This window comes from Salvelinus namaycush, chromosome 21 (genome assembly GCF_016432855.1).
Source record: "Salvelinus namaycush isolate Seneca chromosome 21, SaNama_1.0, whole genome shotgun sequence".
Classification (NCBI taxonomy): domain Eukaryota; kingdom Metazoa; phylum Chordata; class Actinopteri; order Salmoniformes; family Salmonidae; genus Salvelinus; species Salvelinus namaycush.
The window spans coordinates 25553134-25755046 of record NC_052327.1 but is presented as its reverse complement, the minus strand read 5'-3'; the positions used below and the strand labels follow the sequence as shown (position 1 = coordinate 25755046).

At 43.2% G+C, this 201913-nt stretch overlaps 2 protein-coding genes and 1 long non-coding RNA gene across 5 annotated transcripts; 1 reads left to right on the top strand and 2 right to left on the bottom strand.

Annotated features, from left to right (window-relative positions):
• Positions 1–8223: 8223 nt before the first annotated feature.
• LOC120065791 lies at positions 8224–9534 on the bottom strand. The gene is made up of 3 exons (XR_005478720.1): positions 9430–9534; positions 8686–8773; positions 8224–8554 (listed from the first exon to the last, which is right to left on the bottom strand). It is a non-coding gene; the product is annotated as an uncharacterized LOC120065791 (long non-coding RNA).
• Positions 9535–14583: 5049 nt separating this feature from the next.
• On the bottom strand, positions 14584–23940 carry LOC120065828 (heat shock factor protein 1-like). Its single transcript, XM_039016876.1, has 13 exons — positions 23815–23940; positions 22156–22264; positions 21838–21965; positions 21637–21761; positions 20976–21051; positions 20702–20769; positions 19282–19381; positions 18986–19107; positions 18665–18856; positions 18423–18531; positions 18169–18234; positions 17556–17660; positions 14584–15536 (listed from the first exon to the last, which is right to left on the bottom strand). The coding sequence occupies exons 1-12, from the start codon at positions 23938–23940 to the stop codon at positions 17601–17603; spliced, it is 1281 nt and encodes a 426-aa protein (XP_038872804.1). The 3' UTR covers positions 14584–15536; positions 17556–17600.
• A 34336-nt stretch (positions 23941–58276) lies between these two features.
• On the top strand, positions 58277–200631 carry LOC120066243 (guanine nucleotide-binding protein G(o) subunit alpha). Of its 3 annotated transcripts, none has more exons than XM_039017478.1 (8): positions 58277–58699; positions 58874–58916; positions 97321–97462; positions 169366–169526; positions 186153–186281; positions 189725–189854; positions 199231–199384; positions 200444–200631. In XM_039017478.1, exons 1-8 carry the CDS (start codon positions 58582–58584, stop codon positions 200629–200631), a joined length of 1065 nt encoding a protein of 354 aa, XP_038873406.1. In that variant the 5' UTR covers positions 58277–58581. The 3 variants fall into 3 exon arrangements, with proteins under 3 accessions (XP_038873406.1, XP_038873405.1, XP_038873404.1); XM_039017477.1 differs by lacking the exon at positions 199231–199384 and adding an exon at positions 194283–194436; XM_039017476.1 differs by lacking the exons at positions 199231–199384; positions 200444–200631 and adding exons at positions 194283–194436; positions 194995–197965.
• The last annotated feature ends 1282 nt before the right edge of the window (positions 200632–201913 follow it).

The window sequence follows — 201913 nt, the reverse complement described above, 5'->3', positions numbered from 1 at the left end:
CTGTATATACATATTTTTTGTATTTTACCCCCTTTTTCTCCACAATTTCGTAATATCCAATTGTGATTCCGAAGTCAGCCTGCAGGCGCCCGGAACGCCACAAGGAGTCGCTAGAGCACAATGAGCCAATTAAAGTCCCCCCGGCCAAACCCTCGACACTGGGCCAATTGTGCGCCGCCGTATGGGACTCCCGGTCACGGTTGGTTGGGACACAGCCTGGGATCAAATCCTGGGTCTGTAGTGACGTTAAGAGCCTTAGACCGCTGCATCACTCAGGAGGCCCCGGGCCGCAGTGATTCTAGCTCCGTTTATACCTGGTTCTAACATGCGTCCTTTGTCATGATCTTGTTCACATTCTGATTGTGTCCACATTTTTAGACAGGTGTAGATGATTAAAAGACTCATTGTGATCGACCTCCTGAGGTAGTCAGACACGCATTGTGTCTGGATATCTTACAAGTGTAGATGGATATGGAGAGTGAAACAATTTAAACCATCATTATCCCGCCCTCTAAAATCATTGACAGGTGGCACCATTGACTTATGGCATCAATATGTCTTAAAATAAATAAATACATATTATTTTGAAAGAATATGTGTCAAATAATTTGTATACAGGGAAGGACCTGGAAATCTGGTCATAGTACGAACACAGTGGATGGATATGAGACATATATTTCTGAAAATGTGGTCACAATCAGAATGTGGACAAGATTAGGACGAAGGAGGCATGTTAGTGGCAGTTATAAACGAGGCTTCTGTGACACTATAGAAACTAAATTGTTAATATCTTAATGTATAACTAAGGCCTACATTCAATCAGATCCAGCGTGACGCTCCATTTACATCGTGATGTATTTCATTATGTCGTGCTTCAACTTCATAGAATCTCGTTCCGCTACTGGACGGAGAGTATAGGATAGGGTTTAACAACTCAAGACAAGGTGGAGGAGAGCCTAGTCTCTCGTCAGAGATCGCATTTATTTTGGGAAATGGCAAAATATGACCTTTTCATTCGACAGGATAAACATATTGTTTTAGTTGATAATAAAACATTACGTTTAATTACTTTTCCTATAACTTTCTAGCAAGTTAAGGTATAGAGCAGCTAACTACCTAAAAGCTAAGCTATACTGTATCTAGCAACGTGCACCAAATAATTATAATAAAAAACAAATGTCATTAACATCACAATAAAATAAAATGGGAGACAACGGTCAAAGTATAATTGTCTTAACAGCCAAAGTGTGTTATTTTTAACATACAATGAAAATAGTTCAAGAACCGCTGCTCTAATGGAACTGAATCTCTGCTACTAGCATAAGGATCATAACTCATGCTTATGGCTTGACATAGATACAGTCCAGCTCTTAACGCTTAAAAAAAAGGATTTAGGGATATGATGAGTCTATGGTATTCAACCGGGAGTCTGGGGTTCCCCAGGGGGATTTATACTTTTTTCTCTCAACGTTTTTATGATTGTCGCAAGCAACAAGAGAATACATACCTACGGTAGAAAATAGAAAATTACACTCATTGGAGCTAACTACATTCAATGGAGTATCTGACATAGGCTTTGAGAAAGCACCGGTGAACAGGCTACCAGTGCAGCAAGTGTTGCTGGCTGCTGGTAAGCTTTCTTGACTTGGACATACAGTTGAAGTCAGACGTTTATATACACTTATGTTGGAGTCATTAAAACTTGTTTTTCAACCGCTCCACACATTTCTTGTTAACTATAGTTCTGGCAAGTCGGTTAGGACATCTACTTTGTGCATGACACAAGTAATTTTTCCAACAATTGTTTACAGACAGATAATTTCACTTATAATTCACTGTATCACAATTCCAGTGGGTCAGAAGTTTACATACACTAAGTTGACTGTGCCTTTAAACAGCTTGGAAAATTCCAGAAAATTATGTCATGGATTTAGAAGCTTCTGATAGGCTAATTGACATTATTTGAGTCAATTGGAGGTGTAACTGTGGATGTATTTCAAGGCCTACCTTCAAACTCAGTGCCTCTTCGCTTGACATCATGGAAAAATCAAAAGAAATCAGCCAAGACCGCAGAAAAAAAATTGTAGACCTCCACAAGTCTGGTTCATCCTTGGGAGCAATTTCCAAATGCCTGAAGGTACCACATTCATCTGTACAAACAATAGTACGCAAGTATAAACACCATGGGACCACACAGCCGTCATACCGCTCAGGAAGGAGATGCGTTCTGTCTCCTAGAGATGAACGTACTTTGGTGCGAAAAGTGCAAATCAATCCCAGAACAACAGCAAAGGACCTTGTGAAGATGCTGGAGGAAACAGGTACAACAGTATCTATATCCACAGTAAAACGAGTCCTATATCGACATAACCTGAAAGACCGCTCAGCAAGGAAGAAGCCACTGCTCCAAAACCGCCATAAAAAAGCCAGACTACGGTTTGCAACTGCACATGGGGACTAAAATCATACTTTTTGGAGAAATGTCCTCTGGTCTGATGAAACAAAAATAGAACTGTTTGGCCATAATGACCATCGTTATGTTTGGAGGAAAAAGGGGGAGGCCTGCAAGCCGAAGAACACCATCCCAACCGTGAAGCACGGGGGGTGGCAGCGTCATGTTGTGGGGGTGCTTTGCTGCAGGAGGGCCTGGTGCACTTCACAAAATAGATGGCATCATGAGGGAGGAAAATGATGTGGATATATTGAAGCAACATCTCAAGACATCAGTCAGGAAGTTAAAGCTTGGTCGCAAATGGGTCTTCAAAATGGACATAAACCCCAAGCATACTTCCAAAGTTGTGGCAAAATGGCTTAAGGACAACAAAGTCAAGGTATTGGAGTGGCCATCACAAAGCCCTGACCTCAATTCTATAGAAAATGTGTGGGCAGAACTGAAAAAGCGTGTGCGAGCAAGGAGGCCTACAAACCTAACTCAGTTACAGTGTGAATTTAAGTATGCTCTCTCTCTCTCTTTCTCTCTTTCTTTCTCTCTCTCGGAGGACCTGAGCGCTAGGACCATGCCTCAGGACTACCTGGCATGATGACTCCTTGCTGTCCCCAGTCCACCTGGCCGTGCTGCTGCTCCAGTTTCAACTGTTCTGCCTGCAGCTATGGAACCCTGACCTGTTCACCGGACATGCTACCTGTCCCAGACCTGCTGATACTCTCAATGATCGGCTATGAAAAGCCAACTGACATTTACTCATGAGGTGCTGACCTGTTGCACCATCGACAACTACTGTATTATTATTTGACCATGCTGGTCATTTTTGAACATTTGAACATCTTGGCCATGTTCTGTTATAATCTCCACCCGGCACAGCCAGAAGAGGACTGGCCACCCCTCATAGCCTGGTTTCTTCCTAGGTTTTGGCCATTCTAGGGAGTTTTCCCTAGCCTTGCTTCTACACCTGCATTGCTTGCTGTTTGGGGTTTTAGGCTGGGTTTCTGTACAGCACTTTGAGATATCAGCTGATGTAAGAAGGGCTATATAAATACATTTGATTTGATTTGATTTAAGTTACACCAGCTCTGTCAGGAGGAATGGGCCAAAATTCACCCAACTTACTGTGGCAAGCTTGTGGAAGGCTACCCGAAACGTTTGATCGAAGTTAAACAATTTAAAGGCAATGCTACCAAATACTAATTGAGTGTATGTAAACTTCTGACCCACTGGGAATGTGATGAAAGAAATAAAAGCTGAAATAAATCATTCTCTCTACTATTATTCTGACATTTCACATTCTTAAAATAAAGTGGTGACCCTAACTGACCTAAGACAGGGAATTTTTACTAGGATTAAATGTCAGGAATTGTGAAAAACTGAGTTTAAATGTATTTGGCTAAGGTGTATGTAAACTTCCTGTCAGGACCCGGTGTGAGAAACAGTCACTAATAGTCGGCAGAACCCAGAAGATGAGGCAGACTCAGCAGTACTAGAGATGGTGGTTTAATAAAAGAACAAGATCTTCAGGCAAAGAATATAAATCCACAACGTCCAAAATAAAGCCAAGAGGCAAAAAATGGATATCCTCCAAAATACAAAGAAACTCCACAAAGTGGTAAAAACAGCAGGGAAAAAACAAACCTCAAAAGACTAATCAAAAAATACACAAGAACTAAACCAGAGAACCTCTGGAAAATCCAATAAGAGAAATATATGTTCACAACAAGGCTTGGGCTGGGGCTGGGGCTGGGGCTGGGGCTGGGGCTGGGGCTGGGGCTGGGGCTGGGGCTGGGGCTGGGGCTGGGGCTGGGGCTGGGGCTGGGGCTGGGGCTGGGGCTGGGTGCTAACATACAAACACTGAGCAAAGAACTGAGGAACACACAGGGTTTAAATACCAACAAGGGAACGACACACAGGTGCAAACAATAATTAGAGCAAGGAAAAAACAAAAGGTTCAAAAAAGGTGCAATGGGGACATCTAGTGACCAAAACCTGAACAATCCTGGCCAAATCCTGACACTTCCGACTTCAACTGTATGTTTGGAGTTACCTTTCTAGCTAATAGGCTATGTTAGAGTTTACACCTCTTACAATTATAATGTGGGGAGGTCAAAATAATGAAAAACGATCTACCAAATCTATTCATGTTAAAATGTTGATTACGTCTCCTTGCCATTCTCATTCACCTGATGATAAGACAAGATGTGGAGACATGTTTTTGCTAACGTATGATGGGGGTCCCTGGTTCGCCAGTTTGTCTGGGAGGGGGTCCCTTGGAAAGAAAAGGCCCCTGGTCTATACCAATGCAGCAATATTAAGCATGAATCCTATTATGAAGACACTTGATGGCAATGTTTAGTTGTGTTTTATCTTCATGTGGCCATATGAATTTCAGCAATGATTGCAAGGTCAGTCTATTATTACACAGCGGTGACCCAGCCTGATTATTCCTAACACACTGACTTTGTCAATGTTACTGTATTTGAGGGATTATGGAGTATAGCCACAGCTAGTGCAAAGGAAGGTGGGCATAATTTCATACACGCACGCACGCACACACACACTTTGTATGCAAATGAAACATCAGATAAAACAAAGGCCATACCACAAAAGGCAAATGTATAACAAACAAATAGCTGTTTACTTCTTCTACATGTACAGTACATCAAGCCACCACAGGCAATAATTTATTAGCAATTCCTTTCACCATAAAATACATCAAATAACTGCACAATGCAGCAGCATTGTTCAGTGATAATTACATTCATCATTAATTAGAACATAAAACAACGATGTTATCAGGATTGTTTCTCTATACAGTTAGACAGAACAGATGATACACTATTATAATATGCACTTTATTCAAAGCCTTGATATGTTTTTTCTTCTTCATATAAAATAGTTATTTGGTCAATTCATAATCAGGTACCTGATACCAATTTAGCGTCAAACATTTAATTCAGCAAATCAATGAGTTTTAATGAAAAGATTGCGAAATATTCAGGAGGCATGTTTTATAACACACAGAATTTTATTGTTTTGTTCTGATTATATTTTATCCACCAAGTGTTTTGGTGTTTCACTGGAAACTGTGAAGCTCAAGCTTTTGAGAGACAGAGAGCTATAAATGTCAGAGACAAACCACACTGGCCTACATTTGACAAGCGATCACGAAATACTACCCATCAAATAAATACAGACAAATCAAACATGCTTTGAACACAGGCAAAAGGCAAAAGGAGAGGACTTGCAGAGAAATTCGGATCATCCACTATTCGACTTTGATTCATTCGAATTCTGGCTTGTGTAAAACACAATGATGTAGCTAAGTATCTAAAAAGATACCACAAAATGTATCTTCACATTCTTCTAATCATAAGATAATTATTGGTTAGTAATAAAAACATTCATTTATAACATATTTTACGTTCCCCTACAAGAAAACCAAACATTTCACTCAAACAAAAAGGGGAAGTAACAAAGAGTCACTGAAAACAACCTAAATGAAACAGGTGGGGTTTTAGGAGGGGTTCTGAAAGACACTCATAGGGTTGTCCACTGAAAGTTCAAAGTAAAGTAAACGTTACAACCAAAATGCAAACACGTATTCTGCCAAAGAACATGTTTGATCACCTGCCTGATTGCACTACACCACTGTGTTGGCCCCACACGAAGCTACTGCAGTAATCACACTCATCAGACAGACGCAAAGTTGCATTCATGGGGTGGTTAGATTCTGATTCTGTGGCTTAATTCTCTTTTTCTCTTTTGCCTTTCATACAGAAAGGCATACAAGAAGGGGTTCAAACAGCTGTTGATTAAGATCAGAGCCTTGGCATTATCCCCAACCATCCTCCTAAAATATTTCATGTTGTTGTAGTCCCCCGGATGAGCCGTTCTGACTAAAGTAGCTGCAATATCTACCACATTGATGATATTTACAGGCATCCAGAATATAAAGAAGGTTACTAAAATGCTGGTCACTAGATTTTTCATTCTCTGATGCCTTGAGACAGCCTTTCGATGCATTGTGCATTCCTCTTCTGTGTCCTCTGGCTTGTTCCTCTTCTGGAAACAAAAGTAGCATGTGGCCAGGATGGAGAATGGGATGACAAACCCAAAAATAGTCTCCATCAGAAGAATTGACACTTTCTCCCATTCCAACCTTGTACTCCTTTGGCACCTCAGCCGTCCCCTCTTGGGCTCAACCCCTCGAGTGAAGACAATGGGGAAGGCGAGGACACACACCAGTACCCAGAGGCCCACCAGCATCTTATTATGTCGCTCCTTGAGGTGTCGCTCCTTGGAAGGGTTGCTCATTGTGTTTCTAGTCTCATTCTTCGCAATGCAGTGCCGGTGCACACCTATCAAGGTGACATTCAGAACACTGCCATACAAACAGCAGTACAGGCCGTAGGTGGAGAGGCCACACATCCAAGTACCAAGGGTCCATTCATAGGTCAGTACGTAGATGACCAGAGGGATGGTGCTGAGGGACAAAGTGTCTGAGACAGCTAGGCTCAGGATCAACTTCAGAGAGAAGCTCTCGTTCTCCTTCAACGTCATGTGCTTGATTTTTTTAGCAATGGTGACAATCACTGCTATATTGCAAGGCAGTCCCACTAGAAAGCACAGCCCTAGAACCAAGCAAGGGGCTAGAACATTAAAGTCCCTGGAGGTATTGTTGGAGGTGAGGTTGCTGTCCAAGATGGTGGTACAGTTGGAAGTAAGGTTCCCATCAAAGTTGAAGGAAGTAGAAAAGTTGGTCGGCTGCATGGTGAAATGGCTTTGTGTTAGTACTCCACAGCAGAGTGAAGAGAAACAGAAACTCAGGAAAATAACTTGGTTCATGTTTTAAATGAGCATGACAACATCTACTCCTCCCCCACACACACTTGGTTCACCAATCAAATGTTAGCCTACTTGGCACCTTTTCAAAAATATTCTATACATTGTGTATCACCTGAAGCATTTTACATAATTTTGCATTTTTGCAGATAGATATTTGAGGGCAACAGTGGTAGATAGCAGATTACAGGAAAGGAAACTGTCCTCATACTAAAAATCATTTGAAGAAAATAAACAATCTGTGGACATTGTCTATCCATTTTTCTTGCTTATAGATGTTATGGTCAGTAGTTGCCTGACAAAGCTGTGATCCTGGAGGTTAGAAGCTCTGCTATTCTCCATTCCCAATGCTCTGAATATACTGGACATTTATAGCTAGTTCCGTTTGATCCTTGTCTTGACCAGTGTGTAGGCTATTCCATTTTTACAATGCTATCTGGTAACATTCTTATGACACATTACCAGTATCATGAATTTAGGTTATGACAACACTTTGGAGATGTTAAAACCAATGACCACAACTGTTGTGTAAGTTGTTGTCACAAAGGACACACTGGCAGTACAAGTCTTGCTTTCAATATCAGTTTAGACATGCTGTCACTTATGGCTACTAAGATGAAAGTTGTCATATTGTCATCATATGAACAATATGCTTAATTGACAAATGAACAACATTCTATACACCACTATTGATGTAGAATAGCCTTATGGCGATCAGTTGGAATAAACAAACTTTTGTAACTTGTTTAGACTGGTGTAATAGCTACGCTATCACTAGTATTGAAACAGCAATATGACAAGCTGGTCAGTATATTAAAGAAAACTGTTTCTTAGTTTAATGTTTTAAAGCCATCTTTAATTGAAAATAAAAGATAACTCCTTGGTAATTCATTAAAAAGTAAAGAAAGACAATGACAAGGAAGTATGTTACAATGATTAAAAACCCAAAAGCACACTGTTTTATTTTGTTAACATCTACACCAACATAAAAAGTATACTTTTGTGTTAATACAAAAGGTTTCATGTCACAAAGTTATAATTCTGTAAGAATAAAAAAGTTGACAGAAAAAGATTAATAACATGATCTTATTTTCTATACAGATCGATATTCAAATGTTTAGTACCATAGGGCACTCTGTTTAAAGGTAGGTGTAGTGAAATTCTGCTTGCCCCTTTTCCTCTGCCCAGACTGAACTCACAGAGACAGTCCTTGGTCGCCACACTCAGGTTGTTGGGATTTAATTGTAAATTAAGTTGAACCTGCAAAAAAAAGGTTGTACAAACTAATCTAAAAAGAATGCACGTCTGTCCATCTTCAAGCTGAATTAATTGAATTTTGTCTTATGAATTACAGTATTTCATATTATGGTGAATATACAGGAGTGCCTTACCTGCTCACAAGCTGTGGGCGACTGGATATGATTGGCCAGTAGCCTGGTGCATTGTCATACAGCTCAAACAGAGGGTCACCAGCTTTAGCTGTCATCAAGGCAAAAGGTGGTTACAATGAAGAATCTCAAATATAACATATATTTTGATTTGTTTAACACTTTTTTGGTTACTACATGATTCCATATGTGTTGTTTCATAGTTTTGATGTCTTCACTATTGTCACGATCGTCGTCCTCCTCATCTGAGGAGGAGTAGTAAGAAGGATCGGAGGACCAAAATGCAGCGTGATGATTATCCATTTTAATTAGAAAACTTGAAAACAAAGAACAAAACAATAAACGAACAAACGAACGAAAACGCAACAGTCCCGTATGGAACAATCACCCACAACCCACAATACAAAACAGGCTACCTAAATATGGTTCCCAATCAGAGACAACGACTAACACCTGCCTCTGATTGAGAACCATATCAGGCCAAACACATAGAAATATAACCATAGAACAAAACATAGAAAAACAACATAGAATGCCCACCCCAACTCACGCCCTGACCAAACTAAAATAAAGACATAAAAAAGGAACTAAGGTCAGAACGTGACAGTACCCCCCCCAAAGGTGCGGACTCCGGCCGCAAAACCTGAACCTATAGGGGAGGGTCTGGGTGGGCATTTACCGCGGTGGCGGCTCTGGAGCGGGACGAGGACCCCACTCCACCATAGTCTCGGCCCACTTCTGTGATACCTTAGGAGCGGAGACCCTCGTCACCGACCCTGGATTTGAGAAAAGGGCACCACTGGACTGAGGGGCGCCTCTGGACTGAGGGGCATCTCCGGACAGGAGGGCGACTCTGGCAGCTCCGGACAGGAGGGCGACTCTGGCAGCTCCGGACAGGAGGGCGACTCTGGCAGCTCCGGACAGGAGGGCGACTCTGGCAGCTCCGGACAGGAGGGCGACTCTGGCAGCTCCGGACAGGAGGGCGACTCTGGCAGCTCCGGACAGGAGGGCGACTCTGGCAGCTCCGGACAGGAGGGCGACTCTGGCAGCTCCGGACAGGAGGGCGACTCTGGCAGCTCCGGAAAGGAGGGCGACTCTGGCAGCTCCGGAAAGGAGGGCGACTCTGGCAGCTCCGGAAAGGAGGGCGACTCTGGCAGCTCCGGACTGGAGGGAGACTCTGGCAGCTCCGGACTGGAGGGAAACTCTGGCAGATCCGGACTGGCGGGCGGCTCTGGCGGCTCGACTGACGGGCGGCTCAGGCGGCTCCTGACTGACGGGCGGCTCAGGCGGCTCCTGACTGACGGGCGGCTCAGGCGGCTCCTGACTGACGGGCGGCTCAGGACAGACGGGCGGCTCAGGCGGCTCAGGACAGACGGGCGGCTCAGGACAGACGGGCGGCTCAAGCGGCTCAGGACAGACGGGCGGCTCAGGACAGACGGGCGACTCAGGACAGACGGGCGGCTCAGGCGGCTCAGGACAGACGGGCGGCTCAGGCGGCTCAGGACAGACGGGCGGCTCAGGCGGCTCAGGACAGACGGAGATCTAGTGCATACTACGCGCACCTCTCCCTTAGGCTCAATGCCCACATTCGCCCGGCACGAGCGGAGTGCAGGCATAGGACGCACTGCACCCTCCCAGCGCCCCGGAGACACAGCACGCAGAGCCGGCGCAGGATACCCTGGGCCGAAACTGCGTACCGGAGACCAAACACGCTGAGCCGGCACAACACGCCCTGGCTGGATGCCCACTCTCGCATGGCACTTGCGGGGGGCTGGCCTATAGCGCACCGGGCTATGGGCGCGTACTGGCGACACCGTGTGCTTAACCGCATAACACAGTGCCTGACCAGTACAACGCTGCTTACGATAAGCACGAGGAGTGGGCTCAGAATTTCTGCCTCATCAGGGTCATCAATATTAGATCCATGATGTCCAGTTTGGAGTTGGTGCTATTGAAAGGTGTAAGGAAAGAAATGTGCAAAGAATGCAAGGAAAGGTAGGCCAGTGTAAATTGTTGCGCCGGTGTCGTTCTTGAGAACGGTTTTGGTTAATAGTTCCTCAACTTTGTTACATTTGTTTATGACAGGTGGATTTGTTTGGAGGACATTTTGTCATGTAGCTGAATCTTCCCACTTGATTTGAATTCCGCAGTTTGCATCTGGTCATCCTCATATTTAGTAAAGTTACTGCTTTGCGGTAAACTGTCACCATGACGATCATCTGTACAAAATGTAAGAACGTTAACTACTTATTTTTTGCAAAATTGACCAATGCCACATACCCGTCATGTTGGGAACTTGTAAATACGACCTTCCTACTGGGAAAATACACATGAACGCCCATCCTACTTGTAATTACGACTGGAAACTAGGGTATGATTTCTGGAACCTGATCGGTCCCACATGCTGAACTCTGATGTCATGTACCACTGAAAATGGCAGCGATTTCGGCTGTCAATGGTGAGAAGGTTTCTTGCTTTCCTTCCAAGCTCTGAGCACTTGAATGCTCAGTCGTTCCTCCGATCACTCCGACATGACACAACACTCAAACATAAAAAACAAGTTAGCTAAATACAATGTGTCTCAAATCAATTAGGTAACGTTAGCTAGCTACATTTTCTAACCTGAATGCATGTTCTCATATCTACACAGACTAGCAGCTTGTTGTTGGCAAAGAAAGTAAACAGATAGGCGTGACTAACATTAATTGTAGCAGACCTACTAGTATGGTCAATGTGTTCAGAGTTGGATCGTGTTTACATAGCTAGAGCAGCTATGTAAGTATATTATTTTATTACATGTTAGCCCCTTTCGCACTTGGCTAGCTAGTGTTAGCTGTAACGTTACACACATTACGTGTTTGAATTGATGACGTCCTGAACAGTAGTTGCCTTTGCTTCTTTACATGGGCATCGTAGCCAAGATACTTTTCTGCAATAGGGTGCTCCTCTGTAGGTTTCCTGTCCACAAAGTGAAAAGAGCAATTGAGGGTAGTTTCGGGGATTTATTCAAATGTGTGGCTTTGAGCCAAATCTGAATGGATGCCTCGTCTTTTGACGTGGGTGCAGATCGTATGGCAGTCCAGGGCGACCAAATGTCCCAGATTGTGCGGGACAGTCCTGCATTTTGGCTCTTTGTCCCGTGTCCTGCAACCAAACAATCATGTCTCGCATTTAATCAACGAATTCAAACACCTCAAATTTAGAAAAAAAAATGTAGGTTTGCCCCATATTCCAGTCAGACATTCCAAACCGTCCCTTGATTCATGAAAATGTATACAGTTGAAGTCGGAAGTTTACATACACTTAGGCTGGACCACTGCGCCACCCGGGAGGGCTTTTTCCTTACATTATTGATGAGTTAACAGCTATCATATAGTTCTTACAGAAATCATGTAAAATAATTATGCTGCTTAGAAAAAAATTAACTGATCACATATACATTACAAAATACTATAATTTCATGATAGGCCTCTTTTTGGTAAAATACTATAATTTCATGATAGGCCTCTTTTTGGTAAAATACTATAATTTCATTCCAACCCTCCCTCTTCCCCACACACAAATGAGAGCACTTGTAAAATGCTCACGTTTATTGTCATTGCATACATGTTTTGTTTCATTGTGACTTTAGTCCAGTTCTGCCCATGTACAACACTGTCCTTGCAAAGCCATAGACAATGATGCATTATAACCATGGATTTCTTTTGTTACAGAAGATGATGATTAATCAAAAAAAATGTAATACTTGGATGAGTCTGCAATCTTGACAAGCATTATGTATATTTAAAAACATCTGATCATCAACATCCGATCAGTGCAAATGAATAAAAAATAAATACAACGCCAATTGAATGTAAAGTATCACTCCTAGCAAATCAGAGAAACACTCATATTTCAGTAATAAAGAAAACACTGATAAATACTAAGTCTAAATGAACACTGCTAAATCTAATACAATGATAATTCTTAGTGCAATTTCAATTATACGCCACCTTACATTTCCCTCTTCTAAGATTATAGTCTACAGGTGTTACTTATGATGCAGCCTCTGATACAGTTACTTTATACATTCCAAGGGTCATTGATGTATTGCAACCTTGTGAATTCTCACAACTTTGTAATATTGCACAGTATAGTATTATCAGTTCAAAAGGAAGATTGTCTAGACCTGGGCTGTTTTCCATGTAGATGTGTCCTCCACAGTCAAAGGAAGTGCACTGGTGTTTCTTCAGATTCTAATGGTTTTCCAGAAATTCCAAATTATCTGAGGAATATAGGATGTCTATCAAAATCATATGAGCCTGCTCAGATCATTGAGAAAGAGGGTGGTGGGGGGGGGGGGGGGGTGGGGGTTATTGCACCCCCCTCCTACATCATCAGTCCACATCCATACCTTCTGGAGTTTGTATGAGAAAGATACACTACATGACCAAAAGTATGTGGACACCTGCTCGTCGAACATCTCATTCCAAAATCATGGGCATTAATATGGAGTGCGTCCCCTATTTGCTGCTATAACAGCCTCCACTCTTCTGGGAAGGCTTTCCACTAGATGTTAGAACATTGCTGCAGGGACTTGCTTCCATTCAGCCATCAGTGAGGTTGGGTACTGATGTTGGGCGATTAGGCCTGGCTCACAGTCTGCGTTCCAATTCATCCCAAAAGTGTTCGATGGGGTTGAGGTCAGAGCTCTGCTCAGGCTAGTCAAGTCAAGATCTCCCACACCGATCTCCACAAACCATTTCTGTATGGGCCTTGCTTTGTGCACAGGGGCATTGTCATGCTGAAACAGGGGGCCTTCCCCAAACTGTTGCCACAAAGTTGGAAGCACAGAATCATCTAGAATGTCATTGTATGCTGTAGCATTAAGATTTTCCTTCACTGGAACTAAGAGGCCTAGCCCGAACCATGAACAGCCCCAGACCATTATTCCTCCTTCACCAAACTTTACAGTTGGCACTATGCATTGGGGCAGGTAGCGTTCTCCTGGCATCCTCCAAACCCTGATTTGTCCGTCGGACTGCCAGATGGTGAAGCGTGATGCATCACTCCAGAGAACGCATTTCCACTGCTCCAGAGTCCAATGGCGGCGAGCTTTACACAACTCCAGCCGACGCTTGGTATTCCACATTGTGATCCTAGGCTTGTGTGCGTGCGGCTGCTTTGTCATGGAAACCTATTTCATGAAGCTCCCGAAGAACAATTATTGTGCTGACGTTGCTTCCAGAGGCAGTTCGGAACTTGGTAGTGTGAGTTGCAACCGAGGACAGATGATTTTTACGTGCTATGCACTTCAGCACTCGGCGGTCCTGTTCTGTGAGCTTGTGTGTCCTACCACTTCGCGGCTAAGCCGTTGTTGCTCCTAGACGTTTCCACTTCACAATTACATTGCGTACAGTTGACCTGGGCAGCTCTAGCGGGGCAGCTCTAGCAGGGCAGAAATTTGACGAACTGATTGCTGGAAAGGTGGCGGTGACGGTGCCACATTGAAAGTCACTGAGCTCTTCAGTAAGGCCAGTCTACTGCCAATGTTCGTCTATTGAGACTGCATGGCTGTGTCCTCTATTATATGCACCTGTCAGCAACGGGTCTGGCTGAAATAGCTGAATACACTAATTTGAAGGGGTGTCCACATACTTTTGTTTGTATATTGTGTATAATCCCAATATGGGATTTGGCCTGTCTCTGAAACAAATGGAGGCATCGTAGAGTCCAAATGCTCTAGGGAGGCTCTTCATCTGTCTTGAAATCAAACGTTACTTTGCCTCTATCCACCACTAAAATCAATGGAAGGTCATAATGTTTATCTATAATAAATAATGTTAAACTAGTCAGAAGAAAAGAGAGATGTGGTAGCTAGAAAGTTATATGGATGGAAGAAAAAAGACAGACGGACACGGGTTTAGTGACACTAGTACATCTCTCTTTCCTCTCTGTTTAGTGAGTCTACACATTGATCTTATCTAAACTCCAGCTGAAGTTGGGTCATCTACCTCTTGTTCTAAATTTTACTAATGCACAGTATTTAACAATTTGTCTAAGTTACTATTGTGCACAGGAGTGCACAAATGCACTGTTTCAAGGGAAATATATGGATTGTGATTAAGAATAAATTGTGATAAATTGTGCAAAACAGCAATGTATGGTGTCTTCATTGTTTTTTCAAATGGGAAGTCTATCAAATATTTCCTAGACCTCTCACATTAAAACATACAGAAGAGAACACTATTTCTGTAATCTTATGAATATCATTTTGAAATACAAATATAGTATTTGCACAATAATATAATTTTCATAACAAATGGGCTATTTGGGAAATAAATCAGCGCCACAAGCATAAACTCTCCCACACAGACTAAAGTGCTTACAAACTTGGGCCACTTTGGTATAATGCAACTTTGCATACTACCACTGGCATGATGGCAGAGAATAGTAGAACTTGCTGGTTGTACTCCAATTCTGTGCTAGGAATTTATCCTTGAAATATCAACTGGTCGGTTGGTCTTTCATGAGTTGAAGTCCCTCAGTCAGGCACTCCAAATGTAGCTCAGTCCAGCTTTAGGAGAGAAGCCATTGCGTATGTCAGGATGTCCTGCGGGTCAGCCTTTGAAGTGAAAACTGCCCGGGTCTGAATAATTCCAAATAGATTAACCTCTGGTTCTCTGAAAAGCCATATGGTGCTTCTGAAAAAAACTCCCCAGAGCTGACACTCTGGTGGATGGAAGGTGGGCCCACAGAGCTCTAAGTGACAGGAATCCCTCCTGCTCTGCTCACATTGGGTCAGGTGCGCTGGATCTAAGACGTGACGACTGGGGATGGAACACATCTGAGAGCCTTGAGGAATGTCTTGTTTTCTGGCCAAGAGTGGAAACACAAAAGAAAGGTAAATATTTTCTATTCTCAGTACAAACTGAGCTGTCCATCAGTAGTGGTGTGTGGGTAAAATCATTGGGGAAGCCAAGCCAGGGGGAAAAAACTGCCATATTACAACCTATTGCGTTGTTTGCTCTATAACCTGTTAGGTCTATATTTCAGTGTGAAGGCATATGAACTAAGGCCGAGACAATAAGAAGACAGTGGCAGAATAAACTTTTGTTTCATCACAAAACCGGAGAACAACATATGTCCGGTGAAGTCCACAAAACATATTGCATGTAACAAACAGTTACATGACCTACGGCACGGTCAAGCAAGGTAATGTTTGACATTTTCGGACTACTAAACAACTATTGATTTAGAACCACGAGTTACCGCAAGTGTCAAAGAAAACAGGCACTGCCTCCACTATTCCAGCACAATTTCATCATCTAATCACCTATATTTAGTCTAATACATTGACAACTAAAATATACCAAAAACGATTTAGTCCAATCAACGTAAGCTAAATATGATGTGGCTGTACACGGTCCTGCTTGCTGTCGGTCTGTCTGTAAGTGGAAAAAACATGTTGACTCACCCTAAACGGTCTATGACTTTGTCATACACGCTTTTAGTTTTTGTTGTCCTAGGTTACTTGGCTAAAATGCTTGCTCACTAGCCTAACTTCCTTTCATGAGCAACGATGCGCCAGGCCAGCTAGTTAACTACATATACATTAGCTAGCGACATGTTGAACTTCCATCCTCTCAGGCCAGGGGCTCAATTTATGCATTTATGGTTTGATCAGAATCACCGTTATAATCATTGGCCAGTACAGAGAATTAAGTAAAACCCCAAGCCCAAATCCCTATCTCCATCCATGGCTAATTTAGGAAAGGGACGATTTTAGCTAGCTAGCTACCGGAGGACAATGACACAATGAGTTGTAACAATTCAAGTTATGTCAATGTTGTTTGGCTTCATATGTGAATGGTGTGAAGCCAAATGCAAACTGGCTTCCCTTGACACTTTTTTTTGGTGCGCCAGGACCATTCACAGCTGAACTCAGGCAGTTTAGCGCAATGCTGATTGGCTATTATTTTATTTAAAGAATGATCAAGGGAGGCCAAATGCTCGCTGGCTTCCCTTAGCATTCAATGCTACAGACGGCAACAATGTCATACTCTTTTTGATCAGACAGCATAGATTGGCTACACATACAGAGACAGAGGGGCGCTGTTTCGGTCGCTTGGATGTTTCCTCCGGTAAGATAAGTTCAGCCTCTTGCGAGTTTAAGGACATTTATGAAACACAGAGAGACTAAATAAATAATTTTTATGTGTTTTTCTTGGTCATTTTTTTGGGGGGGGAAGCCTGGCTTCCCTTGGCATCCACGAATACACACCACTGCTGCCCATATAATCATTACACTACGCACAAAGATCCAGTTCTAGAAATGGCCTGTGGTTCAAAGTGTACCCAATTGTCATACTTGAGTAAAAGAAAAGATATCTTAATAGAAAATGACTCAAGTAAAAGTGAAAGTCACCCAGTAAAATAATTGAGTAAAAGTCTAAAAGTATTTGGTTTTAAATATACTTAAGTATCAAAAGTAAATGCAATTGCTAAAATATACATTAGTATCAAATGTAAATGCTATAAATCACTTAAACTTCTTATATTAAGCAAACCAGACAGCATGGCTTTCTTGTTTAAAAATGTCTGGATAGCGAGGGGCACCCTCCAACACTTACATAATTTACAAACAAAGTATTTGTGTTTATCGAGTCTGCTAGATCAGAGGCAGTAGGGATGACCACGTGTTCTCTTGATAAGTGTGTGAATTGGGCCATTTTCCTGTTCTGCTAAACATTCCAAATGTAGCGAGTACTTTTGGGTGTCAGGGAAAATGTATGAGAGTAAAAAGTCAATATTTTCTTAGGAATGTAGTGGAGTAAAAGTTGTCAAATATAAATAGTAAAGTACAGATACCCCCAAAAAATGACTTACTGTACCTTTATTTTTCAGGACTAGCCTGTGTCAGCTGATCTGTCAAGCCGTTACTGTTCCTCACATCCAGCGTTGGGGTAAGCCTCTGCCTCCTGGCTCTGAAACATGTACTGGAACACGTGTTTCATGGGGGGATTAGATACTACTAAAGACAACACTGACCAGTACTATAAACCAACTACAGAGAGGCTACCTTCACAGCACACACTGATTCATACTCCCAAGAAGTGAGGTCAAATGTTGACAAGTTGTTTTACCATTACCTGCCTTTGTCTGACTAAAGCCAGTCATTTATGGCTGACACAGTAATGGTCGTCACTAGTTACCACAGACAAAGTCAAACCCAGCCTAGTTCTACAATTTTTCTTAAAATCTGATTTTAAACCTAATCTTAACCCTAACCTAAACCACACTGCTAACCTTATATTAAGACAGAATTTTACGATATGTACCATTTTAACTTAACCATTTTAACTGTGGCAACTAGTGGAAAATCACAGTAACTCATAACTTGTGTTGACTTTACTGACTGGTTGATTTCACTGAATATATAACTACACTTCAAGATATAATATCTGTGCAGAGCTAATTCAAACACCATAAACATATTCTACTCACTGATTTTAGGTTGGACTCCATATCATTAAAGTTCCACTCACTCATGGGCAGGTTGAAATTGAATGGCTGTAAAGACAGAACAGCGTCATATCAGTATGAGCTGCTGTGATCACTGTTATCACTCTTATCTATTGAAGAGAAACTTCACATGGGAACTATTATGCCTGTTTCTGCAGTAACGTTGTTTCCCCCATGCTTCCGGGAGACAGGCTTTAAACACACTGTCTGCCAAAGCTTCGGAGTGTCCTACTCACATCTATGACAGCAGCGGTGGGCTCCACACTTTGCTGGTGGGTCCTCAGGAGAAGCTGCAAGTCCTCCAGACTCATGTCCACATTCTCTACAGCATCAGGTACTTCTGGTCTACAACACACACCATATCACACTACTTGGGCTACACTTGAAAACAATACATTAATATGTAATAAAATAAAACAATGTAGAGCTGTTGCTGTTTCTCTGTGTGTGTGTGTGTGTGGGGGGGGGGGGGGTGTACCTTTCCAGAGCAGGTCTCTTGCTCCTCCTCTCTGCTCCAGACCCTCTGCCCTCCAGGACGGACTGTACCATGGCAACATGGAGGACAGGGGGTTCAGAACACACCTCGCAGGAGCCCAGTGGAACACCCTCCCCCCGGCCTCGCACCCCTGGGCTCACTGGTTCCTCTTTGATCAGCATCATACACTTATCCCTGTGTGGGGACAGAAACACAGCAGTCTTATCTGTTTATATCAGTCCTGCTGAATAAGACTAGGTACTGGATTTTTTTACTTTGGAAATCACTACAGGATAAAAGGTGACTTTGACCTTTGATCCTCACCTTGTCTCCTCTGTTTGCATTTGAATGGCCATGTTGGTGGGTTGTGACATTTCCGTAACGTCTGATATGATTGGTCCTCCTGTCATTGCACTATTGGAGCAAGAGGCAGTTTCTGTAGATGGCTGTAGAGAAGGAGCAGTAAGAGTTTGATGAAAGGGTTGTGAAGCTCACAGCCTGACAGTCACTATGCAGTTCAAAATATAAAGGGCTTTATTTTATGATAATCATAATGTCCCAATGCTAAATGGAAACTATAAATGCAGTACAACTAGCAAAAAGGTAGAGTGGGTTCTCACCGATTGGATATAGAAGGGCTCATGCAGGGACTCCATTTGGTGGCTATGACTGAACTTAGAGGCTGGGGGTGTGGTGGAGCCAACATCCAACATGAGTGGACTGGGTGGGCCAGGCATCACCATGAGGGGAATATTGAGAAAACAATGCGAGTCAATGGAAATACTCTTGTGCAATGACATGCCATGGAACTGACAGAGCCATAGAGAGCCGTGTCTGCTCGTCTTTATTGGATGAGAGCCAAGGATAAGGGGAAGTAACTGTAACCTCTATTGCAAGGGGTACTAAGAAAGCAGTGGTCGTTTTGAGAAACTAGCTTGGCTTCTGTAGAACACGTAGACCTTAAAACACAGAATAACCCACTTGCTTTTCAACCACTGAGAAAAGTTAAATGTATGTTAGTGTACTTACTATGTAATTGACTTGTGATATTTTATTTCTTTCATCTTATACCAGCCACTACTGTTTCTATTTTACCAAGGCTGTGTACACAATGCCATATCTCTATCAGTTTAATTTACTGCAACCAATACTAAGCACAAACAGCAGGGCACAATGACAACATGAATTGTATTGTAGAACACAGCTATGCCACAGTGATGAATGTGAACAATGTCCAGTTAATGTAGAGTCAGTTGTGATTGTAAATCTTTAGGTGTTATGGACATGACAGCTGTAATGAGAGAAAAGGGGATACCTAGTCAGTTGTACAACTGAATGCATTCAACTGAAATGTGTCTTCCGCATTTAACCCAACCCCTCTGAATCAGAGAGGAGCTGCCATAATCGACATCCACGTCTTCTAATGGGTTAACTGCCTTGATCAGGGGCAGAACGACAGATGTTTTACCTTGTCAGCTCTGGGATTCGATCCAGCAACCTTTTGGTTACTGGCCCAATGCTCTAACCACTAGGCTACCTGCGAACATATGAGCGTTGCATGTGACTGTGCCTTGTCCTTCGACCGATTTGTTCACACGGGTCACACAAGCTGACAGTGCATTTCTCTTAGAGGATAGAGGGTCATGCGCCCTGGTTAAGTGGAGTGGTGTGGGTGTGAGAGGATGGGAGGGGGGGTGAGTGAGTGTGTGTGTGTGTGTGTGTGTGTGTGTGTGTGTGTGTGTGTGTGTGTGTGTGTGTGTGGGGCTTAGAGCTCAGTAGGTCTGATTCAGCATTCAGCTCCATTCATCTCAACTGTGATTGTGCAGCGCGTCAGCTGACCACATCCAGCTGAGTTGGCCGTTCCCACTGCAGTGTTTGTGTTACTATTGTCGATTTGTTAGTATAGTGTGTTAATGAGTGTATGTACATACAGGTGTGTTTGTGTGTGTGTTTTTGAGTGCATGTATTGTTAATCTTAGCCTTTGTGTGTGTACGTGTGTGTGTGTGGGCACGCACTACAAAGAGAAGCAGTATACTCACAGCTTTCTCTTCATTCCTACAGTGCTGGGTGTGTTTGACTGCATCTGGCTGAATAGGAACTGAATCAGCTATAAAGGAGCAAAAAACAGAGAATGACGCAGCACTAAGTAGTTTCTCTAGACAGACGGGTTGCCTCTTACAATGTACCAATGTTCCGCCGTCTGGGTTTCTGAGATTTGCACCAAAGTAACACACTTTGACTCCTCCCCTGTCGCTCGCTCTCTAACACACACACACACACACTGTATTGTCATGTTTGTTCAGAGGTTCTCACCTTGTTCATGACTTTCTGCTGCTGGGTGTGGTTCTGTCTCAGTGAGACCACCTCTCTCCACAGCACCTCATTCTGCCTGGAGGAGTAAGACAGACCACTGTGACATTCACCACTTCATTATCCACCCCCTCACTCACCACCCCTCATGTGTGTGATCTATGTGTGATTAAATGGTGTGACTAGGCAATGCTCTGATTTCAGCCCGTTCACCCTGATGTGTCATATCTGAGTGCTCAGCCAAATGTCATCCACCTATTCCAGATCAGACAGAGACATATGACAAGACCACCTGTACTGCTACCTGACGCATGCACCTGACCAGCACGCCGGACACTATTATAGGGCGCAACGGTCAGGTGAGCGGCTGAATGTTCTCTTCAACCAATGTAGACAATAGACCAAACCATTGGAACATACAATGCGGCCAGGGACAATGCATGGACTACTGAGGATGGACTATGAGTTGCTTTGACTCTGTTGCATATGGCTTAGTATGATTAGTAATATGTTTTGTCCCAGTTCAGTGCCTCAAACTAAATTTCCTAGCATTAAACCAACTACAGTACTGATATTTGTAACTGTATTGATTTAGCATGTGTCATACATTGTGGATGTAGTTATGATTGATGCGTTGTATCAGCACACTGTTCTTCCTACTTACTGTTTCATGTCTTGCATCTGACACTCCATGTTCTCTTGTTGACTGCGCAGCATCTGTACCTCATACAGCAGCTTACTCAAGTCCTCCTGTCGTACTTTAGTCTCTTCACTTTTCACAATTGAGACCTAAACACACACAGAGGTCTTACCATGTGTACTTTGTTGGTGTGTGTGTGTTTTATTTCCTAGGTTTCTGTCTCACCTTCCTCTTGATGTGCTCCAGCAAGTGTTCGTGGCCTTGCAGGAAGTAGAGGTGCTGGAACTCTGTGTCGTCTCGCTCTGGCTTCACCAGGCCACTCTGCTCTATGTTCACCACCTTCCTGAAGCCATCTGCACACCAGTCCACAGTTAGCGGCACACAACAACACACACACACACCTCCAGAGGCACAAACACTCAAATGAATGCCTATCCTACAGTACCTACACAATACACAAGTCATTCCTACACTATTCACTTCTAAATACTGCTAAATATCCGAGAGGGTCTTTATTCTTTAGTGATGAGGAGAGGTACTCACACATGTTGAGCTGACGGACAAAGCTGGCCATGTTGTTATGTTTGAAGTACTTTGGCAGCACCTCCTTGGCAAACCTGCCCTGGTCAAAAACATGGAAGCTGGTTCCAGTCTGAGGGACAGAACCAAAATAGGGGTTTGTGTTTAAGTTCTATGAACCACTGATTGGCCATTGACTACCTCAATTCAACATTCAGAACCAGTTTTCCAGACACAGATTAATGCTTTTTAGTCAAGGACGTTAGTGTCAAAACCATATAAGGCTCAGTCCTATAAATCATGTGAAGGTTGATCAAATAGGAAGTCTTATTTGCTTTACAACAAGAAGTCCATATTAAATATTTACTTGCATATGCTAGTTCTTTTTGAAAAGACTCTGGATTCGAGCAGACAGGGGAATCTTAGCCACTTCCCTTTTTAATTTCTTAGAATTTAAGTATGCTAAAAGCTGAAATGAAAGTTGAGGGAAAAACACATTTATCAGTAAGCTGTACACAACCTATTTAACAGTAAATCAATGACAAGATTATGGACTTTTGTCACTTAGTCAAAGTCTAGTAGCACAGAGGTAATCAACCTGGGGTCAGCGAAAATATTTGTAGAGAATTCCCCCCCAATGTCTTTATGAATATTGCTAGCAACAACAGAATAAATACATTTTCAGTAGAAAAGAGGAGCATGTCTTCTTTCTAATGATGACAACTTTATTTCTTGACTTGGATATACATTTTTTTGCCAACCTATGGCTAATCTTTGTTTAACAAGCTAAACAGCTGCTATAAGTGAAAATGTGTTACCTTTCTAGATCAGTGTTGTGGAGTAGCCTAGTGAACTACATGTAGTTCAACTAGTAATTAAACTACTTGGTGGTAGTTGAACTAAATTCAAATTTTGGTAATGTTTTAAACAGAACTGTTTTGCAATGTAGCGGTGAAGCTATCCTGCATTCGCGTGCTCATCGGAACTTCCTAGTTGTGTTGTCGGAAATACAACTTTGTTTCATTCTGTGCAAGAAAAAGTTGAACAGCCCTGCAGTGGCACATTATTTTAGTGTTAAAACAGGTTGGCCAAATTATTTTGATTTTTTGTTGTTGTTGTAATTGTTAATTTATCTGTCTCAATATGAGTCCAGCACGCAAAATCAGCTAATGATCATGATGAAATCATTCTTAAGTTTCTCAAAGATAGCTACTCACTTACATTTTGAGGACTCTGTAAACGAGATTGTGGAGTCTTCGGCATAACAGTATCAGGTACAAAAATAAAGATGTCGAGGGGTGCTTAGTGTGTGGTCTCACCACTCCTTTATAGACACAATGCTGACATACCAGTCATTTTTTTATTACATTTTCCATACTTTTATGAAGGGAACAAGACAAAGGCATTTTCTAATTTCACTGATGAATTGCAAGGCAGGCACGTGTTGAGTTAACCAAAGGTTTAAACAGATATCTTGTTTTTTTAACCCGGGTATAAATGGTCACCAATTGATTTTATGTTCAAACATAGAACTATCCTTGAGTAATAGACAAGTAGAATATTCACTAAAACAGGACTTCTCTATCTTGTAATTTCTATCAAACACATGAAATATATTCCACTGTATGAAAGACCGCTAACTCTCTTTAACCAACCAGAAGTGTCAGTCCTTCAGGTACTCACAGCACTCCAGCAGATGAGATGGTTGGTGTCCGGGTCCTCGACCAGGGTCCACAGTTTGGTGAGGAAGGCAGGCACATTACTGGCATAACCTCCATCCACACCAATAGAGCCAGGAGATTCCTGCATGGCTGCACTTCAGTTGGATGAACAAACTGTTATTAAGAATGTGTATGAGAGAGTGTGTATGTGCACAGGTCCTACTCCATCTCTGAGCTGCTTTGCTGCTGACTCTCTGGACTAATCATACGGCCATATCAGGCCCTGTCATCCCTACAGGCCAGCGTCAGCACAAACCTGCCCCTGCAGCGTCACCATAGCCCTCCAACACAAAAGACCCCACTGGGGAACAATACAGGCCATCACAAAGCCTAAAATAATACCACACTGTCATACCAAACAATACGATACAGCACAGGAGCGCTGGTGAGTACGTGTGTGTATGTCCAGATATAAACACTCCTATAAGAACAACTTTTCAGGACCAGTTCCAAGAGGAGAGTCGTTGTCTCAAAGACCGCACATTCATAAATTCATAAAAGCCATGATACACCGACCTACACTCACAGACTCATCTTCATAGCTCAAGGACAAACACATAAATATCATATAACATGTAACCCTTAGAAAGAGTACATCGTACAGTATGTGGTTTGTAAGATTTTTGTATCAACAACCACTGGTTTTGTGTCACAATTTTTCGAGAAAATTGTTTGTGAAGTTGTTTGAGTGTCATTGAAAAATCTGATAAAATAAATGTCAAATCCTGGTCAGAAATAAATTAGTTCCTATTTGTGACCATGCAATTAGAATTCTTGTTTGCATCCCTGGTGAATGCTAATTTTATGTATCTTGATCTGTGGTTAGTCACATGACAAAATACACTGAACAAAAATATAAACGCAACATGTAAAGTGTTGGTCCCATGCTTCAAGAACTGAAATAAAAGATCCCAGAAAGCTTATTTCTCTCAAATGTTGTGCACAAATTTGTTAACATCTCTATTGGTGATCATTTCATCCACCTGACAGATGTGGCATATCAAGAAGCTGATGAAACAACATAATCATTACACAGGTGCACCTTGTGCTGGTGACAATAGTCCACTCTAAAATGTGAAGTTTTGTCACACAACACAATGCCACAGATGTCTCATCTCATGTTTTGAGGGAGCGTGCAATTGGCATGCTGACTGCAGGAATGTCCACCGGAGCTATTGCCAGAGAATTTTATGTTCCTTTTTCTACCATTAGCTGCCTCCAACTTCATTTTAGAGAAGTTGGCAGTACATCCAACCAGCATCACAACCGCAGACCACATGTAACCACGCCAGCCCAGGACCTCCACATTTGGCTTCTTCACCTGCGAGATCGTTGGAGACCAGCCACCTGGACAGCTGATGAAACCGTGGATTTGCACAACCAAATAATTTCTGTACAAACTGTCTCAGGAAAGCTCATCTGCACACTCGTCATCCTCACCAGGGTCTTGACCTAACTGTAGTTCGGCATGGTAACCAACTTCAGTGGGCAAATGCTCACCTTCAATGAATCACGGTATGGCATCGTGTGGTCGAGTGGTTTGCTGATGTCAACGGTGTGAACAGAGCCCCATGGTGGCGATGGGGTTATGCTATGGGCAGGCATAAGCTACGGACAACGAACACAATTGCATTTTATCGATGACAATTTCAAAGCACAGAGATACCATGACGAGATCCTGAGGCCCATTGTTCCGGCCATCCATCCGCCGCAATAGCCATGTTTCAGCATGATAATGCACAATCCCATGTCGCAAGGATCTATACAGAATTCCTGGAAGTTGACAATGTCCCAGTTCTTCGATGGCCTGCATACTCACCAGACGTGTCAATCCAGAGCATCCCAAACATGCTCAATAGATGACGTGTACGACAGCGTGTTCCAGTTCCCGCCAATATCCAGCAACTTCACAGAGCCATTGAAGAGGAGTGGGACAACATTCCACAGGCCACAATCAACAGCCTGATCAACTTTTTGCGAAGGAGATGTGTAGCTCTGCATGAGGCAAATGGTGGTCACACCAGATACCGACTGATTTTCTGTTCCACATCCCTACCTTTTTTTTAAGGTATCTGTGACCAAGAGATGCATATCTGTATTCTCTGTAATGTGAAATCCATAGATTAGCGCCTAATGATTTCGTTTCAGTAGACCAATTTCCTTATATGAACTGGAACTGTCACGTCTACTCCTACTCCTCCCCTCCAGCATTCGACGTTGCAGGTATACTAACCACCGGTCCTGGGATTCATCATTACGCACACCTGGCATCAATCATTACACACACCTGCACGTCATCATGATACTCACCTGGACTCCATCACCTTCCTGATTACCTCCCCTATATCTGTCACTGCCTTTGGTTCTTTCCTCAGTCACTATTGTTCCTGTGTTTATGCTACTGTTATGGTGTCTCGTTTGTTGTTTTATTAAACATTTCACCTGCTTCTCGACTCTCAGCGTCTTTGTTACAGTAACTCAGTAAAATCTTTGAAGTTGTTTAATTTATATTTTTGTTCAGTGTAGTTAAAACCTGTCTAGGACACGTGTTCCAAATAATTTCTGTACAAACTGTCTCAGGAAAGCTCATCTGCACACTCGTCATCCTCACCAGGGTCTTGACCTAACTGTAGTTCGGCATGGTAACCAACTTCAGTGGGCAAATGCTCACCTTCAATGAATCACGGTTCCTCTAGCGGCTAGAGGAACCCCTCGACAACATTCCGCTGAAAAGGCAGCGCGGGAAATTTAAAAAAAATATATATATATGTAACTTTCACACATTAACAAGTCCAATTCAGCAAATGAAAGATAAACATCTTGTTAATCTACCCATCGTGTCCGATTTCAAAAATGCTTTACAGCGAAAGCACAACATGATTATGTTAGATCACCACCAAGTCAAAAAAACACAGCCATTTTTCCAGCCAAAGATAGTGTAACGGTCGTTCTCCTCCTCTTCGTCCGATGAGGAGGAGTAGGGATTGGACCAAAGCGCAGCGTTGTGATATGACATAATGATATTTATTAAAGTAAAGACGAAACACGAAAATACTTCAACAAACTACAAAACAAATAAACGAACGTAGACAGACCTGAACTAGAGAACTTACATATACACGAAGAACGCATGAACAGGTACAGACTACACGAACGAACAAACGAAACAGTCCCGTGTGGTGCACAGACACAAACACGGAAGACAATCACCCACCAACAAACAGTGTGAACAGCCTACCTTTATATGGTTCTCAATCAGAGGAAACGTCAAACACCTGTCCCTGATTGAGAACCATATAAGGCTAATTACAAATGACCTAAACATAGAAACACAAAACATAGAATGCCCACCCCAACTCACGCCCTGACCAACTAAACACATACAAAAATAACAGAAAACAGGTCAGGAACGTGACAGATAGGAGTCACAAAAAGCAGAAATAGAGATAAAATTAATCACTAACCTTTGATGATCTTCATCAGATGACACTCATAGGACATCATGTTACACAATACATGTATGTTTTATTCGATAATGTGCATATTTATATCCAAAAATCTTAGTTTACATTGGCGCCATGTTCAGAAATGCCTCCAAAATATCCGGAGAAATTGCAGAGCCACATCAAATTACAGAAATACTCATCATAAACTTTGATGAAAGATACATGTTTTACATAGAATTAAAGATACACTTGTTCTTAATGCAACCGCTGTGTCATATTTCAAAAAAACTTTAAGGAAAAAGCAAACCATGCAATAATCTGAGACGGCGCTCAGATATAAACAACATTTCTCCGCCATGTTGGAGTCAACAGAAATACGAAATTACATTATAAATATTCCCTTACCTTTGATGATCTTCATCAGAATGCACTTCCAGGAATCCTAGTTCTACAATAAATTGTTGTTTTGTTCGATAATGTCCATTATTTATGTCCAAGTAGCTACTTTTGTTAGCGCGTTTAGTAGACATATCCAAACGCTCGTGCAGGTCCCCCATAACGTCGGACGAAAACTTCAAAAAGTTATATTACAGGTCAAATAAACTTGTCAAACTAAGTATAGAATCAATCTTTAGGATGCTGTTATCATAAATATTCAATAAAGTTCCAACAGGAGAATTCCTTTGTGTCTGTAGAAGTAATGGAACGCAAGTCGCTACCATGTGGAATGTGCGTGACCAGGACTTGGCTCTCTGCCAGACGACTGACTGAAACAGCTCCCATCCGGCTCAACATCACAGTAGAAGCTTCATTCAACGTTCTACAGACTGTTGACATCTAGTGGAAGGCGTAGGAAGTGCAAACAGTTCCATATCCCACTGGGATTTCAATAGGCGATGAGTTGAAAATCGACCAGCCTCAGAATTCTCACTTCCTGTTTGGATTTTTTCTCAGGTTTTTGACTGCCATATGAGTTCTGTTATACTCACAGACATCATTCAAACAGTTTTAGAAACTTCAGAGTGTTTTATATCAAATAGTAATAATAATAAGCATATATTAGCATCTGGGACAGAGTAGGAGGCAGTTCACTCTGGGCACGCTATTCATCGAAAGTGAAAATGCTGCCCCCTATCCCTTACTCCCTTAGGCAAAAACATTTTTAAACATAAAAACAAATTATGAAATAGAAATTAAATCAAGCCTATAATTGGGAAAACATGTGACATGATTAAACAAAACTGAAGGCAATTACAAAAAGAAACACCAAAGTGCGAAACATTAAATCAAATTATATTGGTCCATACACATATACATGAATGCAAAATAGTAACATGAACATGTTTGCCTTATATTTAAGGCTGACATATAGGCTACCTTTCAAACTAGCAGCAACCTTTGTGCAGCAACCTTTGTACAACACTTGCCCACAATGAGCCCTTCAATAATCACTCATCCAGCACTCTTTTTCCATCTCACATAAGGGCAGTGGTTAAAGTACTTTCAAGTACTACTAAGTAGTTTGCTTTGGTATCTGTACCTTACTATTTATATTTTTGACAACTTTTACTTTTAATTCACTACATTCCTAAAGAAAATAATGTACTTTCAACTCCTTACATTTTCCCTGACACCCAAAAGTACTCGTTACGTTTTGAATGCTTAGCAGAACAGGTGTGCCCCTGACTATTCGTAAATTTAAAAACGATACAATTGTGCTGTCTGGTTTGCCTAATATAAGGAATTTGAGATGATTTATACTTTTACTTTTGATACTTAAACATGTTTTTGAAATGACATTTACTTTTCATACTTAAGTATATTTCAAACCCAATACTTTTAGACTTTTACTCAAGTAGTATTTTACTGGGTGACTTTCACTTTCACTTGAGTCATTTTCTATTAAGGTATCTTTACTTATACTCAAGTATGACAATTGGGTACTTTTCTCACCACTCACCATATTTAACTTTGTTCTGGCCTACAACGTTAAAATAATGGACTTCTGGCGCCATCTGGTGTTTATATTTATGGACACCAAAATCATGTACAACGGATGGCCAGTTTATAGTCACTGCACATAGAACAGGTCACCACTGTAATAACAAGGTGTCTCATATCCTCTTTAATTTGAATATGAGCTTCACAATGTCTTCCAGGTGGACCAACAGGATGTCTCCAACAGCTAACCAGGTTCAGAGGCTTCATGCAGGCAGGCCACAAATGCCCTCTCTGCCCTGGAAGCATAAAACCTCAGCAGCGCTGGTCCATTAGAGAAACATACAGCACTGCTAGCTAATTAAGCAACCTGTCAAAGATACAGTAAGTTTAATATCCCAAAACAACATTTATCTTAATACTTCTGAAAATCTGAGAATAGTTGAGATAGCCCTTCTTATCCTTATACTTTCTTTCTCCAAAATAAGACATTTAGGCTGAGAGAGACTACAAAGCTGCAACAATTTGTAATTTGGTCTAAATGTGAAGCAGGAAATCACTTGCATTTGCATTTACATGCATTTTACCCCGCATGTGCCTGGGAGAGATATGGCTGTAATACCTGTACTCGGATACACCAGTGTCCACTGTGCATTGTTTGGAAGATAATGCTCCCTTACCTGCTTCAACAAAGGCCCATGCTGGGAAGTTAGTGCCCCAGCATCGCCAAAATGATAGTGGACAGTGTTTAGGGCCTGGGCAAAGTGTTCATCAGCTTTGGGGCAAGTGCTATGATGTTCCTTTATTTGCTCCGCCAATCTACATTCACCAAATGGACATACCATGTTGGTCAGTATTTATGATGCACCCAGTGCTCGTTTGGAATATGCCATTCTGCCTTGCTGTCACATGTCCATTAGTTTGGGTAGTGTGTGTGTTTAATGAGGGTGGTTAGAAGTTCTGAACTATAATGATTTCAGTTGAAGGGAAAATGACCACTGCTACGTCCTGACAATGTGTGAGGAATGTGTTGCAAGCATAATTAAACATTTAGAGACCAGAATAAGGCGAGGGGTGTGTGGCGAAGATGCGCTATCGGCACATCTCTCTCCACTATTGGTTATTGACATTTTGATAATTCATTAAATATAATAGCCTATACATTCATACCATTCTCCAAGTGGAAATGTTGTTTGGAGAGCTCACAAGCTACACAACACTTCTGATAAATAACTTTTGGTTTATTTAATTGTTTTTACCAGTTTAGTGTCAATTTCTTAGTTGTCTTTGTTTGGAGAGCATGTGTCCGGTTTCTCCGTCATGTTTAATGGTGTGTGAAGGCTGCACTTTAGCAGGCATAGATATACCTGCCCTGTGCATCAAGAATACGTGTGGCCAAATGTATTTAAGTGCCCATTTGAGGATGTTGTATTTAGTGAAATTTTGGGTAACACAAGGGGAGGCTGAGCCTGGTAGACCCCACCTGTGCTTTATTGGTTAAGACAGGTTTTGCCTGATGAGAGGCTTTTTTATTTTAAATGCTGACATTTTGAAGTCAGAACTTTGTGGAGGCTGCTGAGGGGAGAATGGCTCATAATAAAGGCTGAAAGGGAGCAAATGGAATGGCATTAAACACATGGCAACCATGTTATTTGATACCATTCCACCTATTCTGCTCCAGCCACTGCCATGAGTCCATCCTCCCCAAATAAGGTGTCACCAACCTCCTGTGCAGTGGTGATTTTAGAATGTAAATCTTGGTGGTGTAAACTCCCCCCAAAAATGTGAGATGCATGGCAGCAAAGCCACTACACAACACTAAACAATACATGAATTTGACTATAATAGTGACAAACGGTGCACACAAACTGTTAGGGCCTACATAAATCAAATCAAAGTTTATTTGTCACGTGCGCCGAATACAACAGGTGTAGGTAGACTTTACAGTGAAATGCTTACTTACAGGCTCTAACCAACAGTGCAAAAAAGGTATTAGGTGAACAATATAGATATAACAATATACAATAAAGAAATAAAAACAACAGTAAAAAGACAGTGAAAAATAACAGTAGCGAGGCTATATACAGTAGCGAGGCTATAACTAGCGAAGCTACATACAGGCACCGGTTAGTTGGGCTGATTGAGGTAGTATGTACATGTAGATAAGGCATTCCCATCAGAAGAGTCAACACCTTACCATTGTTACACCTGGCTATCAGCGGAGCCTTGTCTGGCAGCGAAACAGTTCATTTAGCCTCATTTACTGCCTTTTAAAAAAACATAGCTGATATGGCTGACTTGCTAAAACAAATGTGGTTTCTACTGACAATTGAGATGTACAAACTATGGCATAAGGGGACAACAAGTGGATAAGAGGCAATCCGTAATTTCGATTAAGACATTATTGAGCGAGCTAGGACGGATGTAGACAATATAACTATTTGTTCAGCACTTTTGAAATGTACAGCGACAAAATTCAGAACATGGACCGTTCTTACAGTATTCTCCCTACACACCAAGTCAGAACTGTAAGATAAATAAAGGGGGCATATAAGCAGACAATGAAAGCTCTTACAATATTCGATGATGACGTTTCTCTAAAACAGGCTATAGGCTACATGTGCACCACCAAGTCAGAACAGTTGGCTAAGTTCTGAGGGGAAAAGGGACCACATTATTAGGGTGAGGGCGACACATGGGCTACTAACAGCTTACTACACAACATACACTTAGTATTACTTTCTTAGCTACAGTATACATATCTCACTGGCATATTACATCATTTATGCAGCAGCATACAATACATTTTTGGACTCACCTTGTTGTGCTGTGCTCACTTGAACAGGAAGGTGGCGCAGCGGGCCTGAGTGGGCAAATTACGTCATCAAACTTTTCTCATCAAAGTCTGGCATTCTCTGGATTTATGGTGCTTTCAAGACAACTGGGAACTCCAAAAAAGGTTGAATCATGATGACGTCAGTGATCTTCAGGTCGTAGCTCTAGAAAAAGGCCCAAATTCCCGACTTACAATTCCGAGTTGGATGACCTTTCAAAACCTATTTTCCCAGTCGGAGCTTGTTTTTTCCTGAGTTCCCAGTTGTCTTGAACTCAACTGAAGTCAGATTTTCCAGTTCTGAGTCCCCTTATGCCATAGTTTATACATCTCAATTGTCAGCAGAAACCACATTTATTTTAGCAAGTTAGCCATATCAGCTATGTTTTTTTTAAAGGCAGTAAATGAGGCTGAATGAACTGTTTCGCTGCCAGACAAGGCTCGGCTGATAGCCAGGTGTAGCAGTGTTAATGTTTTGGGATTGCTGTTGGGACAGCTTTATGTAGGCCCTAACAGTTTGTGGGCTCCATTTGTCACCGTTATAGTGCAGTTAATGTATTGTTTAGTGTTGTGTTGTGTTGTGTAGTGGCTTTGCTGGCATGCATCCCCCCAAAACCCAACAAGATTGACATGCTAAATTCGCCACTGGTCTCAAGTCAGAATTAGACGTTCATCCATGTTTCTCAAAAAGTCAAATCTCTAAGTTGTTCCAAAGGAATATTTTAAAGTGTTTAAGGTTAAGTTTAGGCATTTACTCAGAATTCTTAAGGTTAGGCATTAACTCTGAATAGTTAAGGTAAGGGTTAAGGTTTGGGATAGGCTGAAAACAAAAATATTAAAAATGACTTTCTATCGCTGGATTTGAACACGGAACCAGAGGCAGATGTTTACGCCCATCCACCATCCCTGTCCACAATGCCCTAGCATTGTGGAAACTTACCGAAACTTACTTGAAGGTAATAGCTCTCACTGTTGCCCCTAGTGGCCGGTTTCCACGCCATCTCCTGACGTCCTCAGATATGGATGAATGTCGAATATTGACTTGTATCACGGGTCACCTGCCTGGTAAAATTACTGACGGAAAAAATACTTAGCTAGCCAGCTAAGTTAGCAAACGTTAGGTAAGTAGTTAATTAGCTAGCTAACTAACTGCTGGAGTGGTTTACTAGTTAGCTTGCTAGCTAACATGATCTAAAATTGTCAATGACTGAGATAATATGTAATTATGATAGCTAGGTCTATTTAACCTGAATGGATAATTAGTAATGTTGGCTAGCTTTTTACTCACCATTTTTGTTCAGCCACAGTACCTTGCCCATTTGTCCGTTGAAAAGTAATACCCATTTGTCCGTTGGAAAGTAATTCCTCTCAGCGCTGGCTCCACTGTCTGGTAGACTTGCTACAGCTGCAACAGTCCTCATTCACGAGCTTGCCGGATCAATTTGATCTTCTGGATTTGGTGGGAGAATTAACCCACCCACTGGGTCATATCTCAATAACCCAACATCAATAACCCAGTATTAACAACCCAACATTTCTCTTTTTAAAGAAAACAACCCAACTAAATGACCCAATGCCTGCAACCCAGTAGATTGGTCACCCAAACAACCCAGCATTTGTGTACAGCAAAGCTTCAAAAAGTACTCAATGAGTCTCTGCATTTGAACTTTATGTTTATTGTGCTATAGCATGATAAACTGAATTCAATATAATTCCAATGTAAGAAAAAAAAAATTCAACTATCCCCTTCGTCACTTTATCCCGGCGCCGGGTCTGGAAATACCTATGCAGAGTAAAAAATGCATTGCCTTGATGTTTATTCTCTTGGCCTAGTCATGTATACCATGGACATGCTAGACTGAAGGGCTATAATAGATGTTGTACCTACAGTTTGTTGACAGAACAGTAGAATCCAGCAGAGAAGGTCCAGTATAAATCTAACCATAATGAATGAGGCCAATGCATTAACATGCTTTTCAATGTCTTACTTTTTCCCAGGTGGAGGATTTGTTTGGATTTCTCTTGTCTCATTACTCCCTAAACACACACAGTAAGTACTTCTTTACACCAGGGGAAGGTTGAAGGTCACACCATGGTCAAGTCTAGTGGGGGCATTAGAGGATGTATGATAAGCTGACTTGCAAAGCCAAATCCTGTTTGCTCTGTACAGTTTGGATTTACATCTGTCATGTTTCTGTTATATTACACTGTTATATCAGACATATCTGTTCCACCTAATTGGATCCAATGATATGCATCTTTCTGTGATGTTCCCTAAATCTATGTCAGGCAGTCTCACTTACCATGGGTTATGCAATCCTGGACTTGTCAGCCGCCAGGAAAGATTAAAATAAGATGAAGGACTTAAAACACTCGTCTGTGGTCGCCAGTGCAGCCTCGGGGTCATGATCTAGTAATTAATCAAGTTAAAAGCCTCATGTAAGCTGCTAACATGGTGTCCCCCAGCAGCACTACCCAGTGAAGTGCATCACCATTTACATAGCATTATGCCCATGCTATAATCAAGGGAGACACTCAAGTTTTTTAATCCAAAATCTCTTGACACATTCATAAAAATAGTAATGGCCTCTAAACCTTCAAGCTGCATACTGGACCCTATTCCAACTAAACTACTGAAAGAGCTGCTTCCTGTGCTTGGCCCTCCTATGTTGAACATAATAAATGGCTTCCTATCCACCGGATGTGTACCAAACTCACTAAAAGTGGAAGTAATAAAGCCTCTCTTGAAAAAGCCGAACCTTGACCCAGAAAATATAAAAAACTATCGGCCTATATCGAATCTCCCATTCCTCTAAAAACAAAATGAAAAAGCTGTTGCACAGCAACTCACTGCCTTCCTGAAGATAAACAATGTATACGAAACGCTTCAATCTTGTTCTAGACCCCATCATCGCACTGAGACTGCACTCATGAAGGTGGTAAATTACCTTTTAATGGTGTCAGACCAAGGTTCTGCATCTGTCCTCGTGCTCCTAGACCTTAGTGCTGCTTTTGACACCATCAATCACCACATTCTTTTGGAGAGATTGGAAACCCAAATTGGTCTACATGGACAAGTTCTGGCCTGGTTTAGAGCTTATCTGTCGGAAAGATATCAGTTTGTCTCGGTGGATGGTTTGTCCTCTGACAAATCAACTGTAAATTTCGGTGTTCCTCAAGGTTCCGTTTTAGGACCACTATTGTTTTTACTATATATTTTACATCTTGGTGATGTAATTCGGAAACATAATGTCAACTCTCACTGCTATGCAGATGATACACAGCTGTACATTTCAATGAAACCTGGTGAAGCCCCAAAATTGCCCTCCCTGGAAGCCTGTGTTTCAGACATAAAGAAGTAGATAGCGGCAAATTCTTTACTTTTAAACTCGGACAAAACAGAGATGCTAGTTCTAGGTCCCAAGAAACAAAGAGGTCGTCAAATCAAATCAAAATTAAATCAAACTTTATTTGCCAAATGCGCCGAATACAACAAGTGTAGGCTTTACCGTGAAATACTTACTTACAAGCCCTTAACCAACAGTGCAGTTCGAGAAGAAGAAAATATTTACCAAGTAGGCTAAAATAAAAAGTGCTAATAAAAAGTAACACAATAACAATAACAATAACGAGGCTATATACAGGGGGCACCAGTACCGAGTCAGTGTGCGGGGGTACAGGCTAGTTGAGGTAATCTGTACATGTAGGTGGGGGCAAAGTGACTATGCATAGGTAACAAAAAACAGAGAGTAGCAGCAGTGTACAAAAGGGGGGGGGGGGGTCAATGTAAATTGAAGATATCTTCTGTTGGATCTGACAATTAATCTTGATGGTTGTACAGTCGTCTCAAATAAAACTGTGAAGGACCTCGGCGTTACTCTGGACCCTGATCTCTCTTTTGACGAACATATTAAAACAATTTCAAGGACAGCTTTTTTCCATCTTCGTAACATTGCAAAAATCTGAAACTTTCTGTCCAAAAATTATGCAGAAAAGTTAATCCATGCTTTTGTCACTTCTAGATTAGACTACTGCAATAATCTACTTTTCTGCTATCCTGATGTAGCACTAAATAAACTTCAGTTGGTGCTAAACACGGCTGCTAGAATCTTGACTAGAACCAACATTTTTTATCATATTACTCCAGTGCTAGCCTCTCTACACTAGCTTCCTGTTAAGGCTAGGGCTGATTTCAAGGTTTTACTGCCAACCCACAAAGCATTACGTGGGCTTGCTCGTACCTATCTCTCCCATTTGGTCCTGCCGTACATACCTACACGTACACTACGATCACAAGACGCAGGCCTCCTTATTGTCCCTAAAATTTCTATGCAAACAGCTGGAGGCAGGGCTTTCTCCTATAGAGCTTTCTCCTATAATAACAAGGTGTCTCATATCCTCTTTAATTTGAATATGAGCTTCACAATGTCTTCCAGGTGGACCAACAGGATGTCTCCAACAGCTAACCAGGTTCAGAGGCTTCATGCAGGCAGGCCACAAATGCCCTCTCTGCCCTGGAAGCATAAAACCTCAGCAGCGCTGGTCCATTAGAGAAACATACAGCACTGCTAGCTAATTTAAGCAACCTGTCAAAGATACAGTAAGTTTAATATCCCAAAACTCAGGGGCAGAACGACAGATTTCTACCTTGTCGGCTCTGGGATTTGATCTTGCAACCTTTCGGTTACTAGTCCAACGCTCTAACCACTAGGCTACCTCGATAGCGAGGGAACGCCCTGTATTTAGATTTTATTTATTAGGATTCCCATTAGCCAACACCAATGGCGACAGCTAGTCTTACCGGGGTACGACACATAACGAAAAGACATTCCAGACAAAAGACTTTACATACATTTAAAAACATGAACATGTAGTGTGTGTGTGCGTCTATCAGTTACACATACGTCAGTACACACACACTACAAGTAGGTCACATGGGAGAGAGGCGTTGTGCTGTGAGGTGTTGCTTTATTTGTTTTTTTGAACCAGGTTTTCTGTTCACTTGCGCTATATAAGATGGAAGGGAGTTCCATGCATTCATGGCTCTGTATAATACTGTACGTTTTCTTGAATTTCTTCTGGACCTGGGTACTGTGAAATTACCCTTGGTGGCATGTCTGGTGGGGTAAGTGTGTGTTTAGGTGCTGTGTGTAAGTTGACAATGCAAACAATTTGGAATTTCCAACACATTCATGTTTCTTATAAAAACAAGAAGTGACGCAGTCAGTCTTTCCTCAACTCTTAGTGAAGAGAGACTGGCATGCATAGTATTAATATTAGCGCTTCTGGAGTAAAGGTGATCTAAAGTCGTGTCACCTCTAGTTGCACAGGTGACATACTGGTAAAAATGAGGTAAAACGGATTAAAGTTTCCATGCTTTAAAATCACTGGCCACGAGAAACACCCCCTCTGAATGTGAATTTTCATGTTTGCTTATCTACTGTAGACTAAGGTCCAGGTGTGTGAAAGTGAAAGAGAGGCTGTTAAGAGGACTGCTCCTGTTTACAGTGAGACAGACATTCTCCTGACTATATTTTTTCCTTTTTCATTTAGTGAAATACTTTCATCCATTATTACCTTTATGTAGCTGGGATTCGCTCTGTGTGGCATTTGAAATAGATTTAAACCCTTTTATCCAGATGGTCTGAGAGGTTTCCTGCGGCTTTCATAAGCTATACAGTGCATTCGGAAATTATTCAGACCCCTTGACTTTTTCCACATTATGTTACGGTACAGCCTTATTCTAAAATGTGTTACATTGTTTTTTTCCCTCATCAATCTACACACAATAACGTATAATGACAAAGCAAAAACAGGTTTTAGAAACTTCTGCTAATTTATAAAAACATGTCAAACAAAATATTACATTTACATGAATATTAAGACCCTTTACTCAGTACTTTGTTGAAGCACCTTTGGCAGCGATTACAGCCTCAACTTTTCTTGGGTATGACGCTACAAGCTTGGCACATGTGTTTTTGGGGAGTTTCTCCCCTTCCTCTCTGCAGATCCTCTCAAGCTCTGTCAGGTTGGATGGGGAGCGTTGCTGCACAGCTATTTTCAGGTCTCTCCAGAGATCGGGTTCAAGTTTGGGCTCTGGCTGGGCCACTCAAGGACATTCAGAGACTTGTCCCGAAGCCACTCCTGTGTTGTCTTGGCTGTGTGCTTAGGGTCGTTGTCCTGTTGGAAGGTTAACCTTAGCCTCAGTCAGAGGTCCTGAGTACTCTGGAGCAGGTTTTCATCAAGGATCTCTCTGTACTTCGCTCCGTTCATCTTTGCCTTGATCCTGACTAGTCTCCCAGTCCCTGCCGCTGAAAAACATCCCCACATCCCCCCATGCTGTCACCACCATGCTTCACCGTAGGGATGGTGCCAGGTTTGATCCAGACGTGATGCTTGGCATTCAGGCCAAAGAGTTCAATCTTGATTTCATCAGACCAGATATTTTTTTTCTCTTGGTCTGAGAATTCTTTAGCTGCCTTTTGGCAAACTCCAAGCGGGCTGTCATGTGCCTTTTACTGGCCACTCTACCATACAGGCCTGATTGGTGGAGTGCTGCAGAGATGGTTGTCCTTGTGGAAGGTTCTCCCATCTCCACAGAGGAACTCTAGAGCTCTCTCAGAGTGACCATCGGGTTCATGGTCACCTCCCTGACCAAGGCCCTTCTTCCCCAATGGCTCAGTTTGGCCGGGCGGACAGTTCTAGGAAGAGTCTTGGTGGTTCCAAACTTCTTCCATTTTTATGATGGTGGTTATTGCATTACGTAACTGTTTTATATGTTCATATTTTGTACACATTAAATGAATGTCAGATATTTGTCCCTCTGTCTCTCTCTTTCTCCATCCACCTTGTTCCCTCCCTGATTCCTCCCCCAGTGTAGTTGAATGTCATTTCAGTGTGTAATTCATAATAAAGCTGACAGAGGCATTTCTATCCTCTACTTTCCTTTTACTTCCCTTCTCCTCCTCTCTTCCTCCCAGCTCTCTGCATTATTCAGAGACCGAGCTGTTAAGAGTGAGGGCCCCAAAGTGCCTTTCCTTTCCTCATGCTCCACAGAGCTGCTCAAGGAGCTCCCCCCTCCAGGAACCCCTCACTGCATCAGGGCCGCCCATCCCTACACACTCTCCCCCAAATACGTGAGTCTGGAAACACATCATGGTGTCCTCCGAGATCACTTAAGAAGCAGTAGCACATAATGCAACAGACAACTTCACTTTAGCTACTGTACGAGCTACAGAGCATACCACTGGAGGACGCAGAACAACAGACACTGGACATTGTGAAAGTGGTTTAAATTGAAAATGATTTAATGGAAATATGCAGCATTGTCATAACATTGTCATAACACATTGCGGGTCCTCCCACTTAACACCAAGTTTCACTAAAACTATTTAAATAGCTAGGTACAATGCAGGTACACATTGTTACATAGGGCTTTCACTGTACCTGGGCATAAAAGTACCATGTAAAGCCATAGATTTAGCGATGCATGATATACTGTAAAGTGGGACCAGATGACAATCATACACATAAACAGTGTGATCTGTACTGTGACGTATAATGTTGCATTTTTCATACAGTTGCTTTTTATAGACAAGTGTCACGGCCGTCAAAAGGAGGAGACCAAGGCGCAGCGTGGTATGCGTACATTCTTCTTTATTCTAAGAATGAACACTGAACAAAACTAACAAAATAACAAAACAAACCGTGACGCTATACACATGAGTGCTGAACAGGCAACTACACATAGACAAGAACCTACAAATACCCAAGGGAAAATGGCTACCTAAATATGGTCCCCAATCAGAGACAACGATAAACAGCTGCCTCTGATTGGGAATCATATAGACTTATGGACTTGGTCTTTTACCAAATAGGGCTATCTTCTATATACCACCCCTACCTTGTCACAAACACATTAAGAAGGAAAGAAATCCCACAAATTAACTTTTAACAAGGCACACCTATTAACCTCTCTGCGCTACGGATCCCTTTAGCGGGATCATTTTCCTAAACAACCGCTGAATTGCAGGGCGCAAAATATTACTAAAAATATTTATAATCATGCAATCACAAGTGAAATATACCAAAACACAGCTTAGCTTGTTGTTAATCCACCTATCGTGACAGATTTTGAAAATATGCTTTACAGCGAAAGCAATCCAAGCTTTTGTGAGTGTATCAATCAATGCTAGAACAGCTAGCCCCAAATTAGCATGGTCACGAAAGTCAGAAAAGCAATAAAATTAATCACTTACCTTTGATAATCTTCGGAAGTTTGCACTCACGGGACTCCCAGTTACACAATAAATGTTCTTTTTGTTCGATAAATATTACTTTTATAACAAAAAAACGCCATTTGGGTTGCGCGTTATGTTCAGAAAACCACAGCCTCGTTCCGGTCCTGAAAGGCCGAAGAAAATTCCCAAACGTATCAGATTCAAAAATACTTACCTTTGATAATCTTCGGATGTTTGCACTCACGAGACTCCCAGTTACACAATAAATGTTATTTTTGATCGATAAATATTACTTTAAATAAATATTACAACAGCATTTGGGTTGCGCGTTATGTTCAGAAAACTACAGCCTCGTTCCGTTCGACGAAAATTCCAAAAAGTATCCGTAATGTTCGTAGAAACATGTCAAATGTTTTTTATAATCAATCCTCAGGTTGTTTTTAACATACATAATCGATAATATTTCAACCGGACCGTAACCTATTCAATAAAAGAGAGAAAGAAAATGGAGAGCGCGCAGGAACTAATCAAAGGACACCTGACTGGTTTTGAAAAATCTCGCTCATTTTTCAAAATAAAATCCTGAAACTATGTCTAAAGCCTGGTCACAGCCTGAGGAAGCCATTGGAAAAGGAATCTGGTTGATACCCCTTTAAATGGAAGAAAGACGGGAAATGAAACACAGATTTCATTTTTTTTTAAATCACTTCCGGGTTAGATTTCCTCAGGTTTTTGCCTGCAAAATCAGTTTTGTTATACTCAAAGACAATATTTTGACAGTTTTGGAAACTTTGGAGTGTTTTCTATCCTAATCTGTAAATTATATGCATATTCTACGATCTGGACCTGAGAAATAGTCCGTTTACCTTGGGAACGTTATTTAAAAAATAAAAAAATCTGACCCCTAGCGTCAAGAAGTTAATTGAAATGCATTCCAGGTTTCTACCTTAGGCAGCCTGTTTTCCACCCTAGTTGGTGGGATCTTGTTTTTGTACTGTTACTGTGTAGCCTGCAGAACGTTACGTTTGTTTATATTTTGTTGTTTTTTGGTGTTCATCAATAAAGAAGATGTACGCTTACACGCTGCACCTTGGTCTCCTTCGAACAACGGACGTAACAGAAGATCCCACCACCAAAGGACCAAGCAGCGTGGCCAGGAGGAGCAGGGATCCTGGGCCCGGGAGAAAAGTGAGTGGAGGACATCATGGACATGGGAGGAGGTTATGGCAGGGGACAAGACCCTGCCATGGAAGCAGGCGGAGGCAGTGAAGGAGGACCAACGGTGACTCTGAAGTTCACAACCACGAAGGAAGCCTGAGAGGCAGCCCCCCCCAAAAAAATTTGGGGGGCACACGGGTTGGTCGGCGAAGCCGAGGGGCAAGTTTGAGAGCGAGGAGGAGTATTGGGATAGACTGAGCGAGGAGTATTGTGAGATGGTTGAGGGGAGTGATGAGGTAGAGTGGATGGTTTGGTGTCTGGAGCAAGACAGTCGCCGTGAGGAGCGTGGGACCAGTCAGGCACCATGTTTCGCGGAGATACGCAATGTGTCTCCAGTGCGCATCCACAGCCCGGTACATTCTGTGCCAGCTCCTCGCACTTGCCATGCGAAAGTGAGCATCCAGCCAGGACGCGTTGTGCCGGCTCAGCGCTCCTGGTCTCCAGTACGCCTCCTCGGTCCAGGATATCCAGCGCCCCGCACTTGCCGGGCTAAAGTGAGCATCCAGCCAGGACGCGGTTTGCCAGCTCTACGCTCCAGACCTCCAGTGCGTCTCCACGGTCCAGTATATCCTGCGCCGGCTCTAGGCACTGTGTCGCCAGTGCGCCTTCACAGCCCACCGTGAGAGACATGACTATGAATCAAGAAGTTTAAGTTGATTGTTGTAATGACCCCAGTGACAGACTTATGCATGATTTTAGTTACGTGTATTAACACACACTTGTATATGTGTGAAATAGGACCAATATAAGCACCCACCAAATTCTTATTATAGCCCCTTCTCAGTCGTAAAATCGAAATACATTGCTAATTGTATTAATGTCAAGATATAGTTAGCTATGTGATTTGACATTTCTATCATGCAAACAAGCATAGGATTATGTAACGTGAAGATTTATGTATTTTTGTTGTTGTATTTATATGTAACTGTCACGCCCTGACCGTAGAGATCCTTTTTATGTCTCTATTTTGGTTGGTCAGGGCGTGAGTTTGGGTGGGCATTCTATGTCTGGTGTTCTATGTTGTCCTTGTTTTGTATTTCTGTGTGTTTGGCCTGGTATGGTTCTCAATCAGAGGCAGCTGTCGATCGTTGTCTCTGATTGGGAGCCATACTTAGGTACCTTGTTCCCACCTGGGTTTGTGGGTAGTTGTTTTTTGTTTCGTATCTGTACCAGACAGAACTGTTTTGGTTATTCTTTTGTTATTTTCTGTTTAGTGTTTTTCGTCACCTTACAGAACTGTTCGTTTGTCGTGTTGTTGTTTTGTTAGAGTGTTCATATTTATTAAAATAACGTATTATGAATACTTACCACGCTGTACCGTGGTCCTCTTCTCCTTCTCCCGACGACGTTCGTTACAGTAACAGGGTGAAAAAAACATAATTAAAAATGTATATATTTCAAATTCAGACTAACACAACAAAATGTGGAAAAAGTCAAGGGGTGTGAATAGTTTTTGAAGGCACTCTAATAGCATCAACAGAACCTAATTTGATTTCCCCTATAATCACTGCATTTAACTTAGCAAATGATGAAAGTGACTTTGAATTATCCCATGGTTAGATTTTATGATGAAAAGATCTGTAACACATGAACAAAAAATATAAGTAGCTTGTTTCTGTTCCTCCCCCCTTTTCCAGTCACCCCTTTTCATATTCGACCATCAACTCCCAAGCAGCATGCCCATGTAGAGCTGTGCTGGATGGTTACATACTTTTTATTACATTGTGCTGTCAAATCAGGTTAGTGCTTTGCATTCCTTTCAGACATTTTATTAAATTATTTTTGATATATTGTCAAGTACAGGGCTTAGTTTTCAAAGCTAGAATCCTTACTTGCTACCTACATCACTTTGATTTATACATTAATTATATATACACCCATTAATTCCTGAAGACTATAACTTATAAATGCCTCATGAGCTTAGTTCAACTGTCGTACCCAGTCAGGACCCAAAATATATGTTTTTTTTACTCCAAATGTTGGTAAACAACGTACATGTAAGCAAACACTATATATCCTCAAAACATGGTTACAACTATACTTGATATCGTAGATGGGCAGTTCTTGAATCCATAGCTCTGTATTTATTTGAGAGTGGTTACATTTCTCCAGGCCCATCCCTCAGCTTTTTCAACTGCGGATTCTAGCTTAAATACTCACTGAGAATGCAAGCATTTATAGGAAGCTACTGTAAATTAAATTAACTTTATTGTGATGAAGTGCAGAGATGCCCTGTGCAGTAATTCTTCCCTTGGTCCTTGGTCTTCAGCTATGTCTGTCTGGGAGAAGGCCTCAGACACTGAATTCTAGGTTACAGTTCCATTATGTGGTTTGATGCTTTGGCTGAGTTGTAAGGAGGGCTAATGACTTCGATATTCGATAACTTAATTTTATCAGATGCTCTGAAAAGTAACTCAATGACTTTGCAAACTGTCATTCTGTTTGTCTCTTGATTTCTCACACCTCTCTCGCTCGGTCTGCCTCTAGATAAAGTAATGAAGTTACTCTTCTGTAAAGCTCCATTCTCTCTGTAGCTGCTCAGTTTTCCTTGTCTCTTTCTCCTCCTGCCTCGCCACAGCTGTGATGCGAGAAGGTAAGAAAAGCTGTTAATATACAGTGCATTCGGAAAGTATTCAGACCCCTTGACTTTTTCCACATTTTGTTACATTGCAGCCTTATTCTAAAATGGATTAAATAAGTAAAAATCCCCTCAATCTACACACAATACCCGATAATGACAAAGCGAAAACAGGTTTTTAGAAATTGTATTCAGAAAAAATAGAATTACCTGGGGGGTAGGCTATCATTGAAAAAAATAATTTGTTCTTAACTGACTTGCAAAAAACAATTACAAGCATACCCATAACATGACGCAGCCACCACTATGCTTGAAAATATGGAGAGTAGTACTCAGTAATGTGCCATATTGGATTTTTGCCCAAACATAACAGTTTGTATTCAGGACAAAAAGTTAAATGCTTTGCCACATTTTTTGCAGTATTACTTGATGCCCAACGCATCAAGGGGGGCAAACTACCTGCCCTCCAGGACACCTACAGCACTCGATGTCACAGGAAGGCCAAAAAGATCATCAAGGACAACAACCACCTGAGCCACTGCCTGTTCACCCCGCTATCATCTAGAAGGCGAGGTCAGTACAGGTGCATCAAAGCTGGGACCGATAGACTGAAAAACAGCTTCTATCGCAAGGCCATCAGACTGTTAAATTAGACTAGGCTGCTGCCCTTTATACATAGACTTGAAATCACTGGCCACTTTAATCATGGAACACTAGTCACCTTAATAATGTTTACATATTTTACATAACTCATCTCATATGTATATACTGTATTCTATCCTATTCTACTGTTTCTTAGTCTATGCCGCTCTGACATTGCTCATCCAAATTTTTATATATTCTTAATTCCATTCCATTAATTTAGATTTGTGTGTATTGTGTGTATTGTTGTGAAATTGTTAAATATTACTAGGTATTACTGCACTGTCGGAGGTAGACAAAAAAGCATTTCACTACATCCGCAATGACATCTGCTAAACATGTGTATGTGACAAATAAAATTAGATTACATTTCTTTTAGGTATCCTTTGCAAGGCATTGGAAAACCTCCCTGATCTTTGTGGTTGAAGCTGAGATTGTAGTTCACTGCTCAACTGAGGGACCTTGCAGATAATTGTATGTGTGGGGTACAGAGATGAGGTAGTCATTCAAATTCATGTTAAACACTATCATTGCACACAGAGTGAGTCCAAGCAACTTGTTATATGATTCAAATGTTGATGATGTAAATAATATTTGCTGATCTGTGGTGTGTAATGAGGAGCAACCAGACGCTGCACTTGACACATTTATAAAACTACTTATTCCAGTTACTAATAAGCACGCACCCATTAAGAAAATTACTGTAAAAACTGTTAATCCCCTTGGATTGATGAGGAGTTGAACAATTGTATGGTTGAGAGGGTTGAGGCAAAAGGTATGGCAATTAAGTCTGGCAGCCCAACTGATTGGCAAACGAACTGCAAATTAAGAAATCATGTGACTAAACTAAATAAAAAATAAAAATAAACTACACTATGAAACAAGAATAAATTATATAAAGAATGATAGTAAACAGCTTTGGGGCAACTTAAATGAAATTTTGGGAAAAAAGCCAACTCGGCTCCTTCATTTATTGAATCAGATGGCTCATTCATCACAAAGCCCACTGATATTGCAAACTACTTTAATTACTTTTTCATTGGCAAGATAAGCAAACTTAGGGATGACATGCCAGCAACAAACGCTGACACTACACATCCAAGTATATCGGACCAAATTATGAAAGACAAGAATTGTACTTTTGAATTCCGTAAAGTCAGTGTGGAAGAGGTGAAAAAATGATGGTTGTCTAGATGGAAAGTTGGAAAGATGGAAAATTACTGAGGATAATAGCAGATGATATTCCCACTCCTATTTGCCACAATTTAAGCCTACTAGAGAGCGTGTGCCCTCAGGTCTGGAGGGAAGCTGAAGTCATTCCGCTACCCAAGAATAGTAAAGCCCCCTTTACTGGCTCAAATAGCCGACCAATCAGCCCGTTATCAACCCTTAGTAAACTTCTGGAAAAAATGGTGTTTGACCAGATACAATGCTATTTTACAGTAAACAAATTGACAACAGAATTTCAGCATGCTTATAGGGAAGGAAAAGACACTCAACAAGCACAGCAATTACACAAATGACTGATGATTGGCTGAGAGAAATTGCTGATAAAATGATTGTGGGGGCTGTCTTGATAGACTTCAGTGCAGCTTTTGACATTATTGATCATAGTCTACTGCTGGAAAAACGTATGTGTTATGGCTTTACACCCCCTGCTATAATGTGGATAAAGAGTTACTTGTCTAACAGAACACAGAGGGTGTTCTTTAATGGAAGCCTATCAAATGTAATCCAGTTAGAATCAGGAATTCCCCAGGGTAGCTATTTAGGCCCCTTGCTTTTTTCAATTTTTACTAACGACATGCCTCTGACTTTGAGTAAAGCCAGAGTTTCTATGTATGCGGATGACTCAACACTATACACGTCAGCTACTACAGCGACTGAAATGACTGCAATACTCAACAAAGAGCTGCAGTTAGTTTCAGAGTGGGCGGCAAGGAATAAGATAGCCCTAAATATTTCTAAAACTAAAAGCATTGTATTTGGAACAAAACACTCACTAAACCCTAAACCTCAACTAAATCTTGTAATAAATAATGTGGAAATTGAGCAAGTTGAGATGACTAAACTGCTTGGAGTAACACTAGATTGTAAACTGTCATGGTCAAAACATATTGATGCAGTAGTAGCTAAGATGGGGAGAAGTCTGTCTATAATAAAGTGATGCTCTGCCTTCTTAACAACACTATCAACAAGGCAGGTCCTACAAGCCCTAGTTTTGTCGCACCTTGACTACTGTTCAGTCGTGTGGTCAGGTGCCACAAAAAAGGACTTAGGAAAAATGCAATTGGCTCAGAACAGGGGAGCACGGCTGGCCCTTGGATGTACACAGAGAGCTAATATTAATAATATCCATGTCAATCCCTCCTGGCTGAAAGTGGAGGAGAGATTGACTTCATCACTACTTTTATTTATGAGAGGTATTGACATGTTGAATGCCCCGAGCTTTCTGTCTAAACTACTGGCACACAGCTCAGACACCCATGCATACCCCACAAGACATGCCACAAGAGGTCTCTTCACAGTCCCAAAGTCCAGAACAGACTATGGGAGGCACACAGTACTACATAGAGCCATGACTACATGGAACTCTATTCCACATCAAGTAACTGACGCAAGCAGTAAAATTAGATTTAAAAAACACCTTATGGAACAGCGAAGCAACACAAACATTGGCACAGACAATGCATACACACACACACACACACACACACACACACACACACACACACACACACACACACACACACACACACACACACACACACACACACACACACACACACACACACACACACACACACACACACATACGATAACATACACACTATACATACACATGGATTTAGTAATGTAGATATGTGGTAGTGGTGGAGTAGGGGCCTGAGGGCACACAGTGTGTTGTGAAATCTGTGAATGTATTGTAATGTTTTAAAATTGTATAAACTGCCTTAATTTTGCTGGACCCCAGCTAATGGGACCCCAGCTAATGGGGATCCATAATAAATACAAATACAAATACAAATGTGACTTGTTAAGCACATTTTTACTCCTGAACTTATTTAGGTGCTCTGAAAAGTAACTTTGCTAACTGTCATTCTGTTTGTCTCTCGATTATTCACACCTCTCTCGCTCTCTATCTGCCTATAGATATAATAATGAAGTTACTCTTCTGTACAGCTCCATTCTCTCTGTAGCTGCTCAGTTTTCCTTGTCTCTTTCTCCTCCTGCCTCGCCACAGCTGTGATGCGAGAAGGTAAGAAAAGATGTTAATATACAGTGCATTCGGAAAGTATTCAGACCCTCTTGACTTTTTCCACACTTTTTTACGTTACAGCCTTATTCTAAAATGGATTAAATAAATAAAAAGCTTCATTCTACACACAATACCCCATAATGACAAAGTGAAAACAGGTTTTTAGAAATGTTTGCAAATGTCTAAAAAAACAAAAACAGAAATACCTTATATTACATACTGTAAGTATTCAAACCCTTTGCTATGAGAGTCGAAATTGACCTGCATCCTGTTTCCATTGATCATCCTTGATATGTTTCTACAACTTGATTGGAGTCCACCTGTGGTAAATTCAATTGATTGGACATAATTTGGAAATGTACACACCTATCTATATAAGGTCCCACAGTTGACTGTGCATGTCAGAGCAAATACCAAGCCATGAAGTCGAATGAATTGTCCGTAGAGCTCCGAGACAGCAAGGTCCCCAAGGACACAGTGGCCTCAATCATTCTTAAATGGAAGAAGTCTGGAACCACCAAGACTCTTCCTAGAGCTGGCCGCCCAGCCAAACTGAGCAATCGGGGGAGAAGGGCCTTGGTCAGGGATGTGACCAAGAACCTGATGCTCACTCTGACAGAGCTCCAGAGTTCCGCTGTGGAGATGGGAGAACCTTCCACAAGGACAACCGTCTCTGCAGCACTCCACCAATCAGGCCTTTATGGTAGAGTGGCCAGACGGAAGCCACTCCTCAGTAAAAGGCACATGACAACCCGCTTGGAGTTTGCCAAAAGGCAGCTAAAGTACTCTCAGACCAAGAGAAACAAAATTCTCTGGTCTGATGATTGAACTCTTTGGCCTGAATGCCAAGCATCACGTCTGGATCAAACCTGGCTCCATCCCTACGGTAAAGCATGGTGGTGGCAGCATCATGCTGTGGGGATGTTTTTCAGCGGCAGGGACTGGAAGACTAGTCAGGATCAAGGCAAAGATGAACAGAGCAAATTACAGAAAGATCCTTGATGAAAACCTGCTCCAGAGCGTTCGGGACCTCAGACTGGAGAGAAGGTTCAGCTTCCAACAGGACAACGACCCTAAGCACACAGCCAAGACAACGCAGGAGTGGCTTCGGGACAAGTCTCTGAATGTCCTTGAGTGGCCCAGCCAGAGCCCGGACTTGAACCTGATCGAACATTTCTGGAGAGACCTGAAAATAGCTGTGCAGCAACGCTCCCAATCCAACCTGACAGAGCTTGAGAGGATCTGCAGAGGAATGGGATAAACTCCCCAAATACAGGTTTTCCATGCTTGTAGTGTCATACCCAAGAAGACTCGAGGCTGTAATTGCTGACAAAGGTGCTTCAACACAGTAAACTGAGTAAAGGGTCTGAATACTTATGTATACGATATACTTATGTATATGAATACTTATGTATGTGATTTCAGTTTTTTATTTTTAGTACATTTGCAAAAAAAATAAATGTTTTTGCTTTGTCACTATGAGGAGTGTGTGTAGATTGAAGAAAAATAACAATTTAATCAATTTTAGAATAAGGCTGTAACATAACAAAATGTGGAAAAATTCAAGGGGTCTGAATACTTTCCAAATGCACTGCAACGGTGCCCCCTTGAGAATGCTGCAGATGACTGTGAATTAAGTTCTTTAAAAACCACCAAAATTGTATAGTATCTTTGCTTCGCTCTCTGTCCTCTGTCATTCTCTCGTCATTATTATCGTCCCTCCGACAGTATGTAAAGGAACTGAATGGATTCTGTATTACCACTAACTCATTTCAGACAGATCTGTTGCAGAGCTTAAAATCTATCGCTGTACTAGATGACAAATACTTATCATGTTCATTCTGAAGGGGGCCAGCCCAGCCGTGTAATGTTGTGGCTGAATCAGAATTAGTTAGATAACATAGATAAATAAGATGTTTTATTTATCTTCATATTATGTTTATGTGGGATACTTGTCAGTTAGAATGTCTCTTTTTGAACTATACTGTCAGCAGTTGCATTTTCCTTTCTCAGCTAGGGCTTAGTCACTTGGGGCCCAGAGAGGGGAGACGTCAGGCTTGTCTTCATATGTCAATGTATCTGTTAAACCATGTGATGACCTAAGAGGCTCACTGTCTTTTCTGATCTTGTCCAGGAGGGGGTATATTTGAGATGGGAGTATCTAGAATTGACAATTGATATATGCCATTGGATGAGGTAATGTTTTGGTACTAAGCACGAGATTGGAACCTCGTTTTGGGAGACCAAACTGAACGATAATTTATAGCTAATGCTATCTAGCTATGGGATACTCCTCTTTCAAGTAAAAGGTTCTTTGTAATGTTCCTAAGATCTGTTGTTCGTCATGTGAGTTGAGAGGGGTGTGTCTTGGCTATAAATGATACTAAGAATTGTTTTGTAGGACTCTCAGAGAATTCATTTATAGACACTGAATTGATCTAAGAGTCAAAAAGGGCTATGGTGAAGCTCATATATAATTAAAGATGGACTTTATAATATAACTCTGACTTGTGTGTGGTTGGCTCTCTCATCATTGAGTAATACAGGAAATTACCACGACAATACTCAGGCTGCTTTAAATTGACCTGTAGGCTACGGAATGAGGTTGGACGAGAAAATAAAGGTTTACAGAAGAGGTTGAAGAATTTAGGAAAGGACAACAATTATGAATGTTCAGACTGGAGCTTTCTGACATTTCCTTAAAAAGCTTCTCTGGGAGAAGCCTCAACGGTCTGGAGATAATTACAGCAGGGAGATTGTCACTCCATGACCATCCCACTCTCAGGGACACTGCTGCTCATCTGGCAAAGGCTGAATGTTACTCCTTATGCTCTCAGAGATCTATTACAGAGCTCCTTCAGACACTGACGCAAAAGTAACAATCCTCTGGCCTGATTTAATTTCCAAAGATTGAAGGCAGGATGTTGAAAAAGTCAATTGTTGTAAATTAGCACTTCCTTCCAGTTTGAATATAGAGATGGAGATATGTGATCAAGTCTGACCTCTGACACTTTCACAGTGAATAGGTCAAATGAATAACTGTTAGGGTGTCATTATTTTGGATTGGGCTGCTGAGAACAGTATGTGATGAACTCCATAGAGTGAATTATTTGGAATAAATCTGTATTGAGGACACTGTATTACCAAAAGGCTAGAATGTGTGGTGACGATGATACATTAAGTTGATAAGTTCTGACTGTTAACTAATATCCTTCCATGCCGCACGCATGCACGCACACACACACACACACACACACACACACACACACACACACACACACACACACACACACACACACGCACACACGCGCGCACACACACACACACACACACACACGCACACACACACATGCACACACACACACTCACGCACTCACACACACACACACACACGCACTCACACACACACACACATTCAGCCCTAGGGAATAATCTTTCCACCAATAAAAATCAAATATAGCATTGTTATTTGATTACTTATGAAAAAGGCATATTATATCAGAATAAAGGATAATTGTCATCTAACGGATTGAATCGGTTTCAACGAGTGTTGTTTAGCTACCTTTTATCTGCGAGTGGCTGCCTCTTGCATGGGTCCTGGAAACCTTGCATCATATCACATGTATTCATTGTGCAACAGGATCAAATATATTACCAAAGCTTGTTACTTAGATTTGGGGATTTTCCCCCTAAGCTTGTTACTTAGATTAGGGGATTTTTCATAAGAACTCTTACTCTGTCCAATTGTTCTGTATGAGTATAGATGAAGATTATAGGTATTCACTCACAGTCAAGACGATTTTTTGTAATCATACCCCTTCAACTCATCATCACTAAAGTTGGGCATTCCAGCTATCATGTGGCAGCCTACCCTCTCACACAATTGATTCCTGAGCAGGAGATTAGATTGCTCTTCTGGCTAATGTAATGCAGAGAGCATAATACTCCTGTCTCCTTCCTTCAACTGTTATTCCTTCGTTCTCTTGCCTGTTGTTTATATCAGCCTCACAGTGTTGTTAAATAAGTGATAATGTGTGTTCAATAAATCCAAAGGATACTGAATATTTTGTACATGATGTATTTTCATATTGATAAATCACATACAATTTCTATCCACAGGCAGATAGATGTAAACTGGCCCAGATCACTGAGAGAGAATGAAAAGGAGCTTTACACTTTCAGAGAGTAATCTTGATAGCATCTATTAATTGATTTAAGGAAGATGCTGTCAGCAGCATATCTCCAATATCCACACAAAGATAAAATGGTGTTCTATAGAAATATTGAGGTGTTTCATGGGGACTAATAGTGTATGAGAAAATGGACCTGTCACCTGCTAATTTGTTCTTTACAGGACCCAAGAGCAAGTCCCAGGTCAGCCTATTGTTGAGATCACCATGACGTAGCAGGTGAGACTCCCACAAGATAGAGGATTCAATTAAATTACAAGAAAACAAGGGGAGTGATTGGGGACATTACCCTGTGTAGGGTGCAGTCTTTTGGACAGGGCGTTAAATGGGTGTCCTGACTCTCTGTGGTCAATAAAGATCCCATGGCACTTATCGTAAGAGTAGGGGTGTTAACCCCGGTGTCCTAGCTAAATTCCCTATCTGGCCCTCGTACCATCATGGCCATCTAATCATCCCCAGCTTCCAATTGGCACATTCATCTCCCCTCCTCCCCCCTGTAGCTATTCCCCAGATCACTGCTGTAAATGAGATTGTGTTCTCAGTCAACTTACCTGGTATAATAAGGGTTAAATAAAAATGAAATAGAAAGTAATAGGAAAGGGAAAAGAAAGATGAGGAAAATCATTGCATATGTTACGTCACTCTGTTTCAGAAAGAGAGGGAGAGCATAAAAGAGAACCTGAAATGTTTATGATTAAGTATCCTTGTGTGACTGTTTCTGCGTGTGTATTTAGGGGCTGCACCGATATGATTGAATGCATTGTAATCTGCATAGGCTGACAGAAGACAAGCCCTGGCTGACTACTATGTAATGGTGTGTGGGCAGACATCCACTACCAAGTTCAATCATCACACAGACACTTATGTGTTGTTTCAATTCTCTCTATTCTATTCTGAAAGGAACACTCACTGTCAAAATGGAGAACATTGACCAGAAATCTATGCTAAATTCACCATATGATAACTATCAAAATTGTAATACAGTGCCTTCAGAAATTATTCACATCCCTTGACTTTTTCCACATTTCATGTTACAGCGTGAATTTAAAATGGATTCAATTTATATTGTGTCACTGCTCTACACACAATACCACATAATGTCAAAGTGGAATGATGTTTTTAGAATTGTTACAAATTAATTAAAAATGAAAAGCTGAAATGTCTTGAGTCAATAAGTATTCAACACTTTTGTATTGGCAAGCCTAAATAAGTTCAGGAGTAAAAATGTGCTTAACAAGTCACATAATAAGTTGTATGGATAATAGTGTTTAACATGATTTTTAAATGACTACCCTCTGAACCACACACACACAATTATATGTAAGGTCCCTCAGTCAACCACAATGACCAGGGAAGTTTTTCAATGGTACGCAAAGAAGGGCACCTATTGGTAAAAAAAAGAATCTCTTTGAGCATGGTGCAGTTATTATTTACATTGTGTATCAATACACTCAGTCACAATGATACAGGCACCCTTCATAACAGTTGCTGGTGAGGAAGGAAACCGATCAAGGATTTCACCATGAGGCCAGTTACAGAGTTTAACGGCTGTGATAGGAGCTACTGTAACTAAGGATGGTTTTACAATAATAACATAAATGACAGAGTAAAAAGAAGGAAGCCTGTACAGAATAAAAATATTCCAAAACATGCCTCCTGTTTGTAATAAAGGTCTAAAGTAATATTGAAACAAAAAAATCCATCAATCTACACACAATACCCCATAATGACAAAGCAAAAACAGGTTTTTAAAAATGTTTGCAAAATCATTATATAAAAAAAAGGAAATGTCACATTTACATAAGTATTCAGACCCTTTACTCAGTACTTTGTTGAAGCACCTTTGGCAGCGATTACAGCCTCGAGTCTTCTTAGGTATGACGCTACAAGCTTGGCACACCTGTATTTGCGTAGTTTCACCCATTCTTCTCTGCAGATCCTCTTAAGCTCTGTCAGGTTGGATGGGGAGCGTTGCTGCACAGCTATTTTCATGTCTCTGCTGGCCCCGGACTGGGGACCCTCGCTGGAGGCCCCGGACTGGAGACCGTCGCTGGAGGCTCCGGACTGGGGTCCGTCGCTGCTGCTGGCCCGGACTGGGGACCCTTGCTGGAGGTCCCGGATTGGAGACCGTCGCTGGAGGCTCCAAACTGGAGACCGTCGCTGGAGGCTCCGGACTGGGGACCGTCGCTGGAGGCTCCGGACTGGAGACCGTCGCTGGAGGCTCCGGACTGGAGGCCGTCGTTGGAGGCTTCGTGCCATGACTCATCACTGGAGGCTTCGTGCCAAGGATCACCACTGGAGGCTTTGTGCCATGGATCATCACTGGCGGCTTCATGCCATGGATCATCACTGGAGGCTTCGTGCCATGGATCATCACTGGAGGCTTTGTGCCATGGATCACCACTGGAGGCTTCGTGCCATGGATCATCACTGGACTGGAGAGACACACAGGGGCCTCCTGTGTGCCTCTCCAGTCCAGCGATGATCTATGGCACGAAGCCTGGTTCGTGGAGCAGGCACAACCCGTCCTGGCTGGATACCCACTTCAGCCCGGCACGTTCGAGGAGCTGACACAGGATGCACTGGGCTGTGCAGACGCACTGGAGACACCTTGCGCAGAGCCGGCGCAGGATACACTAGACCGTGGAGGCGCACTGGAGGTCTGGAGCGCAGAGCTAGCACAACTCATCCTGGCTGGATACCCCCTGTAGCCCGGCAAGTGCGGGGAGCTGGAACAGGCCGCACTGGGCTGTGCTGGCGATCCAATTTGTAAGTCGCTCTGGATAAGAGCGTCTGCTAAATGACTTAAATGTAATGTAATGAACCGGGGACACCGTGCGTAGAGCTGGCGCAGGATAACCTGGGCCGAAGAGACGCACTGGAGGCCAGGAGCACTGAGCCGGCACCATCCGTCCTGGCTGGATGCCCACTCTAGCCCGGCCGATGCGGGGAGCTGGAATATAGCGCACCGGGCTATGAGTGCGCACTGGAGACACTGTGCGCTTTACCGCATAACACGGTGCCTGCCCGGTCACTCTCTCCCCACAGCAAGCACGGGAAGTTGGCTCAGGTCTATAACCTGACTCCGCCAATCTTCCCGTGTGCCCCCCCAAAAAAATTCTGGGGCTGCCTCTCGTGCACGCCTCGTTGAGCCAATTCCTCGTAGCGTCGCCATTCCGCCTTAGCTGCTTCCAGCTCCTCCTTAGGACGCCGATATTCTCCCGCCTGTGCCCAGGGTCCCTTGCCTTCCATTATCTCCTCCCATGTCCACTCCTCCAAGAAACGCTGCTAGGTCTTTTTGTGGTGGGATCTTCTGTAACGGGTGTCGTCGGAAGGAAGAGACCAAGGCGCAGCGTTCTTTGAGTCCCACATAATTTAATAACGAAGTGAAACTTAGAAAGGACAAAACAATAAAGAATACAACGACCGAACAGCTTCGATGTGCAAACTACCTGCACACAAACAAAGAACAAGATCCCACACAGAAGGAGGGAAAAGGGCTGCCTAAGTATGATCCCCAATCAGAAACAACGATAGACAGCTGCCTCTAATTGGGAACCACACTCGGCCAGAAACAAAGAAATACAAAACCTAGAAATAAAGAACATAGAATGCCCACCCAAATCACACCCTGACCAAACCAAAATAGAGACATAAAAAGGCTCTCTAAGGTCAGGGCGTGACACCACTCCTGCATTGCCTTGGCTGTGTGCTTTGGGTCGAAGTCCTGTTGGAAGGTGAACCTCCGCCCCAGTCAGAGGTCCTGAGAGCTCTGGAGCAGGTTTCCATAGGATCTCTCTGTACCTTGCTCCGTTCATCTTTACCTCAATCCTGACTAGTCTCCCAGTCCCTGCCGCTGAAAAACACACAACATGATGCTGCCATCACCATGCTTCACCGTAGGGATGGTACCAGGGTTCCTCCAGAAGTGAAGCTTGGCATTCAGGCCAAATAGTTCAATCTTGGTTTCATCAGACCAGAGAATCTTGTTCTCATGGTTTGAGAGTCTTTTTGTGCCTTTTGACAAACTCCAAGCGGGCTGTCATGTCCCTTTTACTGAGGAGTGGCTTCCGTCTGGCTACTTTACAATAAAGGCCTGATTGGTGGAGTGCTGCAGAGATGATTGTCCATCTGGAAGGTTCTCCCATCTCCACAGAGGAACTCTGGAGCTCTGTCAGAGTGACCATCGGGTTCTTGGTCACCTTCCTGACCAAGGCCCTTCTCCCCCGGTTGCTCAGTTGGGCTGGGTGGCCAGCTCTAGGAAGAGTCTTGGTGGTTCCAAACATCTTCCATTTAAGAATGACGGAGGCCACTGTGTTCTTGGGTAACTTCAATGCTGCAGACATTTTTCGACACAATCCTGTCTCTGAGCTCTACGGACAATTCCTTTGACCTTATGGCTTGGCTTTTTCTCTGACATGCACATTCAACTTTGGGTCCTTATATGGTTGTGTGCCTTTCCAAATCATGTCCAATCAATTGAATTTACCACAGGTGGACTCCAATCAAGTTGTAGAAACATCTCAAGGATGATCAATGGAAACAGGATGCTCTTGAGCTCAATTTCAGGTCTCATAGCAAAGGGTCTGAATACGTATGTAAATAAGGTATCTGTTTTTTATTTTTAATACATTTGCTAAAGTTTCTAAAAACTGTTTTTGTTAGCTTTGTCATTGTGGGGTATTGTGTGTAGATTGCTGAGGATATTTGTATTTAATCCATTTTACAATAAGGCTGTAACGCAACAAAATGTGGAAAAAGTGAAGGGGTCTGAATACTTTCTGAAGGCACTGTATTTTCAAGTATAGTGGTGGCTGCATCATGTTATGGGTATGCTTGTCATCGGCAAGGACTAGAGAGTTTTTTTAGGATAAAAATACATGGAATAGAGCTAAGCACAGGTGACAAACTAGAGGAAAACTTGGTTCAGTCTGCTTTCCAACAAACACTAGGAGACAAATTCACCTTTCAGCAGGACAATTACCTTAAATACAAGGCCAAATATTCACTGCAGTTGCTTACCAAGATGACATTGAACGTTCCTGAGTGCCTATTTACAGTTTTGACTTAAATCGGCGTGAAAATCTATGGCAGGCTTGAAAATGATCAACTTGACTGAGCTTGAAGAATTTGAAGAATAAATGGGCAAATATTGTACAATCCAGGTGTCCAAAGCTCTTAAGCCTTGTTCACACTGCAGGCCTCAATTTTCAAATCAGTTTTGTTTTTCAAATCCGTTTTGGAATACTGACTGTCCAAATAGCAAGTTACAAGTCACCAAATCAAATGTGTGTGTTCAGAGGCTGGTTATGGCACACTGCACAGCCGGGTAACTGGCTTCATGTGCACTGCTGAATAATGAATTTAAATCTATTGTATTGAATAAGACATTTCATTTGACCTACATATCAATGGTCTTCTAAAATAACTTAATTATCACAACAAATAAATCATGAATGAAAGCAAAATCTATGAAAAATACGTGCTGGTGTTTCAAAACTAAATACTGCTAATGCATCTGATGAATGATGTACTCCAGCCATTTACATGTACTCATTTAACAGATGCTCTTATCCAGAGCTACTTACGTGAGCAATTAGAGTTAAGTGCCTTGTGCAAGGGCACATTGACTTTTCACCTAGGGGATTCGAACCAGTGACTTTTTGGCTACTGGCCACACGCTCTGAACCATTAGGCTACCTGCCGACCCATAATTAGATGAACTGTGTGCTATTTGCATAATAAGTTAATTACAAGCCAATTATGATTTAATAAGATCACACCTAGCCCAGACAGACAATCTGTTTTGCTTCCTTTGCATATCAGAGGAAATCTGACACAACTGGAAAGCTACCTGCTCTGTTACAGAAATCCCTGTCCGAAAAGTTAACCCCTGTAGAATACATTTAAAAAAATTGACTTGAGACCGTCAAACAGGCAGTGCAAAACGGTACTCTGCCACCAGGATGTTGGCTCAAGCATGTCTCCTGCGCTGATTGGTCCTGACGTCAGCGAGATTGTCTGAGTGCGGAGCCAAGCGCGCTCTCCCCCTACATTGAGCAAGCTAAACGATGCGAGCGCTCGCAGCCGTCGCCCAGTAGAGTTTCCCAGCTCGCGGACCAAGCACAACAACACCGAAAAAAACAGACAGTGTGAGGAAAATATACGAAGACCAGTGCTTTTTTCAAACAAGTGTCAAACGTTATCGTGGTGGATTTTTTTTAATGCTTTAACTAGTCGCCGACAGAGCGCGAGAGAGTGGAACGAGAGCGAGTCAGCCAGCCTAGCGAGGGATAAGGAAGAAAGAGGGAAAATAATTGCTGGTATATTTTGGTCCTCGCCAACCGTTACTTTGGATATCAAGAAGATCAGAGGTTGTGTAGTCATGGGATGTACACTGAGCGCCGAGGAGAGAGCGGCTTTGGACAGGAGCAAGGCTATCGAGAAAAACCTAAAAGAAGATGGAGTCACTGCCGCGAAAGACGTAAAACTACTCCTGCTTGGTAAGATGCTTCAGGAGCAGGGGTGGCCCTCGGCTTCTTGTCCATAATCTGAAGTGTCAAAATCACACACCCGTTTTCTGGTTCCATAGCCAGACGCTAATCTGACTATGAATATAAATGAAAACTACAGCATTTATGTACTTTACAGCCCCTTGTCTCTTTTCATCCCTCCAGGGGCTGGGGAGTCAGGAAAAAGTACCATCGTGAAACAGATGAAGTAAGTGCCACGGTCTAGCAATTCTTTGCATTGAATGTGTGTGATGGATAGGCTACGCATGAGGCTACACACACACAGTGGCTATAGCTTGTGATTGAAGAGTATAGGCTACAGAAGCTTATTTGGTCCGCCATATTTTAAAGTAATTATTACCTTTACTGGCGGGAAGAGCTACTGGTGTAATTTATTGGTTTACACCAACAGCGTTGCTGTAAATATCGATGAGCTGTTCACAAAAATGGTGCTGAAATCGGAACCTGTTTTGCCTACAGCTAATGCACTTTGGCTTTCACTGAGAGCTTGTCTGTCTCTACAATAAACCGTGCATTGACCAGTTTCGAGAATCCCTCTCTCAGTTAATCTTAGTGGCATGTTTAATCGCACATTTATGCCCCCTGGCCCTTCATTATTTGATCTCGCGGTGTACGAGCTACTTTATCAAGTGTAGAGAAATAAGCGTGTAATAGCCACCAGGCTATATATGTAACCGGGGTATAGAATACAGCCTAAAACTGGACACCTTTTGTGGGCTATATCTGCTGGTTTGAACGTTTGGGTGGTGTCAATGCCAAATTAGTTGATTCTGTGAACTAAACCCAAGCGATATAGTTGATGAAGATATTCAATTGTTCTCAAATAGCCTACACACATGTAGGATATCTGGTCGAATAATTGGGTGGAACTTCACACGGCCATTTTTATTTGCCTGCCTCTAAGCCAACACCCTTTCTTTGCCGAATTACATGCCTTTAATCAATCAAATCAATCGTTACGCAATTTCAGACATGAATCTAATTAAGAAGTCAGATTAATGTTTTAATGGCTGTCATTATTTCAACTGTATACCAACATAGTGTGCGTCTTGGTCTCAGTTTGCTGTGGGGATGCATCTAGACTTATATATGCATCTAGACTTGTATATTAATCTTGTCTCGAATATACTCGTGTGTTCGTGTATGCCTACACTGGCATTGGCACATTCGTAGTTTTGATTATGGTTTACGGTCTATAATAAAGAAAGGGAATGGAATGAGACTGGTTGTCAGATATTTGATAAAGAAACGCCTCACATTTCCAAGTGATTGCAGGGCTACTGCCATTTTCAGACACCTTCTGAGTAATTGCTGTTTAGGATTAAATAACATCTAATAGCTACCACAACTTTTTCAGTTTAAACTTTTTTACCACATGAATCGAAGTACCTATTGCAGAATAATTTCAGCCGGTTTCGGTGGTGGACAGCGCCCCTCAGCCTGTGCTCAATCGTTTCCCTTTTTTGACATTCTCGACTCTTTCCGTTATTGGGATCAAGTTCTCTGAACAAGGGTGGAAAACCCGGAGTGGCATTTCACACCTTTGGTCATCTCTGGATGTTCAATGACGTATTGTGTTGTAGTGATTTCAGCGGGTCTGGAGGTTTAGGGTAATGAAATATCGTGTGGATGAAGGGTGGGTGGGTGGTGGGCGGGTTGAATAAAGAGAAAACATTGCATTAAAAATCCATAACATTTATAATTCTTGTTGAATTCATATCTGTAGGTTTTAGGTTTTTCTTTCAAACCTACATTTAGGTTTTTCTTTCAGTATTTGTATCTGCTGTTAGTGCGTAGCCTAAGCCTAAGCTTTAGGGCCTAACTGTTGCATGCAAATACACACCAATTGCCAAATGCTTTTGTGAATGTTGGCAGAAAAAGTATTAGAGAAAAGCTGTAATATGGAGAGATGAAAATAAATAGAAGGGAGGGCCAGAACAGTAGTCTAATTTTTGGGAAAGATTTAAGTGGTAAAAGAGGATGATGGCGGTGCCGGCTATGTTATGTGTAATGCTTGTGAGGCGCTATACAAATTCGACAGTCACAAGACTGGGACTTCAAAATGGCACATCATGGGAACTGTACTGTTCAGATGGGTTAAATGGAATAGCAGCCCAACTGAAGTCTGGACACTGACTGTAGGTCTATAACCTCTAAAATAGCTTAATATAATATTAACAGATCTAAGCATATCTTGCAGTAAAATTATAGACCAAATTTAAATTGACTCGGGAACAGGAGTGGAGAAATATTATTTCTTTCTTTCAGCATCTTGAGAGAATGAAAATCACACAAAATATTAATCCAAGCCGAACTGAAATCTTATCAAAAACATGTTGGATCATTTTAACAGCTCATAATTTCCTTAAAACCAGTCAAATTGGAAATTTTACCCGAACATTTTTTCCCATTTCTTTTTGTTGAGTTATTTAATTTTCTCTCTGGTCCCTAAACGTCTTTGCGACTACAGAGAAGCAGAGATGAAAGATAAAAACTTTACCGATGTCAACTAGATGAAGCATTCATTCTATCGATCTATGACATTCTGGTGAGCAAGGGTTTATTTAGTCTTCTAGAGCAACAAGTATTGAGAGAAGAAAAGCTGCATGTATCTAATTCTAGTCAAGTTGACTAACAAACTGTCAGAAATAAGAAGAAACCCATCTAGGCCCATCTAAAAAGGCCTGTCAAAACATTGTTCCACCATCTGACCGTACAATGTATTTTCTATATTTGCAGGTTAGGGTCGGGTGCGGGCCTCAGATTTTCACTTCATTACATAGTCGGGCGGTTGCCGATGGGTTATTAGCAATTACAGGCGGGTGCGGGTGAACAAACAGCTGACCCACGCATCACCATTGTGTTGCTAAGAGAGCTGTCGCCTCGGCAGATTCGATTGAGATTGTGTTTTTTGTAAATAGGTACATTGGTGGCATGTGCAACATAATTTCATTATGAAGAAGAAACAAAATTGCATTTGATGCAAAAGTGAGTGAAAAATGATAAGGGAAGGTTTTAAAAGCAATTTTGTAACTACTCTAACCAAATACAATTATATTAGTCACATGCTTCGTAAAACAACAGGTGTAGACTAACAGTGAAATGGTTACTTACGGGCCCTTTCCAACATTGAGTAACGATAACATGTGCAGGGGTACGAGGTTGAGGTAGATATATACATATAACTAGGAATAAAGTGACTAGGCAACAGGATAGATAAAACAGTAGCAGCAGCATATGTGAGGAGTCAAAAAGATTTGTGCAAAAAGGGTCAATGCAGATAGTCCGGGTTGCTATTTGGTTAACTATTTAACTAACTATTTATCACTCTTATGACTTGGGAGTAGAAGCTGTTCAGGGTCCTGTTGGTTCCAGACTTGGTGCATCGGTACCACTTGCCATGCAGTAGCAGAGAGAACAGTTTATGCTTTGGGTGGCTGTAGTCTCAATTTTTAGGACCTTCTGACACCATCTGGTATCTAGGTCCTGGATGGCAGGGAGCACAGCCCCAGTGATGTACTGATCCGTGCGCACTACCCTCTGTAGCGCCTTGCAGTCAGATGCCGAGCAGTTGCCATTCCAAGCGGTGATGCAGCCAGTCAAGATGCTCTCAAATGGTGCAGTTGTAGAACTTTGAGGATCTGAGGGTCCATGCCAAATCTTTTCTAGCCTACTAAGGGGGAAGAGGCGTTGTCGTGCCCTCTTCACGACTGTGTTGTTGAGTGTGGACCATGATAGATCCTTAGTGATGTGGATACAGAGGAACTTGACGCTCTCGCCCCGCTCCACTACTCTTACAAAAAAGGTGCTATATAGAACCTAAAAGGGTTCTTCAGCTGTCCCCATAGGATAACCCTTTGAAGAACCCTTTTGGTTCCATGTAGAACCTTTGGGTTCCATGTAGAACCTTTGGGTTCCATGTAGAACCCTTTCAACAGAGGGGACCCAAAAGGGTGCTCCTATGGGGACAGCCAAATAACCCTTTTAAAACCATTTTTTTCTAAGAGTGTACAGCCATGTTGATGTTTTCCTTGGTCCACGATCAGCTGGTCTCACTGCCAGGTCTCTGACCTTCTCTCTATCGGCTGTCTCATTGTGGTCGATGATCAGGCCTACCAACGTCGTCTCGTCAGCCAACTTAATGATGGGTAAGGAAATTGTGCGTGGCCACGCAGTCGTGGGTGAACAGGGAGTACAGGAGGGGCCCCCTGTGTTGAGGGTCAGTGTGGCGGCTAAGTTGTTGCCTACTCTCACCACCTGGGGGCGGCCTGTCAGGAAGCCCAGGATCCAGTTGTAGAGGGAGGTGTTCAGTCCCAGGATCAGTCCCAAGGTCCATAGCTTGGAGGTTACTATGGTGTTGAACACTGAGCTGTAGTCAATGAACAGCATTCTCACATAGGTGTTCCTCTTGTCCAGGGGGGAGAGGACAGTGTGTAGGGCAATAGAGATTGCATCATCTGTGGATCTATTGCGGCGGTATGCAAATTATAGTGGGTCTAGGGTGTCAGGTAAGGTAGAGGTGATATGATCCTTGACTAGTCTCTCAAAGCACTTCATGATGACATAAGTGAGTACCTATTGGTAGATGGGTAAAAATAAATTAGAGCGGTATGCGAATTGGAGTGTGTCCAGGGTGTCTGGGATAATTGTGTAGTGTAGATGTGAGCCATGACTAGCCTTCCAAAGCATTTCATGGCAACAGATGCTAAGGGGAAATAGTCATTTAGACAGGTAACCTTGGTGTTCATGGGCACAGGGATTAGGGTGGTCTACTTGAAACATGTAGGGATTACAGACTGGGTCAGGGAGAGGTTGAAAATGTCAGTGAAGACACTTGCCAGCGGGTTGGCTCATGCTCCGAGTACACGTCTGAATGTTAACCTGTTTAAAGATCTTACTCACATTGGCTACGGAGAGAGTGATCATACAGTCGTCCAGAACAGCTGGTTCTCATCCATGGTTGTGTTGTTTGTCTCGAAGCGAGCATAGAAGACATTTAGCTTGTCTGGTAGGCTCGCGACTGGGTTTCCCTTTGTAATCCGTGATAGTTTGCAAGTCCTGCCACATCTGACGAGTGGCAAAACCGGCGTAGTAGGATTCGATCTTAGTCCTGTATTGACACCTTGCCTGTTTGATGGCTCGTCAGATGTCTTAGCAGGATTTCTTATAAGCGTCCGGATTAGTGTCCCGCTCCTTGAAAGCGGCAGCTCTAGCCTTAAACTCAGTGCGGAGGTTGCCTGTAATCCATGTCTTCTGGTTAGACATCGTTGATGCACTTATTAATGATACCGGTGACTGATGTGGTAAACTCCTCAATACCATCGGATGAATCCCGGGAACATATTCCAGTCTGTGCTAGCGAAACAGTCCTGTTGCTTAGCATCCCCTTCATCGGACCACTTCTGTATTGAGCCCATCACTGGTACTTCCTGTTTGAGTTTTTGCTTGTAAGCAGGAATCAGGAGGATATGGTCAAATGGAGGGTGAGGGAGAGCTTTGTATGCGTTTTTGTGTGGCGTAAAGGTGATCTACAGTTTTGTCTCCTCTAATTGTACAGGTGACATGCTGGTAGAATTGATGTAAGACCAATTTCATTTTTCCTGCATTAAAATCCCCGGTCACTAGAAGCACCGGCTCTCGATGATCATTTTCTTTTTTGCTTATGGCCCTATACAGCAGTGGAGGCTTCTGAGGGCAGGACGGCTCATAATAATGCCTGGAACGGTGCTAATGGAATGGCATCAAACACATGGAAACCATGTGATTAATGTATTTGATACCATTCCACTGTTCCGCTACTGCCATTACCACGAGTCTGTCCTCCCCAATTAAGGTGCCACCAACCTCCTCTGCTATACAGCTCATTGAGTGTGGTCTTAGTGCAACCAACCTCCTCTGCTATACAGCTCATTGAGTGTGGTCTTAGTGCCACCAACCTCCTCTGCTATACAGCTCATTGAGTGTGGTCTTAGAGCCACCAACCTCCTCTGCTATACAGCTCATTGAGTGTGGTCTTAGTGCCACCAACCTCCTCTGCTATACAGCTCATTGAGTGTGGTCTTAGTGCCACCAACCTCCTCTGCTATACAGCTCATTGAGTGTGGTCTTAGTGCAACCAACCTCCTCTGCTATACAGCTCATTGAGTGTGGTCTTAGAGCCACCAACCTCCTCTGCTATACAGCTCATTGAGTGTGGTCTTAGAGCCACCAACCTCCTCTGCTATACAGCTCATTGAGTGTGGTCTTAGAGTCACCAACCTCCTCTGCTATACAGCTCATTGAGTGTGGTCTTAGTGCATCGGTTTGTGGTGGTAACTAGAAAGCTACAAAAAATCTAGATGAAAACTCTTTGTAAATAATATAGTCTACAGCTAATTCTAAGTTAGGCGAGCAGAACCTCAAGACTGTCTTAATATTAGAGCTTGTGCACCAGCTGTTAACAAAAGACACCACCCCCTTGAGCTTACCCGAGGCTGCCGTTCGATCCTGCCGATACATAAAAAAATCCATGTCCTTGTTTGGCCACGACTCCTAGAAATGTAGGATATTACAGTTCTCCAGGTCCCGTTGATAGGATAGTCTTGAACGGAGCTTGTTCAGTTTGTTCTCCAGTGATTGTATGTTGTTCATCAATAGAATGGAGCGTAGAGGGGGTTTAAGAGTCGAGGCTGTTATAGCAGCAAAGGGGGGGACCCACTCCATATTAATGCCCATGATTTTGGAATGAGATGTTATACAAGCAGGTGTTCACATACTTTTGTCATGAGATAGAGCTATAGATGATAGATATCCACACACACACCAATTTCAACAATTTCTGAGTTAAGGAAATAGGTCAATTTAAATAAATTCATTAGGCCCTAATCTATGGATTTCACATGACTATGCAGGGGCGCAGCCAATCAGAATAACTTATTTCGCACAAAAAGTGCTTTATTACAGAAATAAATACTCCTCAATTTCATCAGCTGTCCAGTTGGCTTGTCTCAGAAGATCCTGCAGGCGAAGAAGCCGGATGTGGAGGTCCTGGGCTCCACGTGGTCTACGGTTGTGACGCCGGTTGGCCATACTACCAAGTTCTCTAAAACGATGTCTGAGGCGGCTTATGGTAGAGAAATGAACATTCAATTCTCTGGCAACAGCTCTGTTCGTGACAAACCATTTCTGTATGGACCTCACTTTGTGCACGGGGGAATTGTCATGGTGAAACAGGGAAGGGCCTTCCCCAAACCTTTGCCATAAAGTTGGAAGCACAGAATCGTCTAGAATGTCATTGTATGCTGTAGTGTTAAGATTTCCCTTCACTGGAACTAAGGGGCCTAGCCCGAACCATGGAAAAACAGCCCCAGACCATTATTCTTCCTTCACCAAACTTTACAGTTGGCACTATGCATTGGGGCAGCTAGTGTTCTCAGTGCAAGATTCGTCCGTCGGACTGCCAGATGGTAAAGCGTGGTTCATCACTCCAGAGAACACGTTTCCACTGCTCCAGAGTACAATGGCGGTGAGATTCACACCACTCCATCCAACGCTTGGCCTTCCACATGGTCATCTTAGGCTTGTGTGCGGCTGCTTGACCATGCAAACCCATTTCATGAAGCTCCTGACGAAGAATCTTGTGCTGACGTTGCTTCCAGAGGCAGTTTTGAAAGCGGTAGTGAGTGTTGCAACAGAGGACAGAATTTTTACACGCTACACGCTTCAGTACTTGGCAGTCCCGTTGTGTGAGCTTGTGTGGCCTACCACTTCACGGCTGAGCCGGTTGTTGCTTCTATACATTGACTTCACAATAACAGCACTTACAGTTGACCCGGACAGCTCCAGCAGGGCAGAAATTTAACAAACTGACTTGTTGGAAAGGTGGTATCCTATAACGGTGCCACGTTGAAAGTAACTGAGCTCTTCACTAAAGCCATTATACTGCCAATGTTTGTCTATGGAGATTGCATGGCTGTGTGGTCGATTTCATACACCTGTCAGCAACGGGTGTGGATAAAATATCCACTGATTTGAAGGGGTGTCCACATACTTGTGTGTGATATATACACACAAAAAAAAAGATTCTATAGATTTCAACAATTTTGTATAACAATAAATAAAACTCAAGTTTTGAATTCGGCATTGTTTTGTGTATCAGTTCATAATGCATATGCCATGGAATCAGTACATAGAAATGTTCCTCCCCACTATTTTGCAACCTGTATGGCACAACTGTCAATGTTTTGGTCCTTAAATGAAACTGGTATACTTTATTTATCACAATTTTCTTTAGCCAATTTTGGTCTTTAATGCAGGGCCGACAGACAAGTTCCTTACCTTCAGGGTATTTATTAACAAGGCACAGTACAAGGACACAGAGGCGCAAGGAGGAAGATTTTATGGCTTGTAAGGCAGTAGGTAAGTTTGTGATACAAGTTATGATATGAGGTAGTGGTTCTGGGGGATACAACATATTAGGCTATTCAAAGCAAAGTGCCATAATTAATAGGATAATGTTAAAGTGTATAACAGGAACAAAGGACATCACCGAGAGAGCTATATCTCCACACACAGAGTGTACAAAACATTAGGAACACCTGCTCTTTCCATGACAGACTTACCAGGTGAAAGCTATGATCCCTTATTGATGTCACTTGTTAAATCCACTTCAGTGTTGATGAAGCGGAGGAGACAGGTTTAAGAAGGATTTGTAAGCCTTGAGACATGGATTGTGCATGTGTGCCATTGAGGGTGAATGGGCAAGGCAAAATATTTAAGTGGCTTTGAACGTGGTATGGTAGTGTCCATGCCCCGATTAATTGAGGCTGTTCTGAGGGCAAAGAGGGTACAACTCGACATTAGGGAGGTGTTTTGTACACATACATTCAGACAAAGGAAGTATTCTAAGGCATATAAGTGGTCTAATTGGCAATGTACATTTACAGTGAGCACAAAGTATTGGAACAGTGACATTTGTTGTTTTGGCTCTGTACTCCAGCAATTTGGATTTGAAATGATACAATGACCGAGGTTAAAGTTTACTGTCTGCTTTAGTTTGAGGGTAAGAATAGAATGTTTCTAAATACGTCAACATGAATGTGGATGCTACCATGATTACGGATTATCCTGAATGAATCGTGAATAATGATGAGTGAGAAAGACAGACGCACAAATATCATACCCCCAAGACATGATAACCTAACCTCTCACAATAACAGGGATTCATCTTTTTTTGTCGGGGGGGTGGGGGGGGGGGGGGGGGGGGTGTATGATATGTGCGTCTAACTTTCTCAGTCATTAGGGATTCTTTCAGGATTATCCGTAATCATGGTAGCATCCACATTAATGTAGAAGTGTTTAGAAACATGTTCTATTCTTATTTACAAGAAAACAGAGACTACATTATTTACTATTCATTTCTATTGGGCACAAAATAATCTGAAACCACCAAAACAGACAGCAAATGCATCCAACAAATTTGTAGTCACACAAGCATGATGTAGTCATTGTGTGCCAGGAATATGGGACCAAATACTTTTTACTACTTGAATACAAAAGTGAATGTCCTAATACTTTTGTACAAAAAGTGCTGTAATTTCTAAATGGTTCACCCAATATGGATGGAAATATCCTCAAATTAAAGCTTACAGTCTCCATGTTATCCTCATAGTATTATTTCAAGTCCAAAATGCTGGATTACAGAGCCAAAACAACAACAAATGTGTCACTGTCCCAGTACTTCACTATATACAGGCAAGGAAGTCAGCATTATGCAATCTTATTAACACATGGACAGCTCCTTACTTAAACTCATGCACGTAGGCCACCAAAAACACTGACACATGGAAATGGAGATAAACTGCATTTATAGCTGAGGAAGGGAGAGGAATGATGATTATCAGAGTGAGTTCAGGTTTGGTGAGTTGGCAGCAGAGGGGGTGTGTCCAGAGGGTAATTAGGAAATTGGTGAGATGGCATGAACCTTCAGAACAGCTACCCTGAGCTTTTTTTTGTTAGTGAAGCGTAGATGAATGGGGAATGGGGAGCATTAGTTTTAAAGCCCAGCTAATGAGGGATTTAATTGGATGAGAATGCAAGACTGTGAAATCTCTAGCCAGCAGTGATTACAATACAGAATAATATGTTGCTGCAGGTGCAATGGAAGCATGTCTGGAATGTTGGCGTGTGTGTGAGAATAAATTGGTGTGTTTGTCTGACCTGAGAGGAACAACGTCTAGTGTGTTAAGTGTTCATGGGCTTGATTTTCACACCACGCTATTCACGAAAAGGTGTGAAACCATGTCTCTCTTTGTGTTTGTTTGTTTTCTGTGTGTCAGAGAGAGATGTGAACAGAGATCGAGAGGGTCAGAGAGAGAGAGAGCGAGCGAGGGTGGGTGGGTGGGCGTGGGTGCTAATATTTGCCAAGCAGAGTGCATGCAGTAAAGGATATGTGATTATGCTACTTAACTGGACCTTTGTCCAGGCAGCAATACCCATCTGCCTCATCATTAGCAGTGTGAGAAGGAAGTGACTAAACTCATGTCACACTAACTCCAACTGGACTGGACTCTTTTACCTAATGCTTAGGCCACACTTTACTATCAAGGAAAACGGTCAGAGGAATACATTGTGCACTGTGTATTAGACCGAGGTGAATGTGTGTGTGTGTGTGTGTGTGTGTGTGTGTGTGTGTGTGTGTGTGTGTGTGTGTGTGTGTGTGTGTGTGTGTGTGTGTGTGTGTGTGTGTGTGTGTGTGTGTGTGTGTGTCTGTCGAGATGTAGGCCATGTGTGAACAGGCATCTCTATCTCTTCCATCTCTTTCTCCTCGTTCTCTCTGAGAGGAACGTTTGGACCATCTGTTTATAAAGACTGTGTATTTCATGTGTATGGGAAGAATGGGTCCAGAGTTGGTCCAGGTGGTAAACTGACCACTAGGGCCAGGGTTGGGTAGGTTACTTTCTAAATGTAATCCATTACAGTTACTAGTTACCTGTCCAAAATTGTAATCAGTAACATAACTTTTGGATTACCCAAACTCAGTAATGTAATCGGATGATTTATTTTGGATTACTTTCCTCTTAAGCAGCAATAGAAGAAGATAAAAATAATCCATCAAACGCATTTTGTGTGTCATAACAGTAGTCAGACTTAAACTTGCTCCTTTTTTCAATGCTGAATTGAATGTCATTGAGGAAACAAAAATGTGTAATTATGTATTTTTTCGCAAACATCCTTTCTGAATTTAAAATTGTCATGAAACAAAAAGTGTATTTTCCCACCAGAGACGCGTTTCCATCAAACTGACTTATTGCGGATAAAAGTGCGTGATGACGTAGTGCACATAAAAACAACTTTTGTAGTTAAATTCCCATGTCCCGAAAAAAAAAACTAGCTAAATTGGTTGGCATCGCATTTTCAACTCTACTGATGGTTTTGTCAGAAAAAGTGTTGTGTCATTTAGCAGATGTGCCCACTCTGGTCTTGTCACATGTGCTCTAGACAACAGCTCTCAGATACAGAGCGGGTAGGGTAGCCTACATGATGAGATTATTATGGATAAACACAAGATAGTTTTTGCTTGTCAAATGGCAGCCAAGCATCGATGATCATGTCACCAGAATAAGACCGTGGATATTTATTGAAAAGGAGCATCAAGCTCCTCACCTTGAACCTTCACCACCCTGTGAAGTTCAGCATAACTTTACATTTCATTTGTAGCCTAATAAACTGCATGCTTTCCCGAGTTGTAGTGGGAGGAACACACAACATAATATTGTGTGACTCCAAGTAAAAAATTGTTATTATATCAGTGTTTGCTTTTGAAGATGTTTCCACCACCATTCCTTCCATAATACTTTTAAAGACACCAAAAAAAAATCCCACCATATCAAACAAAGAAACTGTTTTCCTGTTTCCATCAGCCCTCGTGACATTTTTCATGCGTCAGGTAATTAATCTGCATGAAATGGTTGAATGGAAACCTGGTGTAATGAGCTACTCCCCAACCCTGTTGAGGGCTCTCTGTGGCGTTTTGTATTTGTAAGCATGCCATGATGATGTGTGTGCGACACTGCGTGCATGTGTGTAGTTTTATATATTCGTGATTCATCACTTGCACATACAGTGGCTTGCGAAAGTATTGACCTCCTTGGCATTTTTCCTATTTTGTTGCCTTACAACCTGGAATTAAAATAGATTTTTTGGGAGTTTGTATCATTTGATTTACACAACATGCCTACCACTTTGAAGATGCAAAATATTTTTTATTGTGAAACAAACAAGAAATAAGACAAAAAAACTGGAAACTTGAGTGTGCAAAACTATTCACCCTCCCAAAGTCAATACTTTGTAGAGCCACCTTTTGCAGCAATTACAGCTGCAAGTCTCTTGGGGTATGTCTATATAAACTTGGCACATCTAGCCACTGGGATTTTTGCCCATTCTTCAAGGCAAAACTGCTCCAGCTCTTTCAAGTTGGATGGGTTCCGCTGGTGTACAGCAATCTTTAAGTCATACCACAGATTCTCAATTGGATTGAGGTCTGTGCTTTGACTAGGCCATTCCAAGACATTTAAATGTTTCCCTTAAACCACTCAAGTGTTGCTTCAGCAGTATGCTTAGGGCCATTGTCCTGCTGGAAGGTGAACCTCCATCCCAGTCTCAAAGCTGTGGAAGACTGAAACAGGTTTCCCTCAAGAATTTCCCTGTATTTAGCGCCATCCATCATTCCTTAAATTCTGACCAGTTTCCCAGTCCCTCCCGAGGAAAAACATCCCCACAGCATGATGCTGCCACCACCATGCTTCACTGTGGGGATGATGTTCTCGGGGGGATGAGAGGTGTTAGGTTTGCGCCAGACATAGCATTTTCCTTGATGGCCAAAAAGCTACATTTTAGTCTCATCTGACCAGAGTGCCTTCTTCCATATGTTTGGGGAGTCTCTTACATGCCTTTTGGCGAACACCAAACATGTTTGTTTATTTTTTTCTGGCCACTCTTCCGTAAAGCCCAACTCTGTGGAGTGTATAGCTTAAAGTGGTCCTATGGACAGATACTCCAATCTCCGCTGTGGAGCTTTGCAGCTCCTTCAGGGTTTCCAATCTATGCTGTGGAGCTTTGCAGCTCCTTCAGGGTTATCTTTGGTCTCTTTGTTGCCTCTCTGATTAATGCCCTCCTTGCCAGGTCCGTGAGTTTTGGTGGGCGGCCCCCTCTTAGCAGGTTTGTTGTGGTGCCCTATTCTTTCCATTTTTTAATAATGGATTTAATGATGTTCAAAGTTTCTGATATTTTTTTATAACAACCTTGATCTGTACTTCTCCACAACTTTGTCCCTGACCTGTTTGGAGAGCTCCTTGGTCTTCATGGTACCGCTTGCTTGGTGGTGCCCCTTGCTTAGTGGTGTTGCAGACTCTGGGGCCTTTCAGAACAGGTGTATATATACTGAGATCATGTGACAGATCATGTGACACTTAGATTGCACACAGGTGGACTTTATTTAACTAGTTATGTGACTTCTGAAGGTAATTGGTTGCACCAGATCTTATTTAGGGGATACATAGCAAAAGGGTGAATACATATGTACACGCCACTTTTCAGTTTTTTTATTTTTTAGAATTTTTTGAAACAAGTAATTTTTTTCATTTCCCTTCACCAATTTGGATTATTTTGTGTATGTCCATTACATGAAATCCAAATAAAAACCAATTTAAATTACAGGTTGTAATGCAGCAAAATAGGAAAAATACCAAGGGGGTGAATACTTTTGCAAGGCGCTGTAAGGGGCTTTGTAAATCAAGTTTGGATGTATTAGCAGTTTATTAAATGATTGGATAAAGGAAAGGAATTGCTGACATTTAGAGTTTAACAGCATAAAGTGGAGCTATAGCCTATATCTAAGTTGGTATTAGACCTGGATAACTGACATGATCGTTGAAGTTCTAAGGGTACAGCAGTCTGATGACTCTGCTTATATTGGTCACATGAACTATGTGTCCTCCTCTTTGATTGGACTGTGATGTTCATCACAGCAGTCCCCGCTATTCTCCTTTCAAAATATGACTGAGTTTGATAGTGAAAACAGTAGGAGAGGTTTTAGATGTTTGTCTAGCATTTCCTCAGCCTATCTGTCTGCATTAGTCTCCATGGTTCTCTGGTCTCTGTTCTGCTCATTAGCAGTCTCTGTTGTGTGAGGCAGTCCCAATTGTTCTCTTTACCTCCGTCTGTGGTCCAGGCTCTCACACACACATACACTAAAGCCCTGCACGGGCATGACATTTAGGCCGAGCCCTACCCATGCCTGTGACGTTCAGGCCCTACCGTACCGGGGCCCAAATTGCTTCTGCCAAATTTAAGGCCTGCATAGTTAGTATACCCATTAATTGCTAGTCTCTATCTGTCCCCCGCACAGTCCCCTCCGTTCCGTGTGTGTGAGTATCCATAGCAACGGCTCCACTTTTGTTAACTTGCTTAATGACGAGATGTGACATAGCTGTTAGCTAGCTACTTTTCATCACTCTAAACTCTGACAAAACTCATAAAACATTATTGTTTTCTGTGAAATAATCTCGACACTGACAATGTGTTGTCATCCTAGAACATCCACAGTATACCACAGTGTTAAAATAGTGAAAAATATTTTTCAGTGGCAATTAAGGAGACGATAACTGACTAAATAGACCCAGAAAAAACTATGACTACACTGAACAAAAACATAAACGAAACATGCAATAATTTCAAAGATTTTACTGAGTTACAGTTCATGTAAAGAAATCAGTCAATTTAAATAAATAAATTAGGCCCTAATCTATAGATTTCACGACTGGGAATACAGATATGCATCTGTTTGTCACAGATACCTTTAAAAAAAAAGTAGGGGCATGGATTAGAAACCCAGTCAATATCTGGTGTGACCACCATTTGCCTCATAAATGTTTGCACATTTTGAAAAATAAAAAAACTTAAATATGACATTTACATAACTATTCAGACCCTTTTCTTAGTACTTTGTTGAAACACCTTTGGCAGCAATTACTGCCTGAGGAATCTGGAGCAGGTTTTCATCAAGGATCTCTCTGTACTTTGCTCCATTCATCTTTTCCTCGATCCTGGCTAGTCTCCCAGTCCCTGCCGCTGAAAGAATTCCCACAGCTTGATGCTGCCACCACCATGCTTCACTGTAGGGATGGTGCCAGGTTTTCTCCAGACGTGATGCTTGGCATTCAGGTCTGAGAGTCTTTAGGTGTCTTTTGGCAAACTCCAAACGAGCTGTCATGTGTTTTTTACTGAAGAGTGGCTTCCATCCGGCCACTCTACCATAAAGGCCTGATTGGTGGAGTGCTGCAGAGATGGTTGTCCTTCTGGAAGGTTCTCCCCTCTCCACAGAAGAACTCTAGAGCTCTGTCAGCGTGACCATCGGGATCTTGGTCACCTCCCAGACCAAGGCCCTTCTCCCCCGATTGCTCAGTTTGGCTGGGCGGCCAGCTCTAGGAAGACTCTTGGTGGTTCCAAACTTCTTCCATTTAAGAGTGATGGAGGGCACTGTGTTCTTGGGGATCTTCAATGCTGCAGATATTTTTTGGTACCCTTCCCCAGATCTGTGCCTCGACACAATCGGAGCTCTACGGACAATTTCTTAGACCTCATATAGACAAGTCTGTGCCTTTCCAAATCATGTCCAATCAATTGAATTTACCACAGGTGGGCTATAATCCAGTTGTAGAAACATCTCAAGGATGATGAATGGAAACATGATCCACTTGCGCTCAATTTCGAGTCTCATAGCAAAGGGTCTGAATACTTATGTGAATAAGGTATTTCAGTTTTCGATTTTTAATAGATTTGCAAAAATGTCCAAAAACCTGTTTTGACTTTCCTTATGGGGTATTGTGTGTAGATTGCTGAGGAAAAAATTATATTGAATACATTTTAGAATAATGCTGTAAAGTAAAGACATGTGGAGAAAGTCAAGGGTTCTACATACTTTCCGAAGGCACTGTACCTAGCTTTGGAAACAACTCCTGTTGTTCTCAGCTTTCTGTGGGTATACTTTTCATTTGAGCTCAAGAGCAACTATTTTTACAACCGAGATATTTTATATGGCTTTCAGATATGAAGCGCGTGAAATGCGCAATTGCACATCGGCCATTGTGTGTGCATAGGGTAGCAGGGCTACAACTGCAAAAAAAAAAGGGACATTATATTTACTGTTGGATTAATACATGGCTACTAGCAGTGGGTATTATATTTTGTGTTAGTGAGCTAGCTAATGTGTTTTGAGTTTTCACTTCCTCATGTTGAATAAGCCCCAAAATTAGCCTATGATATTGATGTATTTAAAGATGTAGGGAAATTCATCTCTTTTGAACAAAAGAAATCGGACATTACAGGGAGTCCTATTTTAACAGTAAAATATAACAACAATACCCTATTGTTAACTCACAATTCATGACAATCACTGGATTAGGTTGCTCCACAAAATATCTCAGCAGTCTATTACACAGTCTAAATCAAATCAAATGTATTTATATAGCCCTTCTTACATCAGCTGATATCTCAAAGTGCTGTACAGAAATCACTGTGAAATACTTTAAAAGGTGAATGAGAAAGCAGTTTTTCTATTGTGTGTATGTTGGTGCACATGGAAGTCAGTGATTTATGTTTACTATAGGTTAATGAGGCAATAAAAATGTGATGTGACAAAAATATGACTAAAAATAAAAATGTATTTAGTTGACTAAAATGGCCCACTGTTTTCATCATTTTGACAATAACTAGACTAAGTAACTACTAAAATGACAAAAATGGTACTAAGACAATAACATTTTAGTCAAAATGACTAAGACTAGACTAAATCTAAAACAGAGTGCCAAAATGAACAGTGGTATACCATAGTGCCCATCATCTTAGTATAGAACACACGTCATAACTTAAACCTTCTTCTTCTAAACCAGCTGTCTCCTCTTCATATCAGAAAAAGCGATTATGTTCATGTTGTAGGTTAAACAACCCCTAGCTTCCCTCCCGGGGTAACCTGAAGAGGCCAGTGTTTTGTTGTCAGCTCTTTCTGATGCAGAGGCAGTGATAAAAGGAGAGCAACAAAGACACAGAGCACCCTCCACTGAATTACTGCTGTCAGAAGAATCAATAGAACTGGGCTGTATTGACACAAACACTCACTGTGGATCTCATTGAATATGCAGACTTGAAGGTTTTGTTCTACAGCCGTCGTTGTGTTTTACATCTATTTATGAGCCTGAATAACAGCTACATTCATATCTGTACTTTGGTCACATAATAATATGAACCTTAGTTTGCCTATTTCCTAATAGAAAGTCTAGCTAAAGAATCAGTTTATTGAACACAATGGAGATGGTTCCCTTTTCTTGGGTATAGCAAATGTAACTGTGGAATGTTCTATAGAATGTCCCCAGGACAGTCCCAAATGTGAATTGAAATCGAGCTACAATGTAGTGCCAAAATGACAAGCTTTGGAACAGTGTCGAGAGCAGACTGTGTGTGAAGACATGGGAGTGTGCAACCAGCATGCTTTAGTAGGAGCTGATTTACTTCAATGACTAATTTCTATAGGGAAATGTGTGAGGAACAATACAAATGAAGACCATACAATTGTATTGTGTGTGTTCTCATCCTGATGGCCTAGGAAAGGGACACTCCCTTTATCTGCCTTCAGAGGAAACTGAGCTAGAGAGGAAGAGGCGAAACGAGAGGGTCCACTCCCGTCAAAATCTGTCCACGCGTGAACACACCGATTCTGCTTAATAAGCAGACCGCCTGCCTTCCCTCCTTTGGGACAACGACTCCCCTTGTTAGAGCAGAGACGAGACCATCTTGTCATTATATATAGTATCTCTGGCTAAGCTGAGCTGACATAGAAAAGAAAAGGTGCAGCGTGGCACACTGCTGGGTTGGGAAGCACTGTTCTGTACGCTCAGTCTGGTCTATACTGAACTTACCCCGCTTCTGCTTATCCTTGTCACTAAGCTCTGGAAACTCCCCCATGCCTACTCTATCTGTTTCAGGCGCTATGTCCGCTCTCATCTCTTGAAAGTCTCTCTTTTCTCCTAGACACTCATTATACACTCGCCCTGCTCTCGTTCACTCTCTGTTTCCTCTCTCTCTGTTTTCTCCTGTTTCTCTCTGTCTCTATGGCTGCTCTCTCGCTCTCTGGGCCCTGTATCTCTGTAGTCTCTCTTTTCCTCATTCGGTGCTGCTTCCACACTTAGCGTGGGGATGCTAATCACGTTAAGAGGGCCAGTCTAGCCACCTCTGATGACGTGATTGGAGGTGACTGACCGGAGCAAGAACAAACAAGGGCCAGTCGGCCCGGCTGCACCATTCCCAGACCCTTACTGTAATTTTCCCACCGTGAGGCCCGGAGTGATGGGGGTAGGGGGTTGGAGGATGCTGATCCCCTCTGGCACGTAGGTTTGTCTTCCCTCCAGAACAGGTTTCATTTAGGGCTCAGACGGCAGAGAAGGGGGGGGGGGGGTAACTCAAGTGTTACATAACCGGAAGTCACAAATTGAATGTAGCCTACGTGTTTGTCTCACACCCGCAGTCACCATCTAACAGTCCCATGCTCTGCCATACATTGGCTGAGCTCTCTTATGGGTTTGTTGTTTGTTTACTGGTTCAGTGACAGACACCCAGCGCTGCAGAACACTGAAGCTCATGGTAACATACAGTATCTCTAGATAGCTGTCCTTGTGTTGCCATATCATGCCCGGTTTGCATCCACTTTGCATTAGCTACCGTCATAGAGAGAGAGAGAGACATGCAAAACACAGGGCAAAGACCGTGTGGTCTAATTATAGCCATGCTTGAACTGCTTAAGCACAGTGTAGACACACATTTGACATCACATCGGACCGCACATCATCACATCACATCAGACGTCCAGACCTAGGGAGAGTTCAGGATGGGATTTTTCCAGCCACTTGAGTCCTCTTAACCTTTTCCCTAAGGGGCCTCGGTGGGGCCATCTTTGTTCACATTTCAGGCCAACAATGAATTCAGCTAACTCTAGCAGTTTACAGCATTTTTCAAATTAGCGCTGCTGTTAAAATTTGGTCTGTCGTGGGGTCCCTGGCTTTTGGTGGAATGTCATTAGGTCTGAGATGGAAGAAGGTGGAGAAGCCCTGTTTCAAAGGAATCTTAAGCTGTTGAGCCATTCATGGTCTCACTGGATTTCAGCGAGATATTAATCTGTGTTCACTTGAAGAGTGTTCCCTTGCGTCTATCTGCACTGCATTATAACGCATGATAATCATCAGCATTCATTATGTGGACAAATGTTTTTCTTGTGCCTGCCTGAGTAACTGCAGGTCACGTGAGATGTGTAGCCAAGAGCTCTAGTACAACTTAGGCATTCAGTGCATTCGGAAAGTATTCAGACCCCTTCACCTTATCCACATTTGGTTACATTACAGCCTTATTCTAAAATGGATTAAATTAATCTACACAACACCCCATAATGACAAAGTGAAAACAACTTTTTAGAACGTTTTGCACATTTATTTAAAAAAAAACACAAAAAAAACAGTAATGCTTATTTACATAAGTATTCAGACCCTTTACTACGAGACTCGAAATTGAGCTCTGGTGCATCCTGTTTCCATTGATCATCCTTGACATGTTTCTACAACTTGATTGGAGTCCACCTGTGGTAAATTCAATTGATTGGACTTGATTTGGAAAGGCACACACCTGTCTATATAAGGTCCCACAGTTGACAGTGCCTGTCAGAGCAAAAACCAAGCCATGAGGTTGAAGGAACTGTCCGTAGAGCTCCAAGACAGGATTGTGTCGAGGCACAGATCTGGGGAAGGGCCTCCATCATTCTTAAATGGAAGAAGTTTGGAACCACCAAGACTCTTCCTAGAGCTGGCCGCCCAGCCAAACTGAGTAATCGGGGGAGAAGGGCCTTGGTAAGGGAGGTGACTCCTCAGTAAAAGACTCATGACAGCCCACTTGGAGTTTGCCAAAAGACACCTAAAGACTCTCAGACTGAGAAGCAAGATTCTCTGGTCTGATGAAACCAAGATGAAACCAAGATTGAACTCTGGCCTGAATGCCAAGCATCACGTCTGGAGGAAACCTGGCACCATCCCTACGGTGAAGCATGGTGGTGGCAGCATTATGCTGTGGGGATTTTTTTGCCGGAAGGGACTGGGATACTAGTCAGGATTGAGGCACAGATGAACGGAGAGAAGTACAGAGAGATCCTTGTTGAAAATATGCTCTAGAGCGCTCAGGACCTCAGATTGGGGCGAAGTTTCACCTTCCAACAGGACAACAATCCCAAGCACACAGCCAAGACAACACAGGAGTGGCTTTGGAATAAGTCTCTGAATGTCCATGAGTGGCCCAGCCAGAGCCCGGACTTGAACCTGATCGAACATCTCTGGAGAGACCTGAAAATAGCTGTGCAGCGACGTTCCCCATCCAACCTGACAAAACCTGAGAGGATCTGCAGAGAAGAATGGGAGAAAGCGTCATACCCAAGAAGACTCGAGGCTGTAATCTCTTCCAAATGTGCTTCAACAAAGTACTGAGTAAAGGGTCTGAATACTTATGTAAATGTGATATTTCAGTTTTTTAAATTTGCAAAAATGTCAAAGAACCTGTTTTTGCTTGGTCATTATGGTATTGTGTGTTGATTGATAAGGAGAATGAAAAAGAAAATCTATTTTAGAATAAGGCTGTAACGTAACAAAATGTGGGAAAAGTTAAGGGGTCTGAATACTTTCCGAATGCACTGTATACCTACGCAATTTCTTTATAAGCTCTCACTCATCTACAGAATAAATGGAGTTAGGAGATGCACTACTTGTGAGGGTTTCGCTAATGTGAGGTCCTCTCTCTCTCCACTGTACTCAACTACACTAGTGTATCACAGTTAATGTGTCAGTGTGTGAATCAAGGCCCTTGTACCAGGATGGAGTAGGACAGGTTGTTGAAGGCTGGGCTGGGCAGAGGGACTAAGCTCTGGTTGGCTCTGCTGTTGTTGCTACTGCCGGGAGGGCTGCCTGGAGGACATGATTAGTATCTGGAAAAGAGGAATGTGGCATATTCCCCAAATCTCCTCCTCTCTGTCTGTGCACTGAGGGGAATGATGGCAGTACTGCTAGTGCACTGGGACAGCCTGCTACTTCACTTATGCTCTTTCTGCCTCTAACCTTTCTCTATTTCTCAGATTCTTTCGCTCTCACATCTGGACCCTCCCTTGCTCTCTTTATGACTCTCTCTCCCTCTCTACCACCCTCCCTCCCTTTCTCACTGTGGTCCAGATGCACTCGTCGATTGCAGAGCCAGAGCTGACCAACCAGCCAGTCAGTGAGTACATGTGCTGGTCAGGTCCATGCAGGGGAACAAAGGGTCTTTGTCTGTGGTCTGGGAGGTGTTTGTGTCAGGCAGCAGATCCCCGGTCAGGTCCTGTACAGACCAGACAAAGGGGCCTTGTTGGAACGGCTGTTTGTGTTGGGCCCCTCAGCTGATCTGAGGTCAGGTGATCCGGAGCACATCTGTGATATGTCTGAATTTAACCAATACCTAACTACTGTAACCATGCACAGTCTAATTATATGGTACGCACGTTGACGTACATTACAACACGGAGCTCTTATATCATTGTGTGAATTGAAACATCTAATTGCATACTTTCCCATGGATAAAATGACAGTCCAGGTGTGGTCTAATCAGAATGGTGTAACCATGTGTTGACCGGCTTCTTTAGCTACTCTGAGTAATAGTCAGTGACGTAGTTGTTCTGGTTTGAGTTGGTGTTGCTGTGAGCAGTGTTAATTGGAGGAGGTTGTGACAGTGTTTACTGGGTTGTCAGAATAACCTTTGCCAGATAGGTGTGGGGTAGCTAAATTGGCATGTGTGGCAAGCAACGCCCTCCCACCGGCGGATAGCCTCCAGGGGGACGACGAGGAGGAGGAGGCTGTAAATTAGCTCTAGCTGCTTTTAATGTTAATTACAGATGCAGGTGGAACAGCGTGGAGAGGAGGACAGTGCGGGGCGGGTTGAGGGGCAGAAGCAGTAAATGCAGAGGCAGTCAATTCTACGTGGAGTCACAGTGCTTTGCCCTCTACCAGCACCTCTACACCTCAGGCCTGGTGTGTCACTGTTCATTGTCATCAGACTAGTAGGAACAGCTCTCCACAGCAAAAAAGAAGGTGTATTAGCCAGTCCCAAAATGGCACTTGATCCAGACAGATAAACTCTGCTACTGCTCTGTTCAATCATTGGGCATCTTCTGAATTCAATATCATTACATTAGAACATTTGTATGTCCATTTTTCAGACAGCCACGTATGCATTAATGAATCATATAGAATCATTATAGAATCATACAATCAATTTGACTTTGTTTTTACCAATCTAACTACATAACAACATAATGGTAATAATTTATATGAATAGTAAATCTATTGATCTCAAGATGCAGCTTAGGTCTATCCACAATACAGGTAAATGCATATTTGATAGAAGTGTGTCCTTGCATTCAGTTATTGAGCTGGTTTTGGCTGATTTCATGGAGCTACAGGTGACAAACAATTACCCTTCCATTTGGAAGTGCCGAGCACATCCCCATCCACATTGACAGGGCTGTAGTGGAGAGGGTCGAGAGCGTTAAGTTCCTCTGTGTTCACATCTCTAAGAAATTAGCATGGTCTACACACCAACACAGTTGTGAAGAAGGCATGACAACGCCTCTTCCCCCTCAGGAGGCTGAAAAGATTTAGCATGGGTCCTTAGATCCTCAAAAAGTTCTACAGCTGCACCATTGAGAGCATCTTGACTGGCTGCATCGCCGCTTGGTATGGCAACCGCTTGGAATCTGACTGCAAGGTGCTACACAGGGTAGTGAGGCCCAGTACATCACTGGGGTCAAACTCCCTGCCATCCAGGACCTATGTCAGAGGAATGCCCTAAAAATTGTCAAAGACTCCAGCCACCCAAGTCATACACTGTTCTCTCTGCTACTGCACGGAAAATGGTACCGATGCAGCAAGTGTGGAACCAACAGGACCCTGAACAGCTTCTACCCCCAAGCCAAAAGACTGCTAAATAGTTAACCAAATAGCATTGACCCCCCCCATTTGCACCAACTCTTTTGACTCATCATATACGCTGCTGCTACTGCTTATTATCTATCCTGTTTCCTAGTCACTTTACGCCTACATACTATACATATCTACCTGAGTTACCTCGTACCCCTGCACATCGACTAGTCACTTTACCCTACATACTATACATATCTACCTGAGTTACCTCGTACCCCTGCACATCGATTAGTCACTTTACCCTACATACTGTACATATCTACCTGAGTTACCTCGTACTCCTGCACATCGCCTCGGTACTGGTACCCTGTGTAATAAACAAGTTATCGTTAATCATTGTGTATTTATTTCTCATGCTATTATTTTTCTATTATAAAAAATATGTCAGTGGATGTTCAACCTATCCAGCCATGAAGCACAGTGCCCTTATGCTCATTGAACAAGAGAGGATATGTGCTTTTTGTGCTGGTAACCCTCGTATTAATAAACATAAAAACAAAAGTTTTTTGCCATTTCGTTTCATTTGATTAAAAACCAAAAAAGCCGTTGATTTGATTAAAAGCCTCCCCTCAATGAAGGCTGTATTTTTTTGTCGTGCCCAATGCGTTCACCAAGTAGCCAAGCCTATCAATAAAGGGTTTGGCTCATGAGACTGCTTTGAAATAAATCTTAATCACCAAAACGTTATTAAAAGATCATGTTTTGGACATCCCCTTTGTATCTGTAGGTCTACATTATTTGAGCTAACTCCCATTTTGGACATGCGTAAAACCCCCTCCATGTAGGCTACATATGCGCATATTCCCATAATGAAATGAGAGATGGCATGATGCTGGTGACCCACGTATTGAGAAGTTATTTTCCTTTAACAATTGCCTGTTTTCCGTTTCATATGATTAAAAAACAAGCCCTCCATAGGCTACAATTACCGCTGGGCTTCTATAACAAAGGCCGGTTCTTTTTCATCCTGGCGATTTTATGATATCGTGCTTCTGACCCCAACCTATTTAGAAATATTGTTGTTTGAAAAAAACGTCTTAATATTATATGCCCATTGGGAGTAATTGCGGTGCCTGTTTATTTCAAACAAGTTGAGTTTTTATTAGAATTTCATTACAATTATTCACAATCTTTTTAAGCCTTATCAATAGTAAATTGACAAAGTTTGGCATGCCCATGGCTGAGACATATGCATAATGCAATTTACAGCAGATCTTGCCCCTATATCAGTGCGAATGCCATGTTACATTTCCATATTGAAGCCATGCAATTACTTAGAACAATGTGGACTGCAAACATTCAACATATTTAGCAAGGATGGGATAGGCCTACATTTAGTTATTTTGTTTCTGTAGGCTATTTAACAAACTAGGCTATAATGAACTTACATTCGAATTGGTGAGAGACAACGCAATGCATAAACGTAAATACACAACTTGAAGCAACCACATATCTATCTATGGAGCACATTCTGATAAGCCAGTGAGGAGTCGAGCCTCGACACACCTAAAACAAATTTATTTACGACTGGCTACCTCCAGCTCTTCTGCTCATAATTCCCGCAGTGAAAATAGCAAACATATTTCTGACACACCCCTGGACCTATGTCGCTACCGCTAGCACTAAGATGTACCATTACGTTAGGTTTGTTAAATAGAGACCACAGTCAGTTCAAGAGGGAGACGTGAGGGAGAGACGATTAAGTGAAATCAGCTTTGAAATCAGCATATTTTGCATTATGGTTTGCATATTATCACAAACAAAGTACTAGGGTAGTGAATTGATGTTATCTGTAGCTGTAAACTAGCATGGAAAGTACTGTACGCCTACAAAGCTGGAAGCTGATGGTATCTTCTTGCATTGTAGCTAGTGTGTTCTAGGCTAGCCTGTATGGACATTGTTTTGCGAACAGTAATTAAGTTGAAACATTTCTACATGCCGTGTTCCATTATTTAAGTGTGTTAATGCACCTGTCGTGTCAGATTTTGAAAATATGCTTTACAGCGAAAGCAATCCAAGCGTTTGTGTAAGTTTATTGATCACTAGACAAAACATTAAGAACACCTAGCATTAAGAACACCTATCGATAATATTTCAACCGGACTGTAAACTATTCAATACTGGAGAGAAAGAAAATGTCGGGCAACCAGTGTCGAGCGCATGAACTAATGTAAGGACCTCCGTCTATCCACTGACGCGTTTTGATAAATCTCGCTCATTTTTCAGAATAAAAGCTTGAAACTATGTCTGAAGCCTGTTCACAACCTGTGGAAGCCATTAGAAAATGAATCTGGTTGATATCCCTTTAAATGGACGAAAGGCAGGCAATGGAACAGTGATTTTTCAAAATAAAAGGCACTTCCGGGTTGGATTTCCTCAGGTTTTAGCCTGCAAAATCAGTTCTGTTATACTCACAGACAATATTTTGACAGTTTTGGAAACTTTAGAGTGTTTTCTATCCTACTCTGTCAATTATATGCATATTGTAGTATCTGGACCTGAGAAAGGCAGCTTACATTGGGAACGTTATTTTTCCAAACATAAAAATTCTGCCCCCTAGCTTCAAGAGGTTAACCTTTCTAGGACACACGTTCCGCTAGCGGAACCACCCCCCCCCCCCAACATTCCGCTGAAAAGGCAGCGCGGGAACTTTCACACATTAACAAGTCCAATACAGCAAATGAAAGATAAACATCTTGTTAATCTACCCATCGTGTCCGATTTTTAAAATGTTTTACAGCGAAAACACAACATATATTTATGTTAGATCACCACCAAATCCAAAAAAACACACAGCCATTTTTCCCAGCCAAAGATAGAGTCACAAAAGCAGAAATAGAGATAAAATTAATCACTAACCTTTGATAATCAGATGACACTCATAGGACATCATGTTACACAATACATTTATGTTTTGTTCGATAATGTGCATATTTATATCCACACATCTCGGTTTACATTGGCGCCATGTTCAGAAATGCCTCCAAAATATCCGGAGTAATTACAGAGAGCCACGTCAAATAACAGAAATACTCATCATAAACTTTGATGAAAGATACATGTTTTACATAGAATTAAAGGTACACTTGTTCTTAATGCAACCGCTGTGTCACATTTTAAAAAAACTTTAGGAAAAGCATACCATGCAATAATCTGAGATGGCGCTCAGAAATACACAACATTTCTCCGCCATGTTGGAGTCAACAGAAATACGAAATTACATCATAAATATTCCCTTACCTTTGATGATCTTTCATCAGAATGCAGTGCCAGGAATCCTAGTTCCACAATAAATCGTTGTTTTGTTCGATAATGTCCATTACTAGTGTCCAATTAGCTACTTTTACTAGCACGTTTAGTTCACATGTCCAAACGCTGGCGCCGGTCCAGGTGAACTCGGACGAAAACTTCAAAAGTTATATTCCAGGTCGAATAAACTGGTCAAATTAAGTAGAGAATCAATCTTCAGGATGTTGTTATCATATATATCCAATAACGTTCCAACCGGAGCATACGTTTTTGTCTACAGAGTAATGGAACGCATGGCCATATCATGAGTAATGCGCGTAACCAGGAACTAGCATTCTGCCAGACCACTGACTCAAATAGCCATCCGGCCCCACATCACACTAGAGGCTTCATTCCACGTTCTACTGACTGTTGACATCTAGTGGAAGGCGTAGGAAGTGCGAACAGATCTATATCTTACTGGGATGTGAATAGACGATGAGTTTAACATCAACCAGCCCCAGAATTTCCACTTCCTGTTTGGAAGTTTGCCTGCCATATGAGTTCTGTTATACTCACAGACATAATTCAAACAGTTTTAAAAACTTCAGAGTGTTTTCTATCCAATAGTAATAATACTATGCATATATTAGCATCTGGGACAGAGTAGGAGGCAGTTCACTATGGGCACCAATTCATCCAAAAGGGAAAATGCTGCCCTCTATCCCTAAAAAGTTAACAACAAGCTAAGCTGTGTTTTGCTATATTGCACTTGTGATTTCATGAATATAAATATTTTTAGCATTTTTTTGTGAATTTGGCGCTCTGCAATTCAGCGGTTGTTTGCGAAAATGATCCCGCTAAAGGGATCCGTGCGTCAAGACGTTAACTTCTGTGCAGCATGAGTGGGGAGCTAACATGATGTAGCCCAGACTCCCGGGACAGGCTAGAGCTACTAACAAAAAGTACGGAACCGTTTTTCATGTTTTAGTACTAAGTACAGCTGTTTCGGTATACCATGCAACACTAGTTTATGCAGGGCTGAGATGCCACCCTGTATCCTCCAAACTGGTTAAATATAGCTGTGATCAGAACAGGCTGGTGGGTTAGAGCCCAAAACCCTGCAGGCCTCAAAGGTGATATTCTGCTGCCTCAGCAACACACCTCTTATATTCATCCCCTGCTCCTTCTCCTCCTTGGGTTCCAGGGGAGATGACAATGGCAGATATAATTACAGGATGACAAACGACCAGGAGGGAGAGGAGAGGGGGAGGGGAGGAAGAGGGGTGGAAGCAGAGGACTGTATGAATTAGGGGACAATGGCTGCTGTTTAGGGAGGGATCAAGCTGGGATTTAATGACAGCTGTAGATATGCAGATCTGTCGCTGTAATTATTCAGCATTTGTGACTGATCAAGGCTGGGTGTGAAGCAACCCCAAAATTACTGTCACCCTCTCCCAGCAACCAGCTGGCAAGCCCCAACTGATAGAGGACACTTCATAATCTCAGTGGCAGAATTTAGCTCTGAGCGGGGTCTGGGAGGGCGAGAGGAGAGATCAGCAGATATAGTCAGGAAGATGCAGTGTTTTAGCAAGAGAGAGGTGGAAAGAGAGGGGGAGAGGAAAATACAGTGGGTCCTTAGATACGCCCTATAATTACTGTTGTGTGATTGTGTTTTATATAGACATTGCGGTTTGATATCATAAAGCTAATGTGAGATGGAAGTTGAATGCAGTGAGGGAGTGGTGAGGGAGTGATGTTGTGTGGCTGTTCCAATCTAGGACTAGCCGAGGTGTGGTGCTGCCGTAACCCTGGCTGTGTCCGTGCATCACAAATTACATCCTATTCCCAATATAGTGCACTATTTTTTATCAGAGTCCAATGGGGTCTATGGGCACTAAAAAGGAAAGGGGGTGCCATTTAGGTAGCAGTCCATGTGTGTGTCTGTGGGTCGACCTCGGGGTGTGGGGGACAGATTGGTGCAAAGGCTGGAGCATCTGATGCTTGGGAGGTAGCGCTCCTCTGATTGCAGAGGTTATAAATAGCGCCCCCAACGCTGGTAGGGAATCAAAGTAGCTCTGTCCCGGGGCCGATGACAGCAACAGCACTGGAGTGTGCCGGGAGCACAAAGGATCATTTGTGTGGCGTGACGATTTGCAAACTCAAAATTACTGGCTTAAAAATCCCATTCATCCCCCTCGTACTTCTCTCAACAGTGAAATAGGTGTAATAAACCTGTACACAATACAAGGCGCTCCATTTATTGTAAGACCAAAAGCATTATGTAAACAGTTTTTCTGTGGGGAAAACAAGTACGTTGCATTTAGTCAGTCAGTACAGTACACGGCTAGAATGCAAAATTACCATCACTTCTTAGAAGCCCCTCCCTCTGTGTGAGAGGCAGTGATGTGGTGGTAGAGGTTCCAGTTCACAGATCTCCACGTGTCAGACACCAAGGAGGGCCTAATGTGCTCTCTGTTCTGCCCTCCCCAGCGGCTACCTGCCGCCCTCCCCTCCCAGCTGACAGACGGCCTGGAGAGACCCAAATGAGAAAAGTCCTCAAGCGTGAAAAGCACAGACCCTTAAAACATTAAAATGATCCTCCAATTGTGCTGCTCCGTTACTCTGTACCTATTTTCTCTTTCTTTCTCTCCCCCTCTCCCCCTCTCTCCCTCTCACCCTCTCTGTTACTTAATGAGGGTCCCTTTATAAACTTGGTGGGAAGGGAAGGCAGTAATAATGATCTGAGCTCTCCTGTGGTGTTTCACCCACACACACTGCCTGATGAGGCTTTGCAGAGAGGAATGGAAACCAAGGGAAGATGACTTGGATAATGTAACACACTAATGAAAGCCATAACGATTTTAAAAAATCTGTACTTTTCATGTCCTCACACTCAAGGGAATAGCAGAAGCCTTTTGACCCTTCTTACTGGGAAGGCTGGTTTTACCATATACTGTAGCAGACAGCAGGTTACACTGCACAGTGTGGTATGGTAAATCCTGCAGTCTCATTTCAGAGCTCTCTCCCTCCACTGCTCTGCAATGGGACACAGGGGGAAAGACAAGACTTTAATCACCCTTGTAGAGTGACTTGTAATCACTCTTGTATCAGCTCCTGACATGCACTCTGCAGACTGTACTGTATGTTGTAGCTAGCTGACCAGTGGTGTGGGCCTGGATCTGCTCATTCGGACAGGTGGCCTGGTATAAGGACTTGCTGTCCTTTCAGTGTCTCCTATCAGAAACAGAACAATGAATCATTCGACCCCTGTGAGAATCAGAAACCCCTGGGACATCAGAAACCCCTGGAACATGCCCTTAGCTTTATTGAGACTTAGAGATTGCCTATAGACGTGTTGTTTTTTTTATATATATTTTTTTATTTTACCCCCTTTTTCTCCCCAATTTTCGTGGTATCCAATCGCTAGTAATTACTATCTTGTCTCATCGCTACAACTCCCGTACGGCTCGGGAGAGACGAAGGTCGAAAGCCATGCGTCCTCCGAAGCACAACCCAACCAAGCCGCACTGCTTCTTAACACAGCGCGCCTCCAACCCGGAAGCCAGCCGCACCAATGTGTCGGAGGAAACACCGTGCACCTGGCCCCCTTGGTTAGCGCGCACTGCGCCCGGTCCGCCACAGGAGTCGCTGGAGCGCGATGAGACAAGGATATCCCTACCGGCCAAACCCTCCCTAATCCTGGCGACGCTAGGCCAATTGTGCGTCGCCCCACGGACCTCCCGGTTGCGGCCGGCTGCGACAGAGCCTGGGCGCGAACCCAGAGACTCTGGTGGCGCAGCTAGCGCTGCGATGCAGTGCCCTAGACCACTGCGCCACCCGGGAGGCATTAGACGTGTTGTTTTTAACCCCTGGATTATTAATCAGTCACCAGAGATGGTGCGCTCACTGGAGTTTCAGCACAGAGGAAAACAGAGGCACTGCTGGCAGCGGTGCTGGGTGATATTGGCTCCACATGATATTTACTAAACGTTTGCAAGGTTGCAGATGTAGAGTGTTGTTTTAATGGTGATTTAGAGATCTGTGGTTGTGTAGGGTCAGAGTAGAGCTGTGGTCACTATGGGTCATCCCAATGGGGCAGTGGTCAGTGTGGAGAGATGTGGAGACAGATGTTCTGCTTTCTGTTGGGTCTGTGGTTAAGACATTGAGCAGCAGTGTTTGTTTAGTAAATGTAATGTCTTGTGTGGTGTTGGTCCCATGGAACATGTACAGAGCAGTGCAGGGTATGTTGGCAGGTCTTTGCCAGGTGGGTCGTTCCACCTCAAAAAGCACAAAAAAAAGGATTTCGACACCCTCCATCTCAGATTGTTCCAAAATTGTTTATCTTGTTAGAAACAGATAGGATTTTCATTCCTGCATCATTATTTTGTTGAAATATATTTTTATCTCTGAGAAATTAAGAGAATTGATTGCACCCAAATTGGCAATTTTTTAATTTATAGGATTCATATAATATTCAATAACTATGGTACCCAACATCTGATTTGGACCAAACAATGAGTTAGACATGAGAAATCCAAAGAACTGGTCAAAAGCCACCCACAGACACCCCAGGTCCCACTCCAATCCCACCCCAACAATGAGTATACAGTATCAGTTCTCTATGTCTGGCAAGTAATATGGAGCTGCGGCTCAGAGTATTTCCCTGAGGCCCATTGTCGTGCCATTCATCCGCCACCATAACCTCATGTTTCAGCATGATCATGCACTGCCCCATGTCGCAAGGATCTGTACACAATTCCTGGAAGCTGCAAATGTCCCAGTTCTTCCGTTGCCTGTATGCGAAGGAGATGTGTCGTGCTGCATGAGGCAAATGGATACTGACTGGTTGCATGTTGCATTTAAATTTTTGTTCCGTATATCAAATCAAATCAAATTTTATTGGTCACATATACATATTTAGCAGATGTTATTGCGGGTGTATCAAAATGCTTGTGTTCCTAGCTCCAACAGTGCAGTAGTATCTAACAGTGCAGTAGTATCTAAAAACAATTCACAACAATACACGCACATCTAAATGTAAAATAATGGAATTTGGAAATATATAAATATATATATACACTTAACAAAAATATAAATGCAACATGCAACAATTTCCAAGATTTTACTGAGTTCATTTGACAGTTTTACAGTAAATATAAGGAAATCAGTCAATCAGTCAATTGAAATAAATTCATTAGGCTCTAATCTATGGATTTCACATGACTGGGAATACAGATATGCATCTGTTGGTCACAGATACCTTGAAAAAACAGTAGGAGCGTTGATCAGAAAATCAGTCAGTATCTGGTGTGACCACCATTTGCCTTATGCAGTGTGACACATCTCCTTCACATAAAGTTGATCAGGCTGTTGACTGTGGCCTGTGGAATGTTGTCCCACTCCTCTTCAATGGCTGTGCCAAGTTGATGGATATTGGCGGGAACTGGAACACTCTGTTATACATGTCGATGCAGAGCATCCCAAACATGCTCAATGGGTGACATGACTGGTGAGTATGCAGGCCATTTTCAGAAATGTTTTGGTACCCTTTCCCAGATCTGTGCCTCGACACAATCCTGCCTCAGATGCTTGAAAATATGAAGAGTGGTACTCAGTGATGTGTTGGATTTGCCCCAAACTTAATGCATTGTATTCAGGACATAAAGTGAATTACTTTTCCACTTTTTTTCTTGTATTAATTTAGTGCCTTATTGCAAACAGGATGCATGTTTTGGAATATTTTCATTCTGTACATGATTCCTTTTTTTCACTCTGTCATTTAGGTTAGTATTGTGGAGTAACTACAATGTTGTTGATCCATCCTCAGTTTTCTCCTGTCACAGCTATTCAACTCTAACTGTTTTAAAGTCACCATTGGCCTCGTGGTGAACTCCTTTAGCTTTTTCCATCCTCTCTGGCAACTGAGTTACTAAGGACGCCTGTATCTTTGTAGTGAATGGGTGTATTGATACACCATCCCGAGTGTAATTAATTACTTCACCATGCTCAAAAGGATATTCAACTTCTGCTTTTTTATTTACCAATAGGTTCCCTTCTTTGCGAGGCATTGGAAAACCTCCCTGGTTTTTGTGGTTGAATCAGTTTTTGAAATTCACTGCTTGACTTAGGGACCTTATAGATAATTGTATGTTTTGGGTACAGAGATGAAGTACTCATTCAAAAATGTGACATGTTAAGCAAATGTTTGCTCCTGAACTTATTTAGACTTGCCATAACAAAGGGGTTTAAAACGTATTGACTCAAGACAGTTCAGCTTTTCATTTATAATTAATTTGTAAAAAAAAAAAAAAAAGAAGAAAAAAAAAAAAAGAAAATGTCAAACATAATTCCCCTTTGACATTATGGGGTATTGTGTGTAGGCCAGTGACACAAAATCAAAATTTTATCAATTTTAAATTCAGGCTGTAAAACAACAAAATGTGGAAAAAGTCAAGTGGTGTGAATACTTTCTGAAGGAACTGTATATAATGGTGTGTAAAGATAATATGGACAGTATATCAATAAAAAATATGTGTACAGCAGTAGTTATATAGGATGTGCCATGACTAGAATACAGTATATACATATAAAGTTGGTAAAGGAATATGTAAAAAATTATTAAGGTGACCAGTGTTCAACGACTCTATGTACATAGGCCAAAGAAGTCTCTTAAGGTGCAGGGTAGAGTACCGGGTGGTAGCCGGCTAGTAACAGTGACTAAGTTTCAGGGAAGGGTACTGGGCGGAGGCCAGCTAGTGGTGACTGTTTAACAGTCTGATGGCCTGGAGATAGAAGTTGTTTATCAGTCTCAGCTTTCTACTGTCTCCTTCTTTTAGATGGTAGCGGGGTGAACAGACCATGGCTCAGGTGGATGAGGTCCTTCCCTACCATGTAAGCAGTCTATGGACAAGGTATGATAGAGATCCATGCTTTGGTTTTGTTGTCCACTGTTTCAAATGCTAACCTTTTAGCATTTGTGTTACAAATCCAATGTAAGTCACTGGTATGTATATTAGTATTTTCACACTTCATGTCCAAATCATCCTAAAGTATCAAAACATGTATTGTGTAACTCAATGATGTTACTTATAGATGATTTGGGTATGAAGCGTGGAAATGCTAATATAGGTATCGCTGACTTGTATTGGATTTGTGCCACTAATGCTAAAAAGTTAGCATTTGAAACAGTGGCCAGGTAAACAAAATGAAGCATGGGTTGCTTTCATCCCTTGTCCATACACTGCCTACACGGAAACCTATATGTCATTTTATCATTTGGGTGAACAATGCCTTTAAAAGAAATCACCTACTAGCAGGAACAGCACCAGCTAGTGGTCAGAACCTGGTAAAACCAGACTGTAGGATAGGACATAAACCTAACAACTTCAATCAAATCAAATCAAATGTATTTATAAAGCCCTTCTTACATCAGCTGATATCTCAAAGTGCTATACAGAAACCCAGCCTAAAACCCCAAACAGCAAGCAATGCAGGTGTAGAAGCACGGTGGCTAGGAAAAACTCCCTAGAAAGGCCAAATCCTAGGAAGAAACCTAGAGAGGAACCAGGCTACGAGGGGTGGCCAGTCCTCTTCTGGCTGTGCCGGGTGGAGATTATAACAGAACATGGCCAAGATGTTCAAATGTTCATAAATGACCAGCATGGTCAAACAATAATAATCACAGTAGTTGTCGAGGGTGCAACAGGTCAGCACCTCAGGAGTAAATGTCAGTTGGCTTTTCATAGCCGATCATTGAGAGTATCTCTACAGCTCCTGCTGTCTCTAGAGAGTTGAAAACAGCAGGTCTGGGACAGGTAGCACGTCCGGTGAACAGGTCAGGGTTCTATAGCCGCAGGCAGAACAGTTGAAACTGGAGCAGCAGCACGACCGGGTGGACTGGGGACAGCAAGGAGTCATCATGCCAGGTAGTCCTGAGGCATGGTCCTAGGGCTCAGGTCCTCCGAGAAAGAGAAAGAAAGAAAGATAGAATTAGAGAGAGCATACTTAAATTCTCACAGGACACCGGATAAGACAGGAGAAATACTACAGATATAACAGACTGACCCTAGCCCCCCGACACATAAACTACTGCAGCATAAATACTGGAGGCTGAGACAGGAGGGGTCAGGAGACACTGTGGCCCCATCCGATGATACCCCCGGACAGGGCCAACAGGCAGGATATAACCCCACCCACTTTGCCAAAGCACAGCCCCCACACCACTAGAGGGATATCTTCAACCACCAACTTACCATCCTGAGACAAGGCCGAGTATAGCCCACAAAGATCTCCCCCACGGCACAACCCAAGGGGGTTGACAGGAAGACCACGTCAGTGACTCAACCCACTCAAGTGACGCACCCCTCCTAGGGACGGCATGGACTCATTTATCTGATCGGGGTGGGGGGAGACATCACCATCATGACAATCATGACAATCACGACAACACTCCAAGCCTCAGCACCATACTACTTGCCAGACATAGAGAACTGATACTGTATAATATTTTTTGTTAGGGTGGGATTGGTGTAGGGGGTCCATGGGTGTCTTTTGACCATTCCTTTGGATTCCTCAGGTCTAACTCATTGGTAGAAAAAAGTTAGGTCCAAATCAGATGTTAGGTACTATATTTATTGGATGTTATATGAATCCTGGAATTTACAAATTGGCCAAGTTGGGTGCAATCAATTAACCTAATTCCTCAGAGATCAAGTTATATTTCAACAAAATAATGTTGCCAGAATGCTAATCTTATCTTTCTAACTACACAAAGGATTTCAGAACAGTCTGAGATCATGGCTTGCTGAAATGACATGGAATGACCCAGGTGTTAACCTGCCTCTTAGTTCCCCCAATGGGGGGGGGGTCCTGGCTGGCACATGCCTATCTCTGCCAAGGCACACCTGGTCTGCCAGTCACAATGCCAGCAAGTAAAACATGTCTGTTAAAGAGGAAGGAAAACAGTGTTTGAGAGAGCTTTCATTTCCCCTGGAGAGGAGCTAAGCTCTGACAATCGATACCAGAGTCATTGACCACAGGATTATGGGACTCCTCAAAGTAAGGTGACTCACACAACTACACACAGTTTACAGTATGCTATATAATGCAAAGCTCCCCTCCCTTCTGTACTTTCCTCAACCCTTCCACATATGCTCTGTGCTGGGTAGAGTAGGAACCTTCTGGAACCCCCCGCCCACCAGCCCAGGTATCAGTAGTGCAGAACCAGTGTGTCCCCCGTGCTGTTTATTACACCCACAGATGCACCCAGAACCCTAAACCTATTCCTAACCCTAACCTTAACCCCAAAACCTAACCCTAACCTTCACCCCAAAACCTAATCCTAACCCTTAAGCTTAAAATAGCATTTTAACAAATTCAGGACCTCTAAAAAGTTATTTTCCTACCTTTTCAGTGAAATGTTAGGACATTGGGCTCCTGATAATCAGTGGTGGAAAAAGTACCCAACTATCATACTTGGGTAAAAGTAAAGATACCTTAAAAGAAAATGACTGAAGTAAAAGTCACCCAGTAAAATTCTACTTGAGTAAAAGTATAAAAGTATTTGGTTTAAAATATACTTAAGTATCAAAAGTCAAAGTATGAATTTCTAATTCCTTATATTAAGCCAACCAGACGGCTCAATTTTCTTGTTTTCTTTATTTACTGAAAGCCAGGGTCACACTCCAACACTCAGACATAATTTACAAACGAAGCATGTGTGTTTAGTGAGTCCGCCAGATCAGAGGCAGTAGGAATGACCAGGGATGTTCTCTTGATAAGTGTGTGTTAATTTTACTAATTTCCTGTCTTTCTAAGCATTCAAAATGTAAAGAGTACTTTTGAATGTCAAGGAAAATGTATGGAGTAAAAAGTATAATATTTTCTTAAGGAATGTAGTGAAGTAAAAATAGTCAAAGTATAAATAGTAAAGTACAGATACCCCAAAAAACTACTTAATAAGTAGTACCTTTAAAGTATTTTTACTTAAGTACTTTACACCACTGCTGATAATGTAGGAAAGCAAGTGCAAACACACACACACACACACACACACACACACACACACACACACACACACACACACACACACACACACACACACACACACACACACACACACACACACACACACACACACACACACACACACACACACACACACAGCAGGGCAAGTTCAGGCTTGTCAGTGTATTGAGAGAGTAGTGATATGAGTCGAGACAGACAGAGTCATTGCAAAGAGTCTTATGAAAGGCATGTTACTGGAGAGGAGGCATATTGCTGTTGGAGGATCACAAACTGTATCTGTGTGTTACAGCCGCAGGCTTCTTGGGCTGGGACACTCTGCCTCTCTCTTGCGCAGTAAGTCAGGGCTTAGGGCACTGACATTTCTCTGCCTTTTTATATGCTTGGCCTACTTCAAAGGGCACACACACACTCACTTTCACAAACACAAAGCTCAGCCTGTACTCTTTGTTGGTAGGAGCTCATGCTCTGTCTGGTCCATTAAAAGGACTGGGGACTGGATATCATGACCAGTGAGGGTGTGGGGCTGGGCGGTGAGGTGTTAATGGTGCCTGTCGGGGGTAAATAGGCTGAGCCTCTCTCTGCTGTGGTGTTTGTGTCGTGAAGAGGAGATCTCAGGCCTGGGGTCAATGTGTTTCCATTAGAGGTCGAACGATTATGATTTTTCAACGCCGATACCGATACCGATTATTGGAGGACCAAAAAGAGCCGATACCGATTAATCAGACAATTACATTTTTTAATTTGTAATAATGACAATTACAACAATACTGAATGAACACTTATTTTAACTTAATATAATACATCAATAAAATCAATTTAGGCTCAAATAAATAATGAAACATGTTCAATTTGGTTTAAATAATGCAAAAACAAAGTGTTGGAGAAGAAAGTAAAAGTGCAATATGTGCCATGTAAGAAAGCTAACGTTTAAGTTCCTTGCTCAGAACATGAGAACATATGAAAGCCGGTGGTTCCTTTTAACATGAGTCTTCAATATTTCCAGGTAAGAAGTTTTAGGTTGTAGTTATTATAGGAATTATAGGACTATCCCTGACTCTGTTGCAAGAGAAGTGACACATTTTCCCTTGTTAAATGAAAGTCATGTTAGCAGGCAATATTAACTAAATATGCAGGTTTAAAAATATATACTTGTGTATTGATTTTAAGAAAGGCATTGATGTTTATGGTTAGGTACACGTTGGAGCAACGACAGTCCTTTTTCGCGAATGCGCACTGCATCGATTATATGCAACGCAGGACACGCTAGATAAACTAGTAATATCATCAACCATTAACTAGTGATTATGATTGATTGATTGATTGTTTTTTATAAGATAAGTTTAATGCTAGCTAGCAACTTACCTTGGCTTCTTACTGCATTCGCATAACAGGCAAACTCCTCGTGGAGTGCAATGTAAAGCAGGTGGTTAGAGCGTTGGACTAGTTAACCGTAAGGTTGCAAGATTGAATCCCCGAGCTGACAAGGTAAAAATCTGTCGTTCTGCCCCTGAACAAGGCAGTTAACCCACCTTTCCTAGGCCGTCATTGAAAATAAGAATGTGTTCTTAACTGACTTGCCTAGTTAAATAAAGGGGGGGAAAAACGATTATTATTTTTTTAATCGGCCAAATCGGTGTCCAAAAATACAGATTTCCGATTGTTATGAAAACTTGAAATCGGCCCTAATTAATCGGCCATTCCGATTAATCGGTCGACCTCTAGTCTTCCTGTGTATCTGCCTAATGGAGCGCACTCTCCACATCTGGTCCTTGACTAGCTCTGGCTGCTGGGTGGGGGAGAAACTCTCAGATCTCCCCCCTCTCCCCCTTTCTTCAACGGCCATCTACAGCGGCAACGGAACAAATGAAAGGAAAATAGAATTAAGATGGAGCCAGGCTGAGGAAGAGAGAGGAGCTCAGGGCTACCCAAGCCTCTGTGTTTCTGTGTGCGCGTGACTGTGTGCGTGTGGCTGTGCCTGCTTGGCTGTGCGCGCGTGGCTGTGTGTGTGATACAGTATGTGTGCCTCTGCGTGGCTGACACCAGTATGTGTGCCTCTGCGTGACTGACACCAGTATGTGTGCCTCTGCGTGGCTGACACCAGTATGTGTGCCTCTGCGTGGCTGACACCAGTATGTGTGCCTCTGCGTGGCTGCCACCAGTATGTGTGCCTCTGCGTGTCTGCCACCAGTATGTGTGCCGTGGAAATTACTTCCCTGTTTAAGTAAATGCCCACCTGACCTGTATGAATCACATTCATGTTTGCAGGATTATCCATGAGGATGGCTTCTCTGGAGATGATGTGAAGCAGTACAAGCCTGTGGTCTACAGCAACACAATCCAGTCTCTGGCTGCCATCGTCCGTGCCATGGACACCCTGGGCCTGGAGTACGGAGACAAGGAGAGAAAAGTGAGTTTCTCTACTGCTCTATCTGTACACTGTAGCACTGAGGGAATGGACTACAACTAGACAGACAGACACGCAGACACACACACACACACACACTGTCACGCACATTAGTAAGCAGAGCATTGTGTGCTGTTACCACTATATACTGTAGTGAAGGCCTCTCAAACACATGTATATCAACAAATACACAAACTGTCAAACACTGATGGACACCGATATATTCACCCACAGGATTTTAACAAGTGAAACCAGTCAAAACACCCATCCATCCTTATCCATCTGTGAAAATCCATAACCTCAATGTTGTAGCAGATAATTGGCCACAAGGCTCTGACAGGATATGGAACAGAGCACATTCGTCTCTGCTTGTTGACTGGCTTCTATAAATCTCTTACTGAGAGGAGGAGTGCAGGAGCATATGTAGATTCACACAACACACTATCTGTCTTTAATATTACTACTATTAATACCCAGCACCAAGGAGGTAAGCAGACATTTCAAATTGTAATACTGCATTCAGACCATGATGAATATACGGTCAGGAAGAACATGAGATAAATGTGTTTAGTAGACATGTCACTTGTACTGTGCCATGATTCGTTTATAGCAGCATTGTTAAATTACGGTGGTGCCAACAATGACGATGATGAATGATGAAGATGGTGGGAATGGTTTGGGATTGGGTATTGGTTCTATCCACAATGTTAAACTGCCGATAGCAGGATTGCAGTGCGAGCTGGAGGGTAATGGGGTCAAGGGTCCATAGCTGTGTCAGTACATGACCTCAGAGTGGCCTTATTAAGAGGACAAGACAGGGTGAAGGAAGGTGTACAGTAGGATATCTGAGCTGCCCTCCTAATGCCTCCTCTCATGTGTTGTGTTGTATCCATTCCCCTGTCATGCTCTGTTCCCTCTCTAAAACAGGAGGGACACAACTGACTCTGAGCTTTCCAAGAAGTCCTTTATATTTTAATCAAACCAATGCTATCAATACCTTGGGACAAGGCCTCTGAAATACCCAGCTGCTATTGATTGTGATATTATCTCTTTCTGCTGCTAGAACCTGAGCCAGGAGATGACAGGCCACAGGGGTTGTGTCCTTAGAAATACTACTTTTGCCATTCTCAGTCAAGTAATTTAGAGTGTGTGTGCGCGCGAGTGTGAGTGTGTGTTTGTGTGTGTGTGCGTCCATGCGTGTGTGTGTGTGTGTGTGTGTGAGTGTGCGTCTTTGCGCGTGTTTGTGTTCGTCCCTGCATGCATGCCTGTGTGTGTGTGTGTGTCTATGACCCAAAAGTAAACTCCCCAAAATAAATTTGTGATATCGGTCAGAGGTCACTGTCCCCAGGTAGAGAATCTCTCTTACTCTCCCTAATGGAGAAAGAGAACGAGGTACCGTCACAGAAAGAGAGATGATTAGCTGCCTCAGAGAGACGGGCGGGGAGAATTAGAGGAGAGAATGAATGTGAGAGGGAGAATAGGGAATGAAGGGCAGGTGTGTCCTGTTGAGGACCCCTGTTTAGATTTGTATGTTAGTGTGAATGTGTGAGTGTTTCTCCATATAGCCTATATGTGCAGTAGAGGTTGACACGGGAGTGAAAATTAATTCCTGTCCTGTCTTGTCTCGTAAATTTTTTCCCCCGTACTGTCCTGATCCCTATATAACCCCGGAACTTTCCTGTCCTTGCCAGTGGTCCGGCCCCAATAAAAATCACTTCTGTCCCATCCCATGTTAATTTATACACGGCAGAAATCAGACATAACTTCCTTCCATAGCTGCTCACCGGGATGGTCATTTAACCTTTTTGATTGTTCGAGTGCTCGCATGATATTTTTTTCTAGTACTCGAATGGACAGGGTTTGTACGGTCATGAAAATCCTGGAAAAGTCATGACATTTTAAGCGTGTGTTTTCCAGGCCTGGAAAAGTTTTGGAAAATATTCAAATCTGAAAAGTTTTGAAAAAGTCATGGAAATGTATTTAATTTGTTTTAATGTAATTTATTCAGGCACAGTTTTTAAATATTTTAACAATCAAATAAAAATCAGCCAGGCTCGGAACGACACTTTAGCGCCTCTGTTTGCACGCATCACCTGCTTGTGTGCGAGAAGTGTGGGCCGTTGGTCAAGGAGAGTGAGGCAGTCGGACAATGCAGCATCAGGTAGGCCTATAAAATATGATAGAGAAGAGACTAACTAGGTAGGTAGACAATTCAAAACATATCTTGTACCCTCTAGTTAACTGTTAAGCTATAAATGTTTTTGTCATGTCATCAATGTCCCAAAAAACATCCACTGACACTCGCGAATAAGGCCATACAAAGTTGATTTACTTTTTTGAGCGATTCATATGATTCATTAAAACGAATATTTTTGATGAAACTAATGATTCACTTCATCATTTTATTATTTGAATCGGTTCAATCGCATTGAATCGAATCATGTGAATCAAATTAATCATTTGTGAATCGTGAATATTCATTTTAGTTAAACATGATATGTAGCCTTTCTTTTGGAATATGATTATACAAAACTTGTTTTGTGGATACTTCCAGTTGATTTGGGGATCCAATGTATGGAGCATTGTAACTCAATGATGCTAGTCAGCCTGCAAAGTAAACACTTCTCAGGTAGCTAAATATGACTACAGGTGAATAGAAAGATTTGTAGCCTATCATAGCCATTTAATCTTTAATATATTGAATGAGCAAATTATTTCGAAAAGGCATAAAACGTATTTGGTTGTAATGTTGCAACGTTTTACATCACGGGTGGTCAACCATCCCCCAGGAGAACTACTGGGTGCGCAGGCTTTTATTCCTGTCCCCCTCGAAAAAAAACACACTTTAGAAATGAGTTGCTCAACTGACCTTGATAAACTGTCTCTGACGTGTTTGAGCAGGGTTTGATCAAAAGCCTGCACACCCAGTATCTTTCCAGACTGAGGGTTGACCACATGTGTTTTAGACAGTTGCCTAACAGGTATTCTACTTTGTGGGGGGTTAAGTGCCTTGCTCAAAGACAGGAGGTGGTACATGGAATCAGAGAGCAGCCTACCAGTGTCGATACCACATTACACTTGCTTTTTTATACGTATTGTACATAGAGAGGCCACCAATTGTTGGTCATTGAAATTTGGTTAAAAGTCATGGAAAAGTCATGAAATTCCATTTATCAAATCAAATCAAATCAAGTTTATTTTATATAGCCCTTCGTACATCAGCTAATATCTCGAAGTGCTGTACAGAAACCCAGCCTAAAACCCCAAACAGCAAGCAATGCAGGTGTAGAAGCACGGTGGCTAGGAAAAACTCCCTAGAAAGGCCAAAACCTAGGAAGAAACCTAGAGAGGAACCAGGCTATGAGGGGTGGCCAGTCCTCTTCTGGCTGTGCCGGGTGGAGATTATAACAGAACATGGCCAAGATGGTCAAAATGTTCATAAATGACAAGCATGGTCAAATAATAATCAGGAATAAATGTCAAAATGTGTATGAACCCTGAATGGAGGAAAACAAATATGTGACTCATTTCAGGAAACTAGGAGTATGTTGCATGTCACTACTTCACAGGAGAGCCATTTGAATGTAAACTTATTTTTTTTAATTAAAATGCGTTTTTTGTCAGAAATGCCTTCTGGAACATGTGAACTTTCATGTGCCTTAATAAAAAACTTGTATGCCATCTGTAAATACAAATAAAAGTGTTAAATTACAAGCCTAGTTGGTTTAGCCACGCTTCTGTCTATAACATGAGCTGGTCAGTGTGTGTAGGTAACCCTTTCTAACGCTGCTTTAAAAAAAATATCACATAGTAGAACTACAAAGGTGTTGCTCTCCACTTTCTGGAGGACCGAGTTTTGAAATCAGTGAAATGCCCGGTACAATTGGAGTATGATAGCCAAGGAGATGGAGAAAATGCAGGCGTTTGATTGCAAATATGCAGATGGACTTGAAAAGAGAACACACAGAAGGCTGTTGTATAAAACACCTGTCTCCGGATTACATCTTCAAACTAAGGCAACCATGGAATCCGTGACAGAGAGGGAGAAGCGTCCATATATACAGGTATACAGGTAAGAGTCTAGCTAGCTATATACAGGTAAGAGTCTAGCTAGCTACATTTTCAGATATTATACGTTTCTCATTTTGTTAAAGTTAAAGTGTACTGTTAGCTAGCTAGCTTGTTAGCTGTATGTGTATATATGCATATGTATGTATGTGTGTGTGTGTGTGTGTGTGTGTGTGTGTGTGTGTGTGTGTGTGTGTGTGTATATATTTTTAAAAATATATATTTTTGTGTGTGTGTGTATGTGTGTGTGTGTATGTATGTATATGTATATATTTTTTTAAATATATATTTTTTGTGTATGTGTGTATATGTGTATGTATGTATGTGTATATGTATGTATGTATGTATGTGTATATTTATATATATATATATGTATGTGTATATTTATATATATATATATATATATATATATATATATATATATATATATATATATATATATACAGTGGGGAGAACAAGTATTGGATACACTGCCGATTTTGCAGGTTTTCCTACTTACAAAGCATGTAGAGGTCTGTAATTTTTTTATCATAGGTACACTTCAACTGTGAGAGACGGAATCTAAAAAGAAAAATCCAGAAAATCACATTGTATGATTTTTAAGTAATTAATTTGCATTTTATTGCATGACATAAGTATTTGATCATCTACCAACCAGTAAGAATTCCGGGTCTCACAGACCTGTTAGTTTTTCTTTAAGAAGCCCTCCTGTTCTCCACTCATTACCTGTATTAACTGCACCTGTTTGAACTCGTTACCTGTATAAAAGACACCTGTCCACACACTCAATCAAACAGACTTCAACCTATATTAATTAACAGGCTTAGCACTTTAATTGGCAAATTGGTCCATTCGGACCAGACCGGCTTTATCCCTAACAGAAACTCATTCTTCAATCTCAGGCGCCTCTTCGACATGATGTATTCTCAGAGGTTACCCAACGTGGACCTTGCCGTTATATCTCTTGACGCCGAAAAGGCCTTTGACCAAGTTGAGTGGTCCTATCTATTCAAGGTCCTACAGAAATGTTATATTGGAGATGGGTTCATAAATTGGATCCAGCTTTTATATAGGAACCCCTGTGCGAGAATACTCACTAACCAATCATTGTCACCCCGATTTAACCTTTACAGAGGGACAAGGCAGGGTTGTGCGCTGTCGCCTATGCTCTTCGCCCTAATCATTGAACCTCTCGCTCAGGCGATTAGATCTCATGCAGCAATACACGGCTATAATACTAAAGATATTCTAAATAAGATTTCCCTATACGCAGATGACATTCTCCTCTATGTAACAGAACCCCAAGCTAGTATTCCAGCTATTCTGGATGTGATTAATTTGTTTGGTACCTTCTCGGGATACAGAATAAAATGGAACAAGAGTGAATTAATGCCCATACGGTTGCAAAACACCTCCTGGCTAGAACATCTTCCAGTTAGGTGAATTTTTCTGAAGATAACTTATCTAGGAATTGTAGTTACCAAACAATACTCCTTACTATTTAAAGAGAATTTCCCCTCTCTGATGCAAAAACTCAAGACAAACATACAATTTTGGAGAACTCTCCCAATTTCTCTGCTCGGAAGAATTAATGCCATTAAAATGGTCTTCCTCCCACAACTGCTCTACCTATACCAGAACATCCCAGTATTCATACCTAAATCCTTTCATAAACAACTGGACTCAATTATCAATCCTTTCATCTGGGATTATAAAACACACAGGATAGGTAAAAAACACCTCTGCAAATCCAAGATGGAAGGAGGATTGTCTCTCCCAAATTGTATATTTTATTACTGGTCCGCTAACCTCCGCGCTGTTATGTTTTTGCTGGATGACGCACGTCCATCATCCAGCTGGCTTAGTATGGAGCGTGAGGAGTGTCACCCCTTCTCTATTGGTGCTGTGATTTTGTCGCCTGTCAATCTGGAGATTTCACTTTATCGTAACAATCCTATTATACATAGCACAGTCCGAATCTGGAAGCAAATTAAAGTCCACTTTGAGCTTAGACCAATGTCATTCTGTCATTCCCTGTTGCCAGGAATCCCTCCTTTGCCCCCTCTAACCTTGATAACACCTTTGAGCGATGGGGAGAGTTGGGGATAAGTACCATAGGGGATTTATATATAGAAGGGACCTTTGTTTCCTTTGAGTTGCTGAGGGAAACTTATAATCTTCCCAGAAGTAACTTTTTCAGATACCTACAAATCAGAGATTATGTTAGAAAACACCTCCCAACATTTGGGGACGCTAAACCTTCCATGTTTGACGGATGCATAAAAACATCCCCCACCTCAGACAAACTGATATCTCGTCTATATGATGCTTTTCAATCTGTTAGCACACCTTCTACAGATGCCATTAAGGCAAAATGGGAGGAAGAACTAGGGACTGACATTTCGGTGGCAGACTGGGAAGATAGCTTGGAGTATATCCACACCTGCTCCGTTAACTCCAGACATCGTCTCATACAATTCAAGGTATTACACAGATTACACTATTCCAAAACCAAACTGCATAGGATATTTCCTGATACATCCCCTATGTGTGATACATGTCAGGCTGCGCAGGGTACACTGCCCTATGCTCTAGCTTGTATGGTTATTGGTGTGGAATTTTTAGGATCCTTTCTGAAGTTCTGGAGACTTCAATTGACCCAGACCCGCTTCTGATAATCCTGGGAGTGTCTGATTCCTTAAACGGATTAACCAACCCCCAAAAGCAACTCATCTCTTACAGTCTCATTTCGGCAAAAAAACTAATCTTGTTGTTTTGGAAAAGGAGGGAAGCGCCCTCTATCAAATTATGGCTCAGCGAATTGGCAAACACTGTACACTTAGAAAGAATTAGATATATTCTGAACAATAAATTATCAACATTTGATCAAATCTGGCAGCCTTTCCTCTCTTACTTGGACCATTTGGCGCTGTGAATTTGTACTTTTTAACGCACTCTCAATTGTAATATTTTAATCTACCTTTGGACAGCATGTGCTGGCTCCGCCACCCGAGCAGTCGGGAGGGGAATAAGGTGGAGGGATTAAGTGGGGGGGTGACATCTACCCTCTTTCTTTCTACCTGTCCTTGTTCTGTATGTCTTGTTTTGTAATATTTGTTTTGTACCCAGAACTCTGGGTCTTGTTGTTTCTGTCTGCTCTTTTATGTTTAGATAAGAATTGTATACCTGTCTTTTATACATATACACCATTCTTGTGTGTGTTCAATAAAACATATTTGAACAAAATTGTTGCCAGCAGCACATTTGCTGTCATCAACGCTCTGGATAACATAAAAACAGCCTAACCAGCTCTGCTAGGGCGAGTAAAATGGTCAGTGAGCTGTTATCTCATTTGTGTCTGGAAGTAGCTAGCAAGCTAGGCAACATTAACCAGTTAGCTTGCGTGCTTGACTGCTGTTGTTGTGTCAGAACGATCGGATCAACCCTACTCCTCGGCCAGCGCGTCCAGTGTGCACTCTGAATGCTCATAGAGCGAAACACTGAGTTTACATACGAACAATTTGGCAACGCTCTGAGTTTATGAACACCCAGAGCACACTCTGGCACTCCAGATCAAATTTACAAACACACCTGTAGTATAAACCAGCCTTTAGTTTTGAAATCTTTGGTTGTTTAGTACACGGCCTCATATGTGAATCCTTAAAGAGATGGGTGGGGCTAAGGCTTTAGAGGGTGTGAACGATACTGAATAGGTGTAGACAAAGAGCCCCCCAGTAGGTGTACCAAAACATTCAAGGGCCAAAAGTAAGGTTACAAGTTTATCAACTTTCAAAGCAGAATTACTTTCCCATGGTTCCTCAACTGTAGTGTATGATACACAATTTTCTAGCACTGAGTCTCTACTTGTATCCAATGTAAAAAACACCATTTAAAATGATGCTACATAAGACCGAATCGAGCCGGTCGATCACATATTTCTAATCCCCTCCCCCCCAAAAACTCTGTTTCTAAGTATTCCTGTACTGCCCATTCTTGTGGACTGTCGATCCTGTCCTGTCCCGAACTTTACTCTAGAACCTTACTCCCATACCTTTTCCTGTATCAACCTCTAATGTGCAGACAGGGGTGTGGCAGCATGGAACGGAGTTCTCCCCCCCCCCTCGGCTGGGCTGGCCAGCTGGCTCACACCTCTTTAATCTGAAGTGTGAAGTTTTTATTGGAGCTGCTCTCTCAACAGTCAAGCAACCGCTCTCGCTCCTTCTGTCTTTCTCTCTAACTCTCTCCCTTTTCCTCTCTCTCCTCTCCTTCTTCTCGCTCCTGCCATCTTTCAAATGTGTCCTCGTCCTTAGCCTTTCTCTCGCTCCCTTCCTCTCACTAGTCATCTGATTGTCTCCCTCTACTTCCTTCTCTCAGTATCTCTCAACCTCTTCTTTCTCTCAGTCCAATCCTGTTGCCATGGCTACCCTGTGTTTTTCCTTCCTCTCAACACATTCCACAAGTCTTTGTCCAAGGGCAATGTCACTTACATGAAGGGAGAAAACACTCCTATACATCAGCCCTAGAACTGTGGAGGCAGTCCATGCAGTCACTCGCTGCTCTGTGACCAAGCATCAATCTACTCTAGCATTTATGCAACACCCACTCCTCTGTATGCAGCCATATATAGGCCTACTTGATGTGTTTCTATCAATATGGTTTAATGATGTTCTGACTCTGAGCCCTGCCAGTGTTATCATCTCCCTGCTCATTGGAGAGTGTGAATGACTCCAGTCCCATAGCTGGCAGAACTATTTCCATTGTTCCAGCTTCCGAAGCTTTTCACTCTTTATGATCCATTTCCCTGTGCTCACCACACATGATAAAACCCCAATGAGCCAGCATCCATTTCCTCCCTGGCTCCCTCCCTCTGTCCAGCCCAGTGACTCTCTGACATTCATTTCATCTCTGCTACGGCTATGCTTACTAAAGCAGCAAAAGTGGAGCATTCAACTGATCCAATACGCCAAGGTTTAGTTAAGGTAAGGAAAACCACTACTTTCACTGTGATCTCTGTGTTCCTGGATCATATGGGTATGGTTTGCATGGTTGGTGGTAGAGGCCTCGTGTCGTGCCATGATAACCCACTCAAAAAGCCAGTCTCTGGCCTGGCACCGAACACGACTGCTGGCCATCTGAAGGCACCCATGTGGTCTCCCCTGGTCCTCTTACATTTCACTGCCAACATGGTTATCTTGACCAACACCCCAATCTGGGAACGACCAGACTGTGTGCTACACATGTAAATATATGCAGAAGGGATCTGAAATAGACCATGGCAGCACTGATATCATAATAGCAACATTTTTTAGAGTCACTATCTAAGTAATTCACCTAGTCACTGACTGATTGACGCATACAATTGCTCATGGCACCATTTATTATCTTGTTTATTTAGATGCCCAGAACAAATTACATAGGCCACATTTCTTACACAGCATCTTATTTATAGGTCAGCTGCACTTTATCAGCAAAGCGGATTATGTAAGAAGTGGCTGAAGGGCACATCAGAGCAGAGACCATGGCCATGTCCGGATACCCATACTAGTGTCCTAAATAGTAGGCTGTTTAATAGTAGACAACATTTTGAAATTCAAGTATACGCTAAATGCCCGGATGCCATACTCATTTCGGCTTTGACAACAGCTGATCAATTAGAAATGGGGATGTGCTATCGAAATCAACAAATAGCGGGAAACAACACAATCGCACATGAGGCATTCTCAGTATGCAAAATTATGTCTTATAGTATGTGAATTTTCCAAAATTAGGTATGGTTTGAATCCTAGGATGTTATACTAATTTCGGCTCTTCATTTAGTAGAATATGATGCACACAATGCATTGGAAGAGATGGGCTGTGAGGGATAGGCCCTAGTTCAAGTAGCCAAACAACAAAACTAGCCTACTGAATTGGGAAGATGCCGAATAGCGAAGCTTCTGCGGTGGTGTTCAAATGTAGGCTGAGTAGTTTTTGTTTTTCTTAAATTGATAACGAGTATTGCATCCTAGGCTACGTCTTTGAAAACAGACATCTTATCTTTTTTGGGGGGGGGGGGGTATTGCTGATTTCTCATTGAAAAGTGTTTATTCGCTTGGCCTTCGTCAGAGCGTATAAACTAAATACTAAACCATCTTTTGATATCTGAATGTGTTGGCACCGGGGCATCGGGATGTGGCTGCGGTAATGATGTCATGTTAATCAGGCCTTTTGATTTGAACACATGGATTGTTTTAGTTTTGTAGGCTAGGCTACCTATTTAATTATTTAATTAATGGATCAAGCCTTAGCAGTCATTCTGATCTCGTTCCCAATGATCAGTGCTTTAGTTTATTATGTTGCTTTTCAACGGTTCTGAATATGTGATGTTCCCGACTGTCCACGTTTTTCTGTGCAAATAGCCTTTTGATTTGATCATTTGAAAAAAAAATGGTATGTACTAGGCTATTTAATTTATTTTATATACAGTACCAGTCAAAAGTTTGGACACACCTACTCATTCCAAGGTTTTTCTTTATTTTTACTATTTTCTACGTTGTAGAATATTAGTGAAGACATCAAAACTTTGAAATAACACACATGGAATCATGTAGTAACCAAAAAAGTGTTAAACAAATCAAAATATATTTTATATTTGAGATTCTTCAAAGTAGCCACCCTTTGCCTTGATGACGGGGGAAGCCCAGTGACAAAATCCCGGGAAATATGGGACCAGGGGTGATGAGGGACAGGGAGTGGCTGAAGGAGGCCAGACAGAGCTTGCCACGGAGTCTTGCTTTGAGCGCACACCATGCATGCGGCGATGAATGCCGAGACATCAGGAGCCATGGGGGGCCACCAGAAGCGTTGTCGGAGGAAAGCCAGGGTACGACAAGCACCGGGATGACAGGTAAGCCTGGAGGAGTGAGCCCATTCCAGGACCTGAGGCCGGGCCGAATCAGGAACGAACATCCGGTTAGCCGCCCCCGCCCTCCCAGGGTCCGGCTGGGAACATTGTACCTTGCGGACCAGAGCCTCAATACCCCAAACAACCGAAGCCGCCAAACATAAGGCAGGGAGGAGGGTCTCAGATTCAGAGGGAGTGGCAGTGGAACTGTACAGATGGGAGAGAGCGTCCGGCTTCACGTTTTTGGACACTGGGCGGTAGGAGATGGTGAAATTGAACCTAGTAAATAACAGGGCCCAACAAGCTTGCCTTGAGTTGAGGCGCTTGGCAGTGCGGAGGTATTCTAAATTGTTATGGTCCGTCCACACCAGAAATGGATGTTCCGCCCATTCCAGCCAGTGGCTCGACTCCTCCAGAGCCATCTAAACCACTAGGAGTTCCCGGTTCCCAACGTCATAGTTCCTCTCTGCAGGGTTGAGACGATGGAACATGAAGGCACAGGGATGACGCTTTTGGTCCTGGACAGATCGCTGGGAAAGGAGTAGGGGCCCTACTCTCACGTCGGAAGCGTCAACCACAAACTGACGAGTCTGGTCCGGATGGATGAGGATGGGGGCAGTAATGAATCGCTGCTTTAGATCTCCAAAAGCCTTGTCCGCTGCTGGAGACCATGTGAACGGTACCTTGGGAGAGGTGAGTGCAGAGAGGGGAGCCGCCAGGTTGCTGTAGCCCGGATTTAAACGGCGGTAGAAATGAGCAAACCCCAGAAACCGTTGGGGTTTGCTGCACCCTGAATGTAGGCTGGGGCCAATCCACCACCACTCTCACCTTTTCTGGATCCATCTGAACATTCCCTTCACCGATGATGTATCTCAGAAAGGAGATAGTGGAGCGGTGGAACTCACACTTCTCAGCTTTTACAAACAACTGATTTTCCAGGAGGCGCTGAAGGACCTGTCGAACATGGAGAATGGGTTCCTGGGCAGAACGAGAGAAAACCAGGATGTCGTCGAGGTAGACAAAAACAAAACAATTCAACATGTCCCGGAGCACATCGTTGACCAGGGCTTGAAAGACTAGCGGGCACGTTGGTGAGTCCAAACGGCATGACCAGGTACTCATAGTGTCCACTGTCAGTGTTGAAAGCAGTCTTCCACTCGTCTCCTTCGCGTATCCGCACAAGGTGGTAGGCATTCCGAAGGTCCAGTTTGGAAAAGATGGTAGCCCCCTGGAGAGGTTCGAAAGCCGAGGAGAGGAGTGGTAGAGGGTACGGATTTTTGATCGTAATGTCATTGAGGCCCCAGTAATCAATACATGGACGCAGGGTCTTGTCCTTCTTCCCCAAAAAGAAAAATCCTGCGCTAGCAGGAGAGGCAGAAGCACGAACGCTCCTAACAGAGTCCTCGATGTACTCCTCCATGGCCTTGGTCTCAGGACTAGACAGAGAATATAGCTAGTCTCGAGGCGGTGTGGTGCCCGGAGGAGGTCAATAGCACAATCGTAAGGACGATGTGGAAGAAGGAAGGTAGCATGAGCCTTGCTGAAAACCTCCAGGAGATCATGGTACTCTGCGGGAAAGGCAGAGAGATCCGAGGCCGTACTCAATCCTAGAGGCAGACGTTCCGGGGAAGGCTGCTCCACCTTCAGGCAATGTGAATGGCAGAACGGGCTCCAACCCAGGATTGAGCCCGTGGTCCAGTCAATATCGGGGTTGTGCTTCTGGAGCCAAGAAAATCCCAAAACAATAGGGATGTTGGGAGACTCAATGAGGAGAAGCTGTATTGACGCACTGTGGTTTCCAGATACCCGCATATTAATGGAAACTGTGCTGTGCGTGACTCTTCCAATGGAGCAGCCATCCAGTGCCCTGGCATCTATGGGAACGGAGAGGAGTTGAGTAGGGATACTTAGTTCCGATACCAGGGTAGCTTACATGAAACTTTCATCTGCCCCAGAGTCAATGAGCACCCGGAGAGACAGACTGGTCTCCCCACAGCAAGATCTCATAAAAAGGAGTTTGGGTAATGGGAATTAGAGGGTTCCCAGTCCGGCTCACCAGTGTACTTGTACCTGCTAAGGCTTCAGGTCTCTTCACTGGGCAGGTGGCTATGTAATGCCCTACAACACCACAATACAGACAACTATTGGAGCTTAGCCTGCGTGAACGTTCCCTAGGTGATCATCTAGCTCTTCCCAGTTGCATAGGTTCCGGTGTATCCGACTCACCCGTCGTCGATGATTCTCGAGGGAGCTCGGGTGACCTCGGATCCTCTCGGAAAAACAGCCTTCGGGGACTTCCAGATTCCTTCGGAGGTGAGCGAGCCGCAGCGGATGGACGAGTGTGACCAAAGCCAAACCTCCTCTTACTACTGCATTCCCGTAGACGTCCATCAATCCTAATGGTGAGGGCGATGAGGGAATCGAGGTCCACCGGTAACTCCTGAGCAGCTAGCTCATCTTTTATCCCCTCTGATAATCCGTGAAGGAAGGCATCAAATAGGGACTCCGGATTCCAGGGACTCTCGGCAGGCCAAAGTGCAAAAGTCTACAGCATAGTCTGCCACACTGCGGGAGTCTTGATGTAATTCCAGTAGTTTTCGGGCTGCATCTCTCCTGGGTACCGGAGAATCGAAAACCTTCCTCACCTCTGCCATGAAGTCTTCCAGATCACAACGAATAGCGGATTGTTGCTCCCAAACTGCTGTAGCCCAGGAGAGCGCTCTTCCCGACATTAGCGTAATAATATACACTATCTTCGACCGATCCGAAGGGAACGAAGATGGCTGCATCTCAAAAATGAGGGAGATTTGAAAAAGAAAACCCTGACAGGTTCCAGGATCCCCAGAATATTGCTCCGGAGGAGGAGGTAAGCGGGGTTCTCGGGGAGCCGGGTTAGGCTGTACAAACCCACCACTAATAGTAGAAAGGTTACTGGGTGGTTGGGGGTGGCAGGCTGCCTATGAGCTAACTCACTGATGTGTTCCATAATAGCCTTAAACCCCTGGTCGTGGCATTCCGTCAGGGAACAAAGCCCTTCCAAAAGGTCCAGCCGTAGCTCCTCATGCCTCCCAATGGTGGCTCCCTGCAGGGAGAAGCGTGGCGGAGCTGGTTCAAGTCTGCTGGGTCTGTCATGGCCAGTTCGTACTATAAGGGCACAGGGTGAGACCCAGATGCAGACACGGGAGGCAGATGGTTCGACTCTCTGATATTTATTAGTATCCAAGGGGCAGGCAAGAGAATGGCCGTGGACAGGCAAAAGATCATAACAAGGTCAGAGTCCAGGAGGTACAGAGTGTCAGGCAGGCTTGAGGTCAGGGCAGGCAGTATGGTCAGGCAGGCGGGTTCAGAGTCAAGGCAGGCAAGGGTCAAAACCGGGAGGACTAGCAAAAAGAGAGATAATAAGAAGCAGGAGTGTGGAAAAACACGCTGGTTGACTTGTCAAGACGAACTGACAACGGACAAACAGGGAACACCGGAATAAATACCCTGGGACTAATGGGGAAAAAGGGTGACACCTGGAGGTGGGTGGAGACAATCACAAAGACAGGTGAAACAGATCAGGGTGTGACATCAGTGATGTTTACCGCTGACATAATACATACACAGTATAGTTTATTAAAGCTGCAATCAGCAGTAGAAACAATAACAAAGCATACTTCTCACCCCTGTTTCGGTAAAAAGCTACGGGATGGGTCTGGAGAAATGTAATCAACTCTCAAATTCATAGACAGAGCTATGGATGCAAGGACTGACCATCTATGATATCAAAATTGTAGTTTTAAACATGTTTTGAGGAGATATAGCGTTTGTTTACATTAACTTTGTTGACAAACATTGGAGTAAAACATGTTTATATTCTTGGTTGTGATGGGGTATGACAGTTGAACTAAGCTCAAAAGTAATTTCTAAGTTATATTCTTCAAGAATCAATGGGTACATATAATTAATGTAAGTCCAAAATTGGATTTAGCAACTGCTGATTGCCCCTTTAAAGAGGTAGTGCTGTCAGTGCTGGGTTAGTGAGAGAACACAACAGAACAACAGGCAGAGGAAAGGAGGGGCAAAGGCTCCCTGTGGACAGGTGAACAGAGGGAGGAGGGAGGGCCTACAGTGAGGAGAGGAGGTGGCAGATGTCCACAGTGCCTCAGCCAGCCTGGAAGTCTGGGTGTCTGTTGCTGTTGAGGGAGACTGGTGGTGCGGCTCTTAAGCACTGGGGTGGAGGTCTGTAAGGGGAAGTGTTGTGAGTGTAATGGTATATTCCACCTGGCTCCCGCTTTGCCCTCTTGTCCCCCAAGCTGTGTTTTGAGGCTGAGAGGAGGGCTGGCGCCTGTCTATTCCTCAATGTCACAGCGACGCCGTGGTGCTGATTAAACTCCCACTCCTCATTAGAGGAAACAACCACAGAGACAAAGAGACAAAGGGTCAGGTAAAAACACACACACAATTCACCCCTCTGTCAGAGTGACGCAACCCAGTCATCATATTGAGCAACTGGCTTCTCAACCTGAAGAATAGCCTCCATATCCTTCTGTTTTGCCAACATATTTGTTTCCTGTGCTATGATCTGTAATTATAGTTTTTTTCTCAGTATCACCAATGCTTTGTGAATGTACTATAATACCGGTCTAAATATCAGTCCCTGGCATAGCCAGATATTTGTCCCTCCCCTGGCAACACAGCCAATTTGTGTTTATGGGTTAATACTTCACTGTTCTGTTGACATCCTGCCTCCTACTGGAAACCCATGCTTCATGCCATTTTCTCTGTATGCGTTGAATTATCAGTCAAATGTTCTCTGTAAAATGCACTTCTGGTGTGCCTGTGCAAGTGACAGACATGAGAGGCGTTTGATGAATGTGTGTGGTGCTTTGAAGGTCCCCCTGTGGGGGTGAAAGCAGTAGGAACTCTAACCAGGTTATGAAGGTCATTTTTTTAAGAAAAAGCCTTCCACATTTAGAGGGAGCTCATCGACTCAGAGCTGGGGAGAACAGATAATTTTTTTTTGAAGTGTATGGTCTCTCTCTTCTCTCATCTGTGCAGCTGGCTGTAGTCCAGCAGAGGTGGGCACCTTTCATCTGTCCTCTCCTTCCCCTCCACCCTACCCTCCTCTGATCCCCTGTTCCCTCCTCTGATCCCCCAGCTCTCTGCCAGAGAAGGTTCCAAATATCCACAGTAGCACACAAACAGTCCCAAAGGATTGATCCATTAGACTTTTAAACAATCAGTTGATAATCAATCAATCACCTCTGATGTTTAGGTGCAGGTTCCTGCCTCCCACTGGTGATCTCCATGTTGGTGACATTGCTAGACAGCCAGCTTAATGAAGTCATATCATTAATGCTGCACATCCCAGAAGATGTCATTAAAACTCTTGGTTACCTGGCTGTTGGCTTATTAGCCGAGAAACTAAATGTATCTTAGCAGAAAAATTAACAGTATCTTAGCAACTATGATAACTTTGAGGAATACGTGAAAAATATATTCCTGCATCATTGTTGCATTTTTGTCCAATTTTGTTACCCCAAGTAAACAATAGTATCATACTGTTTGGTCGATGTGATTCATATTGATAGCCCAGGAAAATATGTGGGAGTTGTATATGTTTAATATTCTAAATGTGTTTGCTGAATAACCCCTAACACACTGTAGACATAGCTTATTAGTGATGATTACACTACACATGCAACTCCCATTTATAGGACACCATTTCAGATGTGCTGAGCATGAGTGGCTACTTTCACATTATCTATGAGCTGCTTTTGGCTTGGTTGGTATTTAGACATAAATCAATTACTTTAGGTTATTGATAAAACACTTGTGTATTTTCCTATGTCAGAAAGGGATGACATTTCCAATGCAGTAGCATCATTATCACAGGAAACAATCTAAACCCATACTCCGTATAAATGCAAACCTCTAAGATTTCCACTGATATCAGCTATTACTTTACTGAACTTCAGTAATCTTCAGTAATGAGCAGCTCTGATGGCGATATGGTCAGTTCCATGGGCTTCATACAAGAAGTAATGTGGTAATTTATTGATTCTGAGAATGAATGCCCCCGAGAAGTATTAGCAGACTTCTTCCCCTGGCAGATCAAGAGTAGGGCAGAGAATGTCTCCCTGAGAAGATTATGTCTGTGTTCATTTATACAATTTAATTGATACAAATCATTGAACCTCATTACAGGGCTGAGGGTTGGGAGGGAAATCCACAGATCCTCGAATATTCAGAATGATCTCATCCAATTTGGATAAGACTAATTCATTTCAGTCTGTAAATGAATGGAGCTGAGCTAGCTAAGCCAGTGCTGCACAGACCTTCTGACTGAGACTGGTGATATTCCTCTGGAGGATGACTGGTGTTGGCTTGTCTGGTTCCTCCCTGTCAATAGCCTTCACGATAAATGTTCTGTCACTCAATCAATATATTGACCCTGCACTCATTTTAGCTGGGGCTTAACCAATCACAATGATTTGCTTGGTACCTACCAATCATAGACTTCACACATTCCAGTAGCCTAAGCTTTATGCCATGGTATCAAGCTCCTTTTCATGGCTTCTCTGCCAGTGATGATGCCCATGCCATGGAATTGAACACATTATGCGGTTTGAACAACAAGCGGTACCTCATCCAGACGATTTTTGTAGTGGTGACGAGCTAGCCACCACTCACACCCACCAGACACCTCTCATTAGAGCACAAATACTGTGTGTGTATGTGTGAGTGCATGTGTGCATTTGTCATGGTACCACTGTAGTAACCAGTCTATGAAATGGCGGGTTTGGTTTTGCTTTGTTTAGGAAGAGTTCTCTCAGATTTCTTAACCCAACAGAGCGAGAGATAGAGAGAAAGACTGATAGAGAAAGAGAGCAGCACACAGGCGGCTTTAAAGAAAGAACCTACATAACTAACTTCTGCAGATGTTAAAATATTCCCTGTTGGCCTCCCCTCATCTTCACAAAGACTATAGCTTCATCAGGCAACCACCATCCCAGGCTAGCTTCTAGCGTGACCACATGAATACCCCCCCCCCCCCCCCCCCCGCAATTTGTCTCAATAGTATTTTATCTTTTTAATACCCTCAAACACCAAGTTAGGCATACCTAATTTCAAAATAGGCCATCATCACTGTCAATCGTGAATGATCATTCTTCACATTTTACCGGTGAAATGTCCAAACTGCTTCCCATGTTCATGGGAACATGCATTTAGATCTTCTACAATGACTGTTTGGTGAGCGAATTAGAGCAGACGGTGTTAAACTATATAGCCTTGCTGTCTGTTGTTTCAATCAAAGAACATTCTGCTTAGTGGCCGCATATTTACTATTCAGTTAACCATCCTAAAATGAAATGAGGTGGTGTTTTTGGTGTAACAGTAAAGTTATACTACGCTATTATATTTGGTTCTGTTATGTAGAATAGTAATGAATTATTATATGATCTTCCAAGATTCAGCTTTGATCTAACCTTACTAAATCAACACCATTGTGAGAAGTGGCGGAGCAGTGCTCTGGTGCGCTCCAGCAGGCAGCACTACACCCCTGCAGTCCGCTGGCCCAAACTAGCAATTAAAGTGCACCCAGCCTACTCTTTTGTTCCCTCAAAATTTGATGACGCAGAAATGAGAGACCACTTGTGACTGTTTTATGAAAATCTGGAAATATTTGACCAAGTTAACATTTCTAGTTTGTCTCAGGGAATGTAAAACAGTTAGGTAGGGAGATTTGTTTAACGGGATTGAGTGAAGAAGCAGAAAATATGTTGAATGAGCAACTAATGAGCATGGAGAGACTCACAAGTTTAACCAAATGACCTTATATATTTTAGTCTAATACGGCTATTTATAGTGCTGTTACAGGGCAGTTTTTGATTTGTCATTATGGGTATTGTGTGTAGATTGAATAGGGGGGGGGGAAATCAATTTAATCCATTTTAGAATAAGTCTGTAACAACGACTCCGGGATGGAGTGGCCTCTGGCCTTCTAGGCAGAATTGCAAAGAAAAAGCCATATCTCAGAATGGCCAATAAAAATAAAATATTAAGATGGGCAAAAGAACACAGGCACTGGACAGAGGAACTCTGCCTAGAAGGCCAGCATCCCGGAGTCGCCTCTTCACTGTTGATATTGAGACTGGTGTTTTGCGGGTACTATTTAATGAAGCTTCCAGTTGAGGACTTGTGAGGCGTCTGTTTCTCAAACTAGACACTCTAATGTACTTGACCTCTTGCTCAGTTGTGCACCGGGGCCTCCCACTGCTCTTTCTATTCTGGTTAGAGACAGTTTGCGTTGTTCTGTGAAGGGAGTAGTACACAGCGTTGTACGAGATCTTCAGTTTCTTGGCAATTTCTTGCATGGAATAGCCTTCATTTCTCAGAACAATAATAGACTGACAAGTTTCAGAAGAAAGTTATTTGTTTCTGGCCATTTTGAGCCTGTAATCGAACCCACAAATGCTGATGCTCCAGATACTCAACTAGTCTAAAGAAGGCCAGTTTTATTGCTTCTTTAATCAGAACAACAGTTTTCAGCTGTGCTAACATAATTGCAAAAAGGTTTTCGAATGATCAATTAGCCTTTTAAAATGATAAACTTGGATCATCTAACACAACGTGCCATTGGAACACAGGAGTGATGGTTGCTGATAATGGGCTTCTGTACGCCTATGTAGATATTCCATTAAAAATCAGCTGTTTCCAGTTACAATAGTCATTTACAACATTAACAATGTCTACACTGTATTTCTGATCAATTTGATGTTATTTTAATGGACAAAAAAATGTGCTTTTCTTTCAAGTGACCCCAAACTTTTGAACGGTAGTGTATATAATATTTTATATATTTTTTTACTAAGTAGCATTAGTTAGCGGTAGTCGGCTGTACCTGCGCCATCCTATAGCTTGTTCTCAGGCTTCTTTTCACTTTTATTTCCATGACTGATCAAAAAAACAATTATCATGCTCTTTGTCTCTCTGCAGGAGACATATAGTGAGAAATATGTTTGGAACATCAAATCGCAATAAAAATCACAGGATCGAATCTAAATACATATAGAATAGTGAGAATTGCAATACATATAGTTTCGGCACCTAAGTATCGTGATAATGTCATATCGTAAGGTCCCTGGCAATTCCCAGCCCTACAGGGTCTCTCTTCACTACTCCCCCAGGCTAACAAACTATCTGCATTCATTTAAAGGGCCCTTTAGCGTGGACAAGAGCTGGCCCAGCTTCAAAAGCAGAATGACACAAATTAGAAAAAATTGCTCGTAATAGGAAGTCGATAGTTGTAGGCGTGAACGTATTACCCTTTTAGTGCTTTAATGACAGGAGAGAATTTCTCTTTACCAAGACCTTCTTCACTGGTCGTGTGAACACCCACTGTTCTGTCATGCACTGATGAGGGAGTGGGAAGGCAGAGAGAATAGGGTGGAAGCTCCTTGGACAAGAGAGGGTAGTTTATATACTGCCTAACTCTTCACGGATCGCAGGATTCAGCACCTTGTATCCACAGATACCATGCAAGGCAGAAACGAACAGTGATTTGTTACCTTTATCAGTCAGCAGCACCTTGGCAATGGTTGTGGTGTTATTAACTCGGGTGTAGATGAGGTCCGTGGATAGTCTGAGGCATAATGCTGCTGCTGTGTGTCTGCGTCATGACTGGTTTGAAGTGTTGGGTTGTGGTGGGTTCAGCCACCACAATTGCTGGGCACTCATCCTGTAAGTACAGCTCCTCCTACTGGACACCAGCTTGAGTTGAATTTACTCTGACTTGTTATTTAGGATTATTATTTGAAGCCGCCTGAGAGACATCTTTGTCTTTGTTGCCAGGACCGATCCCTCACATCATATGATCTACTCAAAAAGCACAGCCCATTCAAGGTGGACATTCCTGCTAATAATGGACCCATGATGCTTTGCTTGTCTCCCCTTGTTTGTCAGACACCATCACAAGGTGGTAAAATTGGCTGGAGTTCACAGAGGAGATGGGGGAGGTGTGCTTGATCTTGGTAGTTTGTTGTGAATAGTACTGTAGCTAGTGATGATAAGTGGGGTAAGGAAGGAAGTGAGTATTGTTCTATTTGGGTATCACACTAAGCAGACTGCACTTCCATGGCTCGGCGCTGGCATTTAAAACAGAGCTGTCACAGTGAGTGCCGTTACATGCACACAATAATGCAATGAATATAATAGTTTGATTAAACCGTTTACATGCTTTGCAAGAAGAACGATTTCCCTAATAATCCTGTTTACATGGACACGTCTGAAATCAGGCTACCTGATGCCACTGATAAATGCAGAAAATCACCAATCAAAATAAACCTTCGACATATAAAGTACGGACATATAAAGTTTGTATGTGAAAACTACTTCTAAGATGTATACATTCAGTTGTTCCGAACTCACTTCACCTGCGCTAAAGAGGGAGGCTGGCTCGGCTGGTGCTAGCACGTGGGCATATCAAATACACCGCTGGAACGCCGACTAAGGTGTTTAAATGTCCTAATAATTTGAAAGATTGCTCAGAAAACCATGTGTTTTAATCGGCTTATGCTTACTTCGATTTTGACCTGACACCAATTAAGATTAGCAGAGTATGGTGTTTACATGACTATCGCAAAATCTGCCTACTGCCATAATCAGTTTAATATCGAATTATTCGTGTGCCTTTAAACATTCTCAGTGACTCATCTGGAGGGAAGAAGTGTGAAATAGGTCATGTAGAGATGCGGTCTTGAGAGCAGATGTTCAGGAGGAGACAGAAGCTTCTGGTGCAAAGGTGGCCATATTTATTTTCAGTGATAGTGATAGCCGGCAATGAATATTTACAAGACAAACAGGTAGACTATAGACTTCTCAAACAAAATAACAAACCTCATTATAAGCCTATAAGAGGCTTACCTTGAAGCTTCCATCACTATTACAGGTTAGTGGTGTACCTGGCTCAAGCAGCCTCCCCACTCTATCACCAAACCCAATCTACTTAGAAACCCCAAAACAGGCGCTTATATCCTCTAAGCCCCTCCCTGGGACATGCCCATGTCCAGTGACAAATAACCACATAACTGGTATACAAATGTATCTGTCTCTCTCATAATTACCCCGTTACACACATTCCGTCTTAAACAGACGTGACCACTTCCATGTACACTTTACATTTAATCAGGAATTCTTACATGAATGAAACGGCCGAATAACGGCAACCCAGCAAAATATAGCGGTACGCAAAGACACAGACAAGGCAGGACACACAGAGGTCCGACACAACATGGGAAGTATGAACAAAGTAAAGCATTAACAGAATGAAAGAGTTTCTAGCTCGTGAGTGTTACGAGGATTCTGTGCACCGAAACATCCCTTCACTCTGGTAGGTTAGAGACAGGAAAATAACAGCGTTTATGTGTGGAACCGATTAGACGGAAATACCTTTCTATAAACATTTTCCAACCGAACGGAGCATGAACTATAAACACTAACTTACTGCTAACAAAGGAGCTAAAGAATAATCTAGCAATGTGGAGTATAATGCTTCTAGAAATAAATGGCAAAATTCACAAGAGACATAAAACAAGCTATTTTAATATAGGGCCTAATGGCAGATTAGACAGTGTGCGTGCGTGTTCATGACGAGTGGGTATAAATCCACATCGTCACAAGAGGATTTTTTACTCTCTGTTGTAATAATGGCCAGGTTGAGATTGGACTTGATTTCCTCTGTGTAGAGATGAAATTGACGATTCTGTGGAAGATTGAAAATAGCCCCAAAAACACATCATCAGTCCATTTTGATAAAGGTCACTTACTTAACGCTGCTCTCCCTCCCCGCAATTACTGTTTACTCCTAGCCACTGCTAGGTTGAACTTCACATTTAAGCCAGTTATTGTAATAATTCAACATCATTGCCTTTTCATTTTTTTTGTCTATCCACAATTGTGCTTGTGCTTAGAGAGCATAGAGATCCTTCAATTGTCCTATATGTAATTATATGGTTTTCAGTTTCTCTATGGCCTTTTTACGTTCACGTTAACATTCGGCCATGTACCTTATTGTGTGGTATGTCTTTAAAAAATAATAATACAAAATTGGTGGGTGCTTATATTTGTCATTGTTTTTCTCTGTCATAACAATGCCCAACCTCAGTAGGTCTATAGTTATATAGCCAGATATCAGGCTGGTCTTTGTTGCTCTCTCTGTTGGAGTGTGGCGCCGTTAGGGAGATGAGGCTCTGGAGGTGGGTTAGCTCAGCAGATGGTGGATGCTCTGCTCCGCTCTGCATCACTCTTCATGTTTATGTGAGCCAAAGCCACTCTCCACAGAGGAAGTGGTGGTCCATAAAGTTCTCCTTATAAGGAGGGGTATGCAAAGCTCCAAACCCCCTCAGTACAGTAACTATGAGCCCACTGTAAATCAATACTTTTTCCACCACTGCTTTCAGCAAGGTGAGGATCAGTATTGTACTTGCAGTAGATGCTCTATTTGGGTGGTACTATGATGCTCGTGGGAATATGAACCGGGGTCTCCCACGTGAGAAACTAACATCTTAGACCATCGTACCAAGAGTGGGCCTCAGGGCAGACAAGGGTTTTGAAGTTCGCAGGCCGGGCTACTCATCACATGACCATGACCGACTCATATCCGCTACAGTTGCATGGTGCTGGAAATGTCATACAAAAATTCACATCTGAAATTGTCTACCAAGAAAGCTCCTCATTTTGGCGAGTGTGTATTCTCAATGTGTCTCAGCAGAGAGTTTGGAAATGTGCCATTTGTGATTTAGAGGTCCAATCACCGAAGAGAAGCAGCTAGAGAAATGCCACTGCTGAATCAGGCTTAATCTTGTTTAGCATCTCACAGATGTTTGTTGTGACTGTGTTAGTATTCAATTAATCTGGGCCCTTTTCCCTTATCTCAGATTTTTCCATATCTTTTTGTGACACTCCCGAGGATGACATGCCCCTCCCCTAGGTGATGGGTTCTATTCATTGGTCACCTTGGCCTTCCTGCCTCTGTGATCGGTTCCCTGTGTTCATGGTGTCTGAGCCCCTTTGTATTTATTGCGTGCCATCTATCAGTCATGTTGACAGGCCCTCAGTGAGCTGGAGCGCTGCATTCTAATGCACTGCAAGCCAAGGGGATGAGAGAGGGGAGGTGAGGAGAGAGACTGCGGACAGGGTTGGCAGAGCAGAGCGGGGGAGTGGGCTGACTGTCAGACACCGTCTGTTGTCCCAGTGTTAGCTGTTTTTTATTTCCTTGTTTACTCAGTAGCTGTGGGTTTGTTTGAGGCAGTGCTGTGACTCTGTCTGGGGAGCTTTCCTATGGCTCGGCGGGCTCACAGCTCAGTCAAACCATTAGGCAAGATTTATCATCACCATTAGAGGACCCAGTCAGAGAGGATTGGCTCTGAGGCTGTACACTTCAGCTCCTCTGCAGCCAGGCAGATAGCTGAGATGTCTTCTGCTCTGCCCTCAGCGTGGTGGGGTCTTTCTGTCAGCACATCACCACATCTCTGGTCCTGGGTGATGAGGAGGACGAGACACTGCCTGGCACTCATTCCATCACCCCTCAGTCATTAGACTGGAAACTCGAAGGATTTTCCAAATTATCCACATTGTCATGAGTTATGAAAGTACTGCTGGTGTCCACCCACTAGGTAGTAAGGAGTTTTATTGTGGCCTCACTGAGATTTGTCCAGATCTATACAGAACATGATACCCTTACTATTTATTTATTGTCTCGGGCTCTGAACAGTCAACGTAGCAAATCCGATGTGGTCAGGTCTAGTATTGTGGTCATTCATAGAAGGCTTATACACACAGTGTATCTGGTGTGTATCCATGTGTGTTTCAGATGTGTGATGGGGGCTTGACGCTAGTGTATGTCAGGTCAGATACCTATGGGGAATAACATGCCATCGGGGATGGTCACAGATGCTGACAGTCAGAGAAATGAACATCGCTCTCTCCCATGAGACCTCAAGCACAGAACCCAGTTGTTCATTCCTCTGCAGAGCAAGGGGCTTAGGCGGGCTGCGGCATGCATCCCAGCGTTAAGTGTGCTTCAAGGAACAGTTCCTCATCCCACAACTCGGCTCCGCTCCGCTCCACGCTGCCGACTGGCTCTGTCATATCAAGGAGGTCAGGGGGAAACAGAGCTGTCTGCTGAACTGGATTAATCCCTCTAGAAAACATCCTCCATGGCTCTGTTAGCTGAAAGGACAAGAGGGCCACAGTGTTCTCTCAATGGATCTACATGCTCGGCTCCACACACTGGGGACCACAAGGCCCTGCTTCTGTTTCCCTCAGCCATAAGAAGTCATGAGGCACACAGAGAGGAGAGTTATTAAAGAGAGGGACAGAGGGGGGGTGAGAGAAATGGGGGATAAACATTATAAAATCCATGTACACAAACAACAAGTGTGCGGTTAAAATTGGCAAAAAACTAATTTCTTTCCACAGGGCCGTGGGGTGAGACAGGGAGGCAGCTTAATCCCCACCCTCTTCAACATATTTATCAACAAATTGGGGAGGGCACTAGAAGAGTCTGCAGCACCCGGCCTCACCCTACTAGAATCTGAAGTCAAATGCCTACTGTTTGCTGATGATCTGGTGCTTCTATCCCCAACCAAGGAGGGCCTACAGCAGCACCTAGATCTTCTGCACAGATTTTGTCAGACCTGACAGTAAATGTCAGTAAGACAAAAATAATGGTGTTCCAAAAAAGGTCCAGTTGCCAGGACCACAAATACAAATTCCATCTAGACACTGTTGCCCTAGAGCACACAAAAAACGATACATACCTCGGCCTAAACATCAGCGCCACAGGTAACTTCCACAAAGCTGTGAACGAGCTGAGAGACAAGGCAAGAAGGGCATTCTATGCCATCAAAAGGAGCATAACATTCAACATACCAATTAGGATCTGGCTAAAAATACTTGAATTAGTTATAGAACCCTTTGCCCTTTATGGTTGTGAGGTCTGGGGTCTACTCACCAACCCAGAATTCACAAAATGTGACAAACACCAAATTGAGACTCTGCATGCAGAATTCTGCAAAAATATCCCCAAATAATGCAAGCAAAACAGAATTAAGCCGATACCCGCTAATTATCAAAATCCAGAAAAGAGCCGTTAAATTCTACAACCACCTAAAAGGAAGTGATTCCCAAACCTTCCATAACCAAGCCATCACCTACAGAGAAATTAACCTGGAGAAGAGTCCCCTAAGCAAGCTGGTCCTGGGGCTCTGTTCACAAAACACAAACAGACCCCACAGAGCCCCAGGACAGCAACACAATTAGACCCAATCATATCATTAGAAAACAAAAAGATAATTACTTGACACATTGGAAAGAATTAACAAAAAAAAACAGAGCAAAATTTGCTATTTGGCCCTAAACAGAGAGTACACAGTGTCAGAATACCTGACCACTGTGATTGACCGAAACTTGTATTGAGAAAGGCCGCCGTAGGCAGACCTAGCTCTCAATCAATTTTGATTAACTCCCATATCTTTTGGGTTAAATACCACAATGTGCCATCACAGCAGCAAGATTTGTGACCTGTTGCCACAAGAAAAGGGCAACCAGTGAAGAACAAACACAATTGTAAATACAACCCATATATATGTTTATTTATTTTCCCTTTTGTGTCTTTACTCTTTTGGAACTTTTGTGAGTGTAATGTTTACTGTTCATTTGTATTGTTTATTTCACTTTTGTTTATTATCTACTTGACTTGCTTTGGCAATGTTAACATATGTTTGCCATGCCAATATATTGAAATGAGAGAGAGAAGAGTAAGACAGTGAAGCGAAAGAGAGGGAAAGATGGGGGATGGGAGAGAAAGGGAGAGGACAGAGGAAAAGGCAGTCTATAAATACAATGCAGGAGTGAAAAAGAGATGGAACATTGTGATCAAGTAGAGAACCCAGTGTTCTCTTACTACGTGCTTCCGTGCGTTTTTGGTTGTCTGTTGATTGTTTGTTTTGCGTGTGTGTTCTGTGATGTGTGCTGCTGTTTACTTTATACAGTATGTGAGTTGTATGTTCTCATTGCTCATATGAGAATAGCATATTTCTGTATTTTCGTGAGCTCAATTCAGCAACAGAAACACATGTCTTTAATAATGCATCAGCCCTCAGCCAGCAGCACGGCCTGAATGTAAGGCCAGTGTGTCGGTAATGAATCTAATGCCTGCCGTTAATTAAGGAATATAATTAAGATATAAATCCTCTCTAACTGGATTCCTGCTAAATGTTAGGATTGTAAACAGCATGGTGTTGTGGAAGTGGAGGAGAGGGGTAGCGGGGCGAGGCAGGAAGGGGGTGTTGGCCGGAGCTCTGAGGAGTCTGAGAAGGCTGACACATCACAGAGAGGAAATTAAGGCGTCTCCCAGCAGGTGGGGAGGAATGAGAAGGGCAGCTGGGCCCGTCATGTAAAAGAGGAGTGGAGAGAGCCGCTCTCCGTCACAGACTGGGGCTAGGACTGGGGGATGGAGGGGTTTAGAGAGGGGGGGTAATCTCTCTCTCCTCCCTCCCCTGGCCCACTGACTGGGCCTAGTAAACCCCAAGTCGGAGCTGGTGGAAACTGGGACCGGGGGAGAGCACGCTGAGCGGAGGTCCTTTTTTGCCATGCTTGCGCCGTTTCCCTAGTTTCCTACTTTGTGACTTTTCTATCCCCCCCATCCCACCTCCATCCCTCCTTTCTCCCTGTCTTCAGTTCATGTCCCGACTGAGCTGCTTATGAACAATGATTTTGCTTGTAGCACTAAATAATACAGTCTGTGAATTTCTATTTAATTATTTAATCTTATTTATAACTGGCTGATACATTTGGCAGCTTGGAGGCAGGATTAGAGGCGTTGTTTGGATCAGAATAGGAGGCTGAGAGGTAAAAATGTTAAAGCCATGTGGGTCTGTGCCCAGTCAGTTTCTGTCCCGGAGGTTGGCACCCTGTCCCAGAGGTTGGCACCCTGTCCCAGAGGTTGGCACCCTGTCCCAGAGGTTGGCACCCTGTCCCAGAGGTTGGCTCCCTGTCCCAGAGGTTGGCTCCCTGTCCCAGAGGTTGGCACCCTGTCCCAGAGGTTGGCACCCTGTCCCAGAGGTTGGCACCCTGTCCCAGAGGTTGGCACCCTGTCCCAGAGGTTGGCACCCTGTCCCAGAGGTTGGCTCCCTGTCCCAGAGGTTGGCTCCCTGTCCCAGAGGTTGGCTCCCTGTCCCAGAGGTTGGCTCCCTGTCCCAGAGGTTGGCTCCCTGTCCCAGAGGTTGGCTCCCTGTCCCAGAGGTTGGCTCCCTGTCCCAGAGGTTGGCACCCTGTCCCGGTGACAGACTGAGTGCTTATGTCGGCTAAGATTGTTTTGTTATGGGCGCAATATGCACCACACAGAAGGGAGATGAGTTACCGTACCCTACATTTTCCAAGAAATGCCCTCAACAGTACAGGATGTAGACACTTTCACCAGTGAGTATGTGTATGTTCCTCTGTGTTAAGTATATCAAAGACAACTTCCATGTTGTCCCCACTCCCAGATTGATTGACAGATCTGTGTCCTTGACAAAGACAAACCGATCCATCTTGCAGGATCACTTTCAGCCCCAGACAGTGTTATTGAACCTCAGTACAAGTGATACGTCACTTTGCACCCCTTTCCACAACATATCACTCAACTGTTCTGACATTACTGATTTCTTTGCTCATAGCTCTTTCTTTAGTATTTTATTTGGATTCAAAGCCATTCCCAGTCTCCTGAGAACTACCCTGTTACATGGAGTTGGTGTAGTCCCCTGTCTCATCTTGTCAATCAGCTTGCTATCTAGCTCAGTGGACTATACCACCTCAGCAGGGGTGCACCGATAGTTCCCAGCTCTTTTGGTGTCAGATACTCTACATCAATGAAGATCATCTCCAAGCTGTGTGCCTTAGCTTAATGAGCCCAAGCTTAATGATCCTTGGCCTTGTGCTACTGCAGGTAATGAACAAACTGACTCAGTGCTTTCAAAGCCCATTCTCTGCTCATGTCCACGGCCTTCGTCAGAGATACAGCATTGGCTCTCTATCCGCCTCACAAAGCCTTTATAGAACTACATTTGGGCCATAGCACATTTGATGGTTATAAAGTAAGAAGAAAGGAGAAACCTGCACACGGCTGTTTAGTAATCTTTACGTATCGGCTTCAAGGTCTTTGTCAGAGCTTTTGTGTTTTTTTTTCATTAGCAGCCTTATGTTGACATAACCCTACCCACATTCGTTCCACGCATCGAATGGGGTTGGAGTCGAGGGTAAACAAATAAGTGCTACCAAACATAACAATGTGCATTTCATAAATATTAGAATAAAGTGTGTATTAAACACGTCTGTAAAACCACAATGAAGACATCGACCCATCAAGTAAGTTTTCATAAATCATTGGGTACAGCGCATGAAAAACGTCAGAGTAATCTGAAGTGGAGGCATTAATTCAAGTTCACATTCACAACATAACATACATAGGCATTTCATCATTTAGACCTCTAGGAAATAATGTCTTGAGGGTGAACATCCCAAAACATTCTCTCTTGCTCAGAGTATTATTTATATCACCTCCCCAGTCTGATATCTTGACTTTCTCTATGCCACAAAATCTAAAAAAGGTAGAGATGTCATGTTTCAGCTCATTAAAATGTACAGCGACTGGATAATCCCTGTCCTTTCTCCTGATTGAACTGCTCATAAAGTAAACACGAAAGAAACCAGAATCTACTAGTCTAGTAGACAGCTTGTTGATGTATTGTGATTGGAAGTGATTTTATGTGTTCTTTTCAATGGGGTCAATATGATGTGCTGAGGAGCATGTTTGAGCATGTTAGTATTGGTATTGTTTGCTATTGTGTGAGGGTGTGTTTGTATTTGTGTGTGTGTGTGCGCGCGGGTGTGTGTGTGTGCTTGTGCACGCGTATCTCTGTCCACGCTGGCGCTGCAATTAGTGGCTGGTCTTCAATAATGCAGGGCCTAAGGAATACCCTAACTGTGTGGCTGAGTATAGAGCTGGTGTGCGGGCACGTGCTGGCATTTAGCGCCTAATCAATCCCCTGCGCTGCCTGGTGCTGCTAATTGAAGGTTAAGAGAGAACAGCAGCATGAGCCGGTGCTCACTGTGGAATAGAGCAGAACATCACCAGCCACAGCCTCTCCCTACCTCACTCTCTTACTCATCTCTCTGCCCTTTTACGTCCTGTTTGAAATCAATACAAAGGCTACCTAGCAATTTATTTCTGGGGATCTTCAGCACCTCTGGTCACATGAGCCAGGGGTTTACAAATGAATTTGAGCTGTCAATTCTCTGCTGAATGGGCAGAACACCGAGAATGATGATTGCTGGCTGTGATAGGACCGTGATGCTGCACGGTGTCAGCAGCAGAGGAGCGGGGAAAAACCCTGCTGCAGGTGATTGGTGATTCATTCTGTTGTCTAGTGGTATTCTCTCGCCCTCCACCTCTGGAGGGGGACTCAGATTAGAGGAATGGGAGGGGACAGGAAGAGAAATAGACAGTGGAGACAGAGGGTGAAATGTTAACACACACAAATAGAGGAAAAGAGAGAGTGCAGTTGAAAGGACCTGACTGGCCTTGCCTTTGTGTGACTAAGAGTTAGGGCACAATACTTAGAACAATGTGAGGCTAATCTGGCAACCTACTGTTAAAATGTAGATTCCAGGTATGTGGTGCTTAAGGCAGAATAAATAACTGGTGTTGAAGCGGATCAAGATTGGTTCCTCTTTGAACACACAGAGCACAGTACCGTAGAACTTCAATTAATGAACCGCCCGCTTATTTGCTTCAATCACTGAACACAACCGGTGCTTATTAGAGACAGGCGTCTTTTTAAGTCAGGCGTCCATTTCCTTAATGCACACAGCTTTTGCGCAACTACCACACTGTTTATTGTGACCACTATAAACATTATAATAACACATCCATCGCAGATCAGACTCGCAAAGAATAGGCTGCCTATCATACACCCACCATTTGGCACTCCAGCATCGCGGGGAGCGGTACCGCTGCTAGCTTGAATTTGATGTTGTGTTTTCTTTTTGGTGGTGCCATGGCTAGCAACAATGACATGGCTAGCAACGATGACATGGCTAGCAACGATGACAGAATACAAATACAATGTTTTTAATGCACATGACCATGGGAATATCAGAGCTGTGCCCATTGTAACCTCGTACACAACCTCGTAACGGCTATTAAAAGGGACAGGCGGCTATTTGAGAGACTGCGTTTAATTGAAGTTTTACGGTATATGTATGTCCAGGGATAAATCGTGTGTTTCTTTTATCCAACCAACTACACTGAGGGTGTTGTTGTTGGTGATCATCATTTGTTGTTTATTTGTGTTGTCTTTACCATCCATTCCTTTCCCTCCCACACGCTTCTCTCCCTCCTCACTCACTATCAGAGTCAACACTCTCTCACTCTCCCACTCATTGAACAAGAGTGCATTATCATGGAATGGAAATGGCCATTGTAAATAACACCTTTAAAGTGTTCTGTTATTGGGTTTGGTTAATGACTGCGGTTGCTCTTGAGATTTGGGTTCATGCATAGCTTTCAGTGTGTGACACCCCCATCCATCTGACTAGCTGGTCAACACAACAGACACACCCCAGAATCGTAGCTGTGTTGTGTGTTATACTTGTTTCTGTATTTGTGTGTTTGCGTGAGTGGGTGTGTGTGTGTGTGTTTTCTGGTCTGATAACGAGCCACAGTTAGACGTATTTGCATAAGCTAGTAAATGAGGGGAAACACAGTGCAATAAAGACGTGGAGGAGCCTCTAGTTCATTATGTGCAGCCAGTGAAATGAAAAGGAGAATAGAAACGGGAGCCAGGGAGGGGCACCATTTTGAGTTATGAGTTGTGAGGTACAATAGGCCTCCATTCCCTCTCGCACCGAGCAGGGCCCACCAGGAAGAGGCTGGATAGAGGGATGCTGCACTGAGCAGGGCCCACCAGGAAGAGGCTAGGATAGAGGGATGCTGCACTGAGCAGGGCCCACCAGGAAGAGGCTAGGATAGAGGGATGCTGCACTGAGCAGGGCCCACCAGGAAGAGGATAGGATAGAGGGACGCTGCACTGAGCAGGGCCCACCAGGAAGAGGCTAGGATAGAGGGATGCTGCACTGAGCAGGGCCCACCAGGAAGAGGATAGGATAGAGGGATGCTGCACTGAGCAGGGCCCACCAGGAAGAGGATAGGATAGAGGGATGCTGCACTGAGCAGGGCCCACCAGGAAGAGGCTAGGATAGAGGGATGCTGCACTGAGCAGGGCCCACCAGGAAGAGGCTAGGATAGAGGGATGCTGCACTGAGCAGGGCCCACCAGGAAGAGGCTATGATAGAGGGATGCTGCACTGAGCAGGGCCCACCAGGAAGAGGCTAGGATAGAGGGATGCTGCACCGAGCAGGGCCCACCAGGAAGAGGCTGGATAGAGGGATGCTGCACTGAGCAGGGCCCACCAGGAAGAGGATAGAGGGATGCTGCACTGAGCAGGGCCCACCAGGAAGAGGCTATGATAGAGGGCTGCTGCACTGAGCAGGGCCCACCAGGAAGAGGCTAGGATAGAGGGATGCTGCACTGAGCAGGGCCCACCAGGAAGAGGATAGGATAGAGGGATGCTGCACTGAGCAGGGCCCACCAGGAAGAGGATAGGATAGAGGGATGCTGCACTGAGCAGGGCCCACCAGGAAGAGGCTAGGATAGAGGGATGCTGCACCGAGCAGGGCCCACCAGGAAGAGGATAGGATAGAGGGATGCTGCACTGAGCAGGGCCCACCAGGGATAGGATAGAGGGATGCTGCACTGAGCAGGGCCCACCAGGAAGAAGATAGGATAGAGGGATGCTGCACTGAGCAGGGCCCACCAGGAAGAGGATAGGATAGAGGGATGCTGCACTGAGCAGGGCCCACCAGGAAGAGGATAGGATAGAGGGATGCTGCACTGAGCAGGGCCCACCAGGAAGAGGCTAGGATAGAGGGCTGCTGCACTGAGCAGGGCCCACCAGGAAGAGGATAGGATAGAGGGATGCTGCACCGAGCAGGGCCCACCAGGAAGAGGATAGGATAGAGGATGCTGCACCGAGCAGGGCCCACCAGGAAGAGGCTAGGATAGAGGGATGCTGCACCGAGCAGGGCCCACCAGGAAGAGGCTAGGATAGAGGGCTGCTGCACTGAGCAGGGCCCACCAGGAAGAGGCTAGGATAGAGGGACGCTGCACCGAGCAGGGCCCACCAGGAAGAGGATAGGATAGAGGGATGCTGCACCGAGCAGGGCCCACCAGGAAGAGGCTAGGATAGAGGGATGCTGCACCGAGCAGGGCCCACCAGGAAGAGGCTAGGATAGAGGGATGCTGCACTGAGCAGGGCCCACCAGGAAGAGGCTATGATAGAGGGATGCTGCACTGAGCAGGGCCCACCAGGAAGAGGCTAGAATAGAGGGATGCTGCACTGAGCAGGGCCCACCAGGAAGAGGCTAGGATAGAGGGATGCTGCACTGAGCAGGGCCCACCAGGAAGAGGCTAGGATAGAGGGATGCTGCACTGAGCAGGGCCCACCAGGAAGAGGCTATGATAGAGGGATGCTGCACTGAGCAGGGCCCACCAGGAAGAGGCTATGATAGGGGGATGCTGCACTGAGCAGGGCCCACCAGGAAGAGGCTAGGATAGAGGGATGCTGCACTGAGCAGGGCCCACCAGGAAGAGGCTAGGATAGAGGGATGCTGCACTGAGCAGGGCCCACCAGGAAGAGGCTAGGATAGAGGGATGCTGCACTGAGCAGGGCCCACCAGGAAGAGGCTAGGATAGAGGGATGCTGCACTGAGCAGGGCCCACCAGGAAGAGGATAGGATAGAGGGATGCTGCACTGAGCAGGGCCCACCAGGAAGAGGATAGGATAGAGGGATGCTGCACTGAGCAGGGCCCACCAGGAAGAGGATAGGATAGAGGGATGCTGCACTGAGCAGGGCCCACCAGGAAGAGGATAGGATAGAGGGATGCTGCACTGAGCAGGGCCCACCAGGAAGAGGCTAGGATAGAGGGATGCTGCACTGAGCAGGGCCCACCAGGAAGAGGATAGGATAGAGGGACGCTGCACTGAGCAGGGCCCACCAGGAAGAGGATAAGATAGAGGGATGCTGCACTGAGCAGGGCCCACCAGGAAGAGGATAGGATAGAGGGACGCTGCACTGAGCAGGGCCCACCAGGAAGAGGATAAGATAGAGGGACGCTGCACTGAGCAGGGCCCACCAGGAAGAGGCTAGGATAGAGGGACGCTGCACTGAGCAGGGCCCACCAGGAAGAGGCTAGGATAGAGGGATGCTGCACTGAGCAGGGCCCACCAGGAAGAGGATAGGATAGAGGGATGCTGCACTGAGCAGGGCCCACCAGGAAGAGGCTAGGATAGAGGGATGCTGCACTGAGCAGGGCCCACCAGGAAGAGGATAGGATAGAGGGACGCTGCACTGAGCAGGGCCCACCAGGAAGAGGATAAGATAGAGGGATGCTGCACTGAGCAGGGCCCACCAGGAAGAGGATAAGATAGAGGGATGCTGCACTGAGCAGGGCCCACCAGGAAGAGGATAGGATAGAGGGACGCTGCACTGAGCAGGGCCCACCAGGAAGAGGATAAGATAGAGGGATGCTGCACTGAGCAGGGCCCACCAGGAAGAGGCTAGGATAGAGGGATGCTGCACTGAGCAGGGCCCACCAGGAAGAGGATAGGATAGAGGGATGCTGCACTGAGCAGGGCCCACCAGGAAGAGGATAAGATAGAGGGATGCTGCACTGAGCAGGGCCCACCAGGAAGAGGATAAGATAGAGGGATGCTGCACTGAGCAGGGCCCACCAGGAAGAGGTTAAGATAGAGGGCTGCACAGATCTACATTGGGGGAAATGGCTTTAAATTATGAACTCAATAAAAAGCTGCATCTGTCTGTGGATGAATTATTAACTGTTGAAATGGGTGTTCCACTGGAGAGGAGGTAGGGAGGGTCAGGGAGAGGAGAGCAGGGACTAGCAGGTATCAGCCAGCCCATATACTGGATCCCCATCCATCCTACCAGCCAGGCAGGGAGATCTAGTGGTAGTGGTACGATCAGAGCAGACAGGGCTGGAGGTTACAGCCTTCCACGCTCAATACCTGGGCCCATTGGGATTGCTAGAGCGTCCTGGTAATGTTCTTCTCAAAGAGGTGCTCTGCTCTCACCACCAGTCCACAGCTCCACACCAAGAGAGATCTGTGCTCAATGTCTGACTCATTTTCAAGAATAATTCAAAGGCAGATAATTCCCATTACCGTGTGATCAGCCAACTGACTGACAAACATAAATGATGTTGAAGCTAAAATAAGGAACCCTACTGTTTGAGATAAATGACCTTATCTAAACCAGTGAACTAAGTAGATGACCTATTAACCGGCATTGCCATTGAGCAGAATGATAAATAGTAGGCTATCGAATGTTGTGGTTTGAGATCATATCATTGCTGTGTAACTGTGGAGCGGTTCATCATTGGAAACCTGCAGGTAAATGGCTGCTGATTCACACACTACCTCTGTATGTAGTCAGTATAATTTCACAGTCTAGACAGTAACCGACAGAACACAATAACAAACAGGATCCAGTATGACCATGATGCATCTGCAGCCCTTACACTATCATAGGCAATGTTGGTATCTCTCCGGATCATCATGGACCTTTCAGTTAGTGATAAGCGTTAATAGCGTCATTCAGTATTCAGTGTGGACTATACTCCATCTCTACAGCTATCCCTCCCTACCAAACCCCTCCATTATGAGTGCAATGAGCAACTATATCTCTCCCTGGCTTTAATGCTCTTTGTGTTGCAGTTTAAAGTGCTCCACAATTGATTAAATGGGAGTGTTGTGTTGGGCTGCTGGAGGAAGGGAAGGGGCTGTATGGGGAAGAGAAGAGGCTGAAGAGGGGGTGAAGGGGAGTGTGAGATGACATGAGAAGAAGGACCCAATGTGTCTGGACTCGTAATGGTGTGCTCTTCCACAAGTTTCTTTCTTTCACTCTTGCTTCTCGTTCCCATTCTCCCCCTCTTCCTCGCTCCGCCTGTCCTTGCTCTCGCTCTTCTCCTCTCCCTCTGTCTTTCTCTGTTTCTTTCTCTGTTGGTCTCTCGGTTTCTCTCTCTCTTCTGTTGCTCTTTTTGTTTCTCACTCTTGTTTTCTCTCTCTGTTTCTCTCTCTCTGTTTCTCTCTCTGTGTTTCTCTCACCCTGGTGTTAGACAGAGCCTTCTGGACACTTGATGCCAGGCAGCTGGACCAAGCAGTGACCTGCTCCTAGCCCCCAGGCCTGCATTGACCTGTTTACCCTCCTAGTGGAAATGCCTTTCACGTATTTCTGATGCTCGACAACCCCACTTGTTTACTTATTCTAGATGCTGTTTGAATTATTGAAATCAAACAGTCAAATAGCAGTCTCCCTGAAACGGTTTACAACGTCTGCCCAATCTGAAATGGATCGAGAAAAATATGCATCTGAAAATAATCCGACTCTATAGCGTTGTTGCCACCCATGTGCACCATTTGAAACTCGTGGAAAGATCTTGGTAAACCCTACGAGCCTTCCATCAGTACAGTGACAGTGCATTCGAAAAGTATTCAGACCCCTTCCACATTTTGATACGCTACAGCCTTATTCTAAAATGTATTAAATAAACCTTTTATCAAGCAACATAGAATTACCCCATAATGACAAAGCAAATACAGGCTTTTAGAAATGTTTTCAAATGTATTAAAAATAAAAAACAAATACCTTATTTATATAAGTATTCAGACCCTTTGCTATGATACTCTAAATTAAGCTCAGGTGCATCCTGTTTCCATTGATCATCCTTGATTAGAGGATGTGGTAAATCCAAATCATGTCCAATCAATTGAAAAGGCACACACTTGTCTATATTAGGCCCCACAGTTGACAGTGCACGTCAGAGCAAAAACCAAGCCATAAGATTGAAGGAATTGTCCGTAGAGCTCCGAGACAGGATTGTGTCGAGGCACAGATCTGGAGAAGGGTACCAAAAAATGTCTGCAGCATTGAAGGTCTTAAGAACACAGTGGCCTCCAACATTCCTAAATGGAAGAAGTTTGGAACCACCAAGACTTCCTAGAGCTAGCTTCCATGACAAACAGAGTAATCGGAGGAGAAAGGCCTTGGTCAGGGAGGTGACCAGAGAGTTCCACCAGTGAGTTCCAGAGAGTTCCTCTGTGAAGATGGGAGAACCTTCCAGAAGGACAACCATCTCTGCAGCACTCCACCAATCATGCCTTTATGGTAGAGTGGCCAGTCGAAAGTCACTCCTCAGTAAAAAGGTACATGACAGCCCGTTTGGAGTTTGCCAAAAGGCACCTAAAGGACTCTCAGACCATGAGAAACAAGATTCTCTGGTCTGATGAAAACAAGATTGAACTCTTTGGCGTGAATGCCAAGTGTCATGTCTGGAGGAAACCTGGTACCATCCCTACGGAGAAGCATTGTGGTGGCAGCATCATGCTGTGGGGATGTTTTTCAGCGGCAGGGACTGGGAAACTAGTCAGGATCGAGGGAAAGAGGAATGGAGCAAAGTACAGAGATCCTTGATGAAAACCTGCTCCAGAGCGCTCAGGACCTCAGACTGGGGCGAAGGTTCAACGACCCGAAGCACAAAGCCAAGACAATGCAGGACTGACTTTGGGACAAGTCTCTGAATGTCCTTGAGTGGCCCAGCCAGAGCGCGATCAAATATTTCAGGAGAGACCTGAAAATATCTGTGCAGCGACGTTTCCCATCCAACCTGACATAGCTTGAGAGGATCTGCAGAGAAGAATGGGTGAAACTCCCCAAATACAGGTGTGCCAAGCTTGTAGCGTCATACCCAAGAGACTCAAGGCTGTAATCGCTGTCAAAAGGTGCTTCAACAAAGTACTGAGTAAAGGGTCTGAATAATTATGTAAATGTGATTTTTCATTTATTTATTTTTTAAACATGTTTTTGCTTTGTTGTTATGAGGTATTGTGTGTAGATTGATGAGGAGAAAAAAATATACATTTTAGAATAAGGCTGTAACATATCAAAATGTGGAAAAAGTCAAGGGGTCTGAATACTTTGCGAATGCACTGAACATATCTAGTCGTCGTTCAGTGGGCCATCAATACTGTCGGCCTTGGTTTAATGTTTCACTGCAAGCCAAAGAGCAACAATATTTATGTAAGTATGTATCTGTTCTGCCATCACTTTGACTAGACATCAGGATAAGTGCATTGTACAAGCTGTACTTAAAACTGCTTTAAGAGCAGAGCTGACTTAACATCACATCACCTCAGCCATCACATCCAGAGTGGCGCAGCGGCCAAAGGTACTGCATCTAAGTGGTAGAGGCATCACTACAGACCCTGGTTCGATTCCAGGCTGTATCACAACTGGCCGTGATTGGGAGTCCTATAGGGTGGCGCACAATTTTACCTTTGTTTAACCAGGTAGGCAAGTTGAGAACAAGTTCTCATTTACAACTGCGACCTGGTCAAGGTAAAGCAAAGCAGTTCGACACATACAACAACACAGAGTTACACATGGAGTAAAACAAACATACAGTCAATAATACAATAGAAAAACAAGTCTATATACAATGTGAGCCAATGAGGTGAGATAAGGGAGGTAAAGGCAATAAAAAGGCCACGGTGGCGAAGTAAATACAATATAATAATTAAAAAACACTGGAATTGTAGATTTACAGTAGGTGAATGTGCAAAGTAGAAATACTGCGGTGCAAGGGAGCAAAATAAATAAATAAATACAGTAGGGGATGGGGTAATTGTTTGGGCTATTTATACAGTAGGGCAAAAAAGTATTTAGTCAGCCACCAATTGTGCAAGTTCTCCCACTTAAAAAGATGAGAGAGGCCTGTAATTTTCATCATAGGTACACTTCAACTATGACAGACAAAATGAGAAAAGAAATCCAGAAAATCACATTGTAGGATTTTTTATGAATTTATTTGCAAATGATGGTGGAAAATAAGTATTTGGTCAATAACAAAAGTTTATCTCAATACTTTGTTATATACCCTTTGTTGGCAATGACAGAGGTCAAACGTTTTCTGTAAGTCTTCACAAGGTTTTCACACACTGCTGCTGGTATTTTGGCCCATTCCTCCATGCAGATCTCCTCTAGAGCAGTGATGTTTTGGGGCTGTTGCTGGGCAACACGGACTTTCAACTCCCTCCAAAGATTTTCTATGGGGTTGAGATCTGGAGACTGGCTAGGCCACTCCAGGACCTTGAAATGCTTCTTACGAAGCCACTCCTTCGTTGCCCGGGCGGTGTGTTTGGGATCATTGTCATGCTGAAAGACCCAGCCACGTTTCATCTTCAATGCCCTTGCTGATGGAAGGAGGTTTTCACTCAAAATCTCACGATACATGGCCCCATTCATTCTTTCCTTTACACGGATCAGTCGTCCTGGTCCCTTTGCAGAAAAACAGCCCCAAAGCATGATGTTTCCACCCCCATGCTTCACAGTAGGTATGGTGTTCTTTGGATGCAACTCAGCATTCTTTGTCCTCCAAACACGACGAGTTGAGTTTTTACCAAAAAGTTCTATTTTGGTTTCATCTGACCATATGACATTCTCCCAATCTTCTTCTGGATCATCCAAATGCTCTCTAGCAAACTTCAGACGGTCCTTGACATGTAGTGGCTTAAGCAGGGGGACACGTCTGGCACTGCAGGATTTGAGTCCCTGGCGGCGTAGTCTGTTACTGATGGTAGGCTTTGTTACTTTGGTCCCAGCTCTCTGCAGGTCATTCACTAGGTCCCCCCGTGTGGTTCTGGGATTTTTGCTCACCGTTCTTGTGATCATTTTGACCCCACGGGGTGAGATCTTGCGTGGAGCCCCAGATCGAGGGAGATTATCAGTGGTCTTGTATGTCTTCCATTTCCTAATAATTGCTCCCACAGTTGATTTCTTCAAACCAAGCTGCTTACCTATTGCAGATTCAGTCTTCCCAGCCTGGTGCAGGTCTACAATTTTGTTTCTGGTGTCCTTTGACAGCTCTTTGGTCTTGGCCATAGTGGAGTTTGGAGTGTGACTGTTTGAGGTTGTGGACAGGTGTCTTTTATACTGATAACAAGTTCAAACAGGTGCCATTAATACAGATAACGAGTGGAGGACAGAGGAGCCTCTTAAAGAAGAAGTTACAGGTCTGTGAGAGCCAGAAATCTTGATTGTTTGTAGGTGACCAAATACTTAATACTCCACCATAATTTGCAAATAAATTCATTAAAAATCCTACAATGTGATTTTCTGGATTTTTCCCCCTCATTTTGTCTGTCATAGTTGAAGTGTACCTATGATGAAAATTACAGGCCTCATCTTTTTAAGTGGGAGAACTTGCACAATTGGTGGCTGACTAAATACTTTTTTGCCCCACTGTAGATGCGCTATGCACAGGTGCAGTGATCTGTGAGCTGCTCTGACAGCTGGTGCTTAAAGCTGGTGAGGGAGATAAGTGTTTCCAGTTTCAGAGATTTTTGTAGTTCGTTCCAGTCATTGGCAGCAGAGAACTGGAAGGAGAGGCGGCCAAAGGAGGAATTGGCCCTGGCCCTGACCAGTGAAATACACCTGCTGGAGCACGTGCTACGGGTGGGTGCTGCTATGGTGACCAGTAAGCTGAGATAAGGCGGGACTTTACCTAGCAGGGTCTTGTAGATGACCTGGAACCAGTGGGTTTGGCGACGAGTATGAAGCGAGGGCCAGCCAACGAGAGCGTACAGGTCGCAGTGGTGGGTAGTATATGGGGCTTTGGTGACAAAACAGATGGCACTGTGATAGACTGCATCCAATTTGTTGAGTAGAGTGTTGGAGGCTATTTTGTAAATGACATCGCCGAAGTCGAGGATCGGTAGGATGGTCAGTTTTACGAGGGTATGTTTGGCAGCATGAGTGAAGAATGCTTTGTTGTGAAATAGGAAGCCAATTCTAGATTTAACTTTGGATTGGAGATGTTTGATGTGAGTCTGGAATGAGAGTTTACAGACACCTAGGTATTTGTAGTTGTCCACATATTCTAAGTCAGAACCGTCCAGAGTAGTGATGTTGGGCGGGCGGGCAGGTGTAGGCAGCGATCGGTTGAAGAGCATGCATTTAGTTTTACTTGTATCTAAGAGCAGTTGGAGGCTACGGAAGGAGAAGTTGTATTGCATTGAAGCTCGTCTGGAGGGTAGTTAACACAGTGTCCAAATTGTCCCAGCATCATCCGGGTTAGGGTTTGGCCGTCATTGTAAATAAGAATTTGTTCTTAACTGACTTGCCTAGTTAAATAAAAGTTAAATACATTTAAAAAAATACCAATTACTCTTCAACCACAGGCCCTGGTGAAAAACTCAGGAACTGTACAGTATCATCTCTTTCTATTATTCAACTGATATTTTAATATTATCTTTGGCCTTTGTTTGTGCTCACATCACAACAGGTGTGCTCCTGTTTGCCATGGATACGTTTTTATGCCTCTGCCGTGTGTAGCGTGTGTGTGTGTGTGTGTTGAACTCCTGGAAGTTACTCAATACCGAAATGATACTCGAAACCGGAACGAAAATAACAAATAGAATATATTATATTCTATATATAATTTCTTGCAAAAAACTATTTTAAATATCAGAAGAATATCTTAAGTTTCCTCATGCAAACCATATCTGAGACTCGGAGAACTATATCTAAACTGTTTTAAAATGTAATTTCATAAATATCAGGGTTCATGTGTAATGCAAGATGGCACCAGAAGGGATGGCTGCTGTTTTATTGGCTCTTAACCAACCGTGCTATTTTGTTTGTTTTTTCACATTGTTTGGAACTTATTTTGTACATAATGTCGCTGCTACTGTCTCTTATGACCAAAAAGAGCTTCTGGACATCAGAACAGCGATTATTCACCTCAAATTGGAAAAATAATAATTCTTTAATGAGTCGGACGGGACTCCAAACATCCAAACAGGCCCTCATCTCCATCATTCGCTGGAGAAAGAAGCTGAGATTTCGCGGAAAGAGATCGGGGTGACTTGTGAGGATCAGGCGACGAGTGGCTAATCTGCCTTTGCCATCAGTACTGTTAGCTAACGTTCAATGGAAAATAAATGGGACAAACTGAAAGCACGTATATCCTACCAACGGGACATTAAAAACTGTAATATCTTATGTTTCACCGAGTCGTGGCTGAACGACGACATTAATAACATACAGCTGGAGGGTTATACACTCTTATCGGCAGGATAGAACAGCAGCGTCTGGTAAGACACGGGGCGGGGGCCTATGCATATTTGTTAACAACAGCTGGTGCACGATATCTAAGGAAGTCTCAAGGTTTTGCTCGCCTGAGGTAGAGTATCTCATGATAAGCTGTAGACCACACTATCTACCTAGTGAGTTTTCATCTGTATTTTTCGTAGCTGTCTACATACCACCACAGACCAATGCTGGCACTCAAACCACACTCAATGAGCTGTGTACCGCCATAAGCAAACAGGAAAACGCTCATCCAGAGGTGGCACTCCTAGTGGCCGGGGACTTTATTGCAGGGAAACTTAAATCAGTTTTACCTCATTTCTATCAGCATGTTAAATGTGCAACAAGAGGGACAAAAACTTGAGAACACCTTTACTCCACACACAGAGAGGCATACAAAGCTCTCCCTCACCCTCCATTTGGCCAATCTGACCATAATTCTATCCTCCTGATTCCTGCTTACAAGCAAAAATGAAAGCAGGAAGCACCAGTGGTGCTTCCAGGTCTATAAAAAAAGTGGTCAGATGAAGCAGATGCTAAACTACAGGACTGTTTTGCTAGCACAGACTGGAATATGTTCCGGGATTCTTCCGATGGCATTGAGTAGTACACCACATCAATCTCTGGATTTATCAATAAGTGCATCGATGACGTCGTCCCCACAGTGACTGTACGTACATACCCCAACCAGAAGCCGTGGATTACAGGCAACATTCACACTGAGTTAAAGGTTAGAGCTGCCGCTTTCAAAGAGCGGAACTCTAACCCGGAAGCTTATTAGAAAACCCGCTATGCCCTCCGACAAACCATCAAACAGGCAAAGCATCAATACAGGACTAAGATTGAATCGTACTACATCGGCTCCGACGTTCGTCGGATGTGTCAGGGCTTGCAAACTATTACAGACTACAAAGGGAAGCACAGCCGAGAGCTGCTCAGTGACACGTGCCTAACCAGACGAGCAAAATAACTTCTATGCTCGCTTCGAGGAAAGTAACACTGAAATATGGATGAGAGCATCAGCTGTTCCAGATGACTGTGTGATCACACTCTCAGCAGCCGATGTGAGTAAGACCTTTAAACAGGTCAACATTCACAAGCCGATGGGCCAGACGGATTACAAGGACATGTACTCCGAGCATTGCGCTAACCAACTGGCAAATGTCTTCACTGACATTTTCAACCTCTCTCTGTCTGAGTCTGTAATACCACCATGTTTCAAGCAGACCACCATAGTCGTGGTGCCCAAGAACACTAAGGTAACCTGCCTAAATGACTACCGACCCGTAGCACTCACGTCTGTAGCCATGAAATGCTTTGAAAGGCTGGTCATGGCTCACATCAACACCATTATCCCAGAAACCATAGACCAACTCCAATTTGCATACCGCCCCAACAGATCCACAGATGTACTCCACACTGCCCTTTCACACCTGGACAAAAGCAACACCTATGTGAGAATGCTATTCATTGACTACAGCCCAGCGTTCAACACCATAGTGCCCTCAAAGCTCATCACTAAGCTAAGGACCCTGGGACTAAGCACCTGTGTCACCTGTGTCAGCTGCATGCCCAAGCACAAGTTGCCTGGCTAGCTACTGCCCCTTGAGAAGATTCAGACAAAATACTAGACAGACTCGATCCTCTCAATCCGTATATGACGTTAGACACATTTGACAGAAGTACCGAAAGTAACAAAAATTCTTGTACCGAATCGTTTTTCATTTTCTAGTATCGAAAAAGTACCAAAGTTTCAGTGCTCTAAGTGGTGCTGTTAGTAGTAGTCAGAGAGAATGAGGTCTTATTCTGTCTCCCTTGGTTAACACAGTATGTTCCAGTTGAGTTGGTGATTGACTGCCACAGTGTGGCTAATACATTTTTTTATTTTACCTTTATTTAACTAGGTAAGTCAGTTAAGAACAAATTCGTATTTTCAATGACGGCCTAGGAACAGTGGGTTAACTGCCTTGTTCAGGGGCAGAACGACAGATTTTTACCTTGTCGGCTCGGGGATTCAATCTTGCAACCTTACGGTTAACTAGTCCAACGCTCTAACCACTAGGCTACCTGCCACCACTAATGCTAGTTAGCATAGAGACAACCAGGCCAGGCATACTCACACATACACACACACACACACACACACACATACTCACACACACACACATGTGTATTTGTCTGTGGGTTACATAGAGGGGGCTAGGGACAATGGTTTGAGAGGCTACTTTTCTATTTTATTTATAGCTGATTTAGAAGGGTACTGTGTGTACTTTTTCATCTGACAAACTGAGAAAATAAGATAATCTAATTCAATAGCTCTTCATTACAGTTATCACTATCAAACTAATGCATTCAGGGGCTAGATATAGATTTAGGTCCATGAAACAAGGTGCTCCTCTTCAGCTGATAAGCAGCACTTGTGTGTGTGTGTGTGTGTGTGTGTGTGTGTGTGTGTGTGTGTGTGTGTGTGTGTGTGTGTGTGTGTGTGTGTGTGTGTGTGTGTGTGTGTGTGTGTGTGTGTGTGTGTGTGTGTGTGTGTGTGTGTGTGTGTGTGCCAGTTTAAGTGTAGTTTTCTTTAAGTGTCCTCTACCACATTACTGGGTGCTGACTGTTGGTTAGTCTTGTGTGTGATGAACCTCTACCACATTACTGGGTGCTGACTGTTGGTTAGTCTTGGGTGTGATGATCCTCTACCACATTACTGGGTGCTGACTGTTGGTTAGTCTTGGGTGTGATGATCCTCTACCACATTACTGGGTGCTGACTGTTGGTTAGTCTTGTGTGTGATGAACCTCTACCACATTACTGGGTGCTGACTGTTGGTTAGTCTTGGGTGTGATGAACCTCTACCACATTACTGGGTGCTGACTGTTGGTTAGTCTTGTGTGTGATGAACCTCTACCACATTACTGGGTGCTGACTGTTGGTTAGTCTTGGGTGTGATGAACCTCTACCACATTACTGGGTGCTGACTGTTGGTTAGTCTTGTGTGTGATGAACCTCTACCACATTACTGGGTGCTGACTGTTGGTTAGTCTTGGGTGTGATGAACCTCTACCACATTACTGGGTGCTGACTGTTGGTTAGTCTTGGGTGTGATGAACCTCTACCACATTACTGGGTGCTGACTGTTGGTTAGTCTTGTGTGTGATGAACCTCTACCACATTACTGGGTGCTGACTGTTGGTTAGTCTTGTGTGTGATGAACCTCTACCACATTACTGGGTGCTAACTGTTGGTTAGTCTTGGGTGTGATGAACCTCTACCACATTACTGGGTGCTGACTGTTGGTTAGTCTTGGGTGTGATGATCCTCTACCACATTACTGGGTGCTGACTGTTGGTTAGTCTTGTGTGTGATGAACCTCTACCACATTACTGGGTGCTGACTGTTGGTTAGTCTTGTGTGTGATGAACCTCTACCACATTACTGGGTGCTGACTGTTGGTTAGTCTTGGGTGTGATGATCCTCTAACACATTACTGGGTGCTGACTGTTGGTTAGTCTTGTGTGTGATGATCCTCTACCACATTACTGGGTGCTGACTGTTGGTTAGTCTTGTGTGTGATGAACCTCTACCACATTACTGGGTGCTGACTGTTGGTTAATCTTGTGTGTGATGAACCTCTACCACATTACTGGGTGCTGACTGTTGGTTAGTCTTGGGTGTGATGATCCTCTACCACATTACTGGGTGCTGACTGTTGGTTAGTCTTGGGTGTGATGATCCTCTACCACATTACTGGGTGCTGACTGTTGGTTAGTCTTGTGTGTGATGAACCTCTACCACATTACTGGGTGCTGACTGTTGGTTAGTCTTGGGTGTGATGATCCTCTACCACATTACTGGGTGCTGACTGTTGGTTAGTCTTGTGTGTGATGAACCTCTACCACATTACTGGGTGCTGACTGTTGGTTAGTCTTGGGTGTGATGATCCTCTACCACATTACTGGGTGCTGACTGTTGGTTAGTCTTGTGTGTGATGAACCTCTACCACATTACTGGGTGCTGACTGTTGGTTAGTCTTGGGTGTGATGAACCTCTACCACATTACTGGGTGCTGACTGTTGGTTAGTCTTGTGTGTGATGAACCTCTACCACATTACTGGGTGCTGACTGTTGGTTAGTCTTGGGTGTGATGATCCTCTACCACATTACTGGGTGCTGACTGTTGGTTAGTCTTGTGTGTGATGAACCTCTACCACATTACTGGGTGCTGACTGTTGGTTAGTCTTGGGTGTGATGAACCTCTACCACATTACTGGGTGCTGACTGTTGGTTAGTCTTGTGTGTGATGAACCTCTACCACATTACTGGGTGCTGACTGTTGGTTAGTCTTGGGTGTGATGAACCTCTACCACATTACTGGGTGCTGACTGTTGGTTAGTCTTGTGTGTGATGAACCTCTACCACATTACTGGGTGCTGACTGTTGGTTAGTCTTGGGTGTGATGAACCTCTACCACATTACTGGGTGCTGACTGTTGGTTAGTCTTGGGTGTGATGAACCTCTACCACATTACTGGGTGCTGACTGTTGGTTAGTCTTGTGTGTGATGAACCTCTACCACATTACTGGGTGCTGACTGTTGGTTAGTCTTGTGTGTGATGAACCTCTACCACATTACTGGGTGCTGACTGTTGGTTAGTCTTGGGTGTGATGATCCTCTACCACATTACTGGGTGCTGACTGTTGGTTAGTCTTGGGTGTGATGATCCTCTACCACATTACTGGGTGCTGACTGTTGGTTAGTCTTGGGTGTGATGAACCTCTACCACATTACTGGGTGCTGACTGTTGGTTAGTCTTGGGTGTGATGATCCTCTACCACATTACTGGGTGCTGACTGTTGGTTAGTCTTGTGTGTGATGAACCTCTACCACATTACTGGGTGCTGACTGTTGGTTAGTCTTGTGTGTGATGAACCTCTACCACATTACTGGGTGCTGACTGTTGGTTAGTCTTGTGTGTGATGAACCTCTACCACATTACTGGGTGCTGACTGTTGGTTAGTCTTGGGTGTGATGATCCTCTACCACATTACTGGGTGCTGACTGTTGGTTAGTCTTGTGTGTGATGAACCTCTACCACATTACTGGGTGCTGACTGTTGGTTAGTCTTGTGTGTGATGAACCTCTACCACATTACTGGGTGCTGACTGTTGGTTAGTCTTGGGTGTGATGATCCTCTACCACATTACTGGGTGCTGACTGTTGGTTAGTCTTGTGTGTGATGAACCTCTACCACATTACTGGGTGCTGACTGTTGGTTAGTCTTGTGTGTGATGAACCTCTACCACATTACTGGGTGCTGACTGTTGGTTAGTCTTGTGTGTGATGAACCTCTACCACATTACTGGGTGCTGACTGTTGGTTAGTCGTGTGTGTGATGAACCTCTACCACATTACTGGGTGCTGACTGTTGGTTAGTCTTGTGTGTGATGAACCTCTACCACATTACTAGGTGCTGACTGTTGGTTAGTCTTGTGTGTGATGAACCTCTACCACATTACTGGGTGCTGACTGTTGGTTAGTCTTGTGTGTGATGATCCTCTACCACATTACTGGGTGCTGACTGTTGGTTAGTCTTGGGTGTGATGAACCTCTACCACATTACTGGGTGCTGACTGTTGGTTAGTCTTGTGTGTGATGAACCTCTACCACATTACTGGGTGCTGACTGTTGGTTAGTCTTGGGTGTGATGAACCTCTACCACATTACTGGGTGCTGACTGTTGGTTAGTCTTGTGTGTGATGAACCTCTACCACATTACTGGGTGCTGACTGTTGGTTAGTCTTGGGTGTGATGAACCTCTACCACATTACTGGGTGCTGACTGTTGGTTAGTCTTGTGTGTGATGAACCTCTACCACATTACTGGGTGCTGACTGTTGGTTAGTCTTGGGTGTGATGAACCTCTACCACATTACTGGGTGCTGACTGTTGGTTAGTCTTGGGTGTGATGAACCTCTACCACATTACTGGGTGCTGACTGTTGGTTAGTCTTGTGTGTGATGAACCTCTACCACATTACTGGGTGCTGACTGTTGGTTAGTCTTGTGTGTGATGAACCTCTACCACATTACTGGGTGCTGACTGTTGGTTAGTCTTGGGTGTGATGATCCTCTACCACATTACTGGGTGCTGACTGTTGGTTAGTCTTGGGTGTGATGAACCTCTACCACATTACTGGGTGCTGACTGTTGGTTAGTCTTGGGTGTGATGAACCTCTACCACATTACTGGGTGCTGACTGTTGGTTAGTCTTGGGTGTGATGATCCTCTACCACATTACTGGGTGCTGACTGTTGGTTAGTCTTGTGTGTGATGAACCTCTACCACATTACTGGGTGCTGACTGTTGGTTAGTCTTGTGTGTGATGAACCTCTACCACATTACTGGGTGCTGACTGTTGGTTAGTCTTGTGTGTGATGAACCTCTACCACATTACTGGGTGCTGACTGTTGGTTAGTCTTGGGTGTGATGATCCTCTACCACATTACTGGGTGCTGACTGTTGGTTAGTCTTGGGTGTGATGATCCTCTACCACATTACTGGGTGCTGACTGTTGGTTAGTCTTGTGTGTGATGAACCTCTACCACATTACTGGGTGCTGACTGTTGGTTAGTCTTGGGTGTGATGAACCTCTACCACATTACTGGGTGCTGACTGTTGGTTAGTCTTGTGTGTGATGAACCTCTACCACATTACTGGGTGCTGACTGTTGGTTAGTCTTGGGTGTGATGATCCTCTACCACATTACTGGGTGCTGACTGTTGGTTAGTCTTGTGTGTGATGAACCTCTACCACATTACTGGGTGCTGACTGTTGGTTAGTCTTGGGTGTGATGAACCTCTACCACATTACTGGGTGCTGACTGTTGGTTAGTCTTGTGTGTGATGAACCTCTACCACATTACTGGGTGCTGACTGTTGGTTAGTCTTGGGTGTGATGAACCTCTACCACATTACTGGGTGCTGACTGTTGGTTAGTCTTGTGTGTGATGAACCTCTACCACATTACTGGGTGCTGACTGTTGGTTAGTCTTGGGTGTGATGAACCTCTACCACATTACTGGGTGCTGACTGTTGGTTAGTCTTGGGTGTGATGAACCTCTACCACATTACTGGGTGCTGACTGTTGGTTAGTCTTGTGTGTGATGAACCTCTACCACATTACTGGGTGCTGACTGTTGGTTAGTCTTGTGTGTGATGAACCTCTACCACATTACTGGGTGCTGACTGTTGGTTAGTCTTGGGTGTGATGATCCTCTACCACATTACTGGGTGCTGACTGTTGGTTAGTCTTGGGTGTGATGATCCTCTACCACATTACTGGGTGCTGACTGTTGGTTAGTCTTGGGTGTGATGAACCTCTACCACATTACTGGGTGCTGACTGTTGGTTAGTCTTGGGTGTGATGATCCTCTACCACATTACTGGGTGCTGACTGTTGGTTAGTCTTGTGTGTGATGAACCTCTACCACATTACTGGGTGCTGACTGTTGGTTAGTCTTGTGTGTGATGAACCTCTACCACATTACTGAGTGCTGACTGTTGGTTAGTCTTGTGTGTGATGAACCTCTACCACATTACTGGGTGCTGACTGTTGGTTAGTCTTGGGTGTGATGATCCTCTACCACATTACTGGGTGCTGACTGTTGGTTAGTCTTGTGTGTGATGAACCTCTACCACATTACTGGGTGCTGACTGTTGGTTAGTCTTGTGTGTGATGAACCTCTACCACATTACTGGGTGCTGACTGTTGGTTAGTCTTGGGTGTGATGATCCTCTACCACATTACTGGGTGCTGACTGTTGGTTAGTCTTGTGTGTGATGAACCTCTACCACATTACTGGGTGCTGACTGTTGGTTAGTCTTGTGTGTGATGAACCTCTACCACATTACTGGGTGCTGACTGTTGGTTAGTCTTGTGTGTGATGAACCTCTACCACATTACTGGGTGCTGACTGTTGGTTAGTCGTGTGTGTGATGAACCTCTACCACATTACTGGGTGCTGACTGTTGGTTAGTCTTGTGTGTGATGAACCTCTACCACATTACTAGGTGCTGACTGTTGGTTAGTCTTGTGTGTGATGAACCTCTACCACATTACTGGGTGCTGACTGTTGGTTAGTCTTGTGTGTGATGATCCTCTACCACATTACTGGGTGCTGACTGTTGGTTAGTCTTGGGTGTGATGAACCTCTACCACATTACTGGGTGCTGACTGTTGGTTAGTCTTGTGTGTGATGAACCTCTACCACATTACTGGGTGCTGACTGTTGGTTAGTCTTGGGTGTGATGAACCTCTACCACATTACTGGGTGCTGACTGTTGGTTAGTCTTGTGTGTGATGAACCTCTACCACATTACTGGGTGCTGACTGTTGGTTAGTCTTGGGTGTGATGAACCTCTACCACATTACTGGGTGCTGACTGTTGGTTAGTCTTGTGTGTGATGAACCTCTACCACATTACTGGGTGCTGACTGTTGGTTAGTCTTGGGTGTGATGAACCTCTACCACATTACTGGGTGCTGACTGTTGGTTAGTCTTGGGTGTGATGAACCTCTACCACATTACTGGGTGCTGACTGTTGGTTAGTCTTGTGTGTGATGAACCTCTACCACATTACTGGGTGCTGACTGTTGGTTAGTCTTGTGTGTGATGAACCTCTACCACATTACTGGGTGCTGACTGTTGGTTAGTCTTGGGTGTGATGATCCTCTACCACATTACTGGGTGCTGACTGTTGGTTAGTCTTGGGTGTGATGATCCTCTACCACATTACTGGGTGCTGACTGTTGGTTAGTCTTGGGTGTGATGAACCTCTACCACATTACTGGGTGCTGACTGTTGGTTAGTCTTGGGTGTGATGATCCTCTACCACATTACTGGGTGCTGACTGTTGGTTAGTCTTGTGTGTGATGAACCTCTACCACATTACTGGGTGCTGACTGTTGGTTAGTCTTGTGTGTGATGAACCTCTACCACATTACTGGGTGCTGACTGTTGGTTAGTCTTGTGTGTGATGAACCTCTACCACATTACTGGGTGCTGACTGTTGGTTAGTCTTGGGTGTGATGATCCTCTACCACATTACTGGGTGCTGACTGTTGGTTAGTCTTGTGTGTGATGAACCTCTACCACATTACTGGGTGCTGACTGTTGGTTAGTCTTGTGTGTGATGAACCTCTACCACATTACTGGGTGCTGACTGTTGGTTAGTCTTGGGTGTGATGATCCTCTACCACATTACTGGGTGCTGACTGTTGGTTAGTCTTGTGTGTGATGAACCTCTACCACATTACTGGGTGCTGACTGTTGGTTAGTCTTGGGTGTGATGATCCTCTACCACATTACTGGGTGCTGACTGTTGGTTAGTCTTGTGTGTGATGAACCTCTACCACATTACTGGGTGCTGACTGTTGGTTAGTCTTGGGTGTGATGATCCTCTACCACATTACTGGGTGCTGACTGTTGGTTAGTCTTGTGTGTGATGAACCTCTACCACATTACTGGGTGCTGACTGTTGGTTAGTCTTGGGTGTGATGAACCTCTACCACATTACTGGGTGCTGACTGTTGGTTAGTCTTGTGTGTGATGAACCTCTACCACATTACTGGGTGCTGACTGTTGGTTAGTCTTGGGTGTGATGATCCTCTACCACATTACTGGGTGCTGACTGTTGGTTAGTCTTGTGTGTGATGAACCTCTACCACATTACTGGGTGCTGACTGTTGGTTAGTCTTGGGTGTGATGAACCTCTACCACATTACTGGGTGCTGACTGTTGGTTAGTCTTGTGTGTGATGAACCTCTACCACATTACTGGGTGCTGACTGTTGGTTAGTCTTGGGTGTGATGAACCTCTACCACATTACTGGGTGCTGACTGTTGGTTAGTCTTGTGTGTGATGAACCTCTACCACATTACTGGGTGCTGACTGTTGGTTAGTCTTGGGTGTGATGAACCTCTACCACATTACTGGGTGCTGACTGTTGGTTAGTCTTGGGTGTGATGAACCTCTACCACATTACTGGGTGCTGACTGTTGGTTAGTCTTGTGTGTGATGAACCTCTACCACATTACTGGGTGCTGACTGTTGGTTAGTCTTGGGTGTGATGATCCTCTACCACATTACTGGGTGCTGACTGTTGGTTAGTCTTGTGTGTGATGAACCTCTACCACATTACTGGGTGCTGACTGTTGGTTAGTCTTGTGTGTGATGAACCTCTACCACATTACTGGGTGCTGACTGTTGGTTAGTCTTGGGTGTGATGATCCTCTACCACATTACTGGGTGCTGACTGTTGGTTAGTCTTGTGTGTGATGAACCTCTACCACATTACTGGGTGCTGACTGTTGGTTAGTCTTGTGTGTGATGAACCTCTACCACATTACTGGGTGCTGACTGTTGGTTAGTCTTGTGTGTGATGAACCTCTACCACATTACTGGGTGCTGACTGTTGGTTAGTCGTGTGTGTGATGAACCTCTACCACATTACTGGGTGCTGACTGTTGGTTAGTCTTGTGTGTGATGAACCTCTACCACATTACTAGGTGCTGACTGTTGGTTAGTCTTGTGTGTGATGAACCTCTACCACATTACTGGGTGCTGACTGTTGGTTAGTCTTGTGTGTGATGATCCTCTACCACATTACTGGGTGCTGACTGTTGGTTAGTCTTGGGTGTGATGAACCTCTACCACATTACTGGGTGCTGACTGTTGGTTAGTCTTGTGTGTGATGAACCTCTACCACATTACTGGGTGCTGACTGTTGGCTAGTCTTGGGTGTGATGAACCTCTACCACATTACTGGGTGCTGACTGTTGGTTAGTCTTGTGTGTGATGAACCTCTACCACATTACTGGGTGCTGACTGTTGGTTAGTCTTGGGTGTGATGAACCTCTACCACATTACTGGGTGCTGACTGTTGGTTAGTCTTGTGTGTGATGAACCTCTACCACATTACTGGGTGCTGACTGTTGGTTAGTCTTGGGTGTGATGAACCTCTACCACATTACTGGGTGCTGACTGTTGGTTAGTCTTGGGTGTGATGAACCTCTACCACATTACTGGGTGCTGACTGTTGGTTAGTCTTGTGTGTGATGAACCTCTACCACATTACTGGGTGCTGACTGTTGGTTAGTCTTGTGTGTGATGAACCTCTACCACATTACTGGGTGCTGACTGTTGGTTAGTCTTGGGTGTGATGATCCTCTACCACATTACTGGGTGCTGACTGTTGGTTAGTCTTGGGTGTGATGATCCTCTACCACATTACTGGGTGCTGACTGTTGGTTAGTCTTGGGTGTGATGAACCTCTACCACATTACTGGGTGCTGACTGTTGGTTAGTCTTGGGTGTGATGATCCTCTACCACATTACTGGGTGCTGACTGTTGGTTAGTCTTGTGTGTGATGAACCTCTACCACATTACTGGGTGCTGACTGTTGGTTAGTCTTGTGTGTGATGAACCTCTACCACATTACTGGGTGCTGACTGTTGGTTAGTCTTGTGTGTGATGAACCTCTACCACATTACTGGGTGCTGACTGTTGGTTAGTCTTGGGTGTGATGATCCTCTACCACATTACTGGGTGCTGACTGTTGGTTAGTCTTGTGTGTGATGAACCTCTACCACATTACTGGGTGCTGACTGTTGGTTAGTCTTGTGTGTGATGAACCTCTACCACATTACTGGGTGCTGACTGTTGGTTAGTCTTGGGTGTGATGATCCTCTACCACATTACTGGGTGCTGACTGTTGGTTAGTCTTGTGTGTGATGAACCTCTACCACATTACTGGGTGCTGACTGTTGGTTAGTCTTGTGTGTGATGAACCTCTACCACATTACTGGGTGCTGACTGTTGGTTAGTCTTGTGTGTGATGAACCTCTACCACATTACTGGGTGCTGACTGTTGGTTAGTCTTGTGTGTGATGAACCTCTACCACATTACTGGGTGCTGACTGTTGGTTAGTCTTGTGTGTGATGAACCTCTACCACATTACTGGGTGCTGACTGTTGGTTAGTCTTGTGTGTGATGATCCTCTACCACATTACTGGGTGCTGACTGTTGGTTAGTCTTGGGTGTGATGAACCTCTACCACATTACTGGGTGCTGACTGTTGGTTAGTCTTGGGTGTGATGAACCTCTACCACATTACTGGGTGCTGACTGTTGGTTAGTCTTGGGTGTGATGATCCTTTACCACATTACTGGGTGCTGACTGTTGGTTAGTCTTGTGTGTGATGAACCTCTACCACATTACTGGGTGCTGACTGTTGGTTAGTCTTGGGTGTGATGATCCTCTACCACATTACTGGGTGCTGACTGTTGGTTAGTCTTGGGTGTGATGAACCTCTACCACATTACTGGGTGCTGACTGTTGGTTAGTCTTGTGTGTGATGAACCTCTACCACATTACTGGGTGCTGACTGTTGGTTAGTCTTGGGTGTGATGAACCTCTACCACATTACTGGGTGCTGACTGTTGGTTAGTCTTGGGTGTGATGAACCTCTACCACATTACTGGGTGCTGACTGTTGGTTAGTCTTGTGTGTGATGAACCTCTACCCCATTACTGGGTGCTGACTGTTGGTTAGTCTTGTGTGTGATGAACCTCTACCCCATTACTGGGTGCTGACTGTTGGTTAGTCTTGTGTGTGATGATCCTCTACCACATTACTGGGTGCTGACTGTTGGTTAGTCTTGTGTGTGATGAACCTCTACCACATTACTGGGTGCTGACTGTTGGTTAGTCTTGGGTGTGATGAACCTCTACCACATTACTGGGTACTGACTGTTGGTTAGTCTTGTGTGTGATGATCCTCTACCACATTACTGGGTGCTGACTGTTGGTTAGTCTTGGGTGTGATGAACCTCTACCACATTACTGGGTGCTGACTGTTGGTTAGTCTTGGGTGTGATGAACCTCTACCACATTACTGGGTGCTGACTGTTGGTTAGTCTTGGGTGTGATGATCCTCTACCACATTACTGGGTGCTGACTGTTGGTTAGTCTTGGGTGTGATGAACCTCTACCACATTACTGGGTGCTGACTGTTGGTTAGTCTTGGGTGTGATGATCCTCTACCACATTACTGGGTACTGACTGTTGGTTAGTCTTGTGTGTGATGAACCTCTACCACATTACTGGGTGCTGACTGTTGGTTAGTCTTGTGTGTGATGAACCTCTACCACATTACTGGGTGCTGACTGTTGGTTAGTCTTGGGTGTGATGATCCTCTACCACATTACTGGGTGCTGACTGTTGGTTAGTCTTGGGTGTGATGATCCTCTACCACATTACTGGGTGCTGACTGTTGGTTAGTCTTGTGTGTGATGAACCTCTACCACATTACTGGGTGCTGACTGTTGGTTAGTCTTGGGTGTGATGATCCTCTACCACATTACTGGGTGCTGACTGTTGGTTAGTCTTGTGTGTGATGAACCTCTACCACATTACTGGGTGCTGACTGTTGGTTAGTCTTGTGTGTGATGAACCTCTACCACATTACTGGGTGCTGACTGTTGGTTAGTCTTGTGTGTGATGAACCTCTACCACATTACTGGGTGCTGACTGTTGGTTAGTCTTGTGTGTGATGAACCTCTACCACATTACTGGGTGCTGACTGTTGGTTAGTCTTGGGTGTGATGATCCTCTACCACATTACTGGGTGCTGACTGTTGGTTAGTCTTGGGTGTGATGAACCTCTACCACATTACTGGGTGCTGACTGTTGGTTAGTCTTGTGTATGATGATCCTCTACCACATTACTGGGTGCTGACTGTTGGTTAGTCTTGTGTGTGATGAACCTCTACCACATTACTGGGTGCTGACTGTTGGTTAGTCTTGTGTGTGATGAACCTCTACCACATTACTGGGTGCTGACTGTTGGTTAGTCTTGGGTGTGATGAACCTCTACCACATTACTGGGTGCTGACTGTTGGTTAGTCTTGGGTGTGATGATCCTCTACCACATTACTGGGTGCTGACTGTTGGTTAGTCTTGTGTATGATGATCCTCTACCACATTACTGGGTGCTGACTGTTGGTTAGTCTTGTGTGTGATGAACCTCTACCACATTACTGGGTGCTGACTGTTGGTTAGTCTTGGGTGTGATGATCCTCTACCACATTACTGGGTGCTGACATTTGGTTAGTCTTGGGTGTGATTTATGATCCTCTCTCCACACGGAGGGAGCGACAGCTTGTTTTCCCTGGGTTGTCGGTAACTCTGTGGACATCTGGTTTTCCGTCCTGTCTGCTCTCTTCCCTTCCCGCTCTCTCGGGGTGGATTTTCATTCATTTTTCCATAATCGGAGCTGTGCTGCTAGGAAACAGGTGGTTGCCACAGAGACATAGCTCATCGGAGACTTAAAGAAGAATAGGAACACTGCATCTCAGTGATCTCAGCGTTTCATTGGTTGGGATGGCTCTGAATAGGGCCCAAGCTTTTTTTCTTTTACATTTTCCCGCCCTCCCTATATAACACTTTATCTCTGTCTTTGGTGGGATGATACTATGACTTCCTATTAATGTTATTATGAGTGGTTTAAGGGGTGGAATTGAATTTTTATGAGTTGTCAATAGTTCCATACTCTAGATACAGAGAATATGGTACCAGATCCATTTTCCATCGTTGCACTCACCTCTCACCCACTACTGCATTAATGTACCACTACTACTACAACCTAAGTATGAAATTAAAAGGTATAGGTCAGGATGATGACAAAGCAGTAACATTAAGACAGAAGAAGATATGGATCCTTTTGCACTCTGTCTAATTACTCCTCCTCCCTGTGTGGTGTCCCAGGGGTCTTGCCAGACGGGCGCCACTTTGTGCAACCTCCACCTGTGGGCATGTCATTTCCACCTGGCTGGGCACACAGGCCAGCGTAATTACTGGCCTGCCAGCCTGCCACAGCACAGAGACAACGCCCTGACGCCCATGTTGTTTGTTATTCGCAGGCTGCCACTTAATTTGATTTCCTCCTCTCGCTGGCTCCCCTGAGTGTCCTGCGAACTGCTCTGGGACGCCTGAGAGGGGTGGGGTTAAGGGTTGGGGATAGTCCCATATGGGGGTGCACTCCTAAACAATAATGTGTTGACAGAAATGATGGAGTGTTTTTACTGCATGCTGTAACTTCTGTGGACCTGCGCCCAGACAGAGGCTGAGGAGTGAGATAGCTGAGATTCTCTGGTAACATTCATAGTGCATCCAGCAACCCTACTGAAGCCATGTAGCTACCTACCTACTGGTAGGTAGGTATGGTGTTAACCACATAGCCTACTGTCTACAAAATGGTAAGAAAGACTGACACCTAGACAAATGAGGAATCTCACTGAGGTGTGTTTCAGAGGGGTGGGGGTGGCAGCTTTGTGCTGCTTCTGAAAAATAAGTGTCTGTGTTAAGTCTGTTGAGGCAGAGAGGAGCAGAGAGGAGAGGAGCAGGCCAAGGTTAATTCTGCTGCTATTGGATCCAACAGTGGAGAGAGATTGCTCTTTAATAAATGCCAGGCCTCAGCTGACACAGCAGCAACCCACAGGCCTACAGACAGACAGCACCACACCCACTGCCAAATCCATCGTCAGTCTGTACACTACACTCACACAAACTCACACCCTTGCTGTAGCTAATAGCTATGAGAGGGGAGAGAGACTAGATAGATGCTAAATAGATAGATAGCTACGCGATAGATAGATAGCTACGAGACACTAGATTGATAGAGAGATAGCTACTAGATAGAGAGCGAGATAGCTACTAGATATAGAGAGAGATAGCTACTAGATATAGAGGGAGATAGCTACTAGATAGAGAGAGAGATAGCTACGAGATAGAGATAGCTACTAGATAGAGAGAGAGATAGCTACGAGATAGAGAGAGATAGCTACGAGATAGAGAGAGATAGCTACGAGATAGAGAGAGATAGCTACTAGATAGAGAGAGAGATAGCTACGAGATAGAGAGAGATAGCTACGAGATAGAGAGAGAGATAGCTACTAGATAGAGAGAGAGATAGCTACTAGATATAGAGATAGCTACGTACTAGATACAGTTGAAGTCGGAAGTTTACATACACTTAAATTAGAGTCATTAAAATTCATATTTCAACCACTCCACAAATTTCTTGTTAACAAACTATAGTTTTAGCAAGTTGGTTAGGACTTTTACTTTGTGCATGACACAAGGAATTTTTCCAACAATTGTTTACAGACAGATTATGTCACTTATAATTCACTGTATCACAATTCCAGTGGGTCAGAAGTTTACATACACTAAGTTGACTGTGCCTTTAAAAAGCTTGGAAAATTCCAGAAAATGTCATGGCTTTAGAAGCTTCTGATAGGCTAATTTACATTATTTAAGTCAATTGGAGGTGTACCTGTGGATGTATTTCAAGGCCTACCTTCAAACTCAGTGCGTCTTTGCTTGACATCATGGGAAAATCATAAGAAATCAGCCAAGACCTCAGAAAAATAATTGTAGACCTCCACAAGTCTGGTTCATCCTTGGGAGCAATTTCCAAACGCCTGAAGGTACCACGTTCATCTGTACAAACAATAGTACGCAAGTATAAACACAATGGGACCACGCAGCCATCATACCGCTCAGGAAGGATACGCGCTCTGTCTCCTAGAGATGAACGTACTTTGGTGCGAAAAGTGTAAATCAATCCCAGAACAACAGCAAAGGACCTTGTGAAGATGCTGGAGGAACCAGGTACAAAAGTATCTATATCCACAGTAAAACAAGTCCTATATCGACATAATTAGAAAGGCCGCTCAGCAAGGAAGAAGCCAAAACCGCCATAAAAAAGCCAGACTACGGTTTGCAACTGCATATGGGGACAAAGATATTACTTTTTGGAGAAATGTCCTCTGGTCTGATGAAACAAATATAGGACTGTTTGGCCAAAATGACCATCGTTACGTTTGGAGGAAAAAGAGCGAGGCTTGCAAGCCGAAGAACACCATCCCAACCGTGAAGCACGGGGGTGGCAGCATCATGTTGTGGGGGTGCTTTGCTGCAGGAGGGGCTCTTTTAACCAAAAGGGCAGGCAGGAGGTTAATGGTGTGGCTCGGGCGGGCAGGAGGTTAATGGTGTGGCTCGGGGCGGGCAGGAGGTTAATGGTGTGGCTCGGGGCGGGCAGGAGGTTAATGGTGTGGCTCGGGGCGGGCAGGAGGTTAATGGTGTGGCTCGGGGCGGGCAGGAGGTTAATGGTGTGGCTCGGGGCGGGCAGGAGGTTAATGGTGTGGCTCGGGCGGACAGGAGGTTAATGGTGTGGCTCGGGCGGACAGGAGGTTAATGGTGTGGCTCGGGGCGGACAGGAGGTTAATGGTGTGGCTCGGGGCAGGCAGGAGGTTAATGGTGTGGCTCGGGCGGACAGGAGGTTAATGGTGTGGCTCGGGGCGGACAGGAGGTTAATGGTGTGGCTCGGGGCGGACAGGAGGTTAATGGTGTGGCTCGGGGCGGACAGGAGGTTAATGGTGTGGCTCGGGGCGGGCAGGAGGTTAATGGTGTGGCTCGGGGCGGACAGGAGGTTAATGGTGTGGCTCGGGGCGGACAGGAGGTTAATGGTGTGGCTCGGGGCGGGCAGGAGGTTAATGGTGTGGCTCGGGCGGACAGGAGGTTAATGGTGTGGCTCGGGCGGACAGGAGGTTAATGGTGTGGCTCGGCGCAGGCAGGAGGTTAATGGTGTGGCTCGGGCGGACAGGAGGTTAATGGTGTGGCTCGGGGCGGACAGGAGGTTAATGGTGTGGCTCGGGGCGGGCAGGAGGTTAATGGTGTGGCTCGGGGCGGGCAGGAGGTTAATGGTGTGGCTCGGGGCGGGCAGGAGGTTAATGGTGTGGCTCGGGGCGGGCAGGAGGTTAATGGTGTGGCTCGGGGCAGGCAGGAGGTTAATGGTGTGGCTCGGGGCAGGCAGGAGCTCTGGGGCTCAGCTCTGTGTGTTTGAAGAGAGTGGCAGCCATGGTGGTCTCTCCTCTCCACTCAGCGTGGCAATAGAGACACAGCCACAACGCGTAGTAGCCTACTGTATTGCCTTTAAGGCTGACAACCATTAGGCCACAACTGCAGGAAAGCAGAATAACAGTTAAATATTTTATCAGGTCAATATTTCATCAGTTGCCGTGGGAGGCACAGAGAAAGGAGAAAGATGAGAGCGGAGTAGTGAGGGAGAGAGAGGGAGGGAGAGAGGTAGCGGGAGCGAGGGAGAGAGGTAGAGTGAGCATCAGACCCAAGATCACATTCCCCAGGAAGGGCCTGATAACCATGGTAACTGGAGCTGAATGTCATGATGCAGAGTAGTGAAGGGGGAGGGAGGGTGGAAAGGGAGGGGTGAACACACAGGGAAAGGGAGGGGTGAAGAAAGGAGAAGGAAGAGGTAGCGAAGGACATGAGGGGTTGAGATAGAGGGAGAAAGGTGAAGGAAACCATGTTTGTGGACACAGTCTACTATGATGACAGTGTCACCATACATGCATACATACAGAGAAGGACACACCTCCCCTTTGACATGGATGGCATAACTTGTGCTTTGAGTATAACTGTAGATACTGTATTCTAATGTACTATGTTATTTTCTATTGAATATATTAAATAAGAGGCAATGCTGTCATGATTATGGCTATAGAATTCCCACGCAGAGCTATTGATCACAGTGGACTTTTTCTAGCTGCGTTCTGGGTTTACCTTCAGCTACGTTCTTCTCTGCTGGATTCTGCTCTACAGGTGTGGCCAGGTGATTATCATAGATGTCGATACCGGAGGCCATTTGGTTTTCACATGGAGCTCCGCGGTGACGGCTGCAGTGACCTTCCTGAAGAACGTCCATGTTGTGCCCCAGGACAGCTAATGCTGCTGAGCATTGATCTTTGACCTTTTCCTTCATTGCTAATTCAACTGGGGGTGCTGCTCACAGAAAGACAACCACTCACTGGTCTATTCACAAACAGAGAATAGAAGAGAGGAAAGAGACAAAGGCAGTATATAGGGCTCTGTAAAATCGGCATTGCAGAGAACGCGGACGGTATCACAGAAACCATACATTAAACAATGAGTTTAACTTTGTAGGGAATCAACTAAATGTATTGAATTTATTAGAAAAGTAATTCATTTGCCCAAGATTATCATAGGACATGAACAAAATGCATCGGTGATTCGTATTTTCCTTCAACTTTCTGAGAGGTTCAACGGCACAAGAATGCCCCTGTATGTGTGTGCACGTTTGTCTACCACTTAGCGATGTTGCTAATGTCATGACAACCGCCTTCTGGTAGGTGGAAAAACTTTCCCAAAAACCTTCTCAATTAAATGTTAACTACAAAGTAGCTAGTGCCTACCTGGCAGAATGATATCATGATTGTTTGCATCAATCCAGTTGCCATTTGTTTTGCAAACTTTGCACTCACATTAGCACTACAGAAGCATTGCTAACCAAACAACGGTGTCTGGCTGGTGCACACTGAATTACAGAGTAACTAGACCCAAAAATCGACATTTCGTTGATTCAGATTTTGTGGTCTCCTGATGTCGCTTAAGGATTGTTGTAAACTTAGAACATCCCATTTTGTTAAAAAAGTGTGATTTATAGAGCGAAACCCTGAAAAAAACTGAAACCTGGAGAAACTAAATGGAGAAAACAGATGTTGGGAGAGAAAAACGTATTTTATAGGGCCCTAAGTATATACAGTAATTGTTTATGAAAATAACTGTTCATGTAATATCAGAGCTTGGTCTCAGGAAATTGGATCAGACCACTGGTCTCTCCTGGGAGAGGAAGAGGAAGCAGCCATTTGACCACAGCTCACTGTTTAATTGTAATGTGACATGACGGTTTGTCCACAGAGCCCTCATCCCTCTGTATAGTTACTGTACAGTACAGTACACAACATGCAGTAAAGGGAGAGCCATAAACTGAAGTGATCAATATTTTCTGTATCCTTATCTGTTCTAGACCCGTAGTGGAGGCTCCAGGGGTGGTTAAACAGCCTCTGCTGTGGTTCTGCGGTAATCAGAGTAGCATCTCTCCATGTGAAGAACTCAGAGCAGGCGTCTGCCACAGAGGCTCCCTGTACAGTACCTTGAGTAGTGGACCATGAGGCCTGAGCAGCAGCTGCTGACAGAGCCAGCCAAGTGATCATGACCACACACACACACACATTGGGATAATTAACCCTCAATGATGGATAGCCATCTGTGCATAATGTCCAGCACCTGACTGTTCATAATTATTGTGCAGTCTCTCAGGATCATCAGTGGAGTGGAGTGCTGTTCAGCTCACCCACCACACAGACTGTTACAGTGGAACAGGAAGTTGTGTAACCCAGGGGAAAAGTACAAGCCTATTAGCCTAGTCCCAGATCTGTTTGTGCTATATAGCCAAGTCCTGCTGTATGGTCATTGTTATGCCAAACATAACAGATCTGGGACCAGACTAGTATAGTACTGTATGAAACCTAAAAATGTCCTACATTACATTTAACCTGCACCCCTTTATCCCCATCACTATCCTAATCCTCAATTTTGAGCTGTGATCAAAATATGTATTTTTGAAGATAAGATAACAGTAGCTAAGAATGGGAGTACATTAGAACATGGGGTGTTGTGGTGATACAGTCTGAGAAGGGTATATTATAATACCAATAAACAGGCACTTTGTGGCCTTGTTTTAATCCTAATCTGTGCTGGTGCTGGATCTCACAGGGCTGGGTGAGAAGGGCAGGCAGGAAGTCACCTGTTTGATGTGGACCCACACAGGAGCAGGGAGCAGACAGGCTCAGGGAGGGACCAGGGACCGTATATCTCGGCAGGAAGTAGATCGCCTCTGATGGCCCTGCCCTAATTAGGAAGGAAAGGTCACCTCTGTCGCTGCGTTGGCACTAAATAAATGGAAGCCACCTTGACTAGACTGGCCCATGGAGTTTAAAATGCACCATAGTTCACACTAATAATTTTACATTTCACGGTTCGTAGGTTTGCTCACTACAAAGGTGGGATGAGGTTTATGCATTAAGGTGCTATCAGGCTTTCCCTGTATTGGCCTAATGGCTTTTCTTCTTTTCACTTTGGAAAATGTCAATTTGGGATTCAGGGGGAGTAAGGAATGTGTACCGTCTCTTTTTCATGGAGCGAGAGAGGGAGATATACATTATTCAAATCCCTCAGCATCCCTTTAAAGGGAGCCTGCTTACTCTAATGAATGAATGCTGATGAAGATTGCTCTATTCTCCCCAGCCTGGCACAAGGGTCATAATGAATCACTATGTGTTTGTTTGAAACTGATTTAAATTCAATAGGCAATCACAGTCCCCATTATCCATGTGTGCGTCATTTTATGTAGCAAAATAAAAACGAGAGAGTGATGGGGGAAAAAATTAGTACAGTTATATGTCGCAATATTATTTTGGACGATATTATATTGATACTTTGACTCAAAGTACTCCCTTCACAGTACAGCTCAAACTGGCTCTAACCAGAATAGAAAGAGCAGTGGGAGGCCCCGGTGCACAACTGAGCAAGAGGATAAGCACTTTATAGTGTCTAGTTTGAGAAACAGACGCCTCACAAGTCCTCAACTGGCAGCTTCATTAAATAGTACCCGCAACACACCAGTCTCAACATCATCAGTGAAGAGGCGACTCCGGGATGATGGCAGAGCTCCTCTGTCCAGTGTCTGTGTTCTTTTGCCCATCTTAATCTTTTCTTTTTATTGGCCAGTCTGAGATATGGCTTTTTCTTTGCAACTCTGCCTAGAAGGCCAGCATCCCGGAGTCCCTTCTTCACTGTTGACGTTAAGACTGGTGTTTTGTGGGTACTATTTAATGAAGCTGCCAGTTGAGGACTTGTGAGGCATCTGTTTCTCAAACTAACAATCTAATGTACTTGTCCTCTTGCTCAGTTGTGCACCGGGGCCTCCCACTCCTCTTTCTATTCTGGTTAGAGACAGTTTGCGTTGTTCTGTGAAGGGAGTAGTACACAGCGTTGTACGAGATCTTCAGTTTCTTGGCAATTTCTTGCATGGAATAGACGTCATTTCTCAGAACAAGAATAGACTGACGAGTTTCAGAAGAAAGTTCTTTGTTTCTGGCCATTTTGATACTTAAGTAGTCTAAAGAAGGCCAGTTATATTGCTTCTTTAATCAGGACAACAGTTTTCAGCTGTGCTAGCATAATTAAAAAGGGTTTTCTAATGATCAATTAGCCTTTTAAAATGATAAAATTGGATTAGCTAACACAACGTGCCATTGGACACAGGAGTGATGGTTGCTGGTAATGGCCTTCGCCTATGTAGATATTCCATAAAAATCTGCCGTTTCTAGCTAAAAATGTAATTTACAACATTAACATTGTCTACACTATATTTCTGGTCAATGTCTACACTGTATTTCTGATCAATTTGATATTATTTTAATGGACAAAAATGTGCTTTTATTTAAAAAACAAGGACATTTCTAAGTGACCCCAAACTTTTGAACGGTGGTGTATACAGTACCAGTCAAAAGTTTGGACACACCTACTCATTCCAGGGTTTTTCTTTATTTTTACTATTTTTCAGCTTCATGAGGTAATCACCTGGAATGCATTTCAATTAACAAGTGTGCCTTGTTAAAAGTTCATTTGTGGAATTTCTTTCCTTCTTAATGTGTTTAAGCCAATCAGTTGTGTTGTGACAAGGTAGGGGGTGGTATACAGAAGATAGCCCTATTTGGTAAAAGACCGAATCCATATTATGGCAAGAACAGCTCAAATAAGCAAAGAGAAATGACAGTCCATCATTACTTTAAGACATGAAGGTCAGTCAATCTGGAACATTTCAAGAGATTTGAAAGTTTCTTCAAGTGCAGTCGCAAAAACCATCAAGCGCTATGAGGACAGCCACAGGAAAGGATGACCCAGAGTTACAGTTGAAGTCAGAAGTTTACATACACCTTAGCCAATTACATTCCAACTCAGTTTTTCACAATTCCTGACATTTCATCCGAGTAAAAATTCCCTGTCTTAGGTCAGTTAGGATCACCACTTTATTTTAAGAATGTGAAATGTCAGAATAATAGTAGAGAGAATGATTTATTTCAGCTTTTATTTCTTTCATCACATTCCCAGTGGGTCAGAAGTTTACATACACTCAATTAGTATTTGGTAGCGTTGCCTTAAAATTGTTTAACTTGGGTTAAACGTTTTGGGTAGCCTTCCACAAGCTTCCCACAATAAGTTGGGTGAATTTTGGCCCATTCCTCCTGACAGAGCTCGTGTAACTGAGTCGGGTTTGTAGGCCTCCTTGCTCACACACGCTTTATCAGTTCTTCCTACAAATCTTCGATAGGATTGAGGTCAGGGCTTTGTGATGGCCACTCCAATACCTTGACTTTGTTGTCCTCAAGCCATTTTGGCACAACTTTTGAAGTATACTTGGGGTCATTGTCCATTTGGAAAACCCATTTGCGACCAAGTTTTAACTTCCTGACTGATGTCTTGAGATGTTGCTTCAATAAATCCACATAATTTTCCACATGAAGTCCCCCAGTCCCTCCTGCAGCAAAGCACCCCCACAACATGATGCTGCCACCTCTGTGCTTCACTGTTGGGATGGTGTTCTTCAGCTTGCAAGCCTCCCCCTTTTTCCTCCAAACATAACGATGGTCATTATGGCCAAACAGTTCTATTTCATCAGACCAGAGGACATTTCTCCAAAAAGTACGATCTTTGTTCCTATGTGCAGTTGCAAACCGTAGTCTGGCTTTTTTATGGCGGTTTTTGAGCAGTGGCTTCTTCCTTGCTGAGTGGCCTTTCAGGTTATGTCGATATTGGACTCTTTTTACTGTGGATATAGATACTTTTGTACCTGTTTCCTCCAGCATCTTCACAAGGTCCTTTGCTGTTGTTCTGGGATTGATTTGCACTTTTCGCACCAAAGTACGTTCATCTCTAGGAGACAGAATGCATCTCCTTCCTGAGCGGTATGACGGCTGCGTGGTCCCATGATGTTTATACTTGCGTACTATTGTTTGTACAGATGAACGTGGTACCTTCAGGCATTTGGAAATTGCTCCCAAGGATGAACCAGACTTGTGGTCTACAATTTTTTTTCTGAGGTCTTGGCTGATTTCTTTTGATTTTCCCATGATGTCAAGCAAAGAGGCACTGAGTTTGAAGGTATGCCTTGAAATACATCCACAGGTACAAGTCCAATTGACTCAAAGGATGTCAATTAGCCTGTCAGAAACTTCTAAAGCCATGACATCATTTTCTGAAATTGTCTAAGCTGTTTAAAGGCACAGTCAACTTAGTGTATGTAAACTTCTGACCCACTGGAATTGTGAATTATAAGTGAAATAATCTGTAAACAATTGTTGGAAAAATGACTTGTGTCATGCACAAAGCAGATGTCCTAACCGACTTGCCAAAACTATAGTTTGTTAACAAGAAATTTGTGGAGTGGTTGTAAAACAAGTTTTAATGACTCCAACCTTTGTGTATGTAAACTTCCGACTTCAACTGTATCTCTGTTGCAGAGGATACGTTCATTAGAGTTACCAGCCTCAGAAATTGCAGCCCAAATAAATGCTGCACAGAGTTCAACTGTTTTTATTTGTATTTTTATTATTTAACTTGGCAAGCCAGTTAAGAACAAATTCATATTTACAATGACAGCCTACCCCGGCCAAACCCTAACCCGGATGACACTGGGCCAATTGTGCACTGCCCTATGGGACTCCCAATCTCGGCCGTTGTGATACAGCCTGGAATCGAGCCAGGGTCTGTAGTGATGCCTCTAGCACTGAGATGCAGTGCCTTACACTGCTGCGCCACTCGGGAGCACCCCCCCCCCCTGTTCAGAGGAGATGCCGTGAATCAAGCCTTCATGGTCGAATTGCTGCAAAGAAACGACTACTAAAGGACACCAATAAGAAGAAGAGACTTGCTTGGGCCAAGAAACACGAGCAATGGACATTAGACCGGTGGAAATCTGTTCTTTGGTCTGATGAGTCCAAATTTGAGATTTTTGGTTCCAACCGCCGTGTCTTTGTGAGAAAAGGAGTAGGTGAAACAAATTATCTCCGCATGTGTGGTTCCCACCGTGAAGCATGGAGGAGGAGGTATGATGCTAGGGGGGTGCTTTGCTGGTGACACTGTCATGGATTCATTTAGAATTCAAGTCACACTTGACCAGCATGGCTACCACATCATTCTGCAGTGATACGCCATCCCATCTGGTTTGCGCTTAGTCCCACTATCATTTGTTTTTCAACAGGACAATGACCCAAAACACATCTCCAAGCTGTGTAAGGGCTATTTGACCAAGAAGGAAAGTGATGGAGTGCTGCATCAGATGACCTGGCCTCCACCAAATTGAGAGGGTTTGGGATGAGTCGGACCGCAGAGTGAAGGAAAAGCAGCCAACAAGTGCTCAGCATATGTGGGAACTCCTTCAAGACTGTTTGAAAAGCATTCCTCATGAAGCTGGTTGAGAGAATGCCAAGAGTTTGCAAAGCTGTCATCAAGTCAAAGGGTGGCTACTTCGAAGAATCTAAAATATAAAGTATATTTTGATTTCTTTAACACTTTTTTTGGTTACTACATGATTCCATATGTGTTATTTCATAGTGTTGATGTCTTCACTATATTGAAAACTTCCACCTTGCATTGGCCATCCCATTCAAAATGTTCTGGACAAGTCACTGCCTGTAGGCCTACAACACATAAACAGTATGTGCCCATTTTTATTGTAAGATGGTTAGCCGTCCAATATCATGAGAACATTTGAGTCGCACAAAACAGTTTTTTCTAGTGTTCAACCGCCATATTATGCTTGACTGCTGGACAGTAAAGGCCTGATAAAATGCGTGGCCTTCTCTAAGGGCCAGTAGTGGGAGATGACACAGGGATGTGGCCCTAAGCTGCCTTTTGAACAGTTGAATGGATGTGGAGTGTGGAGGCAATCATAGTTGATTGATCATAGTCAGTTGGAGATAAATGCCCTTTTGAGTTTATATCAGTCAGGGGTCAGTGGAGATCGTTCCTATCAGGCCGTGCGTGGATTTGTTTCTGTTTTGACTGTTGAAACCGTCTATAGTGGAGGAGGTGTGGCCTACAGGGCTCCATCCAACTGAGTTCACAGAGCCTGTACTTAAAGGTTAGGCTTACTAGGAGGGAGGAGACAGAGCCTTTTTTACATTCAGCATCACTACGTCAAGGGAAATATAGTATTCTTTCTAACAAAGACATATTTATATGTTTCAAGATGTTGTGTATCCCTGGAAATAATCAGAATTCTTGTAAACATAACCGTTTTGAAAACATAGCTTGTCGAAAAAAGTTGTCTCTTTGCACAACTAAACCCGGGTATGGGGTAATTTGATCATCGGGACAAGGTCAGTTGAGCTGCCATGGGATAAGTGGGTGATAGTGTCCTGTGACAGTGGGTGATGGTGCTGGTAGGTCAAATTTTAATTCATGGAATGGGGGTGTGGTATATTGTATATCTTAAATGTATGCCTACATTCAAATATAGATCTCGCTGTTCAATATGACTTACCCTTCCATTTCTTGACCAGTTGTATGGGTAAGGGATGTTATTTCCATGTGCCAATTCGTAGGCAAGTTCTCTGCATTTGAGGCAACTAAGCCCATGAAACTGGTCCTGTGATTCTTGATATGTTTAGCAAGCTCAGACTCCATGTCATCAGATAAGACCTTATGTTCCTGCTCTGTCATAGCCTCTCTTTCGCACAGGTACGTGTTTGTGTTCTTTTTTGTCAATGTACCTCTTCAGTGTCATTCAGTCTATTTTATTTAGCCCTTGCTGCTGCTCAAATGGACATCTTCCCTTTTCTTACTTCCTTGGCTGTTCTCGCAAGAACCTGAAGGAACCTGTTTTACGTCTGTGTACACTGGACATGATGATGTCTGCCTGTAACAATACAAAATGCACTACGATGCGTATTATGCATAAAACTGACTAAATGTAGTAATTTGTATGAGGCATGGTAGCCATTGGCTCAACTTACCCCATGGCAAACATGTTGACTACTTTTGTCCACACAGCTACAAGGATGCACTTTCATGCTACACTCTTAGAAAAAAAGGTACTATCTAGAATTTAAAAGGGTTTTTCGTCTTTCCTATAGGATAACCCTTTGAAGAGCCCTTTTTGGTTCCAGGTAGAACCCTTTGAAGAACCTTGTTTGGTTCCAGGTAGAACCCTTTTGGTTCCAGGTAGAACCCTTTTGAGTTCCATGTGGAACCCTTTACACAAAGAGTTCTACATGAAACATAAAAGAGTTCTACCTGGAACCAGAAAGGGTTCTCCTATGGGCACCGCGGAAGAACCCTTTTGGAACCCTTATTTCTAAGAGTGTAGATTTAGGACCTCTTATTGACGCTTATAGAGACCCCAAATTATGTATCTACTTTCGTTTAGATACAAGCATCATGAAACCTATAACACAATACATTCATTTGACTTGGTAAAAATCTGTGTTTTGGACCTAACTTGCTTACCACTTTTTCCATGTGGTTTCTTCACAGTAAATATTTGGTCACATGGTTACTTTTGTGTATGGTTTCCTAGAAAAAAGGGGTGGCTCAACTAACCATTTGACTCAACTTACCACACTCTCCCCTAGTATGGAAATACAGGTGGTATGGTAATATTACAGCTGGAACTTCTTGGTTTCCTAATCTCAGTTTATCTCCCAGTGAGATGTATTTTAGTGTGTCAGCCCTTAATGGTGATAGCAGTTCCTGTCACTTCTCCTGTGCTGGGTTCCAGATGTCTCCAGGCGTTTCGTGTTGATGTGAACACAGCAGTCTCTCTCTCCCACCAGGGAAAATACTGTATGGCATAGAGAGAATCTCCTGAGATACCAAATTGGCAATTCCAACCTGATTCTCATTTTCTCTCTCTCCCCTTATCAAAACTATTCTCTATTTCTCACGCTTGTTTTTGTGCTGATTTGGGTTGAAGTGTTCCTCCCTCTCCTTGCTCAGTTGGCTGTGAGTCTGCAGTGAGTCTGACCTAAAATGCTGGGCTTTGTCACAGCTAAGCTGCCCAGCTCTCCTGCTAAAAGGAACAAAACGCTCTTGGCTGCAGACACTGCATGGCTTTGTGTTAGTGTAACTTTGGACCAATGCTACATAAAGAAGTGAGAATGACATCAGGGCAGTTATGTAAGAAAGGGAAGTGTTGAGCAAGTGAGGAGATTAGAGGAAGGGAGAAAGCACTGTTTTATTTTTTTGCATGCCTCATCCTGTCCACCATTATAGAGGAGATTGCAGGTAGGTGTGTGTGTGTGCAGACCAATGTGTATCCGGTGTGTAGATCATTATCAATGATTCTGGGTATTGATCAGCTTCAGAGCAGCAGCAGCAGCCGGTGAAACATAGAGGCTGAGGAGTTTTTTTTCCCCTTCTTAGTGACGCCCATGACCTTTACTCTGTTGGTAACTAGGGACCTGATTGGTGCTGTGAGTGACAAACAGGCTGAAGCTGCTGTGTCAAAGCTGTAGCATGTCCCAGCACAGAGAGCCTGTCAATCAAACTCTGTGGTGGGTGTCAACTGCACATGGTCATTCAGAGAGGGCACACATGTCAATGACTCCCTACACTATGTTATCATGCTCCAATACTCAGGGTGGGTTGGTGGGTGGTTGTTCCGTTTCAATATGGACTAGGAGCGGAACCCACAGGAAGTGGGTGGGATTAGCAGCTGCAGAGAGGAGAGGCAGAGTAGTGGTCCATAAACACACACACACACAGGACGCCCAGCCTGTAATTGAGTCACTGTTGCATAACTCTCTAGCCAGGCAGTGGGGGGTCGGTAATAAGGGCTGAAACACTTTCCCAGACCCAGTGCTCAGGTCGAGACATTGTGATTCGTGACTAGTGTTTGAGGTTATGCGGGGAAGGCAGGATCACTCCTTCCAGGATGCTCCTCTCCTGTGACCGTCGCATTTGTAGACACTAGTGGAATGAAAAACAGTTGTTTCATTTCAGCTCCTAGATTTAGATATCTCTATCCTTACAAAAAAGGAATGCAGTTTTGAAACTGCAGTAACTGCAGTCGACTGTGGTGTTTTGGACGCAGTAATTGCAGAATAACTGCAGTGTACTGCAGTGAAACTGCAATTATACTGCAGTGTAACTGCAGTTACTCTGCAAAATTACTGCAGTAAAAAAAAAACTTATTTTGGACGCAGTATTTGCAGCGTACTACAGTTATACTGCACAAAAGAAGGCACACTGCACAGCAATTGTTTTTCGTAAGGGTATTTTCTAATTACACTGTAATTTTAGAAGTATTATCTTTGCACAGGAAATACCTCTCTGATTGTATTGTGATATGGATACTTAATGTGAGTGCTATATCTGTTCCTATCTACAGGCTGATGTTTACCTGTCTACAGGCTTGTGTGTATTGGGCGGCAGGTAGCCTAGTGGTTAAGAGTGTTGGGAAAGTAACTGAAAAGATACTGGTTCAAATCCCTATGTGAGAAATCTGTCAATGTGCCCTTGAGCAAGGCACTTAACCATAATTGCTCCTGTAAGTCTCTCTGGATAAGAATGGTTACTAAATGATGTAAATGTACTGTATTAAAGGTGCAATGTATAATGTACCTGTTGTTCCTCTCCCTCCTCAGGCTGATGCTAAGCTGGTGTGTGACGTGGTGAGTCGTATGGAGGACACTGAGCCCTACTCTCCTGAGCTCCTGGGGGCTATGATCCGCCTGTGGTCTGACTCCGGCATCCAGGAGTGCTTCAGCCGTGCCCGAGAATACCAGCTCAATGACTCTGCCCAATAGTGAGTACTACTTTACCTCTACTGCCCCCCACAGGAGGACCTAGTGCTGCAGGATCAATACAACTCTCATTACTCTGCTCCAATCGATGAAAGTGTTTATGGATCACACATACATAAATGTCATCCACTTACTACATTAATTGATGTCCATGTGACATTAGTCATATACAACAAATATGAAGTAACTATTTTGTGTTTTATAGACAAAGTAGTTTGAGGCCCAAAGTGATTTGGTAAATTCCTGTGCTAGGTTGTAAATCAATTGGTATCAAACACACACACTACCGATCAAAAGTTTGGACACACCTACTCATTTTAGGGTTTTCCTTTATTTTTTACTATTTTCTACATTGTAGAATAATAGTGAATATATCAAAACAATGAAATACCACATGGAATCATGTAGTTACCAAAAAAGTGTTCAACAAATCAAAATATATTTTATATTTGAGATTCTTCAAATAGCCACCCTTTGCCTTGATGACAGCTTTGCACACTCTTGGCATTATCTCAACCAGCTTCATGAGGTAGTCACCTGGAATGCATTTCGATTAACAGGTGTGCCTTCTTAAAAGTTAATTTGTGGAATTTATTTCCTCCTTAATGCATTTGAGCCAATCAGTTGTGTTGTGACAAGGTAGGGTGGGTATACAGAAGATAGCCCTATTTGGTAAAAGACAGAATCCATATTATGGCAAGAACAGCTCAAATAAGCAAAAACCATCAAGCGCTATGATGAAACTGGCTCTCATGAGGACAGACACAGGAATAGAAGATCCAGAGTTACCTCTGCTGCAGAGGATAAGTTCTTTAGAGTTACCAGCCTCCGAAATTGCATCCCAAATAAATGCTTCACAGAGTTCAAGTAACAGACACATCTTAACATCACCTGTTCAGAGGAGATTATGTGAATCGGGCCTTCATGGTCGAATTGCTGCACCTGCAAAAAAGATTGCTCTGATGTGCGAGTGCCTTTTGAATTTTGAATTGCTGCAAAGAAACCACTACTAAAGGACACCAATAATAAGAAGAGACTTGTGAGCAATGGACATTAGACCGGTGGAAATTTGGAGTCCAAATTTGAGATTTTTTGATTCCAACCACTGTGTCTTTGTGAGACACGGTGTGGGTGAACGGATGATCTCTGCATGTGTATTTCCCACCATGAAGCATGGAGGAGGAGGTGTTATGGTGTGGGGGTGCTTTGCTGGTGACACTGAAATATTTAGAATTCATCTGCACACTTAACCAGCATGGCTACCACAGCATTCTGCAGCGATACACCATCCCATCTGGTTTGGACTTAGTCCCACTATCATTTATTTTTCAACAGGATAATGACCCAACATACCTCCAGGCTGTGTAAGGGCTATTTTACCAAGAAGGAAAGTGATGGAGTGCTGCATCAGATGACCTGGCCTCCACCAAATTGAGAGGGTTTGCGATGAGTCGGACCGCAGAGTGAAGGAAAAGCAGCCAACAAGTGCTCAGCATATGTGGGAACTCATTCAAGACTGTTGGAAAAGCATTCCAGGTGAAGCTGGTTGAGAGAATGCCAAGAGTGTACAAAGCTGTCATCAATGCAAAGGATGGCTATTTTAACCTGTCTGACTCTAGCGTTCCGCCAGCGGAACTCCTCCCACATTCCACTGAAAAGGCAGAGCGCGAAATTCAAAATATATTTTTTTGAAATATTTAACTTTCACACATTAACAAGTCCAATACAGCAAATGAAAGGTACACATCTTGTGAATCCAGCCAACATGTCCGATTTTTAAAATGTTTTACAGCGAAAACAGCACATATATTTATGTTAGCTCACCACCAGATACAAAAAAGGACAGACATTTTTCACAGCACAGGTAGCATGCACAAAGCCAACCTAACTAACCAAGAACCAACCAAACTAACCAACAAACAACTTCATCAGATGACAGTCTTATAACATGTTACACAATAAATCTATGTTTTGTTCGAAAAATGTGCATATTTGAGGTATAAATCAGTTTTACATTGCAGCTACCATCACAGCTACCGTCAAAAATAGCACCGAAGCAGCCAGAGTAATTATAGAGACCAACGTGGAATACCTAAATACTCATCATAAAACATTTCTGAAAAATGCATCGTGTACAGCAAATGAAAGACAAGCATCTTGTGAATCCAGCCAATATTTCAGATTTTTTAAGTGTTTTACAGCGAAAACACAATATAGCATTATATTAGCTTACTACAATAGACTACCACACTACCGCATTCATTCATCAAGGCACGTTAGCGATAGCAATAGGCACGTTAGCGAATAAACCAGCAAAATATATTAATTTTCACTAACCTTCATAAACCTTCCTCAGATGACAGTCCTATAACATCAGGTTATACATACACTTATGTTTTGTTCGAAAATGTGCATATTTAGAGCTGAAATCAGTGGTTATCCATTATGCTAACGTAGCTTATTTTTCCCAGAATGTGCGGATATTTCTATTAGACTCTCACCTATTCTGACCAAATAGCTATTCATAAACATTACAAAAAAATACATGTTGTATAGGAAATGATAGATCCACTAGTTCTTAATGCAATCGCAGTGTTAGAATTCAAAAAATATCTTCATTACGACATAAGGCTTATGTTATAGCGAGAGAGTGGCCAAAACCTGGGCGCAAAACTACTAGTACACAGTTCGACAGATATATGAAATAGCATCATAAAATGTTTCTTACTTTTGGTGATCTTCCATCAGAATGTTGGACAAGGGGTCCTTTGTCCAGAACAGTCGTTGTTTGGATTTAGAACATCGTTTTTCCCTCTTGAACTAGCAAGCACACTGGCCAAGTGGCGCGAAGCTCTCCATTCTGAACAAAGGGCACACAACGCAACACGCCTAACGTCCCGAATAAATTTCAAAAATCTAATAAAACTATATTGAAAAAACATACTTTACGATGATATTGTCACATGTATCAAATAAAATCAAAGCCGGAGATAGTAGTCGCCTATAACGAAAGCTGTTCAGAAGGCAATCCCACTGTCCTCTTCGCGCCTTCCTGAAAACATGAAATCGGTGACACGTCATTCCAAGGACGTATTCCATCTCAGACCAAGATAATCACCTCATTTCTTCTCTCACTGCATCTTGACATCCAGGGGAAGGTGTATGACGTGCATGTATACTAATAGCTATCATGCCCATTTATAGGCAGGACTTAGAAGAGAGCCTCGATTTCAGACTTTCCACTTCCTGGTCAGGAAGTTTGTGCCAAATGAGTTCTGTTTCACTCACAGATATAATTCAAACGGTTTTAGAAACTAGAGAGTGTTTTCTATCCAATAGTAATAATAATATGCATATTGTACGAGCAAGAATTGAGTACGAGGCCGTTTAAATTGGGCACGTTTTTCCCCCAAAGTGACAACAGCGCCCTCTGTCCTCATCAGGTTAAGAGTCTCAAATAGAGGTCGACCGATTAATCGGAATGGCCGATTAATCGGGGCCGATTTCAAGTGTTCATAACAATCGGAAATCAGTATTTTTGGGCGCCGATTTAAAAAAATATATATATATTATTATTATTATTATTATATTTTTTTACACCTTTATTTAATCTTTATTTAACTAGGCAAGTCAGTTAAGAACACATTCTTATTTTCAATGACGGCCTAGGACAGATTTTTAACATTGTCAGCTCGGGGGATCCAATCTTGCAACCTTACAGTTAACTAGTCCAATGCTCTAACACCTGATTACATTGCACTCCACGAGGAGCCCACCTATTAGCGAATGCAGTAAGCTAAGGTAAGTTGCTAGCTAGCATTAAACTTATCTTATAAAAAACAATCAATCAATGACTGTCATTGCTCCAATGTGTACTTAACCATAAACACCAATGCCTTTCTTAAAATCAATACACAAATATATATTTTTAAACCTGCATATTTAGCTAAAAGAAATCCAGGTTAGCAGGCAATATTAACCAGGTGAAATTGTGTCATTTCTCTTGCGTTCATTGCACGCAGAGTCAGGGTATATGCAACAGTTTGGGCCGCCTGGCTCTTTGCGAACTAATTTGCCAGAATTTTACGTAATTATGACAACATTGAAGGTTGTGCAATGTAACAGGAATATTTAGACTCATGGATGCCACCCGTTAGATAAAATACGGAACGGAATAAACGTTTTGTTTTCGAGGTGATAGTTTCCGGATTAGTCAAAGATATATGGTTTAGAGAGAAATAGTCGACGCGTTATAATTCCTGTAATAACTTGCGCCTGAATTTGAAAGGGGTTCCTTCGTTATTTTACCGTTCATCTCTTCCATAGAGAATGTCTTGATCTACTTCAAATAAGGTCTGTGTTTCGTGCAGGCTTAAACCTGTCACGTTCCTGACCTGTTTTCTGTTTGGTATGTGTTTATTGGTCAGGGCGTGAGTTTTGGGTGGGCAGTCTATGTTTTCTGTTTCTATGTTGGTTTTGGGTTGCCTGGTATGGCTCTCAATTAGAGGCAGGTGTTTGACGTTTCCTCTGATTGAGAGTCATATTAAGGTAGGTTGTTCTCACTGTTTGTTTGTGGGTGATTGTCGTCCGTGTCTGTGTCTGCGCACCACACGGGACTGTAGCGTTTGTTCGTTCGTTTGTTATAGTCTGTACCTGTTCCTACGTGCTTCGTGTTTTATGTAAGTTCTCATGGTTTAGGTCAGTCTACATTCGTTTTTGTTATTTTGTAATCCTTCCCAGTGTTTGTTTTCGTGTTTCGTCGTTTGCCTTAATAAATTCATTATGTATTCACAACCCGCTGCATGTTGGTCGAATCACTACTCCTCCTCTTCGTATGAAGAGGAGGAGGAATGCCGTTACAAAACCGCCTCGACGTTTTGATACCCGTGTAAATCTCACTAGGATAAGGTAACGTTTGTCAACATATTTTCATAAATCCACTCTACAAAAAAAAGTATCTTCGCTTATATTTAGCCAATATTGATCAGAGTTACCTTGTCCTATGGATATCTACACAGTTATAAAATTGGCACGGTGATGTAAGCCTACACGAAACACAGACCTTATTTTAAGTGAATCTAAAAATATCCTATGGAATAAATGAAGGAACCGCTTTTCAGATTTTGCTAGAAGGTGTCATGGGAATTATGACTCGCACTTTGGTTGTCAATTCTTACCATGCCCATTATTAAAATAGGATTTCCTGCATATAGAAATTAAAGTTTTTGTTTTCAACATTCATCACAGGTAACTTAAACTCTATTTTTATTCAAACAGTTGAGAGTATTTGTCTCCTAAGCAGACTCTTCAGTATCATTGTCACTTCAGAGCTGTGTGCGGTTGTGTGTATTTATGTATTATATTAAGTTAAAATAAAAGTGTTCATTGTTCATTCAGTATTGTTGCAATTGTCATTATTACAAAAATGTGTGTGTGTGTATGATATATATATATATATATATTTAAAAATATATATATATATTTTAAATAAATCGTCCGATTAATCGGTATCGGCTTTTTTTGTCCTCCAATAATCGGTATCGGCATTGAAAAATCATAATCGGTCGACCTCTAGTCTCAAATATAAAGTATATTTTGATTTGTTTAACACATGTTTGGTTACTACATGATTCCATATGTGTTATTTCATAGTTGTGATGTTTTCACTATCATTCTAGAATGTAGAAAATAGTAAAAAATAAAGATAAACCCTTCAATGAGTAGCTGTTCTAAAACTTTTGACCTGTAGTGTATGTATGATCAGGGCCTAAAATTAACAACCAGCCCTCACCAAATGACAATGCAGGTAGATTTTGGCATCGGTGGGTAAGATGTCTATTTCACCAGCCATGTTTGCTGGTGGACAGGGCTCTACAGTGCGAGCATTTCCCTCGCATTTGTGAATAAAAATCGTCAAGTATGATTACATTTATAGCTAAATAAATGCTGCAGTAGCTGTTTTCAAAGTATTTCTGCCGTTTTGTTCCTATAGCCTATCCCACCTCAAGCTTCAACACTGCCTGGCTGGGAACTGTGCGCACATGAACAACTAAGTGAAGGATTAATTTTTAAGAGTGCTGCGCACAGGCATAAAACTCAGTCTATTTTGCTTGAAACAAAAGTTTACTGAAGTGAGACTTTGTCCTTGTGTTTCTTGGTTGTTTTTCAATGTTTGAGTTTCAACTGCTAGGGAAGAGAAGACAAGGCGGCTACTAGTCAGGGCTGCAGTCCAAACTCAAAGTAGACAGCCCTCAGCCCTAAACCCTCATCCTTTGAATGACGTTTTACATCCGAGTGTTTGGAGAGGGAGAGATGTTTGGAGAGGCAACGTCCTTGGTGGAAATCTTGAAGTTGTGCTTAAAAACAATCAACCTATAGCTATTAATGTACCTAGCTAGCTAACAATTCTGTCGGGTAGTTAGCTACCCATAGCTGGCAAGCTAGTTTTATAGTTTGGTCATTTATTCCAATACATTTCAGAATTCCCAAAAATATGTTTATGAAGCTAACTACGTTTTATAGGCTCCTCACTACGAGACTAAACCAATTTGCCAATGCTAAAATCAATGTAATTTTTATATATATATTTTTTTAGCAAGCTAGCATCATGAATTGTTGGTCATATCAACCATACAAGTGATCAAAGTTCTTTGTTAATTGGACCTCCACTTAAGATGGCAAACAAACTGCATCCGGTTTCGATGGGGATTCCCCAGAGGGAAAGTGACTATTGCGAGGGCTGAGGGGGTAAAAATAACATGTTTGGAATGCAGCCACGCTCTCAATCTCACAGGCACAAACATGACTTGAGTCACATTACCACGGTAACCATTAAAAGGGCAGGTGAACATTTTTGTCTCATCTGTGATATTTTGGTTAAAAGACTCGGGTCATAAAATATTAAATTAAACAATATACCACATTACTTCTTACTAGTAATAGATGTATTGTTTTTAGAAACATTACAAAGCATGCTCATCTGTTATTTTGTGTTTTGTTGGTGTAATTTTAGCAACAACCCCCCAAAAATTGGTCTGGTTAAAAAATCTGAGTTGCTGGAAACTAATTTAAAAGTAACTGAAAGTAATCAGATTACATTACTGAGTTTGGGTAATCCAAAAGTTATGTTACTGATTACAATTTTGGACAGATAACTGTAAACGATTACTTTTAGAAAGTAACCTACCCAACCCTGAGGACTAGTGTGGAGAACAACAGCGTGTAGAGCAGCAGTGATACACCGTGACACTGTAGACTGGAGCAGGATAGAGAGGGAATGATTATAGGACATAGCCAGTAGCAAGTGGCTCAGCTTCTCTGAGGTGGCTTAAGCCCATAGTATTGCATTCCTGAGAATTCATTTATATTAGTGTGTCCTGCGAAAGGTCACGAAACACATTTATTTCACATTTACATGGAACTCAATTAATTGTGTTGTAAATGTCATAGTATTTAGGAATGATGTTTGATTACTGGTAGTCCAGTATTTCATTCACGAACTTGACACACCATGCAGAACTTGACAAATTCAGTTTTGTCCGGATCTGCATTTTAGAAACGTTGCATAACACTTTGAGGTGATATGGATGGATATGACTATCAATGTCTTTTGACATATGAAAGCAGCCCACATGATATGTAGAGTTAAGAGTCATGGTACTCAGAGCAGTCTCTCTCTCTCCCCTCTCTCTCTCTCTCAATGGCCCTGGATATGACCTCAGTGATATATTATCAGTGTGTGGATGCTCTTCATTTGTGACCCATTTAGTTTCAATGTGCACATTTATTACACTGGTAAAGTGTCTTCTCAGACAGTGCTCTTGTGAGGAGTATGTTTACCAAAAGCACCATTTTAAGATTTGTAGTCAAAATACACATTGTTCTTCTCATCAATTGAAATAATATGTTGCTATTTAAAGAATAATAAAAAAAGATAACAAGCATATATCATAGCTCCCAACTAGATCATACATGGCAGCCATTTTGTGCTACAGAGCTCACCACCCATCAGCATCGCAGAAGCAATGCTGTGATTTACCACAAACTTTGCCAGAGGCCCATCAGATAAGTTGTTACCATGTGTGGCTCATCCCCATTCCCTGGCTGTGCTTAGGCCACAGCCCTACCATGCCACTCTGAACTGTGGTGTGGTTCCGGGAATCAAGAGTGAAATTGTGTGTGTGCGTGCGCAATTTTTATTTTGAAAGCACAATATAAGTGGAAGGCCCCCCAAGTGGAAGGCCCCCCAACCCCAAAAAACATGAAAATATTTTTGGGGGGAGGGGGAAACAGACTTCCTGCAATTATACAAAATGTTCCATGTGGCAGAGAGAAACGTGTTGTTTTTATAGATTATGTTATGCTTTTTTCTTTTTTTTTGCCATGACAATTTTGCCTTGAGAATTTCCTGCTACTCTAAACATTTTGCTTTGAGGCTAAGAGAAACTGTTCGTTTTAAAGTAACTGTCCAGTGAAAATCGTACTTTTAAAAGTTAATTTTGTTAACACATACCTAAATAATGTTGACTCATCTTACACTCGTATTTGTGGCCAAAATATAAATGGGAAAACACTTCAAAAACCCCACCTCAAACTTGAATCTCAAACAGAGCGTTTAAAAAATGCTGAGGAGGATGAGCTGGGCAATCAGCGGTCTACTCGCATTAATATTTTTAATGATCGGTCTACTCGCATTAATCTTTTTAATGATCGGTCTACTCGCATTAATATTTTTAATGATCGGTCTACTCGCATTAATCTTTTTAATGATCGGTCTACTCGCATTAATATTTTTAATGATCGGTCTACTCGCATTAATCTTTTTAATGATCGGTCTACTCGCATTAATCTTTTTAATGATCGGTCTACTCGCATTAATATTTTTAATGATCGGTCTACTCGCATTAATCTTTTTAATGATCGGTCTACTCGCATTCATCTTTTTATTGATCGGTCTACTCGCATTCATCTTTTTATTGATCGGTCTACTCGCATTAATCTTTTTAATGATCGGTCTACTCGCATTAATCTTTTTAATGATCGTCTACTCGCATTAATCTTTTTAATGATCGGTCTACTCGTATTAATCTTTTTAATGATCGGTCTACTCGTATTAATATTTTTAATGATCGGTCTACTCGCATTAATCTTTTTAATGATCGGTCTACTCGTATTAATCTTTTTAATGATCGGTCTACTCGTATTAATCTTTTTAATGATCGTCTACTCGTATTCATATTTTTAATGATCGGTCTACTCGCATTAATCTTTTTAATGATCGGTCTACTCGTATTAATATTTTTAATGGTCGGTCTACTCGTATTAATATTTTTAATGATCGGTCTACTCGCATTAATATTTTTAATGATCGGTCTACTCGTATTAATATTTTTAATGATCGGTCTACTCGCATTAATATTTTTAATGATCGGTCTACTCGTATTAATCTTTTTAATGATCGGTCTACTCGTATTAATCTTTTTAATGATCGGTCTACTCGTATTAATCTTTTTAATGATCGGTCTACTCGTATTAATCTTTTTAATGATCGGTCTACTCGTATTAATCTTTTTAATGATCGGTCTACTCGTATTAATCTTTTTAATGATCGGTCTACTCGTATTAATCTTTTTAATGATCGGTCTACTCGTATTAATCTTTTTAATGATCGTTATATGCCCACACCATTCTGTTGTTGGTGTATGCCCACACCATTCCAACACAGAAAAGCTGCTTTATAACATACTTCATTATTTTTTAGAAGGAAAACAATTTCACTCATATTGTAATTCATTATAGGTCATATTTCATAGGAATCTGGAAAAACTGGACAGTTACTTTAAAGGTCGACTTTGGGCAAAAACGCAAAATAAAGGCTTTAAAAATGTATAACTGATCAATGCATCACCATACCAGGTCATTTCATGCTTTAAAATGTTTTATGAATAAGATATTTGGCTACAGTAGTGTCATTTCTTACTGATCTCCACAGCAAATACATATCCGGTGAAATGACATCAACACATACTGGAGGAGTTACTGGCTAGCTACAAGTGGCTAGCTTAGCTAACGAACTAGCTGACACATCGATTAACCACCATAGGCACACCCCATTTCTGTTTTAAAATTGAGAAAGAGGAGGAGTTGGACCTTTTTTTTTGTGCCCAAAGTCGAGCGTAAAAACACATTTCCTGCAATTCTACACATTTTACCATTCCTTATCACGTGTTCATATACTATCTGGGGGGCCTCAAACCAAAACATTTATTAATAATATTTCACTCATATTGTCATTAATTCTAATATGAAGAGTTACTCATATTTATTTTAAAGAAATGATTTGGGGGGGACGAATCAACCTGTTCTGACATGTCCCCCCCATCCCTCGTGGCAATTTCGCCTATGCCAAGAATCTTCCAACTGGAATTTTGGGGAAACCAGAGAATTTATTGAAAGCTTCCAGAATTTTGCAACCCTAGGTATACCACAGGACACTCTGTTTTCTCTGTTCTTTTCTTTCAGTCCTCTACTTTCTGATCTCTCTTTTTTCTGTGAATCGTTCTCTTTAGCGCCACCTCTTTCCTTGCTATTTCCCTCCCCTTGATCTCACCAACTCCTTTCTTTCCCGCCAAATCAACCATCCCTGCTCCCCTCCCTCTCTCCTTTCCTCCCTCTCTCCTCCCTCTCCAACACCAGCCTGTGGAGTGATTGGAAGCAGTCGACAGCAGGCATGGTGCTGAGAGGTTTTGCCATGCAGAGCACTCAAGCTGGACAATGAGGAGGAGGGGAAAGGGGGAGAGAGAGAAGGGTGGATGGTGTGTTTGGGAGGGAGTTACTGGCATGGAGCCAGTAGTAAGGGACAGATATGAGTCCCCCATACAAAAGAGAGCCCTCTCCTACGCACCCCACCTCTACACCATTTCAACAGACCCCAGATGACCCAGTCTTATCCTCCCAGCATAGATAGAACCTCATCACTATTCATATTGCTAGGGAGAGTATGACGCTCACAGCACCACTGGGTCTCAGAGCCACAGAACTGCTATATTTTCATGACATATTACATCAGATACCAGACCTCAAATCCCTTGGGATTGTATTCCTCGTATTAGTCATTGGTGGACAATATGGATGTTAGTTTAATGAACTCCAGTAAATATTTCAAGGGAGGTTTGGCTGAAAGATAAGGCAGAAATAGTATTTCATTCAAGACCACGCTGATATCCAGTTAGATAGAAATGTTAATTGTGTCATGGCAGAGGAGTAAACACACTTAGACACGTTCTGCTGCTTACTCCTCATTGGACTGTGCTCTTTCTGTTCCAAAGTAGACGGCTATGAAACTATGACACTATTGTATGAGACAAGTTACCACTCACAGTCCTTCATGGAAATCCCTCTTATATAGACAGCTGAAATTTGCATTGGCAGTTTTTATTTGAGGATAAACAATACATCATAATGGGGAGAGAGGCAAACACAGATAGGAGGAATGGAAGGTAGAAAGGAGAGAGAGAGAACAAATCAGTGATGGACAAAGAGGGGAGAGACCGAGAGGGTGGCAGAGGAGAGTGTGCTACCTTGTAATATTGAAACAGTAAATGTAAGGAGAAGCTGTAACCTATATTCTCATTATATCTTGTTTATGCTCTTTTGGTTTAGAAGAATAACTTATAGAGGGGAAATGTGCTTTTTGTTAGGGCTGGTTGATATGTTGTAAAAACTGATATTGTGGTATGAATAAGATGTGCATGAATCAAACATTAATTGACAGTAATGACTGTGTTCCCTGTTGTGTTGATGTCGCCGCCTGGATGCAGTGAGGTTTACTTCATCTCTCTGTGCAGGTGGGCTGGCCTGTTATGGCAGGGCAGGGTGAATCCGCTCTATGGAGTATTTTCATCTGAATTGAAATGGCCATGTCAGTGTTAGACACACTCTGTAGAGATGTGACATCTCATTCCACTTCCAGCAGTTGCATCATAGGTCTCCCCCACTGTTCTTCCTCTATCTCCCTGGCCTGCCTCCATCCTTTATTTTTCTTTCTTTGTTTGTTTGTTTGTTTCTCCCTGTGTCCTTTTCTCTGCCCCCCTCCTTATATTATGAACAGGGAAGCAGTACTATGGACACAGCCATAGGCACTACTGTTAATGAGCTGCATTAGTGCTGGGCAGCCTGCCACCCAAACAGAGAGCTTGGCAACGGATGCAGCACATTTACCACTGAACATTGGCTTGTGTTAGTCATGTATCAATCATTTCACGTGTACACACATTTAAAAGCATTCAGCAACATACTGTACTGCGGCACCATGCGGTGTAGGGCTGTGTTGTGCAGTGGAAGTGCCCCCCTCATTGAGTCGTGTCACCAGGCCAGTGGCCAGGGTGGAATGTTCACACACTGCTGCCAAATATTGCAGCTTCCCAGCGAAGTCTCACAGCACTCACCATTACACATAAAACACAGATGAAGGGAGAGAAGATGTTTGTGTGTGTGTGTGTGTGTGTGTGTGTGTGTGTGTGTGTGTGTGTGTGTGTGTGTGTGTGTGTGTGTGTGTGTGTGTGTGTGTGTGTGTGTGTGTGTGCCAGTTTAAGTGTAGTTTTCTTCAAGTGTCCTCTACCACATTACTGGGTGCTGACTGTTGGTTAGTCGTGTGTGTGATGAACCTCTACCACATTACTGGGTGCTGACTGTTGGTTAGTCTTGGGTGTGATGAACCTCTACCACATTACTGGGTGCTGACTGTTGGTTAGTCTTGGGTGTGATGAACCTCTACCACATTACTGGGTGCTGACTGTTGGTTAGTCTTGGGTGTGATGAACCTTTACCACATTACTGGGTGCTGACTGTTGGTTAGTCTTGGGTGTGATGAACCTCTACCACATTACTGGGTGCTGACTGTTGGTTAGTCTTGTGTGTGATGAACCTCTACCACATTACTGGGTGCTGACTGTTGGTTAGTCTTGTGTGTGATGAACCTCTACCACATTACTGGGTGCTGACTGTTGGTTAGTCTTGTGTGTGATGAACCTCTACCACATTACTGGGTGCTGACTGTTGGTTAGTCTTGTGTGTGATGAACCTCTACCACATTACTGGGTGCTGACTGTTGGTTAGTCTTGGGTGTGATGAACCTCTACCACATTACTGGGTGCTGACTGTTGGTTAGTCTTGGGTGTGATGAACCTCTACCACATTACTGGGTGCTGACTGTTGGTTAGTCTTGGGTGTGATGATCCTCTACCACATTACTGGGTGCTGACTGTTGGTTAGTCTTGTGTGTGATGAACCTCTACCACATTACTGGGTGCTGACTGTTGGTTAGTCTTGGGTGTGATGATCCTCTACCACATTACTGGGTGCTGACTGTTGGTTAGTCTTGGGTGTGATGATCCTCTACCACATTACTGGGTGCTGACTGTTGGTTAGTCTTGGGTGTGATGAACCTCTACCACATTACTGGGTGCTGACTGTTGGTTAGTCTTGGGTGTGATGAACCTCTACCACATTACTGGGTGCTGACTGTTGGTTAGTCTTGGGTGTGATGATCCTCTACCACATTACTGGGTGCTGACTGTTGGTTAGTCTTGGGTGTGATGATCCTCTACCACATTACTGGGTGCTGACTGTTGGTTAGTCTTGTGTGTGATGAACCTCTACCACATTACTGGGTGCTGACTGTTGGTTAGTCTTGGGTGTGATGAACCTCTACCACATTACTGGGTGCTGACTGTTGGTTAGTCTTGGGTGTGATGATCCTCTACCACATTACTGGGTGCTGACTGTTGGTTAGTCTTGGGTGTGATGATCCTCTACCACATTACTGGGTGCTGACTGTTGGTTAGTCTTGGGTGTGATGATCCTCTACCACATTACTGGGTGCTGACTGTTGGTTAATCTTGGGTGTGATGAACCTCTACCACATTACTGGGTGCTGACTGTTGGTTAGTCTTGTGTGTGATGAACCTCTACCACATTACTGGGTGCTGACTGTTGGTTAGTCTTGGGTGTGATGATCCTCTACCACATTACTGGGTGCTGACTGTTGGTTAGTCTTGGGTGTGATGATCCTCTACCACATTACTGGGTGCTGACTGTTGGTTAGTCTTGTGTGTGATGAACCTCTACCACATTACTGGGTGCTGACTGTTGGTTAGTCTTGGGTGTGATGATCCTCTACCACATTACTGGGTGCTGACTGTTGGTTAGTCTTGGGTGTGATGAACCTCTACCACATTACTGGGTGCTGACTGTTGGTTAGTCTTGGGTGTGATGAACCTCTACCACATTACTGGGTGCTGACTGTTGGTTAGTCTTGGGTGTGATGAACCTCTACCACATTACTGGGTGCTGACTGTTGGTTAGTCTTGGGTGTGATGATCCTCTACCACATTACTGGGTGCTGACTGTTGGTTAGTCTTGTGTGTGATGAACCTCTACCACATTACTGGGTGCTGACTGTTGGTTAGTCTTGTGTGTGATGAGCCTCTACCACATTACTGGGTGCTGACTGTTGGTTAGTCTTGGGTGTGATGAACCTCTACCACATTACTGGGTGCTGACTGTTGGTTAGTCTTGTGTGTGATGAACCTCTACCACATTACTGGGTGCTGACTGTTGGTTAGTCTTGGGTGTGATGAACCTCTACCACATTACTGGGTGCTGACTGTTGGTTAGTCTTGGGTGTGATGATCCTCTACCACATTACTGGGTGCTGACTGTTGGTTAGTCTTGTGTGTGATGAACCTCTACCACATTACTGGGTGCTGACTGTTGGTTAGTCTTGGGTGTGATGAACCTCTACCACATTACTGGGTGCTGACTGTTGGTTAGTCTTGGGTGTGATGATCCTCTACCACATTACTGGGTGCTGACTGTTGGTTAGTCTTGTGTGTGATGAACCTCTACCACATTACTGGGTGCTGACTGTTGGTTAGTCTTGGGTGTGATGATCCTCTACCACATTACTGGGTGCTGACTGTTGGTTAGTCTTGTGTGTGATGAACCTCTACCACATTACTGGGTGCTGACTGTTGGTTAGTCTTGGGTGTGATGAACCTCTACCACATTACTGGGTGCTGACTGTTGGTTAGTCTTGGGTGTGATGATCCTCTACCACATTACTGGGTGCTGACTGTTGGTTAGTCTTGTGTGTGATGAACCTCTACCACATTACTGGGTGCTGACTGTTGGTTAGTCTTGGGTGTGATGAACCTCTACCACATTACTGGGTGCTGACTGTTGGTTAATCTTGGGTGTGATGAACCTCTACCACATTACTGGGTGCTGACTGTTGGTTAGTCTTGTGTGTGATGATCCTCTACCACATTACTGGGTGCTGACTGTTGGTTAGTCTTGGGTGTGATGAACCTCTACCACATTACTGGGTGCTGACTGTTGGTTAGTCTTGTGTGTGATGAACCTCTACCACATTACTGGGTGCTGACTGTTGGTTAGTCTTGTGTGTGATGATCCTCTACCACATTACTGGGTGCTGACTGTTGGTTAGTCTTGTGTGTGATGAACCTCTACCACATTACTGGGTGCTGACTGTTGGTTAGTCTTGTGTGTGATGAACCTCTACCACATTACTGGGTGCTGACTGTTGGTTAGTCTTGTGTGTGATGATCCTCTACCACATTACTGGGTGCTGACTGTTGGTTAGTCTTGTGTGTGATGAACCTCTACCACATTACTGGGTGCTGACTGTTGGTTAGTCTTGGGTGTGATGATCCTCTACCACATTACTGGGTGCTGACTGTTGGTTAGTCTTGTGTGTGATGATCCTCTACCACATTACTGGGTGCTGACTGTTGGTTAGTCTTGTGTGTGATGAACCTCTACCACATTACTGGGTGCTGACTGTTGGTTAGTCTTGGGTGTGATGAACCTCTACCACATTACTGGGTGCTGACTGTTGGTTAGTCTTGTGTGTGATGAACCTCTACCACATTACTGGGTGCTGACTGTTGGTTAGTCTTGGGTGTGATGATCCTCTACCACATTACTGGGTGCTGACTGTTGGTTAGTCTTGTGTGTGATGAACCTCTACCACATTACTGGGTGCTGACTGTTGGTTAGTCTTGGGTGTGATGATCCTCTACCACATTACTGGGTGCTGACTGTTGGTTAGTCTTGGGTGTGATTTATGATCCTCTCTCCACACGGAGGGAGTTACAGCTTGTTTTTCCTGGTTTGTCATCCTTGTCTATTTCCCCTTATATTGATTGTCACCACTCTTGCATGTGGAGCAGTAGATTTGCACCCAGCCCTAAGCAATCCCAGCTGCTCTAGCTGATGTTGTGCTATATTTTGAGCAATAGACCCATCTTTGATATTTCCTGTCCAAAATGTCCATTATTGGCCTCGTAACTGGAGTGCACTGTTCCAGCCCTTCAGATTCCAATGTTAGGTTGTCATTATAATCTTTTTTGTCAGTCCCTTATCTAGTCCTCGGTGTAATAGGCCAGACTACTGTCTCTCCAATCAATGATTTGAATCATTTAATTTAGTTCTGTGGTGCAATGAAAACCAGTGTGTAATTACAGACCCAGAATTACACAGAGTCCTTACAGTCCTTACAGTTTAGTCCAATGGATTGATCCTAACTGGCCTCTGTCTCTCCTCAGCTACCTAGACAGTTTAGACCGGATCGGTGCACCTGACTACCAGCCCACAGAGCAGGACATCCTCAGAACCCGAGTCAAGACCACTGGCATTGTAGAAACTCACTTCGTCTTCAAGAACCTGCACTTCAGGTAAGACACTGGCTCAGTGCTCCTCTACCTCCTCAAATATCTCTCTACTCTAACTACTTAATGATTATTTTTTAATATATATTCCAACTGGTTATCCTGCATTTACATTGACCTTTTCATGGAACCATGACTAGACGTCTAGTCTCATAGACTAAGTCAAAAATTTAGTCAAAAACAAAAGTAGGGTGGTTGGGTGGGCGTATAACGAGAATGTCTACCAACCCAAAAGTTGCAAGCTTGAATCTCATCACGGGAAACTTTTGTAAGCTAATTAAATCAAATTTCAAATCAAATCAAAAAAAAGTATATAACCCTTCTTACATCAGCTGATATCTCAAAGTGCTGTACAGAAACCCAGCCTAAAACCCCAAACAGCAAGCAATGCAGGTGTAGAAGCACGGTGGCTAGGCAAAACTCCCTAGAAAGGTCCCAAATCTAGGAAGAAACCTAGAGAGGAACCAGGCTATGAGGGGTGGCCAGTCCTCTTCTGGCTGTGCCGGGTGGAGATAATAACAGAACATGGCCAAGATGTTCAAATGTTCATAAATGACCAGCATGGTCAAATAATAATAATCACAGGAGTTGTCGAGGGTGCAACAGGTCAGCACCTCAGGAGTAAATGTCAGTTGGCTTTTCATAGCCGATCATTAAGAGTATCTCAACCGCTCCTGCTGTCTCTAGAGAGTTGAAAACAGCAGGTCTGGGACAGGTAGCACATCCGGTGAACAGGTCAGGGTTCCATAGCCGCAGGCAGAACAGTTGATACTGGAGCAGCAGCATGGCCAGGTGGACTGGGGACAGCAAGGAGTCATCATGCCAGGTAGTCCTGAGGCATGGTCCTAGGGCTCAGGTTCTCCGAGAGAGAGAAAGAAAGAGAGAAAGAGAGAATTAGAGAGAGCATACTTAAATTCACACAGGACACCGGATAAGACAGGAGTAATACTCCAGATATAACAGACTGACCCTAGCCCCCCGACACATAAACTACTGCAGCATAAATACTGGAAGCTGAGACAGGAGGGGTCAGGAGACACTGTGGCCCCATCCGATGATACCCCCGGACAGGGCCAAACAGGCAGGATATAACCCCAAAGCACAGCCCCCACACCACTAGAGGGATATCTTCAACCACCAACTTACCATCCTGAGACAAGGCCGAGTATAGCCCACAAAGATCTCCGCCACGGCACAACCCAAGGGGGGGGCGCCAACCCAGCAACTTTTCAACTACTTACTACTTTTTAGCTACTTTGCAACTACTTAGCATGTTAGCTAACCCTTCCCTTAACCCTAACCTTACCTCTTTAACATAACTCCTAAACTTAACCTTAAACCTAACTCCTAACCCCTAGCCTAGCTAATGTTAGCCAGCTTGCAAACATTAGCCACCTAGCTAGAATTCATAACATATCATACGTTTTGCAAATTCATAACATATTGTACATTTAGCAAATTCGGAACATATTTTGCAAATTCGGAACAAATAATATGAATTGTAATTCGCAATATCATATACGAAATGGGTGATGGACATCCCCAAATTAATACATACCATACGAAACATAACATATCATACTAAATGGAGTGTCCTGGATTTACATACAGAATGATACGAAATCCTCTGAGACCTGGTTGTGTAAAGGGTATTGTATTCTTCTGTAGCTACAGTATGTGTGGTTAAATGGTGATTATGATGTGTCATACATGGATTGTACCCTAGATTCATGTTTTTTTTTCTTTATTGTACCATGGCAATTAACTTTTTCTTTTTTTTTATGAATGAGCGCTGGGATCAGCACAGAGCGCTGGGAGAAAAGGAGCTGTGACTGAATCTACATTTAAATTATAAGCTCTAGTTAATTATTCTAGAACTGCCAAACCTGAAGACATACTATTTTAAGTTTAAATCATTAAGTATTACCTGGATATTTTGTGGTATTTAATGCACTGTAAAATCTAGTGCTACCAATTCATTATATTACTCATTCTTTTTTAAAGTGGGATGTACATTGAAAAAGCGGAAGTGCAATAAAAATCCCCAATTCTGCTTGTTTTTTGACAAGGTAAAAATCTGTTGTTCTGCCTCTGAGCAAGGCAGTTAACCCACTGTTTCCCGGGCGCCGAAGACGTGATTGTCTATTAAGGCAGCCCCCCGCACCTCTCTGATTCAGAGGGGTTGGGTTAAATGCGGAAGACACATTTCAGTTGAATGAAATCAGTTGTACAACTGACTAGGTATCCCACTTTCCTTTCCATTTAGCTTCGTTCAACATGGTCATGTTATCAGTTGTTTTTCTATCACAAAACAGAGAGCTTGTATTTTTCCTCTGCTACTCACACAGCGGCCTTCCTGCTTGTCTGCCTGAAGGCCTGCTAGCACAAAGCAGCTCTTTGTTCATCTCCTTCTCTGACTCAGTCAGCTGATTGAGAACAAAAAATACATTATGAAAATAATGTGTTAAAGGTCCAATTCAGCCATTTTTATCTCAATATTAAATCATTTCTGGGTAACAATTAAGTACCTTACTATGATTGTTTTCAATTTCTCAAGCAATAATCTTGCTTGGATTTCTAGGAGTGGTCTAAACTGAAAACTGAAAACTAGCTGTTATTGGCAGAGAGGTTTGGAGCTCTCTTATTGGTCTATTAACTTAATTGAATTTACTGCGTGGTGATGTCAACAGGCAGGACAAAATATCTATCATGCCAAAACAGGCTGAAATTTCAGGCCGTCTTTTCAAACAGCTCTTACACTAAAAAGGCATTATCATACTTTTCACAATTTCACAGTATTATTCCAACCTCAGTGTGGAAATATATAGAAAACACAGGAAAATCACGTTTTTGACTGCACTGGGCCTTTAATATAATATGTAATAAACAGTGGTGTGCATAGAGAAGCTGCAGGACTGTCAGGCTGTGATGTTCCATTCATTTCTGATCCTAAAACTTGCTCTCTGACAGGCTTTTTGCGAGAGCTAATGTAGTGTTCCGGTACTGAAGAATGTTCTAGTCTAGTGGTACTGGACTGTTGTCCTTTCCCAGACCTGTTCCAGTAACCCCAGCAGTTGTGGGTGTGCCCTGCCCCTGACCTGAAATGCTGTATCTACAGCACAGAGACCTCTACAGCCTTCTGTTTGCTGGCCTGTGGCAGCAAACCCTTTGAAATCCATTGTTCTTCAGATGTAGGGAGGGGTTGGAAATCTGTGCATGAGTTACCTCAATGGGAAAATTACAGTAGCTATGTTACTCAAAAACTATAAGCAATTTCAAAATGAATACCGTAGAGATATGCCATACCAATGTGTTTTTGCTATGTCAGACTGACTTTATGTGGTAGATATTGTACTGACACTGTATACTTTATACTACAGTATGTGATCCTCTGAGTGGTTGCTTTTGGTTTTTCTGTGCACCTGTAATGGATGGTGTGTGTTCCATAGGCTGTTTGATGTGGGAGGTCAGAGGTCGGAGAGGAAGAAATGGATCCACTGCTTTGAGGACGTGACAGCCATTATCTTCTGTGTGGCACTGAGTGGGTACGACCAGGTGCTGCATGAAGACGAAACCACGGTGAGTCACACACACACACTTAATTAATTGTGTCTATATCTCCATAAAACACTCTACAATGCAACACAGTAAATTCCTTTTAATTTGAGTCATGTATGTTTCCTTTGTTGAATACATCAACATTAATGAACAACAGTTTCCTACACCGGGGCTACAGTGCCTTGCGAAAGTATTCACCCCCTTGGCATTTTTCCTATTTTGTTTTCTTACAACCTGGAATTAAAATGTCTTTTTATAGGTTTGTATCATTTGATTTACACAACATGCCTACCACTTTGAAGATGCAAAATATTTTTTCTAGTGAAACAAACAACAAATAAGACAACAAAACATTACATTTATGGATAACTATTCACTCCAAAGTCAATACTTTGTAGATACACCTTTTGCAGCAATTACACCTGCAAGTCTCTTGGGGCATGTCTCTATAAGCTCGGCACATCTAGCCACTGGGATTTTTGCCCATTCTTCAAGGCAAAACTGCTCCAGCTCCTTCAAGTAGGATGGGTTCCGCTGGTGTACAGCAATCTTTAAGTCATACCACAGATTCTCAATTGGATTGAGGTCTGGGCTTTGACTAGGCCATTCCAAGACATTTAAATGTTTTCCCTTAAACCACTCAAGTGTTGCTTTAGCAGTATGCTTAGGGTCATTGTCCTGCTGGAAGGTGAACCTCCGTTCCAGTCTCAAATCTCTGAAAGACTGAAACAGGTTTCCCTCAAGAATTTCCCTGTATTTAGCGCCATCCATCATTCCTTCAATTTTGACCAGTTTCCCAGTCCCTGCCGATGAAAAACATCCCCACAGCATGTTGCTGCCACCACCATGCTTCACTGTGGGATGGTGTTCTCTGGGTGATGAGGTGTTGGGTTTGCACCAGACATAGCATTTTCCTTGATTGCCATAAAACTCCATTTTAGTCTCATCTGACCAGAGTTCCTTCTTCCATATGTTTGGGGAGTCACCCACACGCCTCCTGGCGAACACCAAACTTGTTTGCTTATTTTTTTCTTCAAGCAATGGCTTTTTTTCTGGCCACTCTTCCGTAAAGCCCAGCTCTGTGGAGTGTGCAGCTTAAAGTGGTCCTATGGACAGATACTTCAATCTCCGCTGTGGAGCTTTGCAGCTCCTTCAGGGTTATCTTTGGTCTCTTTGTTGCCTCTCTGATTAATGCCCTCCTTGCCTAGTCCGTGAGTTTTGGTGGGCGGCCCTCTCTTGGCAGGTTTGTTGTGGTGCCACATTCTTTCAATTTTTTAATAATAGATTTAATGTTGCTCCGTGGGATGTTCAAAGTTTCTTTCTTTTTTTATAACCCAACCTTGATCTGTACTTCTCCACAACTTTGTCCCTGACCTGTTTGGAGAGCTCCTTGGTCTTCATAGTGTCGCTTGCTTAGTGGTGTTACAGACTCTGGGGCCTTTCAGAACAGGTGTATATATACTGAGATCATGTGACAGATCATCTGACACTTAGATTGCACACAGGTGGACTTTATTTAGCTAATTATGTGACTTCTGAAGGTAATTGGTTGCACCAGATCTTATTTAGGGGCTTCATGGCAAAGGGGGTGAATACATATGCACTCACCACTTTTCATATTATTATTTTTTTTAAGTAACTTTTTTAAATTTCACTTCACCAATTTGGACTACTTTCTGCATGTCCATTTCATGAAATCCAAATAAAAATCCATTTAAATTACAGGTTGTAATGCAACAACATAGGAAAACGCCAAGGGGGATGAATACTTTTGCAAGGCGCTGTATGTACAGTACACATCCAGGGGTGTAACGCCGTTTAGCGAGGTCTGAGCAATGAAAACGGCTAACTTCTTGCTATTCTACACATTTAGCTAGAACTGTCTGGGACTGGTCTGAGTGGGAAGGGGGAAACTGAAAACTAGCTATTATTGGCAGAGAGGTTTGGAACTCTCTTTCTTATTGGTCTACTAATTTACTGCCTGGTGATGTCAACAGGCAGGTCATAACTCCATCCCACTAACACAGGCTGAAATTTCAGTCAATCTTTTCAAACAGCTCTTACACTAAAAGGGCATAGCTAGGGCTGCGGGGAGGTGTGGTACGCCAGTGTACCAGTTTCCTGCTACTCATGTTGAAATTAAGGGTTCACAATTACCATTACCAGGCCTTTTATCTATGGATCCTCAGGTTTATCTCTGCTCTGAAACACATTGCTGATGTACAGTGACTTACATTGATATGACCGTTTACATGCAAGTGTAGATTCATTTTGGATTCGTTTTTTGTTAAGCAAAAATATGTGAGGAGCTTTACATAACACAGCATTAGATTAGACCACATAGTTACTGTATTTCTCTCTATGCATACACAGCAGTCACGCTTTCCATCTGGTTCCAACCAGTTCTCTACCATAACCTCTGGTTGTATCAGCTGGTGTTAATGCCCAGGCAAATGAGTTGATTTCCATACAGTTGCTTAGTTAGTGAGCATCCCTGAGCACCCCCATGGCCAATGGCAGTGCGTGAACAGTGTTTTCGGGGGCCTATATGTGCGATATACAACTCTAACATCCAGTATAATCTCTCCCAGGCCTGTTTAAAAGCCTCATCACATTTATTCTACTGCCATTTCCAAAAGCAGGTGGGTTTATTTTAGAAATATTTCTATATAATTTCTATGTAATATTTCAGGATAATCCTATTTGAAAATACAACAAAATGTTTTAGAATAGAAGGCAATTCCCTTAATTCAGTACAGACTGATTTAACAGACATGATAAACCAAACAAGGAAGGAACAATGGCTCTGTTGAACTATGCTTCTAACAGGTTGACGGGCTCCTAAATCAAAGTCATGTTTGTTTACTCCTGGACTCCTATACACATGCCCGCATGTGTGTATCAGCACGTACACACACACACACACACACACACACACACACACACACACACACACACACACACACACACACACACACATTTGCATTAATTTCTTGCTCCCTCTATCTGGCTTCCTTTCCCTGTTTTTCCCCTTCATGCAAGTACTGGCACCCACTCAAAGACGTGCACAGCAGGGCATCAAAAATATGTTTCTACAGCAATCCTGTTCAATAAATGTAACTGCAAGGTTTGGTTTCGGTCCTTCCTGCCTGCTCTACAGTTTTCTCCTTTCATCGTTGGGGGGAGTGTGTGTGTGCGTGCTGGCACATGACTGTGGGTGCGTTTCTGCTTGTGCGAGCGTGCACGTGTGTGTGTTTAAGAGGGGGGAGATGAGTTGGGCCCTTGTGCATGTCCATTTCTGCTCCACTGAGCCCCCCCAGCAGCTCTCGTCTCTCCTTCAACGTCTTCTCGTCTCAGCTCCTCTCCTGTCATCTCTCGCCACCGGCTGTCCTCTCTAACCAATCGCCAAATGCTAAAAACCCACCTGGTTCCACAGAGGGCCCTCCCACCAAACATGTGTACAGGTATGAAACCTTAAACAAGGACAAAGAGTCCAAAATCATCTGGAAAGAGTTAAAAGCAGCACTCCTTCTGGCTGTGATGTGATTCTGTGTGTATATAGTATGTATGTACTCTATGTATCTGTGTGTATTTACCTGTGAGTGCCTGTGACTTGCACTGTGAGGATGATATGACACTGTCTGTACTGTAGTATGTGTTGCCTTGTTCTCAGAGTTACTTGTCAGAGGCTCAATCAACTGATGAGATAAATGCTAAACTATGGTCATTAGTTTTCCTATCTCTTCTCTTTCTCCCTCTTACATTTTCTAAGAATTACTAACACTACAAGAACAGTCTCTGTGACTCATCTTGTTCTATCAACAGATTATGATTGGCTTTTTCCTCTGCTCTATTTAATCTGATTGGGTTGTGCGAGCCCTCTCTGCTGCTCTAAGTGGAATGTGATTGGCTGTAAAGGAGCAGTCGTGACTTTGTTCTTTGTCTTTTCCACTGTTATTGAGAACAAGGCAACAATTCACTCACACCAGAGAGAGTGTCTGCTTCCAACTCTACAAACACCCTGGTGAAATTACGTATCAATTGTCTAGAAATGTATTTGCATGCCCTCTCATCCCTGTTCTAGAGAGAAGCACACGGGGTTTGTCCTAGACCAAGGCTACGTACCTAATAACATTGTGCATGAACAAGGCTACCCTCCCAGGATGCTGCATACTTGTCATACTTAACATATTACCATGACACTGTGGCAAATAGGACCATGATAATGAAATACTGTAGACACTTTATTTTAGAATGTTCTTGGATCTCGGGGGAAGTGGCTCATATACAGTTAACGCTTTAACTCCTGTAAGGGGCATTTAAAGTTTAGTTTCTGTTCTGCTTTGTAGTTTCCTTTCTTCACTTGTTTCTCTTATTTTGTGTGCGTGTGACGTAGTTAGAAAGAGAGCCACACAGCAGACTGACTGACGTTGTTTTCTCTACCCACAGAACCGCATGCATGAGTCTATGAAGCTGTTCGACAGCATCTGTAACAACAAATGGTTCACAGACACCTCCATCATTCTATTTCTCAACAAGAAGGACATATTCGAGCAGAAAATTAAGAAATCTCCCCTTAGTATCTGCTTCCCGGAGTACACAGGTAATTGATGAAGAGTGGAGGCTATTGGGCTAGGAGAACAGAGGGATGGAGTAGCAGCAGGAAGGACAACTAGAAGAAGGGATAGTGTGGTAATGAGGGATAATGTGTAGAAAGGCTTGAAGAGGGATGATCAGCTTTCGGAATCAGAACTGGAGAAGAGGATTCTGTCTTATTATTCTCTTCTCATTTACTCATCCCTTACCTGGCATGACTCCATGTTATCATCTTAGGGCTTATAGTGCAGAGCAGCCAAGGAGTCTGGCTAGCCTGCTGTACTCGCTGTGTAAACCAAGGCCTCCCTACGCAGTTACAGGATAATCAAGTCACTTAGACAAGCACTAGGTTTTACATTGGGTGTGTAATATTTGAAAAAAACATTGTTTTGTGTCTGTTCTTGTCCTTATATCTTTTTCTTTTTTTGTCTGCTTATCTTCCCCTTTTATTTTCATCTTTCTACTTCTTCTTTCTTTTATTAACCGACTTCCTTTCCACATCCTGTCTTGGGCCATATATTTTCTCCATTTCCTTTTTCTCCTGCTTTTTCACACCTTTCTGCAGGCACGGACACCTTCATGGAGGCGGTGGGCCACATACAGTCTCAGTACGAGAGCAGGAACAAGTCCCTCCAAAAGGAAGTGTATGCCCACATCACCTGTGCCACCGACACCAACAACATCCAGTTTGTGTTTGACGCTGTCACCGATGTCATCATCGCCAACAACCTGCGTGGTTGTGGCCTGTATTAACCCAGAGGATAGGCCCAGTGTGTCCCTGGATAGACCCTTTTCCTCCACTTTTCCCTCAGTCTTTTATGGTTTTAGATTTATTTATATAATAAAACATTTTAATTCAGTTGTAGAAAGAGAGATAGCTGTATTTTAGGCCTCCGGCGTTGCACATCACAAGGAGAGGTGAAGACAGGAAAAAGAGAGGACTCTTGAATGGAACAATTAGTTTAGTTTGATAAAGAATATACATTTTGACAATTTGATACAAAAGTCATTTTAGTGGTAGATTATTTCTGTATGTTTGGCAATATGCTGCATTGTTTTACTAAAACACTTACACAATGTTACACAACAGTAATGATTGCCTAACTGGAATTGGGTCACCACCATAAACAATAATATACAGTTTACACGGATAACTGCTCATCTTTACCAACAAAGTATCTCTTTTGCTTATTGAGTAGTAGTCATCTGATATGAGAGGAATTTGTGCCTGGACAGTTTTGTGAAACACTTTGAAGTGGGAATTGGAGTTGAAGAGTTGGAGATGTGTTTGTGGCTAGTGGAAGATGTTACCGTGTAAATAATGTGAATTTCAGGATTTTTTGGGGTTTAAATATTATTTGTTGTTCCGCTTATATGTCATGTGGGTTCTAAGATTTTTGTATTGGATGGCTTTTTTTGGCTATTGTCTAATATTTGTACGATTCAATGATTCGGTGTGAAATGTGTAAGATTTGAAAGTACAGCCAAAGATGTTTTGAGCTCTTTACACTGCAGTGGTCTCACTGAAGGGTACATTTACCCAAACCGTACAGTGTATTTGCGTAACTAATTGTAGCCCATTTATAATGGAAATTGGTAGCAGTGGTAATCTTCATAAAAGTCACTGCCTGTTGAGTTAGAGCTGTAGAAATATTCACCCGTCATATTTAGTTCAGATTTTCTTGTTGAGGTTTAGGTGCCTCAGCAGTCTCAATCAAGCACTGGGAGTTGTTTGACTTACATTGATGGTGATTGGCCTGGCCTAATTTGCCTTACCGGTGCCAATGCTATATTCTTAATGGGAGCGTCAATAGGATAAGCAGTAGGTATTTAATGTGTGTGTGTGAGGTCAAATAAGTTAGTATCTGTTTGTAGTATACTGTAAGAGAGAGCGTGTGTAGGATGAGGTTATCCAGGAAACAGCTGTTCCATTCCTCATTACACAGAACCTCAGGGAGGACACCAAATGTCACAACACCCTCCCTGTCGTTTGCCAGATAATGCCAAACCACTCCAAGAAGGGGGAAAACCTGTTGGTTTCTTGCCAAATAAAACCCTGCTCCCTGAGGTTTGATTCCGTCCTCCTCTTTTAGCTGTGCTCTTGTCATGGCTGTAGAAGCTCTCTTCGAAATCACTAATTTGTCACACCCATGCAGGTGCTGGGTGAGTGGGGGTAGGGCAGATGTTTCCATGACGATCATTCTCAGCACCACGCCTGCCTTAGCTGGCAGGTGCAGCCTCTTGTGTGTCAGGTGACTCTGACAGCCACTGCGTTGATTCTCTGGGCTCTGTGAAAGATTTGTTGACTGTACTGCAGTACACTACAACACCATTGCAGTAAGTTACTGTGTTGCTTCGGAAGGTGCGCAGCAGGAAGCAAAGGCTGTGCCGGCTCCCCAACAGGACATGGTCTCTGAGTTCTCATGGGCAGAAGAAATCTCATTCTGTGCCAAATCTGTTGAGACAGTGTTGGTGTGCCACATTTTATGATGAATAAAAAGCTTGTCCTTGCTGCAGTGTCGGCAGGCAGAGTCACAGCTGGAGTTTTCTATACCAGAGGCTAAACTAAGATGGAAGCCATCAGAAGTCTAGCAGGGCATGTGTGTGTGTCCCAGAGCACCCACCCAGATGGTCTCTGCTCATCGTATAGCTTGGCCTTATACCTGACTGATGGCCTATAAAGCCTGTGTCCTTGGTCCAGGGAATGAAGGGTAATAAGATCAGGGAATGGCAGGCAGAGAGAACGCTGGGTAATAGAGTTTATGTGCACAGCAGTGAGGCTGATGGAGTTTTAGGGCCAAGGTAAAGAGACAGATTGGTAAGTGTGTCTGCTGGAGAGAAACGGATGGGAGGTACAATATGTGGCCCAGAGAGAGAGAGAGAGAGAGAGAGAGAATACACAGTAGTGTGGTCCTCTGATGTAATAGAGATTAGTTTACCACGTCTGCACTTTGCCTTGGTGGAGATGGTTCACGTGATGTACAGGAGCTGTAATACAGTTGATTAGCTGTCAGGCTCTCCCAGTACCCAGTGTGTCAGTCCCAGGCAAGCGCACACACATACAAAACACATACACACTCACCAAGGTACTTCCAATCACAGCAGGCAAAACATACCAATATTTCAACTGCAGCCATAAATAATAAAACAATCGGCACAACAATATAACTTTTGAAAAGGAGAATTCTTTCCCTGAATGCATTTCACCCTGTGTTACACAAAGACTGCCTCTGCATCAGCATGGGAGGAATACATTGGAGACTATTCTCTGGAGCTTACCACAACCCCTATGAGGAAATTAAATTGTTGTTCATTTGAAAATGCAGTGTCCGTCCAAACCGTACCAAGCCACCAACCCACAAGCAGCACTAGGATGCTGACAGTACAGTACGTCATGGTATGATTTAGTGCCTGTTCTCTAGTAGGTGTTGTTTGTGTCTCACTGATGTAATTATTGTTTGCTCATTCGTCTCTTTCACTGTTATGATTATTTATTGAAGGGTGTATTTATATCAAGGAAATAATAAAGCACCTCATGAAACTCTGTCTGACCCTCCCTCGCTCTCTTTTTTTTCTCTCTCCCTCTGTCGCTCTCTCCCAGGCCAAGTGCCTGCTTCTTTATGACTCATGGCACTCTCTCGGCGTCATGTTTACCCTGGAAAAGGGAATTATTTAAATAGAGGTCATGGGCTTGATTCAAGTTGGATGATGATCAAGTTTGTGTATGCGCTGTGCAGTGAGTGTTTTGCTCTCTCTCTCTCTCTCTCTCTCTCTCTCTCTCTCTCTCTCTCTCTCTCTCTCTCTCTCTCTCTCTCTCTCTCTCTCTCTCCCTCCCTCCCTCCCTCCCTCCCGCTCTCTCTCTCTCTCTCTCTCTCTCTCTCTCTCTCTCTCTCTCTCTCTCTCTCTCTCTCTCTCTCTCTCTCTCTCTCTCTCTCTCTCTCTCTCTCTCTCTCTCTCTCTCTCTCTCTCTCTCTCTCTCTCTCTCTCTCTCTCTCTCTCTCTCTCTCTCTCTCTCTCTCTCTCTCTCTCTCTCTCTCTCTCTCTCTCTCTCTCTCTCTCTCTCTCTCTCTCTCTCTCTCTCTCTCTCTCTCTCTCTCTCTCTCTCTCTCTCTCTCTCTCTCTCTCTCTGTCCTCCCTTGCCCAATGGGATGCTACTGAACTAATTATGAGCGTGTCACCGCCTGCAGTACAGAGCCCAGGGGACTATGAGAGACAAACTACTGCCCGTTGCACAGCACACTCACACACACTTTACACTAACACACAACACCTCTCTCAGTACCACAACACACACTCTTACAGACACACAATATTTCACTATGTCTCTCCATCCTCTTTCTCTATCTCTCTCTGTATGCATGTTGATGAGAACTGTGAAGGGATGATTGGTCTGGTCCTGTCTCTCTCTCTCCCCTGCCCCCTGTTTATCACCTGAGTCATTGTCAGACACACAGACACTGAGCACAGCAGCTGCTAGCTGTCTCCTAGAAGCATCTCATTATGTCTGATTCTAGCCATTCAATGTTCTTTATCGCAGAGCTCAATTGTTCGGATTGGTTCAACAAAGTTTCATTAGAAACCCTTTCTTCTCCTACTTAGCAGTCTGTCCTGTCCGAGTGTTTTGGGAGGCTCTCTCTCTACTGTCTTCAAGTCATGAAGCTTGGTTCAACTATTCCAGCTTGGTTTTTATTGCTCTGATGCTAACCTTTCCTCATGATCTGTTTCTCTCTCCCTCCCTACCTCTCTTCCTCCCTCTGCTTCTGTCCTTCTTTCTCTCTTCCTCCTTTTCTCTCCACTGCAGAATCGCATGCACGAGTCTCTTATGCTGTTCGATTCCATCTGTAACAACAAATTCTTCATTGACACTTCCATCATTCTCTTCCTCAACAAGAAAGATCTGTTTGCCGAAAAGATCAAGAAATCTGCCTTGAGTATCTGTTTCCCTGAGTATACCGGTAAGATTTGTAACTTAATGGACACTTTTGTACCTTTTGTAAATGTAAGAATTGCCAAATCGTATCTGCTAGATGAAACCCTGCAGTTGAGTCTGCAAAAATCCACCTAGGTCTTGACTATGTGATCTTAAAAGGAGTTGACATTGTGGTATATTCAACAGAGGGGAATACAAATATATAGTTTCTCTAACCCCCCCGTGCCCCCCCTCTCTCCCCTGTCTGACAAGGTGAGATGGTCAACCATAGCCTAAGAGAGAATAAAAGTAGAGCCACACTTGAGCAGTCATGGAGAAGGGATGGTCAGTGAGGGCTGTCTCCGTCCCTGTCTGCTCAGGCACAGACAGACAGACACCATACCCTTTCCTTTCCCTGCTTAGAGAGCTGCAGGGGACACTTTTATATATTTTATTTGGCCTTTATTTATCCAGACGACTCAATTTAAGGAACAGATTCTTATTTACAATGACGGCCAGTGACGACTGGGAAATGCAGTGCAATAAATAATAAATAAATAAACACTGTAGAAGTGAACGTTATTCTGCAGCCTCTACATCTGACACAAAGCTAAGCCAATGGGACTGTTGTATTCTCATGGTAACTAAAGTCACATGGGTTCTCTCAATAGAGTATTGTGATTTTTGCAATAGAGCTAACTACAGATGTAAGATCTTAATTTGATCGCCCTGTTGCAGGAAATAAAAATACTTGTAGTGTAGTTGAGGTTTAAAAAGGCTTCTGAAGTTTGAAATTTCAGACTTGGACGTCCATTAATTATGTCCATTAATTATAATCCACATAATTCACATTTCCTGTTGCTGCAGGATCCTTCTGTAGCAAACTGGCTCAAACTAATATCCAACATCTGCATAGTTATGTTTGTTATGTTAATATATTTATGTAGCAGAATGTAAAAACATATTGAATGGAATGAATTCAGGCCCTAGGCTCTCTTCAGCTTAGTTCTTACTCTTTCACTGTTACCTTTCTCTCTGTTCTGTCTTTCCTCCTTTCTCCCTCTTCCTTTCCTCTCTTTTACTCTATCCATTACCTCCATTACAGGTTCTAACACCTATGATGATGCAGCTGCCTACATTCAAGCACAATTTGAGAGCAAGAACCGCTCGCCTAATAAGGAGATCTACTGTCACCTGACGTGTGCCACGGATACAGGGAACATCCAGGTGGTGTTTGACGCTGTCACTGACATCATCATCGCCAACAACCTGCGAGGCTGTGGTTTGTACTGAGCCCTGACCGCCCCCTCGCCTCACCTCTGGAAATTATTCTAATTGAAAATGCAACTTGGTAAATAATGAAATTTTGAAATAGGCATACGTATATATAAATATATATACAGTACCAGTCAAAAGTTTGGACACACCTACTCATTCAAGGGTTTTTCTTTATTTTTACTATTTTCTACATTGTAGAATAATAGTGAAGACATCAAACTATGAAATAACACATATGGAATCATGTATAAACCAAAAAAGTGTTAAACAAATCAAAATATGTTTTAGATTCTTCAAAGTAGCCACCCTTTGCCTTGATGACAGCTTTGCACACTCTTGGCCTTCTCTCAACTAGTACAAATAAAGAAAAACCCTTGAATGAGTAGGTGTGTCCAAACTTTTGACTGGTACTGTATATAAGGGCCATACTTGCAAACATTAGAAACAGTTTACCTTTAAACTGTTTCTCCCGTCTCAAAATGTGCATCAGCCAATTAATATCGTTGATTAGTATCGTCTCATCAAATAACCTGGCACATTTTAGCCCCATCCTAACCTCACCAGCTGACTGATTATTCTGTATAACAAATTCCACAAAGATATTACACTTTTTATCCACCAACCAATGGCATTTCTTGAAATAGGTTAACCCTGGCCACCAGAGGGATATTTTAAACCTATTTGGTATGGTATGTTAGGCCTATGTAGAACACTAATTCATCATTTAAAAAAAAAAAAAAAAAAAAAAAAAAAAAGCACCTTTATTTAACCAGGTAGGCCAGTTGAGAACAAGTTCTCATTTATAACTGCGACCTGGCCAAGATAAAGCAAAGCAGTGCGACAAAAACAACAACACAGAGTTACACATAAACAAACGTACAGTCAATAACAATAGAAAAATCTATATACAGTGTGTGCAAATGGAGTACGGAGGTAAGGCAATAAATAGGCCAATAGTAGCAAAGTAATTACAATTTAGCAAATTAACACTGGAGTGATAGATGTGCAGATGATGATGTGCAAGTAGAAATACTGGTGTGCAAAAGAGCAAAAAAAGTCAATAAAAACAATATGGGGATGAGCGATCTGTAAGCTGCTCATATAGCTGATGCTTAAAGTTAGAGGGGGAGATATAAGTCTCCAACTTCAGCGATTTTTGCAATTCGTTCCAGTCATTGGCAGCAGAGAACTGGATGGAAAGGCGGCTAAAGGAGGTGTGGCTTTGGACATGACCAGTGAGATATACCTGCTGGAGCACGTGCTACGGGTGGGTGTTGTCATGGTGACCAGTGAGCTG

Bases quoted from the DNA above. Each gene is read 5' to 3' on its own strand.
- LOC120065828 (XM_039016876.1), bottom strand. From the start codon at position 23,940: ATGCAGGAATCTCCTGGCTCTATTGGTGTGGATGGAGGTTATGCCAGT. The intron at 21,052-21,636 runs GTAAGTAGGAAG...TTACTCCTCCAG, and splicing joins CAGATGCAAGACATGAAACA to GCAGAATGAGGTGCTGTGGA. The intron at 18,532-18,664 runs GTACACCCCCCC...TGTGTGTTGTAG, and splicing joins AAGAGACCTGCTCTGGAAAG to ACCAGAAGTACCTGATGCTG.
- LOC120066243 (XM_039017478.1), top strand. From the start codon at position 58,582: ATGGGATGTACACTGAGCGCCGAGGAGAGAGCGGCTTTGGACAGGAGC. The intron at 186,282-189,724 runs GTAAGACACTGG...TGTGTTCCATAG, and splicing joins TTCAAGAACCTGCACTTCAG to GCTGTTTGATGTGGGAGGTC. The intron at 189,855-199,230 runs GTGAGTCACACA...TCTCCACTGCAG, and splicing joins TGCATGAAGACGAAACCACG to AATCGCATGCACGAGTCTCT.